Source organism: Gossypium hirsutum, chromosome D13 (genome assembly GCF_007990345.1).
Source record: "Gossypium hirsutum isolate 1008001.06 chromosome D13, Gossypium_hirsutum_v2.1, whole genome shotgun sequence".
Classification (NCBI taxonomy): domain Eukaryota; kingdom Viridiplantae; phylum Streptophyta; class Magnoliopsida; order Malvales; family Malvaceae; genus Gossypium; species Gossypium hirsutum.
This window is the reverse complement of record NC_053449.1, coordinates 63,915,135-64,158,927: the sequence shown is the minus strand read 5'-3', so window position 1 is coordinate 64,158,927 and position 243,793 is coordinate 63,915,135. Positions and strand designations below refer to the sequence as shown.

At 33.9% G+C, this 243,793-nt stretch overlaps 22 protein-coding genes, 3 long non-coding RNA genes, 1 other non-coding gene and 2 pseudogenes across 38 annotated transcripts; 11 read left to right on the top strand and 17 right to left on the bottom strand.

The window, feature by feature from the left end:
- Positions 1–4,151: 4,151 nt before the first annotated feature.
- LOC107937538 (uncharacterized) lies at positions 4,152–11,566 on the bottom strand (annotated as a pseudogene).
- A 4,180-nt stretch (positions 11,567–15,746) lies between these two features.
- LOC107937251 (aspartic proteinase 36) lies at positions 15,747–20,459 on the top strand. Its single transcript, XM_016870138.2, has 10 exons — positions 15,747–16,328; positions 16,480–16,609; positions 17,367–17,617; positions 17,687–17,914; positions 18,387–18,549; positions 18,668–18,741; positions 18,821–18,917; positions 19,023–19,089; positions 19,299–19,370; positions 19,943–20,459. The coding sequence occupies exons 1-10, from the start codon at positions 16,090–16,092 to the stop codon at positions 20,098–20,100; spliced, it is 1,479 nt and encodes a 492-aa protein (XP_016725627.1). The 5' UTR covers positions 15,747–16,089; the 3' UTR covers positions 20,101–20,459.
- Positions 19,263–26,647, bottom strand: LOC107937340 (magnesium transporter MRS2-11, chloroplastic). Of its 2 annotated transcripts, none has more exons than XM_016870237.2 (14): positions 26,157–26,647; positions 25,249–25,321; positions 25,057–25,127; positions 24,812–24,897; positions 24,635–24,719; positions 24,435–24,503; positions 23,238–23,318; positions 22,969–23,134; positions 22,839–22,884; positions 22,438–22,518; positions 22,143–22,225; positions 21,636–21,679; positions 21,445–21,523; positions 19,263–20,246 (listed from the first exon to the last, which is right to left on the bottom strand). In XM_016870237.2, exons 1-14 carry the CDS (start codon positions 26,565–26,567, stop codon positions 20,197–20,199), a joined length of 1,425 nt encoding a protein of 474 aa, XP_016725726.1. In that variant the 5' UTR covers positions 26,568–26,647; the 3' UTR covers positions 19,263–20,196. The 2 variants fall into 2 exon arrangements, with proteins under 2 accessions (XP_016725726.1, XP_016725856.1); XM_016870367.2 differs by having other exon boundaries at positions 20,124–20,246; positions 21,423–21,523.
- Positions 26,648–30,918: 4,271 nt separating this feature from the next.
- Positions 30,919–32,605, bottom strand: LOC107937614 (uncharacterized). The gene is made up of 4 exons (XM_016870565.2): positions 32,207–32,605; positions 32,017–32,125; positions 31,877–31,938; positions 30,919–31,271 (listed from the first exon to the last, which is right to left on the bottom strand). Exons 1-4 carry the CDS (start codon positions 32,324–32,326, stop codon positions 31,158–31,160), a joined length of 405 nt encoding a protein of 134 aa, XP_016726054.2. The 5' UTR covers positions 32,327–32,605; the 3' UTR covers positions 30,919–31,157.
- A 193-nt stretch (positions 32,606–32,798) lies between these two features.
- LOC107949699 (putative phospholipid:diacylglycerol acyltransferase 2) lies at positions 32,799–37,047 on the bottom strand. The gene is made up of 6 exons (XM_016884470.2): positions 36,521–37,047; positions 34,937–35,159; positions 34,454–34,737; positions 34,031–34,370; positions 33,667–33,935; positions 32,799–33,580 (listed from the first exon to the last, which is right to left on the bottom strand). The coding sequence occupies exons 1-6, from the start codon at positions 36,967–36,969 to the stop codon at positions 33,112–33,114; spliced, it is 2,034 nt and encodes a 677-aa protein (XP_016739959.2). The 5' UTR covers positions 36,970–37,047; the 3' UTR covers positions 32,799–33,111.
- Positions 37,048–46,865: 9,818 nt separating this feature from the next.
- LOC107937695 (DNA repair protein RAD5A-like) lies at positions 46,866–55,180 on the top strand. Its single transcript, XM_041109648.1, is given in 21 exon segments — positions 46,866–47,653; positions 47,783–47,916; positions 48,021–48,156; positions 48,337–48,390; positions 48,469–48,615; positions 48,699–48,850; positions 48,934–49,018; positions 49,106–49,148; positions 49,151–49,377; positions 49,538–49,684; positions 49,776–49,931; positions 50,612–50,679; positions 51,630–51,752; positions 51,830–51,929; positions 52,037–52,149; positions 52,592–52,870; positions 52,977–53,177; positions 53,775–53,868; positions 53,963–54,034; positions 54,249–54,347; positions 54,956–55,180. Coding segments are annotated over 21 exon segments (3,111 nt in total). The 5' UTR covers positions 46,866–47,095; the 3' UTR covers positions 55,079–55,180.
- A 190-nt stretch (positions 55,181–55,370) lies between these two features.
- TRNAL-AAG (transfer RNA leucine (anticodon AAG)) lies at positions 55,371–55,451 on the top strand. Its single transcript has one exon. It is a non-coding gene; the product is annotated as a tRNA-Leu (tRNA).
- A 1,836-nt stretch (positions 55,452–57,287) lies between these two features.
- On the top strand, positions 57,288–59,141 carry LOC107953024 (histidine-containing phosphotransfer protein 1). Its single transcript, XM_016888253.2, has 6 exons — positions 57,288–57,451; positions 57,982–58,112; positions 58,207–58,275; positions 58,389–58,460; positions 58,545–58,617; positions 58,903–59,141. The coding sequence occupies exons 1-6, from the start codon at positions 57,386–57,388 to the stop codon at positions 58,957–58,959; spliced, it is 468 nt and encodes a 155-aa protein (XP_016743742.1). The 5' UTR covers positions 57,288–57,385; the 3' UTR covers positions 58,960–59,141.
- Positions 59,142–64,503: 5,362 nt separating this feature from the next.
- Positions 64,504–65,550, top strand: LOC107937777 (zinc finger A20 and AN1 domain-containing stress-associated protein 3). The gene is made up of 2 exons (XM_016870780.2): positions 64,504–64,681; positions 64,763–65,550. The coding sequence occupies exon 2, from the start codon at positions 64,789–64,791 to the stop codon at positions 65,251–65,253; it is 465 nt and encodes a 154-aa protein (XP_016726269.1). The 5' UTR covers positions 64,504–64,681; positions 64,763–64,788; the 3' UTR covers positions 65,254–65,550.
- A 1,581-nt stretch (positions 65,551–67,131) lies between these two features.
- LOC107937863 (ABSCISIC ACID-INSENSITIVE 5-like protein 1) lies at positions 67,132–69,618 on the top strand. Its single transcript, XM_016870885.2, has 4 exons — positions 67,132–67,282; positions 67,744–68,749; positions 68,855–68,884; positions 69,322–69,618. Exons 2-4 carry the CDS (start codon positions 67,775–67,777, stop codon positions 69,409–69,411), a joined length of 1,095 nt encoding a protein of 364 aa, XP_016726374.2. The 5' UTR covers positions 67,132–67,282; positions 67,744–67,774; the 3' UTR covers positions 69,412–69,618.
- A 358-nt stretch (positions 69,619–69,976) lies between these two features.
- LOC107937943 (60S ribosomal protein L10a) lies at positions 69,977–72,477 on the top strand. The gene is made up of 6 exons (XM_016870994.2): positions 69,977–70,077; positions 70,173–70,223; positions 70,782–71,001; positions 71,311–71,476; positions 71,962–72,167; positions 72,264–72,477. The coding sequence occupies exons 2-6, from the start codon at positions 70,219–70,221 to the stop codon at positions 72,315–72,317; spliced, it is 651 nt and encodes a 216-aa protein (XP_016726483.1). The 5' UTR covers positions 69,977–70,077; positions 70,173–70,218; the 3' UTR covers positions 72,318–72,477.
- Positions 72,478–74,197: 1,720 nt separating this feature from the next.
- On the top strand, positions 74,198–92,532 carry LOC107938032 (uncharacterized). 6 transcript variants are annotated; one of them, XR_005923218.1, is made up of 4 exons: positions 74,198–74,513; positions 75,257–75,539; positions 90,472–90,585; positions 91,291–92,532. XR_005923218.1 is itself a non-coding variant. In XM_016871097.2 (3 exons), exons 1-3 carry the CDS (start codon positions 74,289–74,291, stop codon positions 90,484–90,486), a joined length of 471 nt encoding a protein of 156 aa, XP_016726586.1. In that variant the 5' UTR covers positions 74,201–74,288; the 3' UTR covers positions 90,487–92,532. The 6 variants fall into 6 exon arrangements, 1 of the variants encoding a protein (XP_016726586.1); XR_001694831.2 differs by having other exon boundaries at positions 74,207–74,513; positions 75,309–75,539; positions 91,506–92,532; XR_001694817.2 differs by having other exon boundaries at positions 74,207–74,513; positions 75,309–75,539.
- A 2,299-nt stretch (positions 92,533–94,831) lies between these two features.
- LOC107938192 (uncharacterized) lies at positions 94,832–103,063 on the top strand. Its single transcript, XR_001694846.2, has 3 exons — positions 94,832–95,164; positions 100,433–100,688; positions 102,738–103,063. It is a non-coding gene; the product is annotated as an uncharacterized lncRNA (long non-coding RNA).
- Positions 95,179–97,905, top strand: LOC107938250 (uncharacterized). Its single transcript, XR_001694859.2, has 2 exons — positions 95,179–96,113; positions 97,684–97,905. It is a non-coding gene; the product is annotated as an uncharacterized lncRNA (long non-coding RNA).
- A 3,513-nt stretch (positions 103,064–106,576) lies between the features above and the next one.
- Positions 106,577–109,153, top strand: LOC107938315 (ferredoxin, root R-B2). Of its 2 annotated transcripts, none has more exons than XM_016871455.2 (2): positions 106,577–106,707; positions 108,422–109,153. In XM_016871455.2, exons 1-2 carry the CDS (start codon positions 106,697–106,699, stop codon positions 108,918–108,920), a joined length of 510 nt encoding a protein of 169 aa, XP_016726944.1. In that variant the 5' UTR covers positions 106,577–106,696; the 3' UTR covers positions 108,921–109,153. The 2 variants fall into 2 exon arrangements, with proteins under 2 accessions (XP_016726944.1, XP_016727014.1); XM_016871525.2 differs by lacking the exon at positions 106,577–106,707 and adding an exon at positions 106,734–107,053.
- An 822-nt stretch (positions 109,154–109,975) lies between these two features.
- On the bottom strand, positions 109,976–115,662 carry LOC107938433 (110 kDa U5 small nuclear ribonucleoprotein component CLO). 2 transcript variants are annotated; one of them, XM_016871632.2, is made up of 11 exons: positions 115,521–115,662; positions 114,163–114,929; positions 113,779–113,847; positions 112,479–113,672; positions 112,253–112,351; positions 111,993–112,151; positions 111,813–111,898; positions 111,533–111,731; positions 110,911–111,021; positions 110,499–110,705; positions 109,976–110,369 (listed from the first exon to the last, which is right to left on the bottom strand). In XM_016871632.2, the coding sequence occupies exons 2-11, from the start codon at positions 114,910–114,912 to the stop codon at positions 110,271–110,273; spliced, it is 2,973 nt and encodes a 990-aa protein (XP_016727121.2). In that variant the 5' UTR covers positions 114,913–114,929; positions 115,521–115,662; the 3' UTR covers positions 109,976–110,270. The 2 variants fall into 2 exon arrangements, with proteins under 2 accessions (XP_016727121.2, XP_016727185.2); XM_016871696.2 differs by having other exon boundaries at positions 115,444–115,601.
- A 1,011-nt stretch (positions 115,663–116,673) lies between these two features.
- Positions 116,674–119,432, bottom strand: LOC107938571 (uncharacterized). The gene is made up of 3 exons (XM_016871812.2): positions 118,904–119,432; positions 117,355–117,609; positions 116,674–117,188 (listed from the first exon to the last, which is right to left on the bottom strand). Exons 1-3 carry the CDS (start codon positions 119,177–119,179, stop codon positions 116,970–116,972), a joined length of 750 nt encoding a protein of 249 aa, XP_016727301.1. The 5' UTR covers positions 119,180–119,432; the 3' UTR covers positions 116,674–116,969.
- Positions 119,433–125,044: 5,612 nt separating this feature from the next.
- LOC107949780 (transcription repressor OFP6) lies at positions 125,045–125,563 on the bottom strand. Its single transcript, XM_016884570.2, has one exon. The coding sequence runs from the start codon at positions 125,495–125,497 to the stop codon at positions 125,045–125,047; it is 453 nt and encodes a 150-aa protein (XP_016740059.2). The 5' UTR covers positions 125,498–125,563.
- Positions 125,564–127,867: 2,304 nt separating this feature from the next.
- Positions 127,868–128,467, bottom strand: LOC107949853 (uncharacterized). Its single transcript, XR_005923214.1, has 3 exons — positions 128,385–128,467; positions 128,228–128,316; positions 127,868–128,140 (listed from the first exon to the last, which is right to left on the bottom strand). It is a non-coding gene; the product is annotated as an uncharacterized lncRNA (long non-coding RNA).
- Positions 128,468–145,371: 16,904 nt separating this feature from the next.
- LOC107953042 (subtilisin-like protease SBT4.3) lies at positions 145,372–146,273 on the bottom strand. The gene is made up of 2 exons (XM_016888270.2): positions 146,102–146,273; positions 145,372–145,973 (listed from the first exon to the last, which is right to left on the bottom strand). Exons 1-2 carry the CDS (start codon positions 146,232–146,234, stop codon positions 145,387–145,389), a joined length of 720 nt encoding a protein of 239 aa, XP_016743759.1. The 5' UTR covers positions 146,235–146,273; the 3' UTR covers positions 145,372–145,386.
- Positions 146,274–146,572: 299 nt separating this feature from the next.
- Positions 146,573–147,664, bottom strand: LOC107953054 (cucumisin-like). Its single transcript, XM_016888280.2, has 3 exons — positions 147,109–147,664; positions 146,976–147,034; positions 146,573–146,879 (listed from the first exon to the last, which is right to left on the bottom strand). Exons 1-3 carry the CDS (start codon positions 147,385–147,387, stop codon positions 146,573–146,575), a joined length of 645 nt encoding a protein of 214 aa, XP_016743769.1. The 5' UTR covers positions 147,388–147,664.
- A 93-nt stretch (positions 147,665–147,757) lies between these two features.
- LOC121225351 (uncharacterized) lies at positions 147,758–148,727 on the bottom strand. Its single transcript, XM_041109646.1, has 2 exons — positions 148,444–148,727; positions 147,758–147,969 (listed from the first exon to the last, which is right to left on the bottom strand). The coding sequence occupies exons 1-2, from the start codon at positions 148,711–148,713 to the stop codon at positions 147,910–147,912; spliced, it is 330 nt and encodes a 109-aa protein (XP_040965580.1). The 5' UTR covers positions 148,714–148,727; the 3' UTR covers positions 147,758–147,909.
- A 42-nt stretch (positions 148,728–148,769) lies between these two features.
- LOC121225349 (5'-3' exoribonuclease 2-like) lies at positions 148,770–164,989 on the bottom strand. Its single transcript, XM_041109645.1, has 5 exons — positions 164,903–164,989; positions 149,751–149,984; positions 149,594–149,670; positions 149,449–149,489; positions 148,770–149,349 (listed from the first exon to the last, which is right to left on the bottom strand). Exons 2-5 carry the CDS (start codon positions 149,840–149,842, stop codon positions 149,158–149,160), a joined length of 402 nt encoding a protein of 133 aa, XP_040965579.1. The 5' UTR covers positions 149,843–149,984; positions 164,903–164,989; the 3' UTR covers positions 148,770–149,157.
- Positions 164,990–165,031: 42 nt separating this feature from the next.
- On the bottom strand, positions 165,032–167,868 carry LOC107953060 (5'-3' exoribonuclease 3-like). Its single transcript, XM_016888291.2, has 9 exons — positions 167,417–167,868; positions 166,762–166,837; positions 166,486–166,656; positions 166,328–166,405; positions 166,086–166,232; positions 165,969–166,013; positions 165,762–165,854; positions 165,538–165,633; positions 165,032–165,454 (listed from the first exon to the last, which is right to left on the bottom strand). The coding sequence occupies exons 3-9, from the start codon at positions 166,612–166,614 to the stop codon at positions 165,332–165,334; spliced, it is 711 nt and encodes a 236-aa protein (XP_016743780.1). The 5' UTR covers positions 166,615–166,656; positions 166,762–166,837; positions 167,417–167,868; the 3' UTR covers positions 165,032–165,331.
- A 623-nt stretch (positions 167,869–168,491) lies between these two features.
- Positions 168,492–171,222, bottom strand: LOC107938653 (transcription factor E2FB-like; annotated as a pseudogene).
- LOC121203345 (uncharacterized) lies at positions 171,220–172,339 on the bottom strand. Its single transcript, XM_041109647.1, has 2 exons — positions 171,899–172,339; positions 171,220–171,430 (listed from the first exon to the last, which is right to left on the bottom strand). Exons 1-2 carry the CDS (start codon positions 172,085–172,087, stop codon positions 171,302–171,304), a joined length of 318 nt encoding a protein of 105 aa, XP_040965581.1. The 5' UTR covers positions 172,088–172,339; the 3' UTR covers positions 171,220–171,301.
- Positions 172,340–178,527: 6,188 nt separating this feature from the next.
- On the bottom strand, positions 178,528–185,744 carry LOC107938748 (uncharacterized). Of its 5 annotated transcripts, XM_016872146.2 has the most exons (16): positions 185,603–185,744; positions 185,362–185,490; positions 184,938–184,994; positions 184,496–184,564; positions 183,865–183,939; positions 183,363–183,427; positions 183,180–183,253; positions 182,987–183,078; positions 182,761–182,883; positions 182,604–182,657; positions 181,531–181,587; positions 181,241–181,335; positions 180,458–180,531; positions 180,290–180,375; positions 180,014–180,075; positions 178,528–178,720 (listed from the first exon to the last, which is right to left on the bottom strand). In XM_016872146.2, the coding sequence occupies exons 3-15, from the start codon at positions 184,981–184,983 to the stop codon at positions 180,014–180,016; spliced, it is 972 nt and encodes a 323-aa protein (XP_016727635.1). In that variant the 5' UTR covers positions 184,984–184,994; positions 185,362–185,490; positions 185,603–185,744; the 3' UTR covers positions 178,528–178,720. The 5 variants fall into 5 exon arrangements, with proteins under 5 accessions (XP_016727635.1, XP_016727710.1, XP_016727894.1 ...); XM_016872221.2 differs by lacking the exons at positions 178,528–178,720; positions 185,362–185,490 and having other exon boundaries at positions 179,800–180,075; positions 185,603–185,717; XM_016872405.2 differs by lacking the exons at positions 178,528–178,720; positions 184,496–184,564 and having other exon boundaries at positions 179,800–180,075; positions 185,603–185,711.
- Positions 185,745–198,204: 12,460 nt separating this feature from the next.
- On the bottom strand, positions 198,205–201,499 carry LOC107939462 (N-carbamoylputrescine amidase). The gene is made up of 3 exons (XM_016872834.2): positions 200,977–201,499; positions 199,373–199,421; positions 198,205–198,632 (listed from the first exon to the last, which is right to left on the bottom strand). The coding sequence occupies exons 1-3, from the start codon at positions 201,063–201,065 to the stop codon at positions 198,540–198,542; spliced, it is 231 nt and encodes a 76-aa protein (XP_016728323.2). The 5' UTR covers positions 201,066–201,499; the 3' UTR covers positions 198,205–198,539.
- Between the last annotated feature and the right edge of the window lie 42,294 nt (positions 201,500–243,793).

The following is a 243,793-nucleotide window of genomic DNA, read 5'->3' as shown; positions in this document are numbered from 1 at the left end:
TTCATTTTTGATTAGTTATCTAAATTAAAAATTTAGCTTTATCCCCTAACTTTTTTAAAAAAAATTATCTCAACCCGTCACGTAAAATTTCCAACATCGTCCCTGACCAGCTTCTTTTCCGATTCTATGTTTATGTTTGATAGCTATTCTAAGTACATTGATTCTTTTCTATAATACCATAATTAAGATTTATATCTAATCAACCTTTTTGTGATTAAACTTTTTTTTTTAAAAAAATCGAGCTCGAATTAAAATAGCTAATTCGAAAAATATCTATAGCTTTTGATGTTGAATTATTGGCACCATAAAACTCTCATCATCTGATTGAAAACAATGAGGATGACATTGGACAATAATTCATTAACTTTATTCCATTCTCAATCTTTGATTATAAGGATTCAATTCAAGGTGAAATGAAATCATAACTTACCTATATTTATATTTATATGATTTTTAAAAGAAAATAATTCAAAAATATAAAGAATAAATAAAATTTTAAATTTAACTATTTAAAAAAATAAATTTCTTACTTCATTAAATCATGAAAGAGCAGTGTTTAAAATAAATTTCATTAACTTTCTGATTATATCTGCTTTGTATGACACAATGCTTAAAATTACCCGTAGCTCTTCCCCAATCAATAAAGAGGAGGATAATGCACTGAAGCGCACTCAAACCCATATCCTCTTGCATTGACAATAATACCCCAACCAATCGAACTAAGATTGAATCGACAATTATATCATGATTTTTTATTTCATATATATATATATTTGTTATATTCACAATATATATATTATATATATATATAAAGGAGGAGTGGAATAGTGAACAAGCTTGAGAAAACGCTTCCACAAATTTTTAACATTTTTTCCTTTTATTTATATATTAAATCTTGTTTTTTTCAAAAAAAAATGCAATGGCCTTCAAATTTCTTTAATATATATTTATTATTGAAAGGGGAAATATATTTTTGGGTACTTAAGTTCGGTTTCAATGTTCAAATTGGTACTTATGTTTTTTTAGGGTTTAGATTGGTATCAAAATTTAGCTTCTGCTACACATAATTTAGTCCATAGGAGCAGATCTATTTTAGGAAAATTTTTCATTTAAGCCCTTTATAATTTATAAATTTTTAAATTAATAATGGTAAACTTGCATTTTGCCCTCCAAATGATAAAAAATTTGATTTAATCATCTAACAATTATAAAGATATAGGCTATTAAAATGACGAAATTGTATTTTTACTATCATAAAAATATATAATTTAATTTTGACCCCCTAAAAAAATTTCTGACTTCGCCCCTGCCCTCCCTAAGTCGTATTTCTGGATCCTCCGCTGTTCGTCCATTTTTGTAGGATGATTGGATCAATCAGGTTTAGACACATGACGCACATGCGACCTTATTAGTCGATGTACCCATCACGTGTGGTATTTTGATCGGTCCATATCATTCAATTTTAACGGAATTACAAAATAAACTAAAATGTATGAGGAAAGCCAAAATTTAAGAACTAATTTGAACAAAACAAAAATTGAGGTTCTAATTTAAGCATTGAAGCTGAACTCAAGTACCAAAAAATATATTTACCCTTTTTCAGAATGATTTTCTCATAGCTTATCAGAGGAATATATAAAAAAGAAAAATTCCAATATTTTGTGAATACGTATCGTGTTTGAATTTTTTTTTTGAGGGACGTGATTGAATATTATTATATGAAAATGACGTTTAAAATATTTTATATTTTAATAAAATTTTATATACCAATATTACAATTATTTGATATATTAACTTGAAATCTTTTAATTTCACAAATGAAATTAAAAATTTACAATTAAAAAATTATAAATAAATATCAAATGAATAAAAAAATCAAAAAAAATTAAGTACCAAAATTTATAATTTTTGTCAAATATAAATAATTTATAAAAATTTGAAAAAAAAATTCTTAAAATTCTAAAAAAACAGAAATTTCTAAAAATTTTCATAGGTTCTGAAATTTTCTTTTAAAAAAACACTAAAATTCTAAAGCATAAACCTAAAATATTGAATTTTCAAACAATATTTTATTAGAAATATATATAAAATTATTAAAAGTACATTTTAAGAATGAAAATGGACGCAAAGACATCAAGGTTCATATCAACAAATTTAAAAATAATTTAAAAAAATATTTTTAATATATGGTTTTTTAAATTATTAAAAATATAAATTTATTAAAAAGTGAATCAAAAATGAATTTGGACACATGTGTGTCCAAGTTCATCCCAAATAAGATGAATTCAAATATGCATTTGTCTTGGTTCAATCTGAGCGTGTATTTTTTAAAATATTTGTTAGACTTTATTTTTAAATCTTTTGATATAATAAAATAAATTTAAATTGTTATATCAAAATTTTCGAAAATCAAAGCTAATAAAATAAATGTTAAATTCTGCTATTAGTTCCTGTATTTAGCAAAATTTTAAAATTTTAGTCCTGAACCCAATAGTAGCAATTAAATTTTTAGTTAAATTTAATTACTACGTCTTAGTACTATGCATACATTTGTAGATTTGGTCTATTTTCTCCAATTGGATCATTCTGAGTCCCTATACTTTTTAAATTTCGAAATTCAATTTTAACACATATGACAATTGGTAATCCATTAATTGGGTTTTTTGTGACTAATATGTGAAAATAATAAGCTAACAACATGTCATTACGCATATGATAATATGTTTGGCGCATCAGATTTTGGAAATAACATAATTTTACTTAATTATTTAACAATTATTGTTTGGTGAGGATAAAAATTTTAAATTTTGGGTGTAGTGGTAAGACATATTGTACTCGCAAGAAGAAAATTGAGTTCAAACTTTAAAAACGACACCGCTAGAAAGGACAATCACGATTCCTGAAAATAAACCGTAAAACCAACGTGAAAAGTATAAAAAACAAAAACAAGTACAAAAATTTTAATCAGTAAAATATAAAATTGGGTCGATAAAAAACCGATTTTACATATTTCCATAAATGAATAAATAAGCCTGGGGCCGAAAAAAGAACAAAAAGTTATCCAAACCATGATATTTGAATAGTTTTTGAAATTAAAGAAAAAATCCACTATTACTCAATTGGATCTAGTTTTATTTTGATTTAATTAATAATTATTTTTAAAATTTTAACGATTTAAAATATAGACTTAAAATATGAGTTTGGACAAAAAAAATAAGGCCCGTTTTTAGGTAAAACTTTTTTGGCCCAGGCCCGGCCCAGCCAGAATTATTTATATTTAAAATAATGAAAAAATTTAAAATTTTTATATAAAAAATAAAGATAAATCTCAAAACTACATGTGAACTTTGATCTAATGTGCAATGTTATACATAAAACTTTAATTGTAATTTAGATTTATACAAAAATATTTTATTTTGATTCAACTATATACATTTAAATAAATAAATATATCAATTTATTTATATATTAGATAAATATAGTTATTTGTGTATGTAATATATAAACACAAAATGATTCTATATTGATTATTGTATTAATAATTTGAGAAAAACGATCCAAATAAAATTCCCCTGCATAAAATTGAAGTTTATGCATAACATTACTCATTTGATCAAAGTTCATGCTTGGTTTTAAAATTTATCCCTAAAAGTAATTTTCAAAAACATATTATATAAAAATTAATGACAAATATCAAATTTGTATGAGTTAGTATTTGGTACACAAACAGTGTACCAAATAATTTCCTAATTTTCATATGAATTTTGATCAAATGTGTAATTTAATACATGATCATACATAAACTTTGATTTGGTGCAATTATACATATAAAACTTTAATTTTGATTTTGATTTAAATATATACATTTAAAAAAATAAAAATATATACATTTATTCTCATAAAATTGTATTGCGCATGCAATATAACGACATAAAATGATGTTAATTCGATAATATTTCAAATCAAAATCTCATATATAAAATCTCACAAAATTAAAATTCATATATTATAGAATATTGCACATTGGATTAAAATTTTTATATAATTGTGAAATTTATCCCTAAAAATTATTTTTATGTACTTAAAAGTTATTGTTTTTAAATATTTATGGAAAGAAATTTAAAACTTCACTAAATAATGTTCAAAAGTAATAACATAAAATCTATCTTGTCAAAATAAGATAATAAAAAATCCATTTATATGAAAAATTAAAAAATCTAATCTAATTGGACCCATTTTTCTAATATTTTCAGTAGGGTCAGCTTAGGGATGTGCATCATTCTGCCTGTTTGCACATTTTTGTTTCTGAATACCCCTATTTAGACCTTGTGTTTTGGGGGTGGAATAAATGAACAGGGGTTTAACACAAGCTTCTATCTTTTCTTTTTCTTTCAGGCAAAATGACAAACACCTTGTCTACAACAATGAAACTCCTCCACTATGACATTTCTAGTTTCCTCAAGCATCAAAAACAGGTGCCTGCAACTGGATTTTTTGAAGTTGTTCCATTGTTCCGAGGCCTATTCTTTGAGCTCAAAAAACGAAACGAAAAAAACGAGAAATCAACACAGCATGCTTGAAGGCCAAAGACCAATCCAACCACCAAGCTGAAATAAGACAAATTTAAATCAAAGCATGTAATAAACAAAGATATAGTACATGATATCATAGAGAACAAGAACGATATAAATACCCTTTTCTAATACTTTAGTTCTCATTATGTGAAAAATGGAAGATAGCATAAGGTGTAAAACAAAAACTAGTTCTGTAATGGCATAATGATAAATTTAGCCCTCAATGTTTATATATTTTATCAATTTGATGCTTACTCTTTCTTTTTTGAGCTAAATTTGATCATTAACCTTTCAAAAATAATCAAATCGCCTTTTTTTAAACAAAAATGCTGACTAAAACATTTTTTTTAACGATGTTGGCAATTCACTTTTATTTCATGCTGACAAGACACTATTTGTCTCATATGGTATGTCAAAAATAATTTAAAACTTACAAAAATATTGAAAAAAATAAAATAAATTCAAAATTTAAATATATATATATAAAAAGTCCATAAAAAATAAAATAAAATAAAATGGAAGTATACACAGATGGCCATGTGAGCTGCCATGTTTAAAAATTGAAAGTTTTAGTCAGTATTTTTGTTAAAAAAACAATGTTTCTTTTTGAAAGGCCAAATTCAAATATTTTTAAAAGGTTTAGGGTCAAATTTAGCTTCAAAAAAGAATAATGGCCAAATTGACAAAAGATGTAAATATTAAGGGCTTAATTTATCATTATGCCTTCCCTAATTAATGCAACATCCACCCACCTATGTTGCTTTCTAAGTCTTCATTTTTCTTTAAGTATCCTGTGTCCGACATATATTAGAACAATGGCATGGGATATGACTGTCCAAGTACATGGAGGACCCTTAAAAGATTGAACACATCCATGTCGAACACATCCATGTTGAACACATAACTGTAACTGACAGACTCGAGTATGGGTAACATAGGCATCCATTCCCAATCATCCACTACAACTATACATTATCCATACAATTTCAGCACATTCATGCACTAAAGAAAATCAAGCCATATATATGCGCATGCGTGTGTGTGTGTATACTCGTCTTTGAAAGTATAGGCAAAAGAAAGGCAAGCAAGGATATAGAGAACATACAGATCACCAGGAAGCTCCACTTGAGAGCACCAGCCACCTAAAAGTCCAAGTTACAAGTTTAACATGAAGCTCGACTATTTTAGAATGATAATAATTATCGTTTTCACAATGAAGATGTGTAAATAAATACCTGAGAATGACTAAACATTTGCAATTTACTCTTGCCTTCTTATCAACTTCACCAATTACCAAATGCATGAATATTGTTGCCCTGCAAATACATATGCAAAAATAAATTTCATACACTTAATTGAGATCGTTCTAGAGGAGTTATCCGCATTCTACATATTAAGCTCCAATCTTAGTCTCTAGTACTAACTTACGGATGTTAAAACCTATTAAAACTCTCATTAGGTGGAGCCAAACTCAAAACCAAAACATCAACCGGCTATAAGAGAACGACTTTGGGGCTGTTAAAGCTCTAACTTGACAGCAACATCTTCAAAAGGAAAAGTAGTTGCAGCATCGCATTTTTGTTGACGTGCTTTCTAACTCACGTAGTCAGCTGCTTTAGAAAAATTAGCTCAAAAATAAAGAAAACAGAAATCTTTCTTTAGGAAACTTCAGAAACAAATCATAAATTAAAGGTTAAAAAATAACAGTTTAGCCAGAATCTTTCTGAATGCCTGAACCTCACCTGAGTCTAGATGCAGGTGGTCATACAACACCGCCTCGGTAGACTCATCATTGGTTCGTAAATCTCCATTTTAGACATTCTAGATTCTGACTTCCGACTATTTATAAAATCCCTCATTGAGACCACTTCCTTTGGACATAAGTTGCAATGTTGTGCCCATAACAACCCAACCAGTAACTTCGGGTTTATCTTCAAAGGGATTCAGAGAATGCACACTTTTATCATCCAGTTCTACACCATACATAAATGGCAGTCTCAGTATTAGAAAACTCTCGGGTGGTAAGAGCACTTTACATCCAAGGCTGAACTGCAACTTTTGCTCACGGTCTGGAACCGTTGCGGGCAAGCAAGATGCCTGCAACAAATTCTGACTATTAATTTAGAGGAAGTAATAGCAACAATATCACTGATAGCTTAGGAAAAGCATATTTAAGCCTAAGATGCTTCATTCACATGACAAATCCATTCCATAGAAGCTATCAAGCCTCACTGTATTATCATCAAGTTGCTATGATATCAATAAAGGGAAAATCAGCTGACAACATAAATAAGTGCCCCTGTTTAAATCCTTAAGCTCGTAAGGTTTAACCAGGAGTAATAAAAACATCATTTTAATATCATAAATTGTGGAAGTAAAGCTCATTCATGAAAAAGAGAGATATACCTTAAATTGTATAACTGGACAAGTTGCCAGAACAACAGGAAAGGGAGGTGTGACCTGGAAGCAGATTCTACAGATTAGCCACATTGTAATTCAAGGTTACAAAAAAAAAGGGGTAAATTAAACATGTAATCACCTAAAATGTAGAAGAAACTTCTATCAGTTGGGCATAACTTAATTTTAGTTCCAGAATCACAATTAAGAGCAATCATTCCCAGAAAATGAATTAGGCATTAAACGCTCAAAATATAGTATTTACTGAACCCTAAACGTATCCAGAAGCATCTACTTTCTAGCCTAAGTGATGATACTATAAATTTTATCATAGATTATGTCACTAAAATCAAAAAGTTATTACGTCAGTTCGAAATTTTCAAGCATCTGAGAAACAAACAGGCATGCAATTATTAGATTCCATATCAACAGGGCATATAGCCATTAAATTGACACACAACTTTTCAAACAAGTTGAAGAAAGTTTAAAGGAAAGCGTAATAGACTTTTGAGACTCATACCACAAAAATTCTTTGAAGCTGTGATATCGTGCCAGCAAACTTAACCTTAGGTGGTTCCTTTTTGTTCCTGGAAGACCTGCAGTGCGGACACTTCAGGTATATTGGTAAATCTCTATTCAACATGGAGAAAGCGGATCCACTATCATCAAGGCTAACAGCATGGAAGCCTTTTTCAAGGTCTTTTCCAGCGACAGGCACACCTGCTGCATTCACAGGTGTCTTATTATGGTCCTCAGTCATAGAAAGCTGTGTCAGCCCATCTTTAAAGACATTACTATTTGCTACCACCTTTTTTGCCTCATCCTTGTTTTTCACCTTGTTTACAGGAGTAGCAGCAGCAATAACACCATTTGTATTCAGATTAACTTTACCCTGCCCACCATTCTTCCTCAACTTTGAAGAATCTGCCAACGTATGGTCTGAAGCTTCCACAGAACAAGCGGTATGAGATTCTTCAAACAATGAATATGGAGGCCCAAGTTGATTGAGATGCTCTGGGTTCAATAAGAAACGATGGCCATGTGGGCATTCGTGCTCAAAACCAACATATGCCATCACATGCTTCGTGTCTGAGTTTGGTTTTGCCTTTTCATCATTGCTCACATTCACAGGAACAAAATTACTCCCTATTCGTAGAAAAGGGTCACCATCTGCAGCTGCGCTACCATCAGAACTTACTTGATTCATGTTTTGCATAACAGACATCTTTACAGGTTTTTGAGATGCTTGAGCAACAGTTGCATGAGCCCCTTCCAAACTCAGTGCACTTGCCTTATTTTTCTTTATTCCTTTTTCTGACCCCGATAAAGGTTGTTTCCTCTGCTGAAGAGGAGGGAATCCTGAATCTGTAGCTGCTGATCCAGCAACAACTTCTGAAAAAGGTTTTTTCATTGCGAAATTGGGAAGGCCTCTACCAAAACTGATCTTGTTACCATTGAACTTGCTGATTTCCAAAGGTTTTCTTGGATTTTCAACAGCAGTCTCGATTTCTCCAGAACAGAACTCTGTGGAACTAGCCTTCTTTAACTGAACATCAGCATTGAACTCAGGCTTAGAATCACTGCTTGACCTACCCACAGAACCTAGTTGCATAGTTCTTGTTGATAAGCCATTTGGGGTTTTCTGGTTCTCTAAAAGTATTTTCCACTTTAAAAGGAACTTCTCAGTGGCACTGAACCCACTCTGAAGTAAGCCTTTAGAAGGTTCATAGTACCTTGAACTGCCAATACGAATCAAACTCCAAGAAGATGACTGAATTGGTCCTTTGCTGCTTGCTTCTGGTAGCTGGAGCGCTGACAGAAGCTTATCACAATCAGGAAAGCAATTGGAGGTAATGTTTGCCGATTCAAAATCAAAAGGATCAGACCGCAATCGCCGTGTTCGACCACAAGCACAAGCGTGAAGAAAGACATATCCACTTGAATGACGCTTTGCCAAAGTTCCTGAAGGCAACTCATCGGTCTGAAGATCACGTCTTTGGTGCAAACATGGTTTTCCAGTCAAACTAACAGCATCACAAAGTTGCCTTCCAGATTTCCACATTGACGTGCATTCTTCCTCCAGCTTCTTTGCAAAAAGTTCCACTGCAGGTCCCTGACCATCGAGTGAAAAGCATGCAAGGCCTTTTGTAAATGAGCTTCATGCTGTGATGTGGGATAACAAGCAGGCAAGTCTTTCAAATAAATATCTTTTGCAGCTGGAAGGGCCCTTTCACACCACAAACTAGAGAACTTTGTGTTAAGCCCTTTACCACTTTCCAACCATGATACTGCAATATCTAGAGATTCACTGCTTCTAGAAGCAAGCCCTTCACTCTGCCCAGCAATGGTACCTCGACGAGGTTTTCTTTTACCAATTTCAGTTTCATCTATACACCTACGCTTTGCAGAGAGCAGCCCATGTAGAATAAGCTGACTAGAAGACAGCCATATATCTAAAGTTGGGAGTTCAGGGGTGGTCAAAGTCTTCGCAGAGGCGGCTGAGGCAGTTGAGGCAGCAGCGGCAGCGGCAGCAACAGCCACCATACCAACACCAGCAGCAGGGCCACTGTTGGTGTTAGCAACCAGTCCCCCTCTTCCCCTCAAAATATCTGACTGCTTGTAGATAAATTCCTTCAAAGATGATAGATCCTCTTTGTTTGAACTCTGACTATGAGTTTCGAGCAAAAACGAATCTGACGTTGCTTTTCCATTCAAAACATCTTCCACAAGACCAATGGCGAACTCCAGAGATTCCCTTCTCTTACATGTTGACTTGTCAAGAAGTACAACAGCCCTAGATGCATCAAGAGAAAATAGAGGAGCTGAATTTGAAACACTCCCACTTCTTGACCCACCATGGCTGCCTTCTGAACCTGAGAGTGTTCGACATTTCTTAATTAAAAAACGGATCTGTGCCTCAAGGGATGACTGCAGTTTCTTCCGAAAACCACCTTCCGATTTACTTGCAGGACGTGCTAACATTACTACAGAAGCAGAACCTTTCATAGGCAAGGTTGGCTTTGCTAAACTACTTGAACTAGAAGCATGATTAAGTGAGGGTGCCTTTACTGACCCTTCACTACTATTAGCACTAGAATTTGGTACATCAGAGAAGTCATCAACAAAAACAAATAGCATCACTGGAGTACACTGACCTGGAAACAAAGAAGTATAGGAACCTAAACCTAACATGACAGAGATAGCTGAAGCATTTCGTCCCAACATGCCACCACTTCTACCTGGAGAAGTGTTGGCAGCAGTTGCTGTTGTCAAAGGGCGAGAAGACGAAGAAGAATGAGGCCTTGACGGCAATGGTGGTGTAGTTTGAGATTTCACATATGGGATTAATGCATGCTTAGCAGCTTGCAACACCCGAAATTTTTTCAAATTTTGAGTATCAAAGCAAGATCCCTCCTGAATATATATGATTATATGGCAGACCTGCATTGCTAATCGAGTTAATCACAGACATATAAACTATTAGTAAGCATTCAACAATATGCTTTCTAATAGGGTTTGTAACATAGTATCAAGTTTCCAATTGCCCATGCTACTATCATATAAGACAAATGGTAATCAAATAGACTTCAAAAAGTAAAGCTTTAATGCCAGATAATTAACACACTGAAGTTGAAATACCACAACAAAATTCCCTTTTTTGGTAAGTATTGCTTGCCTCAATGATCTCAAATTTATGTTCTGAACTCATAATTAAGGAATTTAATGTCAAGATTAAGCTAAAGTTGTGAGTATATTTAATGCAAACACACACACAGACACTCAATTTCAACTAATGCAAAGTACATAACATTAAAAAGAAAGCTTAATCTTTAATACAGTTAATTCATTACTTGAAACTATATATTCAGTCTTAATCTTGAATTCAGTTAATTCGTTACTTGAAACTATATATTCAGTACCACAATCAAATTCTAAAATCTATACTAAAAACTAATACTTTTAATTGAATAAGATACACCAATTTAAAACTTACAGAGAACATAAAAAGCAAGCCTTGAAGATCCCCGAACTCCCGTTCCTCCAAAACCCCATCAAAATCCGACCCGGAACTCAATGACCCATCAAAAACCGGGCACCCATTTGAAGAAAACTGTAAGAACAAAATCCCTTTATCTTCCTCATGAAAGTAACTAATTCTCCTATACTTAAACCAATCCTTAAGTTCATCCTTGTCGATAGACAAAACCCGGTCCATCTGACCTGACCCGAACACGTTGGAGTCTACAACCCGGTTAATGAGCTGGGAAGAGTCGTCGGGTCTCCGAGATACGAAGCCCACCACCACGACGCCGTCGAGAGAACGGGGAAATGACGGCGTTGGAGGCGGGGGATTCGAAGAAGAAGAAGACGAAGGAGAAGAAGTGGGTACAGGTGACGGAGGTGGGCGGGTCAAAACCCGCATTGAAGGCGGGTTAGGAGAGTCCATTATTGAGAGAACAAAAAAAGGGAATACAAAAAACGGGTTGCTATGTGGGTTTTAGATTTGCCGGACCTCCATCGAAAAGGAATTTACAAAGTAGAAACGGAGGCTTTGGTCTAGGGGCAAGAGAAAATCTCAGGTTTTTTTCTTCCTTTTTTTTAATTAAGAAAAATAATTGAAATATAATTATATACCTAAAATAGAAAAACCTGAGTTTCAAATTAGAAAAAAAATACATAATTTTTTTATTTTTCAAACTATCTACTAGAGCAAGCCCGTTAATTAATTCTCCGCATTCTATATATCCATTAAGGGGAAAGATGCTAGCCATAAATTTTAAAATGCTCTATATCCAAGACGAGAATTGAATCGTCAATCACTGATTAAAGTAAGAGAGATCATTGTTATCTCACTAACTCTTATAATTAAAATACATAAAAATTTTAAATTAACCGTTAAAATACTCATATTATAAGGTTTTTTTACTTGAATACGGTGGAATTTTTTTTGTTATTTTCTCAAAGGCTTAATTTACTATTTAACTCGAATTACATTCATTTTTCAATTTAATATTTATTTTTAAATTTAGTAATTAAAGTGTGTGAAAATTATGTTTTTCTTTTTGCTCTTCCTTTAACAAAAAAAAGGTAGATTTAACCAATGAAAAAACGTCGCTTGGTATTCCTTCAAAAATATACCATTTTTCTATGATAAAATATATATAAATCATGGAAAAATTGTAAAAAATATAAAAATATAAAAATTAATATTTTAATGATAAAAGTGGAAAGAAATAATAAAAATATAGAAAGAATCTAAAAAATATATGAGAAATAATTAAATATATAAATTATAAGATTTATTATAATGGAAAGGAATTATTAAAATATATAAAAACTAGTTTTTATTCTTCGGCGATGCACAGATTAATGACGTGTATATCAATTAAAATATATTTAATCATTTTTTAACTTTTCAAAATAAAATTTAAAAAAAATTTAAAAAAAATTCCCAAATTTTAATTTAAATAAAGTAAAACGTGCTTAAAATTTAATACGAAATATAATTATTTTTATAATCTTTTGAGTAATTTATCACACAGGTTTTTAAATTTAAAATTAATTTTAGAACAATATTATTTTTACTGAATTTATAAATGTAAATAATTTTTTAAAAATTGAAAATGTCATATTTTAATTATAATTTTTAATAAAAAATTTTGAATTTTTATTTGAATAAAGTTAAACATGTTTAAATTTAATATAAAATATAATTATTTTTACAATGTTTTATATAATTTATTATACAGGTTTTTTTAATTTTCTTAAATATTTTTAATGAATACTCGTTTAGAAATATAAATAATTTCAAAAAAAATGAAAATGTAGAGTTTTTATTATAATTTTTAATGGTTTAAAACAAATTGTTTTAAAATATGTTTGTTCAGAAGTTTTAAAAATTGTAAACTTATTTTTGTAGACATTTTTAAATTTGTTTAGAAAATTCTTATGTAAATACCTTTTTAAATGTAATATAATTTTAAAATATAAAAATATTCAACAATTTAATAAATTTAAAATGCAAAAAATTGTAATTACTTGTACGGTCACCGGTAATCGTCTATTTCATATGAACATTCTCCTTATAAAAGATTTACGTGAATAAATAATATAATATAATATAACATAACATATAAATATAATAATATAATAACACTAATAATAATAAATAAATAAAATACCTTGAAATTGCCCAAATTTGGCCCGAACGCGTTTATATTTACAAAAGATTAACCCAAACTCATTTTAGATCTGCCTATATTTTTTGTAATTTTAAAAAATATTTATATTATATTATTTTAATGTTTAATAATTTTATACATTTTTATTTATTAAAAATTTATATAGTCATCTTAAAATTACTTTAACGTAAATTAAAGTACTATTATATATTTAATATAGGCTTATTTTTTAATGTGTTATAAATTACATAATATATAAAAATACATAATATGAAGTATTATAACCTTAAAAATGAGCTGGACTCGGTCGGGCTTGGGCCTTGAATGTTCAAGCCCGTGCTCAGCCCATATTTTAAATGTGTCTATTTTTTGTGTCCAAATCTATTTTTCGAGCCTAATATTTTTACTCAAACTTTTCCAAATTTCGAGTAAGCCTTCAAACCTGGACGGTAACTCAACTCATAAACATTTCTAATTTAGAATACACCAACCAATCAAAAATATAATTTTATTTTAAGGGGTAGCTACGGACAATGCCAAAAATTTATTTTAAGGGTTCAAGATCTTTTAAAGAATTAAAAAATAATTTTATCATTATATTAACATATCTTTTTCATAATTTTTTAAGCGATTAAACTGAAATTTTATTAAATTGGGGCTAAATTAATCATTGTATTAACTTAAAATTTTGATTACAAAAAAGTTTCAACATTTTGAGAGGAACAAGACCATTGCTTGCCTCTTGCTGCTATTCCTAAATGGAGCAGACCATCTCTCATTGCTCTCCACTATTACCTTGCTTTGTCCCCGAATTGTTAAAAAATATTGTGTATTTGACGTATAAATATGACAGAATTATCTAAAATATATTATTTAAATATTTTTAGATTTATTGAATAATAATTTTTTTGGATTGCATGGATTTAAAAGTTAAATATATAAGGATGTCGATTGAGTCTTAGCTTGATTAGCATTGGCATTATTGTTAATGCAGAATGATGTGAGTTCAAGTATGTTATGAGTAATTCTAAACATTGTATATGATCAAAGCCTATAACTAGATTATTTAAATATATATATATAAAATAATAATTTGGAATAAACAGATATCTTTTTAAAAGTTAATATACCTAATTACCTAGCAAATTAAAATAAATTGTACCAATTAATTATATATTAAAGAAATTATAATTAATGTTTATTAATTTGGTAAAAAATTAAATTTCAATATTTATTTCCTGAAAAATAAAATTGATTAATAACAAAGGAATTTCAAGTCCACAAAAAATTATTTATTTATTTAAAAAAATCTTACATATTTGAAAAGTGTAATAAAAAACTAAAACAAAGCAAAAAGAATCTCAAGATCCCTAAATATAGGATCAATCACTTGTTACGGAAGCTAAATAAAGTATTAAAAGTAATAACTTTATTTTTTTAATTTAAGTATAATAATAATAATAATAATAATGCGTAGGAAATACGCACATGATGGTAAGTTCACCGAGCAAATATTATATATTCTAAAGGGTTATTTACTTAGGAATCCTCAAACTATGATCTGGATTATAAATTAGTCCTAGATTTCAAAATGTTCTAATTGTGTTATCAAAGTATCGATATTATAACAATCAGATCCTTTTGCTAGTCTAGACATCAATTTATGACTTAAATATCGGTTCGGGTATGATGCGAATAAGCATGAATAACATGAGGATCAATTTGTAAATATATATCTACTAAATGAATGGTTTGGATTTTGTGTTTAAATAAAACTAATTGGCCTAAATTTTAATGACATCATCTAATATTTTTAACACGTAAATTGTCTATGTGATAGGTACATACCCGTTTGCAATTTAGTTTGTGTATCTTTAATACACTTCATATCCGAACTTACTTTTATTAACTAAATTGATGTTTAGACTAATGGAAGGACCTTATTGTTATATGTCGATATTTTAATAACTCAATTAAAATATTTTAAAATTTAGGGACTGGTTGGGAAAGTTTGATGTAAGCAACCCTAAGATAAATTTAAAAATATGGTACATTAATTTCGTATTTTTTAAAAATTTTAAATACATTTTATTTATTTTATGATTATTTGATATTACAAATATAATTTTATTTTTGCTAAACTATACAAAATGTTATTAATTTGTTAGTAAGTTTAAATTTTGGTCACTCAATTTTAAAAATTTTTAAAATAGTCACTGAATAATTCGAAAGTTCCTATTTAAATCACAAGACTGTTAAATTTGTTGTTGCATAACTTTCTCTGTTTGCATCGATTGCACCAATCAAAAGCTCTCATTCCCTTTCTCTTATACAATTAAATTTTTTTTTCTTAAAACAATTTAGAACGTCACGAATCTGCGAAACAAAATTTAAATATATTTCTTTATCTTTAACATTAACCATCAAATAGACTTAGATCTAAGGTATGTTATTTTACTCATCGATTGGTACTAATCCATCATACCGATCCCGATTGTCGAATCATCACTTAGAGTTCACTAGTCAAGCTTAAAAAAATGTATCAGCCCAGTGACTAATATAAAAACTTTCAAATAGTTTAATGATTAATTTTGTAACCTTTTGAAGTTAAGTGGACAAAAAATAAATTTACTAATAGTTAGTGATATTGGGTGTAATTTACCCTTTTATTTTCTAAATATATACGTAATTTTGTAAATAAATATTATATATAATATGCAACGGAACAAAATCCATGTCTAAAACATCAGTTATTATCGTGTCTCTGTTGTGTTGTGTGTCTCAGTCTTTGTCTCCAAATTCTCTTTAGAAAGAATTCAAAATTTAATTCCCATTTTAAGTTTCGAATTTTCCATTGTTTGTTTTTAGAGAGAAGATCAGAAGGAAAGACATTGTGTTATATATATAATTTTTTTGCAAGGGAAAAGGGTAAAAAAATGGCGGCAGTTTTTCGCGCCTGGGTTGTGATAACGGTGGTGATTACGGAGGCCGCGGTGGTGGGTGGTTTTCCGGCGACTTTCAAACTGGAGAGAAGCATTCCGTTGGCGAGTCATGAACTCGAGCTGAGTGAACTAGTAGAACGTGATAGACTCAGGCATGGAAGGTTGTTGGAGTCCTCGTCGGTTGGTGTCGTGGGTTTTCCGGTTTCAGGAACCTACGATCCGTTTATCGTTGGGTATATATATATGTATTTAAATTTTACTGAATTTTTAAATTAATTTTATTTTTGGGTTTTATGGATCATTGGTTTCTAAATTTAGATTCAAAAGTTTGGTTATTTGATTTTTTTACTGATTAATTTATTTTTATTTTGATTATTTTTTTAGGCTATATTATACAAAATTACAATTAGGTTCTCCTCCAAGGGAATTCAATGTACAGATTGATACAGGGAGTGATGTTTTATGGGTTGGCTGTAATTCCTGCAATGGCTGTCCTAAATCCAGTGGACTTAAAGTATATTTCACTTTTCCTTTTTGTATGTATGCATGCATGCATGTATATATATGTATGTGTGTATGTATGGTCTTGAATTGGCCTTTTCACGTTCATAATTGATTGAAACAAAGGGACTTGAGCTACCATGTTTTCCTTATATATGTGTGAATGCATTATGCATGCATGTATTTATGGTCTTGATCAAGTGGCATTTCCACATTCATAATTGACTGAAACAAAGGGCCTTGAGCTACCATGTTTTCCTTGTATATATATGCGTGTGTATGGATGCATGCATGCATGCATGTATGTATGGTCTTGAAGTGGCCTTTTCACATTCATAATTGACTGAAACAAAGGGGTCTGTGTGTGTGTGCATGCATGTATGGTCTTGAATTGGCCTTTTCGCATTCATAATTGACTGAAACAAAGGGACTTGAGCTACCATGTTTCCTTTATATGTATGTATGTATGTATGTATGTATGGTCTTGAATTGGCTTTTTCACATTCATAATTTTGACTTAAACGAAGGGACTTGAGCTACCATGTTTTCCTTATATGTGTATTTGCATGCATGCATGCATGTATGTATGGTCTTGAATTGGCTTTTTCACGTTCATAATTGATTGAAACAAAGGGATTGAGCTACCGTGTTTTCCTTGTATGTATGTATGTATGTATGTATGTATGTATGTATGTATGTTATTGAATTGGATCTTTTACATTCATAATTGTTGGAAACAAAGGGACTTGAAATACCATTTTGCTTTACAGATTCCACTTAATTTTTTTGATCCTGGAAGCTCATCAACAGCTTCATTAGTCTCATGTTCAGACCAAAGATGTAGTTCCGGTATCCAAGTGTCGGATTCCACCTGTTCGGGTTCGAGCAACCAATGTAGTTACACATTTCAATACGGAGATGGTAGTGGAACGTCAGGTTATTACGTATCGGATTTGTTGCATTTCAATACAATTCTCCCAGGACACACGACTGGCAATGCTACAGCTTCCATCATGTTCGGGTGAGTAAAACTGAAACCATCGATATTACAATATAGATCATGTTTTAAACCGGAATTTACTTAAAACAGGTGTAGCATGTTACATACTGGAAAATTGACAGACTCGCATAGAGCGGTTGATGGGATCTTTGGGTTCGGGCAACAGAGTTTGTCCGTAATCTCACAACTTTCATCTCAACGAGTAACACCGAGAACATTTTCCCATTGCTTAAAAGGAAATGATGATGGCGGCGGTATACTTGTTCTCGGCGAGATCGTGGAGCCGGATATGGTTTATACTCCGCTTGTCCCGTCAATGTATGTAATCTCGATTCATCTCATTGAAGCAGTTCTGTTATTCATCTATCGGGCATGTTACAATTGTTCCCGGAATGATCTTTTCACCTTTTCCGGGTTTTGGAACTGTCAGTTTTTGTCACATGATAGCTTCTGTAATTCGTTGTTAGTTATATACACTTTCCTTGATATTCTGGATGGTGATTGTTCCCTATTATTCACAAAACCAAGTTTTTGTTGTGGAACTATGGTAATCAAACGTGCTGTTTTTAATCAGTACTATCGTATGAACTTCACAGGAGCACCGTTTTCACTAGGTCCTTACGCCCGAAACTGATGAGAATAAAGCATTTCTGCAGGTTTTCATGTTTTATGGCATAGCTTCCCCAAGAATGAAAGATATTGTTTGATTATCTCGAGAGAAAAAAACGAAAAACTGACCCCGTTTTTGCTTGTTTGATAATGTATATTCTTTACTATTGGAATATTTCAGGCCTCACTATAATATTGATTTGCGGAGCATTTCAGTCGGAGGGCAAGTTTTATCGATCGACACATCAGTGTTCTCAACATCAATCAACCATGGAGCAATAATTGATTCAGGAACAACTTTATCGTACCTAGCCGATGAAGCTTATAATGCTTTTATCGATGCTGTAAGTACTAAACTAGATTCAATATTGACCTGCTATACTCATCTTTCCAGTTAATGAAACTTGAGTATGATATGATTACTAAGCTTGAATTTAACGATTTACGATTATTCTCTTGCAGATCAATAATGCTGTTTCAGAACATGTGCACCCTGTTCTTTCCCATGGAAACCAATGCTACCTAATAACCGACAGGTTGATTTTGTTTCGTCAACATCGAGTGTTGAATTGTATTAGATTGTCGTTATTAACATTACGTTAACGTTTTATTCAGCATTGATCACATATTTCCTGAAGCTAGTTTGAACTTTGCCGGTGGTGCAGCATTGATTTTACATCCTGAGGATTATCTTATCCAGCAGAATCCTATTGTGAGTCGACTAAACCTTCAGATATAGATTTCAATTCGACTTGTATCATATTTTCTTCCTATTATGTTGTAGCTACCTTAACACAGGCAACTTTGTTTCTTATAGGGTGGTTCTGCAGTTTGGTGCATAGGCTTTAAGACAATCGAGGGTCAAAAGTTAACAATTTTAGGAGGTAATGTAATGTTCAATTAATTGGAATGAACTTAGTTTCGTGATTTCATGAAATTTGCACTTTTGAAAAGTGTTTCGTTTTCGTAATGTTCCGATGAAATGATTAGTTGTTTATAGCTGTAAGATTACCTTGTGCATGAAATTATAATGGTGATTTGATCACTAAATCCGCAATACGGATTAATGTTCCGGTTATCTTTCAATTTGCAGATCTTGTTATGAAAGACAAAATCTTTGTTTACGACTTGGAAAAACAACAGATCGGATGGGTGAACTATGATTGTAAGTGTAAATTTTCCCTACTAAAATCGGCCTTAAGAACTGTTGAGGGTCGGTCGGCTCCTTCCGGAGAAGTTTTCGAAGTATCGTCTACTGGTCAGCTGACTGGACCTTCAACAACCGAAGGTATTGTCCCCTGGTGGAGGGTTTTGTGTCCCGTGCTCTACCGAGAGCCAGTGTGTCGTGAATGGTTGCCCTGAGGGCCTGGTTCACATAGCCAGTGTAGCGTCAGGCCCTCAAGGCAGCTGCTCATAGCAAGGTAGCTGTTGGCAGAGCACGGGAGACAAAACCCTCCCCTAGGAGACAATACTTATGGGTTGTTGGGGGTCTGGTCAGCTGCTCGGCGGATGATATTTCAAAGACTTCTCTTGAAGGAGCAGACTGACCCTCAACAAGAACAATAATCTATGCTGCAATGATCTTCTCAGTCCCAAAATCGGCCAATTCAGAACCATACGTTGTTTGACTATAAAGGGGTTACAAATGTTGAGATTTGAATCCCAGACTTGCTATATGGCATATGCAATCTCTTTCAAGTTACAAACAATTGAATCCACTCCTTTATTTATGATTAGGTTCATCATCTGTCAATGTCTCCGTAAATACTGAACCGGGAAAAACCAAATTCGTCAATGCGAGGCCGATAAACAACAGTTCGTCACCAGATGAACTCCAGACCACTGTAGCTTTACTTCTGAATATGTTCATGCTTGCCGGTCTACTCCTTTTGTAGCACATTTACGACAACGATTTTGGAATTTGCAATTCTCACCAGTTTGTATTATAGCAATCGACATCAACCTGATGAACTGTTTGATCCACGCTAATGTCATGTCATGGACCGAGACTCGAGCTCAAGCTTCAGTAGCAAACGCAGACCTAAACTGACACACAAATACGAACCATTGCACTTAGTGTTTGTTTGGCTGCTTGGTGTGCAATGCAATTGTGATTTTCTTCCCATTGAATATTCATCAGCGATGTGAAGTTAAAAGGATTTGGGGGTTCACTGAACTGGCTAGTTTCTAGAACTTTATTTATTTTTATTTAAACTTGATTCGTATCTAAATGAAGTTTTTGTTTTAAGTTTAATGTCGAATTATGTTAAAAGGTTTTGTTTTAGGTATAAATTAAATGTTAGGTGCTTACTTGAATTTAAGTTTAAAAAATAAGGGTTTATTTAAGTGAAGGTAAAAGGTTCTAGATTTATATAGATGTTATAAAAAAAAAAACTAACATTTAGTTGTTATTATGGTGGAGTGGGGTTGGATTAGGGATAAGAATAAAAAATTTCAATTTAATCTTAAACTTGATTTTTAAGATTTTTATATAAATTTTTACAGATTCTCGTATGATATCTTCACACTTCCCTAAATTAAGTTGGGTGGGCAAAAAAGTATATCTTTGTTTAGCCAATTTTTAGTGATGTTTTGGGTTTACTTTTGGAATTTTAACTTCTTTGAGATGGAGAATGTGAGAATACCATAATGGAATCTTACATTTGTGATTATCAGCATCATTTGCATCTAGCTTTTGTTTAAAAATATTACCGACACTGCATTTTATTTTATTTATTCAAAAATAGTAATTTAATTCATTGAAATTAGTTATAAAAGTAAATTTGTTTTTATCCATTATGATATGTCATGTATCAAGAAATAATTTACTCATCTTTTGAGTCAAGACAGAAAAATACAATCCAACTCTTAATATATAAACCTATTTACATGAAAAAAAAAACCTAAAAGAAGTATCTCTTTAATTTCCATTAAGTTATGCTTAATGTGCTTCAGATATTGTTAAAGTCATGTTTCTAAAATAAGTCAATACTGTATTGTCTTTTTCATTTCAAATATCAAAACCATTAAATCAACCGTAAGGTTTAGCAATGGCCATTTTGCTTCAAATCTGTTACCAAAAAGTTGAAAAGAAAATAGTAGTAGTAGTAGTTTAACATAACACACATATTTGTTTTTGTTTAACAATTTCCTAGTTTAAGTTCTAAAATGGCTAGAAAAACTAGTTTTCAACTTTTTAAGGTAATTCACAACTTACCTAAATTAAAGAATTCTCCTACCTCTCAGATATGAATAAATGAGAAAAAACGCCACCACACCACCAACAATAATCCCCGCTGTGGTGACCCAAAAAGCAAACTGCAAAACGAATGAAGTTAGCATAGCAAAAGTGAAAGTCATGTCGATATATGGAATGAATTAATCAGTAAGAAACCGAGCGTTTGAACTTTGTTTTATGAACAAGACATACCATATGATATTCCAGGTAGGACTTCAAGTTCATGCCGAATATACCTAAAAAAACAGCAAGTATAATCTTGAGCCCCCTTGAAATATGCGGAAAAACATAACTATCACCATATTTCATGTGATAAATCGATGAACTATGCTACAATTGTACTTGAACATAATAACAATTTTATTGTCACAAGATGATTAAGAATCCTAGTGATTCATGATTTGTGGCATCGTAGATTTACAATAGATCTGTTAGTTGGGCGGACCAGATTGGTTTTGGATAGGATTATCTTGGGTCGGATCAATTTGGATTTTAAAATATTCAAGATACTTTGAGTTCAGATCATTAAGGATTTGGTTTGGGTTAGTTTAGAGTTCGTTTCAGTTCAAGGTTCAAGCTGTTTCAGATTCGGGCTGCACAAAATGTAGCAACTAGGCTACCACGCCTTAAGCAATTACTAAATGTCAATCAATAGAGGTTTTGGCTTTTTCTATTTTTCGTGGTGGTGGAATGACAAACCTGCTACTAGAGCCCCAACTGCCACACAAAATGTCCCAACCTGAAGAAGTAGTTCCACTTTGCTTACCTCAAGCCTTCGAGAGCTGATAGATATAATTAAAAACCCTATTTCATTAGTTAAAAAGGATTGTGGATTCAGATGCAAATGGAAGATAAACTAGAAATCGATCTGAAAATTCAAATCCACAAAGATCACACATAAGAGGAACATGGGATTTTGGAAGATAAAGCATTGAGAAAACCCGAAATGAAATGGTGGTGCTGAAAACCAAAGAAAATCAAAATTCATTCAGACCTCAAGTTGACAGAAATAGAATCTTCCATTTCTTTTGCAGAATCAAGAAGCCTTTCTGCCTGACCATGGCAAGATTCACATCTGCAAATGCAACAATAAATTGTAATTAGTTATAGCCATTGAAGACACAATGTGCCCACAAACAAATAACAGAAGCAGTTTTGTTAAGATGTAAGCCTTTCTGCCCGGCCAGTGAAAATGAATCAAACAGTTAGGCCACTTCTAAGAAAATATGTTTATTCCTTTGTGTTAAACCAAACCTCAAAATACATCTTCCTTATTTAGTTTATGCCTTGTTCATAGCATCGATAAATTCAGACTTTTGAAAAGTTCTTGCAACCAAACTTGGAGACCATCAAGAATAGAAAAACCGAGCATATAAAAGGAACAAAATGAAAAACCTTTGAAGATAGTTCTCCAAAAGCATCTCGATCTCTTCCTCCTCTTCTGCAAAAATGACCAAACCAAACCAAATTAGAACTTGTTTTAAAGAAGAACACATCATAACTGAGATTGATTAGAAGAGTTTACCTTCAGCAATCAACTTTTCTAAGGGTAGAGAACATTCCACGTCATCAGTTCCCCTTTTCAAACTACAGTTTCTTCCCATAATACATATTCGACGTATTTCATGGGGGTCCTCCAAAAGATCAAGCAGCATTTGTCTAAGCGCCCCTGCTCTTGAACACAATTCAACCTAGCATGATAAAACGAAAAGAAAATAATAATAATAATCTAAAAAAGACATTTAACCATTTATTATTATGCAACTAGTCAATATTTTTGTAAAGTTAATATACCAAAGTCTGCTTGCTGATACGAAGTTGCTCCAATATGTCAACGGTTAATTTTTTAGGCAACTCTTCAAGCAGAGCTTGAACCTACACATGAAAGAGATTAAACAGGTTCATATTATCAAAAACTATTACATAATGACACTGTAGGCACTCAAGGTACAAACTTGTAACTTCTAGATAAATCACAGCGAAAAAAGCGAAATGTTTAGGCATATAACCATAAATTCTAGCAAACACATAAATTTTAATTTTATCAAATATGCTGTCCGAGAACAGTTAGAATTATAACTTTCTAAGGAATGCTTAGAGTAAAAGATGATAATGCAAAACAAGACATCTGAATGAGCAAGACAACCATCTCATGAATCAAGCCCTATCTTAATAAGCTTGCTTCTTAAAGCTTTTATCAGGCACGAGTTTGACTCTTTACATAATTAAGCTTTGTAAAATTTGTTTCAAACAGAAATAACAAGCTCCTGCATAAAACTCAAGTCTGAGTTCATTCATGAAATTAAGAAGTTTACAAGGATCTTAGGCATCCAATACGCACAAATAGGCTCAATAAAAGAATATTGCATTCGTGTACATATAGTCTAAATGAGCCTATAATTTAGTTGTTCACAAGTTAATAATCATTAGCATAAACAAGCTAAATGCTTAACACCCTCTTGCTTAAACTTGCCTTATTTAACAGAATGATCAAGCTTAAACTTGTTTATTAGATTTCATGATGAACAACAAAAGGCAGCATTTGCAACACAAGATTCAAGTTGATCAGGAGCAACTTGGTTCATTTGCATCTGTGTGGGGAATAGGACAGTTTGTAACATCTAGAAGGCACCAAAAATGGCTGATAAAGCATATTTCTCAAATGTTTTTGATAGACATTTTAACCAGAAGGCCAATGAGTTTTTAAGTCTGTGAGAGACGAGAGAGAAAAGATAAATAAATAAATAAATGAAAAAGAAGGCAGGGAGCCTATAAACATGAATCAGCAGTTCTTTTCTAGTATAGGTTCACTTGGAACTTGAAATCATTTGTTACTGAAATTTGCTTGCAACCACAATAGAAAATGTCTAAAAGATTGATGGCCTGCAGCTTCATAAGGACTTTCTCAATTCACCATACAGCTTGAGAAAGAGAAGTGAAAGAAATAAAGAAAAGAAACAAACAAAATACTCACTATGTTTCCATACTCACACGAGGTTCTAAATCCATCAGTCTCTGCTCCAAACGCTGTGTTCTTGAAAGTAATGCTGCTTCAACAACCTGAAAGTACCACACTAAATGTCTCTCAAAAAGCACATACGTCTAAAATTACAGCTTCAAATCAGTGGCCACCACACAAATCACCTCATTCATCAGCATATAAAAGAAACGGTCCTCGTAAAGACACAAACCTCAAGCTCGAAAGGCATACATGGCCCTCCATTTATGTTATTCAGTCGAGGCAACAATGTGTCCATAAAAGCCTGTCCGCCTTTACTAAAAAATGGTCAACATGTGCAACAAGTTCTTCAATGTCAATTCGAATAGATGAAACAGTGAAATCGAATTTGCACAGATGAAAAGATTACCGATTATATTCGAATATAAGAACACAGTCTCGCATTGCTATTGCTCGTAATGATCCCAGATTAAGAAGAATCGCATGCTCTCGTACCTTAGAGCAAGAATAGGAAAAAATGAGTTCGCAAGACCATTTTATACAGAAATAGAAGCAAACAAAGTAAACAAAATGATACTCAAAGCCAATACTTCGGAACCAAGCATAGCAAATAAAAGAATAAGCTTGAGATAGAATAGCGCAAATGGCAGTTACCAGAATAGATGGCGCCGAGTTTGTCAAAAACAATGATGGATCAACGCTTCGGATATCTCTAGGACGAAGACCTAAAAGGAAAGAAAAAACATAATTAATCCACAACAAATAAGTCATAAAAGACAGATTTTCTTTTCCTTGCATGTAAAGCCTACCAAGAAGTAATAAAATAAGAAAGGAAAAGTACATTACCACTTGATTTCAGTAATTGACGTCGATTTATCTTACTTGTAGATACTACTCCATTTGACTTCACTTCTAGCACCTTTAGAGATTAAAAATAATCACCAAATGTTAACCAAAATTAACACATAAAACCTAAACTGCATGCAACTGTCTCTCATAAACAGGCTCACGAATTCCAAGCAAGAGAGAAAAAAGTTAATGAAAAAAGGTAATATTTACTTATCTTAAAATACATAATTGCATGCACCAGTCGTCTTCTTAGATTAAAAATTAATGAAAGGACAAAAAAGAAGGTAAAATTCTACTTATCTTACAGTAATAAAGGAAAATAAGAAATAGAAACCTCATAAACAGGCTCACGAATTACAAGAAGAGAGAAAAACAATAATGAAAAAAAAAATAAAGTAAAATTCTACTTATCTTACAGTACCTAATTGCATGCAACTGTCTTCTTCTTACTGCTTAGATTAAAAATTAATTTTATAAAAGTAACACTCTACTTATCTTACAATGATAAAGGAAAACAAGAAATAGAAAACTCAAAACAGGATCAAAAATTCCAAGCAAAAGCAAGAGCAAGAGAGATAAAAATTAATGAGAAAACGTAGAATTCTACTTATCTTACAGTACATAATTGCATGCAACTATCTTCTTCTTCTTAGATTAAAATTTAAATTACAAAAAAAAAGAGTAAAATTCTACTTATCCTACAATAATAAATAAAACACTCATAAACAGGCTCACGAATTACAAGCAAGAGAGAATGAAAAAAAAAAAGAGAGAGTAAATTCTACGTATCTTACGATACATAATTGCTTGTAACTATCTTCTTCTTCTTAGATTAAAATTTAACGGAAAAAAAGTAAAATTCTACTTATCCTACAATAATAAAGAAAAAGGAAAGAAATAAAAACCTCATAAACAGGCTCGCGAATTCCAAGCGAGAGTGAATCACTGGAAGACGAAGCAATCCTCGGCGAGGCAACCACAGAACCACGGTTTTGCTGCAAGTCCAGATCTTCACTCCCTCCATCTTCATCATCGCCGCCGGCGACATCCTCGGCGGAAAATGTTTCCGGCTCGTTCAAACGGTCTTCTTTCGTGTACGATCTTGTAATGAAGCACTTGATCTTCCGCTCCAAAGAAGAAGGTTTCACCGCCACGGGAAGCAGCGGAAGCCCGCTCTTTTGAAGCAGAAACGGGGAAGCATTGGAGCATGGAGAACCGAATAGAAGGTAATGTACGGACGGTGATAGACAAGGAGATGATGAAGATTTAACTGAGACTTGGAGAAGATTTGGCGAAGGAGGAGGAGTTAGCGCCATTGGTTTTTTTTTTTTCTCGTTAACAGATAATCTGGTTTTTTTGATTAAACTATAAATCGATTTTTATTTAAAAAAAATTCGTTTTTCTTAAAGCGAAAATGACTTTTTAGTATTTATTTTGTGGCTTAGAATTAGATTCGTGGCTTATTTTATTTTCATTTTTGTGACGAACTTTGGTCAATTTTCAATTTGGTCATTCTATCACGCTCAAATTTAACATTTAATACTTGTACTTTCTTTTAGAAGATTTAACCCTATATTATAGGCTTAAAAAATAAATTTGGGATAAAAAGAATAAGCATGTTTAAAATATTGATCAAACTCAAGTTTAAATATTCAAGATCTAAGCTCAACTTAAATCGACTTGTTTTTTAGGGTTTAAACAATAATATGAATTTTTTGAGCGGGTCGAGTCAAACCTTAGCTCAAGCTTGGAATTCTTAAAAAATTTAAACCTTGATTGAGTTTAACCCATGAACACCTCTATCTCAAATAGAATTGGATTAATCACTTACTAATATAAACGATATTGAACAATACTTGAAGCACATATCTCAAGTCAGATTGAACTTAAATGAGCATAAAATGCATTAATATTACACATAAACTTAACCAAAACCAACCCTTAAACACTTCTACTCATAACACACGATATAAAATATAGAGATATTACGCGTTTGAATACATTTGAGCCGTAATAACAATGCCAATCAAGTTTTTTCTTCTTTTCTTTTTATAAAAGCCAATAGAGCATAATTTTATCTCTACTTTATAATATCATTAATTAATTAGTATAAATAATTAATATCTATTTCAATTGAAACATTAAAATGAATTTTTCCTCGAAATAACCGTTCTAAGATGGTATGAATTTTTTTTTTCTTGTTAAAAAGAGTGTTCCCGTGAAAATGAAAGTATAGGTATCAAATTTCAAATTTAAGGATAATAAAAGGATCAAAATCTTAATTTCACATATAAGATTTTCCGATCTATTAAAAAGTCGAAAAAGATGGAAAATAATAAGACTAAGTGCTACATGGCAAGTTTATTGTGGTTAAGGGGTCCTTTTCTTTAATAGGTTTAAGACTTGTGTTGTGAACAGATAAAAGATAATTTTTTTTATTGGAGCTTTCGAGGTTTTCCAAAATTTTCTATTGCTTGAGTTTTTAGGTTTTGAAACTTGAAAACGACGTCGATACGTAGTCGTTGCATATCAAGGTTGCATTCGAATCACAATTTCAAGACAAAAATAAACCAGTAAAGGTAAAAATACCATGGAAGTCATCATATTAAGAGTTTAATTACATTTTACCCCCTCTATTCAAAAAATGAACGAATTAATCATTGCACGTTAGATCAAAGAACAAACTAATTTTTTTTGTTAAAAATTCCATCCATTTATAGTATAGAGGACTAAATTGGTCCATTTAATAACAGAGGAAATACAGGGACCTCTTAGGTATTTTAACCCTTTATAATCTATGCAAAGAATGGACATTCTTCAGCTATGTAATTGCAGTCAACAATGGCAGTCTCTAAAATTTGCTACTAATAGCATTAGTATTTGAAGCATTTCCTATTATTAGTCCCCTAGTTCAACAAAAAAAACCATGATAGAAAAAGATGAAGAAATATTTCAGTTCCATGTTAATGGTCTCGGATTATCGGTTAAGAGAGAATCGAAGTCTATATATCAATGAGTCACGAAATGCTATGGTCCTTAAATATGATTATAAATGCCAAGAAAATCCATCCTATGGAAATGAAAAAGAACATGCTTCAGCTATGTTATAGCAGTCAACAATGGCAGTCTCTTCTAGCTCAAGCCGGACTGTCAATGGAATTTTGGGCATATGCGTTTACATGTGCAGCTCACTTAATAAATCGACTTCCCACGCCAGTGTTAGATGGTAAGACTCCGTATAGTGTTCTTTATGGGTGTGAACCTACGTATGATCATTTACGTGTTTTTGGATATTGCTGCTATCCGTATTTGCGCCCGTTTCAGCGTCACAAGTTAGAGTTTCGTTCTCAACCTTGCACATTCTTGGGTTACAGTCCTTGTCACAAAGGGTATCAATGTCTTTTGCCTGATGGTCGTGTTGTTGTATCTCGTCATGTGGAGTTTGATGAATCCCGATTTTTGTCTCCGACGTCTCTGTCACGGTCCACTCGGGAGGTGAGTACTGTATGTCCTTGTTTTCCTGTTGTTGAGAAAAAGTCTTCTTGTCAAGGGAACTCAGTTGCTGATCCTGTTTGTCCGCGTACTGTGTCTTTGGTTCCTCGTGATGGAGTAGGTAGTTCTCATAGTGGTTCAGTGCACTCTGGAAATCAGGGTCCCACACCTGTTGTTACGATTCCGTCTGTTTCTATAGAGCCAGAAATTTCTGTGCCTACCACGAATGTTCATCCCATGACCACTCGGTCAAAAGTTGGAGTTTTTAAACCCAAGGTTCTTGCTATTGAAGTTGTTGAACCGTCTACGATTGAAGAAGCTTTCACTAGCCCGGAGTGGCAGACTGCGGCTCAAACTGAGTATGATGCCCTGATTCGTAATGATACATGGGAACTTGTCCCTATGCCATCAGGTCGCAAGGTTATTGGTTGCAAGTGACTGTTTAAAGTCAAGAAAAATCCGGATGGTACAGTTGACCGGTACAAAGCTCGTTTGGTTGCAAAAGGCTGCTCGCAAGTCCCGGGTTGTGATTTTCAAGAAACATTTAGTCCTGTTGTAAAACCTGCTACTATAAAGGTTATCTTGTCGATCGCGGTTACTAAAGGATGGTCGCTTCGACAAGTTGATGTCAACAATGCCTTTTTAAATGGTGATGTGGATAGTGAAGTGTTTATGCAGCAACCTCCGGGATATGTTCAGCTTGGGTTTGATGGGAGACCATTGGTTTGTCGCTTAAAGAAGGCTTTATATGGTTTGCGTCAGGCTCCACGAGCTTGGTTTGAGAAGTTGAGAACGTTTCTTCTAATAGTTGGGTTTGTTGGTTCAAAGTCAGATGCCTCTCTGTTTGTTCGATTTCACTCTGGGTCTATTCTCTATGTTCTTGTCTATGTTGATGACATAATTATTACTGGGGATCTGTCATCGTCTATTGACTGGTTTGTACAGCTGTTGAATAATGAGTTCTCGTTGAAAGACATGGGTGAGTTGCATTATTTTTTGGGTGTTGAGGTTACCCGATCCTCTTCTGGGAGTCTTCATCTATGTCAGAAAAAGTACCTCCGGGATATGTTGAAACGTAGTGGGTTGGCGAATGCTAAAAGTGTTCATACGCCCATGATTAGCTCGTCACATATTTCTAAGAATGACGGGGATCCTTTGTCGGATCCAACTGAATATAGGAGCCTGGCTGGTGCGTTACAGTATGTGGTTCTTACCAGACCTGATATTGCATATGCGGTTAATAGGGTTTGTCAATTCATGCATTGTCCGACCACAGTTCATATGGTTGCTCTTAAGAGGATATTACGGTATTTGTCTGGTACTCTCGATTTTGGCATTATTTTTCGTCAATCTGATTGTTTGTCTCTGGTTGGATTTTCGGATGCGAATTGGGGGTTGGACTTCGATGATCGGCGATCTACTACGGGATATTGCATATTTTTTGGATCTAATCCTGTATCTTGGTCATCGAAGAAGCAGCAAGTGGTGTCTCGATCTACGACTGAGGCTGAATACCGTAGTCTTGCTGCTGTCACTAGTGATGTTTTATGGTTGATTTCGTTACTACAGGAGTTGCGTATTGTGTCTGTTTCTCCGCCTAATATTTGGTGTGATAGTTCCAGTGCAGTTGCAGTTGCTGCCAATCCTGTTCTACACTCCAAATTTAAACATGTGGAGTTAGATTTATTCTTTGTGCGTGAGAGGGTTGCCGATGGTTCTATTTTGGTCGGGGAAGTACCTGCGTCCGATCAAGTTGCCGATGTCTTAACTAAGCCTCTTTCAGTTTCGTGTTTTTCTCGATTCAGAAATTTTCTTCGAGTCTTTTCAGTGGAGAAGGTGGATGCATGTTAGAAATAATAGTCAGTTAGAGAGGTAGTTAGAATGAGCTGAGGAGTTAGCTAATCTGTTAAGGAAGGTGGTTATCTGCTTCTATAAATATGTACATTTAACACTGTATTGAACAGCTTAACAAGAATAATTTCAGATTGAAAACACATTTTATTTCATTAGTTTACCTAAATTTCTTCAAATAGCCTTAGAAATTGAACCATTTCCTGTTGTTAGTCACATGATTTAACAAAAATCATGCTAGCAGATATTGACAAAGAATGAGCAACATTTCTGTTCCATGTTCATGGTTCTTGGATTATCGGTTAACACAGAATCAAACTCGAATTACCAATGAATCACAAAAATATTATTACAAATGCAAAGAAATCCGTCATTTATAATCTATGGGAACCAGAAAGAACATGTTTCAACCATGTTATCGCAGTCAACAATTGAAGAATCTAAAATTGGCTACAGATAACATGTAAAAACTAGCAGTAGAATTCATAAAACTTGGTCAAGTTCTCTCATTCAACTAACTTTTGGGTGATTCTAGCAGGCATAGAAATGAATGGTTCATAAGTTCATATGAAGTCTTCAATGAGGGGCTGGTAGAAAAGTTTGTAAGCTTCCAAAACTTCGAGATACCACATCGCTTCTCGATCCGGAAATGGAGATAAATCAACAATCTTATGAACCTATTAACAGCAATGATCAAAGTGTTGAAAGGAGGAGGAAAAAAAACAATGCTTCATCTCAAGATTTACAGCAAACAAGATTGAAGCATATCCTGAGAATATATTAACTTCCATTTCTAGATTTTTTTAATGATTACAATTGAGATAGATGCAGTAAACAAAAGATTGATCAGATTTTATAGAAGAAACTAGTAAGGGTGTAATCAAGCTGAGCAAACTTCAAGCTATAAGGAAAAACGAGCTCTACTCGAAAATTTGAAGCTTGAAGCTCTGCTTGAGCTTGATAAAGTTTCACAAGCTCAAACTCGATTTTAAATAAAAAATCAAACTCTTGATTATGCTCAAACTCAAATTAGGATTCAAGTTTTTCAATACAAGTTAAATATAAGCAAAGATCAATTATGCTCGAACATAAAGATACTTGAATTCGATTTGCTCACTAGCTCGTACTCGGACTCCGAATCTTAATATTTTTCGAGTCAAATCCGAGTAATTGGAGAGTACATTGCTCTTTTCCCCTCTTAAGAAACTAGCAATTAACAAAAAGGACAGAAAACAAAATTTATGACATGAAATTGAAGAAATTAAAAGGGAAATTCAAGTACCTTAATAACAGGAATATCACCTGTACGGACAAAGTATCCTCCCACCACCATTACATACATCCCTGCAAAATCTTAAATTAAAAAAAAAAGAACAAGAAAAAAACGCGCCATTGGAAAAAGAATAGCGAAAATAAAAAAACCTGTTTTCCATTGACGTTGACGGAAATCACCGGAGAGGTTAAGCTCGACGATGCCGGTGCTATCGTCGAGAAGCAGGCGATCTTCGTCGTCGTTTGAAACCAAAACGCCCTAGTTCAAAAAGAAAAAGGTAAAGAAGGAAAGGTAAAAAAAAAGAAGGGAATTTGACTGTAAGGGAAAGGGAAAAGGAACCTGAAGCCAGACACGTTGAAAGAGGATGCCGCCAAGGGTTAAGGCGCTTTGTGAAGGTGTTCCTCGAGCGTCTTTTAGTTGACCGCATAGCAGTTTCAGCGCTGCTAAACTATAGTCCATCTCCGCCGTGTGCGGTTTCTTTTCCCTCGCTGAAGAAATGAGGCCTTTCTGGTTTTCCCGGGATATTTATTTTAGAAGTTTGGTCAAAATTTTCTATTAGCCATTGTAGTTTTCGGATTCTTATTTTATGCTTCTGTTTTAAAATTTAATCTTTAGTTTCTAATTTAATTATTTTTAATTCATACACTCTTTAATTTCGAAACTTGAATCTTGACTTGAACAATTATTTTCAGTAAAGTCGTAACTAAGGTCGAGGGTGAAGGCAATGGTCCCCCAAATTCAAATGCTTGATTCAATTTCGGTTAATTTTTATTTAATTTGATTCAATTAAAATTTAGCTATTATTTAAAAGTATTCGAATTTGGAATTGTAATTATTTGAATCAATTGAATTTTTAATATATATAATTAATTTTAATTTTTTTATGATATAAAAAGATATTTTTATATCTAAAATATTGAAAAACTTTAAATACGAAATAAAAATATTTATTCTAGTTTTAAAAATAAATATAATAAAATATTTGTAAATTTTTTCCAAACTCCGAATCCAACCAAACTGTTACTGTCCCTACAATATCCCGTTATTATTTTACTACATAAGCTACATGATATTGGACTACCATTTTGTACGCACCTTTCATCAGCCAAAACCTTCCCCGTTGCAATTTCAACTGATCCTGGCCGCCATCTATATTTGGTTTTCACAAGTTCTCCATATTCTTTCGACATTACAGCGACGTCTAATTTGATGACGATAAACGTAATTGAGCTCGCGAAATATCCTCACAGCTGGAGATTTATCCTCTCGGACATTCTCAATATATCCGAGTAAACCTTATCGCCTCCGATCTCTTCTCCGGTGGCTCCCGCCGCAACACGTAGTTTGTCTTCGATGAGAGCAATGTTTCCCATTATGTCAACGTGCGCCGTGCTCTTAATACCACTAGTTGGCGGCTTGCTCTGGTACTCACGTACGTATGTATTGATACCGGATGGATTAAACCGAGTTCTTCCTTTCCAACCTTTAGCACACATGAATCCAGCGCTTAAAACTGGTACACTTTCGTCTCCGTCTGCAAAATATACTCCGCTTTTCAAGCAACTACCATCTTCTTCATCGACTAAGGTATCAATTTGGTAAGGAATATGTTTGCACTTATTGCTTGGTGATAGCTTGTACACATTTGATCTTTCGGTCGGGATTCCAACACCGTACGAGCAATATATCTCCATGTTCGGAGCATCGGGTAATCTAAAAAAACACAATGCATATGGTCTATGTTACCCAAAACCGACAATATTCATTTTCGACGCATACCTGTGTCAAAATATACTTACTTCATTTCAAGTGGATTAGACCAGTATTTGTAATGGTTGTATTTAGGATCTTCGAGATTGTCCGCAATTCCGTGAGAAAAATGAGCTTCAGCCCGATTCATCATTTTTGGTGCCACGAAATGCAACAGATCAAAAAGAGTTGTTGCTGTGTAAGCTTTATCTGCTGCCCCGATTTTTCGTATGCTTTCCCGGCTCATCTCGTCATACTCGGTCCATGCTTCCCCGCATGACGAGTTGAAGTTTCGGGACGCACTCATGTGCAAAATTTCCTAATAATGAAATGTTGGTATCCATAAGATCTTTGACACAGTGAAAACTGACTCAAGATCCACTATAGACTCGAATACCGTAAATATTATCATACCTTTAAAACAGTAGTGGGAAGTTGTGAAGAATGTAACACTGAAGCTGCCTTGCCAAAAGAGATAATTCTACCGTACTTAACCGGATCTTTCACTCGAAAAACTTGTTTCGCGTCGCTGTTATTGACATTATTGTCACTCGGAGAAAACCGAAAGTATCTTTTCTTAGAAAACTCGCAAACATGCTCGTCCTCTGGTGACCAGTCCATGTTGCCCCAAATGGTCTCTCCTCCTTTAGGCATCAATGACACAACGGAATCCCATGTTCGAGACACTCGCATGACATGCTCTAATGCTCGAAGCCCTAAAGTACCCGAATCCAAAACTCCCGGTGCCATTGCTCTACAAAATCCAAAACCATAAAAATATGTTGATTTAACTTTGATTTTATGTGTAATGTCATTTAATAAACTGATATAACCAACCTGAAATAAGCAACGTCTTTGCCCTCAGCGGAGAGTATATTGCTAACAGCCTTTGGAACACCAAGAAATGACGGGCCGATGTTCACAATTGCCTTGATATGTTCAGCGCACCAACCCGGACCACCACCACCTCCCATCGGAGGTGGCGTTTCGACCCATTTAAGGAAGTGAAGAAAATAGGCAACTCCCATGGAATGAGGCACAACTACCACTTTTTTATTGCCGTTGGCTCGATACATTAACTCAATTTTACTCTTTAGCTTACTAAGAGCACAGTCCCGAACCTGTGTATCATAATGAACAAATATATCGATAAGAACTCGATGATAACAATTGATCAATGAAGAAGTAAGGTATGCATAACCATTGCCAAACGATATGATAACATGACACTAACTAATGCATAAAAGAATAAACTAAAATGAAACATGGACACAAAATACCGGAACAAGGAACCGACACATTGAAAATAGCCATTTGTACCTCTGTATTCTGGAAAGAGAGTCTCCAATCATAAGCAGCCATATGCAAATTCTTCCCCTCGTAGCCGATTTTTGCCAAATTTTTAACGAGAACGTCCCACACAAAGTATCCCGGAGCTGAATAGTCCGCCCCAAACAGTCCTGGAACTGGACGAACCCGTATTCCGGGTGGGTCGAGGCCTGTTTCATTGTGCAAAGACAAGTGCTCTAACCAACACAATGGCCTAAACATCAACATATTTCAATAAAATTAAATCCAAACAAAAAATATATGTAATAAAGCATATAAATTAACCAAAACATAATACGCTATTAGATTATGGGTACGCTCAAGACAAAAATATTCTTTCTAAAAACACCTATCAAATGTTGTATGAATCGCGAATGTAAATAATAGAACGTTTAAATGTCAAACACGTGTCTAAAAACACGACTCCGACACAACAAAATACAGTTAAAGACAATTTAGAAAAATAAAAACAAATTTGTACATAATGTCCAAACATGGGTAAAAAAAATAAATACATATACACTATAAAGGGAAGAATTATCGTTAAAATTTTAACGGTATTAACTGTTGACGGATAACAACATTTAATAAATTCATGAAAAATTAACTTCATCAAATTAAATTAACTGCAACTTAATATTAATGATTTAAAGTTAAAAAAGACCAAAGCTATCATCAACCGAATTTATGGTGTCTGTAAGATGGAAAGTTAGGAATTTTAGTTAAGGACTAAAATAAAATTATAAAATTTAGAAGGGTAAATGCTAAAAAGAGTTGGTACATTTTCACAAACCAAGGCTAAAAAATTTGTCTAAGAAAAAAAACCTTAAATTGTATTGTTAATTTTTTTCTGGAGGGCCAAAAATACTTTGTTTTAGTTTGTTTAAGAGTTAAGAGACTTAAATTGAAAGATTTATGTTTTGGGAGGGGCTAAAGAGAAAAATTCCCGTTAAAGAAGGCCTCCGTTGAAACGAAATCCTAGATCTTGAGTTTACGTGGTCACCCCTCCTGTCTCATGTAACTTCTAGTCTTTAACTTGCCAAATAGGTACGCTCTGGTACTTCAAATTCTTTCAGGTCCATTTTAGTTCTTAAACTTTGCAATCAAGTCCATTTTAGTCTCTAAATTTACATTCCATGAAAATTGATGATGTGGTACTCTAAGATTATACTATATCATCACTTGAAAATTTTTAAAATATATTTTTAATATATTCATTTTAGAATGTCATGTTATCATTTTTTTTCTAAGTTTAAATACCAAAACGGACTTAATTGCCAAGTGCAAATACCAAAGTGAAAAAAAAAAGTATAGGTACCAAAGTGAACCTAATTACTAAATTGAGGGACTAAAAATTATAATAACCCAGAAAAAGTAGAAGAATCCAATTCAAGTTCAAGAATGATAAAGGGACTAAAATTGTAATTAAAGCAAAAATACAAGTATCAAAGTAAACCTAATTGTTGAGAGACTAAAAGTTATATTAACCCCAGTAAAATCAAAAGAATCTAATTCAAATTCCAGAATAAAAGTGGGACTAAAACTGAAATTAGACCAAAGTTTACTTCCAAGTACCTCTTCAGTAATTGAGTAAAGCCACCCCCACCCCAAAGTCGTTTACGAAACAAACCATCAGCACAAGGCTTACCTTCCCACAACTCAAGCCCACCTGTGACAATCCCCGGTACTAAAACCACCGGGTGAATCCCCTTCAACCCTTCACGTTTAAGCCTCGCCGCCGGCATTAGTTCTGGCACCTCATGACCCACCGTGAACGGCAAGCAACAGTGGTACAAAAACAAAAGCAACCACCAAGTGGTGCAGAGGTAACCGGTCACCCAACAACATGAATCCAAACATGATCTTCTCCCATGATGTTCCTTAGCTTGTCTCTTCTTTGTTTGGTTCCTTGTTTCGTTGATTCCAAAGCTCAAATTTACAGGCTTTTGATCGGAAGAAGATGAACAGTTGATTGTTGATTCAACGTAGTATGGTTTTCTTAGCCGGAGAAAATTAGAAGCCATTTTTTCCGGCGAGAACAAAAAGAATAGCTAGCTATGTAAGTGAAACATCGTGTAAGAAGTAAAATTGGTGGGATTTAAGAAGTGGAACAGAAAATTAGTGGCAGTTACAGGAAGCTTACAAAAGAAAACAAAATAAAAATGGTTAAATTTTGTTTTAAGTCCCTAAATTCTTTGCATATTTGTAAATTAATCATTTATTTTTATTTCAAAGAATTTAATCCTTTACTTTAAAAAATTCAAGTTCAACACGTTAAAATTTGTCTATTCACAATTTAGGTTCATTAAAAATTTATTTTTTCTTTTAAATTATAGCAAAAAGAATTTAAGGTTGAAATATGCCATTGGTTCATGTACTCTTCACAATTTTAAAATTTAGTCCTTTTCCTTTTTAGATTTTAAAATTTAGGTCCAACAATTAACATTGTTAATTAAAATTATTTTTTTAAATTAAAATTTATTACAACATCATTTTTTAGCTACATTGCTTTCAAGTGATTTTTTTCAAAATGTTATACCAACAAATTTAGCAAAAAAATAATTGATAGTGTTAACAATTGGATCTGAATTTTGAAATTTGAAAAATAGATAGACTAAATTCCTAGAAATAAAGGAAGGGATTAAATTCCAAATTTGTAAAAAAATTATAAAGACTTATAGTATATTTTAACCAATTTTAATTCTTGAGGATAAAAGTAAAAGGATTAAATTGTAGCTATATAAAAACTACAATGACTTGGACATTTAAATATATATATACACGTTTGGAAAAGACAAATAATTTCGAAATTTGCATTAATAAATAAATGTTTTTATTTTATTTTTTATTTTTTGTTTTATTTTTGAAGTAAATTTGAAATTTAATTGACACTTGTCTCGGTATTTACATGCATGAAAGGATCACCCTTTAACACCTGTCGTATTCTCCATATATCGAGACGTTACTAAATTGTTCTTTCCTTTTTCACATTTAACATATGCATTGATATTATATTTAAAGTAAACTTGTTATTAAGTTCATATTTTTGTCCTTCAATTTTAAAAGATTACAAAATGTTCATTAAATTATTTGAAATATTTCATTTAAGTCATTAAGCTGTTAAAATCGTTATTGTATGGCTTTTAACCGAAAACTCTATTCTCCTTTTTATAAAACAACTTTAAACGTCGCAAATCTACAAACCAAAATTTAAATAGTTTTTTTCTTCGATCTCCAATATTAACCGTCAGATTGATTCTTAGATGGGTATTAATTCACCATACTGATCATCGAATCGTCACTTAAACAAAAATTCTTAACATTCCAATGACTTAAATAAAAACTTTCGAATGCTTCAATAACCATTTTTAACTTTTTGAAGTTGAGTGATCAAAACATAAACTTACTAATAATTTAAAGACCTTGAGTGAAAATTACCCTTTATTTAAATATTTTTTACCTAAAAATTGATGAAATGGAACATTTTTTTAGAAAAAAAAATATATATGAAACCGAAGCCACAAATTGACAAATTTGTTAATAGTCCAAAGGGAGACAAGAAGAGAGCAACCTCGTCTAAGTCGTATTCTATCTTCAGCACACTCGAACCTACATCCTATTACATTATCAATAATACTCATGTATATTATATACTTTTATTATTATAATTATAGTAGAATATTTATATCATATACTATTTTGTATATGTATGGACAAACCTTTATGATCAATTGTGCATGTGAAGTTTTTGGAGAATCATTTTTAATCTGGTTTCTTCGAGTTTTTTCAAGTTATTTTCAATGTTTTATGATGCTTGCTAGGGAGATTTTGAGCTCAAGTTTTACTGAAGAGAGGGGATGGTCAGTTCATTTCTCTATAATTTTTCTTCTGTTCTTGAATATTATTTTACTTTTTGATCTTTTAAGGTTTTATTTCTAAAGATTTTAATGTACCTTTTTTATTCAATAAATTCAGTCCGCCATTATTATTTAAAAAAACATAATAAAGGACGAAAAATTTGTAAACATGTTTTATATTCTCTAAAATATTTTGTAATGGTAAATTTGTAGTCATTGAATTTGAATTTTTTATAACTCAATCCTTAATTTTTTGGGTCTGTATTATTTTTAAAAGTCGACAATTTTCATCAAAATTGAGTCATCGTATTACCTAAGATTTACATTTTTTTATAAAATAAAAAACAGGTGATAACATAACACGCATTATCACAATTGAGTGTTGTCGCATTATCACAAATTCACAATGATCAAAATTGAAAAATGTTGCTAAGTTTTAAAACTAACACGGAGAAGAAAAAAAATTCAATAACTAGATTAGAAAAAGTTGTCAAAATTAGAGACTAAATGTTGCTTTATTCATTTTTTTATTGTAAAATAGCTTCTTCTTCTTTTTTTATTACTATTTCCCATTATCTAATAAGCTATTTTGAAGGATTACTTTCACATCCATAAATATCGAGTCTTTTTATATAAAATATGCACTATAAAATTTTCATCGCTTCAATTAAATCAAAGTAATAATTACGTAATGATTATCAAATCTCGACACTTATAAATATCAAGTTACTCGTAATTTTAAGTTAGGGTGTGCCTAATAAACCAAAAATAAAAATTTTAAATATTTAACTTTTTAATTGTGTTTGATAATTATATTAAATTTTTAATTAAAATAAAATTTTCACAAAAAAAAAGTGTTGAATATGATAAGTAAGTAGATAGTTATTTATGACTTAATGTGAAAAATATTAAATGGATTTATTTTTCAAATTTTAATTTTTAAGATAAATCATTTCATTCAAATTTTATCTTTAAATTTTATATAAAATTATTAAAAATAAAATAAATAATACAATATCAATGAGATTAAATTTGTAAAATAATAAAATTTTAAAAATCAAAATTTAGAATTATCAATGAGATTAAATGTATTGTCTTAGAAGCAAAAACTTGCATGATTTAGAATCCTAGTTCATTAGGTATGAGAATTGGTTCAAGGACATCGTATTGTCCGTCTTCCGCGAACACTTGATCCGTCTTGCAGAATGGTAGTGCGTAGTGACACAATTTTGCATCCATGTAACTTCTTCGAATCCGACTGTTTTTCTTTCTCGTTTTTGTTTCGGCATTTGCTTACTTGTATAATCTTCTAAATGATTAGGAGAATACGAAAATCCGACGAAGACATTCCGGTGCCACCTCTTCTGCGAACTGCATCTCTTTGGGGTATGTTTAAAGCTATTTAGATTACTTTTAGCTTAAATTTCATACTACATGATAAGAGCCAATTGCAATGTCTTTGTTTACTTCGGTTTTTCTTTTTTCTCAACGTACCACGCATTTGGCTTAAATGTTGTCTTTTTGTATTGCTTAATGGTTTGTTTTGCCATCCGAATCATAGGTGTTTTCCTCGCGGTATCAGCCAACGCTCGTTATCAAATAATCAACGGGTTAGAGCAACTCGTGGAAGCATCGCCGGTCACAAAACAAGTCCCACCGGTTGCCATGGCTTCCACAATCGGGGTCCGGTTCGCGAACAATGTTTACAGTGGAATGCAATTTGTAGACTGGGCCAAATGGAGTGGAGTTCAGTAGGGTGGGAGCCGAATCTCCACAGTCCAAGCTTTTCTTCAATGGCATGGTTGACCATAAAAATAAAAAATGCAGCACCAAAGGGACTGTTTGGCAAATTGGATAACGGCAATGCCAATTTATAGCTTTGGAGATTTCCATACTCGGATCGGTAACTAGTTAGTAGACTGATTTATAAATTAATACAGATAAGAAAAAATGAATTTTTTTTATTTTTTATAATTTATTTAATAAAACTGAATGAATTGGTTGATTCGGAAATGATGGTTTAATTACAAAAACCTTATTTTCTAGAATAGAATTAAGTATTATTGGTAATTAAACTCGGGATTAATATCAATTGAATATTTGAATATAAGTTAATGGTTGAATTGAAATAACATTTTGAATACAATGTTATTCTTTTGTTACATGATTACCAAGTTTATTTTCTATTTTAAAATGATGCATCAATACAAAATAATTCTAACTGTGCTAACAAACAAACCTAAATTTGAAAAAGTAGAGAAATTAAATTTATGAAAATATAAGTATAAGGATTAAATTCCACATTTATGAAGAATACAAAACTTTAAGCAAATTATAACTTTAAAATGTTTACACTATAATTTAGTCAGTAAATAAATAATTAACCCAACGCTAATTTGTAACACTCCCAACTCATATCCCTCGCTGGAATTAGGTTACGGAGCATTACCAGAGTTTACAAATCAAACAGACAGAAATTTCAAACATTTCATATCATTAAAAAATTCACCAAAGCTTAATTAGGTATTAATTAGGTGAATTTAGTCTAATTAAGAATAATTAGGAAAAAGGACTAAATAGAGTAAAGGGTAAAAGTTTAATTATAAATTAAAAGAAAGTATAAAAGACCAAAATGACAATTAAGCCAATTTATAATTATGAGGCGGCATAAGCTGGGTAAGATTGAAGATTTTTATGTGATATTTTCTATTAAAATTTCATTAACAATCATTAAGGTTTAATATTAAATAATAAATTATATTAATTGTTATTATTATATTATAAAATAAGTTAAATAAAGACAAATGTATGGTAGTGATTTAATACAAATGTATTGATAAAAGTATATACATTTGTAATAATTATATTAAATTATTAAATAGATTTTTATTAAATAAATAAGATAATTGACAAATAAATGGTATAAAATTTATATAAGTGTAATAAAATAAATATGTACAAATGTAATTAAACAATTGGTTTACTTAATATTTAAGCATAAGATATTATATTAATTATTTAGTAATTAAAAATAATAATAAAGCAAATAAAATAAAGTCAAGTAAGTAAATAAAAGGAAAAAGAAACAAAAGAAGAACAGAAAAGAAACATAGAACAAAACGAAAACAGGGGAAGAAAAAGGGAAAGAAAAGAAAAGGGGAAAATTTAAATTTTAAAGCTTCAAGTTTAATTGGTAAGCTAGATTTAGCCCCTTTCTCTTAATTTTGATGTTTTAAAAGCTTTAAAACAAAGTTTTGTTGAAATTAAGTGGAGGTTATGGAAGTTCGTAGGTTTTTGAACATGATTCGTGTTGAACAAGTTGTTAAATTAGGGGTTTAATTGATAGAAATTTTAGTTAGAATTGATTAAAGGATCAAATTGTAAAGTGAACTATAAGTTTTACGTGGTTGGAATTAAGTTATAAGAAGTCTTAAATTAGGGTTTAATTATGAATATTGAATAGTTGAGTTAAATATGACAAGAAATTAAGTAGAAAAGAACTATGAATTAAGCTAGAAAAGTAAGTAAGCTTAGTTAGAATTAAATTGGGAATAAGTAGGAATTGAATAAATTTTAATTATTATAATTATTATTTTCATATCTAACAAGGAAAACGAGGCATCGACATCCAAAGGAAATGAAAAGATTGTTGAGGAGTAAACGTGTATTCCGGGTTTGTATTACTATAACTTAAACTATTTACTAAATGCTATATTGAAATTGTAATCATGAGACATTTAAAGTAAGGTAAGTAATAACATTTGAAATTAAGTAAGAATATGTGTGAATATTGAATTATATGTGAATTGAAATAATAGATGTTTTGATTTGATTGAATATTTGAAATTGTTGTGGAAATGAATTCGAAATTGGAAAAGTAAAATAATACCCTATTAACTTATCGAACTAGATTGGATACAAATGGCATGCCATAGGATTTGTGATATGATGAGGAGATTTATTGTTCGGCCAAGAAGATGATTATGTTATTATATGCTTCGGTTTATCCGAAGAGGCATCTAATGTCTTATTTGTGTGTTTGGGAGGATATGATATACTGGTGTGTTAAGGAGGATTTATATTATTCCGGGTGTGTTAGGTTGGATATTCCGGTGTGTTTGGGTGGAATCCATGTATCTGTAGAGTCCGTGCCTCGTTAATAGGGTAAATAATGAAATGAAAATTTGAAAATGAGATTGATTGATTTTGCACTATTGAAAAGTACAAGAAATAATGCATGAATTAAATTATGAATTGAATTAGTATATGAAAAATTATATATATATGAATTTAAGATTTATGAAGTGATATATAATTATGTATAATTAGTTTAAATGATTTTTTTAAAGGCTTATGGTTGATGTTTGTAATTTATTAATATTAAATAGTTTAATTTATAGTAATACCACTGAGTATGAAATACTCAGCGTACGGTTGTTTCCGTGCGCAGGTCCAATTCAGCATCCAGAAAGATCTCGACTCCAACAAAAAAATTTTGGTGATGTATTTCTTCCTTTTGTTTAAGTGGCATGTACTAAGTGATTGTACACTAGTCGTATATATATATGTAAATATATATGCTAAATGATCTTGGTTGTAAGTAAATGGTTATGATCTTTTGGATGATAAATAAAGTTTAAAATTATAAATTAGTAAGCTTAGTATTAAATCTTGAAATGGAATGAAAGATATGAATTAGTTTTTTTTTTACATGTTAACTTTAACCTTTATAACTAAAGTAGTAAATCAATTTATTAAGCATGATTTAGTAGCGTTTTAAGGTATAACATCTTTGATTGAAATATTGATATTGGTTTGTTTTTGGTTTTAAGTTTGCAGGGGGTTTTATGTAAAAATAAGTAGAAATACTGTCGAAATTTAAAAAAAAATTATTACGAAATTTTTTTCGGAATATTCGAACAAATTTCGTTCTACTTTTAATACATGTTTTGGGCTTCGAGAGTCCATTATAGAGATTTAATTATTAAATTATACTATGAATGTTATTTTAATTGTGAGTTATTCGTAAGTTGTCTGATAGGTCCGATAATGTCTCGTAACCTTATTCCAGTGACGGTTTCGGGTTAAGGGGGTGTTACATTATAAACATACCAAACCTAAATCAATTTGTCTAGTTCATGAGCACTTAAACATAAAACTAAATTCACATGCATTTATCTATATTTAGTTCAATTTATCATGCCATAATATAGCTTTAAAAACAAACACGCATTTATATGTATAAAGCCAACCAAAATTAAACTTATAACCCAATTTACAATCAAATCACAATATAACTATTATTAGTTAGACACCCTAGGTACATGCTGACACAAGAGGAAAAACATCACCACGTTTGAGATCGGGATCATTGTTGAATGCTGAATCGATGACCAAACTTAAGTACTTGACCTGCGCTCGGAAAACAAAATCGTACGCTGAGTATAAATTCAGTGGTATTTTTATAATCCGAATATTTAAAAATAAAATAATATAAAACGCACAATTAAATATTAAGCACAATTGAATATTTAAAATTCACATTTATTTATATAATAGCATTAACCATTCAATTATTCAATTCATAAATACATCATTCATATTATACTCAATTCTCATCATTTGCTATGTAATAGCTTTTCACAATATGATACACATATCATTTAAATAACACTATTATTTATTTTATATCCAATTAATGAATACACAATTTATGTATCTCAATTCATATTTAAATTCACTGTCCCGTTTTTATTTCACATACAATATAATCCCATATCAATCATAAAATTTTATTATTTATTTTTCCTTATTAACTTAACTCGGACTCGGACGGATACACGAGTCCAACCAAAACACACCATTTTGGCACCCAGTGCCTCATCGGATAATTCGAAGTAATAATTTGACATCCAGTGTTCCATCGGCTAAACCGAAGTAAATTGACACCCAGTGCCTCATCGAATTAATCCGAAGTAATAGATTGACACCCAGTGTCTCATCGACTCGAAGTCGAAGAAATCTCTGAACTTTTTCAATCTTATGGTATGTCATTTATATCCGACTCAGCCCGATACAGTTAATAAGGTTTAATTTCACATTTCAGATATAATCAATATCCAATGCTGATTTTTCATATAATCACATAATTACACATTCATTTCAATTAAAAAAAAATCAATCTATTCAATAAATATATATCTATCAATTCAAATCATTCAATCAATTATTAAAATATCAATTACTCACCTCAACACTTATTACAAACATTTAATCAAAATAAAATAATTAATAACTAAATTAGGATTATAGAAATACAAATCAGAAATTTTAAACTATTTATTGTCGACTTTATCTTTCTCCTTTTTAGTTGAGTATTCTAGTACGACGTTAACAATTAAACTTGGAACTTTAAAACTCCTAAAGCTGTTCGTCTTTTTCTTTCTGTTTCGTTTTGGCTTTCTCTCTTTTTTTTTTTACTTTTGTTTTACTATATATATTTACTTAATGATTAAGATATAATATTATAATATTATAATATATTTTAACTTTAAGTTTTATAAATATTAATCTTATGCGGCCTCATTTAAAGCAATGACATGATTATTTATTTAATCCTTTTAATTTTTTCTTTAATATATAATTCAACTTTCATCTTTTATGCAATTTAGTCTTTATACCTAATTACTCTTAATTCATGTAAATTCACTTAACCAAAACCTAATTAACTACACAACTAACTTTGTAAATATTTTTAATAAATATTTATGAGTCCGGTTTACTGGAACGGAGTCTCGGGAATGTATTTTTTTAATTTGGTCTTTTTTGATTAATTAACTATCGAAACGTTAAAATTTCTTAACGAAACTTTAATACTACCTTAATGACACTCTACAAATATTTATAAAAATACTTACGGCTTGATTTATAAAAACAAGGCCCCGATGCCCCATTTTCTAAAACCACTTGAACTTAATAAATCACTTATATAATATAAATGATCAAATCAAAAACATTTTTAAAAAATCACACTTGTCTCATAAATATTAAATAATAATATTTACGAACTTACTCGTCGGATTTGGTGACCCCAAAACTACTATTTCTGACACCACTGAAAAACGACCTGTTACATAATTATTGGTTAATAAGATTATAATCTTTATTACTGTTCTAACATATTGGTTGTTGTAATTTGATTTGGTTAAAATATGATCCAAGTCGTCGTACTTTTTTGTACATTTGAAATTTAGTCACTTTATTTTTATTTATAGAAAATTAATTAGTAAGTTAATGTTTCGATCACTTAATTTTGAAAAGTTACAAATTGGTCATTGAATTGTTCGAAAGTTTTCATTTAAGTTATTGAGCTGTTAAAATCATTATTGTATACATTTTTTGTTCGCACTACTTACACCAATTTAAAACTCTCATTTCTCTTTTCTTCTATAGTTCATGTTTTTTTTATAAAACAATTTTAAATACCACAAATCAGATGATCAAAATTTAAACAACTTTTTTCTCCGATCTTTGACGCTAATGTAAGATCGTCTTGGATTTAAGGTATGTTATTCTACTTGTCGATAAATATTAGTCCATCGTATTGATGGTCAAATTGTTACTTGGAGCTCACTAGTTAGACTTATTAATAATCCAATGATTTAAGTAAAAACATTCCAATAATTCAGTGGCTTAAATAAAAATTTTTAAATAATTTAATAACTATTTTGTACCTTATTGGAGTTGAATGGCCAAATTTAGGATCTTTTCTTATGGGCGTTTACTTCCAGTGCAGTATGTTTAATTTTTTCCTCACGTTATAATATTGTTATGATATCTAGTTCCATTGTCACCGTTATTTTTACACTAAGCGCTAATAAACGCTCTGTATACATTTGAGCGGTTAATATATTTGAGTTCAGTATACATTTTTTTAATTATTCTCGTTAAATTCTGAGCACCGAATAAATATAGATAAGAAAAATAAAAATGGCGGGAAAGGTTAAGACGCGCGTGGAGCATACGCGCTTCGCATCAGTATAAAGTCTTATTATAGCCTTTCCTTCAAAAAAAAGTTTCCGACACTCTCCCGCCATCTCTGAAACTCACCCGCCAATCCATAAACATGTCTACCCACCGCGCACTTTAGCATTCACCCCCTAGAAATTCAAATCACTTCCCCTTTCTCCCTCACCTTCGAATTGAATTATTTCATCGTTAGTACGGAAAATCAGAATCGAATACGTGGGATTAAATTAGACGCAAGGGTTTAGGGTTTTGTGAGAGCAACCCAATGGGTGGAAACAAGGTGTCGGAGGATCTCATTTCCACCGTCCGATTGATCGTTGGATCGGATTATTCCGAGATGGACATAATTAGAGCGCTTCACTTGGCCAAACACGATGCGACCGCTGCCATCAACATAATTTTTGATTCACCTCGAAGTTTCAAGCCCAGGGAGAAACAAATTGAACCCGAATCCGAACCCGTGGTCCGAATTTCGAGCTCCGATACATCAACGGTTAGCGTAAAGCCCAAGAAAACAGGGAAAGAGAACAAGGATTGTAGTTTTAGTAGTAATGGAAATGTTGCATGTGGTGGGAGTGTTTTGGAAGATGAAGGAAATGTTAGGCTTGAAAACGATTGGTGGTTTGTTGGTTCCAGCGAGGTACCTGGGCTTTCGACGAGTAAAGGAAGGAAAATTAAGGTTGGGGAGGAAGTTAGCTTCACGTTTCCGTTGAAGGGTACTGGCTCTAGTCCGGCTGGATCAATGGGGAAAGGCTTTGGGAAAGGAAGAGCAGCTGCAGCTTGTTCAGAGATTGTTAGATTCTCTACAAAGAACTTTGGGGAGGTGATAAATTTTGAATTTAATTCTTAGTAATCGTTTGCTTATTATTTTTTGCTAGTTATAGTTAGGGATGCAAAAGTGGAATTTGGATATGAATTAATATGATTATAAAAGCAAATAACGTTTTGGCAGATTGGTAGAATACCCAATGAATGGGCACGCTGTCTGTTGCCGCTTGTGAGGGATAAGAAGATTAGAGTTGAGGGAAGGTGTAAATCAGCTCCGGATGTGTTGGGTGTAATGGATACTGTTCTCTTATCATTAAGGTGTGGTTAGTTTGAATGGTTATTCTTTCTAAGTTTTTTAAATGGATATTTGTTTTTATTACTAAATTTGGTTTTAATGAGGGTGAATTTTTGGTTTGGTCCAGTGTGTATATTAATAGTTCCACGTTCCATAAGTATCAGCAAACTTCACTCAAGGCAGCAAGCAATTGCAATGATGAATCTATTGTTCATCCTCTTCCAAGTTTGTTCCGGTTGCTTGGCCTAACACCTTTTAAGAAGGTAATTATTTGTCTTAAGTTTATACATCTTTTTGGTTGTGATTACGTAGTTGATAAAATTATCATGAATTGAGCAAATACTGCAGTTGGTTTTAATACTATTTTGTTTTATTTTACCACTATCAATTCTTTCTGTCAAATATTTTAAAGAGAAATATTTTTGTTGTTTTGTGATAATTAGGCAGAACTAGCTCCTGGTGATTTGTACACAAAGAAACGACCTTTGGAGACAAAGGTAGCAAATACAATACAGTTAGATTTACTATAATGTGGTTTTTCTTGGCTGAATTACTGAATGGTATTGTGAAAACAGGATGGTTCTGGTATTCATACCCCATTATTAACTGCAAACAAATTTAAGAATCCATCTCAAAACGGAAATGAGGTTGAAAATGATGAGTCAATCTCTGATGCTGATCTTGAAAATATTGTTGGTGTGGGAGACAACTCTGAATTAGAGGTATTGTCATTTTTGAAAAATGTTTGTAGAATATACTTCTGCTAATGATTAGGTGAGATCAAATGACAACTATTGTGTTATAGGAGATGGACCCTCCTAGCACCCTCCAGTGTGAACTTCGGCCTTATCAAAAGCAGGCTCTCCAGTGGATGTTTCAGGTGGAGAAGGGAAATTGCATGGATGAGGCAGCAACAACACTGCACCCTTGCTGGGAAGCATATCGCTTAGCAGATAAGTATGTCAGATTATCATTTTAGCAGACTTCTTCCACTCAATATGTTACAGGGTATTGATGGAGTACTGTTTCTTTCTATATAGGAGAGATCCTGTTATCTACTTGAATGCATTTACTGGTGATGCTACAATAGAATTCCCAAGCACTCATCAAATGGCCAGAGGAGGAGTATGGTCTTACTATTCCTGATGCATATTTAGCCTAGTTCCTTCTTGTTACATTGTGACTGTATCTTAACTTCCTTTACTTGTGAAGATCTTGGCAGATGCTATGGGGCTTGGGAAGACCATCATGACTATATCCTCTTAGCAACCCATTCAGAAAGAGGTGGGCTATCAGATAGTCAATCCTCAGATCAGCCTTCTGATCAAGGTGGTGAAGCCATTGATGTATTCGGCCAATCACCAAATTCTGTGAAAACTGCAACGAAGTTTCCCAGCTTTGATAAGTTGTCAAAGCAAAGGAACAAACTTGCTAATGGTGGCAATCTGATTATATGTCCCATGACTCTTCTTGGCCAATGGAAGGTTTGTCTTTTCAGTTTTGAAGTAGACTCAGTTCATGGTTTTGCTTATAGTAGCATCTGCCTGTTTGGAACTTAGCAGTTCTATTAATATCTATGTTTTATCTGATTAATTCTTCAATTTTTGTTATTGGATGTGGCTCTAAACATTTGGGTATTGTCAGGCAGAGATTGAAACTCATGTGCAGCCTGGATCTTTGTCTCTATATGTTCATTATGGTCAAAGTCGGCCAAAGGATGCAAAACTTCTTGCCCAGAATGATGTTGTAATCACTACATATGGGGTTCTAGCTTCAGAGTTTTCAGCAGAGGTGGTTAAAGATATTACTTCTATTTCTGTTTAAACTTAAAATTACTTCATACTTTATACACAAGTAAAAGTGACTCTTCTTTTATTTCCAGAACTCTGAAGATAATGGAGGACTGTACTCGGTGCGTTGGTTCAGGATTGTTCTTGATGAAGCACATACCATAAAATCCTCAAAAAGTCAAATTTCCATGGCTGCAGCTGCTTTAGTTGCTGATCGTCGCTGGTGTCTCACTGGGACTCCGATCCAGGTAATGACATTTTTGAAAAGTGCCTCAAACCTTTTGTTTTAAATGTTTTTTCAATGTTAGTAGCATTTTTTTAGTTTAGGTTTCTTTTTATCCCATTTTGTTTTGTACTTGGAAGTGAAGCAGAACTGTTTGGTATTTATTGGTGCATTTGAAATTTCTTCTGTTTACTTCTTTTTGGTCATGCATTGCTGGTCAATAATCTGTTCTCTTCAAAATTCTGAAGAATTTCTCTCTAATGTATATGAAATCCTTTATGGTGCACTTCATCAATATTAGTATGTGTTCATTGTTTTGGTATAATTAAATGATAAGTGCACTAATTTGTATTTGTTCATTGTTTTGTGCTTTAAGCAAAGCCTTATTTGATTTATGGCAATTGTTTCTCAAGCTTTTTATTTTTACTTTTATAATTATTGGCAAAGTAGATTTCTGATTTATACTGAACAATGTGAATAACAGATACTAATTTTGCATGTGCCTATCAGTGTATGTTATCTTCATGCTAAGATTTCTTTCTCTACACACACATAATCCTTTTTATCTTAGAATTTCATTTTTTATGTTATGTAAATTTTTTTTTTGATGATCTGTTAATTTAACTTTGCAGTTCTCACTTGCTTTCTAACCTATTGATTCCCAAGGTTTTGTATGCTTTCTAATAAGAAAATTTACTGTCACAGAACAAGCTGGAGGATCTATACAGTCTCCTCCGCTTTTTGAAGGTGGAACCTTGGGGAAACTGGCCCTGGTAAGTTTAACAAAATTGTTCTATGGAAAATTTAGGATATAATCACAAGGCTTCTCCTTTATTGGTCTATTGGACCACTAAATTTGGCTTGAATTTCTTTTTTCATGTTGTCAAAAACACAATTAGATTTAAGTTTTAAATGCTTATCTCTGCCTGCAGCACCTAGACAATTTATTAGGTTCTTGAGGTCACATTTATTTCTCTCTGGATTGAAGAGGGAGCTTCTATTTATTAGTATGGAATATATTTTATTCTTTCTTGTTTTGTTACTGAATTATGTCTAGTGGTTTTACATTTATAGATGCATAAAAAACATTTTTTTTATGTTATGACTATTGTATATGTTTGCTTTGGTTCAAATGGGCATTCTGAAGAAAACTTCAGTTTAGTTCTGCTATCTATTCATGTATGGTTATCTGATGCCATATGGAGGGGCCTACTCCTATTTCGTCTCTTATACATGCTGCCACTATGGGTAGCAGCGGATAGCCCACCGTCCTCTTTTCATAGTTATACCTTACATAATGAATCTAATATCTTTGATAGGTATAATAACTGTATTATTACAGGCTACTTTAGCTCTTGTTCAAAAAAGATATTTAGAGGGGTTTACCCAATTCAACAATGTCCATCAAAGTATCTTGGTCCTTTCTTATGAGTTAACCTTGAAGGAAATTGATTAGAAATTTTCTGGTAAATTGATGATACATCTGGTGTTTAACTATATTGATTCATTTACAAGTTTACTAGATTGAAATTTTATGATGTTAAAAAATTTATATATCCCAGGTCACATTCAGTAAAATTTGTGATACATGTATGGGGTGAACAGTAATACAAATGCATTTTGTAGGCTATGTTAGAGCAGCTTCTTTGAATGTTCTGTACCTAGAAATATTCCTTGATTTTTTTTGCTTCTCATAATTTTTAGCTAACTAGCTATGATATAGGTGGAACAAGCTCATTCAAAAACCATTTGAGGAAGGTGATCAGAGAGGGCTAAAGTTGGTTCAGTCAATCTTAAAGCCAATCATGTTAAGGAGAACAAAATGTAGCACAGACCGATATGGCAAGTGAGTATACTGCTTAGGAATCCTTAGTTATCCCATTTGAACTTTTTATAGATTTTGCTTCTAAAATTGTGTTATAGGCCGATTCTAGTGCTACCTCCAGCCGATGTTCAGGTGATATACTGTGAGCTCAGTGAAGCTGAAAAGGACTTCTATGAAGCCCTATTTAAAAGATCGAAGGTATAATCTAGTTTGTATCACCTTGCTTCATTGATCTCATGGTTTATTTACATTTGATGTTGCTTTTTTACTTTATAATTGTTACATATTGCTGGGTCTCTGCTCAGGTGAAGTTTGATCAGTTTGTTGAACAAGGTCGTGTTCTTCATAATTATGCTTCTATTTTGGAGTTACTTCTACGTCTACGTCAATGTTGTGATCATCCGTTTCTTGTGATGAGGTCTGCTGCTTACCTTTATTCCCTCCTACCTGGTTTTTTATCTGTGTGTCGATGATTATGTGGTAGTGTGGTGATGATGTTGTTTTGGAGAGTCTGGTCAGATAGCTGTCAGTTCTAATTCCTAGTAGCTTATAAAAAATATCTGGTATTCAAATAAAGTGTATATTGTTGAGACAGGATTCATTTTATATAAATTTACTTGAAACAATGTCTCCGGATTGAATATGTAAAGAGTTTGACAGTCATGTCAATTGCTGATCTTTGCCTTGAACTTTTTACATGATTTGCTTCCGTGTTAATTCAGTTTTGTGCTCATCATTATTATTAGCATTGTCTTTATTTGGGCTGTACTTGAGGGATATTGGTGGCCTCTTGCACTAAAAATGCAACTATTTGTCCATTCTTATGAGTAAATGTTGATGGGTAATTTGTTGTGTTCTAGCCGAGGAGATACACAAGAATACACAGATCTTAATAAGCTGGCTAAACGGTTCCTTAGAGGCGGGCAGAGTACTCTAGATGGTGAAGCCAAGGATCTACCTTCAAGGGCATATGTCCAGGAAGTGGTTGAAGAGCTGCGGAAGGGAGAACAAGGAGAGTGTCCGATATGTCTTGAAGCATTTGAAGACGCTGTACTGACTCCATGTGCTCACCGCTTATGCCGCGAGTGTCTCCTGGCAAGTTGGCGGAATCCAAATTCTGGTTTATGCCCTGTTTGTAGGTATCTTGAAATCAATTTTCCTTTTTTTGACTTTTATAGCCTCAGGTTAAAGTTCAAGATGAACTCACGAAACTTGGTCTTAGAGTGTTATTGTTTTACCTTGCAGGAAAACTGTTACGAAGCAAGAACTTATTACAGCCCCAACTGAGAGTCGGTTTCAGGTTGATGTTGAGAAAAATTGGGTGGAGTCCACCAAGGTGGTTGTTCTATTACAAGAACTTGAAAATCTTCGCTCATCAGGCTCTAAGAGCATTCTCTTCAGCCAGTGGACTGCATTTTTGGACCTCTTGCAGATTCCTCTTTCTCGGTAAGTTATAAATCCGGTTGAAGCTCTATCAGTGTCTTGAGCTAGTATTTCTTTCATAACACATGCAGTGTTACAGCACTCTTAGGAATGTTTTGATAATCAGTTGGACCGAGAACCGGCCAAGGTATCGGTCTGGAATAAGGGGTCAGATTGATTGACCCGTGAACCTGTTGAACTGGTCAGACCACTAGTTGGACAGGTTGAACTGGCGGTCGAACTGGATTTCTTCATTTTTTAAATATTTTATTCAACTGAACTGGTTGAACTGGGAACCAGTGGTTTGATTGGTTCAACCATTGGTCCAGTCCAGTTTTGAAAACCTTGCTGGAGTGGCTTTTAAACAACTCGTTTACCATATTGACAAAACTGAGGCCAAAATCCTATTCAACACAGTTTTGTTACTGATCAAATGTGATGTAAATGTGATGTAAAGGCACATTTCAAGTTGATTTTGTGCAAATAATTTGATCCAAGTTAAAAATGACACTGCGTGCTTTTATTAGCTTTTTTTTCTCTTCCTCTCCATCCCACTTCTCTTGTTATGCCATTGAAAGTATTGCACGTAGTAGCATATGCTTATGCTTTATTAATGTCCAGGAATAACATTCCGTTTCTTAGACTCGATGGGACTTTGAATCAACAGCAACGCGAAAAAGTAATAAAACAGTTTTCAGAAGATGGCAAAATCATGGTTTGTGGCAAAATTTTCTTCTGGACAAAGATTTTGGTTTAATAGTATTCTAGATGGCTTGAGTCTTATCGTTTGCTCGATGTTTTCATATCAGGTGTTGCTAATGTCACTTAAAGCTGGTGGGGTCGGAATAAATCTAACTGCAGCTTCCAATGCCTTTGTTTTGGTATGCAGAAATGACAAGCTTTATCTAGTATTAAGTGCAGTGATTAGTAGTGTGTTTTTATGCGTTCATCTGTACTTGTAGTTTTGCATATTCATCGAGGGAATTTAGCCTAGGAATAATTCTGTTATTTGGATTCCAGATGAGCATTAAATATGGGTATATTTTCGAAGATCAGTATGCTTTATTCTTATTATTTTTAGGATTTTCACTGCAGGATCCTTGGTGGAATCCGGCTGTAGAAGAACAAGCTGTGATGCGCATTCATCGTATTGGCCAAACTAAAAGGGTAGCAATCAAACGGTTCATTGTCAAGGTATAGGTTTCTCCCTTAAAAGCTATATTGCTTCAATTTATTTATTTGTTTGTTTGTAATATCTATGGAGGTAAAATCTTTCAAAGACTCCAAAAACATGAAAAAGTTTTGAAATGGTGTAAGGTATCAGTGTCGGTCACTCATACCCGAGTCCAAGTAACATGGCTTCAATTCAACTGAAGTAGAATCGCCATTTGTGCTTTAGGGGGCTGATTTTTTTTTATCTCGAATTAAGCTTGGGTTTTCAAAATCAAATTGGCTCCGAAGTATACCCCAATTTCTAGATTAGTTGTTACAGTTTTTTTTTTGTCTGAATTGGTATCTAAATTATCAATTTTGTCCCAGTTTACCTTTAAAAAAACATCATGTTGCCTGTTTTTATTGAATGCCAGTCTTTCTTGGGTAAAATGAAACTAAATTGATAGTTTATATACCATTTTTTATATAATAAAAATTTAAGGACCAATCTGAAAATTAGAATCTAGTCCAAGAGTCAATTTACTAATAAAGCCAATTAAATTCGATCTAATCTGAACCACAAGTTTGGAGCAGTGTATTGACATGGGTTGGATTGGAGTTCTGATTATATGGATGATGTGAAATAACAGGGAACAGTAGAGGAAAGGATGGAAGCAGTACAAGCACGCAAGCAGAAGATGATATCTGGTGCCTTAACCGATGAAGAAGTTCGAACAGCACGTCTTGAAGAACTCAAAATGCTTTTCACTTAAAATAATAATAATGACTTCAAATTGTATAACGATGTAAGTTTGGATGCACTTATATGGCTCAAACTAATTATTTATTAGTAAAAAAAATATTATTTTTTAAAACTTTTAATTATATTATTATTTTCAAAACTCAAAAACTATTTTTTGCGTACATGTTTGTGAACTTTTCTTTTTTGTACTTGTTAAGGGGCAACGGGTTAATTTTTGTACTGCTGATTTTTGTGGTATTGATAGCTGCAATGTGAATATCATGTACATTATTATTCTTAATTTTGAACAATTGATCACTAAAGTTGAGATGGCCGAGTTGGTCTAAGGCGCCAGATTAAGGTTCTGGTCCGAAAGGGCGTGGGTTCAAATCCCACTCTCAACATTGTTGTGTCTTCTTTTGTTTTCTGTGTAGTCTTTGAATCTTTTATTCTTAGAATTTGGTACTTTTTTTTATTTGGTCCAAAAACTTGGAAATTTTTTTAATTTTAATCCTTTAATTCTTTTATTCACATTAGTCTCAGAATTTAGTAATTTTTTTATTTGGTGCAAAAACTTTGAATTTTTTAAATTTTGGTCTTTATACTTCTTTTTACTGTACTTCAAAACTTTTTTTTATTCACATTAGTCTTAGAATTTACTAATTATTTTATTAGGTTTCTGGTATTTTTTTTTTAAAATTTGATCCTTGAACTTGGATTTTAAAAATTAAAATATATATGTAATAAAAAAATACAAAATATATATTTATAAATTTAGGTGATGATGTGGCATAATTTTAAAATACCATATTCTCTAATCTTAATACAATCTAACTTTAGAGGTCAAATTGAAAAAAAGTAAGCAAATTCTGAAACTAACATAGATCACAGAAATTTTAAGGACCAAGTTAAGAAAGAATTATCAAATTCTAAATGTTGTTTCCTTTGTGCAATGGAATGCTATAATTCATATATTATTTGTCATTTCAAGATGGTTTATGAAGTACAAATACAAAAGCTGAAATAATGGGTTTTTTTAAATATTCATGTTGGAGTTTTATTATACATAAATTATTAAGTGTGAGTTTTGTTCCATTATATCTTAATTTTTAAGTTTTTTTGTGATTTGTATCGGTTTTATCTTACTTTTATAGTTACCCATACATGTATTTTGTAGTTTTTGATTGTATTGTATTTATAATTGTAAATTATCAAAAAGAAAATAATACATATTATCAAATGTAAGGCTAAATGTTCAAACTAAAGCTCAACTTTTTAGGAGTTGGTTACAGAAGGGCCAAATTAATAATATAACATGAATTAATAAGTATCAATTTGAACATTGAGGCCAAATTTAAATATCGAAATGTATATTTAAAATTAGTGATATAATAGTCGATTAAGTCTTAACTCAACTGATATGGACATTGTTGTCAATGCAGGAGGACATGCGTTCGAATGCGCTGAAGCATATCATTCTTTTATTTATGAGTTGGAGAGAAACTATGGGTAGTTCTGAATATTGTGTCAAAAAGAACAAATATAATCAGAACCTATAATAAAATTATTCAATAAATATTAGTGATTTAATAAAAAAAATAACAAATATAACACGTGTACAAAACACCGTATTAAAACCATATCATAATACCAAGTCACATTATCCATGTGAACGTAGGAGGTTGTGATTATTTGTTTTTATATGTAAATGTTTATCTGTCATATTTATTTTGTAACTGTTGTGTGAGTGGCCCTGCCATACCAGGACTACACTGCCAATTTTAGATTTTTTTATTATTCTCAAAAATAAATTAAAAAAGTAAAAATATCATTTAATCCCTATATTAAATATCAGATTACATATTATCCCTTTTTATATTAAAAAATTGCAAATTGGTCCTTACGTTAAACGTTCTCTGCGGTTGAGTAATGATTTGGCTTATCTGTCATATTTATTATGTAACTGTTGTGTCAGTGGCCCTCATTGCCATACAAGGACTACATTGCCAATTTAAGAATTTTTGTTATTATCTAAAAAATAAATAACAATAAATAATAAATATTTTTTATTATAATATTATCCCATTTTTACCCTTAATATCTTAAATATATACATAAAAAAAATAATTTTCTGTTTTGATTCCACAAATTCTCTGACAAATAGTGTGAAAGCAAAAAGTTAAAAGGAGAATTGAACCTAACGTTAATCTTTTCGAAGTGAAACGTTTATTCTCAACTCTATTTTTCTTTTTATTTTCTATTTTTATTTTTCTCTCTCTATATATACATACACATATACATATAATCTCTGTATCTCTTTGCAAAAACAAGAAAAAAAATGGCTGGGAGTAGTACTGATCCTACCCAACAACTCAATGACTACATTAGGACCATGCATGATCAGGTTTTGTATATATATTTTTCTTTTTTATGAAGTTATTTTCAATGTTTATGTAAAAAAAATGTGTATATACACATATATAGTGTTACTGATTTTAGTGTTTCGTTGGGTTTTTATTTGAATCTTAACGGTTAACGAATTTGGGATTCGAAACTTAACGATCCGACAAAAAAACGGTTGAAGTCTGTACAATAAAAGACACTAATTATTAACTTAAAATTGAAGTGATTTTTAAAAAAAAAATAGTTTGTGGGTATTGATTGATTATGTATGTTTATTTATATTTTGTCGGACTAATTTTTGTGTTTCACTGGACTTTTTATTCGAATCTTAACGGTTAACAGATTTGAGATTCGAAACTTAACGATCCGACAAAAAAACCGTTGATGTTTGTTAAATAATCCGACAAAAAGAAATTAATTATTAACTTGATTATATATATAAATTAATTATTAGCTAATATAAAATGTTTGTAATAAAGAGAATTTCTTCAATTTTGATATATGTTTTTAATTATTTAATTGTGAATGTAGGGCATATTGGATGATAATTTTGATCAACTGCTAGCGCTGCGACGTGAACAAAATCCTCGGTTTATTACTGAATTGATCTCTATGTTCACCAACGATGCTGAAGCTTACATTGCCGAAATCACTAACGCTCTGTATATTTTAATTTTTTTAAAATATTATTTTTTATATATAATAATATTTTACATTTTATTTGTTGGATTAATTAAAATATATATATATGAACAGGAGCTTAACTGAGGTGGACTTTTCAACCATCATAAGCAAACTCCATCAGCTCAAAGGCAGCACCTTTGGGTAATATTCAATTTATCATATATTTTATGAGTTAAAATTTTGATTTATTTTTTTAACTTTTAATTTGATTTATCATAATTCTAATATTATTTTTTATATATAAAATAAAACAGCATTGGCGGTCACCGGATGTATCAAGCTTGTTGCGAGCTACGTGTCGCCGCCGCCGACGGCGACAAAGACAGGTCCGAATTTCTTATGTTAATTAATTTTTTTATTTTATATATATATTCTTTTTATTAATTAAATATTTGTTTATATGTTGTTAGGTGCGATGAATTATTTCTGCGAGTGAAGGAGGAGTTCAATACTTTGAAGCAATGCTTCGATTCCATATCCGAGGTAATCCACACTCACATTTATATAGAGAGAGACAGAGGGCGGATTCCCTCAACGGGTCAATATTGTTTTCTGTTGGGGTTCGGGTTTTATTTTTTTATAATATTTTTAAAATTGAATTGATGGTTGAAAAGATTATACTTTAAGATTTAAATTGTGAATTAAATTTTTTATTTGACAACAAAGTATCATTGTTACTAATGATGCATGTCTCATGCAATTACTACGTATAGAATATTATATTTAACCCTCAAAATGTTTTTTTTTTTTTGTGTCTGTGTGTGATAGATGCGGAGAAACATCATCAGCAATGGCACCAGACGTCGTCGTCGTCGACCTCTGTAAACTCCTTTTGTTTAGACATGGAAAATAAATCTCGTCTGTTTTACTTTCGAGACTGCTTTGATGCTTTTGGTGTGTGAGACTTTGCTTTTCTATTTCTTGCTTTGTGTGTTGTTTGCCATTTGAGCTTTCTCTTTAAACTATAAAGAGACCTCCATAATAAGGATTTGTTGTTGCTTTGGTTATTTTGTGATTTTTTTTTCACCATTTTCGTTTTTATTGTTGGTAAAAGTACTATAGAGGTCCTTATATTAAGAGTTGGATTGCATTTTGTTTCTTCTACTCAAAAAATGGACCAATTTGCTCAATTTTCAGGAGATGCTGCAATATACAATCTAACTTTTAGTATAAGGGCCTTCATGGTGCATTTACCTTTCTATGTTTAAATTTAATTTTTAAGTGTTGATGGTTGTGAGATACTAATACCATACATAGTTGTGCGAGATACTAATACTATGCATAGTTGTCTAGGGCTAATTTACCATTGGAGTTGAAAAGTGTTTTTGATAAGCGCTGCAAAAAGGAACTTTTAAAAATTTTGATAGTGTTTACCATTATTGTCAAAAAGCGCTTTTGAGAAGATAAAATGTCAATTTTAGACATGATGTTATAATTGAAAGATTTAATGGGAGATAAAAAAAAGTAACTTCATTGAAAAATACTTTTCCAAAAGCCGAAGGTTAAAAATTTTGGCTTTTTGGCTTGGGTTAGAATCACAATTTAAAATCATGGTTTGGTTTGAAGAGCTCTTTGTTTACCAAATTTTTTGTTTACTATTAAGGCTTGAAAGCAGTAAACAACAAAAATTTGGTAACCAAGCAGCTTTTTAAACCGAACATGATTTTAAACTAAGATTTTAACCAAGCCAAAAAGTTTGGAAAAGTATTTTTCAAATAAGTTACTTCTTTTATCTCCCATTAAATCTTTCACTTTATAACATCACGTCTAAAATTAACATTTTATCTTTTGAAAAACACTTTTTGACAACAATGGTAAACATTATCAAACTTTTTAAAAGCATATGAAAGATTTAATGAGAGATAAAAAGGTAAGTTCATTGAAAAACATTTTTTCCAAAAGAAGGTTAAAAATTTTGGCTTGGGTTAGAATCACAATTTGAAATCATAGTTTGGGTTGAAGAGCTCTTTGTTTACCAATTTTTTTGTTTACTATTGAGGCTGGAAAGCAGGAAACAACAAAAATTTGGTAAGCAAGCAGCTTTTTAAACCGAACATGATTTTAAACTAGGATTTTAACCAAGCCAAAAATTTTGGAAAAGTATTTTTCAACAAAGTTACTTTTTTCATCTCCCATTAAATCTTTCGCTTTATGGCGTCATATCTAAAATTGACATTTTATATTCTCAAAAGCACTTTTTGACAGTAATGGTAAACATTATCAAACTTTTCAAAAGCATATGAAAGATTTAATGGGAGATAAAAATGTAAGTTTATTGAAAAGCATTTTTCCAAGAGTTGAAGGTTAAAAATTTTGGCTTGGGTTAGAATCACAATTTGAAATCATAGTTTGGGTTGAAGAGCTCTTTGTTTATCAAATTTTTTGTTTACTATTGAGGCTGGAAAGCAGTAAACAACAAAAATTTGATAAGCAAGCAGCTTTTTAAACCGAACATGATTTTAAACTAGGATTTTAACCAAGCCAAAAATTTTGGAAAAGTATTTTTCAACAAAGTTACTTTTATTAAATCTTTCACTTTATGGCATCATGTTTAAAATTGACATTTTATATTCTCAAAAGCACTTTTTGACAGCAATGGTAAACATTATCAAACTTTTTAAAAGCATATGAAAGATTTAATGGGAGATAAAAAGGTAAGTTTATTGAAAAGCATTTTTCCAAGAGCTGAAGGTTAAAAATTTTGGCTTGGGTTAGAATCACAATTTGAAATCATAGTTTGGGTTGAAGAGCTCTTTGTTTACCAAATTTTTTGTTTACTATTGAGGCTAGAAAGCAGTAAACAACAAAAATTTAGTAAGCAAGCAGCTTTTTAAACCGAACATGATTTTAAACTAGGATTTTAACCAAGCCAAAAATTTTGGAAAAGTATTTTTCAACAAAGTTACTTTTTTCATCTCCCATTAAATCTTTCACTTTATGGCATCATGTCTAAAATTGACATTTTATATTCTCAAAAGTACTTTTTGACAGTAATGGTAAACATTATCAAACTTTTCAAAAGCATATGAAAGATTTAATGAGAGATAAAAAGGTAAGTTTATTGAAAAGCATTTTTCCAAGAGCTGAAGGTTAAAAATTTTGGCTTGGGTTAGAATCACAATTTGAAATCATAGTTTGGGTTGAAGAGCTCTTTGTTTACCAAATTTTTTGTTTACTATTGAGGCTGGAAAGCAGTAAACAACAAAAATTTGGTAAGCAAGCAGCTTTTTAAACCGAACATAATTTTAATCTAAGATTTTAACCAAGCCAAAAATTTTGGAAAAGTATTTTTCAACGAAGTTACTTTTTTCATCTCCCATTAAATCTTTCACTTTATAACATCATGTCTAAAATTAACATTTTATCTTCTCAAAAATACTTTTTGACGGCAATGATAAACATTATCAAACTTTTTAAAAGCATATGAAAGATTTAATGAGAAATAAAAAGGTAAGTTTATTGAAAAATATTTTTCCAAAAGCTGATGGTTAAAAATTTTGGCTTGGGTTAGAATCACAATTTGAAATCATAGTTTGGGTTGAAGAGCTCTTTGTTTACCAAATTTTTTGTTTACTATTGAGGATGGAAAGCAGTAAACAACAAAAATTTGGTAAGCAAGCAGCTTTTTAAACCGAACATGATTTTAAACTAAGATTTTAACCAAGCCAAAAATTTTAGAAAAGTATTTTTCAACGAAGTTACTTTTTTTCGTCTCCCATTAAATCTTTCACTTTATAACATCATGTCTAAAATTAACATTTTATCTTCTCAAAAGCACTTTTTGACAACAATGGTAAACATTATCAAACTTTTCAAAAGCATATGAAAGATTTAATGGGAGATAAAAAGGTAAGTTCATTGAAAAACATTTTTCTAAAAGTTGAAGGTTAAAAATTTTGGCTTGGGTTAGAATCACAATTTGAAATCATAGTTTGGGTTGAAGAGCTCTTTGTTTACCAAATTTTTTGTTTACTATTGAGGCTTAAAAGCATAAACAACAAAAGTTTAGTAAGCAAGCAGCTTTTTAAACTGAACATGATTTTAAACTAGGATTTTAACCAAGTCAAAAATTTTGGAAAAGTACTTTCAACGAAGTTACCTTTTTTTACCCCCAGTAAATTTTTCACTTTACAACACCATATTTAAAATTAACACTTTATCATTTTCAAAAGTACTTTCTGACGGCAATAGTAAACACTGTCAAACTTTTCAAAAGCTCTTTTTCATAACATTTTTCAAAAACACTTTTAAACCTCAAAGGTAAACTAGCCCTTAGACAACCATGTATGGTTCTAAATGGTAAACTAGTCCTAATGGCACAAAATACGGATCAATTTTTATTCAAATCCACTCCTATTTGTAAATGACTACACCGAATTTATTTAGGATTAGGCCGAGTTGGGCTCCGGCTTAAAATATTGGAGCTTGAGTCCCATTCATATTTTAAATAAACATAAGTTTTTTTGCTAAATTTATTTTTCGAGTTTAATATTTGTATTCAAATCCACTCAAATTTCGAGCAGGAATTTAAATTTAGGTGATACTCGACCGTTGAACATGTTCACTTTTAATATAGTTACAATCACAATATTATAATATGATAGTAAATGCATCCATAACCACAATTTAAATTTAATAGTTAAAGTTGTTGATTGATTGATTCGTGTACGATGATAATAATATCATAAATAGTTACCTCAACCTAATTTTAATGAACATAGAGGCATGATTAATTATAAATACTTATAAGTGAGTTTTAAAGGCAGAGATCCTCATTAGGTCCTATAGGTTTTCTTTTTGAAAATTTTAATTATACATTAAATTTTTAAAATTTTTAATTAGGTCCACAAAATTTAATAAATTTATTATTAAACCTTTTAACTTTTAAAAAAAAAAAATTCAATTAGACTCTTTAAATTTGTTTGTAAGTTTTCATAAAACATCTAAAAATTTTGAAAGTTTCAATTAGACTTACCAAAATTTTTAAATCTTTTCACTAAAACTTTTAAAATTTTAGTTAGGCCCCCAAACTTAGTGCCATCTGCCACTGGTGAGTTTAGAATTGCACCTATTATTATTTTATTTTTTTAAATAATATAATATTTTTATTTGATATAGAGCAATTTTATATAATTTTCTTTTGCTAACATTATATATTATATACATATGTCACAGGATTAGAATTTTAGTTTGGCGAATTATGTGACTTTAAGCAAAAATTTAGCTTTAAATCTGCCTAAGTTAGTTTAACTCTCAAAAGTGAGAATTCATAATAAAAATTCTCTAAAACACCAAAATAAAGCAAAAGCAAACTCAAAGCGAATAAACAATGAGATAACAAAAAAAAAACACAAAAAAGCAAAATGCACAAGGTGTTTGAGTAAATATTATCAAATATATTCAATTAACTTTGACTAAACCTACAACTTATGTATAGTACAGGACTAATAATAAAATTTGACCTAGCAACTTAACTACCATCGTTTTGATTCAATATCGAATTTTCAAAATTCGAAAACACAATGACTAAAATTGATGAAAGGGAAAAGGCATCTCAAAATTATTGCAATTGAATTTAGGTTAAATATTGTTATTAATTATGTATTATGTGTAAGTTGTGGATTTAGTGAATGTATTCTAATTTGGTCACTTTTAATTTTGTATTTTTCAAAAGTTGAAATTTCTATTTAGGCCCAAACAATTGCTATTAAATTCTAAGATTTCAAAAAAAAAAATCTTATGTAACAAATACTATTATCATGTGTGTACAGACATATCAGCTTACCATTTTCATATAATACTCACAAAAGACCATGTTACTTTAGCTAATGGATTTGCCAAATATTGGCTCGGTCAAGATTAAGATTTCAAAATTAGGAAAAAAAATACAAGAACTATAACTATCAAATTAAAAGACAAGGTTGTTTGAATCGGATTGAACTGAGAATTGATTGGGCTACTGATTCATAAAAGGACATTGAGCCAGTTGATCTGGAAACCAGTACGAACCGAGTAAAAACTCGATTCAATCGAGTTTTATTTTTAAGAATTTTTAATGATTTATTTAATCAAATTTACAAGATTGATCAAACTAGTCGGATCGATTGAACTAACGAATCGATGGCGTGATTGGTTCGATTTTGAAAACCTTGTTAGAAAACATGAACTAAACCTACAACTTATATACAATATGAAACTAATAGCAGAATTTGACCTAATGAATTAATTGCTATCGTTTGATTCAGAACTAAAATTTCAAAAATCGAAAATACAAATATTAAAATTGTAACTTATGCAAAATACAGGGACTAATATCAAAATTTAGCCTTTAATTTATATATATTAGTAAAATTCAATTCATACCGCTTATAAAGACAAAAGTGTATGGAAATTTCAATCATGACCACGAATCCCTTCAACCTCTTATATTTTTAGGATGAAACTGAATTTTAATTTCTGATTTTAAAAAGGGAATTAGATTTGGGGTTTCATTTCTGATTTCTGATTTCGATTCCCATTCCCCACCTCTTTGAAACTCTTGGCTCTGGTAAATTTTCTTCTAATTTTTTGAATTTTTTTTCATGCAAATTATCATTTTAATTTGTTTTCTTCAATGATTTTTTTTCAGGTTTGAAAGAAAAAATTGAAAAAAAAATGGCGGAAGAACATAGATGTCAAGCACCGAAGCTGTGTGCGAACAATTGTGGATTAATCGGCAGTCCCGCGACGCAAAATCTTTGTTCAAAATGTCACCGTGATCTTCAGCTGAAGCAACATCGATCTTCCTCCGCCAAACACGCCGTTAATCAAACCTCGATCCCTTCGCCGTCATCTTTTCCGTCGGTTTCGTCGTCCTCGTCTGCGGATAAGGACGCTGGATCGGTGGCGGAGACGAAGGCGGCGGAGGTGGTGGAGGTTGAGGTTAGACCTAAACGATGCTTAAGTTGTAACAAGCGCGTGGGGCTCACGGGGTTCAAGTGCAGGTGTGGGATGGTGTTTTGTGGGATCCATAGGTACCCTGAAGAACATGGTTGTAAATTTGATTTCAAAGCAATGGGGAAACAACAGATTGCTCAAGCTAATCCCGTTGTTAAAGCTATCAAGCTTCATAAAATCTGAAATTTGAAGTGAAATGATCGGAAAAAAAAAACAAGAAAAAAAAGGATTTGTTTTGTTTTGTGATTGTGTCATTTGAAAAAAAAAAGCGATGAAATTATATTGACCGTCGAGTCTCGCCGGTCGGTTGGCCGTTCAAATTGTAGGTGTGTGACTTTAGACGGTGGTTTTATGGTCGGCTGTTGATGTTTGTTTGATGGGTCTACTAAAGGTAAAAAAACAAAAGAGTACAATAATGATTAATAATGTGATTTTTTTTGAAATATATTATATGAATATAGATAGATTTAAATTGAAATATTTTTTATACCATTATTTATTTTAACAATGATGCAAATTTTTATATATAAAAAAGATTAACAATTTAAATTTCACAACAATATTATTGGGAGAGGTAAACCTCGAACATATATTATATTATATAACAATTTAAATTTCGAAACGATATTATTGGGAGAGGTAAACCTTGATCATATATCATATTATACAAGAATTAAGGATATCTTTGATTTAAGTAGAAATTATTATAGTTTTAGTTAAAATTTTATATTTTTCTATATTTTATATGAAAATATAATTTTAGACCCTTAAATGTTGATTCTTAAGAAAAAAAATTTTAAAATTTGAACTCAAAATTTAATATGAAATTTGATTTTGATTTGATTTGATTTGATCTAACCTATCGAATTTAATTTAATTGTTTTTAGTTTAGATTTAAAACTTAAGATATATATATCATGAGTATTTTGTAAATATTTCGAGACGGGCCGGATTGTTGAAGTTAAGGCCCTTGACCCCTCTTAAAATCGAAAAATATCAAATTAGGCTCCTTTATAAGTTATAAAATTTTAAATTAGTAATAATAAAATTATACTTTGGCCTCCAAAAAATGATAAGAATTTGACTTAGTCATTTAAAAATTATAAAGATATGGTAATTAAAATGGTAGCATCGTATTTTTTACTATTGTAAAAATATGCAAATTGATTTCGATCTCTAAAATTTTTTTTTGGCATCGCCCTTAACGGTCAAAACGAGTGAATTTACTTCTAACCTAACCTTGACTCGATCAGATTGTTTTTCTAATTTCACTAAACCTAATTCGCCTCAAACTTGATTTTCAAAGAAAAATATTAACCTTAATGAATCGAGTCGAAATCCATCAAATTCAACTTTTTTCTATTTCTATACATAAGTTATTGTAACGAGTCAATCATATTTCCATTCAGGATGGAGTAAAGGGCTGGTAAGGGCCTCTAAAATAGAAAATTTTACTTTTAATATTTTTATAATTTTAAATTAATATATGATAAAATTATACTTTGATCACTCTAAAAATAAAAAATTAATTTAATCATTTAAAAATTATAAAATATAATTATTAAAAAATAAAAATTTATTTTTAATATAGTAAAATATACCACTTAATTCCCTCCATTCCTCAAAAAATATTCGGGCATCGTTCCCATTAAAAGGTCACCCGAATAACAAGCATACTCCAATACAGTAAAATCTTGAGAAAAAAATGTTAAGGGAGAGAAAAACTGCGGCTCGAAAGCTGTTGGCGACTCAAAAACCCGAGCCCCCATAAAAAACCTATACAAACAACGAGCGTAGAACAGAACCAAAATCGACTTAACTTAATCCCTTGACACACAAAAGTGGTGGCGCGTGTCATCCAGAGCGTCGAGAATTTTGGCAATATTTTGACATCGAAGTCAAAAGGTGTACCTGAAAAAACTCGACTTCCATTTTCCACAAAAAAAAAAGAAGCTATTTTTTTCCTTTCAGAAAACCAATAGACACGTGTCAGAAACGTGTCAAAAGCTATTCCACAGAGTGGGGACCACACCCGCACCCCTATTTATATTGTTTTTTAAGCTTGGCCATGGCAGTTACACTTCACTGCTTCATCTTCAAATTCAAAGCCAACTAAACAATCCTTTCTTTATATATATATAGTCGAAATTACTCATCAAAGTGAATAAAATGAAGTGAAATTTACTTCTCGCCTCTCATCGCATTATTTAAGGTAATTTTTCTTCTCGCAGATCTCATTTGCTTTACTTATTATTTCGTTTTTTTTTCGAGTTTTTTTTACGGTTAATTTCTTCTTCTTCATCTTCTTTGTTCGGTTTTTTGATCTACACAGTTGCATGTTGATGTTTTACTCTTCTTTTCCATTGTTACGAAGCTTAAACTGTGATTTGCTAGCTGCTCCTATTTGATCTTTTCTTTTATATGTATACTTAAATCGAAATGCATGCTTAAAAAATTTGACATTCTTCACTTTGTTTTCAAGTACAAGATTAAAATGTCATATTTTGAAAAAAAAAAAAAAGAACAATTTGTTTAATTTCTTGTTATTTAATCACAAGAAATAGGCAAAATGTTACATTACACAGAACTACGAATAAAAGTAATTTTTAAATTAACGTTAACAGTGAGAATTTTCATTAGTCTGCAAGAGAATTTAAAAACTGATAATTACAGGGATTGTAATAATCTCGTCTCCGGTCATATAATGGCGCTTTCCGAATCGGAAAGTGTTGCCTATGGGGGCATCAAGAAAACAGGATCACCGACGCAAGCACCGGAATCGCCACATGAAGAATCAACGCCGGATCGGTCGAATTCTTCCCCGAACAAACAGAATTCCATCTTCTCACTTACCCTCGACGAAATTCAACTCAAGAGTGGGAAGACTTTTGGGTCCATGAACATGGATGAATTCCTTGCGAATTTGTGGAACGTCGAGGAAAACCAGCAAGTTATGTCGCAACCTGAACCTATTGATGGTGACAGAGGGATAGGATGCCAACCGAGTTTAGCACGACAGGGCTCGTTCTCCGTTCCTACCCCACTTTGCAAGAAAACGGTTGATGAGGTGTGGTTCGAGATACAAAAAGAGTTACCGCAACCACGAGAAGCTAACGATGTGGCTGATCATGAACCTCCTCAACGTCAACAAACACTCGGCGAGATTACTTTGGAGGATTTTCTCATCAAAGCGGGAGTCGTTCAAGAACCATCGGGATCTTCGCAACAAAACAAGGCATCCCCTCTTAGGATCAACGGCGCGAGCTTGGATGCAAACTATATAATGGATGCACCTATTCGAAATAACAATGCAAGCATGGATGCAAACTTCGGAATGGGACATATGATAGGTCTCGGATTCCCCAGACATCAAATTGTTAGCAACGGCTATGCCGCAGGGTACTCGATTTTTGCACAAACTGTTATGGGGGAATCTTCTAATGGTACCGAAAATGGAAACCGGACTAACAGTTTGTTACAGCCAGCTGTGGCTCCTCAGAACAAGAAGAGGATCGTAGACGGTCCACCGGAGGTGGTGGTGGAAAGGAGGCAGCGCCGCATGATTAAGAACCGAGAGTCTGCCGCAAGATCTCGAGCAAGGAGACAGGCATACACAGTGGAGCTTGAATTAGAGTTGAATCAACTCAAACGGGAGAATGCAAAGCTGAAGCAACTTGTGGTAAACAAATATTTTCCTTGTAAAAGTGAAAATTGAATTTTTACATTAAAGTAACCATGGTCAATAAATAACAACATTTTTTCTGTCGATTTTAATTTTGAGCAGGAGGAAAACGATAAAAGGCGAAAGGAAGAGGTAAATATATATATGGTCAATTTGTTTTCAATTTTTGTGTTAATTTGATTTGGGTAAATTTTCACCTTTCACACAATTTTAGAAGGGAGCTGTCTAAAAAATGTCTATTATTTACTCTTTTGGTTTTATGGATGAACAGTCATTAATTATTTAACTGCCTATGTTGTATTTTTAGATTTACAAGTGGGTTAAGGGTTAATATACATTTTGGTATTCGACTTTGGTCTCAATATTTAATTTAATTTTTAAGAGTATTTTTCAATTTAGTTACTGAGTATGGGTTTAATTCAATTTGGTATCTAGGTTTTTTATTTCAATTAAATATTTTTTATTAGAACATTCGTGTCAAATATTTCAAGTTCTAGACTAAATGATATGTTACATATGCTAGATCATTATGGCATTAATTTTCTTTCGATGATGAACCCTTTAAACAGGTTTTGAAGAGGAAGAAGGAATTGACATGTGCAAAAAAGAAGGTTGATAAGATGATGACATTAAGGAGGACAGTGAGCTTGGGATGGTGAACTGAGAATATTAATAGAGAATCATAAATTAATGTTGAATACATATGCATATGTATATGTATATGTATATGTATACATCTAAATAATAATATGTCCAAATCAATTCTAAGTTTAGTATGGTGAAGGGTGTATGTGAGCAAGTTATAGATTGTGTAATAATAACTTATAATAATGTTAAACTTCTCCAATAATAAAAATTAATTTTAATCCTTGTATTTTACCAAATCACATGGATGCCATTTTTTTTTACCCCTGGTGAGCACCAATTTTTAGTTTAATCAATTTGATCACTGATCTATTAATAATTAAAAAGAAATTAATTTAATTAGTTAAACTAATGATTTTTTATCTCAATTTTCAATTTTTTACAGGTTTCGAGTAGTTCTTTTAGAGATTGATTTTATCCCTTTGTCTAAATTGTTATATCAATCAATTCTGGTCTAGTTCAGTTCCAGCAACATTGATCTCTGCATGAATGAAGTATTGGGCTGATATGGGTTTAACCAGTTTAGTAATAATATGGGCTAGGTTAGCCTAAACTATAAACCAATTTTGGTCTAGACCTATTCTTGGCCCAATGAAAAGCTGGCCAGGGTCTTTTATTAGTTCCATACCATTTGATATCAAAATTTTCCTCCTCAGCTGCGTTAGGGTTTCTCTCTTCAGGTTTCTCCTTTGCCGCTAAACTCTCCGTTTCTTAAACTCTTGTTTTATTCTGAGATCTAACATTCAATCATTGACTTGAAAATTTTGTTTTACAGGTAAATTCTTGGTTGTTTCGTTCGTTTTAAGAACAGAGATTCGAAGATGAGGTAATTTTAATTCTCTGTTTTTGTTTTTTTTTTTAATGTGATTATCCAGCTTAATATATTGGGTTCTATTTATTTACGAGGTTTTTAATGCTATTGATTTGCTTCACTTGAGCTAGAAGAGATTGGTTCCTTTGGGTCATTTGTTGTTTTTGTAGGATAATCTGTTGGGTGCTCTCACCTAGGAGGCAAGCAATGATTATTTTTTTTGGTTATATGTAATTAATTCTTTTTTTAAACTTGATTTTTTTGGGTTCATTGATTGGTCTGGTTTGTGAAACTAGATTTCTTATATGTTTGTAAAATTTGAACTTAAAGAGTGTAAATCTTTAAGTTGTGAATTTGGATTTTCATTTGTGTCAGGTAATTGTTTGTTCTGTATCTGGGTTGATATGGTCTTGCCCCTTTGACTCACTGAGTCGAACTATGATTTGGCTTTTGGTGCTTGTGTTGTGATGATTATGGATTGATATTTCATTATGGTAGTGTATGAATCATGTGATTGTTTCTTATCTACTTATTTATAGTTTTCTTAAAAGGATTTTGGTTTTTTATTTGCAGTAAGCTTCAGAGTGATGCCCTTAGAGAAGCTATTTCAACCATTGTGGCTAATTCCAAGGAGAAAAGTCGCAAGTTCACCGAGACCATTGAACTCCAGATTGGGCTGAAAAACTATGATCCCCAAAAAGACAAGCGTTTCAGTGGTTCCGTGAAGCTGCCACACATTCCTCGTCCCAAGATGAAGATTTGCATGCTTGGAGATGCTCAACATGTTGAAGAGGTAATTTTTGCAGCCTTCCTTAGGTGAAACTTGCTTGCTTTGCTTTGAAGAATATTTTGTTTCTTGGTTCACGTTAAAACAGACTTGGGTGTGAGTGTTGGATACAGGTATATGGCTGACACAGTATGATTAGGTTTTTAAATTTTTTTAATGTGTGTGGAGGATTTTTAGAGGTCCTATCCCCCTATCCATGTGTCAGTATGAGTGCCAGACATGGATACTTGAAAAAAAAAAGAATCCCAGAAACATAGGAAGAATGTTCTTGTAATGCTTGAGTGTTTTGTTGAATTTTTTTGATTTGTATTGCAGGCTGAGAAGATTGGTTTGGATTATATGGATGTTGAAGCATTGAAGAAGCTAAACAAGAACAAGAAGTTGGTCAAGAAGCTTGCTAAGAAATATCATGCATTTTTGGCCTCTGAATCTGTCATCAAGCAGATCCCCCGTCTCTTGGGTCCTGGTCTCAACAAAGCAGGCAAGTTTTATATATGAGTATCAGTATTGCACCAATTTTCAACAATTTTATGTTGTACATTATTAGGCATTTGCAAGGGTACTACTTGTATATAGACCTGTCAGTTGGGATGGTTTTAGGTCGGTTTCAATTTTGGATTTGAGCCATTGTATGTTAAATCTTTTCAAATTCGGGTTTGAGGCTTGATTTTTTAGGTCTGGTCATAATGGTTACGGATCATTTCAAGTTTTGGTCATTTTCAGATTTGGATCATTTTGAGCTACTTGTTTGGGTCATTTTAGGTTCAGGTCTTTTTGTGTCTAGGCTCTTTTGGTTTGTGTCAGTTTGCATTCAGGATCTAAGAGTTTGGGTTAACTTTCATGGTCAAACTGGATTGAGTTTGCTTTGGGTTTATGAGATTGGTTTTTTAAGTTCAGTTCATAATAGACTGGTCTACCTCAGTTGTGATTTTAGATTACGCAGCTAATATTTTTGCACGAATGCAGGGAAATTCCCAACCCTTGTTACTCACCAGGAATCTTTGGAGTCCAAAGTGAATGAGACAAAGGCAATGGTGAAGTTCCAATTGAAGAAAGTTCTTTGCATGGGAGTCGCCGTTGGGAATGTAGCAATGGAGGAGAAGCAGATCTTCCAAAACGTGCAAATGAGCGTCAATTTCCTTGTTTCATTGTTGAAGAAAAACTGGCAAAATGTGAGTTACCTCTACTTTTGTCGATTTCATTGATGGTATGTTATATGAGGGATTTTTGGGATCATTTTCACTGGGATTAAATGTGTTGATTTGCAGGTGAGGTGCCTTTACTTGAAGAGTACCATGGGACCTTCAAACAGGATCTTTTGAGTTATGCATGGAGTGAAATCATTTTTTTTATTGAGAATGTTTCAAAAATTATGTTATTTGATGTTGGAAATCATGAATTTTTGAGACATTGAAAAGTTTTTGTTTTGCATTTCAACTGAACTTTACATGAATGTCAAATTTCCATTTTTTTCCTTTTAAATTATGGCCTCAACTAGAATGATGAAAAGAAACTCGCTTTGACAAAATGGTTAAGAATCATTACGGGCATCATGTATGACTGTTTCAATTTGGGGCTTTAAAATTTCGGATTAAAGAATGGAATTTAGTAGTTAATATTGTTATCTTGCTTAAAAATATTAAAAATAATTTTTTAATTTATATTTTATATTAATTAAATTTTAAAATATTTTTTATTATTTAAATTGAGTTTGGGTTGGTTTGGACTGAGTTAAGGCATAAATTTTTTTTTTTTACCAAACTTAGCTCAAGTCAGACCGAGCAGATTATCGAACCCTTGGACAAATCTAGTTCCCGGCAAATTTTAATGGTATTAATAAATATATAAAATTTGAAAACTAAAAAGTATAATTTTAAATTCTTAAAAATAAAAAGATAAAAAGGTAAATTACATATTAAAGATAAATTACAAATATACAAATAATACAATGAATATTACTATACATTTTTTGGTATAAGAAGAGAAATTCAATACTTACACCGACTCCATTCTAGCCATTGTATACCCTTCGGAGGCTTCCTGAATAATCTCGAGTACTTCATTGATATTATGTTGAATTATAGTTGTATAAATAATTTAACATAATATTAATAACATTTATGCTTGCTCAAATCTAAAATATGGGTGTAACATTTTGCTCAAATCTGCTAATATTTTTAAATAAATGGTTAATTCAAGTTCATTTTAGTACTGTTTATATCATTTTTAAAATTTTGAAAAATATTATATTATTTTTAATTTGATATTTAATTGTTAGTACAATTGAAATTCTCTCGTTAAATTCGTTGGCATGTCATTTTTAAAAAAAGATTCAATTGATAGCCACAAAATGAAATAAAACAAATGATGTAGTAATAAGTATGAATTAAACAAATGAGTTTGACTTGCATTTTTAAATTCGAGAAAATAAAATGACTAAGTTCTTTAAAATAAAAGTAGGAAACTAAATTTTAAAAGACGAAAGGTAGAGTGATTTAGAATATACTTTAATATTTATATTTTTATTACTATTTGTAACGAATTTAGATATTGATATTCAAATAGCGGAGTTGGTCATTAGACGGAAATTTAATTAAATTGGATTTAAAATCAAATAGTAACACTTAGATTTAATAGAAATGAAAATGGATTGGATTTTAAATAAAAATTTGTGTAAAAACACTTCAATTCCTCTCAAATTAGGAATTTAGCAAATTGTTCCTTAAAAAATAAGACCAATTTAATCCTCTTTAAATTCAAAAGTAAGTAACTAAGGACAATTAATCACAAAAAATAATCTTTTTCGTCATTTATACATAAATTTGATTTATATAATAAAAAAATTAAGTCTTCAATGTGTACATATTTTTATCAAATTGGTCTTGATTTGGAAAAGATATTTGAAAATTTTATAAAATTAAGAAAAAAAACCTTTTAGTTTCAAATATATATAAATAGTCAGAACTGTAAAATCTAATAGTTGAATTTATTATTATACCAATTAAAATTATTTAAAATTAAGAAAAGAAATATTAATGTTATGATTAATTGTCTCACTTTTAAAATTGACCGTAATTAGATTGCTTTTAAATTTTTTTAATAAGGACTAATTTGCTCAATATCTAAATTGAGAGGGACTAAAAAATAATTTTTGCCAATCTTTTAATCAAATTTTATAAAAATTTACAAATTTCCTACCGCTATCATCCTTAGCCGCACCGGGATGGCGGCGAAGAACAACAGCAACAAAAAAAAGTGAACCGGGCTTGACATCAGCCCAAAGCTGGTAATGAATGAGAATGTCGTTGAAGATAGCTACTGATTTCAAAGCACAGGAATGGGTTTTACAAAAGAGAGAAAATGATAGAAGTCCACTTAATTTGGTTGAATGTTGGGGGTTTCAATTCAACGAAAATGAACGCCATTGTTTTTTCACTGGGAAGTTTCTGCTTAAGCCATTACCTATCTACGCTGCTGAAGCAATGGGCTGCCAATGTTTTTCTTCTGTTATTGGTGAAGTAAGTAATTTTCTTACCCAGTTTGAAATTATGTCAAAATTTGTGATGTGGTATTAGTTTAAGGACCTTTGTGGGTTTCTTTGGAAGAGACATTAGGTCCATTGATGAGGGAAATTAGCTTCACTTGATTAAAACCTTTTACATTACTGGATAATTAGATTTTGTTGTGTAAAATGGAAAAACGATTTAAGGAACCCTAGAGAAACAAATTCGTGCTCCTTTTTTTTATGCTTACCTTAATTTAAGCCTGACATTCTAGTGAAAAAATAATTTGATTTTTATTTTGATAGATGGCCTCATAGTTGTGTATTTGTATTTGGTGAAGCAGAACACTGAATGCTTGTATATTTGATATCTTTGTTTTACATTGTTTTTTTCTTTTCTGACTCAAGTACATGCAAAGTCCACTAGGATATACAGATAAATGCTTGTTAATAGTACTATTAAACGTGAGTTCAAGCACACTGATGGAATACATGGTATCTTATCTTAGTCAATCAATGACATATGAGGCTACTAGGGAATGACTTAGATATATAGAAAAATATACGAAGATAAATGCTTGTTAATAGTACAATTAAGTTTGGCTAATTGAATACACAGTATCTTATTCTTAGTTCATCTATGACATATGAGGCTACTAGGGAATGACTTAGAGAATGGTAAAAGCAAAAGGGTAAACTCTTAGAAGAGCTATTTTACTAGCAATTCTGAAATTGACCTATCATTCATTCATGAAGCAGATTGCTGATGATGAAGTGTTTTCAACTTCATTGACATTTCCATCTTTGCCAGTGTCACTGTGGGAGGATGATGAAGGAGAATAAAATGCTACAGTTGCATATGAAAACTCCAACCTCTTCTACATCTTCCTCTTTGGCCTGCACTTGCTTGACCCTCTCAGGCAATCCTGAGACCATTGGAAATGCTAACAATGGTCTAATTTTCATGATGAAGACCACGTTGCTTTCACCAACTACAGTCATTGCTCTCAATGAGAAGAGCTTGGAGTGGAAGGTTTATCTGGTAAATCACTGATTCGATATTTATGTCCTTTCTAGAAGCAAGGTTGTTTGGACTCCATAAATCGTACACAAACCATTTCTGCTAACTTGAGGAAATTGTATCTGTTTGACAGGAAGATACTAGCCATTGTGATGCCAATTTATTGAAACTCTGGTACAAGGAGAGTTGCATAATCTCTTATTTATAGCGCTGTTTGAGACCAACTATTCTTAATATTTAATACAAATTTGGAAGGTATTTTCAAATATAAGAGGTATTATCAAATATGGAAGATTTCTAATATGGAAGTTATACCTTCCATATTTGATTATATCTTTTATATTTGAAAATATCTTTCAAATTTGTATTAAATGTATAATATATATCTTCCATATTTGATTATATTTTCTATATATGGATTATATTTTCTATATTTGAAAATACATTCCAAATTTGTATTAAATTTATACAAATATGGAAAGTCTATTAAATATAGAAAGCTTATTCAAATATAGAATGTATTAAATACTCAAATATAGAAGGTATATTCATGTATATCTTGATGTTTGAATATTTCCACGCGTGGTAGATCTATTTGTAGCAAATAATTGGTCTCAAACAGCTTTACAAATACAAGATTGTGCTACTCTCCTTATATCACATTTCTAGTCAATTGACTTTCATATATGGATTTTTATGTGAAGATACATGAATTAAATATTCAAATATCAGGATATACATAAATATACTTTCTATATTTGAATATTTAATACTAGTATCTTTACATAAAAATCATATAAGCATAGCATAAAAACAAATCATATAAAAGACATTTAGGAATACAGCAAAGTTTCCATACATAGAAGATGTATTAATACCTAAAACACTGCATTTGTACCCAAAAGATAGAAAAGCATGGATAAAATGCTTGGTCTGTCTTTTAAGGCAACTTGTTCTGTGTGTCTATTTTCTTTTATGCCTAATATGGTATGTCCATAATGATTCGTATGCATGCCATATAGGCATATAACACCTTTAAACATAAAATTGCAAGTCATAAATTAGATATTAGCTGGCTTTCTTTTATGCGTAGACGAACTCTAGTCTGCTTGGAACTATCCTGTGTGCTAATTTCAATTTATCTGGTCTAAGTAGATGGGGGCATTGTTCGGTTCCCTATCCGAGCACGTCAGCATTTTTTAATCCTTGCATAATTACTTTTCCTACATAATATAAATATATTTCTGTTTGTTTTACTACCAGTCTAGAGAACAGGACCCATAGGGAGGGGAAACAAATTATTATGGTAAAAACACCTTTATGGTCCCTCTCAATAAAATTAGAGCAATTTAATCCCTATCAATTTCGAAGTGAGCAACTAAGGGCAATTAATAATGATGTTAATTTTTTTTGCCAATCATACATAATTTTTATATGTATAATAACAAATTTAGCCCCCAATGTTTGTTATTATGCATAAATGTTAGAATCTATAAATGTTGTGGGTTAAATTTATTAATTAAGATCAAATTAACAGAATGCATAAACTTTGAGGGTTAAATTTGCTATTATGTCAATAAAAATATATACAATTGACGAAAAATATTAACATTGTGATTAATTATCCTTAATTGCTCATTTTTGAAATTGACACAGATTAAATTGCTCTGATTTTTTAGAGGGACCAAATTACTCAATATCGAAATTGAGAGGGATCAAAGAGGACTTTCTACCAATTACTTCTCTTTGGTTTTGGAGTTAAATGGACACCCTGAAAACTTATGTGTAAAGTTTGAAATCCTAATGCTAACATCAAAGACAACACTTTATCCCAATTCAACAAGAACTTTTTCCATTCATATTTTACACCTAATTGAAGCAAGTGAAGGACCATAATAGTTTATTACTTTCAAGAAATCTATTAGAAATGGCATAAGTCTAGTTTCCATTATTTCGAGGTATCAAAGAATTAGTTAAATGCATAATCTAATTGGTAATAACACTATCATCATTTGACAATCTGGTTGACTGAGAATTGTTTTCTGGGGAATTCTATGAATCAATTCTAGCAGTGTGTGCAAAGAGAACTGATACTAGGAACTAGTAAAGGGTTAAAGGGAGAGGTTCAACCAGAATGTACTTAGAGATAGAAAAAACACGAAGAATATGTATTCTAATTCTCTATAAATGACATGACCAGATTTTTCTGTGTTGTTTCTACTAACCAATCAAGTTAAGCATAGGCATGAATACATTTTTTCTTAGGTTGTCTCGCTTTCTATGTTTTTGTGTTATTTTTATTTTAAAACAAGAAAAACAAAAAGAGACTCGGAGCTACGAACGAGAATGCTTTTGAAGGGCCATTTTCATGAAAGGAAGATCCAATTTAGTACCTCTTATATATTGTTGATATGCTTTAGTTTAGTAAACTAGGTGGAGCTTGATAGGAAAATAAGTTAGCTTTACTGACCTTGTTGGATTCAGTAACTTTATGAGCAGAGCTGATCAGCTTAAATTCGGGATTATGCAGCCCAATCTTTGAGGTATTTTCTCATTTGCTTGCGCTAGAACCCATAGGTGCACAAGTGCAAAAGTTTTTGAGAAGTAAGAACTCCGGCTGACAAATAACACTTGCCAAAATTCTTATTTATAGTCAGTCATAACATTTATGGAAAGCTGCATCTGTGGATTGTGTTAACACGTCGACACTACGAAGTCTTCAATCCACGTGTAATTGTTTAGTTTACATATTGAAATTATTTACATGGTCTAGGTAAGTGGTAGAATAATTTAGGTAGTCGCTCTTTTTTGCACCATAAGTTATTACTCTCACTAATTACACTTTTATTATTATACTTATAGATAAAAGTGTTACTTGGGCCTTGCATATTATTTGTGCATACTACATAGGCACTGCCATGATGCATTAAGTGTCATGACAAAGTTATCTGTGCATTGTCAGGTTTGACCGACTATTTGCTCATGTTTTTTGCGTTTCTATTTAAATTAGTTACTTCAAATAGAAATTGCTATGCCATGCTTTCCTTCCTGCAATAGCTTTTAATAGAACATATTGTTGAATCAAATGTTGGACTATGGAGTTATTGGAATCCAATGCATTTTAACCTTACTTTATTTGAAACCAATATTGTAGAAATTTGTTGCACAATTTTCGTGCTCTAATACCATGTCTAAAGAGGTCCAATTTATCATAATTGAGCCTACATATGTTGATATGGACATATGATTTTTTTTTCAAAAACTTGCTAACTGCTGACTTCGTGATGTTAGCATATGAAGTAGCTTTCACCCATTTAGTTAAATTGTCAATAACCACAAAGATAAAACGGTACCCGTTAGAAGCTTTTGGCGATATTGACCCAATGACATTCATCCTCCACATGGAGAAATGCCATGTAGAAGTCATAACGTGAAGAGGTGAATGAGGTGCGTGTATTTTGTCGCCATAAATTTGTCATTTATGGCATTTTTTGGCATAATTAATGCAATCTCCTTCTATAGTGGACCAATAATATCCGAATCTCATAATCTATCTGGTCAACATGAAGCCGTTGGCATGCGTTCTGCAAATACTTTCATGAACTTCTTACAAAATTTTTTTGGCCTCCATAGCATTCACGCATCTCAACAATACTTGATCCTTTCCTCTTTTATACAAAATTTCTCCATCTAGGACATAATCAATGGCCAGTTTCCTCAATATCCTTTTATCATTCTCCGTCGCATGGTCGGGGTACTCACGATTCTTGACATATTGCAGTATGTCTTGATACCATGGATGATCATCGTTTTCTTCTTCCTCAATACTGTAGCAAGAAGCTGGGGTCTCATAAATACTGATTTGAATAGGCTTAATATCTTCTGATTTGTTCACTTTGATCATGGAGGCTAGAGTGGCTAAAGCATCAGCCATCTGATTTTCGTCTCGTGGGAGATAACGAAAAGTGATACTATCAAACTCCTTGATCAATTCCAGAATTAATTTTTGATAGCGGATTAACTTTGAGTCTTTCGTTTCTCATTCCCTTTTGAGTTGGTATATTACCAATGCAGAGTCTCCATATACCTCCAGTATCTTAATTTTTCGCTTTATGGCTGCCCGGATGCCCATAATGCAAGCTTCATATTCAGCCATGTTATTGGTGCAATCAAAATCTAATTTACTGGTAAAAGGATAATGATCTTCATTAGGGGACACAAGGACTACCCCAATTCCATTACCTACAGCATTCGAAGTTCCGTCAAAGTTTAGCTTCTAAGGATGATTTTTCTGGGAATCTTCTTCAGTAGTTGCCACATACATCAAGTCTTAATTCGGGAAATCAAAATTCAGAGGTTCATAGTCTTCTAAAGCTCTACTGACCAAAAATTCTATTATCGTGCTCCCTTTGACAGCTTTCTAATTTACGTAGACTATATCAAACTCGGAGAGTAGGATCTGCCACCTAGCCATCCTTCCATTTAACGTAGTTGACTCCATCATATGCTTTAGAGGGTCTAACTTTGAAATTAACTAAGTCGTATGATAGAGCATGTATTGCCTCAATCTTCGTGTCGTCCAGACCAGGGCAAAATATAATTTTTCAATGGGCGAGTAGCTCATTTCACAGTCAGTAAATTTCTTACTGAGATAGTATATCGCTTTTTTCTTCCTCCCCATTTTGTCATGCTGACCTAGCACACATCCCATGGAGTTGTCAAACACTGTTAAATATAAGATTAGTGGTTTATTTGGACTAGGTGGCGCCAACACTGGAGCATTGGACAAGTACTGTTTTATCTTGTCAAAAGCCTCCTGGCATTTTTCATTCCACACATCTGGATTATGTTTATTCAGAAGACGAAATATGGGGTCACATTTCTCGGTCAGTTGCGAAATAAATTGAGTAATATAATTTAGTCTTCCCAATAAACCTCGAACTTCTTTTTGAGTACGTGGTGGAGGTAAATCTCGAATTGCCTTGACTTTGTTTGGGTCAATTTCGATCCTCTTTTCTCTGACTACAAACCCCAGAAGCTTTCCTGACCTAGCTCCAAAAATACATTTGGTTGGGTTGAGTTTGAGTTGGAACTTTCTTAATCTTAACAACTTTCTTAAGACTTGCACATGTTTTTTTTTCGTCTGGGATTTTGCAATCATATCGTTAACATATACTTCAATTTCCTTATGCATCATATCGTGGAAGAGAGTCACCATGGCTCTTTGGTATGTGGCTCCTGCATTTTTCAACCTAAATGACATTACTTTATAACAGAAAGTTTCTCATAGGGTTATGAATGTGGTTTTCTTGATATCTTTAAGATACATCTTAATTTGGTTATATCCTGAGAAATCATCTATGAAAGAAAATATTGAGTGCCCTGCCATGTTGTATACCAGGGTATCGATGTGAGGCAAGAGAAAATTATCTTTCGGGTTAGCCTTATTCAAATCTCTGTAATCTACACACATACGTACATTCTCATCTTTTTTAGGGACAGGTACAATATTGGCCACCCATTCTGAGTACTTGACCACTTGTAGGAACCCAGCATCGAATTACTTTTAAACCTCCTTTTTTATTTTTAGTACCACATCAGGCCTCATCCTCTAGAGCTTTTATTGGATTGGCTTGAAATATTCTTTTATAAAAAGGCGGTGTACTACAATGTCGGTACTTAATCTAGGCATATCTTGATATGACCATGCGAAGATGCCTTTGAACTCTCGAAGCAACTCAATGATGTCTCGTTTTGCTTCTTTTGTTATGCATGTTCCGACTTTCACCATCTTTCCCTCTTCTAAGGTCACAGTCTCCACCATCTCCTTATGAGGTAGGATTTGTTTCTTCTCGTACTCTACTATCCTCAACAAGTTCGGAGATATGTTAAAATCTATGTCATCTTTAAAGTCATGAGATCCCTCTGAACACATCCCGTTTAAAAAGATTTTTCGAGTCCTTAGTAGAGTCACTTATGTTATTGATATCTAGGAACCTATTATAGGTACCAATGAATATACAAAAAATGTTTGAATTTAAGAATACTTATTTTTATGGTATGATTATGAAAGAATGATTTGAGAAGAAAATCCATTAAGATGAAAGAATACAAAAATGATTATTCGTACGAAAGAATGAAAGAATCTTAAAAGAATATCTGCTCAAAAAATAATTACAAAGATATATTTCATTAAAATCACGATGTTCAAACATATGTTCATTTTACAAAAAGTTATCATTGTCTCTAGGCTTAAAACATTAAGTATGTTTTGAATATTACTTTAAGAGAGCTCTGAAAACTTTAAGTATTTCCTCTACAGTCCAATTATTTAGAACACTCCCAGGTTCATAAGGATGAATATCTAACATAGTCCTTTCTTCATTAGCCTTCTCATGTATGGTATTGACGCATTCTTCCCTTGACGCATTTCTCTCAAGATGAATGATTCCTCCTGATACAAAGGTTTTGGATATGTGGGGAATTATTATGAGTTCCCATTCAATTTTCTCCCCATTTAGGCGTGCTCTTCTTCTTTCTTGTCTTTTTCCTAACTCATTCCTTCTTTGCTTTATGTCTGGTTATATCCTAAGTCAAAGCGATCTTGTTTTTCTTTCAGCACTAGAACCTCAATTCTTCCTTGGAGATACCTTCTTAATCCTCTTCCTGGTAAGGCCCCTTTTCCTACCATCAGTTGTAACCCCATCTTCGTTGTCTTGGATATTTTTGGGATTGGAATTTTGCTCCCCTAAAAAATAAAGGTTGCAGTCACAAACTCCAAAAATCGAAAGGAGCATTTAACTGTTTCATCATTAGTTTCCATGTAAGGTGCATAATTAGCTACAGTTGCTATGATATCCTTATCGGCGTTTATTGTCACTAACTGACCCTCTGACACCAACTTTAACTTCTGGTGTAACAATGATGGTACAGCCTCAGCTGAATGTATCCATTGCCTCCCTAATAAGCAATTATAGAAGGCCTTGATATCCATTACAAGAAAATCCACCTCGTAGACAGTTGGACCGATCAGTAAGAGTATCTCGATTCTTCTCATTACCTTTCTTTCTGTGCCATCGAATGCCCTGACTATATTTTAGTATGTTTTTATATGTGAACTATTCACAGGCAGCTTGTTAAACACGGATAAGGGCAATATATTCAATGTTGATTCGTTATCTATCAGAACTCCTAACAAGGTATACCCTTTGCATCGGGTGATAATATGCAAAGCTTTAGTGGCCTCTTTGTCTCTAGGTGGTATCTCGTCATCGTTAAAGAAAATGAAGTTGTTAGCATTTATGTTATTGGCTAGCCGATCTAATTTGTTGATAGAGATGTCATTGGCCACATATGTTTCATTTAGCACTTTTATCAACGCCCTTCGATGCACTTCAGAACTTAAGAGTAAGGCTAACACAGATATGCAGGCTGGTTGTTTATACAATTACTCCACAACACTATACTCGCTTTGCTTCAAGAATTTGAAGAATTCCTTAGCTTCTTCCTCTTTTACTGGCTCGGTGATAGGTAACACAGGCTCGGTTTTTTTTTCTTTTCTTTGTTCCGTCACTATGGCCTTTCCCTTTACAGGCTCAGTTGGAGGATTTATCAAGTCGTAGCGCTTCCCATTACGCGTATAAGAATCCATGCCCTGATCATCTTTTACAGTACTGGCTAAAACTTCCCTTCCTTAGACAGTTGTGTTGCACTCATAATTCCACGGGACTTTCTTGTTATCTTTGTAAGGGAAGGCTGCAGGCTTCTTAATAATTATCTTTGGAGTTACTAGTACTCCCGTCTCATTATTCCTTGGTTGCGAGATAATTACCACAGGATGGCTTACTTTCGGAACCCTTGTCGTTGGTTTCGACGAGCATATGCTTTCTCCTTCCTCGACTTCTTCATAAAATTCTACTTCCTTATCGTCAATCATGCATTGAATTAAGGTTCTGAATTCTGTGCACTCTTGGATCTCGTGCACTTCTTTGTGATGAAACTCGCAATAATTTTTCATCTTCATGTATCTCCTCTCTAAATTCGAACTGATTAACCCCTTTCTACCGTTTTCTTCCAGACTCATTTCAAAGGGGTTCTTACTTTTGCAACATCTGCCTTGATTTTTCTCTTTATGTTTTCACTTTATCACATTTACCCTCATATCAGCATGGTTAGATAATGAATTTTTCACATTGGGCAAATCATCAAACTTGACAATGCCCATGCTGATCAGCCTTTCAACCAGCTTTTTGAAGGCTGTGCAATTTTCTATTGAATATCCCGTAATCCCCGTATGATAGTCGCATTGTGTATTTGCGTCGTACCATTTGGGGTATGGAGGTTGCAGAGGTTTTAAATAGAAAGGGGAAACAACGTGTGCATCAAACAAACTTTGATACAACTCCCGATACGACATTGGAATTGGCGTGAACTGGGGTTTTTCAGTGTTTTGTCTTATGCCGGATTCTTTTCTTGATTGACCTTGTTGATTAGTAGCCACCTTTCTTGGATAGTTCACCGTAATCGATTTCGAGTAACTTTAGTTATAGGTGTTCATGTTCACCTCATTCTCCTTTTTCTTCGGAGCTGACCTTCGGTTATTTTCTCCAGCCTCGATCTTCCCACTCCTTATGACGTTTTCAATCATTTCTCCATTCATAACTATGTTAGGGAAGCTTTTCGTGACACTTCCCAATATATGTGTGATAAATGGTGCCTTTAGTGTACTAATGAAGAGTGTTGTCATCTCTCTTTCCAGGAGCGAAGGCTGGACTTGAACGATAACCTCCCTCCACTTTTGCGCGTATTGATTAAAACTTTCCTTAGGCATTTTATCTATATTTTACAGGGTGATTCTATCAGGGATCATATCTGCTACATGACTGTATTGCTTCATAAATGCTTGTGCTAAGTCCCTCACTGAACTAATATTGGTACGGCTTAATTGATTGTACTACTTAGATGTTGCCCTTATAAGGCTATCTTGAAAATAATGTATAAGCAGTTGGTCGTTGTTAACGTATCCAGTCATACGCCTACAAAACATGATAATATGAGCTTCAGGGCAATTGGTCCTATTATATTTCTCAAATTCTGGCATTTTGAACTTATGGGGGAGTACCAAATCCAGAACCAAACTTAAATTTTAGCATCAATACCCTGGTAATTCTCACTACTTTCCATAGTCTTGAATTTTTCTTCGAGCCATTTACATCTTTCCTTCAGCTGTTTTGGCAATTCTTCCTTTGTTTTCTCCTTCTCAGCCACTTCGTCAAAATCGGGTACGATGGGATTGGTAGGGGTTTTCTGGGATGATGACCTAATTTGGCTTGGAAATTCATTAGCATTGAGGTACCAGCCTGAAACTGCTGAGGCCTGATTGTGAGGGGATCTACGTGGGTGCACATTGACTTGGGGCTGTACATGTAGAGGAGTAAAGCCTGGAGGGTAAAGGGGTCCATCATTATCTCCTTCTTCAGCATTAACCATGAGGTCCTTTCCTTTGTCGTTTCCCTCAGCCAACAGCTAGACCTGTCCATGGGCCGGGCCGGGCCAGGTTCGGTCCGGGCCCATAAAAAATTTTCAGCCCGTTTACTAGGCCCGGGCCCGACCCGGCCCGAAATATGGGCCTGAGATTTTGCCCAGGCCTGGCCCGAAGAAAAAATATGGGGCCTGAGCCTGGCCCGGCCCGTTTTTAATTAAAATTAAAATTATTTTTTAATAAAATTAAAACTAATTGTTATTAAAATTAATTGTTAGTAAAATTATCAAATTATTAATTGTTAATTGTATTAATTGTTGTAATAAAATCTAACATTTGATTAGTAAATTTATCAAATTATTAATTGTATTAATTGTTGTAATAAAATTTAACATTTGATTAGTAAATTTATCAAATTATTAATTGTATTAATTGTATTAATTGTTGTAACAAAATCTAACATTTGATTAGTAAAACAAACTTGATGTTTTCTTATTATTATTTTGTAACACTAGTCAAGGAAATGAAAGTAAATAAACTTAAAATAAAAAACTATTATATTTTAAAAATAAAAAATATATATTTAATATTTTTCGGGCCGGGCCCGGGCCAAAAAAATCTTGCCCGAGGCTCGGCCCATTTTTTAAACGGGCCTAAAATTTTACCCAAGCCCATATTTCGGGCCTATATTTTTACCCAAACCCTCCCATATTTCGGGCGGGCCGTCGGGCCGGGCCGGGCCGTTCGGCCCATGGACAGGTCTACCAACAGCTGTGTTAACTGAGTCATCATGTTCTTCTGGGACTCCAGTATTTTTTCCATCATATCTTGTTGAATTTTTTCTAACCGCTCCTGCATTTGGTTTTGCATCTCCTTTTAGAGCTGTTCGAGCCTTTCCAATCTTTGATCCATATTTTTCGATTTTGCCCAAGTACCGTAAGGGTGTTGGTTTTCCAGATTAACTGAAATAATTTTATTTAATTAGGGTCTTTTAATGGTCGCTAATGCATATGATATGATGAAATGCATGAAATAAATACAAAAAGGCGTCAATTTTAATTCAATTTCATTTTGAAAACTTTACTAGAAAACAAACTTCTTTACATAAGATGAATTACAGATACGACTTAGCATTAATGCTCAGAACTCTAATCTTTCTAAATAACGAGGATAACTCTTGTCCCCGATTTGATTCCAACTCATACTTCACGCTCAGCATATCGGCTTCCACTGCCAAAGTCTACAGGTGATCAGCTACCCCTCGAATTTGAACCACGGCTTCTCCCATAATATGATATCTTTTTCTAACTTGGTTCTGAAAATAATGAAGCTGCACATTTTGACGATCTTCATTAGCTTCCAGGCACTCGATCCGGATATCACAATTTTATAATGTCATTTCTAACTCTTCTATTTTCTCTTTCATTTTCTCAATTTTCCTCAAGCTTGCTCTTAATTTCATTACAGAATTTTAATTTCGATATCGATGGAGAGATCCTTATAACTCAGCCACTCTATCCTTTAGTTCGTCTTTTTCCTTTCAGTTCTCTGACAAACTTTTCTCTAGAGCCTCATTTCGTGCCTAGACCTCTTGGAATTTCCTTTCTCATCTATCGGCCTTATTCTTTTCTTGAATCTCTTCACTCCGCAACTCTAAAATTTTTCCCAACCCGGTACTTCTTATTGATAAGCGCAGCTTCTTATAATTTATCTTCAAGCTATCTAGATCCTCTTCGGCTTTAGTTTTTCCTTTTTTTCATCTTTCTGCCTCGAGTTTTTGAACATCTGCATCTAATATCAAGTTCATCTTTTCTTCTTCCATTTGCTCTATCTTCTTTTCTGATTCTGTATTTCTCCTTTTAAAATCTTGCTTTATGATTTTTAATTCAGAAAGGACGACTCGTAAATATCCTTTTATCAACTGACTGTTTTCGTGACTTGGCTTGGGGATATTATCATTGATTCTTTTAACCCACCATTCATTATACTCAGGAGTTTTCATTGGACCCACGGCTAATCTCTTCATCGACGAGTCTGGTTCTATGCATTGGAAATTTCCCGAATTCTCTTTCTGTAACCATCACCTTTGTATGAGAATTTACACTCGGCTAGTCCATGAGTTGTGGGTATAAACTGTCTCGACCTATACTGCCTAAGCACTAGCAACGGGGCATAACCAACAGCTCTTCAAATTTCTAGCGAGGAATCCTGTCAAAATCGTCGTACCGATACAAAATCTCATCCGAAAGTAACCACGGGGCTCTCTATTCGACATCCTCTTCACGCGGATTCTGAAGGATTGCCATCCACTTTTCATCCGAGATGTCATCCCTCCTCGGTGTAGTTACTATCTCTTTCAGTGGCGAATAATTTTTGGAGAAAGACCCGATACGAAACCTTATCAACCTTCTAGAAGTGACTGTGGAACCATGCGAGTAAAAGGTGTGCACATCCGATGAATCTACCCTCACCCGCTCTGCGGTAGGTATTTAGCGACTTGGATGTTTCTGGAAAAATCGCTGGGACTGGTGTAACCCCCTGTCAAGCCGATCAAACAAATCAGTGACTGCCTCATCGTGTCCCAAAGCCTTGGGGAAGACAACTAAGTCGTATATACGCAAAGCAAAGATATCTACCCTCTTTTTCGTATCTGGGTGTGCTAGAATTATATATTTCAAATTCTTCCAAGGAATTGTAAATCATGAGATATAATAAATTTTGTGAGACAGTGTCAGAATGATTTTGGGTTCCCCTGTTCTGACTTTAGAAAATTATCAAAAATTGAAGAAAAATAATTATGAGTTATAATTTATATGATTAGAATCCTTAATGAATCTATTTTCAAATGAAATAAACGGGAACATCATCCAAATTCTGTACAATTAGATAATTCATTTTTAGTGAAGAGTGGGCGGAACTGTCAGACAACAAAATAGGAGAAATTTTAAATAATAAACTGTACTATTTGACTAAACCAAAAATTCTGAAAATTTTATAGCAAGAAGATATGTGAGTCTAGTTTCAGGGAAAATTAACAGATCTTAATTTGGATTTTTGTAGCTCAAGATATAAATGATTTAGTGACTATGACTCAAATGGACAGCTTTGAATAATACAAGAAAATAGTGAAATTATAGATAATGTTACTTATAAGCATGTTATGTAAATTAAGGATGTGGAATGGAGAGGAGGAGGAGGAAAATAAATTTATGAATATTATGCTAGCATGGATTTGCATTTCAAATAGTTAATTTGCATGATTTGGGCTCGAGGACTAAATTGAATAAAAGTAAAATTTTAGGGGCAATTTTAGAAAAATGTCAAAATGACCAAATTGCATGAAATAAGTTGTTTTATAAAATGAAAAATTAATTTAGATTAAGATCGGGTAGAAAATCGAGAAAATAAAAAATTACCAAAATGCCCTTGTATCTTGGTATTTCTGCAAATTAGCCTAGTAAGTTCATATGGCTGAAATTTAATAATTAAATGTTAATTTCATGAATTATATAATGTATGATGAAATGTATTTGGTGTTGAAATAAGAGTAAAATAAAAATGCGAAAATTGAATAAATGATCAAATTAAACGGAACGCCGGATTTGAGTACTTCTGATCAAGAAATAAAGTGATAAGTGGTAGCTTTAGCTACACTTATCTGATCAAGTGAAAAAGTGATAAGTGCTATACTTATCTGATCAAGAGACAAAAGTGATAAGTGGTAGCATTAGCTACACTTATCTGATCAAGTGAGAAAGTAATAAGTGGTAGCATTAGCTACACTTATCTGATCAAGTGAGAAAGTGATAAGTGGTAGCATTAGCTACACTTATCTGATCAAGTGATAAAGTGATAAGTGGTAGCATTAGCTACACTTATCTGATTAAGTGACAAAGTGATAAGTGGTAGCTTTAGCTACACTTATCTGATCAAGTGACAAAATGATAAGTGGTAGTCTTAGCTACACTTATCTGATCAAGTGACAAAGTGATAAGTGGTAGTTTTAGCTACACTTATCTGATCAAGTGACAAAGTGATAAGTGGTAGCCTAGCTACACTTATCTGATCAGGGACAAGTGATAAGTGATCATAAGTAAGACCATAGTTATACTATGGTAAAGTGGAAGTGAATTACTCAATTTTTCGTAACCATTCCCTAATTTGTTTAAGGATTGTAAGTGACAAATGAGCCCAAAAGAATTAAAGCAAATGGATAAGTGGTAGTGTATTTATACTAGGATGATGTTGTTATTTAAGCTAAAGTGATATCTTCATTGCAAAAATTGAGAATTTTATAAATGTGTTAATGAATGGTATAATCGATAAACGTTGAATTAAATGGTAAATACGTATTAGTGTTAAACTTAGTGACATTGAATTGTACGTGAATTAAATGGAAATTGCTAGTGATATAATCTAAATTGTGAGCATGAGAAATTGCGAATTGAATAAAATAGAAATGAAACATTGAATTGCGTGAATATGTATCGGGCCTCGTGGACTCTATTTATTAAGATTATAATATTTTGAGGATATATTGTGAAGAGTTATAAAAGCATGTTAATAATTTTGAAAGTTTTAATTTAGATGAAATTTTATAACTCGGTTAAATATGTTTACAAGTGTATGTGTTTTGGTATTGCCTCGTACCTTATTCCGGTATTGGACACGGGTAAGGGGTGTTACAATCCTGTAGTCATTATCTCGCAACCAAGAAAAAATGAGGCGGGAGTACCAGTAACGCCAAAGATAATAATTAAGAAGCCCGCAGCCTTCCTTTACAAAGATAACAAGAAAGTCTTGTGGAACTATGAGTGCAACACAACTGTCCAAGGAAGGGAAATTTCAGCCAGTACTGTAAAAGAGGATTAGGGCATGGGTTATTATAAGCGTAGTGGGAAGCGCTACGACTTGATAGGTCCTTCAACTGAGCCTATTAATGGAAAGTCCATAGTGACAGATCAAAAGAAGGAAAAAATAGCTGAGTCTGTGTTACCTATCATTGAGCCAATAAAAGATAAAGAGGCCAAGGAATTCCTCAAATTCCTGAAGCATAGTGAATATAGTGTTGTGGAGCAATTGTATAAACAAACAGGTTGCATATCTGTGTTAGCCTTACTCTTAAGTTCTAAAGTGCTTTTAAGTTTGTGAATGCAACCTTTATTTCTGAGGGGAGTAAAATTCTAATGCCGAAAATATCCAAGACAACGAAGATGGGATTACAACTGATGGTAGGAAAATGAGCCTTACCAGGAAGATGATCTCCAAGGAAAAGGGGCCTTGGAAACCAGATGAATGCATAACCACTTTCAAACGGCTCTAATTTTCCCTCAAAGAAATAAAACTTGACAAGAAAACACTTGAAGATAATCTCATAATCTGAAAAGATTGTTAAAACTCTTTTAAAAGAATGTTAGGTTTAATTCTACAAAAAAAAAAACCTGTTTGATGTTGGCCATTCTTTATTCACAGGGAAGTTTCCAGTGAAGCCTTGCTAGACAGTTGTGTCATTACGAAGGATCTACATTGACATCAGTTGGCTAACCATGGACAGCCAGTGTTGATCATATGATCTTCCTAAATCAAGTAATCTTCTTATCCTATTTGAAATTGTGTGAAATTTTTATGTTTAGAAAACCAAATAACTTAACTAAAAAGTTGGAGGAAAAGTATCTTAACATACAAGTTATCATCATCTACTGAGTTGGTCTTGGTTTATGGCATAATATATTGAATTCTTTTGAGTTGATTAATGCTGTTGTATCTTTATTTTGGTTTACCTTTTTCTGGTTTAAAATTTTTGATGTGCTATTATGCATACCTTTGTGATTCTTTTTGGAAGAGATAATAGCTCCATTGACCTTGATAAGAGAGAATTAGATTCATTTATTATCCCTTTACTTGACTTGATAATAAGACATTGAATGTAAAGTGGGAAAGCAATTTGAGTTCAAGGAAACCCAAAGAAGACTTGTTGTCAATTCCTTTTTGTACATAATGTTTTTGCATAAAGAATTGATTTGTCCACTATAATATGGTTTTGCTAAAAACAACATAAATGGTCTGGAATTGTTTGTATTGAGTGCAATGGCTTCTACAAGTTGTTTGTAACTTTATCAGACAACTCAAATTATCATCTTGGACTGGATTTTTTAACAAATTTCATGCCCCTTTTCTTGCATTTTTTTTTTTTGCTTACCATATTATTAGACTGTCATTCAAGTAGAAAAAGGATTTGATTCTATTTTATAAATGTTCTCACATTTGTGGTTCCACAATTTTGTGAAACAGAATACTCAATGCTTGGATATTTGTTGAATTTATTTGGTTACATATTTTCTTCAATGATTCAAATATTTGTAAAGTCCCTTCGTCGACGATATGACATCTTAGTTCATCAATGACATATAAGGCTACTAGGGAATGACTGAGAGAATATTAAAGACAAAAGCTAAATTCTTGGTGGAGCTGTTTTATGGTATCTGATCCATCATTCTTTCATGAAGCAACTTGGTGAAGCTGTGAACGTATTGTCACCTTCATTGACGTTTCAATCTCGACTGCAGAGGGCCGAAGCTGCAAAAAATGAAGAAAAATATGCTATAGCTAGCCTCTTCCATGTCTTCCTCTTTGACCTTTACATGGTAGCCTTCACCATGTAATTCTGGGTTTATTGGGAACAGTAGCAATGGTCTTGTTTTCGTGATGAAGCTAACATGCCTTCACTGACTACACTCATTGTTCTCCATTTGAAATGCTTGGGGTGGTAGCTTTATCTGGTAAATCATTGATCTGATATTGATGTCATTTCAAGAAGTGATGCAGTATCTTGGACTCCATAAATTGTACCCTGAATCATTTCTACTATCTTGAGGAAATAATATCTGTATAACAGGAAGAAACTGGCTATTGTGATGCCAATCGACTAGAACTTTGATACAAGAAGAGCAGAACAATGTCTTACTTATAAATAAGGCCGTCTGAAACCAACTATTTCACGATTGTATCAATTTTCAGTCAGAAATGAACTGTTAATTTAGCATAAATAAATTTTCCATACATGGATTCTTAAGTAAGGATGCAAGTATTAAATATTCAAATATCACATAAGAATCCATTTATGGAAGATTTATTTATGTTGAATTAGTATTAAATATTCAAATATCACATAAGAATCCATTTATGGAAGATTTATTTATGTTGAATTAACAGTTTATTTCTAGCTGAAAATCGATGCAATCATGAAATAGTTGGTCTCAAAAAACCCTATAAATAAGAGATTGTGCTCCTCTCCTTGTATCTAAGTTCTTATCAGATGACATTACAATGGCCAGTTTCTTCCTGCCATACAAATACTATTTCCCCAAGATGGATGTAGCGAAGAAATAGTTGATCTCAAACAACCTTATAAATAAGAGATTGTGTTGCTCTCCTTGTATCGAATTTCCATTCAATTGGCATCACAATATTTGGATAGTTAATACCTGCATCTTTTAATAAAAATTCATATATGGAAAATATATTTGCTGCAAATTAACTGCCTTTTCTGACAGATAGTGCATTCACTGTATCCTAATATTTAAATTCTGACAGGAATATGCCAAAAACACTGCATTTTGTGACCCAAAAGGTAAGAAAAGCATGTGTAGTATGCATGGTCCGTCTTTTAAGGCAACTTGTGGTGTATGTCTATTTCTTTTATGCCAAGTATGGTATGTCTATAATGATTCATATTACCTGCCATATAGTCATATAATACCAAAACCATATGTGTATTGCATACCATACTTATGATGGTATAAACATAAAATGGTAAGTCATAAATTAGATATTAGCTGGCATAGACCAACTCCAGTCTGGTTTGAACAATCCTGTGTGCTAATTTCAATTTATCTGGTCTGAGCAGGTGGGAATATTATTCAGTTCCCTATCTGAGTCTCAAAAACTTAATTTATGCTGCACTTCGGTTTGAAATGGACACTGAAAATTTATCTGTAAGGTTTAAATCCTGGTACTGACATCCAAGGACAAAGACGTTTTACCCCCAATTTGACAATAACTTTTCCTATTAGTAATAGTTTATTTCTTTCAAGAAATCAAATGGAAATGGCATAAGTTTAGTTTCCATTGTTTTATGGTTTCAAAGAATTATTTATATACATCATCATTTGACACTCTAGTTGACTGAGAATTGTTGTCTATGGAATTCTATGAATAAACTCATGAAGAGTGTGGAAAGACAACCAGTGCTAGGAAACAGGTAGAGAGTTAAGGCAGAGATTCAACCATAATATATTTAGAGATTGAATAAACACAAAGAATATGTATTCAAGTTCTATATTAGTGACATGATTAGGTTAGATTTTCTGCTCTTTTGCTTTCTTTGTTTATTTTTCTTCTTAAAACAAGAAAAACAAAGAAAGGGCTCGGAGCTGTGAAAGAGAATGCTTACCATTTTCAGGAACCAATTAGTACCTCTTATATATTGTCCATATACTTTATTAAACTAAGTGGAGCTTCATAGAAAAATAAGTTAGCTTGACTGACCTTGTTGGATTCAGTGTAAAATGTTATGAGTTTGAGCTGATCTGCTTAAATTTGGGACTATTTTTCCCATTTGTTTGCACTAGATCCTGCAGGTGCACTAGTGCAGAATTTCTTGAATAGTAGATGACTTATCTAGGATCATAAAGATTGAAGTAAAGGTTGTTTGGTTGAGAAGAAAGAACTCGAACGATTGTAAGATGGTTTTCGGCGAATTAGCACCTGCCAAAGATCTCATTTATATGGAGCTGGTCGTAACGCTAATGGACTATTGCTTCTGTGGATTGTGTTAAGGACATTACGAGTTCTTCTATCCACGTATAATTGTTTAGTTTATTTCCATATTAAAACAATTTACATGCTCTCGATAATTGCTTAGTTTGGTTAACCGGTTTGTGCACTAATTTATTACAATTAGCATTGTCTCTTGGACAATGCATACTTATGCCTAAGGCATTGCCATGATGCATTGTTTTGAGTCTTGTGACAAGCCGAAATTTCAACTGCAGTTTCGGATTAATCTTCTTGATTCGTGAACTTGTTCATGTGCAATCCGGTTGAATGAGAGTAAAGTGATATGAAACATATTTTTATTAGTGGATTTAGATATTGGTATTCGTATAATGGATATCATAATGTACTTGGATTTTCATTTTTTATTTTTTATATAATAAATATGGATGTTTAACAGTTTTGGATATTAGACAGAATTTAATTGATTCGGATTTATAATTAGAAAATAATACATAAATAAACAGATTAGGATTTTGAATCAAAATTGTGTAAAGCCATCTTTTTAGTACCTCTCAATTTAGACATTGAGCAATTTAGTCCTTCTAAAAACGAGTAATCTAATCTTTTTAATTTCAAAAGTAAGCAATTAAGGACAATTTATTATGACTATTAATGTTTTCTGTCAATTGTGCATAATTTTGATTGACATAATAACAAATTAAATCTTCAATGTTTACATATTTTGTTAATTTAATCCTTATTTTAGAAAATAATTGAAAAATGTATAAAACCACAAAAATATAATAAAAAAATTAGTTTCAAATATATATAAATAGACAAAATGTGTAAATTTTAATGAATAAATTTGTTATTTTTCTAATCAAAATTATGTAAAATTGACGAAAAAAATTAATGTTGTGATTGATTGTTTTTAGATACTCATTTTTTAAATTGGCAAGATTAAATTACTCTGATTTTTTAAAGATATCAAATTTGAGTGAAGCTATTTTTACCCATTTTTTTAATTCCAAATTTATAAAATTTACAAATTTCCACCCGCTATTATCCTTGGCCAGAATGGCGGCAAAGAACAATAAAAAGAGTAAACCGGGCTTAACAGCAGCCCCAAGCTGGCAAAGAATTGAGAATGTCGTTGAGGACAGCTACGGATTCCAAATTACAGAAATGGGTTTTACAAAAGAGAGAAAATGATAGAAGCCCATTTAATTTGTTTGAATGTTGGGTGTTTCAATTCAACGAAAATGAATCGCCATTGTTGCTTCACGGGGAAGTTTCTGCTGAAGTCATTGCCAAGTATATCTACATTGCTATTGGTCTGCTAAAACCATGGACGGCCAATTTTGTTCTTCTGATCTTGCTGAAGCAAGTAATTTTCTTATCCTGTCTGAAATTATGTGAATTTTTTTATGTTTCGAAAACTTAAAAGCTATGATCATCTATAGATTGGTCTTCGTTTAAGGAAGAATATATTGTTGAAATCTTTGATTTGATTAGTGCTGTTATCTGCTTTTGGTTTACCTTTTTAGTAGTTGAAAATTTATGATGTGTTATAAGTGTAAGGACCTTTGTGGGTTTCATTGGAAGAAATAATGGGTCCATTGATAAGAGAAATTAGCTTCACTTGATTAAAACCCTTAACATGACAGGATAATTAGACTTAGTTGTGTAAAATGAAAAAACAATTTAAGGAACACCAGAAAAACAAATTCATGCTCCCTTCCTTCCCTTTTTATTATTACGCTTTTCATAATTTTAGTCCATCATTTAAGAGAAAAAGGAATTTGATTATTATTTTGATAGATGGTTTATATTTGTGTATTTGTGATTTAGTACATGTAAAGTCCCTTAGGATATACAGATAAATGCTTTTTAATGGTACAATCAAATTAGCTGACGGAATATGTGGTATCTTATTCTTAGTTCATCAATGTCATATGAGGCTACAAGGGAATGGCTTAAGATATACAGATAAATGTAGATAGATAAACGCTTGTTAATAATACAATTAAATTTGGCTGATGGAATACATGGTATCTTATTCTTAGTTCATCTATGACATATGAGGCTACTAGGGATCAGCCCATCATTAATTCATGAAGATGAAGAGGTGGCATAAAATGCTATGATTGCATATGAAACCTCATGCCTCTTCTATATCTTCCTCTTTGATCTACCCTTGTTTGACCCTCTCACGTAATCCTGAGACCATTGGAAATACTAACAATGGTCTAATTTTCATGATGAGGCCGACTCTTACTCCATCAGCTTCTTCCATTTCTTCAAGATAAAAGTGCCTGGAGTGGTAGATTTATCTGGTAAATCACTGATTCGATATCTATTTCCTTGCTAGAAGCAAGGTAGTATCTTGGTCTCCATAAATCGTACCCAAACCATTTCTGCTAACTTGAGAAAATTGTATCTGTTTGGCAGAAGGAGATTGGCCATTGTAATGCCTACTGAGTGTAACTCTGGTACAAGGAGAGTGGCATAATCTCTTATTTATAGGCCCGTTTGAGACCAACTATTCTTAATATTTAATACAAATTTGGAAGGTATTTTCAAATATAGAAGGTATAATTATTTGAAAATACCTTCTATATTTAATTATACCTTCAATATTTGAAAATACCTTCCAAATTTGTATTAAATTTATACAAATATAGAAAGCTTATTCAGATATAGAAGGTATATTTTTATTTAAGGTATTAAATATTCAAATATGTCCATATTTACTTATACCTTCTATATTTGAAAATACCTTCCAAATTTTTATGGAAGCATGTAATTGGTCTCAAACAGCTCTACAAATACAAGATTGTGCTACTTTCCTTGTATCACAGTTCCAGTCAATTGGCTTTCATATATGGATTTTTATGTGAAGGTGCATGATTTAAATATACTTTCTATATTTGAATATTTAATACTTGTATCTTTGCATAAAAGTTCATATAAGCATACCTACTATACTAAGCAGTTACCATAAAAAACATTTAGAATTACAACAAAGTTTTCATACATAGAAAATACATTAATACCAAAAATACTGCATTTTTTATCCTTGCATAATTACTTTTCCTACATAATATAAATTGTATTTCTATTTGTTTTACTACCAGTCTAGAAAGCAGGACCCGTAGGGAGGGCAAACAAATTGGAAACAAATCAGTTTGGTAAAAACACTTTTATGGGCCCTCTCAATTAAATATTAAGCAAACCGGTTGCTGTCAATAAAATTGGAGCAATTGAACCCCTATCAATTCCGAAAGTGAGCAACTAAGGACAATTAATAATGATATTAATGGTTTTTTCTGTCAATAGTTCATAATTTTTATTGGTTTAATAATAAATTTAGCCCTCGATGTTTGTTATTCCACATAAATGTTAGAATATGTAAATGTTGCAGACTAAATTTATTAAGACAAAATTGACAAAATGCGTAAACTTTGACAGCTAAATTTTCTATTATGCCAATAAAAAGTATGTTGTAATTAATTGCCCTTAATTGCTCATTTTTTAAATTGACAATGATTAAATTGGTCTGATTTTTTAGAGGGACCAAATTACTCAATATTGAAATTGAGAGGGACCAAAGAGGTCTTTTTACCAATTACTTCTCTTTGGTTTTGGAGTTAAACGGACACCCCGAAAACTTATGTGTAAAGTTTGAAATCTTAATACTAACATCAAAGACAATGACACTTCATCTAAATTCGGGAAGAACTTTTCCCGTTTGTATTTTTAACCAAATTGAAGCATACTATTAGAAATGGCACAAGTCTAGTTTCCATTGTTTTGTAGTATCAAAGAATTAGTCAAATACATAATCTAATTGATAATAACACTATCATCATTTGACAATCTGGTTGACTGAGAATTGTTTTCTAGGGAATTCTATGAATCAATTCAAGCAGAGTGTGCAAAGACAACCAATACGAGGAAACTAGTAGAGAGTAGAGGCAGAGTTCCGACCATAATGTACTTAGAGATTGAATAAACACGAAGAATATGTATTCTAATTCTCTATCAATGACATGACCAGATTTTTATGTGTTGTCACCACTTACCAATCAAGTTAAGCATAGGCATGAATACAATTTTTCTTATGTTGTCTCGCTTTCTATGTTCTTGTGTTTATTTTTATTTTAAAACAAGAAAATCAAAAAGAGACTTGGAGCTGCTAACGAAAATGCTTTTGAAGGGTCATTTTCATGAAAGGAAGATCCAATTTAGTACCTCTTATATATTGTTGATATACTTTAGTAAACTAGGTCGAACTTGATAGAAAAATAAGTTAGCTTTACTGACCTTGTTGGATTCAGCTTTACTGACCTTGTTGGATTCAGTAACATTATGAGCAGAGCTGATCTGCTTAAATTCGGGATAATGCAGCCCAATCTTTGTGGTATTTTCCCATTTGCTTGCGCTAGAACCCATAGGTGCACAAGTGCAAAATTTCTTGAGAAGAAAGTAAGAACTCGAGCGGGCAAATAACACCTGCCTAAATTCTTATTTATAGAGTCGGTCATAACTTTTATAGAAAGTTGCGTCTGTGGATTGTGTTAACACGTCGACACTACGAAATCATCTATCCACGTGTAATTGCTTAGTTTACATATTGAAATGATTTATATGGTCTAGGTTATTGGCGGAATAATTTGGGTAACCGTTCTGTTTTGCACCATAAGTTATTACTCTCGTTAATTACACTTTTATTACTATATCTATATTTATAGATATAGGTGTTACTTGGGCCTTGTATATTACCTGTGCATACTGCATAGGCACTGCCATGATGCGTTGTCATGACAAAGTAACCATTAGGTTGCCATGTTTGGCCAACTATTTGCTTACGTTTTTTCGCATTTCTATTTTATTAGTTACATCAAATAGAAATTGCTATGCTATGTTTTCCATCCTGTAATAGTTTTAAGTGGACTATATTGTTGGATCAAATGTTGGACTATGAGTTATTGGAATGCAAGACATTTTAACCTTACTTTGTTTGAAACCGATATTGGAAACATTTGTTATACAATTTTTTATGCTGTAATACTATGTCTAAAGAGGTCCAATTTATCATAATTGAGACTACATGTGTGTTACTGATTGACTGAACTTTTTACACATGATAATACCTTATTTATTTAATTTCTTTTCATGTCTTATAGATGTTTGGCTTCCCTCCATTACTTACTTTTGTGTCTATTACTATCCAATATAAGGTTAATCACCATTTACAAATATCACTTCCACAATTCATTGATGGATCTTACACATTTGAATGGTAATGATTAGTGTATTTGAAAGTTTTAGATTAAAAAAATAATTGACTGGATCTCAACCCGTTCTATACTTATTAACCTCAGTTCAACCCTGAGCAGTCCTAAGTCTAGTTGCACAAGTTCATCTTCTTGTAGTTAACTTCAACATGGTGTGCAACTTTCTAAATATTGGTATACATATACATATATATGCCCTCTAGTTTTTGTATTGAGTTTAGCATTCTGGAATTACTGCATGTGGCTGCACCATTTAATCACACACTTTCAGCATCCAGATATTAACAATGGCACTTTGACATCTGCCATGTTCTTCGTGACACTTTATCCGACCATTAATTCTTGTATTTATTTCAACAGTTAGCAATAACATTAAGATTGAATTTTTGAGTTAATTTTTTAATGTTTTAGAGTAAGAATGGCTGTCATTAATAACTTATATTGTGAGATTGCAAGGTAGGACTTTTGCAATATCATGTGACAATCAATTCTAATTTGTTTAAGGTTGGCAAAGACTATTATTTAGACCATTAATGTGTTTCAAATACGGGTACCGATCAATATAAATATTCTAATTTGTTTTCTAAATTCTTTTTCTTGATTTGAAGAATTATACCTTTCATATCCATGTTTGGTTATATGTCAGATATAGATTTTGAATATATATACTTTTGAGGAAAAGGGAAAACTAAAAAGTCCAAAAACAAAATAGGGTGTAGATGGAGTATATTTGTCTAGGTTGATTGAAGTGCTTTGAGTGATTTGGGAGAATTACACTCTATCTACCATGTTAGCAATTATCTCCAAGGGCAACCATAGCTACCAAGAGTAGCTATTGAAAAATATGGACCATGATGAATAAGTGTGTGTTGGAAGAGCTTCGCATTAATTGTATATGTCAAATCTAGATTCAACAATACTGAGTACTAAAATAACATGGACATGACTTGAAAAAATAGTTAAAACATAATATGAAATAGTAAAAAATTGAACAGAGCACGGATAAATGAATATATTAAAATCGATATAAAACAGTCTTTCTTCCGGTATTTATATTGGTGCATATGTATATAAGCATGTTTCAGTCTATATTTTACATTTATTAGTTAAGTTACTATTAAAGAAAATATAATTCTCAAAATTCAAACTTGGAATTTTTTGATATGATGTTTAAATTCACAACTTTATATATTAGTTCTTTTATTATATATCTTTTCGGATGTAGTGAGTCAAACTATGAATTGGTTTTTAGCGATCATGTTGTGATGAGTATGAATTGTTTAAGTTGCCTGGATTAATACTTCATTATACTAGTTTATGAATTATGTGGTTGCTTCTTATCTACTCATTTATAGGTTTCTACCCTGAAGGAATTTGGCTTTTTTTATCTGCACTAAGCTTTAGAGTGATTCCCTTAGGAAGCTACTTCAACCAATATGGCTAACTCCTAGGAGGAAAATCATAAGTTGACCGAGACCATTGAATTCCACATTGGGCTGAAAAACAATGATCCCTTAAAAGACGAGTGTTTCAGTGTTTGTGAAGCTGCCACACATTCATTGCTCCAAAACAAAGATCTGCATGCTTGGAGATGATCAACTTGTTGAAGAGGTAAATTTGTGTCTTTCTGAGGTGAACTTGGTTTGCCTACATTGCTAAGAAGAACATTTTATTTCTTGACCTGAGCATAAAACATATATGGGTATCCATTTTAAATGTGCATGGTTACTTCAAGAAGAATGAAGAATCTGAGCAATATAAAAACTATGTACTTGTAACTTTTGAGTGTTTCCTTTTATGCGGTTCGATTTATATTGCAAGATGAGAAGATTGGTTTGGATTAAATGAATGTAGAAGCATTGAAGATGCTAAACAAGAACAATAAGTTGCGCATTGAATGGGTTGATCGTAGGTAAGGTGCCTTTGCTTGAAGAGTTCCACGGCCCTTCAAACAGGATCTTTTGAGTTATGCATAGAGGGAAAGTAGTTGTGGAGATTAATACTGAATCCCTTTTTTTTTACTCAGAATGTTTCAAAATATATGCTCTTTGATGTTGGAATTCATAGAAATTATGAATATTTGATACATTAGGAGTTTTCGTTTTGAAATGGACACCCTGAAAATAAGTTACTTCTCTTTGGTTTTGGACTTAAATAAACACCCTGGAAATTTATCTGTAGGGTTTGAGATCCTGATACTTACATCCAAGGACAAAGACACTTTACCCCAATTTGACAAGAACTTTTCCTTTTAGTAATAGTTTATTTCTTTCAAGAAATCAAATAGAAATGGCATAAGTTTAGTTTCCATTGTTTTATGGTTTCAAAGTATTAGTTGTATACATAATCATTTGACACTCTAGTTGACCAGTGCTAGGAAACTGGTAGAGAGATTGAATAAACACATAGAATAAGTATTCAAGTTCTATATTAGTGACATGATTAGATTTTCTTTTCTGCTCCTTTGTTTTCTTTGTTTATTTTTCTTCTTAAACAAGAAAAGCAAAGATATAAAAGAGAATGCTTGCCATTTGCATGAACCAATTTAGTACCTCTTATATATTGAGGTAGTGCTTCATAGAAAAATAAGTCACCTTGTTGGATTCAGTGTAAAATGTTATGAGTTGAGCTGATCTGCTTAAATATGGGATTATGCAGCACAATTATTGTACTATTTTCCCATTTGCCTGGACTAGATCCTGTAGGTGCTCTTAGAAAGATTGAAGTAAAGGCTGTTTGGTTGAGAAGAAAGTAAGAATTCGTACCATTGTAAGATCGTTTTCGGCAATTAACATCAGCCAAAGATCTTATTTGTATAGAGTCGGTTGTAACTCTTATGGACAATTGCATTTGTGGGTCGTGTTAATACGTTGACACTATGTTCTTCTGTCCACGTGTAATTGTTTAGTGTTAGGATCGACCTGATTAAGCAACAAGTAAAATAAATAGCGGAATAAACTGAAAAATTGAACATATAAATTTAACATTAAAAAACTCTTCCAAAGAGAATAAAAAGTCACGGGCAAAGATAATTTTACTATAATGGCAAAAGAACGAAGAGTACAAAAGATAGAAATAAAAATTAAACCCCGAAAACCCGAAAACAAAGAACCCTCAAAACGTAAACACAAAATTCTCTAAATGTGTTATGAGTTCTAAACTCTAATGGATGTATTTTTAAAGTTGCAAAAGAACTTATTTATAGGCTAAATTAGTAGGTCAAATAAACTATCCTAATAAATATTAAATATATTATACTAATAAATACTAAATCTTCTAGAAAGAATATATTTTGTTTAACTTAACTTATAAGCAATCACTTAAAATTTGAGTCACACAACTTTAACACTTAATTTATTTCCATATTAAAATCATTTACACACTCTAAATAATCGCTTAGTTTGGTTAACCGGTTTGTGCACTATAAGTTATTATTCTCTCTAATTTTATTACAATTAGTGTTGTTTCTGGACCATGCGTTTTGAGTACTTATGCCTAAGGCATTGCCATTGTTTCGTTGTGTCGAAATTTCAACTGTAGTTTCAGATTAATGATCTTGATTCATGAACTTTTTCCTATTACAATCAGGTTGAATGACATTTTTTTTCAACAATGGATAAAAGATTTAGATGTCTAACCAAGAGATGCTCGTATCTGCAGTGTACTATTGATCTGCATATCATTTGCTGTTGTTTCGGCAAGGCAGAGGAATCGGTATGTTTCTGTTACCAACATGACGTTTAGCCCTTCGCTACAGAACATCTCGAAGCGTCCATTGTCTGGTTTTTGCTAGCAAAATTATCCCCTTAAATGATATCCATTAAAAGTAGGAGCTTGTTCAAGTTGCTAGAAATTTCGTACTTTGACCACTTTAAACAGATCTCAAGGTTGTGTCAGGAAATTTGCATATGGAGTCTCTGTCTGAATGTAAGTGGAAGGTATGTTTTACACATATGTATTGTAGTTTTTGTGTTGAGTTTATCATACTAACATATTTTTTTATACAATATAAGTTCAAACTCAACACCTACACACTACACTAATATACAAGTGAATCTGTTGATCAAACCCTAGTCACGGACATAGATAATCTCACTTCAGCCATTACTGTGTGCGGCTATACACTATTTAGTCACTTGCTTTCACTATCCAAGTATATTGATATTGGCACTTCTGAGTGTTTTTAAATTAAAATAATATAAAAAATAATTTGCAATTAATTACAAAAATATAAAAATATCTATATTTCTTTCTAAATACAATACAAATGATATATAAGTAACAAAAACTATTTTTTTTTATTTCATTTGACAGGCTGTCTTGATTTTTTTTTAAAAAGTCTGACAGGAAATAAATTAAAAAAAAGAAGTTGAAGCTGTTATAAAAAAAAATGTCTTGTCTCTTCTCATATTAAACCATGTTACTGTTTTTTTCTTTTTTCTTTTTTGGTTTGAAATAATATTAAGTCAAATTAAATCTGTGTGTTAGTCCTTGGAAGTCACAAAACCTTTTTTTTTCCGAACTCATGGAAATGAACTGAAATAGTTGATGGTTAGGTTAGATATATGTTTTTAGGAAATAATTGCATCATAAACCCTTTTTAACTATTATTTTAAGGTTTTTTTTTTTTGCTTTTCTATAACATTTTCTTTTAAATTTAAACCGGTATCTCTTGACACAGTAACAGTATCACCTTAGCACCACATTAAAAAATAGTTTTTCTTTTCTTTTCTTTTCATATGGTATTTATTCTGCATTTAGGGGTAATATTCGTATATTTTTGAGTTCTATCCAATATGTTGGCGGCACTACTTCAAAAAGATTTTTTTTTCAGTAAAGGTGTGTGAGAAATTTAGGGTGGCACACCTTATACTATTTTTGCATTTAATTTTTTTTATATTATTTTGATAAAAAAATTTCTTCTTGGAACTGTGAAAGTTAACATAGTTTTAAGCTTGAACCATTTTAATAGAATGATTCTTGTTCTTGATTTGTTTGAGTAGTTAGCAAATACATTAAGAATTAAGGAATTTTTTGAGTTTGTATTATTAATGACTTTTTTGTTGTGAGATTGTAAGGCATTACATTTGTAATATAGTGTGTCTATCGATTCTAAATTAAGGTTGGTGAAGACTAGTTTATGTGTTCGATATGGTTAGGTGGTTGAATATTTTATTTTATTTTGTAAGTTTATATATATAAAGAACTGTATCTTTCGTATCTATAAACATGGATAGACTAGATAGTAGCTTTGATCTTCCTAAAATAATAAAATTTACCTTTAAACTTTTTAGGTTTTATGAAGTGATAAGTTAATATAAAGTCAAAATATATCATAAATATGTGTACTTTCATAAATTCGAAATTTAACTATTATACTTTTATTTTCAGGAACGTAGTCATTTTATTTTTTGGATTTTAAAGTTTATGTCCAATTATTAATACTGTTAAATTTATTGGTGATATTTTGAAATTAAAAAAATTACTTATTAGATAGTTGTGTAACTAACAAAATAATGTTGTAATGAATTTAAATTTGACAAAATAATTTTAACAATGATAATAATTAGATATGAATTTTGAAATCTGAAATTTAGATGAACTAAATTCCTAAAGTTAGAAGTATTAAGGTTAAATTCTAATTTTAGGAAGAGTATAGGGAATTATGGTTTTTTTTAATATACTGCTTAAAACTACTCATAGTTCTTCTTCAACACTTAAATAGGAGATAAACGCGATTCAACGCACTTAAACTCATGTTTTCCTAACAAAAATTAGAAATTATGGATATAACTATTGAGAAAGTTTCTGAGTTTGATTATATGTCACTGCATATTTCAATTTAAATTTTTTAGGAGAAAATCAAATTTTTAATACGAAAACTAGATAACCTTAGCCATTGAACTTTAAACCTACATTGCCATCACTAACCTCGAAATCAAACTTTGAACTCCAAAATCATTAAACCTTCAACTCCCTCCATCATCACATTTCATCAAGACACAACCGAAAATTGTAGCATCAATCATATTAATACCCCACATTATCCGTTCTTTCTTCCTTTCCCCCTTCAATTCTTTGATTTTCTTCAGCAATCAACTATTTATTTGGGTATGGATGAAATGCGATGATAAAAAGAGTTTAGAATTCAATGATTTTGAGGTATAAGGTTATCGAGCTTAAAGATAATAACGAGAGGTTTAGAGTTCAAATATTTTAGGATTTAAGAGTTGATTTTGAGGTTCAATTATTTTCGAATTTACTGTTTGATTCCAAAGTTAGAAATGATAATAAGAGTTTATAATTAATTTTTGAATTACTTAGTTACATGCACGATTAGCAAAACAGTCAACAAAACTTCGGTCTTTTAGTTGTCTTTCCGTTTGGACTTTAATAGAACAATGATCAAAACAAAAATACCTACTAACAAAAGTACTATATTTAACAAGAGAAAAATTAAAGTGACAAAAACAAGAATAAAATAATTTGAGTAATTATCTGAATAATTTATCCAAATATAATATATATATTTAAATTTTATTTTAGTGCAATGAAATTGCATTTAAAATTTTTGAAGAAAACCATGGGCGTATCGTACGGCTGATTTGGAAGAATACTTCTTTATTTAATACTTAATTTTTTTTAACTAAATGCCAGAATGTCAAATCTTTACAAACTCATCATAGCACCTTGCCATTTGCCAAGTAGTGATCATAACGTGATATAATTTAATAATTAATCCCCAATATTTATTTTTTTAAATATAATTTAAATAAATATAAAGTAATTTTTAAATTTCAAAACATTTGATCATGTGACGTAATTTTTCAATTAACATTTAATATTTAAATTAGTAGTTATAGACCTAATCGATATAATATTAATATTTTAAAGACTCAATTAAAATAATTTTTAAAATTTAAAAATTAATTTAAAATTAAAGTGATAATTTATAAAAATTTTATGCGATGCTTGTGATAAAATATCTTTTAAAAAAGTTAAGAGTTATAATTATAATTAGAGTAAATTACATGTTTTGATGCTTATGCATGTTTCAAAGCCATCAAACTTTAAAAAAATTATTAAAGGATCGTTAATTTTATTGATTTGTTACGTTATAATCACTAAATTATTATATATCATTAACACTATAATAATAATCTCACACAAAAATAAAATTATCATTTAATTGCATTTGAAATTCACGTAGTCTACTAGACTTTAATTGAAAAATATAAAGTCAAATTTAACATTATAATTTTTTTAGTTAAATTTGGCATTAATCTTTTAAAAAAATGTGATTTTTTTAAAACTGCAATATTGATTAAGACATAAAATTTTTAAATATAACAATTAGTATAGCAATGTGTAGCTAATTTTTAAAATTTGTATGAATATTTTTATAATTTTGGTTTTTTAATATTTTTACAATTATTATATTAATGTGAATTATTATAATTAAAAAATTAATATTTTAGTAAAAAAATGTAATTTCTTTTAAACATATCAGTCTAAAAGAGAAAAAAATTTTGGGGTTGATCTAAAAGTCTAAATTGAAAGAGAAAGGGCATTAATTGCACTGCAATAATGCAAGCAGTGTGGAATCTTTGAACCTCGAAATGGAAGAAGTGTACGAAATTTTACACATCTTTTAAATTCTCAAATCCCCCACCTACCACCATATTATTATATATTCATTGAAATCAGAGAATTTTAATATTATATATACTTGATTGTGATTGTGTTTGCCGTGTTGTGCATTTGTGGATGACAATTTGTAAATTATTTTATTGGATTCTTAAAATTTAATAATCAGATTTTGATACCGCTATTTTAAGGATATAAATAGGGAGGAAAAAAAGAATTGTGATCGTCGTCATCATCACTGTCACTGTGTCACTGTTTAGTGCTTATTTAGGGTTTAAAGGCTTTTAAAGCTTAGATCTCTTGTTTTCTCCGCTTCCCAAATTCCTTCTGTAAGCTCTCTCTCTTTTCCTCTAGCTCTAGTTTGGGTTTTTTTTTTCTTGTTCATCATTTCTTTTTTAGCTTTGATTTTGCGTTACATTTATGTATAATTTTGTGGATTTTGTGTTTATGATCTGTTGTTTTCAGCTTTTGTTCCTTGTTTTGGCCTTTTTCGAAGTGACTTTTGGTTGAATTCTATGTTTTGCTTGTTTTTTTGGTATGGTTGAGCTGTGATTTTTCAGGTTTCTTATTTGGAAACCAAGAGAAAATTAAACAAACAAAAAAAAGGAATCGCTTTAGCTTTTTGTTCTTTGGATTATGAACGATAAACTTGCCCCCCAAAGTTTAGATTTTTTTATTTATTTGGACCAATCGTGGAGTCATCATTGTTGGAAGAGTTTAACTTGAATACCACGTTGCAAGATGCCTTTGATTATATCAAGAAATAGTTAACTTGTTTGAGGCAATGCCTCATTTATGGCAATTTGATTTAGCTTTATAAATAAGATCATTTGTTGCATGTGGATGGTTTATATGTAAATGGCCTAACGTTTTAGCAATTTCACGATGGAAAAAATATGAAAGATGGTATTTAAACTTTTGCATTACAGCAACTTCATGGTCATTTGTTGATAGGAACAAGAGATGAGTTCAAATACACATTTTTTCTTGTAGTTTAGTCTTTTATGCATCTTGGGAACCTTCCACATGTGTATTTTGTCATGCATGTTGATTCTTTGTGCCTTTTCTGCCAAGTGTTAGAATTTGGTTCTTTGATATTTGCTTCTGGTCCTGCACAAAATGGGATAAATGAATTTGGCAATAAATAGGATCAATAAGCTTGTAAGAACATACCATGCATGCTTGTTTCTATGTTGTTTTTGGTATAATCAAGTTGTCTATGTCTGTTTTACGATCCATGGAGACTAATTCTTTTGGTAGCTGTCCCTCTTGATCAGGGGCGGAGGGGGCAAAGAAAAATTGTTTATATAGTCCCTTTAGTTTTTAGAAAATCACAAGTTAGTATAATGGTAAAGTTGCATTTTGGCTCTTCCTAAAAAGGTCTATATAGTTTTGGCCCTCCTAAAACAATTTCCTGGCTTTACTCCTGCTCTTGATAATGCTATCTTCAGGATTCAATCTACTTAATGTCTAGCCCCACCCGTACCCCTCTTTCGAACCCATGGAAAAATATTAAGCTGAGTTCAGGAATTCGGTTTTTCCTTAGCCTATATGGTTTAGGGTTGCTTGCTTGATTTGTCTGGTTTTAGTTGCTGCCTTTCATCTTTTGTCATTCGATTCCGAATTAACGTTTTTTGTTAAATGCTTGTATGGTGCAAACTGCAAAGCCCTTATATCATTTTCCATTCTTTATCTAGGAGTCAAACCACAACGAAGAAGAAAACAAAGATGACAACCGTCAGGAGCCTCACTTCCCCATCTATTGTTAAAGCTGCAACCCCAAACCGATTTACAAGTCCCATCGCCAAGGCCCCAACATCTCTTGGATCTGTTAAAACCATCTCTAGATCTTTTGGCTTGAAATGTTCCTCAAATCACCGAACATCGATGGCAATGTACAAGATTAAGCTTGTAGGGCCGAAGGGTGAAGTGAATGAGTTCGAAGTCCCCGATAACCAGTACATCTTAGAGGCAGCCGAGGCAGCAGGAGTAGAGCTGCCTTATTGTTGCAGAGCTGGAGCTTGCTCTATATGTACCGCGAAGGTCGTTTCGGGTACGGTACATCAACCAGAAGCCATCTACCTCGAGGACGATCAAATTAAGGATGGGTATATGTTGACTTGTGTTTCAAAGCCAACCTCAGATTGTGAGATTCACACTCACAAAGAACTTGATCTTTACTCTCCATCAAAATAAAAAGTTAAATATTGTTATTAGTATTTTGGGGTACCAAAAAAACTGAAATTAGGGTCTGGGGAGTTGTCTGAAACTTCTTTTTTTGTCCGAGTTTAGGGTTTGGGAAGTTGAGGGTATTGTAGGGGCTCTCATGGGCAATAAGTTTGGCTAGTGTTCGTTTGTAATTTTCTGTTTATGAATGCCATTTTCCTTGTTGATTGACTGATTGGTTCGAAAAAGGACATTCAGTTAAATTGAGAATCGTTTGTTGAGTTAGATTTTTTTTATTTTTCATGAATTTTTTAATTGATTTATTTAATTGAATTGAATAGATCACACCAATATATTTGCATTTGTAAGAAAAAAGAAAGTGTATCAGTGAAAGATTAAATGAGCCCAAGAATTTAGTGCAAAAAATATTCATAAATAAAAAAAAACATTGGGAGGGTAAAATGAGAGTTAGATTTTTTTAAAAATTGTCATATAAAATAAAATAATTGAATGATAGAATTTTTTTATTATTAATAATCGAATAATACTTTGCAATTTTTTATAATTAAGCGTTTACTAATGTAAAACTTCAATTTCTTTGTCCCCAGAAAATAGGTACCCCAATTTTTTTTTTATTCAAACAAGATACAATAAATTCTAGTGTTTTGAAGGAACCACAATTTACATGAGACCAATGGTTTCGGTTTTGGATTAATATTTTTTATGGCTTTAAGGTTAAAGATTATTTCAATCCAATGAGGTTTCTAACTTGACTTCTTGGTTTAAATTGGTACCTGAATTTAGTTTTTTTTTTTAATTTAAATTAGTACTAGTTATTTGAACCAATTTGAACAAAAAAACCCAAGTTCATATACCAAGTTGAACCTTGAGACCAAGTTTAAGTGCCTAATTAGACCAAAAAGCAACCCTTTAAGTAGTAATTTGAACCTTGAACCCAAGTTCAGATACCAAAATGTATATTTACCCTTTTTCTTCCACATTCTCTATGGTTAGGTTTGGTCTAGACTTTAGAGAATATATAACACGTTGATTAATTAAACAATTAATAATCATTTGAATGATTATTTTGATTTAACTTCAAATATATTAATAACTCAGCTCAGTCTCTTCACAACTTACAACAACACCTATGACATGAACAAAAATGGAACAAATACAATCCTAAACCAAATTCTTAACTCTATGGTCACTAGAAATTAACATCAACACTGTTACCTTGTCCAAGTTTGAGCCCAATGAAAGGGGTGAGGAAGGATGGCAGTAAAACATTGAACTCTCCTAAAAACTACAAACCAAGTATATCAGGAAGTACGTTGAAGTCCTCGAAACATGACAAACTTGTATATACCGTGTTTCGGTTTATATCATCTGCTGATGAAGATCGGCAGCCTGCTGAGCTAGCTCCACCACCATAGCCTCGTCAAAGAACTTGTTGATGCTCACATCTTCACTCATTCCCTAAAAGTTGACAGAAAATTAACACACATTAATTTTTTTTAAAGGATCTTTGTCAATTATACAGATGGAATGCCTGCATGGCTGTGTGTGTGCTATGTAGCATGCATAGGTAGAGAGAAGTAGCAATACCTTTCTACGCCTTGTCTTTACCATGAACTCCCGAGCAAGGTGCTGTATTGGTGCGGGTTCAAGAGGTCGCAAAACAATGCTCTTGTCCAAAGGGTCTCCAGGAACTATGGCCCAGTGGTTGAATACTGAGAGACAAAAGGCTTGACCTTGTGTGTGGTACCTCAGGTCTGTCTCAAATCCGAATGACTCTATCACAGGTAAAAATGCCTATATGGAAAAAGCAATAACTTGTAAGCATATAAATGGGATCAGTAGTAAGCTATTAGGCAACTTCATGAATGATAGAACTTGCCAGAAAATATCGCCTTACTAGTCAATGAAATTAAAGTATGTATAATTGATGTTTTGCCACTAACTTTGACCCCTCAGTCATGCAAATATTTCTAAAGGATTTCAAGCTTAGCTTCCAAACCTTCACAAGATAGGCCGGGGTTCCTGGCTGTGGCACATCAGCTGTAACATGACCACGCCTACGAGACAACACCGTGTAGATAGCAGAGACACAGTCGATTGGTGTTTGTATCTGAACATAATGTCAAGAGAAACAAGTTTGTCAACTGAGGAAGTTGCATATGATTAAAAAGATGCCAGAATAATGAAACTTTCTTTAACTTTCCAGTTTCCCTTTATTGGGCCAAATTAAGCTTGCTTCCAGGTAGTATTGGAACCTCTGCATAGCCTTTATCTCACCCTAGCAGGGAGAGGATACCATTTGCTGAAGACCATAGCAACCAGAGCAAGATTTTACTTAAAATTTTAGAATTATTTTCAGTTTGTCATATGCCAAGGCAAATTAAATTATGGTTTTTATTCTTTTGTCATTAGAAGAACCACTGCATCCAGTCTACCTTGTTTTGCAACATTATTACTGTTGGTCTCTCTTGCATGTTTAATGGGGACAAGCCCCAGTGTAATCGCTGAAGTGAGGGATTGATCCCTAGTTCTGGAGGATAACACCCCCCCCCCCTTTTCCTCTTCCATTCTCTTAAAACAAAAAAAAAAATTATGTGAGGGAAATGATTGAAGGAACATACCTCCACATAATATACAGGTTCCATAAGCCGTGGGGTCGCCATAAGGAAAGCTGAATAGGCCACACGTCGAGCTGTGGGGATGATCTGTCCAGATCCTCGATGCAATGGTTCAGATGCAATCCTTGCATCAACTATTTTGAACTTCACATTTCTAATAGGTTCATCACAGAGAGGTCCTTCTCGAGCACCCCACTGAAATCTGGCCAACAAAATATGAAATCCTTAATCACAGGCAGTAGATTAACTGCTTAGAAGACGAGTAAAGAAGATATAATCTTACCCTTGGACAATAGAATCCCTGACAGATCCCAACAATCCCTTGTCAACCTCAGTAGGGAGTGTATCATCTAATAAAATGTTAGGTCCCTGCAAAACAATATTTGAATCAGCAGAGCTTCACCAGAGAAGCAAGGAGCCAGATATTATCAACAGGTATTTAAACAAAATTACACTTTCGTACCTGCTTATCAGGGCCAAATGCCCAGATGGAACGTGCAGCAAGCAAATCCCAGTCATATTTTGTCTTGAAGAAGTCACCAAGTTGCTTCCGACTCCAGTCAACACTTACAACACCATTCTCAATGTCCTCCGCAAGACCTCTCTCCAATGGCTCTGCAATCTTTAAAATCATAGAAAGGTATATGAAACATCCTGAGAGCAAGTATACTTGTATTTATTCCTTAACGCATCTAGGTTGGAAAAAATGATGGTTGTCTTTACCATGGTTATTTTATTCTTCTTGTTGGGTGTTTCAGCAAAGCATTTCATGGATGAAGACTCCACCACTGTTTCACAGAATGAAACAACAGGATCTGCCACCTATATTTAGGAGAAGCATAAGCGAAAACACACAAAAATGAAGTCAAGCAAAGCAAATATAAAAGAAAAATGATTTTCAGAAAGGAATAAAACTAGGACAGAACAACGGGTATCACAAACTAGATACCTTAACTTCCACCTCTGAATAAAGCTCCCTAAGGTCCTTCATAATTGAGTCCAAGTACAACTCTCCAGTACCTAATATAGTGTGCTCACCAGATTCCTCAACTTTAGTAATTGCTAGAGGATAGCTTTTGCTGATCTTCCGAAGCCCCTCCACCATTTTGGGCAACTCACTAGGATTTAAAGGCTCAGTAGCTGTTTTTACAACAGGAAGAGTATTAAACTGTAACGGCCGGAAAATGTATACATCTTCATCAAGATCTATATTACAGAGGGTGGCAGTTTTCATAATTGAAGCATCAACACCTTCAATAAGAACCCAAGAACCAGGAGGAGCACTGCTTATTGGTATTCTGTATCGAGCTTGGTAGATCCATAATTTGGTTACTTCTTTTATTGTCATGTCCTCCTCGTCATCTGGTGAATAGCCTTCTCCCAGTACTCTCAAAGACTGCCCAGTTTGAATTCTACCACTGTAAACCCTACCAAAAGCATCGAAAACACTACAATCGGACTTGGGATATAGTTTGGTCACATTGACCATAAGGGGACCAGATGGATCACATCCTACCATGGCCTTGTAAATCATAGAATATTTAGGTCCTGTGTAAGTGTGATCAACCTTCTTAGCTGCAGCATCCTTTGGAGATGGTATGTGTTGAACCAGCAAATCAGTGAAGCCTGAGGCTGAACCAAAAACTGTGCTGCAAGCCAGCCTTAGCAAAGGCCTAACATTTAACTTGTAAGCAGCATTGCTAAGAGTGACACCCAACTCTGCGAGAGTCGACTCTACACTCTTCCTATGTTCACCAATCACCTGGCTATATATCTTATAAAGGGGTTCAAGCACAAATTCAACAAATGATCGTTCTCCTCCGCCAGCAGGGGGTTTCCTTTTAAAAGCCCTGGTATCAGGATGATAATAAATATCACCCCAAAGACGAGATGCAAACTTCTCAGCATCAAATGGAATTCCATGTAGTTTGACACATAATTTTGCAAATGACTGCAAAGTGAAGGACCATCCTGCACTTGCACTAGCAAAACAAACATTTCCAGCAGCAGGATCAATAACTGAAACATTACCAGCGGTTGTAGAGGCTGCAGATATATGGTTATTAATTACTTCCAGGGTATGCCTTAGTTTATGATAAGCATCCTTGGGGGGCAACTTAAGTTCTGTTATCAGCCGGTCAACCTACAAAAATGAATAACATATGAGCACAAGCAAGATGCGGAAGTATGGAACATCATTTTCATCAAAGGCTTACAATATACAATATAAATTGACGAAAAGTGTTTACCTTGTTTATAACAACTACAATAGGTATGCGTTCCTGTATTGCATGGCGTATAGCCCTCTCAGTATTTACCTGTTTACAACATGAAAGCATAAGCATCATTCTCAACAACCTTACATAGTTCATAAATTTTACAAAGATCGGTAAAGCAGTGAATTTGGAGAAGATTTGACTAGCACAACTAAATCTAACTGCAACAGATATCAGAATACTCATTTTCTTAGGAGTTCATATTTTACTATTACACTTACCCGTAAAGTTTGATAAAACGTTTCTACTTCCAACAATAATTCAGCCTGCTCTCAAGCATAGGTATAACCAGAAGGCTAAAATAAAAGGGGCATTAATGTATAAGCTACTGTAATATGCATAAAGAGATATGCTTACCATCACTCCTTCAGCTGCATCAACAATCAACACGGCACCGTCAGCAAGCCTAAGAGCAGCAGTCATTTCATCAGAAAAATTCACATGACCAGGAGTGTCCATGATATTACAGAGATAGGATTTCCCATTACTGTCCTCAAGAACAAGTGACATCGGGATTGCCTTAATAGATATCCTTCTTTCTTGCTCATCAATTCTTGTATCAGTGTATCTCATGTGCTTCTCACTATTTTGATCAAACGTGTTCATATGGTGGGTTTGCTCAACCAACATGTCCATAAACACCGTCTTCCCATGCTGCAAGTGTCCAACGAGGGCAACATTGCGGATCAAACCGGGGTTTGACATCAAACCAATAAGAAACTGGGTCGACACATAAGTCGAAGAATCCTTAACTCCGACCTCAAACTTGATATTCTTAACAGGCTTGATAATAGGTTGCTCAAGAGGCTGCTCATCTTCATCCATAACCAAGGTCTCAACATCCTCACCATAAACCTCTTCCGCAGTTGGGTAATACTTCTTGTCCTCAGCAAGAACAATCTGATTATCCATATCAACATCATTAGCAGCTGTAATCCATCCATTAGACACCCCATCTGGAGCCTCCCCATCAGATTGCTGTCCCTCCTCTTGGACATGCCTGTCAGGAAGGTCTTCATCTTCTTCTTCCTCACCTTCACTCCCTTGGTCTGACTCGATATCAGGTCCAATATAGTTACCAAATTCATCATACAAGTTATCATCCATTGCTTAAAATCCAATGTCTGCACCCAAACATATCAATTAAATCATTTAACAATTTAAACCCAAAACTAATCTTTAGTCTACTAAGATTTGGATACAAATGGACCCAAAAGGAACTTATAGTCTAAGCTGTTCGCATGCTTCAACATCAAAATCTATTAACATATATGAAATGCACAGATTCTTAAGCTTATTGGCTAAATTCAATAACAGTGAAGTCCAACATTGAAGCCTATATTCAACATATCTACATAAAATGCTCATATAATCCAAACCCAAAATATTTATCCAGCTAAAGATCTTGTAAGCTCATAATTATGTTATTCCATTTTCTGAATTTAATTAACAAAGTTTCAGTTTTTTTTTTCTTATAAGGCAAGAAAGAAACGCAAAATCAATCTTTTTTCAGCAGAGACAAGTCGCGAATGACAAAAATGAAAGGAAAAAAATTACACTAATTACAAAGAGTTAAGTGACAAAAAAATTAAACAAATCAACGCAGGTGAAAAGAAAAATAGAGAGAGAAGAAGGTACATGGAAGCACTGAAGAAACAAGAAGAAAGTAGTAGAAAGAAGTAGAAAACGTATGCAAAAGCAAAGCAAGGGTTTACAGTGATAGATTCTCGATACTTCAACTCAGTGAAGGCGAACGGCGGGCGAGGGAGGGAACCACGATTTTGTGTAGTAATTGTAATGTAGTTTAATTGGATATGGGCTTCTTTTTCTTCACAATTTGGGTACTCTTAGTTCATTATGGATTTGGGTTTCAAAATTTATATTTATGGGTCATAAAAATACGGGATAATGCAACAATTAGTCCCTAAACTTAATAACTTTTCTTAACTTGACCCCTAAATTTGGTATTTTTTTTCTCAATTTTGATTCATGTGATGATGCGACACTTTGAGATTGAGCCCCAACATCATCTGGATTTTGTTAGGTAATGAAATAGCACAATATCAGAGTGCCGCATTATCATATGGATCAAAATTAAAAATTTTTTTGTCAAATTCAATAACTATTATGGACCAAAAATAAGTTGAATGACTAAATTGAGAAAAATTTTCAAATTTAGGAGTTAACTGTTGCTTTATGTAAAAGAATTTATTTTCAATGCTTAGAGCTCTTGACTAGTCACTCATATATTTTAATTTTAAAAAATTGTTTAATTTTTTAAAAAAATTAAATTATTTAAAGACATAAACACTCTTATAATAAAATAAAATAAGTTGGTGTTGAATTTTTTTTATTTTTTTCAATTGAATCGATTTCTAATTAAACCAAGTCTCATTATTTATGAATAAATATTATCTGTTTATTTATAGATTCAAATATTAAATTTATTATTTGCAAAAAATTTAAATATTAACTTTATTGTCCGTATCTTATATCCATTTATCTATTTAAAAATCATTTTATTTTATATATTATTTGAATATGTATATTCAAATATTAAATCATTTTATTTATTACACGAATGTAATGAAAACGTTAGAAAGTAAGTTAAATTTTATTATTAATCTTTCCACTTTATGAAATTTTAAGATTTAGTTTGATTATTTTCAATCTTTATATTTTTCAAAATTTAAAATTTTAATCCTCATCAAATAATAATTATTAAATTTATTGAACTAAATTCTTTTATTTCCAAAATCTAATGCGACAAACATATTATCATGTATAATATCATGACAACATCAGCTTGTCATTTTCACATATAATTGAATTAACCAATAGATTTAATTGTTTGGGTCGAGACTGAAATTTCAAAATTCAAAAAATAAAAGTACTAAACTGATCAAATAAACGTATAGGGACTAAATCCATGGAAAATGTTATCAATGTGAAGAGCTAGTCAAGGACTAAACAATGCTCAATGATGTCTATTGTGTTATACACAAATTCTTCCATAATGCCAAAACATGAACATAGACTAGTGAATGACATTCTCATGAAAGAACTTCTCATAAAGTTCTTTCAGGCACTTATAGGACTCAGAATTAGTCGTCATAATCTGATTCATCTTCATCATCGTATTCTATATAAGAATTGAGGACCCTTCAGTACTTGTCGGGGCTATCGTACCATGTCGGGGTAGTGATGATTGCTTTTTCTAACCAAAACTTATCATATTCCTTCTTCTCTGTCAGCTTCTCAAAGAACTTGCTCCATTTGTACATGATGCGCTTCAATCGAACACTTTTGCTTCCTCCGAAGAGATATTTGATGTAGTCCTTTGCCAACCGAGCAAGTTCCTCACCGGTAATGATATATACATACTGTAGCAAGTATCGTCATGTCACAAGTTTTAGAAAGATGAAGGATTAGTTGAAAACAAGAACTGAAAATTTTATCATGTCGAGTTCAGAACATCACAGTTGCAAGATAGTAAATCGATTATTTCAAAACTTATTAATGCATGCACAGAAACGAAGAACTTTTTACCAGGAATATGAAGTCAAGGGTTGCTAAAATCACTTGCACGGTCTCGTCTAAGATCCCAGAGAGGCCTTCATCCTCTGATTCTCCAAATCCATCGCCACCACCGCTGCTGCCGCCACCTCCACCACTCGGCGGATTTTGCCCACTGCCTTCATCATAGTAATCTTGTTTCTCAATCTGCTGCCTTAACACATCTTCGATTGATTGTTTCTTCCCAAAGTTTCCAATAGCTTTCTCGATAGATTTCCACGGTGAACCCTGTAAACAATAATACAATATTCGACCACATTCTTTTAGGTTTCCATATCAAAGTACTAAAACCGTATTACACACCTCAAAATTTGCAACAATCTAGTTTTCTATCAACCATTTCCCTCTACTTTTAAACAAAAATTCTAGAACTACATGCACCCATCATATTACCACTACTAAAGATCTCTTCTTCGAGTTGACGAACGAATTGCAAAGACACCATGAAATCAAAGGGAAGAAACCACGAGTGCATCATAAAAGGCAGTTTCAGACAGCCATAATAACGAGATAAAAAGTACTTACCAAGATATCATCAATCACTAAACCAAAAGAAAATCTAAAGCTTTAAAAGAGAAAGGAAGCTACAATATAAGGTGTGTGGAGCACATGTATAAGGTTATTTAATACAATCCAAGGAGTGTAAGCAAATAAACCTGTAAAGGGATTGTCGACTCTTTGGAGAAAAATCTGCAAAGTACTGGTAAAAGTATCATAGTGGCTCTTTTACTAAAAGTCAGATTACATTTTGCCCTTTCTACTAAAAAATAGGCAAATTAATCATTGTACATAAAATCAAAGAGCAAAATGACTCTTCTATTGAAAATTACATCTATTTCTTCAGTTAAAAACTGATCCCTATACATTAGAATGAGGTACACATACACATGATACGCCACGTGTAACTTTATAATTTTTGACAGAAAAGACCATTCTTTGATCTAACGTACAGGAACTAGGTGGCAAAATGCAATCTGACTCTTAGTATAAGAGCCTCCATGATACTCTCGCCCAATGTACTATCCACCTGAAACCAACAATCGGGCCCTTAGTACATTCAAGATTGTCCCTGATAGGGTTTTATCCCTCTACTTCATTCAGAACCCGAATAACAATGGCGGGTTCACAAACCTGGAGCTTCTCAGGAACTACCACATTGATTTGAACCCATGCCCCATGGTGCGGGTGAGTCGCTCCACTTTGTGAACCCGTACAATCTCTTTAGTAACTCGAACTTTCGTACTAAAACCAATACCGAATGTATTAGAGGAGCCGTTTAAAAACCCTAAACAAAAACTATAGCTCAACTTGGCAATAACTCAAAAACACAAAAAGAATCATTCTCAAAGTCCAAATGAAAACTCAAGTAACAATTCAATCTAAGTTCTTAAAAACCTAAACCCACTCAAATTAATGCTCAACAAGCAACACATTTAAACCCCAAAAAGAAAATAGAACAAGAAAACACAAAATTGCAGCTTACATACATAAACAAAACATATTTGAAGCACCAAACGCTTACCTCATCGTCACCAGCAAGCTTATCTTGGCCTCCAAATTTGCAAACAGTAGTCCCTTGCTGGCATTTCGAAACCGAAACACATCTCTTGTGCTTCAATAAAGGAGCAAACTGTTGAGAACATAGTGATGAACCCGCAATCAACTTCTTGGTAACCAGAACCTTAGCGTTGAAGCAGACAAGATAAGGATAGGAAGGGAATAAGAGCTCCGGTTTTCTTGGGTTGGAGCCATTGATACGAGGTAAGAAGAATGTATTATTAGCTTGAATCGACTTCATTTTTTTCTTTTTTACTTTTGGGGTCGCTTTTCCTTGAATTACCTCATTCAAGCTTTTTCATCGATAAAGATAGAAGCAATGAACGATGAGTGAGTTTGGGTTGGGTCGTGAGTCACGAGGAATTTGATGAAATGATCGGAGAAATGGTGGATTTAAAAGCGGAGGAGGATAAGGCGGCTGGTGACGATGGGTCTCGAAGGCGCCGTATAAACAAATGAAATTGGGTAGGCTAGTGGGCTGCCTCCATTTAAAAAGCTTGTTTTACTATGTATTTGGGTTTTGATCTTTTAATTGCTTAGAAGCCCAAATCAGAAGGAAATTATTTTTTGGGTTAATTTATATTTTAGCTCCTCCACTTAACAACATGCACTTACTCAGTACTTGGGACTCAGTTGATACTTAAACTTGAAAATCATTAGTTAAGTTTGTACTTTATTTAGGTTTCTAATTAACGTTGTTAGATTTTTTCAATTTCAACTTATCATTAGTGAAATTTAGTACTTTAAAAGTTGGGTTGCATTTTGCTCCCTCTGCCAAAAAAAGGACAAATTAAGTTATACACGTTAGATCAAAGAGCAAATGGGTCATTTTGTTTAAAAATCAATCCATGTACATCAACATGAGATATATAACTGTTTGGGTATCTCATCATCCATGCTAGTTTTTAGCAATACAAATGGATGAAATTTTTAACAAAAAAGACCAGTTTATTGTTTGATCTAACATACAATGACTAATTTGTCAGTTTTTAAAGTAAATGAAGCATAGTGCTAATTGACTCTTAGTACAATATCTCTATGGTACTTTTATCAATACTATCTCTATTTATGAAATTAAAAATACTTAAACTCGAAGGGGCAGTGAGTTACTATCTCTATTAGTAATCATTTATGAAACAATTTGATCAATAGAAAATAATTTTAAAACTTGGAGAGTATAAAGTTAAAATTAATTATTTCAAATCGTAGAGAGACTAAAATTGATCAAATTAAAATATAAAAACTAAATCTATATAATAACTATTACAAGAAATTGACAAAAAAATTGTTTGACAAAAATATTTTTTATAGTAATTCTGTATGACACATTGGAAGCATTGGTGTTATTTTATTAAAAAAAAAGGCCTAATAGAAAAAAAAAAAGAGCTAGAAACAAAAGTGGTAAAAAAAGTCCTACTTAGTTTGTAATAATAATTTTTACATTATAAATTTATATTTTAGATTGAATGTTTAATATTATATTATTGTTTGTAAAAAGTTTTGTTTGTGTTCAGAGTTTTTGGGAAAAAAAAGTTGGTTTGTGTTAGAGTTTTTTTGTTTTTGTTTTTGTTTATTATCATTTTTATGTTTGTAATTTATATTTTAGTAGATTAGTTATGTTTATATATATATATATATATATATATTTAATAAAGATACTTAAATTTCACTTCAAACATATGGGGTTAAGGAAATTTATTTTAATAATTTTTTTGTTTAGTTGGCGTGATTAATATTATTATGTGGAAGTGTTTATGTTTTCAAATGATATGTTTATTCAATTTTGTTTGTGCATATACCAAAATGGATTCATTGATTAGAGCAACTGATCTCACTGCCATGATGATTAATTTCCCGATAAAAAAAACTTGCTACTTGCTATCCATGAGTGTTTTATAAATTTGCACATCATAATTTTTTAATTAACATATTTAACTAATATGGTAATTTGTTATGAACAAAGTGAGTATCGCGTCTTGAGAGAGCATGTCCGTGGTCCGAGCTACTTGCTAGCCAAAAGTATTTTCCTCTATTTGGAAGCCACAAGATCTGGGATAGCAGCATTGATTAGGATGTTCGAGCTTAGGGTCGACTTGATATCCGTCTTCGTTGAGAGGTGACGCCCAAATACTCACACATTTCATTTACTGTGTTGGGAGTGTACCATCACCTTAAAAGATGTTGCATTGCAACTCGAGCTCCCAGTTGACGATGCTGTAGTCATGGGTTTAAGTAAAGTGATCAAACCTGCATCGCTTTGCTATCAGTTGCTTGGACGATTGTTGGGTGATGGTGCTGTTGAGTTTACTAGTTTGAAATTTTGCTGATTAAAGCAAAATTCTGAAACTTTACCGAGTAGTGTCTTTTTGTAATGGCCCAAATTCAAGGTTATCGGAATAGTGATTTCGTAACCACAAATCTGATTTAAAGAGAAATTTATTTTAATATTTTTGCATGAATATTGATATGATAGGAAAATTGTATGAAAATATCGATAGAAAAATTTTACCGATTTAGTGGTTAGTTAGAAAAAAAAATTATTGAAGAAATTGGGCAAAAATAAGGTATCGAGACCTCAATCTCGTAAAAACGAGTTAAAATATTTTTATAAATATTTATGAAGTGTTAGTAATATGTTATTAAAATTTCGTTAGAAAATTTTAATGTTTGGATAGTCAATTAAGTGAAAAGGACTAAATTGAAAAAAGTGTAAAAGTTACTAGAAGGATTAAATAGCTCAATTGTTAAATGAGAAAGGACATAAATTGAAAATAACCCCAAAAGGAGATATTTTGGGCGGCATACGCTGAGAAAAATCAGGAGAAATGGAGAATTAAGGGTAAATTTGGAATATTGCAAAATTTACTTTAAAAGTTAAGACTAAAGTGGAATATCTAGAATTCTCTTCATATTTTCTGCATTCTCATCAGTCAAAAACGTCCTAGGGGTTTATTCAAGCTGGTTTTTCATAATTTTTGCACCAAGTGAGTTAATCCTTGCCTTTTTCTTGTAATTTTTGTGTTTTTAAGACTTTTACAACTAGGTCCTATTACTAAATTCATTAGTTTTTGATCTTATGAATGAAATTGAAAGTTTCTATGAATATGCGCTGGAAATTTATGATGAAATAGGATGAAATTGAAGCTTTAATTTGTTTATGAGATGATTTTATTAGGTAATTTCAATAGAAATTGATTTGTAGGACCTAATTGTGAAGAAGTTTGGAATTAAAGTCTAGTGCTAAAATTCTGATTTCCAAAGGTTATGAAGTAGTTTAAAGTGATGAAATAATGTGTTAATTGAGAAAAATCAGCTCAATTGAGAGGTTAATTGAGCAAGGATGAAATTATCATTTATTGAAAGTTTAGGGAAAAATGGTAATTAACATCATGCACTAAAACAGTTTGGACAGCTGCAGTAGGTTAACTTTGAAAAATCACCAAAAATTGTATAGATCGAATTAGAGGATGAATAAAATATAGAATTAAAGCTTATTGAGTTTAGTTTCTCATAGAAGAAACAGTGTAATCAATGGAATTGTAAATCATGAGATATAATAGGTTTTGTGAGACAAGGTCAGAATGAATTCGGGTTCCCCTGTTCTGACTTTGGAAAATAATTAAAAATTGTACAAAAATTATTATGAGTTATAATTTATATGGTTAGAATATTTAATGAGTCTATTTTCATAAGAAATAAACGAAATATCATCCGAATTCTGTACAATGAGATAATTAAATTTTAGTGAAGAGGGGTCGGAACTGTCAAACAGTGAAACAGGGGAAACTTTAAAGAATAAACTGTACTTATTGGCTAAACCAAAAATTCTGAAAATTTTATGGTAATAAGATATGTGAGTCTAGTTTCAGGGAGAATTAACGGATCTTAATTTGGAGTTCCGTAGATCAAGATATAAATAATTTAGTGATTGTGACTCAGTGAGACAACCTTGAAAGCACTATAAATAATAATGGAATTATAGAGAATGTTACGTATGAACATGAAATGTATTAGATTAATGATTAAATTTATTTATTTAGATCCAGAAAGTTCAAATACGAAGCTAGATCGAGGAAAAGAAAAAGTTCGGGATTAGTAGATTTTTGTTTACGAACAAGTATCGAGGTAAGTTTGTGTAACTTGAATTATATTTTTAAATGCTTGAAATGTTTGTTATTGATGTGAATATGATTTGGATGTTTATTGTATGATCATTGATGAAGTATTGATATTCTTGATGAAAAGAGAAAATAAATCCCGGTTGAATGAAAGGAAAATTCGATGGATCTCTGAAAAGGAATTGACGGTAAAAAGGATTTAGCCCGGACGGGTGATCCTATCCTGATATAGCCCTCCCGAAGAATATGTGGAAAATGGATTTAGCCCAGACGGGTAATCCGAATTAGGGTCTAAATTTAGCCTGGACTGGTAATTCAGATCCAAGCTCATTAGAGTAATTGTCGTTGCAGGGGATTTAGCCTGGACTGGTAATCCCGACAATACTCTATGAGTTTATATTACAGGGGATTTAGCCTGGACTGGTAATCCCGCTGTAAGGATGAGGTTCGCGGGAGTGTGCTCTCTGAAATGGAAATGTGCGCACATGAATATGAATTGACGAACCCGGATTTGTACACTTAGGTGTACCCCTGAAAATCCATCAAAATTTCAAGTAGTTCAACGGGATAAATATGGAAAAATAACAAGGGAATGCAAATCATGGTATTGATGAGCTCATCAATCATGGTATAAATTATTGATACATGGAAATTATTGGACTAATTTGAATGTTGAGTTTGTGCATGATAGGGGAATAATGTATGGAATGGGTGTATGAATGTTTATTACATTGTATTGAAAATATTAGGTAAGTATAATTCTTGTTACGTGAGCTTACTAAGCACAAAGTGCTTACCCCGTTTTCCTTTTTCCCTGTTTTGTAGTGTTAAGAGCTCAGAAGTCAGAATTGGTCAGAGACGCATCACACTATCAACCTCAAGATCTCGGTATATAAAGAAACTTTATTTTGGATATCAATGGCATGTATAAGCTAGTAAAGTAGATGTTAATGTGAAATGAATGTATGGTTAGCCATTGGTATGGCTAACAAATTTTGGTTTTGGCATATGATGAGATTATCTTATGAATGCAATAAATCTATTTTGAAAATATATTAAAATGGATTGGTTGTGTTGGATTGGCCTTGGTTTAAAATTTGCAGGGAAGATTAGATATTTATAAAGGGGTTATATTGAGCTTTTTTTAAAAAAAAAATTATTCGGTAAAATCTGGTAATGCCTCATACTCTATTTCAGCAACAAATACGGGTAGGGGGTATTACACTTTTAGTGGGAGAAGATGTATGCTGCTCGGGTGTATATATTGGAGCTAATAAAAGGGTACTCATGCGGAATGCATGTGATAATAAAATCCACCTGATGTACTTGCCTCTGTTGGTTGATTTTCAAGTTGATTCTTCATACTGGTGAGATTCAGCAGTATTAGAAACATTGTACCATGAACTTTGTCGGACAACAAAGCACGATACATAAATTAGATCTCTAACTAAATTAACCGATAACCGAACTTCCAAAAAATATTAACCGACATTCGACCTAATTAGATCAGTTAACCAACCGATTAACTGAATTAAATCGATTCAGTTAATTAATTTGGCTCTAACCGAAATTTGAACACCCTTAATATGCGACATGTTAAATATTGTATTTAGTAGAAATTTTACTTTTTTAATTATATGCATATTCTAAAAAATTCACATGGTAACACATACAAAATAATAACAAATTCAAAAGTTTTAATTATATAGATTATATGTATTTAAAACTTTCAAGTGATGACATGTTACAATATCAAAATTGCCACATTTCATTATGCCTTAACCGAATCGAAGTTTATGGATCAAATTTAAAAAAAAAGCTGTCAAATACGTAGAAAAAAAGTTTTAAGGATCATGTTGAAAAATATTATCAAGTTCAGGCCCTGAATATTGATTTATCCTAAAATTAACCATTATTATAGATGGTCAATAACTATAGTTATAAATACAAGGAAAAAAAAAGCTTACATATTATTTGTGAGTTTATGATCAACCGCCATGCAATTTTTCGGACGTGAGAAATAAAAAGTATTCACATAATTTCCGACGCGAGATCGCCATGAAAGCTTCGACGATAACACGATGGTGGCATGGTGAATTCAGCTCCAAAAAACATTGAAGAAGCTCCTGTAGTTCATCGGCGGAGTAGATATGCTTTTCCTCGATCATTTGCAGCATGGAGTGTCGAAAATCCAGGTACGGATCATGGGAATCCTTCACCACCATAATGCTGTCCATGATTTTAGGGTTTACCATAACATTGGATGACGATGATGATGATGATATTGTATCCATGTTGAAATTTGATGATGGTGATGGTGATGACGGCGGCAGTGGTGAAGGTTTGAGTTTTGGTTCATGAACATCACAGAGTTTTTTACACCCACATCTTGCATTGGCTGTTAAGAGGGATTTCAACAGCTTTTTCTTGTTAGAAGACATTAATGAAAATATGATAGAAAATGGTGGGATTTTAGTTTATAGGGTTGATGGTAAAAAATATTTATACTTTTTAAAAATTTAGAATTTAGTCTATTTACTTTTGTTTTCAATAATTTAATTCATTCACTTTTCAAATTTTAAAAATTTAAATTCAACTTTTAATATTATTTATTTTAAAGTATCACACTAATAAATTTAACAATATTTATAATTAAGTCTGAATTTTAAAATCTAAAAATAAAGAGATTAAATTCCAAATTTTCCGAGAGTAAAAAACCTAATTGATATTTTAACCCAGAAACAAAGAGGATTCTTGGTATAAGTACTTTTCAACATATTTTTTTATTCTATTGGAAAAACTAGCTTTTAATAGTGGCTACAAAGATTGATTTGGATGAGAGGAATGTGATTTTGAGTAAGATTCATTTTAGTTTTATCTCTTGAATTTAAATAAATTATATTTATTATATTCTTTGAGGGACTTGGCTTAACTCCGAGGATAAGATTTTTTCAATTATTTTATCTAATTATTTTTTTTCAATAGTTTTCATTCTTAAGCAATGCTCTATGTGGCAGTAATTCGGTGATAATGAATAATGGTTCTAAACAAGTAATTTTATTAGTAGAAATCCTTAAAACAATTATTTACTATTCAAATACTTATCAACGTCAAAATTGGCCCCTAATTTAAGTAATATATTTTTTTCTTCTAGCTTAAAAAAATTGTCGATTATCAATTAAATAAACAAATATGATCAAAACTTTAAGTCTCTTTTCTTAAATGAACCAAACGTGATTTGTTCAATTATTATTTATTAATAAAATTAAGGTAAACTACACTAATAGTCGTTCAACCATTGATAAATTTTATTTTTTACCATCCAGTTATGCAAAGTTTCAAAATGATCACTCAACTATCTAATTTTGTTTTTTTATCACCTAATTATCTTGGATTTTTGAGTTTTGAATATTTGGATTTTTGAGTTGAATGACAAGAAAAAAATACTTATAATTGGGTTTGTAATTTACCCATAAAATTATTATTTGTGTGCTTATTTTATTTATAATATAATTATTAATATTTATATCTAAAATAATAAAATATATGTTTGTTTATTGTTCGTGTATGTTTATGAATATATTCGCGAACATTTCGTTTAACTTAAACAAATGAACATGAACATATACAAAATTTTGATATTTTAAACGAACACGAACAAATTTAAAAATAAACAAACATGAACAGATGTTCATTCGTTCAAGCACGATTCACTTACGATTCTATCCAAAATCACCTCTAAAACTCGAATTTCAATATTTGCAAAAAAAAAAAACTTTATAGCACAATACAGTAAAAACAATGTACCATCAGATCATTTGTTTGACATCACATGATGTCTTTATGCCAGTGAAAATATTATGACCTTACCTATGTTAGATCATTTGTATTAACTGTACAATGATTGTGCTACCTACTTCCTATTCGAAGTATTCAAAGTATAAGGAACGATCTCAATGGGAAATATAAAGCCAAGGACTCTTTACCTGCTGGTTGAATTACCTGGAGGCAGTACTTCAGCTGCATTTAATGGAGGCGTTTGGGGTTTGCTACCAGCAGCCATGCCAGTGTATTGAAGTGTATCAAAATTGTTCAATTCGATGCCAGCTATATAGTCGAAAGAGTCGGGGAATATGCAAATTAATGAGCTAAAGAAAATAGTTTAATGTATCTGAGTGTCTCCATAGAGAGGATATATACATGCGGTTCGCCATATGTCGGTGATGCTAACACTAGGATCCGATAAAACCCAATAATCAGCATCATTCTGCGTAAAGAAATCAGGAATGAGCACTCGTTACCGATTTATTGGAAGAGTGTAAGGATTAAAAACGTCATCGTATGAGTATTTTGAGACGATCAAAGGAATATGATATCTGAAAGACAACGTGTTTGTTTTCTGATCTTACATCAAGATCTGAGGGAACAATCTTCATGATCCCGCTTACAAAGTCCTGTGAGACATGATGATCTAAGCACATTCAATTAATATATTGGCCCTGTGTTTCGACCTCTCTGCTCTCTTCCGTTACCATACTTGCTGCTGGGTTCTCATCCAAGCCTGAAGTAGACGGTAAGTTTGATGGCAGACCAACACCTTGTATCTCTTCAAATTTCTCCTCAATTTCACTAGAATAGCACAGAGAGATAAGAGGAATTATCAGGAAAGTTTACCGCTTTAGTGCTAGGACGAACATTTATCATGCCATACGACAAGATTTGTATCATACCAAACTTTAATCGACAAGAAGCCGTGGTTACCTGACAAGGTAATCATATATAGGACCCATATCTCTTTTGGAGAGAATCATCATCCTGCTATAAAAAGAAGGGTTTGCAATTATGATCGAGCATGGACATGTAAACTGTACATTAATTCTTCAAGCCTTTGAGAATACCTCGTCAGGATCAGGGACTTCCAAAGTGGTTCCGTGCGGAGCTTTAATGGATCAAACCATAACAGCTGAAGCACAATCATTAAAGGATCTGAATTTCATTAACAATTTGTTCACTGTTTCACAAATCATACCTGCAAAGTAGCAACATTCTCATCAACCTCCCCTGGCCTCGAGACATCAAGCCCCCTGACATTAACTAAAAGATTTGAGTGTTTTCTTAAGTAGGAAACCGTTCAATGCCCATGAGTAGATTAGCAAGGATACAGATCATACTTCCACTGAATTCTGTTCTTGAGTTTCTTTTCTATAAGACCAATTCCTTCAAGGACATTGGTTATATTATATATCCTCCTCTTTTGCACCTAGAAGAACAAAAAACCATCAAGAAACGGAATTGTACGATCAATTGAGCAAATAATGAAACAGTTACCTCTAAGGTACCAGCAGCTTTGTTTAAATCTAGAATACCATCTTCAGCTTGTTCAATCAAATTTATGAACTTCTTTGCCGAAAGTCCTGAGTTTAAATTCAAGAATAATGTATCAGTTTCATACAGCCACTTAACTTTTCTATAATGGTTTCGTAATAAACACCTCAAAAAGATTACTTAGGGGCAACTAAGCTAATGGGGAGGAATTGCCATAACTGGTGGCGGTTTAAGCAATTTCATTCCGATTTCTTGTACATGTTATGCATAGAGCTTGGACCGAGCAACGTTTGTGTTGTTTTATATGTTTATTATTTTGGTCGGATGTATATGTGTAATTTGCATGTATATTACTCTTTTTCACGACTTTGTGGAATGTGGTAATTTGTTCCTACATCACCAATGGCCATGACAAGAAAAGTTGTGTAGCATCTATAAATTTTCTCTAACTTGGCATGTTCTATCTCTGTAATTCATTCAGGAGTGGTGGATTGTTTGTCAATGAATCATTGGATACCATTTCACCAAAATCTAGGTATCTGGTTGAATCTATTTCTAGGTTTTATTTTATAATTTTTGGATGATTGGTAAAAGGTGAACCAAAGGACGAAATACATTGCTTCAAGAAAGGGTAATTAACTGCTACTGAAATACTTTGCAGACTCAATTGTAGATAATTCTTGGACATCATTGATCAAGGCATTTACTTGAGTTATTGTAATTACTCCTCAACGTAAAACTTAAACACTTAAGCTAAAATCGAAGATCCATTAGTAATATCTTGGGTTCTCAAAAACAATGCAGCTAATGTCTCTGCAAGTAATATCTTCCCTTCTCAAAAATCAGTTTAATGGTCGGCTAAAAGCCCAAAAAAAAATAAAAATAAAAACCTTAGCATTTGCTGTCACATATTGGGCAATTTACCAATAAAAGCTATTTTTTTTCAAAATTTACCGAAATGGGTCCATTTTTTAATTATTTACCGGAATGGTCCATTTTTCGGGAAATCGCGTCCACGTCAGCGCGATGTCAGGGTACGCGTCAGGATATCGCGTCCACGTCAGAGCGATATGCTGACTCAGCAGGAAATCGCGTCCTAGATAAAGCGATTTCTTGACGAGTCAGCATATCGCTCTGACGTGGATGCGATGTCGGCCCGCGCATGAATAGTGCCCAATGGTCAAAAATTTGACCGTTGCCCCCCCAAACTGTAAAAAAAAACTATAAATACCCCCACCCCTTTTTATTTTTTCACAAACAAATCCTCTCTCATATTTCCTCTCAATTTCCTCTCAATTTTCTCTCAATTTCCTTCCAAAATTCTCATAAATCCATATTTAATTTCAATTTCCTCTCAATTTCATTCCAAAAATCTCTCAAACCCATATTTAATTTCAATTTGCTCTCAATTTCCTTTTTTAAAATAGTTTTAATTTTTTTATATTTTTATAAATCGTAAAAATTTCTACGATTTCATCAATGGCCGGATCATTGACTCGTCTTGATAGGCATCACATATCAGTGGAACAAATGGAAATGTTAAGTGTTAAATTTAATTTTTAAATATTATTTAAGAATTTTTTATTTATTCTTTTTTAGATAATTATTAATTTATTATTTGTTATAAAAGTCTGTAGATCGGGTATTGGAATGCAATATCCGGAATATGCATGCTCCTCCATCGCCGTTGGTAGAGAACTACTTGTGGGAAGCGGGTTTTTGGCACGTGGCGACGGTAGGCCGGGGATGCAAGTTGTACCCGAAACTAATCAGTGCGTTGATCGAGAGGTGGAGACCCGAGACGCACACATTTCATCTTCCATGTGGAGAGTGCACTATCACTCTAGAAGATGTGAGTCTGCAATTGGGATTGTCGGTCGATGGGAAGCCAGTCACCGGGACTGCTCAATATAGCAATTGGGAGGAGGTATGCTACGAGCTTTTGGGCGCTATTCCGGATAAAATGGAGGGAGGTAAGATCGAGATGGGCTGGTTACGTGACACATTCCCTGATCTGGATGAAGATTCAACAGAAATTGAAAGAATCCGATATGCTCGGGCATACATTCTTCAAATAATTGGAGGTTATCTGATGCCCGACACGTCACAGAGCCGCGTACATCTAAGATGGCTCTTGAAAATCGTAGATTTTAGAGAAGCCGGTGAATTGAGTTGGGGGTCTGCCGTTTTGGCAACGTTGTATCGGGAGATGTGTGGGGCGACGCGACCGAGGAGAGCGAAAATCGGAGGTTGCCTGTCACTACTATAGTCATGGGCACGGTTTCGCTTTCCATTTCTACGTCCTCGAGTGGACTACCCATATACATTCCCACTCATAACGAGGTAAATTTTATATTAGATTTTACAATTATTATGTAGATTTTTAAAAATAAAAGTATGTTAAAAATTTATTTAGTTAGGTGGAACCATCCGGCAAGTCATGCTCGATTAGCTACTGAACTTGAAGATATACGGCTTCTATTGGACCAACGGACGGAAGCACAAGTAAGTATTATTGCAAATAGATATTTTGTATTTAGTATTTAGTATTTAGTATTTAGTATTATGTATATAACTAATATTTCTATAATATTCATATAGTTTCAATGGACACCATACGATGATCCGGCAATTCGGGCAATAATACCGGAAGAGTTTTTACATAATCCGAACGCTTGGCACGTCAAAGTCGTGCTGATCAACTTCGTAACTGTGGAGCCGCACCAGACAGACAGAGTGCTACGATAGTTTGAATGTAGACAACCGATTCTCGTTGACCCTGAGGAGTTTAACGATCACCACAAAATCGACATTCGGCTATTAGGTACGGATTGGCCTAGATACTGGTCCGGGTACATAGAAATGTGGGAAAATTGGCATGAATATCTACCTACTCGGGAACCAATCATCATTCCAGAGTTAGCGTGCGTTCCAGAATACATGCTATGGTTTAGGATCCATGGCAAGCCGTATTTACTGATGCCAGAGGAGAGGCAGCGGCAAATACGTGTCGAAAGGGAAAGGCGCGGGCCTCTAAATCTAAGACGACAAGACTGCGAAGGCAGCCCCTCAACGAGGCCCAGACAGTCACCCGACTCATCATCAGTGGCCATGCAATCACCGTCCCCAACGAGAGCACCGATGCAGCCACCTGACGCAGCAATTCAACCGATGATACCCACGCAACCGCCTTTTTAGATGATGCCAGGTGCGTTTCCTAGCCCTTATATGTACCCTAACCCTTACATGTATCCTTTTTCGAATCCTATGGCAGGTTGGAGCCAAATGCCCGGTTCAGGTCCATTTCCTGTTATGTCGAGCAGACCGCCGATATATAGGCCAGCGGCGCAGGAGGGATCGCAAGGGGGGGCCGTCGGGGAGCTCTCCTTTTTACCAATCCCCACCAACGTATGGCTTTCAAACACCGTCGCCGTTCATGATGCAAACACCTCCACATACACTATTCTTTGAAGGTGGATCATCGTCCCAAGTCCGACAACCAGATGCCGAACTGGAAGAACCAGAATCACCACCGGAGGAAGAACAACCGCCGCCGGAAGCTAGAGGAAAGAGGAATCCAGCGCGTAACCGTCGACGGCTGCCATGTGGAACCGAATCCCCCGGGCATAGACATTGATTGCCGTATTTAAATTTATTATTTGATGTAATAAAATAGGAGTTTATTTGATGTAATACGCATAGAAATTTTGTCGAGTTATTTTGATATTATTTGATGTAATAAAATAGAAGTTTATTTGATGTAATAAAAACCCTAACCTAATTTAATTAAAAACCCTAACCTAAACCGTAATTAAAAACCCTAACCCTAACATAACCTAATTAAAAACCCAAACCCTAACATAACCAAATTAAAAACCCAAACCCTAATATAACCTAATTAAAAACCCTAAACCCTAACCTAACATAATTAAAAACCCTAACCCTAACATAACCTAATTAAAAACCCAAACTCTAACGTAACCTAATTAAAAACCCTAACCCTAACCTAACAAAATTAAAAACCCTAACCCTAACCTAATTTAATTACAAACCCTAACCCTAACCTTACTTAATAATATTTCATAATTTGATAACTTTACTAACCATTAACACAATTTTTGGACTTAATAATTTTACATAATTTGATAATTTTACTAACCATTAACACAATTTTTTGACTTAATAATTTTACATAATTTGATAATTTTACTAACCATTAACACAATTTTTTGACTTAATAATTTTACATAATTTGATAATTTTACTAACCATTAACACATTTTTTTGACTTAATAATTATAATTTTACATAATGTTAGATTTGGTAAAATGTTTTGATTGGTACTAACAATTAAAAAATTAAACTAATTTGATATTATTTGATGTAATAAAATAGAAGTTTATTTGATGTAATAAAAACCCTAGCCTAATTTAATTAAAAACCCTAACCTAAACCGTAATTAAAAACTCTAACCCTGACATAACGTAATTAAAAACCCAAACCCTAACATAACCTAATTAAAAACCCAAACCCTAACATAACCTAATTAAAAACCCTAAACCCTAACCTAATATAATTAAAAACCCTAACCCTAACATAACCTAATTAAAAACCCAAACTCTAACGTAACCTAATTAAAAACCCTAACCCTAACCTAACTTAATTAAAAACCCTAACCCTAACCTAATTTAATTACAAACCCTAACCCTAACCTAACTTAATAATTTTACATAATTTGATAATTTTACTAACCATTAATACAATTTTTTGACTTAATAATTTTACATAATTTGATAATTTTACTAACCATTAACACATTTTTTTGGACATAATAATTTTACATAATTTGATAATTTTACTAACCATTAACTAATTTTTTTGACTTAATAATTATAATTTTACATAATGTTAGATTTGGTAAAATGTTTTGACTGGTACTAACAATTAAAAAATTAAACTAATTTGATATTATTTGATGTAATAAAATAGAAGTTTATTTGATGTAATAAAAACCCTAACCTAATTTAATTAAAAACCCTAACCTAAACCGTAATTAAAAACCCTAACCCTAACATAACCTAATTAAAAACCCTAACCCTAACATAACCTAATTAAAAACCCTAAACCCTAACCTAGCATAATTAAAAACCCTAACCCTAACATAACCTAATTAAAAACCCAAACTCTAACGTAACCTAATTAAAAACCCTAACCCTAACTTAACTTAATTAAAAACCCTAACCCTAACCTAATTTAATTACAAACCCTAACCCTAACCTAACTTAATAATTCTACATAATTTGATAATTTTATTAACCATTAACACAATTTTTTGACTTAATAATTTTACATAATTTGATAATTTTACTAACCATTAACACATTTTTTTGGACTTAATAATTTTACATAATTTGATAATTTTACTAACCATTAACACATTTTTTTGGACTTAATAATTTTACATAATTTGATAATTTTACTAACCATTAACACATTTTTTTGACTTAATAATTATAATTTTACATAATTTTAGATTTGGTAAAATGTTTTGACTGGTACTAACAATTAAAAAATTAAACTAATTTGATATTATTTGATGTAATAAAATAGAAGTTTATTTGATGTAATAAAAACCCTAACCTAATTTAATTAAAAACCCTAACCTAAACCGTAATTAAAAACCCTAACCCTAACATAACCAAATTAAAAACCCTAACCCTAACATAACCTAATTAAAAACCCTAAACCCTAACCTAGCATAATTAAAAACCCTAACCCTAACATAACCTAATTAAAAACCCAAACTCTAACGTAACCTAATTAAAAACCCTAACCCTAACCTAACTTAATTAAAAACCTTAACCCTAACCTAATTTAATTACAAACCCTAACCCTAACCTAACTTAATAATTTTACATAATTTGATAATTTTACTAACCATTAACACATTTTTTTGACTTAATAATTTTACATAATTTGATAATTTTACTAACCATTAACACATTTTTTTGGACTTAATAATTTTACATAATTTGATAATTTTACTAACCATTAACACATTTTTTTGGACTTAATAATTTTACATAATTTGATAATTTTACTAACCATTAACACATTTTTTTGACTTAATAATTATAATTTTACATAATTTTAGATTTGGTAAAATGTTTTGACTGGTACTAACAATTAAAAAATTAAACTAATTTGATAATTTTACTAATAATTAATACAATTATCAATTAATAATTGAATAAAATATATTTTTTTCTAAAATTACATTCAACTATTGCGATTAGGGCATGATCGACTTGTATGGCCTGGGTTCCTACACCATCCGCACAACTTCTGTTGACTGGCTGTTTCTCGGATATCCATATTGTTCCGTATTCTAGTGGAGCAAGGTCGACCCTTTGGTTTGCGACGCAATTCTCTATCCGGTAACAGCTTAAAAGGAGCAAGAGATACGGGCGGCCACTTACGTTCATCTGGGACCGGTGGGAAAACGTGTCTCCATACTTGTACATGTTTGATAATTTGTACACTTCATCCACATAACTCATCGGATCCAGGCGGAGTTTCTGACAAGCTGCAATAACATGAGCGCATGGATAACGAAGTGCATCAAACTTCCCATAGTCACAATTCCTGTTTCGTAAGTGTATACGATATTGCCCGCCAACAACGCCTTGGTGTGGTCTGTCAAACTCTGTCACGCGAAACCATAAACTGTCTCGATCGTGACACACTGTATGCATGATGTTTGCCCTCGCCTTCGCCTTGTTAATTTCTTGAACTACCTTACTGCACCATACATGGCCACCCTGCATCTGGCCTGCATAACTTACTGCTCGCTTTGGAAATAGCGCCGCCAAACGGAAATATGTCTCTCGCACAACCGATGTTATCGGTAGATGGCGCGTTCCTTTAAGAACAGAATTTATGCATTCTGCCAGATTCGACCTCATATGGCCATATTGTTGGCCGCCGTCGTATGATTATGCCCACTGTTCGAAACGTATGTTACAAAGGTAATCTGCCCCTTCTTCGTTTTGGGATCGAAAAATTGCCAACATCTCGTGAAAATGATCTTTATTTATTTCATACCCTACCAATATAAGATCATAACGAATAATTTATACCACTTCTACAAAGAAAACTAATTCAAATTGACAAACGAAATAACACAGATATAGACTAAATACCCATGTTGGTCACTTGTCGTCGTTCGCTCTTAGATGGATATTACCTGTAGTAGTTCGAAGCAACATGTCTTAGGCAATATCTATGGTGTGTGCGCTGCCACAAGCTTCCCTCTCGATCAAATGCAGCTAGTATACCTGTGCCCCGGTCTGAAATAACACAGATATCAGGTTGGGGGCACACATGCCTCCTTAACCTAAAGAGAAAGAAATCCCAATTATCAAACGACTCTCCCGGTGTTATTGCAAATGCAATTAGAAAAATTCTCCCACTGCCGTCCTGTGCCACTGCAAGCAATAGCCGATGAGTATACCTACCGAACATGAAGGTACCGTCAATTTGTACCAACGGCTTGCAGTATGGAAATGCGTCTCGACATTGCTTAAAGGTCTAAAACAGGCGTTTGAACACTTGGCACCCACGTAGCAATCGGTCATTGTAGTACGCATCTTCCGTTTCAAGGTATGTGATGGCACCTGGGACGTATCTCTCTAGCACCTGACACCACTGCCATATTTCATTATATGAGGTGTCCCACCCACTATGCATCTTCTCCAATGTCTATTCCTTAGCTATCCAAGCCTTGCGGTAAGAGGGCGTGTACCCCATTTGGCTACGGATATTGGCAATTAACACCGGCACTGAAGTCCTAGGATCTGCTTTTATCGCGGGCAGTATCAAGCTAGCTAACATGGCTGAATCCATTTTGGGATGATCTTGTGAAACACCTACAGAGGGAGTACATTAAATAATACAACATTGCAAACTAAAAGTATTATTCAGATACATTCAATACTGTACCTGCAGCACATGTATGTGGACCTTTGTACTTTTTTATCTCCCACAACCCTGTCCTTTTCCTTAACGAGGCGTAGATTTTCCATGAACATGTGCCGTTTTGCACTGCACACTTCGCCTCAAACTTATCATATTTTGATTTAACGACGTGGTAATTAACGCCGTTTTTGATACTATGCTGTTTCAAAGCACCAATAAAACTATCCTTGTTAGTAAACTGATTACCAACTTCAAGCTCACCGATATCTACCCCCAAACTTGTACGATCGCGCAACCGGTGTGGTAGATCTGGAAACTCTAACGCATCATCTACTGACAGATCGACATTATGCATATGGGCTGGAGGTGAATATGCTCTGAATCGTGGATTTTTTTCATCATCTGAACTCCTTTCAGCATCTTCACCTTCTGTTAGAATAGGCTCCGGTTCAGAAAATAAGCCAACTTCTGCACCATCCGGCCCGGGCTCTCGAGGTGGATCCACATCGGAGTCATCTTCTAACCCACAATCATCTGCAGCGTATGACGTCCCTTCACCGGTTGACGTCGTAGGTAGTACGTCATCCCTTCTTCTTGGCATTTGATGACGTCAATAATTGGATGTAGATTGCCATCCACTAGAACTTGATGCCGTTTTCCATTACGTATTTCCAGCATCAAACGTCAAGCCACCGACGTACATGTCCCATCCACCGACAGAGTGTCTTGCGGGGGATGTACATTCGACACCGCTACCGAATATGGGCTGTTTCGTATTTTGTAACCCGCTAACCGAGTGTCGGCCAGGGGTCGTGTGTACATCTCGAACACCAGACGGAAGTACATCAGTTGGCGACGTAAATTGCACATATAACTCAATATAAGTTGCTCCACCAGCAAGGTGAGTCTGCACCATTGCCTCTAAGCTACGAGCACCTTTTATGTCGAACGAGTCATATGTCACCGGATCAACACAAGAACAAAATCGATACGTGATTGACAGAACTTTCATTGGCGTCGTTTCGAAGAATTTATGCCTAATCTTTTAAGAAGTTCTGTCAAATCTATGTTCTGGTTAAATGACAGTCGCACCGTATTCTCTGACAAAAAAATAACACCATTCTCGGTGTGGAAAACCTAACCATCGTAGTAAATAATAGTACTAATACGTTCACACATTTTGAAACTCTAACTTTCTTAGCCTCTCTAAATTGTTTCTGCTATTACTTATGCATTCTAAGAACATTTTCTGCCTAATTTATAACCTCAGCCCAAACTTGCTACTGTAGCAAAATCGCGTCCACGAGGGCGCGATTTCATAATTTCTTCTCAAATAGCATCCTGGTAGAAGCGATTTTATACTATTTGCCCAGAAACCTACTGTAGCAAAATCGCGTCCACGAGGGCGCGATTTCACAATTTCTTCCCAAATAGCATCTTGGTAGAAGCGATTTTATACTATTTGCTCAGAAATGTCAAAAAAATTTATTTCTTACATGACCTGCTGTAGCTAAATCGCGTCCACGAGGGCGCAAATTCGCAATTTCTTCTCAAATAGCATCCTGGTAGAAGCGATTTTATATTATTTGACCAGAAACGTCAACTCGAAATAATTTATTCCGAGACCTAAAAATCCTAAAAAGCCTGAACCCTAAACCCTAAAAGCCAAAAAAACCAAACGTAAAAATAAAGTCAAAATCGCGTCCCTCGACATCGCGCTGACGTGGACGCGATTTCTTAAAAAATGGACCATTCCGGTAAATAATAAAAAAATGGGCCCATTTCAGTAAATTTTGAAAAAAAGGGCTTTTATTGGTAAATTGCCCTCACATATCTAACCTAATTTAATTTGTTTTTCTTTTTTTGGTGCTGCACCAATTTCCTGTTTCACCTTTCGTTTTCTTGTCACTCTAATATTACTCGGTCTCCTACAAACACAAGTATCTTAAGGATTAGTTCTTGCTCAATTTTAAAGTAAGCAAAAGTAAATGGATGAAACCGATTACCAACTTCAAGCTCACCGATATCTACCCCCGAACTTGTACGATCGCACAACCAGTGTGGTAGATCTGGAAACTCTAACGCATCATCTGCTGACAGATCGACATTATGCATATGGGCTGGAGGTGAATATGCTCTGAATCGTGGATTTTTTTCATCATCTGAACTCCTTTCAGCATCTTCACCTTCTGTTAGAATAGGCTCCGGTTCAGAAAATAAGCCAACTTCTATACCATCCGGCCCGGGCTCTCGAGGTGGATCCACATCGGAGTCATCTTCTAACCCACAATCATCTGCAGCGTATGACGTCCCCTCACCGGTTGACGTCGTAGGTAGTACGTCATCCCTTCTTCTTGGCATTTGATGACGTCCCCAATTAGATGTAGATTGCCATCCACTAGAACTTGATGCCGTTCTCCAGTACGTATTTCCAGCATCAAACGTCGAGCCACCGACGTACATGTCCCATCCACTGACAGAGTGTCTTGCAGGGGATGTGCATTCGACACCGCTACCGAATATGGGCTGTTTCGTATTTTGTACCCGCTAACCGAGTGTCGGCCAGGGGTCGTGTGTACATCTCGAACACCAGACGAAAGTACATCAGTTGGCGACGTAAATTGTACATATAACTCAATATAAGTTGCTCCACTAGCAATGTGAGTCTGCACCATTGCCTCCAAGCTACGAGCACCTTTTATGTCGAACGAGTCATATGTCACCGGATCAACACAAGAACAAAATCGATACGTGATTGACAGAACTTTCATTGGCGTCGTTTCGAAGATTTAACGCCTAATTCTTTTAAGAAGTTCTGTCAAATCTATGTTCTGGTTAAATGACAGTCGCACCGTATTCTCTGACAAAAAAAGAACACCATTCTCGGTGTAGAAAACCTCACCATCGTAGTAAATAATAGTACTAATACGTTCACTCATTTTGAAACTCTAACTTTCTTAGCCTCTCTAAATTGTTTCTGCTATTACTTATGCATTCTAAGAACATTTTCTGCCTAATTTATAGCCTCAGCCCAAACTTGCTACTGTAGCAAAATCGCGTCCACGAGGGCGCGATTTCACAATTTCTTCTCAAATAGCATCTTGGTAGAAGCGATTTTATACTATTTGCTCAGAAACCTACTGTAGCAAATCGCGTCCACGAGGGCGCGATTTCACAATTTCTTCCCAAATAGCATCCTGGTAGAAGCGATTTTATACTATTTGCTCAGAAATGTCAAAAAAAATTATTTCTTACATGACCTGCTGTAGCAAAATCGCGTCCACGAGGGCGCGATTTCATAATTTCTTCTCAAATAGTATCCTGGTAGAAGCGATTTTATATTATTTGACCAGAAACGTCAACTCAAAATAATTTATTCCGAGACCTAAAAATCCTAAAAAGCCTGAACCCTAAACCCTAAAAGCCAAAAAAACCAAACGTAGAAATAACGTCAAAATCGCGTCCCTCGACATCGCGCTGATGTGGACGCGATTTACTAAAAAATGGACCATTCCGGCAAATAATAAAAAATGGGCCCATTTCGGTAAATTTTGAAAAAAAAGGGCTTTTATTGGTAAATTGCCCTCACATATCTAATCTAATTTAATTTGTTTTTCTTTTTTTGGTGTTGCACCAATTTCCTGTTTCATCTTTCGTTTTCTTGCCACTCTAATATTACTCGGTCTCCTACAAACACAAGTATCTTAAGGATTAGTTCTTGCTCAATTTTAAAGTAAGCAAAAGTAAATGGATGAAACTGATTACCAACTTCAAGCTCACCGATATCTACCCCCGAACTTGTACGATCGCGCAACCGGTGTGGTAGATCTGGAAACTCTAACGCATCATCTGCTGACAGATAGACATTATGCATATGGGCTGGAGGTGAATATGCTCTGAATCGTGGATTTTTTTCATCATCTGAACTCCTTTCAGCATCTTCACCTTCTGTTAGAATAGGCTTCGGTTCAGAAAATAAGCCAACTTCTGCACCATCCGGCCCGGGCTCTCGAGGTGGATCCACATTGGAGTCATCTTCTAACCTACAATCATCTGCAGCGTATGACGTCCCCTCACCGGTTGACGTCGTAGGTAGTACGTCATCCCTTCTTCTTGGCATTTGATGACGTCCCCAATTGGATGTAGATTGCCATCCACTAGAACTTGATGCCGTTCTCCAGTACGTATTTCCAGCATCAAACGTCGAGCCACCGACGTACATGTCCTATCCACCGACAGAGTGTCTTGCGGGGGATGTGCATTCGACACCGCTACCGAATATGGGCTGTTTCGTATTTTGTAACCCGCTAACCGAGTGTCGGCCAGGGGTCGTGTGTACATCTCGAACACCAGACGGAAGTACATCAGTTGGCGACGTAAATTGCACATATAACTCAATATAAGTTGCTCCACCAGCAAGGTGAGTCTGCACCATTGCCTCCAAGCTACGAGCACCTTTTATGTCGAACGAGTCATATGTCACCGGATCAACACAAGAACAAAATCAATACGTGATTGACAGAACTTTCATTGGCGTCGTTCCGAAGATTTTACGCCTAATTCTTTTAAGAAGTTCTGTCAAATCTATGTTCTGGTTAAATGACAGTCGCACCGTATTCTCCGACAAAAAAATAACACCATTCTCAGTGTGGAAAACCTAACCATCGTAGTAAATAATAGTACTAATACGTTCACTCATTTTGAAACTCTAACTTTCTTAGCCTCTCTAAATTGTTTCTGCTATTACTTATGCATTCTAAGAACATTTTCTGCCTAATTTATAACCTCAGCCCAAACTTGCTACTGTAGCAAAATCGCGTCCACGAGGGCGCGATTTCATAATTTCTTCTCAAATAGCATCCTGGTAGAAGCGATTTTATACTATTTGCTCAGAAACCTACTGTAGCAAAATCGCGTCCACGAGGGCGCGATTTCACAATTTCTTCGCAAATAGCATCCTGGTAGAAGCGATTTTATACTATTTGCTCATAAATGTCAAAAAAATTTATTTCTTACATGACCTGCTGTAGCAAAATCGCGTCCACGAGGGTGCGATTTCACAATTTCTTCTCAAATAGCATCCTGGTATAAGCGATTTTATATTATTTGACTAGAAACGTCAACTTGAAATAATTTATTCCGAGACCTAAAAATTCTAAAAAGCCTGAACCCTAAACCCTAAAAGCCAAAAAAACCAAACGTAGAAATAAAGTCAAAATCGCGTCCCTCGACATCGCGCTGACGTGGACGCGATTTCTTAAAAAATGGACCATTCCGGTAAATAATCAAAAAATGGGCCCATTTCAGTAAATTTTGAAAAAAGGGCTTTTATTGGTAAATTGCCCTCACATATCTAACCTAATTTAATTTGTTTTTCTTTTTTTGGTGTTGCACCAATTTCCTGTTTCACCTTTCGTTTTCTTGTCACTTTAATATTACTCAGTCTCATACAAACACAAGTATCTTAAGGATTAGTTCTTACTCAATTTTAAAGTAAGCAAAAGTAAATAGATGAAACCGATTACCAACTTCAAGCTCACCGATATCTACCCCCGAACTTGTACGATCGCGCAACCGGTGTGGTAGATTTGGAAACTCTAACGCATCATCTGCTGACAGATCGACATTATGCATATGGGCTGGAGGTGAATATGCTCTGAATCGTGGATTTTTTTCATCATCTGAACTCCTTTCAGCATCTTCACCTTCTGTTAGAATAGGCTCCGGTTCAAAAAATAAGCCAACTTCTGTACCATCCGGCCCGGGCTCTCGAGGTGGATCCACATTGGAGTCATCTTCTAACCCACAATCATCTGCAGCGTATGACGTCCCCTCACCGGTTGACGTCGTAGGTAGTACGTCATCCCTTCTTCTTGGCATTTGATGACGTCCCCAATTGGATGTAGATTGCCATCCACTAGAACTTGATGTCGTTCTCCAGTACGTATTTCCAGCATCAAACGTCGAGCCACCGACGTACATGTCCCATCCACCGACAGAGTGTCTTGCGGGGGATGTGCATTCGACACCGCTACCGAATATGAGCTGTTTCGTATTTTGTAACCCGCTAACCGAGTGTCGGCCAGGGGTCGTGTGTACATCTCGAACACCAGACGGAAGTACATCAGTTGGCGACGTAAATTGTACATATAACTCAATATAAGTTGCTCCACTAGCAATGTGAGTCTGCACCATTGCCTACAAGCTACGAGCACCTTTTATGTCGAACGAGTCATATGTCACCGGATCAACACAAGAACAAAATCGATACGTGATAGACAGAACTTTCATTGGCGTCGTTTTGAAGATTTTACGCCTAATTCTTTTAAGAAGTTCTGTCAAATCTATGTTCTGGTTAAATGATAGTGCACCGTATTCTCTGACAAAAAAATAACACCATTCTCGGTGTGGAAAACCTTACCATCGTAGTAAATAATAGTACTAATACGTTCACTCATTTTGAAACTCTAACTTTCTTAGCCTCTCTAAATTGTTTCTGCTATTACTTATGCATTCTAAGAACATTTTCTGCCTAATTTATAGCCTCAGCCCAAACTTGCTACTGTAGCAAAATCGCGTCCACGAGGGCGCGATTTCACAATTTCTTCTCAAATAGCATCTTGGTAGAAGCGATTTTATACTATTTGCTCAGAAACCTACTTAGCAAAATCGCGTCCACGAGGGCGCGATTTCACAATTTCTTCCCAAATAGCATCCTAGTAGAAGCGATTTTATACTATTTGCTCAGAAATGTCAAAAAAATTTATTTCTTACATGACCTGCTGTAGCAAAATCGCGTCCACGAGGGTGCGATTTCATAATTTCTTCTCAAATAGTATCCTGGTAGAAGTGATTTTATATTATTTGACCAGAAACGTCAACTCGAAATAATTTATTCCGAGACCTAAAAATCCTAAAAAGCATGAACCCTAAACCCTAAAAGCCAAAAAAACCAAACGTAGAAATAACGTCAAAATCGCGTCCCTCGACATCGCGCTGACGTGGACGCGATTTACTAAAAAATGGACCATTCCGGCAAATAATCAAAAATGGGCCCATTTCGGTAAATTTTGAAAAAAAAAGGGCTTTTATTGGTAAATTGCCCTTACATATCTAATCTAATTTAATTTGTTTTTCTTTTTTTGGTGTTGCACCAATTTCCTGTTTCACCTTTCATTTTCTTGGCACTCTAATATTACTCGGTCTCCTACAAACACAAGTATCTTAAGGATTAGTTCTTGCTCAATTTTAAAGTAAGCAAAAGTAAATGTATGAAACTGATTACCAACTTCAAGCTCACCGATATCTACCCCCGAACTTGTACGATCGCGCAACCGGTGTGGTAGATCTGGAAACTCTAACGCATCATCTGCTGACAGATAGACATTATGCATATGGGCTGGAGGTGAATATGCTCTGAATCGTGGATTTTTTTCATCATCTGAGCTCCTTTCAGCATCTTCACCTTCTGTTAGAATAGGCTTCGGTTCAGAAAATAAGCCAACTTCTACACCATCCGGCCCGGGCTCTCGAGGTGGATCCACATTGGAGTCATCTTCTAACCTACAATCATCTGCAGCGTATGACGTCCCTCACCGGTTGACGTCGTAGGTAGTACGTCATCCCTTCTTCTTGGCATTTGATGACGTCCCCAATTGGATGTAGATTGCCATCCACTAGAACTTGATGCCGTTCTCCAGTACGTATTTCTAGCATCAAACGTCGAGCCACCGACGTACATGTCCCATCCACCGACAGCGTGTCTTGCGGGGGATGTGCATTCGACACCGCCACCGAATATGGGCTGTTTCGTATTTTGTAACCCGCTAATCGAGTGTCGGCAAGGGGTCGTGTGTACATCTCGAACACCAGACGGAAGTACATCAGTTGGCGACGTAAATTGCACATATAACTCAATATAAGTTGCTCCACTAGCAAGGTGAGTCTGCACCATTTCCTCCAAGCTACGAGCACCTTTTATTTCGAACGAGTCATATGTCACTGGATCAACATAAGAACAAAATCGATACGTGATTGACAGAACTTTCATTGGCGTCGTTACGAAGATTTTACGCCTAATTCTTTTAAGAAGTTCTGTCAAATCTATGTTCTGGTTAAATGACAGTCGCACAGTATTCTCTGACAAAAAAATAACACCATTCTCGGTGTGGAAAACCTCACCATCGTAGTAAATAATAGTACTAATACGTTCACTCATTTTGAAACTCTAACTTTCTTAGCCTCTCTAAATTGTTTCTGCGATTACTTATGCATTCTAAGAACATTTTCTGCCTAATTTATAGCCTCAGCCCAAACTTGCTACTGTAGCAAAATCGCGTCCACGAGGGCGCGATTTCACAATTTCTTCTCAAATAGCATCCTGGTAGAAGCGATTTTATACTATTTGCTCAGAAACCTACTGTAGCAAAATCGCGTCCACGAGGGCGCGATTTCACAATTTCTTCCCAAATAGCATCCTGGTAGAAGCGATTTTATACTATTTGCTTAGAAATGTCAAAAAAAAATTATTTCTTACATGACCTGCTGTAGCAAAATCGCGTCCACGAGGGTGCGATTTCACAATTTCTTCTCAAATAGTATCCTGGTAGAAGCGATTTTATATTATTTGACCAGAAACGTCAACTCGAAATAATTTATTCCGAGACCTAAAAATCCTAAAAAGCCTAAACCCTAAACCCTAAAAGCCCAAAAAACCAAGCGTAGAAATAACATCAAAATCGCATCCCTCGACATCGCGCTGACATGGATGCGATTTCTTAAAAAATGGACCATTCCGGTAAATAATCAAAAAATGGGCCCATTTCGGTAAATAATCAAAAAATTGCCCTCACATATCTAACCTAATTTAATTTGTTTTTCTTTTTTTGGTGTTGCACCAATTTCCTGTTTCACCTTTCGTTTTCTTGGCACTCTAATATTACTCGGTCTCCTACAAACACAAGTATCTTAAGGATTAGTTCTTGCTCAATTTTAAAGTAAGCAAAAGTAAATGGATGAAACATTGATCTTACTTTTTCCATAGATTTGTGCTCAATATAACAACAGGGCTTGATACAGTGATGCCATTGTCTTCCTTCTGTTCGCGCCATATTAATGTTGCATGTGCCAATACAAGTTGGTCTCTCAATGCCATTGAACTTCTTACTATCACCTTAAAACACTTTCTTTCCTCAATGTTGCTAAAGTTTAACACATCTGGTTCAACCGATATGTTAATGTACCCTGGAAATGCTTCTTGTACTTCTTCCCCAAACCTTCTAAATGTTCTACCATGCAACCTTATTTCCGCCTTGTAGGTGCACTTGGGACAACCTACATTTGTCAATGTTCTATTAAATATGTATTCTGAAGCTTTATCCAACACCAAATTGAAATTCGGTAAGTTAAGATCCATCCCTAAGATTTTTTCTCCTTCAATATTTTCTTCCATTAATGCTAAATATTCCAATTCACCCTCACGGCTCAACAAGTATCTTCTATACTCTTCGGGAGAGATATCATATACTAAGCCAGGATTCATTGCTTTCAATGGATTAATACATCCACTTCCCATTGCTAGCACAGCTGCGTTAGATGACTTTATCACTGGATTTGCTGCAATTATTAAAAGAAAATTTATCTTAAAGCTTTATAAGAATAAAAGAAAATTTCATACCAACAAACTTGTAATAGTTAAAATGATTTTAATAAAACTAATGGATGGGAAAGAAATGTTCAATTACCACTGGTCATTATAGCTGATTTAATTCTTGCTATCCCCCAATCCTTGTGAAATGTCTTAATGTAGGATAAAATGCCAGCAACAACTGCATTAGCCATTGAAGTGTCACTCATCACCTGGTAATGAGCATACATATTTTGAGCATCGTATTTGTTAGCACATAAAATATCTTCTCCCGGAGCACATATATCGGGCTGCGAAAGTAGAAACCAAAATATCAATTGTATGAACACAATAAATTATGTATTCTATCAAGAGATAAAAAAGAAGATTTAATTACCTTTAGTGCATATAGATCATATGGATTTGGGCCTTTCCGGATATGAGGCTAACTTTACAGAGGTCTCCCTTTTGTTCCTCATAAACAGTCTGGTAAATTTTTGCTTTTTTTTCTCTTGATAAATAATATGATAAAAACAATATTAATATTTAATAGACATACATATAAATTATCCAAAATAATGAAACAATCTTAAAAAGTATACCTTCTGTTACTGTTGTCTATATACTTCTGAATTTTAATGCCATCTTTTTTCGTCACGTAAATAACAGGTCTATGAAGCTCATATGATCGAGAATCATATATCTGAGATGAGCACAATATTCCAGCAACATTTACATTTAAAAGCTCTTTTATTCTCCCTTTTATTTCCCCATCACCATAAATAATTTTCCCCTTCACATCTTCTCGAATCTCCATTTTTTTCTTTTGTAGTTGAGATGTTTCAGCTTTGGATTCAACTTCTTTTCCTTTGCTTGTTCCTACAGCTTTAATAGCGCTTTTAAAATATAAACAAATATTTTGTTAGCGTAATTGTTATATATCAATATTAAAATTACACTATAATCTAAATAGAAATTTATAGAGCACATACTCGGACCAATGAATTAGTTCGCAATAATCTACATCTTTATCCATAAATGAATCGAACCCCTAAATTAAAAAATATATAATAAGTTTGTACCTTATCATTAAGCTAGTAATTTAATTAGATAATGATGATGTACCTTGATTTGTGTTCCACCTCCTAGCTCAACTTGTGTTATGAATCTTCCACCAAAATTACATAATTCGACCTCAATAACCCAAGGAGTTAACCCTCCCGATAGAGTGTAATAATTGTCACCATGATTACCCGAAGATGTACAAACAACTACATTTTCTTTCATTGCCAAATATCCTCCCATATTAACTGGATCACATAGATACGAAGAAATATTTGACAAATCATCATTGTTCAAAGATACCATTATTACATCCACCTTATCCAAAGTAGCTTTCTTCATAGCATCAAGCAAAGAATTTTTTAAAACTTCAACACTTTTATCAACTGTCACCCCGTCACCAAAAACTTTGTAGGATGCTATTCTGGCAAATGGGTTTGCCCCTTGTATTTTAGAATCGGAAATTCTAGAAATATCTTTGAGCCATTTTAGTTCTGTTAAAGCTCCAGCGGCAATGGAAGCACATGCAGTGCCATGACCATTGAGGTTTTCCGAAAAATTGAAATCAACAAATCCTGTCGCTTTAGTTAACACCTTTCCTTTGGTGTAATTTTCAATAGCTACAATCTTTCTGCATTAAATATCAATTTAAATCATATTTTTATTATAAAAATTAAATTAGTAATAACTGAATCAAAATACATACCTTTTAAAAGGAATATTCAAGTGGTTGGATTCCAAAATAGGAATATGTTTATCTTCAAAACATTCATGATTCACATTTATACCCGAATCAATAATCACAATTATTGATTTCGACTTTTCTTCCACTGAAATTTTTTCTTTGTCTTCAAAGCAATATTTTTATTCTTCATCCATGATAAATTTTTGAAAATTGAACATGCATGGTGTAACTGATATCATCTGCATTAATAGAATGGTTAGTGATCCTAACAAGTAATATAAACATAATTATTCAAATTTTATTCAATATTTAACACAATTTTTTGAATTTTAATTCTAAAACTTGAAAAAACTATATTCAATATACTTTTCATTCTTATATCACTTTTCTTTTCTTTTTTGGTGAATTACAAAAGCAGGCAGGGGCGAATTCAGGGATTGGCAGGGGCTCGGTCCCCTCTAAAATGAAAAATTTTCTATTTATGCCTTTTAAAAATTTTAAATTTGTAAAAGTAAAATTATACTTTGACGGTTTGACCCCCTAAAAATGAAAAATATTTAATTTAATCCTTCAAAAATTATATTTTTACTATCGTAAAAATTACAAATTAATTTCAGTCCCCCTACAAAAATTTTTCAACTTCGCCCCTGAAAATAGGCCACAGCTCGAACAAAGATATAATGTTATTTTTAAAAAATAACTACAATATTTACCTCATTTCCATAAATGTTTGTTGAGCTGCAACATGTTAAATTTTGGTTCCCTTTCTCACTGTCAATGGCTTTAGCCGTGTTTAAGCTTGAACCAGCAACACCCACTTTGCATGTGTCAAACCTTGGGTTCCATGGAAACCTTGTATTTGATGTCTGGTTCGATGGGTGAAGATCATTTCTCGTTTGTTGGATTAACTCGAACCTGTTATAGGGCGGTCTGGTTCCAAGGTATTCATGCCATAGCTGAGTTTTTTGAATATCAGCTTCCATTATGGCCTATATACGATATAAATGTTACAATGGTTATTATCGAGTAAATAATTTTTGAAGAAGATTTAGGATGTTTATATTATCTTTTCGGGATATTCAACACCATCTAGAGGGCGTGGGATATGTAGTTTTCCGATAGGGATCTTGAACGGCAACGACCTGTGATGTAAAAGAAAATGATATGAAATCCAACCTTTCCATGATTTCTGCATGCATAGTCTCGAACCGGCTTACATGATAGGTGACGATGATACATGTCCTCTAACAGCACCACTACATTAGGTACGATGAGCGGTCAGATAATTAATATAGCTAAAACATGAAATGAAACAATGTGACGGACCAACTTGATCAGTTCGGCTTCTGTATTTAACTTTTGATTATCAGGCAAAAGTCTCAAAATCTTTGATCCTAAAGTGCTTGGTACAAAGAGTTGATCACTTTTCACTGCATTTCTTTCAGTTTCTTCCGGCTGAAGATATTGTAAAATGCCGTCTCATTGAATGCATATAATATATATAAGTTCATGAACTGAGTTCTATAGATGAAATGAAGTCTCACCGTCAATTCCTTCTCAAGTCTTAATGTCTCCGATAGAAGCCGTTCTTCATCGACAAAGGGAAGCTTGCATATGCCCTTAACAAGAAGAGTTCATGCAAAAAATTCATGCATTAGTAACTGATTCTATAGTAACGGGAACCATATTAGCAAGGACATATGTTTTGAGCAACCAACCTGCCATGCATGGCGCTTTCCATCCGTGTCGATTTCGAGATCTAAGAAAAATGTAGGGTAAGAAAAGAGAAAACATGTTGTGAATCTGTAATAGGAACACATATACTAGCACCACACGATCCATAACCTAGAAAACGGGACTAACTTGTAGGATAGAAGTCAATGATTTGGGAATCGGCATCGGTGATAAGTTTTGCATACAGTTTCGGAAGTACATGAGCACTGCATAAAACCAATAACATATTACGAAAACCGAAATATCGGAAGTTAGTATCCAAATAAGAAGAGGTAATAGGGTATACCTTCTGGGTGGCAATACACTCATTAGTTGATGAAAGGGCTTAAAAGGCTGACCCTTCTGGAACTTTACACTCACTTGAGAAAGACCCTTCATGTCTGATGAAAATGAAGCATAGTAGTAGGGATAATACCTAACATTTTAATGGATCTCTCATCACGTAGCAATACTAATTCTAGAACATATGTATGTATGTATGTAATGAATTCCAGTAGAATGGAAATTCCAGATAGCTAACCTGATGAAGTTGGTTCAGCATGCAGCAAACTCGACAGCATGCAGGCCAAGAAGACCAAGACATGCAGGAGCTGCTGATGCAAGCTTATTTTATTTATTTTGTAATTTCTAGTCAATGAAATGTAATCTTAGTTCATTTCTAACTAAGTTAGGTTGTTGACTGATGTAATTAGCTTATGTATGAGCTGTAAACACAACTTTGTATAGGTTTACAAGCTAAAATTTCAAGTTTCCATGTAATTAGTGGGAGTAGGTGATGTTTAGGTAACTATTTGCTGTTTTTGACAAGCTTAGTGCTTGGTTTATGTATTGGCATTATGCCATTATTCAATTTCATGAATGAAGTTCAGTTTGTTCATCAATTTTTCTCTTCATTTCTCTTAGCTTTTCTTCATTTCTCTTGCTCGAATTCTCTTGTTTGCTCAGCAAGTCTCGAGACTTGCTCGACAAGTCTGTGCTGAATCTGTTAGTTTCAGTTACAGCACCAACAATTGGTATCTAGAGCCTATTTCTTAAGGGATCTGTTATATAAATACATAGCTTCATCAAGCTTTTCACCAGCTGCACCTCAAGTCTTCAATGGAGAAGGCTATCACATATGGGTTGTCAAAATGAAGACCTACCTGCAGGCATACGATCTGTGGGAGGTGGTCAACTCAGATGTTGAACCAGAACCACTTAGAGGCAATCCAACAGTGGCTCAGATCAGGCAGCATGCTGATGAGATGACCAAGAGGCACAAAGCCATGTCTTGCATCCAGAACTCAGTGTCTGATGTGATTTTCACAAGGATTATGGCCTGTGAATCACCAAAACAGGCCTGGGACAAGTTGCAGGAAGAGTTTCAAGGGACAGAGAGGAGAAGGCAGCAACAGTTGTTGAACTTGAGGAGAGATTTCGAGAATTTGAAGATGAAGGAAGAAGAAACTGTCAAGCAATATTCTGACAGGATTATGGCTGTGGTTAACAGCATCAGGCTCCTTGGAGAGCAGTTCAATGAAGCTAGGATAGTGGAGAAGGTTATAGCAACTCTGCCTGAGAGGTATGAGGCAAAAATCTCATCTCTCGAGGACTCAAGGGATCTGTCCACCATCTCCCTAACAGAGTTGATCAATGCTCTATATGCTCAAGAGCAGAGGAGAGCAAGCAGACTGGAGGAGCACCAAGAAAGTGCCTTTCAGGCAAGAACAAATACTGCCTACAAAGGCAAGAAGGCCTGGAGAGACAAACCAAAGAATGATGCTGTCAGACTTGCAAGCACTGCAGAAGGGTTGGTCATCCAGAAGAAAAGTGCTGGTTTAATCCAGAAGTTGTATGTCAGTATTGTAAGAAGAATGGTCATGTTGAGAGAGTCTGCAAGAGTAAGACCAAATCGAGGCAGAATCAGTTTCAACAGATGAAAGCTGAGGCTCGAGTAGCTAAGGAGGACAGTGATCAAGAGGAGCAAGTCTTTGCTGTGTCATGCTCAGCTGCTCAGGAAAGGTCCTCATCTGGTTGGCTCCTAGACAGTGGATGCACCAACCACATGACACCTGATGCTGCAATCTTCAAGTCTTTAGACAGAAGCTGCAGAACTAAAGTCAAGATAGGAAATGGTCATTTTATTCAAGTGAAGGCAAGGGTGATGTGCTGATATGCACCCTTACAGGTACCAAAGTGATTTCAAATGTGCTGTTGGTGCCTGAAATTGACAGAAACCTGCTCAGCATAGCTCAGTTGCTGGAAAAAGGTTATTCAGTTGTGTTTAAAGACCACCAGTGCCAAATCAGTGATCCAAGTGGATCCAAACTGATGGCAGTCCCTATGGCTGATAAGAGCTTTGTGGTTGACTGGACAAAAAAGTCAGACATTGCCTACACAGCCACTTCAGATGAATCCAAGCTGTGGCATCAAAGACTGGGACATGCCAACTTCAGATCGATGGCCCGAATGGTCAGAGAGGACCTGGCTGAAAATTTCATCAACTCAGTGGACCATGATGATGTATGTAAAGTATGTCAACTAGGAAAGCAGGCCAGACTCCCATTTCCCTCGAATCAAGCCTGGAGAGCCTCTGAAAAACTCCAACTAGTGCATACTGATGTGTGTGGCCCTATGAAGACGGAGTCATTAAGTGGAAACAGGTATTTTATACTGTTCATTGATGATTTTTCAAGATATTGCTGGATTTACTTCTTAAAACAAAAATCTGAAGTGGCCTCAGTGTTTTGGAAGTTCAAGACTGCTTCTGAGACTGAAACAGGCTGCAAGCTGAAGACCATAAGGTCTGATAATGGGACTGAGTACACCTCAGCTCAGTTCCAAGCCTTCTGTGATAAGGCAGGCATCAAACATCAACTTACCAACACATATACACCTCAGCAGAATGGTGTAAGTGAAAGGAAGAATAGGAGTTTGATGGATATGGCCAGGTGCTTGATGATTCAGAAGAATCTGCCTAAAGCACTATGGACAGAAGTAATTAACACTGCAACATACATTCAAAATAGACTTCCAACCAAAGCTTTGGATCAGAAGACTCCATTCGAGGCCTGGTTTAGCTTCAAGCCATCACTGGCTCATCTGAAGGTCTTTGGATGTATCTGTTATGCATATGTGACTGCTGTTAAAAGGGACAAATTGTCTGAAAGGGCTCAACCTGGTGTACTGGTGGGCTACAGCACTGTTAAGAAGGGCTATAGGATCTTGGATCCTTCAACAAACAAGGTGTCAATTAGCAGGGATGTGGTATTTGATGAAAGGTCATGTTGGAACTAGGAAAGACATGAACCTGAAAAAGTTTCTGAAGAACTAGCAACAGACCAAGCTGAGCCAAACCAAAATGTTCCAGAAATGGACATTGATGATGAACCAGTTAGAGGAACAAGGCCATTGACTGAGATTTATGAAAGGGCTCATGTAGCCGTAGCTGAACCAAGCAACTTTGAAGAGGCTGAGGCTCAGCAAGGGTGGAAGCAGGCAATGGCTGAGGAGATCAGCATGATTGAGAAGAACCAGACCTGGGAATTGGTTGAAAGGCCAGTCAAAAGGAAGGTGATTGGGGTGAAATGAGTGTACAAAGTCAAGCACAATGCTGATGGAACCTTGAACAAACTGAAAGCAAGGCTAGTTGTCAAGGGGTTCAGTCAGAGGTATGGTCTGGACTACCTGGAGACCTTTGCACCAGTGGCCAGGCTCGACACCATCAGACTGCTGATTGCCTTAGCAGCACAGCTCGAATGGAAAATCCATCAACTTGATGTGAAATCAGCCTTTCTGAATGGTTTCTTAGATGAAGACATCTATGTTGAACAACCACAAGGGTTTGAAATAGCTGGCAGAGAGCATATGGTCTACAAACCGAAGAAGGCCCTATATGGATTAAAACAGGCTCCAAGGGCTTGGTATAGCAGAATCGATGGCTACTTGACTGATCTTGTAACATTCCGAAATAAGGCCTAAACGGAATAGTGGTTGCGAAACCACAAATCTGAGGTAGAAAAAAATTTATTTTATCATTATTTTGAGGTTCATGGTATGATTACATGATTGTGCGAAAATTTCGTGATAAAATTCTATGCATAAAGTGCTTAAGTTGAGATTAGGGACTAAATCGAATAATTTGTAAAACTTGCATTCTCGAAGTTTTTAGTATGAAATTATTTTGGAATATTAATTAGGAGATCTTAAATGGTAATTTGACCAATTTTAAGTTCATGGACAAAATTAGGACATGGAAGGAATTTTGAAAGTTTAGTAAGGAGGGGTATTTTGGTCATTTGGTTATTAACATTAATAAAAAGGTAAAAAGATGATAAAATTGTATCATCTTCTTCAAGTTATCAGCCGAACCTTACCTCTCTCCATAGCTGGGGTTTCTTCAACTTTCAAGCTTTATAGTAAGTGATTCCAAGCCCCGTTTTTAATGATCTTTACGTTTTTTAAGTCCCGGTAGCTCGATAAAGCTTATTCTAGCAATAATTCAGCCTAGGGTTCATATTTGGAAAAATACCCATGGCTGAAATTTGTGTATTTTGGTGTTTTATGATAGAATATGAGGTTTTAAATTATGTTAAACAACTTATGCTACTCGGTTTTAAGTGAAAACAAGTAAAAGGGCTTAAATTAGAAAAAAAAATACCAATAGTCATAAGTATATGTTAGAGTGTGATTTTGATATTGCCATAGAAGGGAAAAATGATCAGCATGTCATAAAATATAAGAAAATAGGATGAAGTTTAATTTACGAGCCTTGGGGCAAAAGTACAAATATGTGAAAGTTTAGGGGTAAAAATATAATTTTTGCAAAAGTTTGGGTCAAGGACTGTTTTAATAAATGTGAATATTAAATAAGTTAAATTTTCTATTATAGATCAAGAAGAACGAAATTCGGGAGTAGATCGGGGAAAAGAAAAAGTAAAGGACTAAATTGTAAAGTTTAGTCACATTTTGTATCAAGGTAAGTTTACAGTAAATAAATGCAATATTATTTTATTTTACATTATTATTGTCAATTTCCAGCATTTATATATTTATGTCATGAAAATATTTAAAGTCGAATTTAAGGTGAAGTGATAGAGGAAAAGTGTTAGAAAGCCCCGGTTGAATCCTAGGAATGTTAGGATATTAGGGTTGACAGGACAGAACAGAAATGAGCCATGTAAGTCCATATTAGAAATATGGCTTTGGAGACAGGATTGAGCCATGTAAGTCCATATTATATATGGCATTGGAGACAGGAATAATTCATGTAAGTCCATGTCAAAGACATGGCATTGGCAGGATATTGAAAGACAGGAACGACCCTAGTATCCTTAGTATTCCGAGTGGTTCAACGGGTCAGAATACGAGTTAAATTACAGTGAATTAACAGCAAAGGAAAAGTAGATTATATTTATGAAAAAGGAAAGGTCAGGTAAGAAAGAAGGTAAGGGAATAAAGAAGAAGATAGAAAATGAGAAGTAAAGAAATTTATGATGTTAGATGATATTATGCATAATTATCCATTATGTTGAATGTTGTGATTTATTTGCTTGTAAGCTTACTAAGCCTAGTGCTTAACCTCTTTATTTTCTTCTTCTTATAGTACTTATCTAGCCACTCGGGGATCGAAGGAAACATCAGAGGCCGATCACACTATCAAAGAAATAACTCGGTATAATTAGACGTTTTGTTTTGTGTATGGCATGCATAGAAACTTAGCTACTTTTGGTATAATATGAATAATGAATGATGTGTAAATACTTGCTAGTGATTAGCTAATAAAATAGCCGATGATATACATATTTATTAATATGTATGATTGATTGATGATTATCACATGAAAATTATGAAAAATGTGAAAGTAACCTAAAAACAGATTCAAGTAACAGAAATGACGTAACTTTGAAAAATCACTAAAAATTGTAGAAACATGGTTTGAAGATGAATAATATATGAAATTAAAGCTTATTATGTATATTTTCTTATGGAATAAGCAAAACAGGTAAAGGTATTATATTTTATGAGATATCTGAGTTTTAGTGAAACAGGGTCAGAGCGATTTCTGGATCCCCTGTTTCAAATTTGGAAATTCACCAGAAATTGTACAAAACTAATTAGAAGGTTTAATTTATATGGTCAGAATCCTTGTTGAATCTAGTTTTGAGAGAAACAAACGGCTTAGTCATATGAATTCTTTACAGGAAGAAACATGGCCCGTAGTAAGAAGAGGTCAGTGTAGTTGAGTTTTGAAACAGGGGAAACTTTAACTAATAAACTGTACTAATTGGCCAAGTCAAAAATTCTAGAAAAAATTTAGTAGATAGATATATGAGTCTAGTTTCAGGAAAAATTTACGGATCTTAATTTTGAGTTTTAAAACTCGAGAAATGAATTTTAAGCAACCATGACGCTGAAAAACAGTTTATTCCAAAAATTAAAATAAGTGGTTTAGAGTTGTTTAAAAGGTAAGATAAGTTTAGTAACACCTCAAGCTTGACTCCGGTGACGGTTTCGGGCGTGGGGGTGTTACATTATTGGTATCAGAGCAGGTTTAGTCGGTTCTCGGAACAGTTAGTGTGAGAAAAAGTCTAGCTATACATGCCATACTTGTATTTTGATAGTGTGACGACTCCTAACAATTTTTTTTAATAATAAACATTTTGTTTTATAGTAATGGATCCCGGGCGAGCTGGTGATGATGATGTAGAAAGTAATGCGCCTGCTTCCACAGAAGGGGCAGGGCCATCTGAGAATAGGCCAGTAATAGTTGATCAGAGAGGAGTGACTCGAGAAGCTCTCTTTCGAGCTTTGAATGATTTGTTTACCGAGTTCGTTCGTACGAATCCGGCAGTTAGACCTCCACCCCCTCATGATTCTCAGGCTACCCATGTAGCTCAAGCTTCCCCAGTCACAGGTACAATGGTAAGAGAAAAGCCACCAGTTGATAGAATCAGGAAACAAGGGGCAGAAGAGTTTCGAGCAACAAAAGATGATGATGCAGAAAGAGCAGAATTTTGGTTAGAAAATACTATCAGAGTCTTTGACGAATTATCTTGTACACCCGAGGAGTGTATGAAATGTGTAGTATCACTTCTTAGAGACTCAGCCTACTACTGGTGGAAGACACTTGTATCAGTTGTACCGAAAGAGAGGGTCACTTGGGATTTCTTTCAGGAAGAATTTCGTAAAAAGTACATCAGTCAGAGGTTTATTGACCAGAAAAGAAAGGAATTCCTGGAATTGAAACAAGGCAATATGACGGTGACTGATTATGAGCGTGAATTTGTCAGGCTCAGTAAATATGCTCGAGAATGTGTGTCCACAGAGGCTATCATGTGTAAAAGGTTTGAGGATGGGTTAAATGATGATATCCGACTGTCAGTGGGTGTCCTAGAAATAAAAGAGTTCGTTATATTAGTTGAGAGAGCCTGTAAGGCAGAGGAGCTATTAAAAAGAAAAGGCAAAGTTGAGACAGAGACACAAGATACAAAGAAGAGACAGATGAGCAGATCATTTCAGGCTACATCCAAGAGGCCCAAAGAGTTTTCTACCAGATCTAGCTTTTCGGCAGGGCAATCTAGTCAGAATAGAGGTAGCAGATTTAAGGGTCCGAAGGCTCAGACCACCTCGACTGCGAGTGTAGGTAATGTCAGACAGGGTAGATCAGGGTGTCCACGGTGTGGTAGACTTCATTATGGTCCTTGTCGGGCAGGCGAAAATGTTTGCTATAAATGTGGTGCTCCAGATCATTTTGTACGAGAATGTCCAGAAGTGGCTAGCCGAGAGGTAACACAGAGTGCTAGATCCGGAAATGCTCCTACTAGAGGCAGATCACCGAGGCAACTAGGAGTAGGAGCAAGTAACAGAGGTACCTCTAGAGATTCGGCTGTGAGACCAGATGTTAGAGCCCCTGCAAGGACTTATGCTATTCGTGCACGCGAAGAGGCATCCTCCCCCGATGTGATTACGGGTACATTTTCTCTACATGATATTAATATCATTGCTCTGATTGATCCGGGTTCGACTCATTCTTATGTTTGTATGAAATTGATGCCTAGTATAAGTATGCCTATAGAATCTACAGAATTTGTGATTAAAGTATCGAATCCATTAGGCAAGCATGTATTAGTAGATAAAGTATGTAGAAATTGTCCTTTAATGATTAGAGGCTACTGTTTTCCGGCCGATCTCATGCTATTGCCATTTGATGAGTTTGATGTGATTCTTGGTATGGATTGGTTGACTACTCATGATGTGATAGTGAATTGTGGAAAGAAATTCATTGAGTTGAAGTGTGAAAATGGTGAAATTCTTCGGGTTAATTCAGAAGAGTCAGATAGTTCATTTCCCATAATTTCTGTTATGTCTGCTCAGAAATACTTGAGAAAAGGGTATGAGGCTTATCTTGCTTTTGTGTTGAACACTAAAGATCCAAAATTGAAAATTGAATCAGTGCCTGTGGTATGTGAGTTTCTCGATGTGTTTCCGGAAGAACTACCAGGTTTGCCTCCTGTTAGAGAAGTTGAGTTTGGTATTGAGTTGATTCCAGGTACCACGCCCATTTCTATTGCTCCTTATAGAATGGCTCTATTGGAATTGAAAGAATTGAAAGCTCAGTTGCAAGAATTAACAGATAGAGGCTTTGTAAGACCTAGTAGTTCACCATGGGGTGCACCAGTGCTATTTGTGAAAAAAAAAGATGGATCGATGAGATTGTGCATAGATTATCGGCAACTTAACAAGGTAACAGTAAAGAACAAGTATCCATTGCCTAGAATTGATGATTTGTTTGATCAATTGAAGGGAGCTACTGTGTTTTCCAAGATAGATTTGAGATCCGGATACTATCAGTTGCGAGTTAAAGAGTCAGATGTCCTGAAGACTGCTTTCCGGACTAGGTATGGTCATTATGAGTTCCTTGTGATGCCATTTGGCTTGACTAATGCTCCTGCCATTTTCATGGACTTAATGAACCGAATTTTTAGACCATACTTAGATAAGTTTGTAGTTGTGTTCATTGATGATATTTTGATTTATTCTCATGATGAGACTGAGCATGCAGAGCATTTGAGAACAGTTTTACAAATTCTAAGAGATAATCAGTTGTATGCCAAGTTCAGCAAAAGTGAGTTCTGGTTACGAGAAGTTGGATTTCTTGGACATATTGTCTCAGGTGAAGGTATTAAGGTTGATACGAGTAAGATTTCAGCCATTATTGATTGGAAGCCTCCTAGAAATGTATCAGAAGTTAGAAGTTTTCTTGGTCTTGCCGGATATTATAGACGATTTGTGGAGGGATTTTCCATGATAGCTACCCCGTTGACGAGACTGCTACGGAAGGATGTTAAGTTTGAATGGACTGAGAAGTGCCAACAAAGTTTTGACAAGTTAAAGACAGTGTTGACGGAAGCTCCTATCTTAGTACAGCCGGAACCGGGTAAAGAATTTATGATTTACAGTGATGCATCCTTGAATGGGCTTGGTTGTGTACTCATGCAGGAAGGAAAGGTAATTGCTTATGCCTCTAGACAATTGAAGCCACATGAGAAAAATTATCCGACACATGATTTAGAGCTAGCTGCTATTGTATTTGCATTGAAGATTTGGAGACATTATTTGTATGGTGAAAGGTGCCGGATATTTACCGATCATAAAAGCTTGAAATACTTGATGACTCAAAAAGATTTGAATTTGAGGCAAAGAAGATGGTTGGAATTGCTTAAAGATTATGAGTTAGTGATTGATTATCACCCAGGTAAGGCAAATGTAGTTGCTGACGCTTTAAGCAGGAAACTTTTATTTACATTGCGAGCTTTGAATACCAATTTAGCCATGTCAGATGATGGTTCTATTTTAGCTGAATTTAGAGCTAAACCGGTATTTCTTGAAGAGATTTGTGAAGCTCAGAAAGATGATAATGAGTTACAAGCTAAAAGAGTTCAATGTGAGTCAGGCATAGAATCAGATTTCTGGATTGGTTCTGATGGTTGTTTGATGTTTAGAGACAGAATTTGTGTACCAAAGAATGATGAGCTTATTCGAAAGATTTTACAGGAAGCACATAGTAGTTCTTTATCTATTCATCCAGGCAGTACAAAAATGTATAATGATTTGAAGAAATTGTATTGGTGGGTAGGAATGAAAAGAGATATTTCAGAGTTTGTTTCTAGATGCTTGATTTGTCAACAGGTAAAGGCCGAACATCAGGTACCCTCAGGATTATTGCAGCCTGTGCTAGTTCCGAAATGGAAATGGGATCGAGTTACTATGGATTTTGTGACAGGATTACCGTTTACACCGAGAAAGAAAGATGCAGTATGGGTTGTGATTGATAAGTTAACTAAGTCGGCTCATTTTATCCCAATCCGTATGGATTATTCACTTGACAAGTTGGCCGAGTTATACATTTCAGAGATAGTTAGACTACATGGAGTGCCATTATCGATCATTTCAGACAGAGATCCAAGATTTACTTCACGGTTCTGGAAGAAGTTACAAGAGGCTTTAGGTACGAAGTTGAGTTTTAGTACGGCTTTTCACCCTCAGACCGATGGTCAGTCAGAGAGAGTTATTCAGGTACTTGAAGATATGCTTAGATGTTGTGTATTAGAATTTCAAGGTAGTTGGGAAAAATACTTACCATTGGTAGAGTTTGCCTACAATAATAGTTATCAGTCAAGTTTGAAGATGGCACCTTATGAAGATTTGTATGGACGTAAATGCCGCACACCTTTATATTGGACAGAGCTTAAAGAAAGCCAGATTTACGGGGTTGATCTAGTTAAAGAAACAGAAGAAAAAGTGAAAGTTATCAGAAATTGTTTAAAAGCAGCTTCAGACAGGCAGAAGTCGTATGCAGATTTAAAAAGAAAAGAGATCGAATATCAAGTTGGTGACAAAGTTTTTTTGAAAGTATCCCCGTGGAAGAAAGTTCTCAGATTTGGCAAGAAAGGCAAACTAAGTCCACGTTTTATTGGACCGTTTGTAGTGATTGAGAGAATCGGACCATTAGCATATCGGTTAGCTTTGCCGATTGAGTTAGAGAAGATTCATAATGTATTTCATGTGTCTATGCTACGTCGTTATCGTTCAGATCCGTCACATGTGATTTCTCAGACAGAGGTTGAGATTCAGCCAGACATGACTTACGGTGAAGAACCGGTAAAGATTCTAGCTCGAGAGGTAAAGCAATTAAGGAACAAAAGTATTGTACTTGTGAAAGTACTATGGAATAGACATGGGGTAGACGAGGCTACATGGGAACCCGAAGAGGCTATGCGAAAACAGTACCCATATCTCTTCACAGGTATGATTTTCGGGACGAAAATCCCTAAAGGGGGGGAGAAATGTAACATTCCGAAATAAGGCCTAAACGGAATAGTGGTTGCGAAACCACAAATCTGAGGTAGAAAAAAATTTATTTTATCATTATTTTGAGGTTCATGGTATGATTACATGATTGTGCGAAAATTTCGTGATAAAATTCTATGCATAAAGTGCTTAAGTTGAGATTAGGGACTAAATCGAATAATTTGTAAAACTTGCATTCTCGAAGTTTTTAGTATGAAATTATTTTGGAATATTAATTAGGAGATCTTAAATGGTAATTTGACCAATTTTAAGTTCATGGACAAAATTAGGACATGGAAGGAATTTTTGAAAGTTTAGTAAGGAGGGGTATTTTGGTCATTTGGTTATTAACATTAATAAAAAGGTAAAAAGATGATAAAATTGTATCATCTTCTTCAAGTTATCAGCCGAACCTTACCTCTCTCCATAGCTGGGGTTTCTTCAACTTTCAAGCTTTATAGTAAGTGATTCCAAGCCCCGTTTTTAATGATCTTTACGTTTTTTAAGTCCCGGTAGCTCGATAAAGCTTATTCTAGCAATAATTCAGCCTAGGGTTCATATTTGGAAAAATACCCATGGCTGAAATTTGTGTATTTTGGTGTTTTATGATAGAATATGAGGTTTTAAATTATGTTAAACAACTTATGCTACTCGGTTTTAAGTGAAAACAAGTAAAAGGGCTTAAATTGGAAAAAAATACCAATAGTCATAAGTATATGTTAGAGTGTGATTTTGATATTGCCATAGAAGGGAAAAATGATCAGCATGTCATAAAATATAAGAAAATAGGATGAAGTTTAATTTACGAGCCTTGGGGCAAAAGTACAAATATGTGAAAGTTTAGGGGTAAAAATATAATTTTTGCAAAAGTTTGGGTCAAGGACTGTTTTAATAAATGTGAATATTAAATAAGTTAAATTTGCTATTATAGATCAAGAAGAACGAAATTCGGGAGTAGATCGGGGAAAAGAAAAAGTAAAGGACTAAATTGTAAAGTTTAGTCACATTTTGTATCAAGGTAAGTTTACAGTAAATAAATGCAATATTATTTTATTTTACATTATTATTGTCAATTTCCAGCATTTATATATTTATGTCATGAAAATATTTAAAGTCGAATTTAAGGTGAAGTGATAGAGGAAAAGTGTTAGAAAGCCCCGGTTGAATCCTAGGAATGTTAGGATATTAGGGTTGACAGGACAGAACAGAAATGAGCCATGTAAGTCCATATTAGAAATATGGCTTTGGAGACAGGATTGAGCCATGTAAGTCCATATTATATATGGCATTGGAGACAGGAATAATTCATGTAAGTCCATGTCAAAGACATGACATTGGCAGGATATTGAAAGACAGGAACGACCCTAGTATCCTTAGTATTCCGAGTGGTTCAACGGGTCAGAATACGAGTTAAATTACAGTGAATTAACAGCAAAGGAAAAGTAGATTATATTTATGAAAAAGGAAAGGTCAGGTAAGAAAGAAGGTAAGGGAATAAAGAAGAAGATAGAAATTGAGAAGTAAAGAAATTTATGATGTTAGATGATATTATGCATAATTATCCATTATGTTGAATGTTGTGATTTATTTGCTTGTAAGCTTACTAAGCCTAGTGCTTAACCTCTTTATTTTCTTCTTCTTATAGTACTTATCTAGCCACTCGGGGATCGAAGGAAACATCAGAGGCCGATCACACTATCAAAGAAATAACTCGGTATAATTAGACGTTTTGTTTTGTGTATGGCATGTATAGAAACTTAGCTACTTTTGGTATAATATGAATAATGAATGATGTGTAAATACTTGCTAGTGATTAGCTAATAAAATAGCCGATGATATACATATTTATTAATATGTATGATTGATTGATGATTATCACATGAAAATTATGAAAAATGTGAAAGTAACCTAAAAACAGATTCAAGTAACAGAAATGACGTAACTTTGAAAAATCACTAAAAATTGTAGAAACATGGTTTGAAGATGAATAATATATGAAATTAAAGCTTATTATGTATATTTTCTTATGGAATAAGCAAAACAGGTAAAGGTATTATATTTTATGAGATATCTGAGTTTTAGTGAAACAGGGTCAGAGCGATTTCTGGATCCCCTGTTTCAAATTTGGAAATTCACCATAAATTGTACAAAACTAATTAGAAGGTGTAATTTATATGGTCAGAATCCTTGTTGAATCTAGTTTTGAGAGAAACAAACGGCTTAGTCATATGAATTCTTTACAGGAAGAAACATGGCCCGTAGTAAGAAGAGGTCAGTGTAGTTGAGTTTTGAAACAGGGGAAACTTTAACTAATAAACTGTACTAATTGGCCAAGTCAAAAATTCTAGAAAAAATTTAGTAGATAGATATATGAGTCTAGTTTCAGGAAAAATTTACGGATCTTAATTTTGAGTTTTAAAACTCGAGAAATGAATTTTTAAGCAACCATGACGCTGAAAAACAGTTTATTCCAAAAATTAAAATAAGTGGTTTAGAGTTGTTTAAAAGGTAAGATAAGTTTAGTAACACCTCAAGCTTGACTCCGGTGACGGTTTCGGGCGTGGGGGTGTTACAGATCTGGGATTCGATCGAAGCAAGAGTGAGCTAACACTGTATGTCAAGAAACAAGGGACACAAACACAACTCATTGTGTCCCTGTATGTTGATGACCTTCTTGTGACAGGAGGAGATCGAGCAGTGCTGGCTGATTTCAAGACCAAGATGCAAGAAGTGTTTGAAATGTCTGATCTTGGGGAGATGTCCTATTTTCTTGGAATGGAGATGTCTCAAGTACAGAATGAGATATTTCTAAGCCAGAGAAGCTTTGCCACAAAGATTCTGACCAAGTTCTCCATGCAAAACAGCAAGGCAACTAAAACACCTGTTGCTGTTGGAGAAAAACTATCGAGCCAAGGTGATTTTGAGAAAGTATGTGAAACAACCTATATGAGTCTAGTTGGTTGCTTGCTATACTTGACTGCCACTAGACCAGACATCATGTATGCTGTAGGATTGCTCTCAAGGTTCTTGCATTGCTGCAATGAAAAGCATTTCCAAGCTGCAAAGAGAGTGCTGAGATATGTCAAAGGCACTTTAAACTACGGTTTGAAGTACAGCAAAGAAGGGAATCTGAAGCTGGTTAGCTACACTGATAGTGACTGGGCTGGCTCGATAGATGACATGAAAAGCACATCAGGGTATGCTTTTAACCTTGGTTCAGCCATATTTTGCTGGAGCTCGAAGAAGCAAAGTCTAGTGGCTCAATCTACTGCTGAAGCAGAGTATGTGGCAACAGCAAGTGCTGTCAACCAAGCCATATGGCTAAGGAAAATATTGGCTGACTTGAATGTGCATCAAGAGGAAGCTACTGAGATCTTCTGTGACAACCAATCTGCAGTAGCAATTGCTAAAAATCCAGTGTTCCATGGAAGAACAAAGTATTTTAGCATCAAGTTACATGTTGTTCGAGAAATGGAGCAAGCTCAGGAAGTAAAGCTGATCCACTGTAATTCAGAGGATCAACTTGCAGACATTTTAACGAAAGCCCTTAGTGTCACAAGGCTCGAATGTCTAAGGAAGAAGTTAGGTGTTTGCTCCATGCAAACCAAGGAGGAGTGATGAAGTTGGTTCAGCATGCAGCAAACTCGACAGCATGCAGGCCAAGAAGACCAAGACATGCAGGAGCTGCTGATGCAAGCTTATTTTATTTATTTTGTAATTTCTAGTCAATGAAATGTAATCTTAGTTCATTTCTAACTAAGTTAGGTTGTTGACTGATGTAATTAGCTTATGTATGAGCTGTAAACACAACTTTGTATAGGTTTACAAGCTAAAATTTCAAGTTTCCATGTAATTAGTGGGAGTAGGTGATGTTTAGGTAACTATTTGCTGTTTTTGACAAGCTTAGTGCTTGGTTTATGTATTGGCATTATGCCATTATTCAATTTCATGAATGAAGTTCAGTTTGTTCATCAATTTTTCTCTTCATTTCTCTTAGCTTTTCTTCCTTTCTCTTGCTCGAATTCTCTTGTTTGCTCAGCAAGTCTCGAGACTTGCTCGACAAGTCTGTGCTGAATCTGTTAGTTTCAGTTACAGCACCAACATAACCGGGACCAAGATGGTACACCAAAGAAATAGTATAAAAGTAATCATGGAATGGATGTATGTATGCATGACAGCAAAGAAATAGTATAAAAGCAATCAGATAGCTAACTATCAGTGTACTCAGAGCATGTATGTATGTAACGAATGCCACTAGAATGGAAAATTCAGATAGCTAACCAGGACCAGAATGGCACACCAGGGAAATAGTATAAAAGCACCCATAGTTAGAACCTAAGAGTACTCAGAGCATGTATGAATCTATGTATGACACCATATATGTATGTATTGAATTCCACTAGAATGGAAAATTCAGATGGCAAACAGGGACTAGGATGGTACACCAGAGATAGTGTAAAAGCACCCATAGTAGACCCTCAGAGTACTCAGAGCATGTATGTATGACACCATCTATATAATTATGCATGACACCAATTACATATGTATGTATCGAATTCCACTAGAATGGAAAATGGAGATAGCTGACCAGGACCATGATGGTACACCAGAGAAATAGTACAAAAGCACCCATAGTAGACCCTCAGTGTACTTTTGGACCTGCATCGATAAACCAGATTACAATAACAAAATAATGCATGATCCAAATATAAAAGTGTGGATTTCATGGTAAGAACACACACTATTTCCTTTCTCATTATTTCGATATCCCGATTGGTCCCTGCAGAGAATTTTAGCTTGTAGTATCTTCTTTTCCATCCAGCAACACCTAATCTTACCTGTAAACAAAGTACAAAATAAGCGAGATGGTAAGATGAAAAGAATAAAATGAAATTCCCAAAGAGATTAATGGTTCATACCTGATCTCTAATAAAATGAAATTCCCAAAGAGATTAATGGTTCATACCTGATCTCTAATAGTACCATTCTTGAGAAAATCGGATTTGTTCCGTAAGTTCTCTTTCAATTTTTCCTTCAATTCTTTCGTGTTTCTCAATATCTGCGAAAGCCGTTCAAAGAGACCGAAATCGGTAGTGAAATGAAATGCAAGTGTATAGATGAACACAATGCAAGTAACAACTAACATCATTTATATCAGCCAAGGAATTCTTACGTCCATGGGAGGGTCCAAGTTAAAGATCTCCGTTTCATCATCTTGCTGCTAAAAACAAGATTCAACATTAGCTTAACGGCTGCAGTGCATACTAATGTATAAGACCGATACACATACCCTATCTGAATTCTGGCATAGTCTTCTAAGCCAACGCTCGTGCAATTCAAGTCGTTTCTTGAAAATCTTTTCTTCGAATGATCCAACTAAAAGGATAAATTTCTCCACCCTTTTTAATTTTATATACCCTCCTTTCTTATCATTATTCTGTAATAGACCATGCCAAAAATTGGTTTTTAAAAAATGGATTTGTATTACAATTAACAATTAAGTGCAGTTATATAAATTATGTATATGATTACCCTTTGCATGTCAACTAAATATCCACCAATGTTCTTGAAATTTTGCTTATAAACTGTCAATAGTAAATCCATGGCTCCCTGTACGTATAAGAAGAGTAATACCATGTTAAAATGGTTCAATGTAGAAATGGAGGAGATTTCGAGTTGAATGTATGTACCTCATGAATATCCAAAAAGGGCATACGAGGAAGGAAGTCGTTCCCAACAAAAAAGCACATGAAACTGAAATCATCGATTATTCTCTCAAGGTCGAAAGTTATGTTCTGAGGAACATCTGCGATTTTCATGTCGAGTTCGATGTATTCCCTTAAGATCCAAACATGGAGGAACTGCAAATCGTAACAGAAATGATAGCAGATCATGTTAGTCATTAAAGATTCTGCTATGATATTGTCACGTAATATGTAACAACAACGGAGAAATGGAATGGTTACCTCATAGGGTCTTTTTGGTACCGGTGCATGTTTAAGAGACTCTGTTGATTCATCTTAGCTCGTGGAGCTACACCATCTACAAAATCCAATAAGATCAACTTCTAATATACTATTTATCGGTAAAAGTACCATGGAGGCTCTATACTAGAAGTCAAATTGCATTTTGTCTGCTCTATCTGTAAAGAACTGTGGTAAAATGAATAAAACTGTATTGTGATTGAATGAATATTCTGAGTTACATCTCTTCTTTAGTAACAGTATAGTACTTATAGAGTACCTTGAGTAACTGACTACTAACCTCATAACTGTTTTGCATAACAATTTACCAGATACTAAACTAACAGCTACTGACAGAATAATAACAGACTCTTTATCTATACTTAACACTATCAAAAAATTGAGCAAATTAGTCCCTGAATGTTAGATCAAAAGCAAATCAATCCTTACCACTAAAAATTTTATCTATTTTTACTATTAAAAAATAGCTTTGCTGACAAAATAACCCGAGAGTAATAACAATGACGTGTTGTGTGTCGTGCTACCCTACTCTTTTATCTAAGGGACTAATTTACCTCATTTTTAGTAGAACGAGTAAGGCCTCCACGCTTTTACCACTATTTATCCAACTTTATTCAAAAATAAAAAAAGCTTTTACCAATTGCCATATATAACAGCTTCCTCGGTCTAACAATGTATTCAAAGATACTGGTGAATACATCTTCATATGCACTTGGACGTATTACAGACTGCATTTAAACAAACACAAAGTAAACACTTTTTCTTATACGTATTACAGACTGCATTTAAACAAACACAAAGTAAACACTTTTTTTTATATGTGCATGTATGTGAGATTTTGAGATATATACATGGATGAACATACCTGATCTTCAGGATGAATGATACCATTCAAATCAAGATAAAGGTTAACAAACTCAATACCATTTAGATTTAAAGAGCTTGTATCGACACAATGACCATGTATATGTTCTTTAATGGCTTTTTTTTTTGTGGATGACAAGCTCAGGTGTTTTATAACAGGGAAGGGAAATGATAGCAGCTTGTTGCAGTTTAGCAGATGTTTAATGAAGGGAGAAGATTGAGGGTCACTGATAACATGGACTTGATTTGATTGAGGGTACAAAAAATAATGTTTGTTTTTATTAGATTTTAATTCAAATCACATGTTTATATTCTTTTATGTATTTTTAATTTGTTGGTAAATATTTATTTCAATATTTTTAGTGTATTTAGTTTATTATATTTTTTAAATTTATTTTTATATAAAAATAAGTTAAAAAATTTACTACAATCGGGTCGAATCAAACTCGAGTTTATCATTTTTAATATGGCTCGAATTTGAATAAAATTATAAGCTCATTTTTTCGGATCGAATTAAACCTAAAAGGTGAGCCTAAAATTTTGCATCGACTCGCCAATGATCAAGTCTACTATTAAAGTAATCTGATGGCAGAATTAGAGTTTAGATGGCTTTAGTTTTGTAACAATTTAGCCTTGGGATTTTTGGTTCTGATGGGGTTAATTAAGTCATTTCCTTGCAAAATTAAAAGAAATAAAAAAGTTAATTCATATGGCTTATATATTAAATGGTTCCACAAAATTAAAAAAAATAATTAAGTCCGTATATTTTATATTCACCTATATAAATTCCTATTCTTTATAAAAACTTTTAGTTTTAATTAGTTTGCTATTTTTCATGACATGAACAATAAATTGACAAAATTAAATATAAATAATTTGTTTAATTACACAAATACATAATATTTGAAAAAAAACTTTAGCACAATACAGTAAAAACAAGGTACCATCAGATCATTTGTTTGACATCACATGACGTATTTATGCCAGTGAAAATATTATGACCTTCCATGTGTTACATCATTTGTATTAACTGTACAATGATTGTGCTACCTACTTCCCTATTCGAAGTATTCAAAGTATAATGAACGATCTCAGCGGAAAATATAAGCCAAGGACTCTTTACCTGCCGGTTGAATTACCTGGAAGCAGTACTTCAGCTGCATTTAATGGAGGTGTTTGGGGTTGTGTCGTGCTACCAGCAGCCATTGCAGTGTATTGGGTGTATCAAAAAGTTCAATTCGATGCCAGCTATTTAGTCGAAAGAGTCAGGGAATATGCAAATTAATGAGCTAAAGAAAATAGTTTAATGTATCTGAGTGTGTCTCCATAGAGAGGATATATACATTCGGTTCGCCATATGTCGGTGATGCTAACACTAGGATCCGCAAAAAACCCAATAATCAGCATCATTCTGCGTAAAGAAATCAGGAATGAGTACTCGTTACCGATTTATTGGAAGAGTGTATGGATTAAAAACGTCATCGTATGAGTATTTTGAGACGATCAAAGGAATATGATATCTGAAACACAACGTGTTTGTTTTCTGATCTTACATCAAGATCTGAGGGAACAATCTTCATGATCCCGCTTACAAAGTCCTGTGAGACATGATAATCTAAGCACATTCCATTAATATATTGGTCCTGTGTTTCGACGTCTCTGCTCTCTTCCGTTACCATTCTTGCTGCTGGGTTCTCATTCAAGCCTGAGGTAGACGGTAAGTTTGATGGCAGACCTACACCTTGTATCTCTTCAAATTTCTCCTCAATTTGACTAGAATAACACAGAGAGAGAAGAGTAACTATCAGGAAAGTTTACCGCTTTAGTGCTAGGACAAACATTTATCATGCCATACGACAAGATTTATATCATACCAAACTTTAATCGACAAGAAGCCGTGGTTACCTGACAAGGTAAACATCTATAGGACCCATTGAGCTTCTAAGGACAATCCGGTATCTCTTTTGGAGAGAATCATCATCCTGCTATAAAAGAAAGGTTTGCAATTATGATCGGGCATGAAAACGTAAACTATACATTAATTCTTCAAGCCTTTGAAAATACCTCGTCAGGATCAGGGACTTCCAAAGTGGTTCTGTGCGGAGCTTTAATGGCAATCAACATTTCCTTCTAAACAAGGCAATAAAAACAAGTAGTTAACAACCGAAAGTAGAAAGCATCCCTAGCAATAGCATTAGCAATGCCAGGCAACCTTATACCAACTCGGAAACATTAATGAAATATTCAAGCAATAAAAAAATCTGGAAACAGGGTAAGCTCTTGATATCTTCCTCAGTAACAAAAATCCACCTGAGATGGGGAAAGATGAAATTAAGTTGCTCTTCTGAAATCATGAAAAAACTGTAAAAGTAATATCTTGAGGGTAAGTAAAGATTTACTTATTATTTTCGTCTTCAGTTAGGTCCCTCAATCTTTCTTGCATCTTTCTGTACGGTATAGAAAAATTGGTAATAATTTAGCAAACAAAATCAATTTAACTGAGGTAAGAATAACAGAAGCCGTAGTTGCTTTAACCTTATTTGTCCATCTAATCTGTGTTCCTGATTATGAAGGTTTTCAACCTCTGCCTGCAAGGAATGTTACCGTTATGAAGCTCACACTACAAACTTGACTGATACAAAACACAAGACGTTTAATCCACCATGTTCAGGTATTCACGTAAATTAATATGACTCAACAAAGCTGTATTCCGATAAGATAAATAGCAAAAGACTGCAAGGTGAAAACAGCACACAGATCAAACCATAACAGCTGAAGCACAATCATTAAAGGATCTGAATTTCATTAACAATTTGTTCACAGTTTCACAAATCATACCTGCAGAGTAGCATTCTCATCAACCTCCCTTGGCCTCGAGACATCAAGCCCCCTGACATTAATTAAAAGATTTGAGTGTTCTCTTAAGTAGGAAACCATTCAATGCCAAAGAGTAGATTAGCAAGGATACCTATCATACTTCCACTGAATTCTGTTCTTGAGTTTCTTTTCTATACTACCAATTCCTTCAAGGACATTGGTTATATCATATATCCTCCTCTTTTGCACCTAGAAGAACAAAAAACCATCAAGAAACAGAATTGTACGACTCAATTGAGCAAATAATGAAACAGTTACCTCTAAGGTACCAGCAGCTTTGTTTAAATCTAGAATACCATCTTCAGCTTGTTTAATCAAATTTATGAACTTCTTAGTCAAAAGGCCTGAGTTTAAATTCAAGAATAATGTATCAGTTTCATACAGCCACTTAACTTTTCTATAATGGTTTCATAATAAACACCTGAAAAAGAATACTCAGGGGCAAAAACAATACCTAAGGAGCTATCATAACGACAAGGACCTGCAGGAGTGAGATTATTGCCAGGAGAACCTGCAAATTTTCATAAGTTCTCACTATCTATTATCCGACTTTTATTCATTTAGCTTCACTAGAACTTGGCTACATTGATACTTACCAAGATTTGAAGGAGCGTTTGAGGGCCAAATTTGCTGCTTTTCGCTAGCCTTGATGTTTTTTGAGCCTTTCCCCCTTTTCCCGAAACAGGTGTTTGGGGAAGACCACTAAACACTTCATTGTATCCTCGAGGCAATATCCACTCACCAGACTCGACTTCTCGATCTGCTACATCACTCTTCCTCTTTAACTGATATACCACATAATGTTTCCCAAATTGCAATTAGAAACATGGGAAAATATCCGTTTTTTTTTTTCGGGCTCAAACATAATGAGAACAGAGAAATTTCCAGCTCCATTCAAGGAAAAGGCTTCCTGGTAATAAAAGTAAGTTGGTTGGATGAAAAATAGAGGAATTTAGTTACCTAGAAAAAAAAGCGGAAAGACATTTGCAGTTTCTAGCATTATCAAATCACACTATGAACTCAAAGGCATTTCTCCATGGAAGTGGAAAGAAACTCAATATGATCTACGAAACATGTTGATGATCAAATTGTTCTTTATTTTATTTTATTTTTTTTGTAAATTTCCAGATTTTTTGTCTTCCTTTTGTGGATTAATAATAAAACCCGATCATTTAAATTAAGGTCATAATTGACCTAATAACAAACCAATTTCAATAAAACCCGCCAAAATTCCCAATTAAAAAATTACAAAACCCCAATTCCACTTTCAACCACACAAATTTTCCCTAAAAATAAGCAGATATTCATACAATTCAGAACCAAATCACAACACAATCATCTCTCAACTAAATCATGAAATGAAGGAGAAAAGACGTACAGGAGACTTAACGACCATGGCTTCGGCTTCTTGATTGGCGATGCTACGAGGCTCAGCTAAAGCAAAGTGGTGACAATCGTCTCCGGGAGCCATAGAGAAAAGTAGCTGTCGATTTAGTGACTGTTGATTTTGCTGCTGCTGCTGCAGGGATTGCTTCAACAACTGATCCGCAGCTTGAGAACCCGACATCACATAAAAACAACTCAAAGTTAACCTTTTTTATTAAAAAATGGAAGAATTTTGGGTTTAAGCTTTGCTAAAGGAAAAATGCAAAAGGACTCCTTTTTCTGAGAATTTAGCGTAGATTCTGTTTGGTTTGAAGGAAAACGAGGGAAAAGATAAAAAGAGGGGAAGGAAACAAAGGCCAAAGGCAGGGAATTTGTGTTTAAGAAAATAAAAAAAAGGGTTCGAATCGGCGTTCGCGCCTTCTGTTAATGGATAAAGTGGGGGGGGGGGGTTTACAAAAATATTATAAAATAAATAAAAAATAATCAAAATGTTAGAATTTTTTTTATTTACCAAAATATTACCTTTTTTATTTACAAAAATATATTAAAAAAACAAAAAACAGAAAAAAAAAAAAAAAAACCTTGCAAAAGCCTGCAAAAAGCTGACATCAGTCTAGGCCAATCACTTGGTGCCAAAGAGATTGGCGACACTAATGGTGCCAAAGGGGCTAATTGCTTTCTAAGCTCTCCTTATTTATTATTTTCTTTTTATTCCCCTTCAACTCATTTTTTTATTTAATAATTCTATTTTAATTTAATAAACTATTCTCATTTAATAACTCTATTTTAATTTAATAAACTATTAAGTAATACTTAATTTTTTTAAATTAAAATAGAGTTATTAAATAAGAGAATTCTAATTAAGTGACCATCTGCAGTTTCAAGGACCTAACATGAAAATTTTCCATTTTGAATTTTGAAAGTTAATTGTTGCTGCTATGGGTGTGGGTGCACTAAAATTAAAATGTGACTAATTGCATTCTCAGCCCTCCTTATTTATTATTTTCTTTTTATTCCCCTTCAACTCATATTTTTAGTAAATTTTATTCCCTTTCAACTCATTTTAGTAATAATAAAACTGATCACCCATAAATGTAACTCAAATAAAAAAAAATGAGTTGAAGGGGAATAAAATTTACTAAAAAAATGAGTTGAAGTGGAATAAAAATAAAATAATAAATAGGGAGGGCTTAGAAGGTAATTAGCCACATTTCAATTTTAGTGCACCCCACACGCACATCAGCAATTCACTTTCAAAATTTAAAATGGAAAATTTGCATGTTAGGTCCTTGAAACTGCAGATGGTCACTTAATTAGAATTCTCTCATTTAATAACTCTATTTTAATTTTTAAAAATTAAGTATTACTTAATAGTTTATTAAATTAAAATAGAGTTATTAAATGAGAATAGTTTATTAAATTAAAATAGAGTTATTAAATAAAAAAATGAGTTGAAGGAGAATAAAAAGAAAATAATAAATAAGGAGGGCTTAGAAAGCAATTAGCCCCTTTGGCACCATTAGTGCCGCCAATCACTTTGGCACCATTGGTGCCGCCAATCTCTTTGACACCTTTGGTGCCGCCAATGTGATTGGCCTGATCAGGCTGGTGTCAGATTTTTTTTTTCTGTTTTTTTGTTTTTTTTGTATATTTTGGTAAATAAAAAAAATTATAATATTTTGGTAAATAAAAAAAAAGTTATAACATTTTGGTTATTTTTTATTTATTTTATAATATTTTTTGTAAAAAACCCATAAAGTGGCGACTATTTAGCGCGCATACGCAAGATTAGGCGCCACATTGTTAGGGCACCGTTTCATTTATGGTACGAAATTCAAATACAAGAAAATATCGATTGTTTTTATTCGATCTTAATTCAAATCACGTGTTTATATTTTCCTTTTATGTATTTTTAGTTTATTGGTAAACATTTATTTTAATATTGTTAGTATATTATAGTTTTAAATTTATTTTATATAAAAAATAAACTAAAAATTTTATACACTGGAGCTGAATCAAGCACGATTTTATCATTTTTAATATGGATCGAATTTGAACGAAATTATAAACTCATTTTTTTGAATTGAATTAAACCCAAAAAGTGAGCCTAAAATTTTACATCAACTCGCTGATGATCAGATCTACTATTAAAGTAATCCCAAAGTAGAATTAGAGTTTAGATGGCTTTAATTTTGTGACAATTTAGCCATGGGATTTTTGGATTTGATGGGGTTAAATAAGTCATTTCTTTGCAAAATTAAAAGAAATAAAAAAGTTAATTTATATGGTTTATATAATATTAAATGGTTCCATAACATTTTTTAGCTTATTCAAATAAGTCCTTACATTTTATATTCACTATATAAATTCCTATTCTTTATAAAAACTTTTAGTTTTAATTAGTTTGCTATTTTTCATGACATGAACAATAAATTGACAAAATTACATATAAATAATTTGTTTAATTACACAAATACATAATTATTTATTATTTGTAAAAATTTCAATATGAATGTCTACCGTCAAATGTATCATAATTTCCATATAAATTTCGTATAATCAAACAATTATTTACAAGAATTTATTCAAATAAACTATTATATATACATTTTTATTTTTTTATAATATTTTACATTAATTTTTATTTTGATATAATTCTCATAAATTATTAACACAATTATTAATATTGTATCATTTCATGTTTATATTTTATACATAAATAATTATATTTGTCTGTATTATTATTACTTTTTTCTACTATGATATCTGTATTATTTTTTTCAATTTAATACACTACTGTATAAATATTATATATTCCGGTACACTACAAAATCAATCTTAAAATGTGAATTAAACGTTAAAAAAATTATTTTTGATACCAAAATATATAACTTTCCTCAAATAAAAGTTTCGTATTGGAAAAAAGAAAAACAGAGAATCAAAAGGCAAACGTTAAATAATCTTTCGAATAAAATTCACTTTAAACCACTTCCAGATGTTAGTTAACAGTTAAAGTAAAAGAAAGTTAGTTAGTTGTTAGCTATCAGTTAACTAGCAGTTAGTCTATTAAGGAAGTTACAGTTCACTTCTATAAATGCATGTATCAGCTCTACGTAATACACAATGAAGTTTTCTATGTTCATGCAGTTATACAATCTTTAGTATAATTCAATATGGTATCAGATGTCCATCTCCTGGAGTTGATGCTTTGAGTTTCTGGTTAATTTAATGGCTCCACCATCAAGTCCGTCTGTTGTCTAATCTACTTCTCCCATAATGGCTTCTAATCTCACCGATGGTGTCGTTGATAGTTGGTTATTCTCCACTAAGAAAATTAACGTTCTTTTTGATGATTTCAACTATCTTTTATGGCAGCAATAGGTTCTTTTGGCAGTCAAGACCTATAAGCTTCAAAGCTTTTTTGATTTACGTTCTGCTCCACCTCCTCAAATGATTCCAGGCGAAGATGGTGTGCTTCAAGAGAACGTTGAGTTCACTAGGTTTGAACAGCAAGATAGTGCCCTTGCGTCATGGCTTCTATCTTCAATAAGTCAAGCTGTACTCCCTCATCTCATTGGTCTTGACACAAGTGCACAAATTTGGAACACTATTGCGTCCCTATATGGCAGTAAAACTACCTCTCGGCTGATGTTCTATCGTCGGGCCTTGCACTCACAACATAAGGGTGATCTTACTATGAGAGAATTCTTGATAAAGGTTAAGTCCTACTGTGATAATCTTGCCAGCTATGGAGAGATTATCAGTGAACATGAGCATGTCACTGTGATTCTCAATGGGCTACCACCTGAGTATGAATCTGTCATCCCAATCATTATAGCTAGTCAACTTCCTTACAGTGTGCAGAGTGTTACAACCATGTTAATTGATACAGAAGCTTGACAGCAAGTCACAATGGCTGAGGTTCCTAGTTCTGTCAATTTAGTTTCTCAACAATCTGCAGACTCAACTAGCAACAAGTCACCACCAACCTATAGTCCCTCCACTTCTCGAGGTCGCAGGCGTGTTCAATGGCAGTTGTGTGGTAAAACGGGACATCTAGTTGATCGTTGTTACCACAGGTTTGATGCTTCTTACAAAAGCACTGGCTACAGGCCACCACCACAGGCAAACATGTACATGTATGGACCTGGTCCATCTCCTTGGGCACCACCTTTTGTGCCTCTACTGCCCTCTATGCTTCCACCTCCTCAATCAGGCTGGTCCTATCCATCAATTCCTACACTCAACTGGGCAAACCCTTTTGGGGCAACTCCTTGCAACATACTAGCGCATCTACTCCTACTGCCTCATAGCCTAATGCTTTGCTGGCCACAGCTGAAATTGTAGGTGACAACGTCTAGTACCCTGATTCTGGGGCGACACATCACCTTACTCACTCGGTTGCTTCCCTCGATGATAGTCCCTCTCACAATGGGCCAAGTATGGTATATGTTGGAAATGGTAATGCCTTCCCTGTCCTATGTTCTGGTCAATCCTCTTTGCTTACTAGAACACGACCACTTTACATGAAATCTCTATTGTTTGCACCTAGAATAACCAAAAACTTACTCTCTGTGTCTAAATTTACAAGAGATAACTAGGTAATGTTTGAGTTTCTTCCTACACAGTGTCAGGTGCGTGATTTGAGAACCAATGAGGTGCTTGTTCAAGGCTCGATGTATCATGAACTGTACAAACTGTATTTAAAAGATGTTGCTAAGAATGGCCAGGCTGTTGGCACAGCTCACGCTCTTACAGCTAATGCATTTGTCCCTTTAAGTGTGTGGCATTCTAAACTAGGGCATCCTTGTAAAAATACACTGCTCAAGGCTTTACTACATTGTAATGTGTCATTCGATGCAAATAAAGAATCATCTACTTGTGTTGCATGTCACCTAGGAAAAGAACACAAGCTCTCATTCTCCAATTTAGAGACTAAGTATTCTGCACCTCTGCAACTAGTGGTAGCTGATGTTTGGGGACCAGCCCCAGTTATTTCCACTGGGTTTCGTTATTATGTGGTCTTCACTGATGCATACACCAGATACACATGGGTCTATTTTTTGCGCAAGAAGTCGGAGGTTCTTACTGTGTTTCCACATTTCCATAGGCAGGCTGAGAGAGCTCTTGGTCTACAACTTCAAACCATACAAATAAATTGAGAGGGTGAGTTTCAAGTGCTAAATGTAACAGCCGGGTTTAGACCTTAATCGGAGCAGTAATTTCAGGACCACAAATCTAAGTCAAAAAATATTTTAATATTATTTTTGGTATTTACAGTATGTTATTTGATATGTGTGAAAATTTCGTGAGCTAACATATGGGGTTAAGGAAATTTATTTTAATAAATTTTTTTGTTTAGTTGGTGATTAATATTAATATGTGAATATTTTATTTAAATAAAATTAAAATAAAATTATTTATGAAAATGAGTTATGGTAAATATTATTATGTGGAAGTGTTCATGTTTTAAAATAATATATTTATTCAATTTTATTTGTGCATATACCAAAATGGGTTCATTAATTAGAGCAACTGATCTCATTGCCATGATGATTAATGTCCCGGTAAAAAAAATTGCTACTTGCTATCCACGAGTGTTTTATAAATTTGCACATCATAATTTTTTAATTAACATATTTAACAAATATGGTAATTTATTATGGACAGAGTAAGTACCACGTCTTGAGAGAGCATGTCCATGGTCTGAGCTACTTGCCAGACAGTCCAAGCTACTTGCCAAACAAAAGTATTTTCCCTTATTTGGATGCCACAAGATTTGGGATAGCAATATTGATTAGGATGTTTGAGCTTAAGGTCGACTTGATATCCGTCTTCGTTGAGAGGTGACACCCAAATACTCATACATTTCATTTACCGTGTTAGGAGTGCACCATTACCTTAGAAGATGTTGCATTGCAACTCGAGCTCCAAGTTGACAATGTTATAGTCATAGGTTCAAGTAAAGTGATCAAACTTGCATCGCTTTGCTATCAGTTGCTTGGACGATTGTTAGGTGATGGTGCTGCTGAGTTTACTAGTTTGAAAATTTCCTAATTAAAGCAAAATTTAGAAACTTTACCGAGTAGTGTCTTTTAGTGGGAGAAAATGTATGCTGCTCAAGCATATATATTGGAGCTAAAAAAAGGTACTCATGCGAAATGCATGTGATAATAAATTCCACCTGATGTACTTGCCTCTGTTGGTTGATTTTAAATAGGTAAAACCAAATTTAAAACATCGATTAAGAATTATTTTTTATGAAAATGTTATCTACAAGTTTTCTTTCTTTTTAGATGGTGTACTTGTTTAAGATTGGGAAGTCCAAAACCCTCATTGTATATAGACAAATAATTGAGGCATACGTCAGGGAGAAGTACTTTTTTTTCCAAAATATAATTATTTATGTCATATAATTTTACCTTGTGTGTTGACTTGAAAGTCATTACGTTCACCACCCTAAGTATGGCTTGAGTTTGAGTCACACTAGTTGCCTGTGTGTTACCATCCTATTCTAATTCACCGAAAAAAAAGGGCTAAACTTAAAATATTAAAAAGAACAAATAAAAGTTATGGTTTCACTAAAAAAAGTTATCTTTTTAAGAATTTAAATCACCCAACTTTATTAAAAATATATTTGATTTGATAAAGGAGCTTATAAGTAAAACTATAAATAATTCATCTCTGATAAACTAAAATTAAAATCTATTGAACCCATGTGTTGGCCTAATAATAGCCAGGGTGTTCACCGCCTCAGGTGTGGCCTAAATTTAGATTGTGCTAATCAAGTTACTATTAGGAATTTATTCTCCTCCTGTAATTCACAAAAAAAAAAAAAACCTACTGAATATAAAGTATAACCGATTGAAATCGAAATGTATCCGAACTTAAACTAAGATAAATCTAAACACAATCTACACATAATAAAATTTAAATTTGAAATAATTCAAAAAAGAACTTGCACATAATACTTAAACATAATAAAACTCGAATTCGTGCATCAAAATCCCAAAACCCCAACATTATTGATACAAACAAAGCATCATTTACATACTTAAAAATGAAGAAATGATTCATAATTGATTGCTTTAAAAAAACATACCAAAGTGCGGAAAATGTAAAATGAAAATGCGAGGGACAAATCACATCAATTAAGCACACGGCATTTTGTGGAATAGTGTTGTCATGACATGGCATTTTATAATTGGAAAACCCAATTTCAATCATGGAAAAAAAATAAAATAAAAATAAAAACCAAAATATATTAATTATTTTCCTCTCAAGTTAGCATTCATTTTACTTTAAAAACTCGAAAACGCAAAATTAAATTATATATTTTTACGATAATAAAAATATAATTTATCATTTTACTAGTTTATACCTTTATAATTTTTAAATGATTAAATTAATTTTTTTATCATTTTTAAAATGGCCAAAGTGTAATTCAATCATTACTAATTTAATATTTTATAAGTTGTAAAAATACCTAAATAAAAATTTTTCTATTTTAAGAGAGACCGAGACTCCTCCCCGCCCCTATATAACTAAGTTAAGTTTTAACCTTGGAAACCCCTAGTTTAACATCAATTTTTTTTTTTCATAATTTTATACATAACTTATTTTAAAAAATAATATTAAATTTTAAATAACAAATTTTATTTCTTAAAACGGTGCAAGAAATTATGGCTAATTTTTTTAAAAAAATAGAAATTAAAATAAAAACTATTTTTTGTTTATCCTATTAATAATAAAAAACAATTAATGAAATCTTGGTAAAGTTTAAGATTTTAAATTTTAAAAAGAAAGAATTAGCCAACCTTTTAAACCTTCCATCTCGTTTCACCCAACATCTTATTGGTAAATTATAGATAAGTTTTTGTTTTGGTTGCTTAATTAAAAAATTATAAATTCGTCATTAAACTATTCAAAAGTTTTCATTTAAGTCGCTGTATTGTTATCTCTGCAACTGTGCAGAGATAACTCACCAACTAGGGATGAGTTTAACCCTCAAGTTAATTTTAATCATTGTACTTTTCAAAATTTAAAATTTGATCGAAAGACCAGAAACAGAGACTAAGTTCATTAATTTTTCAAGTGAAAAGATCACCTAATTGAGGTCCATGATCTTGATGTACCGACGTGGCTCCACGTACTCAACTTCTTCCAACCCTTTAAAAAAAAAGTGAATACAATAAACAAAAGATTAAATGTCAAGAAACAGATAGATGAAGATATTGGCCATACTTTCAACATACACATGCATGCTATCAGACATGTCTAACATGTATTGAATTTTTTCTTCTCACAAAATGACAAACTCAAATCAATGTAGGCATATTCTAAGCAAAAGGAGAAAATAGAAGCGAGAGGGTAGAGAACCAACCAGCAACTTTATCAGCCTCTTCCTCACTCATGCGGGCTTCAAACAGATGATTAGCCTTGTAACTATAGATGCTTTTACATGAATCCCTGTCAAGGGAAGCACTTTTCAGTGTATAGCGAGCTAATACTCAATCTTCATTTATATCCACCAAAGAAAGTGTTTAAATACCATTTAAGCACATCTACCAGCAAAGCTTTATGATAATCCTGGTTTTTCTCATCTACCAAGCTTACTTCATACCACTGCCATTCCAGAATAAACAAAAAGAAGCTACTGTTTATCAATATGCCAAGGAGACCTTAATCTAGGAATAGGGGAAAATATTGCAGATATGCGATTCGAACTCCAGATCTGTTGACCCCCTTAAAATATGGTTGCATGAACTATCTGAGCTAGCCTCTAGGTTCTAGCAATAAACTCTTCGGAAACATGAGAAATGAAAGTGAATGATGTCACAAACCTCATACTGGACAAATGGTCCATACTCAAGAAACTACACCTAAATCAATCGATGTAAGGCCTACAAACTATAAAAAGTAATAAGATGATGCTCACATATATTCGGTTTAGAACCTGTCTAAGGACCTTGAAAAAGTTCTATTTTAATTCAAGCCGGCTTGGCTTGAATTTCCAATTAATAATAGAAATATGATTTTTTTTTCAATTTTAATAAAAAAAATATTAATATAAAAATAATTTTTTAACAATGAAATGGGCTATCAAATTGGCATGATTCAGGCTAGGGCAAAGAATTTGAAAAATAGTTTCCCAACGAGGTCCAATCCATGGGAACTTCTAACTTAGTTAGAGCTTCATTATATAGAACACATAGAGGGAAAAGATAGTAAAAACCAATTTTCCAATGCAAGATGGGTATACAAGCATAATCAGATAACCATACATAACTATTTACCCCTCAGAAATTAAAAGCAATAAAATCAAGCAACAAACCCTTTTCCCAGATGCATCAAACCCATAATAACCCTGTCTGCAGGAATAACCCTCGTATCTGCAGGAGTCTCTGCAGGAGTCATCATAATCATCCTCTGTTTAAGTGTTTATTACAAAATGAAAAAAAGAGAGAATCATCAACCGATGCCATCATCAAGCAAAGCCAAAACAACAAAAGATGTAAGTTCCAAAATAGTAAGGGTCCAAAACTAACAAAATCCACGAACACATAGAGCAGAGAGGCAGAACAAAAAAATCCATAATTTTATAAGAAAAGTTGGACCTCATACCTGGCAAGTCTTCCTCCTCTAAATCCTTAATGTCAGACTCTGGCTCTGGCTCAAAATCTGTTTAAAGTGAGAGAAGAGCGGGAAATCATGAAAGATCTGAGCACTCAAATAGTTATTGTAAAAAGTAGTCCTTAACAAGATGGCATTCACCAATTCTAGAAAAGAAAATGTTAAAAATTGGTTCATTTGAGAAAGGGGGAAGTTGGCCTCTTTAACAATCACGGATTGAAGCCAGAAAACAAATCCATCTACTAAGACAAATTAGATTGATCAGGTGAGGCACATTTGGTCAGGAGCATTCAAAGCTAGTCTGGACAACAGAAACTCACAGCCTTGTTGGGTAATGCGAATCTGATGAGCACACACACACACACAAAAATACTCGCTTAATAGAGGTTCTCCTCGTTTTTTTTTTTTCATTACATATACCATACTAGTTAGAAAGGAAAGAAATTATCAAACTCTACTCAATATTTGAGAATTTCACAACAACAAAAATATGCATATTGATCAACAAAAGGGATCACTTTTTAGATTCTATTATCATAATTGTATAATACTAATTGTGTGCGTGTGTGTGTATGATAGAGAGAGATACCAAAACATGCACATATGGGTTATAGAATGCACCCTTGACAGCACAATTGGGTTAAGATTTCATTGAGCATTAGAGCATATCAAAGACTAATAAAAATACTGAGTGACATGAATTTCCACATCATCAGAATATGCCAGCTGAAAGAGCACAAACACAGTAAATATTATATGACAATGATATTCACTACCAAGATACCAAACGACCAGCACTTTAACTTTCTTTCCAAAGCAGTCTCCAAGTCATTGTCATTGTTTACTTAAAATCCAACTCAACTAGACAACATTTCTTTTTTCTCATCCCTTGTTGTCAAAGCATATCGCTCACTAACCCACCCACCTCTCTTCCGATCATGACATACAGAAATGACCGAAGATTTGCAAGGATTCCAAAGCACGAGCAATGAAACGTATAACTCTCCTGGTAGAATGCGAGATACATAACATATCCAAATAATTAAAATTTAGGTGAGGCATACCTTCATTATACCTCCATTTCTCTTTGTTTTGTCTCCGCTGCGAGAGAATGCTGCCTGCCAACATAATATAGAGCTCACGTCTTCCAAAAACAACATACATGATACATTCATACAAGATAAATCAAATGTCAAAAAGTCAAGAAAAAGAAAAGCATACCCATACTAGTCTTTTGTTTCTTTGGTTTTAGTAGACCATTGGAAGTTCGAGACCTGGTTCGTTTTGCTTTACTAGCGACCTCCGACATTGAAAGCCAATCAATATCCCCGACCTCTCCTAATTCTTTAACAATAAAAGGAATTGGGAGAAAAAGGGTCAGCTCAAAAGAAATGTATATCTGCATAAGGAAAACTGAAAAGAGATGGAGCAGACTGAAGGAACTAACCACTTAAGTTCTCAGCCTCATCCAACGTCAAGTAAGCGTGAAAATGATAGACGTTACGGAATTCATATATGGATGGGATTTCAGACTTATCACTGTTGAAGAGAACATAAAATTGTATCATTCAATCTGATACCAAATAATTCAATTAATACCCATAAAAAGCTTTGAGCAAAATAAAAGAGGCTTTGCTTACCATTTAAGCACCTTTAACAACAAAGCTACCTGCTCATTACGCTGACATGTCTTCCGCAAGCATACATAACGCCACTGTAGTTGCATGCGGTGCAATAAAATATTAAAACCAGATCATAAAGTGTAGAAAAACCCAGTTCCATTTGCAAACTGAAAGCAGCACAAAGAATCATGTGACACACACCCTTTTTGCCTGTTCATAATTGGACAAACCGGAGAAACAATCGGAGTCTTGGCTGATATCATCCTCTGTTAAAGCATGTAGAAAAAAAAATGAAAATTAACACAGATGTTAAGTTCTGAGATACTTAACATGATAAGGGGAAAAAGGTTATGTTGTTCTAACTCTTCATATTTCTTAAAGTGCCCCTTACATTCACATCCAATGCATATATGGATAAGTAGATATGACCATCTAAACATCCAACAAATACATTAAAAAGCCTAGAAGAAAACTGAAAATACCCATGTCGATTCATCTCAGACACTCACACCTGAGTCAAAGTAAGGGTAAAGGCAAAAGCCAAATAAAATTCGTGCCAAACCAAAAGAAAAAGCTAAACACTGAATCCAAATGCGTTCCCCTTTTGGTTTTTGGACCATCGTATCTTTCCTTAGTAAATAGAAAATAATAAAAATAAATAAAAAGAAGAAGAAGAAGATAGACTACAGAATTCAAGAAATACCTTTGAGTTCTGTATCTTCCCCTTCCCCTTCCCCTTCTCCCTTGTTGCATTCAGGTTGCTTCATCAAGCTGGAGTCTGTTTCAATTGCATTTCATATGTGAAAATATTCAATCAATTGAAGAAAATAAAAACCTAAGGCGATGGAAATAAATATATAAATAAATAAAATGACAATTCAAAACTTCTATTTTGGGGAATTTAAGTTCCGATCAGTCCTCCAAAATCCAAACCAGGTGATTTGAAGTTAAATTTATTAGAAAAATGGTCAGGGGTAAAAGGTTATGTTGTTCTAACTCTCCATATTTCTTAAAGTGCCCCTTACATCCACATCCAATGCATATATGGATATGTAGTTATGACCCTCTAAAAAACCAACAAATACATGAAAATGCCTAGAAGAAAATTGAAAATACCCATGTTGATCCATCTCAGACACACCTGAGTCAAAATAAGGGTAAAGGCTAAAGCCAAATAAAATTCATGCCAAACCAAAAGAAAAAGCTAAGCACTGAATCCAAATGCGTTCCCCTTTTTCTTTTTGGACCATCGTATCTTTCCTTAGTAAATAGGAAAAAAAAAAAGAAGAAGAAGAAGAAGAAGAAGAAGATATACGACAGAATTCAAGAAATACCTTTGAGTTCCTTATCCTCCCCTTCCCCTTCTCCCTTGTTGCATTCAGGTTGCTTCATCAAGCTGGAGTCTGTTTCAATTGCATTTCATATGTGAAAATATTCAATCAATTGAAGAAAAAATAAAAAACCTAAGGCGATGGAGATAAATACATAAATAAATAAAATGATAATTCAAAACTTCTATTTTGGGAAGTTTACATTCCGACCAGTCCTCCAAAATCCAAACCAGATGATTTGAAATTAAATTTATTAGAAACATGGCCAGGGGTAAAAGGTTATGTTGTTCTAACTCTTCATATTTCTTAAAGTATCCCTTACATCCACATTCAATGCATATATGTATATGTAGATATGACCCTCTAAAAATCCAACAAATACATGAAAAAGCCTAGAAGAAAAAAAAGATAAGAAAAGAAGATGACAACAGAATTCAAGAAAAACCTTTGAGTTCCTTATCTTCCCCCATTTTGCATTCAGGTTGCTTCATTAAGCTGGAGTCTGTCCCAATCGCATTTCATATGTGAAAATATTCAATCAATTGAAGAAAATAATAAACCTAAGGCGATGGAAATAAACAAATAATATGATAATTCAAAACTTTTGGGGAGTTGACCTTCCGATCAGTGCTCCAAAATCCAAACCAGATTATTTGAAATTAAATTAAATTAAATTTATTAGAAATCCTCTATTACTAATTCTAAAATCAACGAAATTAAACATTTAGATCCAGAGTAAACCGCATAAAACAAGAAAGAGGTTGAAACTTTTAATCCATCTTTACTTCATGATGGAAACTCAATTCACCAAAAAGTTTTTAACCCAAATGCATATCAACATCCAAGAACTTGAGACTTGTCAAAACCACCTTCAATCCGTTCCTTTCAACCAATAATTCTTCGGATATCGTAAGGTCCCCCAATTCGAAACCCAGCAATGAAACTCCCCCAATGCGGAAATTCAACCAAGTGAGAAATCTTTTATAAAGCGAGAAACCCTAAAACCAGAAAGTAGCACATTTCGCTAATCGAACAATGTCGAAAACTAATAATGAAGCGAAAATCAAGAAAGAAAACCCTAAAATTGATAAGTAAAAGAAAAGACAATACCTTTAACGAAAATTGGATCGAAATGGCCTGAACGAGGATTGGGATTTGAAAAGTGTTTTTCGTGATTTTGAGAAATTTACTGTCAAAAACTATTTTTGAAGAAAAAAAATTGAATATTTTACGCCTGTAACAAATATATATTTAAATAATATTTAAATTAGTTAATATTATGATATTGTAGTAAAAATATAAAAAATAATTTATTATAACTTATTGTTAATATTTTAATATAATATTAATTTTAAATATTTCTAAATAATTAATATTAATTATTTATAAAATTTAATTAGAATATATAAACTATATTTAAATATTTAAATATAAAAATTAAATATTTGTAATTAGATATTGACAAGATTGTATTATTATAAAAATTATTTTTTATTTTTAATTAATGCTTTTAACATATTTGTATTATTTTATTTTAAAATGTATTTGAATATATAACTCATATTATATACTAACATAACATAGAAAACATAAGCCTAATGAATTAAAATATTACATATATTTGGATTAAAATTTTAAAAAGGGATAATATTTATATACCAAATATAAATACTAAAAATTTGTCAATAGCATTTACAATTTAAAGTGAATTCATTAAACTAGATGCTATATTTGATAAACATATGAAAATGATTTGGTTGTATTCAATAAATGATTTGGTTAATACTGTACGAGCCCATTTTGCCCGGGCCCATACCAACAAAATAACTCAAATAAGTAACAGCCCATTTATAAACCCAAACTCTGACCCAAAATTTAAACCCAAACAAATCAAAACCCTAAAGCCCAAATGGCCCAAAATCTAAAACATTTTTCAGCAAAATTCAGTAGCAAACCCTAGGTGGCCGTCGCATGCCTCACGTGGCCTCCTCATCTGCCACCAAGTCGGCCATCATGCCCCTCAGCCTTGGCCACCACGCCCCACGCGTCTGACACCCCCACCTGCTCCACCGTGCCCACCATCTGCAACAAGAACAAACACAACAGCAAAGAAAGCATGCGAATGATGGGGGAAGTAATAAACAAAAGGAACGAAAAAAATATATTGGCTTTAAAAGCCGAAATCTATTTTTTGTAAAACGGGGGGGGGCTCTTCTTCCCGATTTTTATGAATAGAAATAAAAAGCAGAAACTGTTTTTAATCTTTCTTTTTCTTTCTTTTTATTATTATTATTTTTCTTTTTAAAAAAACGAAAATAAAAAAGGAAAGCAAAACTTACCTGAGGGAGATTCACAGCCCCGTCGTCGGTAGTCCTTCACCGTCGTCGGATTTGCGTTCAAATGAGGGGGATTGAACCATTTTCTTTCGGACCCTCGGGTCAAGAAAACCCAACCCTTGAATACACCGCGAAGCGAGGGCTAAAAAGGCCATCTTTTCATCACCGGCCTTTGGCCTCGGCGGCGGCGGCGCGGCCGTTCGTCGGCAATGACCATGGCCGGATAATGGAGGGGGCCGAGAGGGCTTTCAGTTTCTTTTTCTTTTTGTAACAGGGGCTGCAAATGAGGGTTTCAAAAATTTTTTTTGTTTAAATAATAAAAACAAAACGGCGCCGTTTAGGGGAAGAGATCTGCGCATTCTTGCCCTAAGGGTAATTTGCGCATTTGGTCCCTTCATCTTGCACTGAAGCGCAATCTGACCTTTTTATTTTTTTAATTTGGGGCTACGAATTCTGTGTCTGTTTCAATCTGGTCCTTAGACCATGCGCAGACTCTCACTGCGTTTAGGGCTGGGGAATATTTCCCTATAGGTCCCTCACGCTTCGAGCGTGTTTCAGTTCAGTCCCTTGCAGCCTGTTTCATTTATTTACAGTTTCGACCCCCCAGATTTTTGTTCGTTTCCAGTTTCATCCTTGGTTCTTTAATTTCTTTCTTTTTTTTTCTTTTAAATTGCTTTTGTTTATTATTATTAGTTTTGTTTGTTTTGATTTCATTTTTATTTGCTTTCTAAACTATGTAATTTTTTTGTATATATTATTTCATTTAAATAGTTTTATTTCATTTTATTTTTACGTATTATTTATATTAAACCATTTTTGTTTATATGTATTATCTTAAATTTTCTTTTCTATATGACATTCCATATTTTTTATATATATACTATCTCCTTTAAGATGCATTATATGTTAATTATTTTAAAATTGTTTGGTACCTTTTATTCGACTTTGCTATTTGTCTTAATTTATTTATTATCCATTCCAAGAATTCTTATATATTCTTTTTATGCTTTCATATGTGCATATATATTATTATTTATCTTAAAATTTTTCATATATAATATTTTTAAATTGTTTTGTATATGATTGATTTTTTTTTTAAAAATTTCTTTTATTTATTTAAGACTCATTTATTATCTTTTAAAAAAATTATCTTACATTTATTTATTCTAATTTACTTTATACTACTCATTTTGAAGTTACATATATGTTATTTAATTTATTCGTCTTTGTTTATTAATACTAATGATTAAATAATGTATGTTGAGTGATTATTTTCATTGTGTGTGCCATTGGTGTAATTTTATTCATGTATCATTACTCTGCGATTATTATTGCATTGTTAGCTCACGTCCTTGTATTGTAAATTAAGCATCAACATAGTTATCCAACTTAGATTGCTTTATCATTTTTTTCCTAAATAAAACAAATCCATCTCGTTCGAGTATTGTACTCGCAACTATTCAAAAAAAGAAAAGTTAAATTAAGGCAATATTTTGCGTTTGGAAAATTCGAGAAAACGTGCCCTAACGTGCTGGGTTTCGATTTCTCGTTCGACCAAATGACCAAATACCCTTTTAAACTTTCAATATCTAAGGCAATATTTTGCATTTTGGAAATTCGATAAATTGTACCCTAACTTACTAGGTCTCGATTTTCTCATTAAACCCAAATAGCAAAATATCTTTTAAATTTCAAACACATAAAATTTCAAAAAATAAAGGCAATATTCTATATTTAGAAAATTTGAGAAAATTGTGCCCTAACTTACTGGGTTTCGATTTTCCTCGTTGATTCTAAGTAATCGAATATCCTTTCAAAATTAAAATAAATGAGGTGTAAATAAAAAATGAAATGCAAACTTACTCTCAAAATATGAGATGTCGGGTCCTAACTTACTGGGTGTGACGTCTTGTTACTTCGAGATAAGAAGGCATTTTTCCATTTTGATTTATTCGAGTAATTTTAAAATAACACACATAAAGAAGGATCGTATCTTTAAATTCTTTTTGAGTTTTTTAATTTTCGACACCAAGACATTAAGGAATCAACTAGGTACCAATTTTGGGCGTATCGAGGGTGCTAACCCTTCCTCGTGCGTAACCGACTCCCGAACCTGTTTTTGGATTTCATAGACCAAAATCTTTGTTTTAATAAAAATTAAATCGTTTATTAAAAACAACCACTTTTCGAGGTGACCCGATCACACCTCATAAAAAAAGATTGGTGGCGGCTCCCATTTTCGTTTTTATTTTTTAAAACCCAAGTCGACCCCGTTTTCACCAAAAAATGGTGTCAACAGCTTGGCGACTCCGCTGGGGAAAATAAGAGAGTCAAGCCACGTGTTGATTATTTCTTGTCTTTTTGTCGAAAGTGAAAAATTCGATTTAAATTTACGATCCTCTCATTGCATCTCTTTTGTTTTGAGTTATATTTTTTTATCGTGTTCTGTATTTTATTTTATACCTCTGCACATTGCATTGCATGACCGCTGGTCATACCCTTTTAAGTGGGAGTGAGAAACTACGCCTTCGTGAGGTTTTCACCTCCGCATGGGATAGTGAATCGCTTTCGGGATACATCCATACCTATGTCTTCGTGAGATTTTCATCTCCGCATGGCCATAAGGAAATGTATTCCCCTGAACTGAACTCAGTCCGTATGAGCCTATAATGGTGAGGATCGAGGAATCTGCCGGTTTGGGTACCCTCGCTTTAGAACCAAACAACATGTAGTGAACCTTAGGAGCCCACCCTAGGTAGAACCACTTCGAACCCTTAGTATTCACTCGAATAGGTGTTCCATTTATTCTTGCTTGCTTTTGCTTTGTACTAACTTGTTTTCTTTTTTTATGATTGCATTGCATTTTCATCATAAAAAGAGGTGTTGATTCACGTTCGGTTGTTAAAATAGAGAGCTTGTCATAAGGAAATGGGTTTCTTGATAAAGTGGATAATAATACGGTTGTCCGAATATGGTCCAAGAAAACATGATAAGAGAAGGATGGTAATTTAATGGAGGACTACACAACCATTGCTCCGTTGCCTGAGAATTCAAGATGACAAAGATTATTTGAGAGCTGCTGAACTTTCTTAAAAGAGAAGCCAACGAACACCACGAGGTTGAGTGAGCAACGAGTCGCGGCCCGGATCAAGCAAAAAGAAGATAAAAGAGACGCTCTTTTGAAAAGTTCGTAAGATTTATCTTAACGCTCGAATGAAGAAGAGAATTGAATGTCTCCGTATATGAGGGCAAAGCCGTATATATCCGCTTTATGTAAAGAGATTTGTTTCCTAGTAAAGTTGTTCTAATAAAATTGAACCAAGAATCAACGTCTCTTTCTTCATTCATGCATCTGCATTACATTTCATCGCACGTATCTTTTCATGCATCAACATTACATTTTATTGCATACAATAAATTTCTTAAAATCCAAAAATATGCATTCATGCATCAACATTACGTTTCATTGCATACAATAAATTTCTTAAAATCTAAAAATACGCATTCATGCATCAACATTACGTTTCATTGCATACAATAAATTTCTTAAAATCCAAAAGTGCATTGAGTTCAGAACTCTAGTACAGAGCCAGATAGATGATGAAGATTTGGAATTCTCTGAAGATATCGATGGTATGGAAAGGAAAGGTGTTTGTGCCTTTGAAGAAGGAACTAAAAAACTAAAAAACCTATCAGGAATTTGTTTCTACATCCCTAAAGGCGTTCTAAACAACTGGACTGTGAAGGAAATTCTTGTAATTTTTAGGACTATTTCAGAGTAATATTTGGAACACTCTTATTGTTCTAAGCCTGGGAGCAATAGAAAATTCCTTTTGTGAAAAAGGCACATTTCCACTATTTTTTATTTCAATAAAATGCATCTTTGTGTCTGGTTTTGGAAAACATTCTTTTGTTCCTTCCATTTCATTCATACTCATACTACACAGATAATTACCCTTTGATTCATTTGCTCTTTGAGACTTCCTTCGTCCCTAGAATAAGTCTCCAGATATCAATGATATGAGCGACACTGCTATTGACTCAGAATCTCCTTTTGAGTAAGATATGTGTCCAGAGGTACCTCAGGACTTTGAAGACGACCGAGACAGTAGTTTATCTCCTGATTTATTAAGGATGGTAGAACAAGTCGAAACAGATCCTACCTTACAAAAAAAAAATCAGCGGAGATTGTGGGCTTAGGAGAAAAGAAATAGGTAAAGATCCGAGCATGTATCACTGCAAAGACAAAGCGAGATGTCATTAAGTTACTCTAAGAATTTAAAGATGTTTTCGTATGATCAAGATATGCATAATCTGCTAAGACATATGGATGCTGTTGAGAATAAGAAATATTAGAAAATGTCCATAAGATGTTTGAGGAACACATGCATTGATTTTGCAATGACCAAGTAAATTATGAGATACGGGTATTGCTGATCCACCATGGAAGGGGATTGCACCAGTTATACCAAGAAACGCCACAAGGGTCAAATTTACAGAGACAAGATTTATGTGCTTCATTTATCTCTTCATGTTATGACTTTTCCATTGACTTTCTCTATGAGGGGCATGGATGTCATTGGGCCGACCTCACCAAGAGCTTTTGGCGGTCATCGATTCATCTTTGTGTTCGTCGATTACTTTATCAAGTGGGTAGAGGTTGTTTCATATGCCAATATCATAAAGTCGACACTCGGCAAATTTCTTGAAAAATCATATGTGAATATGGAATGCCAAAAGGGGATCATATTAGACAATGCATTGAATTTGAACAACCGCACGACATCAGAAGTTTGCAGTCTGTTCAAGATTAACACTATATCGCCTCAAAATGAACAGTTCAGTGGGGGAAAAAAAGACAAAAAAAAGTAAAAAAAAACGAGAAAATAAAAAGCAAAAAAAAAACCAAAAAAAACCAAATAAAAGAAAAACCTCTACTGGAGCAACTCAGTTCTCACTAGTATATGGAATAGAGGTAGTTTTACCCATCAAAGTTGATATTTCTACCCTTCAAGTCTTGTCAGAGCTGAATCTGGATGAAGCAAATCCAAGCCCGATATGATCAGTTAAATTTGATTGAAGAGGAAAAATTCAAAGTTATCCGTCTTGGTCAAAAGTACCAAAAATAAAATACGCGAGCTCACCAAAAAAAGTTCGCCCCAGAGAATTCCAAGAAGGGGACCTGATATCGAAGAATATTCTTGCCATACAAAAGGACTTCAGAAGAAAATGGATGCCGAACTGGAAAGGACCTTATGTGGAAGGCCTTATCTGAAAAAGCGTTGATATTGACAGGATGGATGGCAAGAACCTGCCTAATCTCAAGAATTCTGATTCAAGAAATAAATACTTCACTTGAAAAAAAACGAAAAGAAAAATGAAAAAATGAAAAAAGAAAAGAAAAAAGAAAAAGAAAAAGGAGAGGCCAAGGTGAAAACCCGCAAAAGGCGCCTTGAGACCAAAGGGTTTTGAATTGAAAACCCATGAATGGGTAGTTCAAATTTTGTTCAAAGGTGGAGCATGCGGTAGTCTTGCCCTTTCTGAATTAATAAGAAGGAGAGATGCTACATCTTGGGGCATCAACAAAGCCTTCTAGGACTTCTAAACACATATCAAGTTCAAAAGGGTCCTTAAGAAGTTTGGGGCAGAGAAGCTCATGCTACGATATCTGGGGCACCTATTTCCATTTTATTCATTTTTTGTATTTTTAACAAAATACATCATCTTGATTAATTTATTCTCATTTTGTATTCTAGCAAAATTTGCTATCTTGATTAATTTGTTCATTTAGAGCTTTGCTCTCAACAAATTTTCATCTTATCCATTGTGATAATCTTTTTCATCTTATTCATCACGTATCTCAGCAAAATTTGCTATCTTGATTGATTTGTTTGTTTAGAGCTTTGCTCTCAACAAAATTTCATTTTGTCCATTTTGATAATCTTTTTCAAGCATTTTTCATTGAAATAACGATTAATGGACTGACAATACTCATGCAGAAGGAGTTCTGGATATTACTCTGAAAGTTTCTAAATAATACAAGGACCTGAAACATGACTATTGTTTAGAACTAACCAAACCTAAGGGTTGGAAACATTTGAGAAAGGATAGTCTAAATTGAGACTATTTCTTTGAATCTTCTGTCAAAGATACTTGCTGAACTGGAAAACATCAGTGATAGAACCTTGACAAACAAAGAGGAACGATAACCCAAACATTAAAAAAAGGATCATTCTCATGACATTCTACATTCATGCAAAAATCATTCATACACATCTAGTTAGGAGCATTTGATTTATTCTGATCATGTCATCCTAAACACTAGGCATAAATAGGTCCATAAAATGGATTTTACAGGTCATGTTCCCCAGAGAACAGATCAAAGAAACAGATCCTATACCCTTGAAGTTGCAATGGGATGGATTGAAGTCATTAAAGCAGATCTTGTCTTCATGTATTGGCGTGAAGTAGATCGAAGGTAGCAGATCCTATCTTCCTATATTGGTAGGAAGTGGATCGAAGATGCAGATCTTGTCTTCCCATATTGGTGGCGAAGTAGATCGCAGAAAGCAGATCTTGTCTTCATGTATTAGCGTGAAGTAGATCGAAGATAGCAGGTCCTATCTTCCTATATTGATAGGAAGTGGATCCAAGATGCAGATCTTGTCCTCCCATATTGGTGGCGAAGTAGATCGAAGAAAGCAGATCTTGTCTTCATGTATTGGCGTGAAGTAGATCGAAGGTAGCAGATCCTATCTTCCTATATTGATAGGAAGTAGATCCAAGATGCAGATCTTGTCTTCCCATATTGGTGGCGAAGTAGATCGCAGAAAGCAGATCTTGTCTTCATGTATTGGCGTGAAGTAGATCGAAGATAGCAGGTCCTATCTTTCTATATTGATGGAAGTGGATCCAAGATGCAGATCTTGTCTTCCCATACTGGTGGCGAAGCAAATCGAAGAAAGCAGATCTTATCTTCATATATTGGCGTGAAGTAGATCGAAGATGCAGATTCTATCTTCCTATATTGGTAGGAAGTAGACCGAAGAAAGTAGATCTTGTCTTCATGTATTGGCGTGAAGTAGATCAAAGATAACAGGTTCGGTCTTCCTATATTGGTAGGAAATGGATCGACGATGCAGATCTTGTCTTCCCATACTGGTGGCGAAGCAGATCGAAGAAAGCAGATCTTGTCTTCATGTATTGGCGTGAAGTAGATCAAAGATAACAGGTCCGGTCTTCCTATATTGGTAGAAAGTGGATCGACGATGCAGATCTTGTCTTCCTATATTGGTAGGAAGTAGATCACAGAAAGCAGATCTTGTCTTCATGTATTGGCGTGAAGTAGATCGAAGATAACAGGTCCCATATTCCTATATTGATAGGAAGTGGATCCAAGATGCAGATCTTGTCTTCCCATACTAGTGGTGAAGTAGATCGAAGAAAGTAGATCTCGTATTCATATATTGGTGTGAAATAGATCGAAGATAGCAGATCCTGCCTTCCTATATTGGTAGGAAGTGGATTGAAAAACAGACTCTATCTCCCTGTATTTGGCAGTGGAATAGATTGAAGATCGAAAATGGCAGATTTTACCTCCCTGACTACAGTGGAGTACATTGAAGCCGATAACTCTATCTCCCTGCATTCAACAGTGGAATAGAGTAAAGATTACAGATCTTATTCCCCTAAGCAGTAGCGGAGTAGATCACATCCAGTCTTATCTCCCTAAGCAGTAGTGGAGCAGACTAAAAACACAAATCTCATCCCCATGGAGTCGTAACAAAGTAGATTGAAGCTACAAGGCGTATCTGAAGTTGCCGTGAAGTGGATCAAAGCAAGAAGACGCAGTGGACTGAAATGAGGTTACTTGAAGAAGATAAGCACCATAAAATCAAGACTCGGTGAGACCGGGCAAAATTGGCCTTCTTAGTCTTTGCTCTGTTCTCGTTACACGACAACAAGAAAAGAGGGGCAGCTGTACGAGCCCATTTTGCCCGGGCCCATACCAACAAAATAACTCAAATAAGTAACAGCCCATTTACAAACCCAAACTCTGACCCAAAATTTAAACCCAAACAAATCAAAACCCTAAAGCCCAAATGGCCCAAAATCTAAAACATTTTTCAGCAAAATTCAGTAGCAAACCCTAGGTGGCCGTCGCATGCCTCACGTGGCCTCCTCATCTGCCACCATGTCGGCCATCATGCCCCTCAGCCTTGGCCACCACGCCCCACGCGTCTGACACCCTCACCTGCTCCACCGTGCCCACCATCTGCAACAAGAACAAACACAACAGCAAAGAAAGCATGCGAATGATGGGGGAAGTAATAAACAAAAAGAACGAAAAAATATATTGGCTTTAAAAGCCGAAATCTATTTTTTGTAAAACGGGGGGGGGGCTCTTCTTCCCGATTTTTACGAATAGAAATAAAAAGCAGAAACTGTTTTTAATCTTTCTTTTTCTTTCTTTTTATTATTATTATTTTTCTTTTTAAAAAAACGAAAATAAAAAAGGAAAGCAAAACTTACCTGAGGGAGATTCACAGCCCCGTCGTCGGTAGTCCTTCACCGTCGTCGGATTTGCGTTCAAATGAGGGGGATTGAACCATTTTCTTTCGGACCCTCGGGTCAAGAAAACCCAACCCTTGAATACACCGCGAAGCGAGGGCTAAAAAGGCCATCTTTTCATCACCGGCCTTTGGCCTCGGCGGCGGCGGCGCGGCCGTTCGTCGGCAATGACCATGGCCGGATAATGGAGGGGGCCGAGAGGGCTTTCAGTTTCTTTTTCTTTTTGTAACAGGGGCTGCAAATGAGGGTTTCAAAAATTTTTTTTGTTTAAATAATAAAAACAAAACGGCGCCGTTTAGGGGAAGAGATCTGCGCATTCTTGCCCTAAGGGTAATTTGCGCATTTGGTCCATTCATCTTGCACTGAAGCGCAATCTGACCTTTTTATTTTTTTAATTTGGGGCTGCGAATTCTGTGTCTGTTTCAATCTGGTCTTTAGACCATGCGCAGACTCTCACTGCGTTTAGGGCTGGGGAATATTTCCCTATAGGTCCCTCACGCTTCGAGCGTGTTTCAGTTCAGTCCCTTGCAGCCTGTTTCATTTATTTACAGTTTCGACCCCCCAGATTTTTGTTCGTTTCCAGTTTCATCCTTGGTTCTTTAATTTCTTTCTTTTTTTTTTCTTTTAAATTGCTTTTGTTTATTATTATTAGTTTTGTTTGTTTTGATTTCATTTTTATTTGCTTTCTAAACTGTGTAATTTTTTTTGTATATATTATTTCATTTAAATAGTTTTATTTCATTTTATTTTTACGTATTATTTATATTAAACCATTTTTGTTTATATGTATTATCTTAAATTTTCTTTTCTATATGACATTCCATATTTTTTATATATATACTATCTCCTTTAAGATGCATTATATGTTAATTATTTTAAAATTGTTTGGTACCTTTTATTCGACTTTGCTATTTGTCTTAATTTATTTATTATCCATTCCAAGAATTCTTATATATTCTTTTTATGCTTTCATATGTGCATATATATTATTATTTATCTTAAAATTTTTCATATATAATATTTTTAAATTGTTTTGTATATGATTGATTTTTTTTTAAAATTTCTTTTATTTATTTAAGACTCATTTATTATCTTTTAAAAAAATTATCTTACATTTATTTATTCTAATTTACTTTATACTACTCATTTTGAAGTTACATATATGTTATTTAATTTATTCGTCTTTGTTTATTAATACTAATGATTAAATAATGTATGTTGAGTGATTATTTTCATTGTGTGTGCCATTGGTGTAATTTTATTCATGTATCATTACTCTGCGATTATTATTGCATTGTTAGCTCACGTCCTTGTATTGTAAATTAAGCATCAACATAGTTATCTAACTTAGATTGCTTTATCATTTTTTTCCTAAATAAAACAAATCCATCTCGTTCGAGTATTGTACTCGCAACTATTCAAAAAAAGAAAAGTTAAATTAAGGCAATATTTTGTATTTTGGAAATTCGATAAATTGTACCCTAACTTACTAGGTCTCGATTTTCTCATTAAACCCAAATAGCAAAATATCTTTTAAATTTCAAACACATAAAATTTCAAAAAATAAAGGCAATATTCTATATTTAGAAAATTTGAGAAAATTGTGCCCTAACTTACTGGGTTTCGATTTTCCTCGTTGATTTTAAGTAATCGAATATCCTTTCAAAATTAAAATAAATGAGGTGTAAATAAAAAATGAAATGCAAACTTACTCTCAAAATATGAGATGTCGGGTCCTAACTTACTGGGTGTGACGTCTTGTTACTTCGAGATAAGAAGGCATTTTTCCATTTTAATTTATTCGAGTAATTTTAAAATAACACACATAAAGAAGGATCGTATCTTTAAATTCTTTTTGAGTTTTTTAATTTTCGACACCAAGACATTAAGGAATCAACTAGGTACCAATTTTGGGCGTATCGAGGGTGCTAACCCTTCCTCGTGCGTAACCGACTCCCGAACCTGTTTTTGGATTTCATAGACCAAAATCTTTGTTTTAATAAAAATTAAATCGTTTATTAAAAACAACCACTTTTCGAGGTGACCCGATCACACCTCATCAAAAAAGATTGGTGGCGGCTCCCATTTTCGTTTTTATTTTTAAAAACCCAAGTCGACCCCGTTTTCATCAAAAAAATGGTGTCAACAAATACAATACTTATATTTGATAAGCATATGAAAATAATTTGGTTAATACAATACTTATATTTGATAAGTATATGAAAATGAAAGTCGAGACTGTCTGATGAAGAACGCAAAAAAGAATATTTCATGGAAAGAAGATTGTTAGGATGAATTCTTCAATTCCAATCATTTAAATAACGGGTCTCAGAAACCAAGCAATATGCCAAATTAGTGTGATAAAATATTCCACATGGTACTGCTTTCATGGTACTGCTTTCATGGTCACTATAATGAAAACATCACCATAAAGCAAAACTAGCTACAATGCACTGTTGCCACACATATATTTACCATTTGAAAAAAAAATTGAAAGAGAAAGGGTGCTAAACCATCAGTGTCTGTTTTGCTACAGTCAAGTGCTTCACAGTGTGAATACTGATGCTTTTCTTGCACTGATGCTTTTTCATTTCTGATAAAGATCCACACCCGTTCTAAGTTGGACAATGTGTAAACAAAAAGCATGCAAGCATTGGTAATCAAGAGCATGCAAAGCATTAAAAGAAATAAGAATATAACCAATAATTAAACAAGTCATCGTGCTAAAGTTGATACCTAGTGTAGCCTCTAGAACAATAAATACAATTGAACCTATAATCCACTTAAACTCAATGACAAAAAACATTAATGAATATGTAGAAGATTTCATTAAATAATACTTATTATCAAAGTGATTACTCATTTGCAGTATCCTAGACTCCTATTCCATTTCATTTTGCTCATACAGTTTTAAAATTGAAAGAACATTCTATTATAACAATGTCCAGCTTATAACATAAAGAGAGCACCAAATTCTGAGCATCAGAGTGTGCCTGCTGGCTCAGCTGCTTGCAGTTCTGCTTCCATCTTAACTATTTTATCCGTAAGGCTCCTCATTTGTTGTTCTCTTTCAGATGTTACAGCTCCTATCTGAGCATGCAAGATCTGCAACTCATGCTGTGCAGCAGCAAGTTCCTATCTCAATGTCCCATTGGTAGCAGCAGTTCTCTGGTTTTCTGTACCAAGTCTCTGCATTTCCACATGCTGTGCAGCAAGCTTTTGTTCCATGATTTCTGGAGGTGGCAACATTTAGATAAGCAAAATTAGATAGTGACATTAAAATTAGAGTCATGAACTATTCAAATTTCCATTTTGGAAAGACAGTATTTCGCAACTGTAGCATTAAGGAGCTATCGCCAGTCCATTAAGAAGACTCAGTAGCAACACTACCTTAACAAAAGCTGTTTTCCAAACTAATTTCAAAATCCCTGTCTACATCAATTTACTGGGTGCAAATAATTCTCATATAGTTTATTATGTTCTTCATTAAAAGCAGTTAATGTACAAATTTATCTTGATTTTCATTTAACATCACAATCTGTTTCTGGTTCCTATGTTCTAACTCTTGAGAGGTATGAATTTTTCCTTCCATTTTTCTTTTCTGTATCAATTTATTTTCCAACCACTTAGCATCATTTAGTTATGGCATGCATTCAATTGTTTTTGTTAACTGTTCAAGCATATTGTTCAGCATTTGCAAGATAGATAGTGTATTAGAGTTGAGGAGTGGTAATAATTTCATCAGCAATAAACAAAGCCAAAAAAAGAAAAGAAAAAATTTTGGTTTAGACTAAAAAAGCATTTACTAGACACAATATAATTGAAATACCTCCCAAAAATAGAAAAGAGAGAGAGAGAGAGAGAGAGAGAGAGAGAGAGAGAGAGAGAGAGAGAGAGAGAGAGAGAGATCATCTCTAAGAAAAGGCTGAAAACATTATGAGTGCCCAATTTTATAAAATTGAACAGCACATACCTGAATAAGAATGATATTTGCTCCCTTTGCATGAGAGGCCCTAACCAGCCTGTGTAGAGGAGAGTCATTTTAAGTTACTAAAGAGAAGGTTACCAAAAAGCATGGGAAAATGATGCAAAATATCACAATAAATTAGAGAGTAACAGTAGAGTATGTTACACACACACACAAAAAAAAGAAAAAGACAACCATAGCCAAACAAACGATGCCCCACTACATGAGGAAAGCTGCATGCATAATATTTCATGATCATGCTCCATTTATTATTTTTCCCTCCCTGTCCAACACGGCATCCTCTACTAAGTGACATCTCTTATTCAACACTTAGAGGTCTTTGCCTCTCACATCTGAACTTCCTCAAATGTGTTATCATCAATTAGCTCTTGATGGTTATAAGCCAATATTTCTTTACATTTTCATCTCCACTAACCTCGAATTTGCACCACGCATAAAGCACAGATTCAATAAAAAAAGGAGCCAGAAAATAACTTAATTACAAGTAGTGACTTATACAAAGATGAAAGTTAGATCAATACAGTTCAAGTATTTGCTTTATATGACTATGGTTTAACAAAACGGGGTTTTGAAACTCCAAGGAAGTAGGGAAAAAAATCCTAATAACACATTGACCTCATACATATGCTTCAGAAGCTGCTCAGGACACACACAGTGTATGTTAGACACTGCAAGCAGACAATATCTATGGAATTAGTATATGCAAGCAATTGAGGCATTCAAGAATTTCTAAATACATACCAAATACTAAAAGACCTAGAACCGAGGAAAATAAGCATCAAGATTGCTAACAGATTCCTTAGTTCAAGTGCAAAACTCCAAAATGGAAAGGATCAAACACAACAATAAGGCAAAATGAACATGTATCCTAAGAAAAGATGAGATACTGGTTAGGGGAAATGTAGCATTAAGAACCGTGATAGTTATTGCTAATTAAGGCTAATATTAAAATTTGTAGATTGTGATTACCAAATATCCCAAATTTGGTGAAGAAATACGAAGAGCTAAAGTAAAATGTCCCATCTAAAATCTTTTCTTTTAAAACAGGAAAAAAAAAGCATGTATCGGAAAACAGATGCCAAAAAATGATTACCTTTAAACCAATAAGCTAATAAACAATAAATTGAGGCATTACTGCTGCTCAAAATGAATCATGACAGTGACTATGCACGAAAAAACACCAAGGTAATAACATTAGCTTAAAAACCCAACAAAGTTCGAACTTGAACAGTTCCAATGAAACCAAATTAAATTTGAAAACAATTTATAATCATGAACAGTCTCTATATCCTTTGTTTTTCTTTTATCGGTTCTTCACCACATAGTAAATAGGCTCACTCTCATATAAGAATCAAACAAAAAATTTACACCACAGTTCCAAATCTCAATCAAATAGAGACTAAAGGAAGAATTAACTAAAAGAAACCACAAAACCAATATGAAGAGACTTTTTAACAGATGAAAGTGGAAGAGTAGCAAAGCAAATCCAGAATATAGGTTTGATCAGAGAATACAATTCGAAATTAATGAAAGACCCAGAAAATCTAATCAAATGGGAAGTAATAGGAGGAGTAAAAAAAAAAAGAAACCTTTCGGCAGTGGCGAGATTGGTGGGCACATCGTCGGTGCAAGCGAATTGCAATGCTGAAACAACTACTTGCCTGTTTCCCTTCTCCATTTCTTTTATCTCGATTCTCAATCCTCAAACCACAGCCGCCGAGTAGAGTAAAGCAAAGCAGTAATCCAGAATTTTCCCTGAAAATTCTAATCGAAAGCAGTAAGCTAAAGTGAAAATGTGAAAAAGAACCAGAGAAAAGAAACTTTTTTGGGGGAGAAGGCAGGTTAAAATGGAAAATTATCAGCCAAACGGACTTTTGGCTTAAGAAAAGTTGAAATTTTTAACTTCTCCATCAGCCAAGAAGCACTTCTCAGATGGTGGAAAAAATTTTGAACGATGGCCGTTCTTCCTTGCTTTTAAGAGAAAAGCACTTTTTGTTGCAAAAGCTCGTTTAAAAAAAAAAGCAGAGGAGAACGGGGCCTAAGAGATTGACCAATGACCGGAGTCAGAGAGCCGTTCGAGAAAATGGGATTATTTTTTCTTTAAAATATATAGCTTTTTTTTTAGTAAAAAACCTCTCCTTTTTTAAAAGTCAAAATAAAATATAAAGAAATGATTTTCTTTATATATACGGCAAATATTTTCTACATGTTCGATATATAATCAAACTAAATTAGTATTAATAGAATTTTTTAATTTTTAATATTTAATTAAATTGAATTTTTTTAAAAAGTTAACTGAACTAAAATATTTTAGTTAACCGAAATTTATGTGTTTTGTTTTTTGGTTAGAATAAGTACAAAACATATCCGACAAAAATGACAATGTTCATTTGACTAAATTAGCCGAACTAACCGAACTAACTAATACATATGATATATAATATTAATTATTAAGTTCAGTTAGTATGGTTAATTACCTGATTTTTAATCGATAATCGAACTTCTAAAAAATCATTCATCGACCTTCGATCGAATTAGATTGGTTAATCAATTGATTAACTGAATTAAATCGGTTCAGTCAGTTAATTCGACTTTAACCGAAATTTAAACACCCCTAATATTCGACATGTTTAATATTGTATTTAGTGGAAATTTTACTTTTTAATTATATAGATATTCTAAAAATTCACATGGCAAAACATGCAAAATAATAACAAATTCAAAAGTTTGAATATTGTAGGATCGACTCCATAACTTATTGTAATACCCAAAATTTTCTACAGTGAGAAAGTAAAATAGTATCTTGATATAGTAAAATAAAGAAATAAAGTGACAAAAAGGGAAATTTTTAGTTAGGGAAGTATATTATGATATATTAATTCAAGAAAAGACTAAATTATAAAAGTGAAAAAACTTTTGTTGCCCAAGAGTAAATACTTAAAATTTGAGGGTTTAAAGTGTAAATATGAAAAAGTTAAAGGACCAATATTGCAAATACTTTAAGGGTAGAATGATCTAGAAACTAAGGAAAGTGGATGAATTAGGACCAAATTAAATAGATAAAAAATTATGAGAGACTAAATCATAATTTTACCAAATTAAGTGATGACCCAATGATGAAATTTTAAAAGATCATAAAGGGCAAAATGGTCAATTAAAAGGAGAGAGAAATCTAGAAGGCAATGATAATGTTAGTGATATTTTAGATTAAATAAATAAATATTAGTTTATAATATCTTGATTTGATTTTTTAATAATATTTTATTATTTTATTTAGCATATATATGTGGAAAGAAAGATGAAAAGTCACCATCCCACCCATTTTCCCATGCACCAACGTGAGAAAACAAGAGAAAGAAAGAAAATTTTGCTTTATTTACAATTTGGTCATTCTACCAAAAATTCACCATTTTCACCTAGAAATCAAAAGAATTTCTATGGTTACCAAGAGAGAAAAATAATAAGGAGACTTTGGGGAGCTGAAATATCAAGTTAGATTCAAGAAATAGAAGCTGGAGGAGAGAGAAAATCAAGTTAAATATTGAAATCAATAGGACAAGGTAAGAACTTTAAGATTTCAATATATTTTAAGTAGAGTTTTCTTATATAAGGTAATATCAAAAGCATGAAAATGATGTTAAAGTAGAGTTTTCTTATATATGGTTCTATGTTCTTGATATGTTAATTAAGGGAAATAAGAGAAAGTGATGGGAAATATTGTAGATAAAGGAAATAAGGGTGTTATAAACTTAGTAATTAATATATTGCACTAAAATAGTTTTGGACAGCAACAGTATGTTAACTTTGAAAAATCACCAAAAATTTTAAAAATAAAATTAGAGGATTAAAAAATATGAAATTAAAGCTTATTGAGTCTAGTTTTTCATTGAAGACGCGGTGTAAGTAATGGATTTATAAATTATGAGTTATAATAAATTGTGTGAGACAATGTCAGAATGATTTTTGATTCCCTTATTCTGACTTTGGAAAATCATTAAAAATTGGAGAAAAATAATTAGGGGAGTAAATTTATATGTTTAAATTCTTAATGAGTCTATTTTCAAGAGAAATAAACGGAAACATCATCCAAATTCCGTACTAAGAGTAATTAATTTTTAGTAAGGAAAGGTCAAAGCTACCAAATAGCAAAATTGGGATAATTTTGAAGATTTTACTGTACTTATTGGCTAAATGATAAATTCTGAAATTTTTATTGTAGAAATATATTTGAATCTAGTTTCAAAAATATTGATACAATGGTTGAATGAAATAAATATTGATACGATGAATGAACTGGATATTGATATAGTGAAATGATATGTAAATCAAAATGAAGAATATGAGAAATGAAATTGATATAGTGAATTGAAAATAAAATGTGATATGTGTTGTAAATACATGGAATACATGAGTTAAATACTCATGAATTGAATATGGAATGGATAGTGCCATTGTTAAACTGATTTGTGTTCATATTGTGAAAAGCCATCTCGAATAGCAAATGATAAAGATTGAATATGTTATAAATAAATGTATGTGAAATTGTGATTTATGTGATAATTGAGTATGGTATATAATGATGTATTCATGAATTGAGTATTGTATGACTAATGCAATTATACGAATAAATATGGTTTGATATGTGAATGACAATTTATATAGTAATTATGTGAATTAGGATATTGTAAAATAAATGAAAATTGATAGTTATGATACTAGACATAAATATGTCCTTATAATTTATTTTTGCCTATTATATTATATTATATTGTTTTTAAATATTCGGATTATAGAAATACCACTGAGTTTTTACTTAGTGTACAGATTTATTTTCCGTGCGCAGATTAGGTACAGTGATTTTGAAGAGCTGTCATTGAGTGTAACACTCCTAACCCGAGTCTGTTGTCGGATTAGTTTACAAGACATCACCAATCAATACACATTATCATACCATTATTTCACATATATTATTCAATAATTAATACATCTTAGCCATTCAATCTATATTATCACCAACCGAAATTATGCATATTATCTATTCCAAAGTGTACCAAATTCACATGCCACAGCCATTCATTCATCTATAATCATTATTTCAATTTCAATACAATCATATAACATTTATAGAGCAAATTCCTTAACTCATATACTTATATAATTTCATACTATCGCATATACCAAATTTAAGCCAAATCACAAAGCTTATTACATATCAAATGCATAGATATCAATTACCAAAATTGCTTATACTTATGAAATCATCACAAGGTCAATACATGTCATTTTTCAACTTCAAAAGCTATTCAATTAGTCATTTATATACGGTTTCATTCGTGTTCATCACATAACTTATATGCCATCTCAATTCACCATGATTCAACTATCCAAAACATACACCAAAGTCACCTACCTTACTAACCATGTTACATATTTATATATAACACTACCATATAATTAACCAATTCATCATTCCAAATCCAATCACACCAAGGCATTTCTTAAGCAATTATATACCAAAATGAGCCGTAATGTATGATTATACAAACATTAAATCACAATAGTAACAAGCCATTTCATAAAGCCAAATACATATTCATCAACATGCCAAAATAACTATTTCTCATTAGGCCGTATATACATAGAAACATACCAAATCTCAACACCAATTACATATCAAAATTAAACCATAATCACATTTAATATTATGCCATATCGCATGGCAAGATTTACACTTTTCAAAACAAATTCCAAGTTTTCTAGTCTATACATGCCATACTTTAGTATTTACATTTCAAAAAAAAAATACCAAAATAGATGTCCGATAGTGAGATTGAGTCACTAACGATCCCAGGATCCGAGCTAGCTAGCTTTATAACACTATAAAACAAAGAAAACTTCACACAGTAAGCTTAGAGCTTAGTAAGTTCATAATATAATACATTTAACTCATAAAAAAAATGCTATATGACATAATTGCTAACACATAGTTCAACTCAAATTACTACTCAATCTTAATCATAACTATTATTCATTTCATACGATTTCTTTTAATTCACATTCAAGTATATTTATTTCTACTCATTTCCAATTTATTCAACCTTGTTCATCCACTCTCATACTCTTGTTTCCATTTCATACATAATAACATCAACCACATAGATTTCGAATATACCTGTACCATCTCGTACATATCTGTTACATTTACTACTTCAACGTTCAATGACATCGCACACTTAGTGCCAACAAATTCGCCAAGGCTATAATATATCGCATATTTAGTGCCTCTACATTAAACCGAAATTTGGCTAGTATCGCACACTTAGTGCCAATTATCTAGCCAACGCGGCTTTAGTCTCGTACATTTAGTTCCATTTTGGTAGCCGTATGTATATTTAATATTCACACACTTAGTGCCGCATATATTTGATCTGCATTCACATTTTAAATTTCCCAATCCCATTTCTATTCATTTCATCTCGTTTAAACATTATTTAAATCCATATGCATTATATTCGAACTTACTTCAGACGTAGCAACGATGAAATTAGTCGATCAATCGAGCACTTTGTTCTTGCCTCGATCTAGATTCAAATTTCTCATCTCTTGATCTATATACATTTAAATTCACTTATTCAATCTCACATTTTATTCACATAAATCCAGAAACACATAGTTAGACAATTTTTTTAAATTAGTACTCATATTTTCACCTTTGGACATTTTAGTCCCTAATTCATAAATACACAAAATACAGATAATTTCTTTGTACTCATGCTTGGCCAAATTTTTATTGAGTCCCTAGCAACCGATTTTTTATTTATTTCACATCTAACCCCTCAATTTCTCATTTTCACAATTTAACCCATAATGCTCAAATTCATCAAAATCCAAATACAAAACATATTTATTTATCACATATCCATCATATTTCATCAACTATCATCACAAAGCTTGCAAAATCATCAAGTACACATTTCAAAATCATAATAAAATTTTAAAATTGAGGCACGGGCTTGATAGATTATTGAACAACAATCACAAAAATATAAAAATAATAAAAAATGGACCAAAACATATACCTTAATTAAGAAAATTTCTAATCGAAACCTAGCTAGCTTTTTGTTTCTTTTCTTCCTTGGAATTTTCGGCAACATGAACACCAAATGCCACTAATGCATGTTTTGTTTTATTTTAATAAATATTAAAACATCAATTACCATTTTATCCTTAATGAATTAACATGAAAATAATTTAATATAAGCCCATTTATGTCTATTCCCACTATCCATGGTCTAATATCATCATAAGGACCTTTCATTTAATAAAGCATATCAATTAGACACTCATAAATTATAGCATGCTACTTTTATATTTTACGCTATTTAGTCCTTTTATCGAATTAAGCACAGAAACAATAAAATTTTCACACGAAATGTTTCACACATATCACCTATCATGCTGTAATATAGAAAATAATATTAAAATATTATTCTAACTCAGATTTATGGTCTCAAAACCACTGTTTTGATTAGGGTCTAAATCGGGTTGTTACATTGAGGTTGTGGGCATCCATCTCATCACATCTCTAAGTGCCAAGAGGATATGTTTCAAAATTTTGGAATAGAATGGCATGTACTTAGGAAAATCAAGTGTGTTTCAAGTAGTAGAGGCTAAAATATAAATTATTAAAATTTATTTTTAATGTTCAAATATATTAGTGATGGGCCAAAATCAATGTGGCACCAAATGTAATATTTCTATATCAAGTTCTTTGGCCGAACCGGTATAGGGGTGTTACAGTTTTGGTAAGTGTCTTTTCTTTTTTGTTGTAGTCGTGTATCAAATAATTGGGAATCTAACTCTCTTTTCTACAATTTTCGGTGTAGAAGAAGGTTTTTAAGCAGTGAATTTTGTCTTTTGGATTCAATTATGTTAACGAAGGTTCTCTGTCGGCGGTAAGTCAAGTTTCTGTTAGTTTTCTATTATCGAATTTTTTAGTTAAATCTCTAAGTCGATACTAGATACTTTGGTTTTAGGTTCCAAAAGGCTCGAGAGTGTTTTCAATTCGAAAGAGTGTACCTGAACATACAAAAAATGAGGTTTCGACAAAAGCCAAAAAACCTCACTGTTGATGCCACACAAACGTGTGGTCACCCGTGTGGTAGGCCGTGTGATTGATGAAGGCTAGACTGTGTGTGAGACACGATCGTATGATGGTAGGGTGTGGTTGTGTGAGCCACACGGGCTAGACCAAATAGGGCCGTATGGGCCACACGGGTGTGTAGGCCCACGCAAGCACGCCATACAAGTGTGTGAATTCTGGGCCAAGCTGTGTGATCCACACGACCAATGCCAATTTGGGCATGTGGGCCCACACGAGTATTCTAGACGGGTATGTGGGTCCATTTAGATGATTTTTTCCTAGGGATGCATGGGTCATCCCAAATGATTGTGGGCCTACTATAGGGTCGGTAAGGGCCATATAAGCCCAACTCTGTATGATAAGATAATCTGATAAACTGCTATCATGTACTATGCTTGTCTGACTACTGTTCTGTATGCCTATATGATATCTGATGATTAGCGTGTTGAGCATGTTAAATTGCATACCTGTTTTTGTTTCTATTTCTATTATTGGGGTCGGATGATGTATTTTGGAGAAAGTGGTCTAAAAGGAAATTGACGCCTACTATCTAGTAGCACAGCTGCATATTATATCTATTATGTGCCACATCGGTACTATATAGCGTGTAGGGCTGGGTGGGTGTTTTTAAAACCCACATGGTGTGTAGGGATGGTCGGAGATGGTGTGTAAAGAATGGGGGTAGGATTCTGATTTTTGATTTCTGATTTTGATATGCACATCTATATCTGTATCTGAGATTGGGCTTAGGCCCAAATCTGCTTCTGTATCTGTAATGGGCTTAGGTCCAAGTTTGTATTTGACTGATTCTGAATTTATGTGTGCATGCTTAAATCTGTGAGGTTACATACTGAGTTTATGTAAACTCACTCCTTTTTGTTTGATCTGTACAGGTGACCCTCAGAGTTAGGTGGATCAGTGCAGCAGGGGACTCAACGGTTACCACATATCATGGATTGGATTTGATTACGGTTTCTACTTTGGTTTTATTTCATTTATGGGTATTTTGTTATAAATTTAGACTTTTCGGACTGTTTGCTTAATTTGGGTTATAACTGCGTTTATGATTTTATTACTACAAAACTCCTATTTTTACTAAAAATAAAGGTTTTCCTTAACTCGAATAATTTCTACTTAAATACAACAATTTTAAAGCTTCTGCAATAAATAATATTTTGGCAATCAATTAACGTTTCTGAAGTCAAATTTTAATAAATGAATGATTCGCTTTACTTAACAATTTAATGTTTTATCCAAACTACGCGATTTTTCAAAACCATCCCGTGTGACATTGCCAGATTCGGTCGTAACGTCTAGGCAAGGTTTGGGGTGCTACATTCATGAAGTGATTGATGTTTAATTGAGATGTTATATGATATCAAATTTATGAATAGCCATATTGAGTTACTATTGTTAAAAAGTGAAAGTTAAGTATGAAATAGTTTATTTATGAATTAACTGTTATATAATTTGATATGTTTATTTGTTACTTTACTTTAATAATTTAAATTATAGTAATACCATTGAGTATACCCATACTCAGTGTACGGTTGTTTCCGTGCACAGGTTAGTAAAATCAAACATTTCGGTCCAGCATCTAGGGCTGATCCCGACCTTAGAAACTTGGTGAGGTATATTTCTTTTGGTAAACGTGGCATGTACATAGGTTATGTGTGTGTGTCATGGTGGTTTTGGTTGTAATAGATGACATATGATATTTTGAATGGTTATATGAAAAGATAAGTAGATAAAATGACACATATGGTACTAAACTTTGAAATAGAAATAGAATGAAATTTTTAGATTAATCTTAGTGTTGCTTGTGAATGTTTAGTGAGTAGATTATCAAGTTGATGCTTTTGATATGATTTTAAATGTAATTGTATACAAAATTGTATTGGTTGTGATATTGGTTTTGAATTGTTGCGATTTAAGTTTGCAGGGTTGGTTAGATGTTTATAAAGGAGTTATATTGAGTCCACGAAAAAAAAATGAAATTTTACAAAAAAATTTCTCGAGCTCTCGAATTGGGCCCAATTCACTTTGAGCTCTCGATGGTCTATCAAAGGGACACTATGAATATTTTATAATATGTATGTTGTTTATTTTTATGATGTTCATAATTTGTCTGAAAAGTCCAGTAATACTCCGTAACCCTGTTTTGGTGACGGTTTAGGGTTAAGGGGTGTTACAGAATATCCTTTACAAATGAACCATGTTTGATAGATTAAACAATAAAAATGATAAGAAAATCGAGATAATAAAATTCAAGATGTGAAGCTATACTAAATCTCTGAAAGTACAACCCATATGGAATGATAAAGATATTGATGATACCTTAGAGAAAATCCAGAAGAAGAGTACCGCTCATATGCACTGGAACCAATTGTGACAGAGACAACATAAATTGCATAAATATATAATTAAGAACATCAACCAGTAGAAGAAATAAAATAACATCATATGAGTCTTATTGTTGAATCCTCTACCAAACATAGTAGAATAGAATACTAAAGAAAGATAGAGCAATATCGATCATAAATCAACCAGACTAATAATATTTTCGTCTAACATTATGGTTAGCTAGCATTCTCTTATGATAATAATCACCTTTGAAGATTACATATACCTCTGAGAATAAATGAACATATAGAAACTGTAACAGCTGCATTCAAATATCTTTGCAATTTCAACACTATCCCACTGACTACTAGTTCAATCATTGAATTCTATAGCTTCTCTTTTGCAGGCTTAATCAACATAAATTTTGTGAATTTCGTTGTATAAGACTTTGAGAGTGAGTGTAACACCCCGAAATTCAGGCCTAAAAGTATTGAGCCTTGAGCAAGGGAACGGTTTGGAAACTGTGTACAAAAGTATGTCTACTTTAGTGGTTAAAGATCCTGAGAGGAGTTGGAAAAGTCCTGGGTTCAAACCTGGGCTTTAGCAAAAATTTTGGTTTTAAGTGGATAAAACCCTGGATGCTTGGATGTAGGCCTTTTAAATTATTGTGCTAAAAAAAGTCATGAGAAAGCATGTGGTCTAATGGTTGTGGCATCATTAAGGTTGCAAGGGAGCCTAGGTTCAATTCTTGGCTCTTTCAATTTATTTTAGTTATTCTTTTAAAGGAACTTGGACTTTGGCATTTAGACCTTTAAGTTAATTGAAGAAAAAATGTGACACAAAAGTGCTTGTGACAAGGAGGCAAGTGGCAGGTTGAACTATTGAGGGGGGCTTGGGTTCGAATCTCATTACAAGCAAAAAGTATATTTATTTTGCTAGCATGAGGCGGTAGGAGTTTGAGGTGGTTTCAAACTCTGTTGGGTGAGCGTTTGAATGGGTTTTGGAGGTTGTTATAGAGGATATCAATGAGGGATATTCAGAGAGATTTGAGGAGAGAATATTGGGATTTGGGGGGTTGTTGTTGTGGAGAGCTATATATCCATCTCATTTGTTCCTTATTCTGAATGGGGGGATCGGCAAGGCTTTCAAGGTATTCGTCACTTTCTCCAACCGTCCTGGGAACCAATGGTGCGATGATCATGGGTTTGCAGAATAAGAGTATTCAGATTGAAGGGAATCTATAAATCGCATCAAGTGTGTAAACTCCCCACTGTAACAGTAGAACGTCAAAAGCTGAAATACGATGTTTAAGACTACACGAGCGTGCGATCGCTCATGTGGAAAGTCAAACCTACGAATCATGAATGATAGACTGTAAAATCCTCCATGAGCATTTCCATAAGCTTAAGCAGTAATGGGCCATGTGGGCCAGAATGGGCAGTGTGGGCTAATTGGGCCACACGAGCGTGTGGGCCGAATATGGGCCTTGGGCCTATTTACACCATTATGACCATTTAGGTTATCTGTGTCACTCGAGGCGTCTGTAGACCTTCGAAAAGGTTGTTAAAATGACTGAAATACCCTCAAAGGGTAAAATTATCGAAATACCCTAGAAATGTAAAATGACCAAAATACCCCTATAGGATAAAATGACTAGTTTACCCCTAGGAGTGGAAATATATGTATGAATGTTTTACTCTATGATATATTATATATGACTGTTACTGAGTATGACATTCTGCATACACGTATGATTTATGACATGACATACTACATGGGGTTGGGTTAATATTGACGGAGAAAGTGCATGGCTTGTAGTCGTTCTGTTCAAGGCTTACTGCCTTTCTGCTTATGGCTTTTAGCCATTCTATTAACTGGTAGCTCTGCTGTAATTTTGGTTAGTGCCGCAACCGGTGCTACATGAGGAGTGTAGGGATGAGTGGGTCGATTTAATCCCCATAGGAGTGTATTGTTAGATAGGAGATGGAGTACAGGGTTGGTATGAGTATTTATGCATTGCATATACTGATTCTAATACTGAGATGGGCTTAGGCCCAGATATATGTGATATGTACCATTTGATATGGGCTCAGGCCCAACCGAGACTGATAGGGGCTATGGCCTATTTGCCACAATTACTGTTTTGGGCTAAGTCCCACACTAATAATGTTACTGTTAAGGGCTCAGGCCTAGACTGATTCTGTTTCTTTAATAAGGGGATTGCACACTGAGTTTTTGTAAACTCACCCTGTTTTTAACCATTTAGGTAATCCCAAGTGTTAGACAATTTGGAGCTACGAGGGACTCAGAGAGGGCCGCACAACTACACTTGCTTTATTCTATTTTACTCATTTACTTAAGTAATTTGATTTTGATTCGGGTTTGTAATAAGGCCTCTATAATTTTTGAATTTTAAATTTAAGATTTGATGTGATTTATGTATGCTAATAGTAGAACACGATTTTTCTAAAATAATAACTGTTTTCTAACACTACGTTTTCGCACCTCAGTTTTTAAATATCACGTTTTCGTAAATCATTTACTTTAACTTAAACTTCTGTAACAATAAGGTTTTGAAGATAATATGTTTTTAATAAATCTTGATTGAAAATAAACAAACGCAAACTGAGGTTTTATATAAGTTTTAAATGGCAGAAAGTTGGAAACTTCAAGGTGGGTTTTTAATGAAAACATGGTTTTCGAAAAACACTTCAATGTGACACACCAGAGTCGGCCATAACTCTTAGGCCGGGTTTGGGGTGTTACATTTAGTAATATCAGAGCCAAGTTGTAAAATTCGACTGTAGAATGAGTTTTTAAATTTTTGGATTTTAAGAGGTTATTTTCGAATATGTGAAGTGTTTTGAGATAATTCTTCTGAAAAGTGTGACACACCAAGTCCCCAACGTTGAATCCGTAAGTTTTCTAAATACTTTTTTCTGTTTAGAAATTGAAATGCTATAAGTTAGGAAGTACCGTGACTACTTTAGAAATTAGACTATATCACTCTAGATAGAGCAAACTAAAACTATAGGGGATTGGAACTGTAGTAAAACTGAGAAAATGGGCACAAGAGATACGCGCAAATGTGGTTCAAGAGGCTGTAGTAATTTTTTGAATCAGAGTGCGAGCGAGAGCGTAGTGGTAAAGCCTGTGTGGTGCGACTATCTCGTTAGTTGGAACTTTCGAGGACGAAATTTCTTTAAGAGGGTAGAATTGTAACACCCCAGAATTTGGGCCTAGAAGTATTGGGTGGTTAAGTGAATGTCTACTTTAGTGGTTAAGTGATTTAGGAAGTGTTACGAGTGTTGGAGAAGTCCTGGGTTCAAACCTGGGCTTTAGCAAAATTTTTTATTTTTACTCTTAAGTGAATCTTGGCCTTAGCTTGAAGGCTTTATAAATTTTTTTGTGTAATCACGACACAAAAAGAGCCTGTGGTGTAGTGGCAAGATGGCGACACATGTGTGGCAAGGAGGCGGCGTCACAGGTGTGGTAAGGAGGTCAGAGGTTCAAGTCTCACTATATGCAAATAGGATTATTTATTTTGCACATGTGGAGGCAAGAGTTGGTGTTGAATTTGAACTCTGTGTTGGAGAGTTTGAATGGGTCAAATGAGTGATTTAAGGAGAGGATTGGAGGAGTGATTTTAGGAGGAAAAAGGGGAGTTTAAGTTGTAGAAGGTTGTTGCCGAATCTGCTAAGGGGGACTTTGGAGTATACATTTCGGCAATTAGTAAGTGTATAGGTGCTGAATTTTCTCTCTAGCATTTAGGGGTTTTGCATTTTTTTCTTCCTTTTTCTCTAGTGCTGAAACTAAAACTGACCGTTCGGGTCATTCTTTTTCTGCATCTTTTCCATTCACTTTCTCTTTTCTTGGCCGAACCTAACATTTATTTTTTTCTTTACCTCTTTTCTTCTACAATCGGATTCCTTCATAGCCTAGCCGAACCTTCTTTTTTTTCTTCTTTTAACTTTTGTTCATCTTCTATTCTGGGCTGGCTGAAAATCACTGTGGTTAATTCTTCTCTACATCAATCTACTACAACTGTTCTGACTAACGGTAAGTGATCAAAAGCTATTCTCTGATTTTCTTTTAAAATCGAATGCACCTGTGTTCTCTATTCTTTCTCAAACTGAATAACCTTATTGACCGCTTGTTATTTCATTTCTCACGTACTACATTCATTGCGATTCTGGGGGGTTCCTCGGAAGTGCAGAGGCATTCAAGTTTCTCCTTTCATCTTTCAATTGAATTTTTGAAGGGGGTGAGTTGGCTTGTTTGTCGATAGTGCTACATTTTAATATTGGGATCTTAAGTCTTATTCTTGTAAACAACCCAGTCCTACAGGTTTCTTTGTTCAGGAAAATAATTGGTGAGGTCCTAAGATCGATTCCTAATTGGCGATCCAAGGGAATTAAGCAATTCTCATTCGTTCAAGGTGAGTAGTGTGACGATTTGGGTTTAAGTGTTATGAACGTTAATGGAATGGCTAACCAAGTACCTTAATCGAATATAGGTTCTACGCTCGTGGGCTACCACGTTGTTCTTCAACAGGTGTGCACACACACCACTCCAATTGTAGATCGATAAATGCCGAAATCCTAAAATATCAAAAAGATGAAAAGTCGAAAGTACGGCTACGACTATCACACGAGCACACGAACGTGCGTGTGGATAATTTGATACAACAATAGAGGTCACCATGAGCGATCTCGTGGTATTAGGCCATTTTTGGGCTAAATAGACCGGAATGGGCTGGGTGGGCCCAATGGGCGGTGGGCCTTATGCGAGTAAAATTTTCTCGGATAGATAGGAAATAATGAGTCGGCCATGACGATCGCATGGTCAAGGGCAATTTTGGGCTGAGTAGGCCACACGAGCGTGTGGGCCCACTTGGGCTGAATATGGACCTTGGGCCCATTTACACCATTATGACCATTTAGGTTATCTGTATCATTCGAAGTGACTGTAGACCTTCAAAAAGGTTGTTAAAATGATCGAAATACCCTCAAAAGGTAAAATAACTGAAATACCCTCGAAGGGTAAAATGACCGAAATACCTTTGAAGGGTAAAATAACTGAAATACCCTCGAATGGTAAAATAACCGAAATACCTTCAATGGGTAAAATGTCTGAAATACCTTCGAAGGGTAAGATTATCGAAATACCCTCGAAGGGTAAAATGACCGGATTACCCCCAAAGGGTAAAATAATTGAATTACCCTCGAAAGGTAAAATAACCAAATTACCCTCGAAAGGTAAAATAACTAAAATACCCTTGAAGGGTAAAATTATTAAAATACCCTTGAAGGGTAAAATGACCAAAATACCCCTATAAGATAAAATGACTATTTTAACCATAGGAGTGGAAATATGTGTATGACTGCTTTACTCTATGATATATTATGTATGACTATTACTGAGTATGACATTCTGCATACATGTATGATTTATGACATGACATACTGCATGCGGTTGGGTTAATATTGACGGAGGAAATGCATGGCTTGTAGCCGTTCTGTTCAAGGCTTACTACCTTTCTGCTTATGGCTTTTAGCCATTCTGTTAACTGGCAGCTCTGCTGTAATTTTGGTTAGTGCCCGAACTGGTACTACATGAGGAGTGTAGGGATGGGTTAGTCAATTTAATCCCCACAGGAGTGTAGGGTTGGTGTGAATATTTATTCATTACATATACTGATTCTGAAATTGAGATGGGTTTAGGCCCAAATATATATGATATGTGCCATTTGATATGGGCCCAGGCCAAACTGAGGCTGATAAGGGCTAAGGCCCATTTGCCACCGTTACTGTTTTAGGCTAAGGCCCACACTAATACTGTTATTGTTAAAGGCACAGGCCTAGACTGATACCACTAAATGTAACACCCCAAACCCGGCCTAGGAGTTATGGCCGAATCTGGCGGTGTCACTGATGCGGTCGTTGAAAGCACCAAAAATATTCTATCCCTAATAAATAATGAAAAATAATAGTAAAAGGGAAGTAGGGTCAAACCCTCAGGGACTGGATTTGTACAATATCTTGTTTTGTGAAATCCCAGGCAGAATCTTACCCAAGAAACCTGCGTTCCTGAAAAAATAAGAAAATAACAGAATTAAAGGTTTGGATCTAGAAACGAAAAATAAAATAAAAACAGAATTAAGAATATTGAATCGAAAATTTGAGAAATTAAAAATAGAGTTGAGAGAAAAGAAATTCTTATGGGAGATTCCAGCCTCCAGTTGTCTCGTTCCGCCTTGGGTTCAATCCTCGATTTTTAGATGATCCTTCCCAAACCGAATAAGCCAGTTATAGTGGAAGAGGACGCCTACGACCACCAGCTCCAAGGATTTAGACTTATGTTTTGGTGGAACCTGACTCTAGCCAACAATCGCTTCTGTGGGATCGTTTTATGCTATATCAACGATTCTCAATGGCGAATCCCACGCCATTTTGTCTCTTGGGCTCACCAACCTCTAACTCAGTAAGCTAACGAATTTACTGTGTAACCTTCCCAAAACATACAAAGCGACCGCCTTGTAGTGCAGAGAAACGATGACTGTGCAACTTCTTAAGGGACATGGACAGAAGCATCAGCCCCGTAGTGCGGAGACACGATGAATACTCGTTAAGAAGGCTAAGTACAGATTCTAAGCCTCATGAACCCTTTTGGGGATTTTCGACAACCTTTGGCTAAATGGGTTTAGTGGCACATGGTTGTGGTAGAAAAGAAAATAAATAAAATAAAAATAGAGATTTTATTGAAAGGAAATATGAGAAGAACAAAAGCCTAGACTTTTGGGGAGAGAGTGTTTACAGAAAAAGATAAAAGATTGGATCCTACTTAAATTCTTACTTAAATTCCTAAAAGATAAATACATTTAATTGAAGATAAATAAAGATAAATAAAATAAAATCCTAAAAATAATCCCTAATAATTATCTCAATATTAATTATCCTAATATAATTAAAATAGAGTTTAATAGAATAAAATCTCTTCTTTTTGCATTTCAACCCTTATGTCCTCCATGCTTGTACTTTTGGCACCAACTTTTCCTTGTGTCGCACATTGGCCCATTTTATCTCTAAATTCACGCTTTTGGCCCTTAATTTTAATTTCGCGTCAAATTTAGTCCCTATGAGATAAAAAATCATAAATAGCTCAAATTAGTAGGATCATACTCAAAATAAATACATAATTAATAAATAAAAATACATTATTCTAGAGTGTTATCAGTCACATTGAGGTGTTTAGTGTAAAACTTGTTGTTGTTGAAATCTTTAAAATCAATTAATCATTTTGTTATTAAACGGTGATTCCAAAACAGGTTGTTCATTTCCAAGCGTGCATCATGAAAAACTAATCACTTTTAAAACGTTATAAATTTTCCAAAATCTCATTATTTGCAAAAACGTGGTATCTTTGAAAACGGTTACCTTTTGAAAACCCGTCTTATTCTACAACTATCAGTTTATATCAAACTAAAGAAATAAAACCCCCTAATTTAAAGTTTATAACTTTAAAGAGGCATTTTTACATAAAAATACCCAAATTCAATTACTTATAAATCAAAAGCTAAAAACGAAAGCTGATGCGGTTGTGTGGCCAGCTCCGAGTCCCTCGCAGCTCTGAACCGTTTAACGCTGGAAATTACCTAAAAGGTTAAAAAAGGGGTGAGTTTACGAAAACTCAGTGTGTAATCCCATTATTAAAGAAACAGTTAGTTAACAGAAACAACACAGTCTAGGCTTGAGCCCTTTAACAGTAACAGTACAATGTGGGTCTTAGCCCAATATAGTAACGGTGACGATTGGGCCTTAGCCCCCATCAGCCTCGGTTCGGCTTGAGCCCATATCAAATGGCACATATCACATATATTTGGGCCTAAGCCCATCTCAATATCAAAATCAGTATATGCAATGCATAAATACCCATACCAACCCTGCACTCCGTCCCCTGTCTAACCCTACACTCTTGTGGGGATTAAATCGAACCACTCATTCCTACACTTCTTATGTAGTAGCGGTTGTGGTACTAACCAGTATCACATCAAAGCTGCAAGTAACCAGAATGGCTAAGAGCCGTAAATAGGATAGCTATAAGCTATAAACAGAATGACTACAAGCCATAAGTACAGTAATATGATTGGCACAAAGCCATTAGTAGTAGTAATATAATCGGCACACAGCCATCAATAATAGTAGTGTGATCGGCACAAAGCCATCAGTAGTAGTAATATGATCGGCACAAAGCCATCGGTAATGGTAATATGATCGGCACACAACCATCAGTAATGGTAATATAATCGGCACACAGCCATCAGTAATGGTAATATGATCGGTATAAAGCCATCAATAGCATCGCAGCAAAGCTGCCAGCAACAATATCGCAGCAAAGTTTCCAGTAACAGTATATGTGGCCAAGCCACCAATAAAAATGATTGTGGCATAGCCACCATTACAGTACTTCCTCCATAACATAATTTCTACCCCATGCAGTATGTCGTGTATGCAGAATACCATGCACGGAATCAGTCATACAAATCACAGACAAATCAGTCATTTAAATCACAGACAAACCGGTCATTTAAATCACAAATAAATCAGTCATTTACATATCAGACAAATCAGTCATTTACATCACATGCAAATCAATCATTTAACCCCGAAGGGCAAAATAGTCATTGTACCGTACAGAGGCATTACTGTCATTTTACCCTACAGGGGCGTTACGGTCATTTTACCTTACATGGGCATTAAAGTTATTTTACCCTACAAGGGCATTACGGTCACGGTTATTTTAACCTACAGGGGCGTTACGATTATTTTACCTTATAGGGGCATTACGATTATTTTATCTTACAAGGGCATTTTGGTCATTATGGTCATTTTACCCTACAGGGGCATTACGATTATTTTACCCTATAGGCATTATGGTCATTTTACCCTACAGAGGCATTACGATCATTTTACCCTACATGGGCATTACAATCATTTTACCTTATAGGGGCGTTACAATTACAATTATTTTATCCTACAGTGGCATTACGGTTATTTTACCCTACAGGGCATTACGGTCATTTTACCCTACAAGGGCATTACGGTCATTTTACCCTATAAGGGCATTACGGTCATTTTACCCTACAGGGGCATTACGATCATTTTACCCTACAGGGGTATTTCGAGAATTAAACTCGGGACCTCTTGCACCCTAAACGAGAATCATACTTTGATTTTTGTTCTTAAGTGAATCTTGGCCTTAACTTGAAGGCTTTATAATTTTTTTTTGTGTAATCATGACATTAAAAGAGCCTATAGTGTAGTGGCAAGGTGGCGACACAGGTGTGGTAAGGAGGTCAGAGGTTTAAGTCTTACTGCATGCAAATGGGATTATTTATTTTGCTCATGCAAGAGTTGGTATTGGATTTGAACTCTGTGTTGGAGAGTTTGAATGGGTCAAATGAATGATTGAAGGAGAGGATTGGAGGAGTGATTTTAGGAGGAAAAATGGGAGTTTGAGTTGTAGAAGGTTGTTACCGAATCTGCTAAGGTAAGTGTATAGGTACCAAATTTTCTTTCTAGCATTTGGGGGTTTTGCATTTTTTTCTTCCTTTTTCTCTAGTGCCGAAACTAAAACTGGTCATTCGAGTCATTCTTTTTCTGCATCTTTTCCATTCACTTTCTCTCTTCTTGGCCGAACCTAACATTTATTTTTTTCTTTACCTCTTTTCTTCTGCAATCGAATTCCTTCATATCCTAGCCAAACCTTCTTTTTGTTTTTCTTCTTTTAACTTCTGTTCATATTTTATTCTCGGCTGGCTGAAAATCACTGCGGTTAATCCTTCTCTACGTCGATCTACTGCAAAGGTTCTGACTAACGGTAATTGATCAAAAGTTATTATCTGCTTTTCTTTTAAAACCAAATGCACCTATGTTCTCTATTCTTTCTCAAACGTAAACTGAGGTTTTATACAAGTTTTAAATGGCAGGAAGTTGGAACTTTCAAGAACGGTTTTTAGTGAAAACATGGTTTTCGAAAAAGACTTCAATGTGACACGCCAGATTCGGCCATAACTCCTAGGCCGGGTTTGGGGTGTTGCATTTAGTAGCATCAGAGTCAAGTTGCAAAACTCAGCTGTGGAATGGGTTTTCAAATTTTTGGATTTTAAAAGGTTGTTTTTGAATATGTAAAGTGTTTTGAGATACTTCTTCTGAAAAGTGTGACACACCGAGTCTCCAGCGCTGAATTCGTAAGTTTTTTGAATACCTTTTGTAAACACTAAATTTTGTCCAGCTTTAATTTTAAAAAAAATTACAAAAATACAAAATTAAAAAATTACATATTGGCCCCTAAACTTTTCAAAAATTACATTTTGTCCCCTAACTTTTCTAAATTTTCACCTTGACCCCTAATATTTTGTAAATTACATTTGGGCTCTTAAACTTTCAAAAATTACATTTTAGCCCTATATTTTCCTAAAATTACATTTTTACCTTAAAAACTTTACACCCTTTACAATTTGGTCCTTCTGGGCATGACAAGACCACCCCCAACCAGCATCTGGGCGTGCACCGCACTCCACGCCTGACACCGCCAATCAGCCATGCTCCCCCACCTCTATTGCCACCTGAAAATAAGAAAGAAGTTGACAAAATTGAAGCATTAAAAAGAAAGAAATTGAAGAGGAGAAGGGGGATTTCGGCAACCAAGCAGAAAAAAGCAAAAAAAATAGCAGACCCCCATCGAAAAAAAAAGAGAAAACTTTTAGCCTAGCATCGCCACCATGACCACCCATCGCCGACCCGTCGTTTTCCTCTTTGCCACCATCACCTAAAACACCCACACAATCAAATAAAAAATAAAAATAGCAAGCAAAGAGAAGAAAAAGAGAAAGAAGAAAAGGGAAAGAAAAATAAGAAAGAAGAAGAAGAAGAAGGGAGTGCCGGCACCATCGTACCATGGGCGGAAGAGGCGGCAGTGGCGCAGTAGCGTGAGTTCGGGCTAGGGTTCGGCCCGAAAGAAGAAGAAGAAAAAGAAAGAAGAAAAATAGAGAAGAAAAATAGAAAAAAATATATCACAGTCGAATCAACCCGACCCGACCGACCCGACTTGACCCTACCCGTTGCAGTAGCCCCCAGCAGCAGTCGAACAGCAGGCTAGATTCGGCCCAATAGCAGTGACAGCCCAAGCAGCAGAAGAAAGAAAAAGTAGCAGGCCGGACCCAAAAAAAGTAGCCCAGTAGTGCAGGCCCAGCGCAGACAACCCAGTACACCAGCAGGCCCAGATTCGGCAGTAGCCCAGCTGGCCCAGTCTACCAGTGCAGCCCAACAGCAGTGAAGCAGGCCCAATTCGCAGCAGCCCAATCTGCAGAAAAAAAGGAGAAAAAAGAAAAGAAAAAGAAAAAAGAGAAAAGAAAAAAAACAAAAAAAGGCCTGAATAGTGTAGCCCGTTGGATCAAGCCCATAACTTTGGGCTTTTGGTAATCTTTTTATTCTCGTTTTAAATTAATCCGTATATTTAATTGTTGTTTCATTTCAATTTAATTAGTACTTTTAAATAGCATGTTTAGAAATATTATCACATTTATTTTACTTGCATTTTTAAAATTAAAATTAAAATATTTTAATGCATAAGGCAACGAATCGGTTTAACATTAAATCGTTGATTTCATCGCTATGTTGGGTGAATATCACGAGTTTGTGTTAAACACGATATGCCCTTTTAAAAAAAATTAAAAATATTCAAAAATTTTCGTGTTTTAAAAAAATTCCCGGGCTTTAATAGAATCACGATTAAATATTAAATTGAATCGATTTGACACTAATTCGATGATTTCATCGCTATGTTGAGTGAATATCACCGGTTCGTGTTAAATACAATATGTCTTAAAAAATAAAAAAATTCGTGTTTCAAAAAAAATTCGTGTTTTAAAAAAAACTTTCTCGTGTCAAAAAAATTTCGTGTTTTCAAAAAAAAATTCTCATGTTTAAAAATTTTTGTGTTTTCAAAAAAATTCTCATGTTTAAAAATTTTCGCGTTTTCAAAAAAGTTTCATGTTTCAAAAATTTTAGCGTTTTCAAAAAATTCTCATGTTTCATAAATTTCGTGTTTTCAAAAATTATTATCGTGTTTCAATCGGATCACGATTAAATATTAAATTGAACTCGTATTTTTGAAAATTAAGACAACGCGCGTTTAAGGAGATACCAATTTTGGGCGTCGTGAGGGTGCTAATACCTTTCTCGCGCGTAACCGACTCCCGAACTCTAATTTTCTCTGGATTTTGACGTGGACCTAAAATCGACTCTTGTTTAGAAAATTTGAAAAATAATTTTTCTTTTAAAAAAGAGAATTTAATAGTTGTCCGGTCACACATAGAAAAAAGATCGGTGGCGACTCCTCTTTTTGAAAAAAAATCGAGTCTGTTTTCAAATTTTCAACAATCAATCCGACTAGTGCCCGTGCGAAAAATTTTTAGGTCGCTACAGCTGGTGACTCCATTGGGGACGTTTTTTGAGAGTCGAGTCTGATGTTAAACGCGTGTTGTCAAAATTTTCAAAATTCTTTGTTCAAATTAATTTTTAATCGTGATCATTGAATTTTATTTTTTGAAAAGTCATGTATCTACATTTGATTTTTAAATTAATATGTTTCTAACTTGTTTTATTTTTCTGTTTTTTTTAGCTTTATGTTTTACGGTTTTTAATTTTTTTTAGTAAAAATAAAAAATAAAAAGGTTTGTGAGTTTCTCCCCACACACTGTGCACTTGCATTTTTGCATAACATGAGCTCTCCACCAGGGTTCCGTCCGATTAAGTGGAAGTAAACGCTACGCCTTCGTGAGTTAACTCGTCCCTCTGCACAGGCTAGTAAATTACTTCCGGGTTACATATGACTTATGCTTTCGTGAGTTAACTTGTCCCTCCGCATAGGCATAAGTAAATGTAATCCCTCGAATTGAGCTCGCAAGCCCATGACGGGTGGTAACCGAGGCTCTGTACTAACCTTAGTAGGTGACAGTATGGACAATTCGAGTATCTTTCTAGAACGAAAACCACATTTAGTGAACGGTACGAGCCACCCAATTAGAGCCATGTCGAACCTCTGTCCGTTGAATAGTCACCAAAATAAGTACATGGGAGAAACGCTTCTTACCTTGTATTTCTTTTACATTTACACTTATTTGCAATGGAATCGGGTCCGTTTAATAAATTTGATCGGGTAGATTGATGAGCATATGGGGTAAGTTTATTTTCGTAAAGCATGATGGGGTAAAAAAAACAAAAAAAACGTAGGTCGGTTGTTAGATTTTCCATAGTTTTTCTTTGTTTTTATTTGTCGTGATTACTAACTAAGTTTATTTGTCTTCATTTTATTTCTCATCATGCATCATAGGCATTTTATTAGGAAGGTGTTGATTAAAAATTGGTTGCCAAAAACGGGTTTCTGATGGAAGAGTCAATTACACAAGTAACCGTGAAAAATGTCATAGTCCAAGACTAGTCTTTGAGGACCCAAAAAGTAAAAGGGGACAGTTTAAAGGAAGGTTACATATCTGATCTTTCCGAGCAGGCGACTTCGAATGCTCGTCAGAATAACCCCGGAGATTTGACTAGGATCTAAAAACAATGAGACTCAAGCACTATGGGCATCTTCATTGGCAAAATATTTTGTAATGGACTCTTTTGATAAATGAAATGCCAAAATATGGGGCTATCTTAAAATCAACACCATTTTTTGCATATTTACGCATGACTAGCATCCATTGGTCATTCATTCATTCATTCATTCATTCATTCATTCATTCATTCATTCATTGCATGTACATATCACCCTTACCATTCACTGAGTCTAAAATAGTATAATCGACAGTTGCAACACAAGTCTAGAATCACGTCATCCTTACAGGACACTTCTAAAAACCAGAGCTATGGATGCTGAACTCAATGAAAGAATCGAAAGGATGGAAAGGGTTCAAAGAGAGTTACAAGAACAATTGGCCAAGTCACAACAGGAGGCGAGAGATATGATGGTGAGATCTCGAGAAGAATCACTCGAACAAAGAGATCAAATGGCCAAAATGATGGAGATGATGACAACTTTGGCCAAAGGAAAGGGACCTATGCAGAGTCCTGACATTGTGGAGCCTCAGTCAAGGGCTAATAATGATCAAGATCCGCTCTCTCCCCCAGGATTCACTCCACTTCACGCTCATGCAATGCAAAGAGGATATCCTCAAGGGGAACCTATAGTCTTAGAACAACGTCAAATACCACCTGCTCATCTAGGGCAAGGTATATTCGTATCGAACCCCGGGGCTAATCCAACAGATCCAATTGTTCCAGATTTGGACGATCCTGTGGAGATAGCAAAGTTGAAAACTGATGATTATGACACTCAAGATAGGCACAAGATCCTGGAAGAAAGGCTCAAGGTAATAGAAGGTGCTGAAGTCTTCTCTGCCTTAAGTGCTAAAGAACTCAATTTGGTGCCCAATCTAGTTCTACCCCCAAAATTCAAAGCACCAGATTTTGAAAAGTATGATGGGACACGATGTCCAAAGGCGCATCTTGTAATGTTTTGTCAGAAGATGACTGGTTATGTGAATGAGGATAAGTTGCTGATACATTGCTTCCATGTAATAACCTAAATTTTAGGTTATCGAAACAGTGGTTTCAGGACCACACATCCAATAAGGAAAAAATTATTTTTATTATATTTTTATGGTCTACGATTTCACAAAATGATTTCGGGAAAATTTCGTTCAAAAATTTCGACGTTTAGGCACTTAATTTAGTCAAAAGGACTAAATTGTAAAAAGTGCAAAAGTTGAGTTCTACATGTTAGAGGTGTCCAATTGTTATGAAACTTTAAATAAGTGGTCCTTATATAGTAATTAAACCATAAAATTTCCATGGACAAAAATAGGTATGCATAGATAGAAATAATTGAAGTTTTTAATGAAGGGTATTTTAGTAAAAGATTAATAAAAAGAATAAAAAGAGAAAAAGATGACAAAAATCATCATCTTCTTCATTTGGACGAAATCAGAAAGGGGGAAGCCATAGTTAGGGTTTTCAAGCTTCCAAAATCCATAGTAAGTGATCCCAAGCCCCGTTTTTAATGTTCTTTACGTTTTTGGAGTCACGGTAGCTTAATTTAGCTTATTCTAGCAATAATTTAACCTAGGGTTTATATTTGGAAAAATACCCATAGGTGAAAAGTGTTTATTTTGATGTTTTATGATAGAATATGAAGTTATAAATTATGTTAAACAACTTTTGCTAGCCGATTTTAAGTGAAAACGAGTAAGTTGACATAATTGGTAAAAATGCATAATGTACATAAGTAAGTGTTAGAGTGAGAATTTGATGTTGTCATAGAAGAGAAAATTGTTCAGCATGTCATAAAACATGAGAATATGAGATGAAGTTAAATTTCCGAGCCTTGGGGAAAAAATGTAATTATGTAAAAGTTTAGGGGCAAAATCGTAATTTTTGACAAAGTTAGAGTCGAGGGCTGTTTTGATGAATGTGAGTATTAAATAAGTTAAATTTGCTATTTTAGATCAAGAAGAACGAAACTTGAGGTTAGACAAAAGGAAGAACAAAGTTGAAGACTAAGTTGGTGAATTGGGCTATAGTTGGTACCGAGGTAAGTTTACGGTAAATAAATGCAATATTTCAATATTTATTATTAATGTTGTTATTTTCCAGCAACTATGAATTTATTTCATGAATTTATTTGATGATGATCCAAGCATGAAATGATAGAGAATTAAAATTAAAAAGTCTCATTGATACATAAGGATGGTATTGGATACGAATGTCATGACATTTGGGTAGAGAGGTCCCATGTAAGACTATGTCTGGGACTTGGCATTGGCACCAAGATGAGAGGTCCCATGTAAGACCATGTCTGGGACATGGCATTGGCACCGAGATGAGAGGTCCCATGTAAGACCATGTCTGGGACATGGCGTTGGCACCGAGATGAGAGATCCCCCATAAGACCATGTTTGGGACATGGCATGGGCACCGACATGAGAACATCCCATGTAAGACCATGTCTGGGACATGGCTTTGGCATGTTATTATCAGAAGAGACCCGAGTATCCTTATTATTCCAATGTAGCTCAACGGGCTAGTAAACGAATTATGTTCATGAAAGTTCAGAAGAGACCCGAGTATCCTTATTATATTATCAATTGAAATTCAACGATGCAGCAAGAGAAGAGTAAGTTATGCACACGAGTATTCTAAGTAAATAAGTAAGAGAACTAATATGAGATTAACTAAAGAGTAAACTAGAGATATAGACACTTGAGTTTAATTATTTGTGTTAAATATTGTTGTTTATTTGCTAGTAAACTTACTAAGATTTGTACTTACATATTTTATTTCTCTTTCTTTTATAGTATTGCAAAGCTACTTCAAGGATCCTAAAGAAGTCGGAGATCGTCCACACTATCAACCTCAGCATCTCGATATTTTTATGTTGAACCATGTTGAGTATGGCATGTATAGGGACTTAGCCATTTTAAATGTTTGTATTTATGATTTTGCTAAAGAATGATGTGTAAGTATTTGATGATGAATGGTTATTAAAATGGTTAAGTATGAAGATGTTTGTTGTTATAAAAGTCTAGGTGATAAATTATGTATGGAAATCATGAAAGGGTAAAAATTTGCAAGGAAACAGAATGCAGGCAGCAGCAGTGACGTGACTTTGAAAAATCACCTAGGATGGTATAAAATGAATTATAGGGTGAATGATATATGGAATTAAATCTTGTTGAGGCTATTTTCATAGAAAAATAACGGTGTAGAAAAAGGAATTTTATATTTTAAGATATGTGAATTTTTGTGAGACAGGGTCAGAACAGTTTTTGGTGTCCCCTATTTTGAGTTTAGAAAATCATTACAAATTGTACAAAAATAGTTATGAGTTTTATTTTACATTCTTAGATTCCTTATTGAGTCTATTTCTGTAGAAACAATTAAGAACTTCATATGAAAATCCTACAGTGAGAAAACTTATTTTTAGTGGCAAGAGCTCAGAGCAGTCAGGTGGTGAAACATTGGAGACTTTAACTAATAAACTGTACTAATTTGCTGAACCAAAAATTCTAAAAATTTTATGGTAAGTATATATATGAGTTTAGTTTCAGGGAAAATTTATAGAGTTAAATTTCGAGTTTCGTAGCTCAAGTTATAATTAATTTAGTAACTACTGCGCGATTGGACATGTTGCTGTAAATTGTGAAATAAATTTTCAAACCAAGTTTTTATGCTCCGAATTAGTAAGATAAGCTAAGTAATGCCTCGTGCTCGACTCCGAAAATGGTATCGGGTAAGGGGTGTTACGTTCCAGGACATTTTGGTTGGATCGTCTCTTCGATGGTACAATCAGCTTAGTAGAGAAAAGATCCGATCATGGAAAGACTTAGCATCAGCATTTGCGAGCAATATAAGCATGTATCAGATATGGTACCTGATCGACTAACTTTGCAGATGATGGAAAAGAAGCCAACGGGGACTTTTAAACAATATGCACAAAGATGGAGGGATATATCAGCTCAGGTGGAACCCCCGTTAACTAAGACAGAGATAATAGTCCTCTTCATCAACACTCTAAAGGTGCCGTTTTACTATAAGTTGGTAGGAAGCGCTACAAAGGACTTCGCAGATATTGTAATATCCGGGGAGCTTATTGAAAATGCCATCAAGAGTGGGAGAATGGAAGGCCCCGAGAGTTCGAAGAGGGCAGTACCCGTGAAGAAGAAGGAGGCAGAAACCCATATGGTTGGAACCAAGAGCCACTATACATCCAATCCGTACCCAACCCAATCGCGACCTCATTATCGCCCACCTAAAAACTTCTACTTTCCTCCCAAAGTCCTTACTATCAAGCACCTCCCTCTTACCCTGTTTATGCTATGAATAACCAAAGACCATTCACCATGTTCCCAGCAAGCACTATACCTATACAAAACCAACCCAAAAATGAGCAAAGACCAGCGAGACCCAATTCTAAAAAACCTCAGTTTACCCCAATTCCCGTGTCATATGAAGAGTTATATCCAAAACTGTTGGACAAGAAATTAATATCCCCGCATTACATGGCACCCCTGAAGCCTCCATACCCAAAATGGTATGATTCTCACGCTAGTTGCATGTATCACGCTGGAAATCAAGGGCATTCTATAGAAAATTGCCTTGCCTTTAAAAGGAGGGTTCAAGATCTTATCAATGCGGACATTCTGCGATTTGATGATGTTAGTAATGTGACTGGAAACCCTCTTCCTAACTATGCTGATGGGAATGTGAATGCGGTAACAAATGAATGGGAGGGGCATTACAATCTGCGAAGCACCTTAAATGAAAAGGGATTTTAGAACATCAGCATAAATGTTGTTGACAACGAAGGTGATGCAATGTTGCTGAAGATTGTGTCTCGTCTCCTGACTTACTGAGAAGGGTAAAACAAGAAGAGAAATAGATTCTACCCCATCAAGAATCTATTGAGACAGTGAACTTGGGAAGTGAAGAAAATAAACAAGAAGTAAAGATTGGGACTTCCATTTCAGAGAACGCCAAACAAAATTTGATCGTCTTGTTCCGCGAATACAAAGATGTATTTGTCTGGTCTTATCAGGACATGCTAGGGTTGAACGAGGATGTAGTGGTCCACAGGCTCTCATTGAAACCAGAATGCAAGCCCGTTCAGCAAAATTTAAGAAGGATGAGACCTGAAATGCTGCTAAAGATAAAAGAATAAGTCAAGAAACAGTATGATACTGGTTTCTTACAGGTATCTGAATATCCAGAATGGGTAGCTAACATAGTCCCGGTACCAAAGAAAGACGGTAAGGTACGAATGTACGTGGATTATCGTGATCTAAATCGAGCAAGCCCTAAGGATTATTTTCCTTTGCCACACATTGATACGCTGGTGGATAACACGGTAAAACATTCTTTATTTTCTTTCATGGATGGTTTCTCGGGTTATAATCAAATAAAGATGGCTCCCGAAGATATGGAGAAAACCACATTCGTGACAATGTGGGGAATGTTCTGCTACAAAGTGATGCCATTCGGATTGAAGAATGCTGAGGCAACATATCATAGAGCCATGGTGATGCTGTTCTATGACATGATGCACAAAGAAATAGAAGTTTATGTCGATGATATGATTGCCAAATCCTGGAGAGAAGAGCATGTTGGGAACCTCAGGAAACTGTTTGAAAGATTAAGAAAGTTCTAATTGAAACTTAACCCAGCCAAGTGTACATTTGGGGCTAACTCGGGAAAATTGTTAGGTTTCATTGTCAGTGAGAGAGGTATTGAGGTTGATCCAGACAATATAAAGGCCATACAAGAACTGCTACCTCCGCGTACTCAAAAAGAAGTCAGAGGATTTTTAGGAAGGTTGAATTACATTGCTTGATTCATTTCTCAACTTACCAACCAATGTGACCCAATTTTTTGACTCCTTCGAAAACATAATCCGGGAGAATGGAACGAGGAATGCCAAGTGGCCTTCAACAAGATAAAACAGTATCTGTCTAATCCTCTGGTGCTAGTACCGCTGACCCCTAGAAAACTCTTAATATTGTACTTGACCGTATTCAAAAACTCAATGGGTTATGTACTGGGGCAACATGATGAGTCTGGGAAAAGAGAAAAGGCGATTTACAACCTCAGCAAAAAGTTCACAGAATATGAGGCAAAGTACCCGTCAATTGAAAAATTCTGTTGTGCATTGGTCTGGGTAGTTCGGAGGCTCAGACAATACATGTTGTATCATACAACGTGGTTAATTTCAAAGTTAGATCCATTAAAGTACTTGATGGAATCACCCGAACTCTCAGGGAGAATGGCACGATGGCAAATCCTATTGACTGAGTATGACATCATGTATGTGAGCCAAAAATCGATAAAGGGAAGCGTGATAGCTGACTTCTTGGCAAGTCGAACAGTGGAAGAATACGAGTCTTTGAGATTTGATTTCCCAGATGAAGACTTGATGTGTATTTCAGAAAAAGAGGGTGAGTCATCAAAAGAGAAATCATGGAAGTTGAGCTTTGATGGTGCATCGAATGCATTAGGGCATGGGATCGGAGCAGTCTTAGTGTCGCCGGAAGGAGATCATTATCCGCTCACTGCTAGATTGAACTTCTTCTGTACCAATAATATAGCAGAGTATGAATCTTGTATCATGGGACTTCGTGCAGCTATCGAGAGGAAAATTAAAATTGTAGAAGTACACGGGGATTCAGCATTAGTCATTTACCAAATCCGTGGAGATTGGGAAGTGAGAGATTCAAAATTAGTCAAATATCATGATCTCGTTGCAAAATTGGTCAAAGAATTCAAAGAAGTGACTTTTAACTACTTTCTACGAGAAGAGAACCAATTGGCTGATGCTCTGGCCACCCTAGCTTCAATGTTCAAAGCAAACAGAGAAACTGAAATAATGCCTATCCAAATGAGCATATATGAGACCCCCGCACACTGTTTTAGCATTGAAGAGGAGTTAGATGGACGACCATGGTTCCATGATATCCTAGAGTACATCAAGAATCAAAGGTACCCCGAACAAGCAAACGAGAATGACAAAAGAACTCTCAGGAGAATGGCGATTGGATTTGTTCTTGATAGGGATATCCTATACAAAATAGGAAAAGATCAAGTGCTCCTAAGATGCATGGACGTTGTTGAAGCTAGAAAGATACTTGAAGAGGTTCATTAAGGAACTTGTGGAATGCATGCGAGTGGTTTCACTATGGCCAAATAGATTATGAGACTTGGTTATTTTTGGCTGACGATGGAAAGGGATTGCATTGGATACGCACGAAAGTGTCATAAGTGCCAAATTTACGGCTATAAAATTCATGCGGCTCCTTCGCCCCTTCATTTTATGACTTCTTCGTGGCCTTTTTCTATGTGGGGCATGGAAGTTATAGGGCCAATCTCCCCGAAGGCTTCTAATGGGCATCGATTCATCTTTGTGGTTATAGACTACTTCACAAAAATGGGTGGAAGCCACTACGTTTGCTAATGTGACGAAGACTGCAGTCTGTAGGTTCTTAAAAAAGGAGATCATATGTCGATATGGTCTGCCTGAAAGAATCAATTCAGATAATGCTTTAAATTTGAACAACAAGATGATGAAAGAAGTATGTGAGCAATTTCAGATACAGTATCATAATTCTTCACCCTATCGCCCGAAGATGAACGGAGCAGTAGAAGCGGCTAATAAGAATATAAAGAGGATTATCGGAAAGATGACTGGGACATATAAAGACTGGCACGAGAAGCTACCATTCACTTTGTACTCATATCGCACCTCTGTACGGACGTCTACGGGGGCAACTCCTTTTTCTCTGGTCTATGGGATGGAAGCCGTTCTGCCTGTCGAAGTAGAGATCCCATCCCTGCGCGTCTTGATGGAGACAAAGTTAGAAGAATCAAAGTGGGTTCGAGCTCGATATGATCAACTAAACCTTATTGAAGGGAAACGCTTGAAAGCAATTTGTCATGGACAGATGTATCAGAAAAGAATGATCACGGCCCATGATAAAAGGGTTTGGCCAAGAGAATTTCACGAAGGAGAGCTCGTACTAAGAAATATCCTCCCGATACAAAAAGACTTTTGAGGGAAATGGTCACCGAATTGGGAAGGGCCATACGTTGTAAAGAAGGAATTTCCAGGAGGGGCTCTGATTCTCACTGAGATGGACGGGAAAGAATTATCTAATCCGGTGAACTCAGATGCTATGAAGAAATATTATGTCTAAAAAAACAAAAAAAAAACAAAAAAAATAAAAAATCAAGATGAAAACCCCAAAAGGGCGTCTTGATAAACAAAAAGATTAGGATGAAAACCCGAAAGGGCGTCCTAATGAAGCAGATTCAGACTTAAGGAGCAAGACGACTTGGACGGAGAGTCGAATGGTGAAGTTACAATATTTGAAGCATTCTCAAAAGCTCGAAATCTTCTACACAAGAAGCTGTGCTCGAAAAGATCCAGGATGAAGAAACGCGAAGAAGTTCGTGCATTGGATATCTAGAGCATTTGTAGCCATTGAATCCACTTTCTTTTCTTTATGATGCTTTCTTTATTTGAACTATTCCTTGTCAATTTTCTTTGTTTGTTGCTTTTGAAAAAAATTTGAATGTGAGGTATTTCTTTCATGCCTACTTTGTCATTTTTCATGCGTCTCGTGTTTGATTCATTTAAATGATAAATAGTAAGATGACATACTCTAAACAAAAGGAATGTTGAACATTACCTGGATAAGAATTTAACAAGTACAAGGGGCCCAAAGCAATAAAAAAGTTCAACAGGGGGCAGGAAGATGATATACGAAAATGTGGGTCACTCAACAAACTCGAAGATGAGTACAAAACCGGAGAGAAAAATCGACGATTGAGGCAATGAATGCAGTCCCTCACAAAAAAGGGGCATGTGACAAACAGCCCAGGGTGCATGTCATGATCATGTAGGCATAAAAGCATTTAGGATAAACACGTGCATATCATAATAACATCATACATGACATATACAGGTATCCTAGTAGAGCAAGGAATACTGGGAGAAAGTTGCACAGAATTAATGAAGAAGAAGGCTTTTAGTTTCATCTGATGTTTTTTGAAACCCTATTTTTTCAAGAAATATTTTTCAATTTATGTTTTTTTCAAAAATCAACTCATATTGCGAGAGGTGAGTTGAGCCTCGGGCCACACGCCGAGGTATTTTTTAATTTCTGTTTTTCAAAAAAAATCAACTCATAATGCGAGAGGTGAGTTGAGCCTCGGGTCACGCTGAGGTATTTTCAATTTCTTTTTTTTAAATCAACTCATATTGCGAGAGGTGAGTTGAGCCTCGGACACATGCCAAGGTATTTCTTTTAAATTTCTTTTTTTTTTAAAAAAAATCAACTCATATTGTGAGAGGTGAGTTGAGCCTCAGACACATGCCGAGGTATTTCTTTTAAATTTCTATTTTTTTCAAAAAATCAACTCATATTGCGAGAGGTGAGTTGAGCCTCGGACACATGCCGAGGTACTTTTCAATTTCCGTTTTTTCAAAAATCAACTCATATTGCGAGAGGTGAGTTGAGCCTCGGGTCACATACCGAGGTATCTTTTAAATTTCTATTTTTTTCAAAAATCAACTCATAATGCGAGAAGTAAGTTGAGCCTCAAGTCACATGCCGAGGTATTTCTTTTAAATTTCTATTTTTTTCAAAAAATCAACTCATATTGCGAGAGGTGAGTTGAGCCTCGGACACATGCCGAGGTACTTTTCAATTTCTGCTTTTCAAAATCAACTCATATTGCGAGAGATGAGTTGAGCCTTGGGTCACATACCGAGGTATCTTTTAAATTTATGTTTTTTTCAAAAATCAACTCATAATGCGAGAGGTGAGTTGAGCCTCAGGTCACACGCTGAGGTATTTTTTAAATTTATGTTTTTTTTCAAAAAAATCAACTCATATTGTGAAAGGTGAGTTGAGCCTCGGACACATGCCGAGGTACTTTTCAATTTCTGTTTTTTTCAAAAATCAACTCATATTGCGAGAGGTGAGTTGAGCCTCGGGTCACATGCCGAGGTATCTTTTGAATTTCTGTTTTTTCAAAAATCAACTCATATTTTGAGAGGTGAGTTGAGCCTCAGGTCACACGCTGAGGTATTTTTTAAATTTATGTTTTTGTTTTCAAAAAAAATCAACTCATATTGCAAGAGGTGAGTTGAGCCTCAGACACATGCCGAGGTATTTCTTTTAAATTTCTATTTTTTTTCAAAAAAATCAACTCATATTGTGAGAGGTGAGTTGAGCCTCGCACACATGCCGAGCTACTTTTCAATTTCTGTTTTTTAAAAATCAACTCATATTGCGAGAGGTGAGTTAAGCCTCGGGTCACATATCGAGGTATCTTTTAAATTTTTTTTTTAAAAAACCAACTCATATTGCGAGAGGTGAGTTGAGCCTCAGGTCACACGCTGAGGTATTTTTTTCAAATTAATGTTTTTTTCAAAAAATCAACTCATATTGCGAGATGTGAGTTGAGCCTTGGGTCACACGTTGAGGTATTTTTCAATTTCTGTTTTTCAAAAAATCAACTCATATTGCGAGAGGTGAGTTGAGCCTTGGGTCGCACACTGAGGTATTTTTCAATTTCTGTTGTTCAAAAAAATCAACTCATATTGCGATGTGTGAGTTGAGCCTCAGGCACATGCCAAGGTATTTTCGATTTTTGTTTTTCGAAGATTAACTCATAATTCAAGAGGTGAGTTGAGCTTCGGGTCGCATGCCGGGCTATTTTTGATTTCTTTTTTTAATAAAAATAAAGAATAAAGATAGGACAATCGAACAAAATTTAGTGCTTTTAAGTCTTTGCTCTATCCCTGTTTCACAGCAATGAGCAAAAAGGGGCAGCTGTAAACACTAAATTTTGTCCGGCTTTAATTTTAAAAAATTACAAAAATACAAAAATAAAAAATTACATTTTGGCCCCCAAACTTTTCAAAAATTACATTTTGACCCCTAACTTTTCTAAATTTACACCTTGACCCCTAATATTTTGTAAATTACATTCGAGCCCTTAAAATTTCCAAAAATTACATTTTAGCCCCATATTTTTCTAAAATTACATTTTTACCCCAAAAACTTCACACCATTTACAATTTGGTCCTTCTGGGCATGACAAGACCGCCCCCAACCAGCATCCGGGCGTGCACCGCACTCCACGCCTGACACCGCCAATCAGCCATACTCCCTCACCTCCATTGCCACCTGAAAACAAGAAGAAAGATGACAAAATTGAAGCATTAAAAAGAAAGAAATTGAAGAGGAGAAGGGGGATTTCGACAACAGAGCAGAAAAAAGAAAAAAAAGTAGACCCCCCATAAAAAAAGAGAAAACTTTTAGCCTACCATCGCCACCGTGACCATCCATCGCCGACCCGTTGTTTTCCTCTTTGCCACCATCACCTAAAACACCTACACTATCAAAAACACCCACACAATTAAATAAAAAATAAAAACAGCAAGCAAAGAGAAGAAAAAGAGAAAGAAAAGAAGGGAAAGAAAAAGAAGAAAGAAGAGGAAGAAAAGGGGAGTGCCGACACCGTCGTACCACGGGCGGAAGAGGTGGCAGCGGCGTAGTAGCTTGAGTTCGGGCTAGAGTTCGGCCCGAAAGAAGAAGAAGAAAAAGAAAGAAGAAAAAGAGAGAAGAAAAAGAGAAAGAAAAAAGAGAAGAAAAAAGAAAAAAGGGAAAAAATTTATCACAGTCGGGTCAACCTTACCCAACTCGCCGAACTGACCCGACTCGTTGCGGTAGCCCCTAGCAGCAGTCCAACAGCAGGTTAGAGTTGACCCAATAGCAGTGACAGCCCAAGCAGCAGAAGAAAGAAAAAGTAGCAGGCCTGACCCAAAAAAACAGCCCAATAGTGCAGGCCCAGCGCAGACAGCCTAGTACACCAGCAGGCCAGCCAGCAGGCCCAGATTCGGTAGTAGCCCAGCAGGCCCAGCTCGCCAGTGCAGCCCAACAGCAGTGAAGCAGGCCCAATTCGCAGCAGCCCAATCTGCAGAAAAAAAAAGAGGAGAAAAAAGAAAAGAAAAAGAAAAAGAGAAAATAAAAAACAAACAAAAAAAGGCCTGAATTGCGTAGCCCGTTGGATCAAGCCCATAACTTTGGGCTTTTGGTAATCTTTTTATTTTCGTTTTAAATTAATCCGTATATTTAATTTTTGTTTCATTTAAATTTAATTAGCACTTTTAAATAGCATATTTAGTAATACTATCACATTTATTTTACTTGCATTTTTAAAATTAAAATTAAAATATTGTAATGCATAAGGCAACAAATCGATTTAACATTAATCGTTGATTTCATCGCTATGTTGGGTGAATATCACGGGTTTGTGTTAAACACGATACGCCCTTTTAAAAAAAATAAAAAATATTCAAAAATTTTCGTGTTTTAAAAAAAAATTCTCGGGCTTTAATGGAATCACAATTAAATATTAAATTGAATTGATTTGACACTAATTCGATGATTTCATCGCTATGTTGAGTGAATATCACCGGTTCGTGTTAAATACGATATGTCTTAAAAAATAAAAAATTCGTGTTTCAAAAAAAATTTCGAGTTTTTTTAAAAAAACTTTCTCGTGTCAAAAAAATTTCATGTTTTCAAAAAAAATTCTCGTGTTTAAAAATTTTCGCGTTTTCAAAAAATTTTCGTGTTTCAAAAATTTTAGCGTTTTCAAAAAATTTTCGTGTTTTCAAAAAATTCTCATGTTTCATAAATTTCGTGTTTTCAAAAATTATTATCGTGTTACAAAATTCTCTTGTTTTTTTAAAAATCTCGTGTTTCAATCGGATCATGATTAAATATTAAATTGAACTCGTATTTTTGAAAATTAAGACAACGCGCGTTTAATGAGATACCAATTTTGGGCGTCGCGAGGGTGCTAATACCTTCCTCGCGCGTAACCGACTCCCGAACTCTAATTTTCTCTGGATTTTGACGTGGACCTAAAATCGACTCTTTTTTAGAAAGTTTGAAAAATAATTTTTCTTTTAAAAAAGAGAATTTAATAGGTGTCCGGTCACACCTAGAAAAAAGATCGGTGGCGACTCCTCTTTTTGAAAAAAAAAACGAGACTGTTTTCAAATTTTCAACAATCAATTCGACTAGCGCTTGTGCGAAAAATTTTTAGGTCGCTACACTTTTGTCTGTTTAGAAATTGAAATACGGTAGGTTAGGAAGTACTGTGACTACTTTAGAAATTAGACTATATCACTGTAGATAGAGCAAACTGAAACTATAGGGGACTGGAACTGTAGTGAAACTTCGATCTACATAAAACTGTTAGTGTTGTTTAAACGCGAATAGACAATGGGCGCAAGAGATATGCACGAACGTGATTCAAGAGGGTGTAGGAATGTTTTGAAATCAGAGTGCGTAGCAGGAGTGTAGTGGTGAAGTTTGTGTGGTACGACTATCTTGTTAGTTTGAAATCAAACTGTTAGAATTGTAATGCCCCAGAATTTGGGCCTAGAAGTATTGAGCCTTGAGCAAGGGAACGGTTTGGAAACTGTGTACAAAAGTATGTCTGCTTTAGTGGTTAAGGGTCCTGAGAGGAGTTGGAAAAGTCTTGGGTTCAAACCTGGGCTTTAGCATAAATTTTGGTTTAAGTGGATAAAACCCTGGATTCTTGGATATAGGCCTTTTAAATTATTGTGTTAAAAAAATGTCATAAGAAAGTATGTGGTCTAGTGGTTGTGGTGTCATTAAGGTTGCAATGGAGCCTGGGTTCAAGTCTTAGCTATTGCAATTTATTTTGGTTTTTCTTTTAAAGGAGCCTGGACTTTGGCATTTAGACCTTTTAGTTAATTAAATAAAAAATGTAACACAAAAGAGCTTGTGACAAGGAGGCAAGTGACATGTTGAGCTATTGAGGGGGGCTTGGGTTCGAATCTCATTGCAAGTGAAAATGATATTTATTTTGCTAGCATGAGGTAGTAGGAGTTTGAGGTGGTTTCAAACTCTGTTGGGTGAGAGTTTGAATGGGTCTTGGAGGTTGTTATGGATGATATAAAGGAGGGATATTTAGAGAGATATTTGAGAAGAGAATATTGGGATTTGGGGACGTTGTTGTTGTGGAGAGCTATATATCATTTCATTTGTTCTTTGTTCTAAATGGGGGAGATCGGCGAGGCTTTCAAGATATTCGTCACTTTCTCCAACCTGCACTGCTTCCATTCCTGACTGGTGGTGGCCGAGGTTGATTTGAACATTGCTTAGGAACCAAGGGTGCAATGATCATGAATTTGCCGAATAAGAGTGTTTAGATCGAAGGGAATCTGCAAAACGTATCAGGTGTGTAAACTCCCCATTGTAACTGTAGAACGGCAAAAGCTGAAATACGGTGTTTGGGACCACACGAGCGTGCGGTCGCTCGTGTAGAAAGCCAAACCTACGAATCATAGGCGATAGACTGTAGAGGCCTCCATGAGCATTTTTATGGGCTTGGGCCGTAATCGGCCACATGGGCCAGAATGGGCCTTTGGTCTCAATGGGCTTGAGGGCCCCACACGAATAAAATCTATGATTGGTAGCAAATACTAGATCAGGCTATGTAGTTCACATAGTCGTGACTGAATTTGGGCTAATTGGGTCTCACGAGCGTATGGGCCCACTTGGGCCGAATATGAGCTTTGGGCTCATTTGCACCGTTATGACCATTTAGGTTATTTATGTCGCTCGAGGTGATTGTAGTTGTTAAAATGACTGAAATACCCTTGAAGGGTAAAATTACTGAAATACCCCCAAAAAGTAAAATGACCAAAATGCCCCTATAGGATAAAATGACTGTTTTACCCCTAAGAATGGAAATATATGTATAATTACTTTACTCTATGATATATTATGTATGACTATTACTGAGTATGACATTCTACATACATGTATGATTTATGCCATGACATACTGCATGGGGTTGGGTTAATATTGACGGAGGAAGTGCATGGCTTGTAGCCATTTTATTCAAGGCTTACTGCCTTTCTGCTTATGGCTTTTAGCCGTTCTATTAACTGGCAGCTCTGCTGCAATTTTGGTTAGTGCCGTAATCGGTGCTACATGAGGAGTGTAGGGATAGGTGGGTCGATTTAATCCCCACAGGAGTGTAGGGTTGGTATGGGTATTTATGCATTACATATACTGATTCTGATATTAAGATGGGCTTAGGCCCAGATATATGTGATATGTACCATTTGATTTGGGCTCAGGCCCAACCGAGGCTGATTTGGGCTAAGGCCCTTTTGCCACCATTACTTTTTTGGGCTAAGACCCACACTGATATTGTTACTGTTAAGGGCTCAGGCCTAGACTAATTCTGTTTCTTTAATAAGGGTATTACAGACTGAGTTTTCATAAACTCACCCCGTTTTTAACCTTTCCGGTAATCCCCAACGTTAGACGGTTCGGAGCTGCGAGGGACTCAGAGAGGGCCAGACAACTGCACTTGCTTTATTCTATTTTGCTCATTTGCTTAAGTAATTTGATTTTGATTCGGGTTGTAATTAGGCCTCTATAATTTTTGAATTTTAAATTTGGGATTTGATGTGATTTATATCTGCTAGGAGTAGAACACGGTTTTCCAAAATAATAACTATTTTTTAACACTACGTTTCCGCACCTCAATTTTTAAATATCACATTTTCGTAAATCATTTGCTTTAACTTAAGCTTCCGCAACAATAAGGTTTTGAAGGTAATATTTTTTTAATAAGCCTCGATTGAAAATAAACAAACGCAAACTGAGGTTTTATACAAGTTTTAAATGGCAGGAAGTTGGAAATTTCAAGAAGGGTTTTTAATGAAAACATGGTTTTCGAAAAACATTTCAATGTGACACGCCAGATTCGGGCATAACTCCTAGGCTAGGTTTGGGGTGTTACAGTGAGGGGGTGGAGATTGTAAAGCTTCAAAAGTTGACTCTCACATAAATATACACATAACATAGTATTCATCATTAACATAAATGTATGGCATGTATTTCTATACACTTTACACATCTCATTCATTCCGAGAATCGACTAAACTGAATCTCTGATACCACTAAATGTAACACTCTTAACCCGTATTCATCGTCAAAACAGGATTACGATGCATTACCAAAGATTTACAGAACATTTTCAGATAAGTCAAGTTAATTACTATTTATTTTTCAAAACTATTGATAATGTCCTTTATATGGGCCCTCACAACCCAAAACATGCTTTAGAAATAAATCGGGACTAAATCTCATTGGGAATTTTTCGTAAAATCTCAAAATTTTTCTCACAATTGAGAGTCACACGCCCGTGTGGTATGGGACATGCCCGTGTGGTCAGGCCGTGTGAGTTCACACGCTCGTGTCCCTACTCGTATCAAAATTTGACTCTCACATAAATATACACATAACATAGTATTCATCATTAACATAAATGTATGGCATGTATTTCTATACACTTTACACATATCATTCGTTCCGAGAATCGGCTAAACCGAATCTCTGATACCACTAAATGTAACACTCTTAACCCGTATTCATCGTCGAAACAGGGTTACGATGCATTACCAAAGATTTACAAAACATTTTCAGATAAGTCAAGTTAATTACTATTTATTTTTCAAAACTAGTGATAATGTCCTTTATATGGGCCCTCACAACCCAAAACATGCTTTAGAAATAAATCGGGACTAAATCTCATTGGGAATTTTTCGTAAAATCTTAAAATTTTTCTCACAATTGAGAGTCACACGCCCGTGTGGTATGGGACATGCTCGTGTGGTCAGGCCGTGTGGGTTCACACACTCGTGTCCCTACTCGTATAACTTTCTAACTTGTAATGCATGAACAAATTGATGTCACACGGCCAAGTCACGCGCCAGTGTGCCATGCCGTGTGGTTAATTTAAATTTATCAAAAAATAGGTGCAGGTTTCACATGGCCAAGAGACACGCCCGTGTTTAAGGCCATATACCTCACATGGCTGAGACATACGCTTCTGTCTCTACCCGTGTGCTCAATTTTGAGGATTCTATTTCTCAAATTTAAAGTGCAGGGGACACACGGCCAAAACACATGCCCATATGCTAGGCTGTGTATGGACGAAAATAGGCCATTTCAGGCCACTTTTCTGACCCTTACAGTACCAACTTGCACATAAACGCATCTGTATACCAATATAGGCCAACCAATCAACCAATTTCAAGCCAAAACATGTATTATATATTGCCTAATATCACTAGCACATTAAAATATTTTACATACTTGATCATTCAAGTCATAATATCACCATTTTACTAGTTCATTATCAATCCAAACCCTTATACATGCCATATAAATCAAAAGATGTTTAATAAAATTTATCGGAGAAAGTCAGGGTAGTGTGATCCTCTGTGTTGATCCGATCCTCCGTATTTACGTCAATCTACAAGAAATATTAAACACACAAAGGTAAGCTTATAGAAGCTTAGTAAGTTCATAGACATAAAAAAACAAGTCTTACCAAATATTATATAATAATTACACAATATTTAATTTCCCTAATTCTTCCTTTCAATCACAGAATCCATGATAAGTTCACTTGATTGAGCTCAATATCACTAATTAATTGATTTTAATCACTTTGACTCATTTATCACTTACCGTTCTTGGTCATATTAGGAGATGTCTTGCGGAATTGAGTACTTTGTTTTCACAATGCCATAGTATAACTAGTTCTTGCACATAATCACATATCACACACCGAAGCCATAACCCAGCTATGGTCTTACACAGATCACATATTCACACCGATGCCATATCCCGAATATGGTCTTATACGGAAGCACATATCACACTGATGCTATAGTCCAGCTATGGTCTTATATGGAAGCACATATCACATCGATGCCATAGCCCAACTATTGTCTTATATGGAAGCACATATCACATATTTCCACGGTCCAACCATGGTCTTTTTCGTCAAATCGTCTTAATCACTGATCGAAAGTACCCAATCCAATGTTCCCAATAATTGGAACTTTTACTTGAATTTTCATTCTTTCACAATTTTCTCAATTCAATAACAATAATCTATAATAACATAACATAGCATTCATAACATTTCGTAATCAACCATTAAATTTAGTCGTATGAACTTATCTAGGCTGGTTTGTAACGATTGCAATAGTTAGGGACTAATCGGCTATTTTCTCTTTTCCTCGTTTATCTTCGGGCTCTTGATATATAATTATAAAATTATTCACTCATTAGAATTTATTTCAAATTTACTCTATTTCACAATTTATACACTTTAATTTTCAAAATAACACTTTTACCCCAAACTTTACAATTTTTAGAATTTAGTCCCTAACCAATTAACCCATCAATTGAGCTGATTTTTCTTAATTATCACTTAACTAAACATTATAAGCTATTTCAAAGCCTTTGACATTCAAAATTTTAACATAAAACCCTAATTTCAATTTCTTTCACAATTAGGTCCTAATTATCAATTTCTATTCAAATCATTCAAAAAAAATCATCACATAACAAAATTAAAGCTTCAATTTCATGCTAATACATCACAAACTTCAAGCACTCATCCATGGAAACTTTTAAAATTATCCATGGAATCAAAAACTAATGAATTAAACAAGTGGACCTAGTTGTAAAAGTCTCAAAACTACAAAAATTACAAGAAATAATCAAGAATTGGACTTACATGCTGCAAAAATATGAAAAACCAGCTTAGAGGAACCCATCAATGGTGTTTTTGGGTGGAAAAGATGAAGAAAAATGAAGAAAATCTCTGGAATTCTAATTTAGTCCACATTTTTATCTATTAAATTTTACTCTTTTCCAATTTTACCCCTTGTTCACAGTATTTCTCTGCCATTTCTTTACCCAACCCTCTATCCCATAGTATTTTAGGTCCAAGTGCACATTTAATCCCTCTTTAATTGCTACTTAAGCTATTTGATCAATATAACAAGTTTTGTACATTTTTCAATTTGGTCCTTTTTAATTAATTAACTATCAAAACCTTAAAATTTCTTAACGAAACTTTAATACTAAATTATTAACACTCCATAGTTTATAATTTTGAGGTTTCGATACCTCGCTTTAACTCAATTTACCTAATAATTTCTTTTAATTCACGAAATTCACCAATTCAAAAATATTCCTAATGTCACACTTAACCTATAAATTATTAATTACCAAATTTTCCAACTTATTTGTAGAATTTAGTGATCTCGAATCACTATTCTGATACCACTAAAATTTGGGCTGTTACAACTACATTACGAACTTTTTCCCTTAACTTTATGAATTTTCTACTCATCCTTAGCAACATTTAATCAGACACTTGAATATCACTTTCAACATTATTGGAATTAGCTCGGTTGGAAAACATCACTGTCTAAAGATGAAACAAATCTCATCAGCGTTGGAAGATATCGCACTATCATAGGTTATATAGTGACATGTATTTCTAGACTTCACACATGCTATATTCGGTTCGAGAACCTACTAAAATGTAGTTCTAATACCAATAAATGTAACACTATTAACTTGTATACGTCGTCGGAATAGGGTTACAAAACATTACTAGAGTTTACGCTTCAAAACCATCAAAAAATTTAATCATTTAATAACTCAACATCAATCATAGCAAATTCAATTAATATCATACATAGTACAGTTCATACGAACTTACCTGGCTAAATTGCAAAAATACCAAAGTTTAGGGGTATTTTGGCAATTTTTTATTTTCTCGATTTTCTACCTGATTACGATCTAAATTAATAATTTCATTCAATATATTAATTTGGACAATAAAACATTTCATTTCATGCAATTTGGTTATTTTTAACATTTTTAAAAAATTGCCCCTAAACTTTTACTTTTATTCAATTTAGTCCCTGAGCCCAAAACATGCAAATTAACCATTTTTACCCAAAATTAAGCTTATCCAAATATTCATGGTATCCAAAACAACCATTTATGCAACAATTTTACATTAAGTCCTTGTACTTTTATTAATTAATAATTTAGTCCCTAATCGGTAAATTCATCAAAAATCACTTAATAAAATACTTTTAAATATCAATCAACATTATAAATTCGTTATTTTACATCTAAAATCATAAGGTTCATGTAACGCCCCCAAATTTTAATTTTGGGTATTGTGAATGTGTGATACAAACATCTGTCAGCTTTAGTGGTTATGTGTTCTGGGAGTTTTTGGGAGGTCTCATGTTTAAGCTAGGACTTGGGCAAATTTTGGCATTTTGATAAATAAGCTCTATATTTTGTCAGTAGGCCTTTAAGTAAAAGTTGGCAAATAATTAATAGAATGGGCCTATTG

What these genes read in the sequence shown, in the direction of transcription:
- LOC107937251 (XM_016870138.2), top strand. Translation starts at nt 16,090, where the DNA reads ATGGCGGCAGTTTTTCGCGCCTGGGTTGTGATAACGGTGGTGATTACG. An exon ending in CTAAATCCAGTGGACTTAAA is followed by an intron (nt 16,610 to 17,366) that starts GTATATTTCACT and finishes TTTGCTTTACAG; the next exon opens with ATTCCACTTAATTTTTTTGA. An exon ending in ATAATGCTTTTATCGATGCT is followed by an intron (nt 18,550 to 18,667) that starts GTAAGTACTAAA and finishes ATTCTCTTGCAG; the next exon opens with ATCAATAATGCTGTTTCAGA.
- LOC107937340 (XM_016870237.2), bottom strand. Translation starts at nt 26,567, where the DNA reads ATGGCGCTAACTCCTCCTCCTTCGCCAAATCTTCTCCAAGTCTCAGTT. An exon ending in ACTCGGCGCCATCTATTCTG is followed by an intron (nt 24,898 to 25,056) that starts GTAACTGCCATT and finishes TCTTGCTCTAAG; the next exon opens with GTACGAGAGCATGCGATTCT. An exon ending in AGTTGGGGCTCTAGTAGCAG is followed by an intron (nt 21,680 to 22,142) that starts GTTTGTCATTCC and finishes CTGTTTTTTTAG; the next exon opens with GTATATTCGGCATGAACTTG.
- LOC107937614 (XM_016870565.2), bottom strand. Translation starts at nt 32,326, where the DNA reads ATGGACTATAGTTTAGCAGCGCTGAAACTGCTATGCGGTCAACTAAAA. An exon ending in TTCAACGTGTCTGGCTTCAG is followed by an intron (nt 32,126 to 32,206) that starts GTTCCTTTTCCC and finishes TTTTTGAACTAG; the next exon opens with GGCGTTTTGGTTTCAAACGA. An exon ending in GTGATATTCCTGTTATTAAG is followed by an intron (nt 31,272 to 31,876) that starts GTACTTGAATTT and finishes TGCTGTTAATAG; the next exon opens with GTTCATAAGATTGTTGATTT.
- LOC107949699 (XM_016884470.2), bottom strand. Translation starts at nt 36,969, where the DNA reads ATGGCTTCTAATTTTCTCCGGCTAAGAAAACCATACTACGTTGAATCA. An exon ending in TTTACTCAATTACTGAAGAG is followed by an intron (nt 35,160 to 36,520) that starts GTACTTGGAAGT and finishes GTTGATGTTTAG; the next exon opens with GCCATTGTGTTGGTTAGAGC. An exon ending in AAAGACGTTGCTTATTTCAG is followed by an intron (nt 34,371 to 34,453) that starts GTTGGTTATATC and finishes TGGATTTTGTAG; the next exon opens with AGCAATGGCACCGGGAGTTT.
- LOC107953024 (XM_016888253.2), top strand. Translation starts at nt 57,386, where the DNA reads ATGGCTGGGAGTAGTACTGATCCTACCCAACAACTCAATGACTACATT. An exon ending in GCCGAAATCACTAACGCTCT is followed by an intron (nt 58,113 to 58,206) that starts GTATATTTTAAT and finishes ATATATGAACAG; the next exon opens with GAGCTTAACTGAGGTGGACT. An exon ending in GCCGACGGCGACAAAGACAG is followed by an intron (nt 58,461 to 58,544) that starts GTCCGAATTTCT and finishes ATATGTTGTTAG; the next exon opens with GTGCGATGAATTATTTCTGC.
- LOC107937777 (XM_016870780.2), top strand. Translation starts at nt 64,789, where the DNA reads ATGGCGGAAGAACATAGATGTCAAGCACCGAAGCTGTGTGCGAACAAT.
- LOC107937863 (XM_016870885.2), top strand. Translation starts at nt 67,775, where the DNA reads ATGGCGCTTTCCGAATCGGAAAGTGTTGCCTATGGGGGCATCAAGAAA. An exon ending in CAAAGCTGAAGCAACTTGTG is followed by an intron (nt 68,750 to 68,854) that starts GTAAACAAATAT and finishes AATTTTGAGCAG; the next exon opens with GAGGAAAACGATAAAAGGCG. An exon ending in ATAAAAGGCGAAAGGAAGAG is followed by an intron (nt 68,885 to 69,321) that starts GTAAATATATAT and finishes CCCTTTAAACAG; the next exon opens with GTTTTGAAGAGGAAGAAGGA.
- LOC107937943 (XM_016870994.2), top strand. An exon ending in TCCTGGTCTCAACAAAGCAG is followed by an intron (nt 71,477 to 71,961) that starts GCAAGTTTTATA and finishes GCACGAATGCAG; the next exon opens with GGAAATTCCCAACCCTTGTT. An exon ending in TGAAGAAAAACTGGCAAAAT is followed by an intron (nt 72,168 to 72,263) that starts GTGAGTTACCTC and finishes GTTGATTTGCAG; the next exon opens with GTGAGGTGCCTTTACTTGAA.
- LOC107938032 (XM_016871097.2), top strand. Translation starts at nt 74,289, where the DNA reads ATGAGAATGTCGTTGAAGATAGCTACTGATTTCAAAGCACAGGAATGG. An exon ending in TTTCTTCTGTTATTGGTGAA is followed by an intron (nt 74,514 to 75,308) that starts GTAAGTAATTTT and finishes CATCTTTGCCAG; the next exon opens with TGTCACTGTGGGAGGATGAT.
- LOC107938433 (XM_016871632.2), bottom strand. Translation starts at nt 114,912, where the DNA reads ATGGATGATAACTTGTATGATGAATTTGGTAACTATATTGGACCTGAT. An exon ending in ATTCAGAGGTGGAAGTTAAG is followed by an intron (nt 112,352 to 112,478) that starts GTATCTAGTTTG and finishes TCCTAAATATAG; the next exon opens with GTGGCAGATCCTGTTGTTTC. An exon ending in TAAAGACAAGGCGTAGAAAG is followed by an intron (nt 110,370 to 110,498) that starts GTATTGCTACTT and finishes GTCAACTTTTAG; the next exon opens with GGAATGAGTGAAGATGTGAG.
- LOC107938571 (XM_016871812.2), bottom strand. Translation starts at nt 119,179, where the DNA reads ATGAAGTCGATTCAAGCTAATAATACATTCTTCTTACCTCGTATCAAT. An exon ending in AGCTTGCTGGTGACGATGAG is followed by an intron (nt 117,610 to 118,903) that starts GTAAGCGTTTGG and finishes TATTGTTTACAG; the next exon opens with GGTTCACCGTGGAAATCTAT. An exon ending in CCCTTGACTTCATATTCCTG is followed by an intron (nt 117,189 to 117,354) that starts GTAAAAAGTTCT and finishes TACTTGCTACAG; the next exon opens with TATGTATATATCATTACCGG.
- LOC107949780 (XM_016884570.2), bottom strand. Translation starts at nt 125,497, where the DNA reads ATGTCTTCTAACAAGAAAAAGCTGTTGAAATCCCTCTTAACAGCCAAT.
- LOC107953042 (XM_016888270.2), bottom strand. Translation starts at nt 146,234, where the DNA reads ATGTATGCTCATTACCAGGTGATGAGTGACACTTCAATGGCTAATGCA. An exon ending in ATCAGCTATAATGACCAGTG is followed by an intron (nt 145,974 to 146,101) that starts GTAATTGAACAT and finishes TAATAATTGCAG; the next exon opens with CAAATCCAGTGATAAAGTCA.
- LOC107953054 (XM_016888280.2), bottom strand. Translation starts at nt 147,387, where the DNA reads ATGAAGAAAGCTACTTTGGATAAGGTGGATGTAATAATGGTATCTTTG. An exon ending in GAGGTGGAACACAAATCAAG is followed by an intron (nt 147,035 to 147,108) that starts GTACATCATCAT and finishes TTTTTAATTTAG; the next exon opens with GGGTTCGATTCATTTATGGA. An exon ending in GAACTAATTCATTGGTCCGA is followed by an intron (nt 146,880 to 146,975) that starts GTATGTGCTCTA and finishes ATATTTTAAAAG; the next exon opens with CGCTATTAAAGCTGTAGGAA.
- LOC121225351 (XM_041109646.1), bottom strand. Translation starts at nt 148,713, where the DNA reads ATGGAAGCTGATATTCAAAAAACTCAGCTATGGCATGAATACCTTGGA. An exon ending in CAAACATTTATGGAAATGAG is followed by an intron (nt 147,970 to 148,443) that starts GTAAATATTGTA and finishes CTATTAATGCAG; the next exon opens with ATGATATCAGTTACACCATG.
- LOC121225349 (XM_041109645.1), bottom strand. Translation starts at nt 149,842, where the DNA reads ATGAAGGGTCTTTCTCAAGTGAGTGTAAAGTTCCAGAAGGGTCAGCCT. An exon ending in CATTGACTTCTATCCTACAA is followed by an intron (nt 149,490 to 149,593) that starts GTTAGTCCCGTT and finishes CATTTTTCTTAG; the next exon opens with ATCTCGAAATCGACACGGAT. An exon ending in GAAAGCGCCATGCATGGCAG is followed by an intron (nt 149,350 to 149,448) that starts GTTGGTTGCTCA and finishes CTTCTTGTTAAG; the next exon opens with GGCATATGCAAGCTTCCCTT.
- LOC107953060 (XM_016888291.2), bottom strand. Translation starts at nt 166,614, where the DNA reads ATGAAAATCGCAGATGTTCCTCAGAACATAACTTTCGACCTTGAGAGA. An exon ending in CCTTTTTGGATATTCATGAG is followed by an intron (nt 166,406 to 166,485) that starts GTACATACATTC and finishes TTATACGTACAG; the next exon opens with GGAGCCATGGATTTACTATT. An exon ending in ATGGTACTATTAGAGATCAG is followed by an intron (nt 165,634 to 165,761) that starts GTATGAACCATT and finishes CTTTGTTTACAG; the next exon opens with GTAAGATTAGGTGTTGCTGG.
- LOC121203345 (XM_041109647.1), bottom strand. Translation starts at nt 172,087, where the DNA reads ATGTCGGGTTCTCAAGCTGCGGATCAGTTGTTGAAGCAATCCCTGCAG. An exon ending in CCATGGTCGTTAAGTCTCCT is followed by an intron (nt 171,431 to 171,898) that starts GTACGTCTTTTC and finishes TTTTATTACCAG; the next exon opens with GAAGCCTTTTCCTTGAATGG.
- LOC107938748 (XM_016872146.2), bottom strand. Translation starts at nt 184,983, where the DNA reads ATGAAGCAACCTGAATGCAAAATGGGGGAAGATAAGGAACTCAAAG. An exon ending in TTGTTAAAGGTGCTTAAATG is followed by an intron (nt 183,079 to 183,179) that starts GTAAGCAAAGCC and finishes TCTCTTCAACAG; the next exon opens with TGATAAGTCTGAAATCCCAT. An exon ending in GAAATGGAGGTATAATGAAG is followed by an intron (nt 181,588 to 182,603) that starts GTATGCCTCACC and finishes CACTTTAAACAG; the next exon opens with ATTTTGAGCCAGAGCCAGAG.
- LOC107939462 (XM_016872834.2), bottom strand. Translation starts at nt 201,065, where the DNA reads ATGGAGAAGGGAAACAGGCAAGTAGTTGTTTCAGCATTGCAATTCGCT. An exon ending in AATCTCGCCACTGCCGAAAG is followed by an intron (nt 199,422 to 200,976) that starts GTTTCTTTTTTT and finishes TCCTCTACACAG; the next exon opens with GCTGGTTAGGGCCTCTCATG. An exon ending in CAAATATCATTCTTATTCAG is followed by an intron (nt 198,633 to 199,372) that starts GTATGTGCTGTT and finishes TGCCACCTCCAG; the next exon opens with AAATCATGGAACAAAAGCTT.